Genomic DNA, 267,053 nt, shown 5'->3' on the forward strand with positions numbered 1-267,053 from the left:
AAGAAACAAGAAACAAGAAACAAGAAACAAGAAACAAGAAACAAGAAACAAGAAACAAGAAACAAGAAACAAGAAACAAGAAACAAGAAACAAGAAACAAGAAACAAGAAACAATCACGTTCCGTCACCCTGCAATGTGACACTTTCTGCACTTCTTGGGGTAAATATTACTTTCAAGACTTGCCCTTACTCAACGATTTTCTCTTTTCTTGAACCAAAATCAACCCCAAAATCGGCTGCTCATCCGACTGGGGTTTGCACACGTAAAAAATGGAAATCTATGCCAGACTCACTAAGAAAACTGATCAAACCCAAATTCAGGGGCGCAACAGGAAGGGGCAGGGGGAAAGGCTAAGACGAGCATAAGCATAAGAATAAAAGGGCCAAATCCACCCTCAACCCCCTCTTCCCATCGCCCTTTTTCTGATTCACATTTGCCTCCTTTGTGTGTGTTTGCCTTTCAATCTTTATCTCGATTCAATTTATGTGAAAAGATGAAAAGAACGGCTTATATGCTGATGCCTCCTTTTCCGGTCGTCCGCGGCACGGTGGGTTTTCGTGTGTGGGGAAGAGTTCGCTGCTTCGTCCATCTTTACTAAACTCTGTGTCCCTTTGGCGTGTGTGATGGGAAGTTGATAAAGTTATGGCAGCTATCATTTAGCGGTTTGGTGGAAGGGTTGGAATGCTGGTGGTTTTGGAAGCGAGATTAACCTTGACATGAATTTTGGAACTTTAGATTGAAAAATGGCTATCTATCAAAACTACAATTACAAATGGTTATAAATTCATTTTAAAAATTCAATAAAAAACAAATGTTTTTGACAACATCAAAACCTTTTTTAAAATTATCTTTAAAGTGTCAGACGCAAAAAAAAATATCTATAAACCAATTCTTAATCTTAAAAAAAGAAATCAAAGAACTTTTAATTTTGCATAGGTTAAGCAAAGGAGCTCTGTCATTCTGAAATGGGTCGTTGGAAGCAGCGCGAGGGCTATCACCACCTAATACCCGGGACTGAGACAAGTTGTATCAGCATTGGGCATATACAAAGTCTGATACAAATTATAATTTCCCTTAATATCGCTACCGGTTTGCGGGTATTGGATTGGACACACACACACACACACACACACACACACACACACACACACACACACACACACACACACACAGGCAACTTTGGTCAACTTCATCCAATATGCTGATTTTCACTTTTTAAACAACTTATTTTGTAAAACTTTTGATAGAAACTTGCTTGCTCACTTTCGGTTGAATTATTATTCACTCGATTTCAGTTCAAAAAGCTTTATATCAGCTGTACTGCCCATGTTCGCATAAATGTCTCATATGCAAAAATTGCTGAGAAAAACATTATTTGAAGTTTGTCCCACACATAAGGCTACGTGTTAAGTTTTCGTTTAAATACTGGATTTCCTCCTGATTTTCAGAATCCAATAAAATACCTCTATTTAGACTTAAAACTGTCATCACAAACGAGGTGACATTGAAACTTAAAAAAAAAAGTCTTAGTATTGACGAAAAATTAATTTTTCGCGATTTTTTTATGGTACTGTACATTGGCATTACACGAAAATCCAAAATATTTTTTTAAAAACTCAAACATGCTAAATATGGTTCTCAACGTAGGAAATGCATTTCAAAACGTTTTCTGTTGATTAGACTTCTATTTTTGACCAATTCTTAGCACTTGTTTACCAAGCAGTCATTTTTTCAAGTTGAACTTTGGATGGTTCTGATAATTTTCCATGTTTTCCAACTATTTGAACCACAAAAAAACATATTTCCACACCAAAGTTCCTATTCTAAACATAACTGTGAGCAAAAGTTGAAAATGTATAAACGCTAGAAATTTTTAATTTTCCCAACTTTTTAAAATAATTGCTCAAATTAATGTATGGAATGCAGATATTTAATCATTCTAAACCAAGCATTCTAAACGGAATTTTATAGTAAAATGACTCTTTCATAAGTCCTCTTATAGACAAAAGCAGATTCTGTAGGTATAAAATTATACAGGACATTTAAAAAGGGGGTATATGGAAGCGTTGTCCCGTCACTAAAAATTCAAATTGTTTTGTTTGCAATGGTTTTGGATTCTCTTTGTACTCGAAAAACCCTTTAAAATGCTTATTAGGAATCGAAAATTGGTCAAAAGGAACCAGAGTTACGACTGACGCAAGTTTGCGTTATCCCATCACGCCAATTTTTTTGTCAAGGCACGAATTCAGAAAAAGGTGCTCATTTCTCGTGTATAGAAGCAAATCGTGTAACAGCCGTTTTTGATCGATGTAGACTAAATCGACCCTCCTGAATCCAAATTTGCCTGTTGATTTTCCTGAGTCTCAAAGGGAAGCGAGATATTCAAGATGGCGTCTAATATGGCGGCTGATTGGAAAAACTACCATACAAGGATTTTTAAGTTCAATCAACTCGTCAAATTCAACTAATTTGGGATCGCTGAACTCGGATACGACCTCTTGAATACTTCAAAGTATTCTAATTTATTTCTGTATAAAAATTTCCAATATTCTAGGTTCGCCATATTGGCCGCCATGTTGGATTGCACATTCCCTGAGTATTTTGGAATATTTTAGGGCTCATATTCGAGTTCAGCAACCTTTAGTTGATTTGACCTTTTCATTGCCGGTTACATTTCTTCATAAAATATCGGATATTCTAGCACCATTCCCATATAGGGGGAGAGGGGGTAATATGCGCCCCCGGGGCAAAATGCACCCCCTGCTTTTCTCGGTATTTGGAAGAATTTTCCGGGGAAAAATCATATAAATTGGAAGCTTAACATTGCTAAACCATGCTGGAAAAATTTGAGCATCGCAAAATAAAAACAGCTCAAGTTATTTGTAAAACTTTAAAATGTTGTGTTTTCATCTAATTTTCTTTGCACTTTCATTATGGTTTTTGGACAATATAAAAAGCATTTATTGATATTGTAAGTGTTGAGCTTCACAGTGGAGCATTTTGCCCCGACCACGCTTTTTGCAGAAAATTTAATTAAAAATGCATTTTTGATGTTTTTGGACTCATCTATCTACAGAATAATGAAGATTATGGCAAAAACTATTTACCTCAACACTTACAATATCAATAAATGCTTCTTATATTGTTCAAAAATCGTAATGAAGGTTCAACGAAAATTAGATTTAAACACAACATTTTATAGTTTTGCAAATAACTTGAGCTTTTTTTATACTGCGATGCTCAAATTTTTCCAGCATGGTTTAGCAATGTTAAGCTTCCAGTTTCTATGATTTTTCCCCGGAAAATTCTTCCAAGTACCGAGAAAAGCAGGGGGTGCATTTTGCCCCGGGGGTGCATATTACCCCCTCTCCCCCTACCCCCTCTCCCCCTACTTTGGAGTATTCTAGGAGTCATATTCGTGCTCAGCGACCCCAAATTAGTTAAAGTTGACTAGTCAGTAGAGATTTTCACAATTGCTTCATTTCATGACGGGACAACGCGAGCAAAACCCTCTTTTGCAAATTATCTGCGTTGTCCCGTCACGAAAAGAAGTACCTGTCAAATCAACAAAATTTGACGAAATTGGGTGATCCAGGAAGTAAAATCTTCGTTTTTCATTTTTGAAACAACTGTAGAAAAAGGTTTTTTTCGAAAACTTACTAGGAGAGCTTTTGTGTATAAAAATCAAAATGATCCAATTGTACGATGTTGTCCCGTCACACTTCATTTGTATCTCACTTGACTCAAACTTTGTGTTTTAAAATTTTTGCTAGAGTGAATCTTATTGGAAATTTAATGTACTTTCCAAATTTGTATAAATATTGGTACCGTTTCCCACAGATTTTAACGTTATCAGCAAAAAACTGAAAACATATGCGTACAAACGTTGTCCCGTCACGAAAGAATCGGTCTTTTATTGATTTTTCCCCTGATTTTTTGGCCCGTTCTTGAAGGGGAGGGTGACATAAACATTTGGTGAAAAAGCATAAGTTCTAGTTAGAAATAACTACGAGTAAATTAATTAAAAATCGATTCAAAATCAATTAAGAAACAAATTTCAACAATATTAAATATTTTGTTGAAATTTGTTTCTTATACTGCTATTTTTCTTATAAAGTCTTATTTTTTTTGGATGAATCATCATAGAACTTCCTTCCTTTTTCAATTTATTTATTCGATACGGATTACACTATTGACGAAAAAGTGTCCATCGCCATCAAAATATGTTATGCAGAATATTATATCTCCATTTGATCGCCAGTGGATGGAATGTGATCGACTTATGAGATCATAAATTACACAAATATGTATTGACCGATCATTCCATTTTATAATGAAAATAATTATATGCAGTATTTTCATATATTTTGACTGTCAAAAATAAATAAAATGTTTGAAAAGAATTTATGAATTTAAAAACCCTTATCGGTACACATTTATAAAAACGCAAATTATGTATACACTTTTAAAACCATATCTTTTACATTTTTATTTGGCAAGTCTATAAGAAATTAATTAAATATTTTGCCCAATATTCTTCCCAAACCCCACCGTTTTCCTCATAGAAAGTAGTCACTTTCCTAGTTATCCTAAGGCTGAGCTCACTCGCCTTACAATTCGCGACTCGGTGAACTGGAAAGCCAACGCGCGAGCGATAGATAGACGGCCTTCCTCCATGTGAGCCCGCCTATTGGAGGCCAGTCGGAATCCTGAATTGTGCTCAAACTTTTCCACAGCAGGGATGAGGAGAGAGAAGGCGAAAAAAAGTAGGTCTCAAATCTGCTGCTGCTGGTCCTTAAGTAGTCTGATTGACGTATGGCTCAACTCGATAGGATCATCATTTCATACGAGGAGGAGTCCGTGAAAGCTCAACGCGAAATTAATATTTTTGAACTTGCTTCAATGATGGCGGATCTATCTGGCTGATGTGGGAGGCTGTTGAAGAGGCTGCTGGCTGGTCTTCCAATCAAGGACTATTACAAGACAGAGATTAGAGATTGAGCCTCACAATGGAAGCATATATTGTTCCTTGTTTTATCATTGCTGGAATCAAAGCACACAAGATGTGTGTTTGTTTGGCTTCAATTTCATATTATAAGCTGTCTTTTCACAGGCTTTTGTCAATGGAATTTTATCAAGCAGTCATCTTGAATGAAACAACTCAACTATACCGAGTTTGTGCAAAAAAACAGACGTTACAAATTTATTTCACTGGTATATTTTTAAAGTACATTCAGCTGCAATTATCACATTCTCAGATTAAAGCTATTCATAATTTACTATAAAATAAGTAAGTGCACTTGTTTTCCGTTTGTCACAACATGGTTGCTTGTACTTGTTTTTGTTTGTGTGTGTGTGATTTTGTGTATTTGTCTTCTTCCTCCCTAACTCAAATGGAATGTTCTACAATCCGTTACAGTAAAAAAAAGTGTTCCTCTAAAAAACCTACCCTACTTTTGCTGAAATATCTCACAATTAGTGTCAGCGCTATCGTGCACACCTCCCAAGAGTATTCAAAACTCTCCAACTTAAAAAAAATCAAACCACCCGCGCAAACCAACCGGTGGTCGCGTCGAAAGTGATTTGAAGGGCAAAATTTGGCAATTTTGGTGATTGATTCCTCCTAGTGGAGCATTGAGTTGCTCGAAATATTCCTCTCCTCTCTCGTTAGCCACAGCGCAGCTTTCGCTTCAACGACCAGAAGCCAATCACCTTGATGATCACAAACTGCACCGCCAGCATCAGGATGTTGAACAGATAGTTCTCCGGCTTCATGCCGAGGTCCTTCAGGATCGTGGAGGCTTTCCTGTGGAATATATGAGATTTATTTTTAGAAATTTGCTTTGAAAATCGATTTCAACTCAATTCAATTCAATTCATGTTTATTTCTTGTACTAAGCATGATGCATTTTGTTTTAACTTATAAACTAGTGTATAGTTATGGAGATCCTTTCAGCTATAGCATTATCAGTAATCATTGGATTAAATTATTTTTTTTTTACTTAGAGAGATTTAACGAAGGTAGAAACATTCAATTACAAAAAAACAGCTAAAATCGATTTCAACTCTTTGAAGAATATTTCACAAAAAAAAGAAAACTCCAAGAAATTCCGGATTAGGGACCAGTCTAACACGATGCTGGAAACCCTTTGGTACGGACGTCATTTTTAGAAGGTGGAAAAATATATTAACAAGAGGCCATTTGCCACAACTTTTTCTCGTGGACAACTTTTTTTCGTCGACAACTTCGTTGCTTTCTTCTTCTTTTGATTTAATTTGAATTATGTTAGCATCTTCTTAGTAAATTTGGTCGACTTCTGAAGCTTTCTAATGAAAAATCTCTTTTATTACTACAAAATTTAATATTTGTGGGACGGTTCGTCATACTACTCATTTTTGTAGATCTACAAGATCGTCGTTATCATGCTACCTTGTCACACGTCGATTTCGGGCCAAATTAAATGCCTCACCATTTGACCTTCACAGATCCTCAAAATTCGCTTTCAATCCTAAGATATTCAACAAAAACTGGAAAACTCCGTGCATTTTCGTCACTCTTCATATAAAAGAGTTTCGATCTGATCGTGCTATCTTGACACACGCACTTGCCCGACTACTGTTAACATTTTTATTAATAAGGGACCATCCATAAACCACGTGGACACTTGGGGGTATGGCGATTGTCCACGATCCATACAAAAAAGTTTTTTTTTGTATGGACAATTGTCCACGAGGGGGGGGGGGGGTAACAGATTCTCAAAAAAGTGTCCACGTGGTTTATGGATGGTCCCTAACTTGAGCCTCCGAAAACCAAATTTAACCGAACTTTGTGACACTGCACAGTCAGTCAGTCGATCGAAACGTGTTTGTTATTGTTTACATTGCGTGTACTAGCTCTTGTAAAATCAAATTTTGATCACAGGAGGCTGAAGCTAAAAACGTCAACAAACGAAGGCAGAACGAAGTTTGTCGGACTAGGCTTGTTTTTATTTAAAAATCCATAGAACAAAAGGTCACATCTGTTTGTATTTTTTTTTTAACATTAGGGGTTGTTCAAATATTACGTCGGGAAATTTTTCTTGGAAAATATTTATCAATTTTTTTAAAATTAAAAAACTCTGATAAAAATCAGCACTCTGAAATATATTTCCTTTTTCAATGAAGTGCGGCATTTTCAAGCTATAGACATTGCAAAGTCAAAATTTTCAAAAATAATAATATTTTTTGCATTTTTTTTTCGAAAAGCTCAGAAATTTTCTACATTTTTTACTATTTGACTTTGCTGATCGAACTGCTGGTTGCTTAGATAAAGCCTTCAGAAGTCAATATTTTGAGAAAAAATAGTGGTTCAATGTTTTAAAAATAAATGTTGAGCTTTATGGATTCAACTCTGATCTTTTATCTGCATGGACAAAATAAAAAAAAATCTTTGAAAAAAACAGTTAACCCTCTACTGCCCAAATTTTTTTTTCGAAAATATTTATTTTTCCCGTGTTCAGGAGGTCATTTTGAGCAACTTTTGTTCTACGAAAAACTTTACTTCTCTTGTTTTATGTTTTTCTTGTTTCATTTTTAGTATTTTAATTTGCATTTATCTTGTTTAGTTTATGTTTGTTTTTGGTAGTATTTGGCCTACTCTACCATCTAATATAATTACATTTCGCCTATCTAATTTTTTCATGTTTTTACAGTCACTTTTTCAATTTTTTGCATGTTTTTCACATTTTCTGCCATAGAATCGCACCATCATCATTTAAATTGCAAAAAAAAATGCGTAGAGGCATAGTCTGGGACACTACAAAAATTACTGCATACTTCTTTTTACTGAAAATATAGGAAATGTTAGTAAAAAACACAGCCAAAGTTGACCCCTAAAAAAATGACATTTTTAAAAACATTGGCAAAGTCACATAAAACAAGTTAAACTTCCAACCCTGAAATTTTCTAAAATTTTAAGAATTCTTCTTTCCAATGCTTTTTAAATATCAAAAATCGGTTGAAAAATTGATTTTTGGCGATTTTTTAGATCGAAGCCCGTCTAAAGGCGGGGTTAGGTTGTAGAGGGTTAAATTAAAAGGAAACATTACGTTCACAGTAAAAAAATGTGTAAATTTCGAAGATTTAATATAACCTCTTTTATGATGTAATTTTACCTCAATTTAGACTGAAAAAGCGACATTACAACAGAAAAGTGGTAAAATTACACTTTTTCAAAGGTAAAATTACACATTTTTTTCTAACCTAAAAGATGTACCCCTTCCCAAATGTAATATTACCATGATTTTTTTCTGTGTTGGTCAAGATAGAAATTATGAGCAGTAGTTAAAAAAAGCATACAAACATTTTTGATAAGGGCGTCCAATTTTCCCGGGTTTTGAATTTCCCGGAAAACGGGAAAAAGATATTTGAAATCCCGGGAAATTTTATGTTTTCATTATATTTGTTATGTTTTTCAAGCTTAAAATCATAGAATTGGTGATAATTTACGCTTCAATCTAAAAAAGGATAGCAGATTTAAGATAGCTTGAAAGATCTTTTTGTTGTTCTTTGTTGTGCTTTGGTTTCTAATTCAATTCCTTATCCAATGTGATTCAAATTAAATAAGTCTCTTATAAACACATTTTTTTATATGAGATGAATAGAAAAGCCTAACAAAATATTTTTAAATGTCTAAAATATCAAATAAAAAGACAGCAAATAAAAATATACTAACCAATGTTAAATTTAAGATATGTTTAGAAATTCATGTTTTATATAAAAACGCCTACTGGGAAAATTGCAACTACAGTCAAAATAGGTACAGGAGATTTTAGACAATTAAATTAGAGATCGGTGTCTAATTGTTTTGTTCCGTTCCTGTTTTAACCGAAATCAATAAAAAAAATCAAAATATTATGCAAAAAATGACTCAAACAGCTGTCTTAATTCGATAAACCCGTCTTGATTTGCCAAATATGTTTCATGAAGAATTATTTAAAATGATATTTTTTTTTTAATTTAAAATCATAAATATACATAGTCTTTTCAAAAATACTTAAAATGAAAAAGAAAATATTGAAAGCTCTAGGTAATTTACGGATCGGTAAATTTTAAACAAAAGTCAAATTAATGCTTATATCTAGATTTTTTTTGAATAGGTCCTATAAACATATGAAAAACACAAAAGCTTACAGGACCTTATAAAAAAAACCCTCGAAATGTGCTTAATTTTTTTTATTGTTGTTCATTTATTTCCTCAAAAAAACCTGAATTTCCAGTCCAAAATTTGATATTTTTTCCAATTTTGGGATTTCCCGGGACAAAATACAAAAAATCCCGGGATTCGGGAATTCCCGGTTTTGGAAAAATCCCGGGAATTTTGTCCCGGGAATTGGACGCACTATTTTTGATCAAAGGGAAAAAATACTTAATTTGTTTATAAAATTGACAAAATTCAGTTTTTGTTTTAAATTATTTTAAATTTGGGCACTTTTATTGCACACAGAAAAAAATGATGGTAATACTACATCTGGGAAGGGGTACATCTTTTATGTCTGAAAAAATGTGTAATTTTACCTCTGAAAATGTGTAATTTTACCACTAAGGTAATATTCAACCTTCCAAAATTACACCTTCCAAATTTACACTATTTTTTACTGTGCAGTATGTTCGATAAAACTTACTGAATAATTACTCATGATGAAACTCGTTGCATAAAATACTATTAAAAATTCTTATGTATTTTATAATCTGTTGAATTCAGCTTTCTTTATAGATGCTGAAGACAGACACATAATTTTTTTGTGTAATTATTTTTATCAGGAACCAAGGAACAAGGATAAAATTTAGTTTATTTTATGAAGGCTGTTTCATTGTTAGCTACTTTGTTTGTCTTCAACCAAAAAATAAATAAAAAATATCAACACAATTTTATATACCAACTTGAATCAATTTCGTTACCCACAAAACCATATTTGTTGCATCAGCACAAATCCTCCGATAATTCAAGCCGCTCCCAATCCGATTAGCTCACGTAACTATTGGAAGAATCCCCTCGCCCCTGCGTTTGTTGGCTTGCAAATCTACCAACCACCCAAAACCCAGAACCCTTCTCCCCCTCAAATCCAAAAAGCAACTTACACGTAGTGACAGTACATCTCCTCGTCCGGGCACATCATGTTGGTGCGGCCGTTATCGTACGTGGCCAGCACCAGCCCCTCCAGGCCGTACCGCAGCGTCGACAAGTAGCTGAACGCCTTCATCAGCTCGGACATGTGGCTGAACATGATGAGAAAACCGCAGAACACTATCATGTAGCACGTGGTGATGGCCCCGATGAAGGTTCCGTTCTGCAAATTTCCCAAGGTTTGGAGGAATGAAGATTAGTTGCTGGACGACTGGAGTTCGAACTGGGACTTACGATTTGATTGAGGAACGTCCCCAGAAAGACGCCGTATCCGTCGGCCACGACCGTGGTCATCACGAGGACCGCCATGAACATCAGGAAGCGTTCGCACTCGAGCGGCTGCTTCGTCAGCGTAAACACTATCGAGCTGTACACCATCGAGAAGAAGATCTACGAGGTGTGAATCGTTAGTTATTCTTATTTTGGGAAAATCATTCTAGAGGAGTTGTTACCTGAACGGGTAAGGTCGTCAACATGGCCGCCACAAAGTATGTCCTGATTTTGTACCAATTGTTGAACGATTCTTTACGCAGAATCTTCATTTCGGACGGAACTAAAGCCAAAAGACAAAGATAGATAACAATTTTTAAGAACATAAAGCAAAGAAAAACCTTACACTTGAGCACCCCCGGCATTAGTGTGGTGTACCACAGGTACAGGATGTGCACCAGGAACGAGGCAATGTTGGAGATTGTTTTCGTCGCATTGATGCCGGAGTCGCCGAACAGCAGCCCCACCACGATGGCGCACACGACGTGGAAAAAGAGTTTAAGGTGGGTTACGGTCTGGAATTGATTAAGGAAAATTTATAAAAAAAAAGTTCAATGATAGGACTCTTATTCTAACATAAATTGTTTGAATTGTTTTTTGAATTGGGATGATGTCAGTTATTCATTTCAACTAAAATTTAATGAACGTTTTCACTAAATACGTATTTTTCCAGTATTTTTGGAATGGGACCATCCATAAACTACGTGGACACTTTTTTGGGAATCTCAACTCCCCCCCACCTCGTGGACAATCGCCATAAATCCCCCCTTCCCACACACCTAGAGTGTCCACGTGGTATTTGGATGGTCCCAATGCAATGTTCCTTAAAAAATACTCAAAATGTAAACGATCGAAAATAATTATACATTTATATAAAAAAATATATATTTTTCAATATTCAAAATTTCTACAAAACTAGGTAATTTCTAAAAAAATACTCATAGTTGTAGTTTTAATATTTTTATTTCAGTACATTTCGAAACTAATAATATGTGTTTTTTTTTAAACACTCAACATTTTCACAAAACTACGTATTTTCGAAAAGAAAATCTCAAAGTTTCATCTTTTTACAATATGGGTATCAAATAATCCGGAATTTTTCATTCATTTAGAAAGTAATAATATAATTTTTTGAAAACTCAACAGTTTTCCATGGCCACGCTTAAAACTTATTTGTTTCCGTAAAACTACTTAGTTTTAGTAGAAATTTAAATATTAAAAACTAACTTAATCCACCTATGTGGTTGATGCCTTCCTCACTTTTTACCAACAATGGGTAATACAGTCGACTGCAATCAACTGAAATCAATTTAAAATGCATTCCCCTGCGATGTTTTGTGAATACCAACTCGATTATCCGACTACATTGTCAAAATTATACTTCAGATAATCGAATCACGAAATAGTAGTTTATGCAACAAGTTGCAAAAAGAGGATTTTTTCAGCACGAGTCGTACATTTATCCAACGTGGTTCACCGAGTTGGATAAATACGAAGAGTGCTGAAAAAATCAAGTTTTGCAACGAGTTCCATACAACATTTTTTGCAATTCCGAAAAACATCCATTAAGTGCAATTTTAAGTCAAATTTTCATGTATTTTGTCAATCAATCGTTTAAATCAAAAAAATGCTGAAAAGTGTTATTTTTCGAAACAAGTGCTGAAAAGTTCAACTTTTCAGCATTTATTTTGAAAAGTGTTGCTATTCGATTCTGTTATTTTTGGTACAGAAAAGTAGGCTATTTCGTCGTTCAAGAATGACAGGAAAATTAAGTAGTTTCACGATGGAATTGCAAAAAAAAAACATTTTGTTGTCTTATTTTTGATTGTTGAGCTTTAATATGACCCTTAAACTACTCTAAAGTGATTTAGATTTTTTAAATTTAAGATGGCGGCCAAAATAGCGATGATGAAATATTGAAAAATGCTATTTCCGTTTTTCAGGCAATCAACCATTTTAATTTGACTAAAATGGGGTTTCAGAGCTCGAATTTGATGTTTAAAGTAAGAAAATAAAAAAAAAGTCAATTTTTTTCGTGATTCGATTATCCGAAGATTAATCGAACTTCGCATAATTGAAACTTCGGGTAATCGAGTCTGGACTGTACTATCATCTGGGGTGAATCGGGACACATGGTGCGAATTAGGACAACTGTTTCAGCAGTGTTGCAGCCAATTATTATTATATTTTTCATTGGTTTTGGTTGGACCAGATTCAGAGCAACAAAATGTGTACATTCATATCCAAATTTGAAGCTTTTAAGAACTCTAAAACGTGCTGTCCCTATTCAGACCGATTCGCTCCAGTTATCAGTAATTTGAGTATTTTCAAAAATATTTTTTTATTCCTTTCGAAATGTACGAACAATATATGATCATTTGTTACTCAGATTGTAAAAACCAAAAATTTGGAGTTTTTTTTTTGAAATTAAATATGTCTTTATTGAATATTCTTATAATAATTACATTTCTTTTACATGCTAAGTGGTATGGCCTAATGCTCTTCATCTTTGTTGTATTTTTCGTTTTATTATTAACTGTTCATATTCATTTATTTACTTCAAATTGTTTTACATTATTACATTGAATCAAATACATTTGGGTAAAAAAGAAAAAAAAATCATTTAACAACTAATCCTAACTTAAAACTAAAAAAAAATAAATTCATTGAAATATTCAAAATCACTAGAACGAGTAAACTACGAACTGTATTTTAAGATGAATGCTCCAAGAGTTCTTACTTGTTCCTGACGAGTTTTGCAACCACGCAGTGTTGTTGTCATCTCGATGAAAATGTTCAAAAGTTCTTGTGGTGAAAACAGGTCACTACTGCCTTCACCCGTTGATGTTGGTTGGTTTTCCTCGGTTGCTGACTGAAGCCTGGAGGTGTTGTATTCTCTGCAACTCTTGCCGCTGATTCAACGGCAATGGCTGCAGATTTGGAACCACTCGAACAGATCCTGCTCCTGGTGACGCCAAAGCAGGAAAATCCACGTCCGTGTATGCTGGTGGTGTTTTGCGACGATTTGGTTGGTGCCTCGTCGTTGCTTGCTGCCGAATTTTTACAAACTCAGCACGTTTTGGGCAGCTTCGATTCTTGGTAGAATGGTCGCCGCCGCAATTGAAGCATTTCGCTTCGATGTTCTCGTTGATTGTTTCGCATGCTTGAGTTTTGTGCTCACCTCCGCAGGTTGCACAACGACTCTTGATGAAACAGTTCCTCGCACCATGTCCAAACTGCAAGCAGTTCGAACACTGTGTCACGTCACGGTGCACTGGACGATAACGTTCCCAAGTCACGATGATGTTGAAAATTGCCCGAACTGCTTTCAGCTCAGAAGGCGTTGTCGATCCTTTCTCGAGATGAACCAGGTACAGTTGATCACGATACTTGATGTCCTTGTTGTGTCTCATCATCTTGAAGACTTCGATCACGTTCAACTTAAGAGTTTTGAGCTCTTCTTTCAGCACACTCACATCCATGTCGTACAGGCCTCGGAGGACCTGTTTCATGGGGCGTTTACCTGGATCGTCATGGCTGTAGTATTCAATCTTGGTGTTGTTCAGGAAATCCCGAACGTAGTTGTAATCCTTTCTGGTAGGTAGCAGAATTTTGAGTCCATCAGCACACAAGCGGATGGAAGCTCGTAAAGCACCAGATTTGATAAACCCGGTCAGCCACTTTCGCACCGAATCCGATGACGATGTTTTCACAAAAATGGGTGGCAACTTTTCCCGTCGTTCAAATTCTTCCTTCTCGCTCACGTCCACAGGGAGGGTAGCGAACTGGTTTCCAGACGAATTTCGAGCGTCCTTGCTCAAACTGCCTGGCTTTGCAGGTAGCGCTTCGGCATTCTTTAGCTTCTTCAAATCTGCCGATCCTGCTGGTGAGGACCGCCTCTTTTTCTTGCCGTGAGGCATTTTTGCACTTTTTAAGCACTTTTCAGGAGCTAATATCCAGGAGTACCTCACTGATTGGTGTTCCACAAGGGAATGAAAAAAAAAATTTGGAGTATTTTTCAAACATACATAGCTTTGTAACAAAAAATATTTTAAAGAATATGTTATTTTTTTCAAAATGTATGAAATTTTTCAATCAAAAATATTTTAATATTAAATTCTTAAAATACAGAAAAGTTTCAACTAATTCTAATTGTAATGGATATACTGATTCCAAAACACTAAAGTTTTCTGAAGTTTGGATGATTTTTCATTTAGGACGATTTTTTCGAAAAACGTCGACGTCAAACTAACTATTTGTTTCAAGATTTCAAAAAATAATTATTTTTTTTTGAAAAAAGTTCCGTTTTTAGGTAATATTGACGTGTATAACATATTTTTACAGTGAATTTTCTTTTACACCAAGGCTTTGTATTTTGACAATTTCTCAGATAAAATGCATTATTTTAAAAACGTTTTCTCAAAAAATGTGTAAAAATGTGAACCTGATGAAGTTTTGTCAGAAACTGATGAAAATTCTCCAATTCCTGATGTATTCAATACTACACATTTTTTAACACAAAATCTGTCACCATTCCTGAGGAATATTACCATCATTTTTTTCTGTGTATGAAAAAGAAATAAAACAAAACCAAACCTTGAATTTTTTTTTTGCGCGTATCCAACAACACTAATTTAGAGGCTTTAAAAAAATCGGCTTTATTTTAAAATTTTGATATGAATCAATAAAATGAGTAAATGTGAGAGTTCTGGTGGTGTGCTTGATTGGATGTATCAGGAGCTAGCGCTTTGAATTTGAATTTTAGATGGTTTAACCCGTTAAAAGACATTTAAAAAAAGACTATTTTTTAAAAACTTTGGCCACTTTTGAGTTTACTTTGTATTATTGCCGAGATATAGCTATTTTAAGTAATCAGTTTCAAAAAACGGGTGCCACGATATCTCAACATTGCTTTGACCAAACGGCCTCAAAATTTTGATGAAGACTCGTTAAACAGGTCCCGTCTGCATGACGAATGCCGATTTCGCAAAAGTTTATTTTTAAAAAAGTTAAAAAAAATATTAAATGTTTTTTTCATATTAAAAATCATTAGTTTTAGATTTTTTGTATTTTTTTTTTCAAAAAGCAAAATTTCAAAATCTGGCTTCATCATGCACACAGAGTATGTCTTGAGAGCCTTTATCCCAAATTTCAGCCAATTTTGTAAACTCGGTGTTTAGAGAAATGGCCCACACATTTTAGAATTTGTTTTGAGCATGCAAAATTTTGAGCTTATATCTTCTCTTATTCCGTTTAATCATGAAATGTCTTATGAAACAGTGATTGAAAATCATCTTTTTAGTGGATTAAATCAATAATCTGTAATATAACATTTTTATAATTTTATACATGTATGTAACCCCTTAACCAATATTTTCCAGAAAGATCCAATTGATTGACCAAAACTCCAATTAATTGCGTCAACACAAAATACGTACCCAATCCCGGTACAACTGCACGTTGCACCGCTTCATCAGGATCAACAGTTTGGTGAATTCGGACGGCCTTCGCATCGGTGTCCGGTGTTTGCTGACTCCGTCGACGGTGCACTTTGCAGGCATGTCCAGGCTAAGGTTGCTGCCGCCGCTGTAGACCGGCGGCAGGACTGCCACCTTCTCGTCGCCGTTGTGATTCCGGTCGTACGCCAAATAGTGGGGTGGCAACACTGCCGCCGGCGCGAGCAATGTTTCCGGCTTCCTCCAGTGGCAATCGATGGCCGCTTTCGAGAGGGCGTTCGTGAAATTGCCGTACTCCTTGTTGGCCACTTCCAGGACTGTGGGGTGAGAATTTGGAAATTAGTTAGACTTAACTTACAACTTAGTTTGTTTCAAATGATGGAAACATTTTTCAAATTAAGCTAAATACTCACGATAATCGGCCGCGTTGTGATACTGGGGACACTGAAGCCCGACCGAGTGCAGGTAGGGGACGGTGTTGAGGGACGAGCCCTGGTACACGCAATGGCCGTCGGCGAGCGCGTACACCAGGTCAAACATCTCGAACACGGTCGCGGACGGCTGATGGATGGTGCAGACGATGGTTCGACCTTCCCGGGCTAGCCGCTGGAGCAGCTTGATGGTGTACAGCGAGGACGAGCTGTCCAGACCACTGCGCGTTGGAACGAAGAGGCCACGTTGAAAATTCGTCAGCCCCGGAGCAGGACATGTAATCAAATGGAAACGGTGGTTTTATTGGAAATGTCACGGGCGGATTTGACTGTTGTGACTGTTTTGGAATCGGGAAATTTGATAATGTATGATGCTATTTTGCCACTTTTGCTCGTTTCCTCACTATTAAAAAAAAAACAAAATAAATCAGCAAGAAAACAATTATTCTTTTATTTCAACTTTCACACTTCTGTACATATCAACAGACATTTTCAATTGGGTTTTGGCGTAAGACTTTCGCGATTACCTTGAATCTTCACACTCGACGACTTTTTTTATGTAGTGATGCTCGATTAAATGTAATAATGGTGAGGTCCGTCTATGATCCGAATACTTCTCATTAAAACTTGAGCGAAATTCAACGAAGCTTGATAAAACAAAATATTCAAATTATTTAATAAAGTTAGCTAATAATGACAAAAAAAAATATTTCAGGTATACCTGGTGTGCAAAACGTATCACAAAAAAACCTAAGATGTTAGAAAAATTATCTAATTTTTGGCAAAATATTAAAAAATACTTTAATAATTTTATCGTCTTTTAGCTATGTAAGGTTCCGTTTTTTCAAAGCTTAGGTATAAATGTCCCTGTCGGGCAAAAACTAAAAAAATATTGGCCATATTAGTTAAACTTATTTCAATTTTCCATCGAAGAACTTATATTATTTCCCATAAATCAATTATCATAACACCTCCTTCACGTAACAAATTCGAAATATAAATTAAAAATTCAACGTAATAAAAAAAACTGAAGTACAGAACTTATGGGATTTTGGCTATTTATTATCGTATGAAAAATCATGCAAACATAAAAAATTATAGATTTTTGGAATCGAGATGATGGCAGCTATCAATTAAAATTATAATTTCATGAAAATTTTCACAAAAATACGTATTTTTTCAGTATTTTGAAAATGCATTTTTTCTCTGAAGAAACATAAAAAATTGTTTTTGCAATATGGCTATCAAATGATCGGTTTATTTTTCATACATTTCGAATGTAACATAATTTTTTTAAATACTCGGAAAATTCACAAAACCACGTAATTTTGAAAAAAATACTCAAAGTTTCAGTTTTTTACAATATGGGTATCAAACTATCGGGCTTTTTTTTTTGTTATTACTAATAACAACATTTTTTTGAAAATACTCAACATTTTCACAAAACCACGTATTTTCGAAAAAATACTCATAATTTAAGTTTTTACAATGTGGGTATCAAATGATCGGTATTCTATCAAACATGTCGAATGTAATAACATTTTTTTTTAACTCAAAATTTTCACCAAACTACGTAACGAAGTTGACTTTATAGCTGTCGGCCACCATTGCTAGTACCAACCACTAGTGTCTTCCTTTTATCTACAAGGACTTCGCCGCCCTGGGCTCCTAAGTGTATGAAAGTAAGGCACGGAGCGACGGCACCGAATACCCATATTTACACAAAGAATTTTAGAGCACCCGCCGCGGGATTCGAACCGGCGACCTCTGGATTGTGAGTCAAGGGCGCGGTCGGATTGATCCACACGGGCGGGACTACGTATTTTCGAAAAAAAATACTCAAAATTTCAGTTTTTTTACAATATGATATAGTGTATATATTTTTTAAATGATCGAGATTTTTTTCATACATTTCAAATGTTATAGCAACAATTTTTGAAAGTACTCAAAATTTTCACAAAACTACGTATTTTCGAAAAAATACTCAAAATTTCAGTTTTTAATATATTGGTTTCAAATGATCAAGATTTATCATACATTTCGTATGTAATGTCATTTTTTTTAAATACTCCAAATATTCACAAAACCACATATTTTCGAAAAAAAATACTCCAAATTTTCAGTTATTGCAATACTTGTATCACACGATCGGGAATTTTGTGGAAGAATTGTGGAAATTTAAAGAATTTGGAAAAAATATCTACGGTCACTATCAAAACGTACACAAAATTCCCGATCGTGTGATACCAATATTGCAATAACTGATAAGTTTGAGTATTTTTTTGAAAATACGTGGTGTTGTGAAAATTTGGTGTATTTTCAAAAAAAAATGTTATTACATTGTATGATAAATCCCGATCCTTTGATACCCATATTTTGAGTTTTTTTTTTCGAAAATACGTAGTTTTGTGAAAATTTGGAGTAATAAAAAAAATATTACATTCGACATGTTTGAAAGAATCCCGATCATTTAATACCCAAATTGCAAAAAACTGAAATTTTGAGTTTTTTTTTCCCCCATATCGATCAAATCCCATAAGCTCTGTGCTTCAGTTAAGCACTGGGCAGTGGCAGCTGAACGGTGCAAAACCGAGGCAGTGCAAAACCGGGGCATGACTGTACTCGCCAACCGGGAAGGGGAGTTACGAAATTTAAAAAAAAAACTAAATAATATTGTTTTTATTTCAGATCAAATCAGATTGAACTTTGAAAAGCCTAGAATTGTATCGGATTGAATAAATTTGTCTTAAAAGATCAAATGAATCGCAAAATACAAATATTTTTGAAAGAGTAATATTTAATCTTGATAGAAGACAAATAAAGCATTTTGATATTTTTTTTATAATTGAGAGACAAGAAGTCAATTTAATAAAAAATAAAGATTTATTTTCGGTTTTAATGTGCTCAGCAATAGAATTTAAAAAATAATTCTTTCGTATGAATGCATTATTTTATTTATTTTTGTGTCCTAAAATGTCAAATTGAGCAATCGATTATTTATTTATCTTTAATTTTATTCATTTTAAAAAAGGAGTTAAGCTTCATTCGGAAAAATTGGCCTTTTTGTAGAAGCTAAACAAATTACTTTATTCAACCATTCAAGCACGATTATTTAGAAATCTTAAAATTGCGATACTTTGATAAAGCAGCGTAATGGATCTGCATATTTGCAAGTTTTTTATAATAATTTGTTATAATAATTTGAAGCACTCGAAAATCATTGAAAAAATGATTAATTACTTTGATTTGACGATTGATGTAGTTTTTATTCCGAGCTGACATATAGACTATTTTTCAATAGTTGATTTGATTAATCAATTTATTTAAAAAACACATACAATTTTTTAAAAGAATGAAAAATTGCGTTTCAAAACAGCAAAAATAAAAAATAATTAACCTAACTTAGGTTGCTTTTTATGATTCTATTGAACAAATCATACTTATTTGTTTTTTACCCAAGTTTTCTTTCTGATATAATTTTTTTTTTCCAGTTTGATGATGAAAATTGTATTAATTTAATTCCAACAAACAATACAATGTTTCAAAATTTCAATTTAATAAATGGTTCGATGAAATCCAGTAAACGATTACAGATTTGAATACATTCTCTGTGCTCTCATATACTAGGCTTGCTAAAATTCCTATCTATATAGTACAATAGAACACAGAGGCATCCAAGTTTTTAAACACCTTTTTTAGATCATTTACCGTACTGATTTCGTGTTTTTCATTTGCAAATATAAATCTTAACCCTTTTATAATTAAAAAAACTGCAACAAATAAAATCATTATCTATTTCCTAGGTATTTGTATTTTCGTAACTCTCTAACTAAATTTAAACTCAAAACTCTCTAACTAAATTAAAAAAAAAAAAAACAAAATTTCAAGCGTGTTTCATCAATTCACTTCATAGTAAAGCAAGTTATTCGTCAGAAGGAACAAACGCTTGCATGCTATAAAACCAATGACGGGGTTTCTCTTTCAAAAGCATTTCATCGCGAACAGCAAGTATGCGAAACGCTTAGAGAAACTCTTTTACGACGAACCGCTCGATTACCTGTTGCCATAAAGTGCCACAAGTTTCTCTCCACAGCACGTGGCTTTCTAGTTGAGTTTATTTAAATGTTTTATTTCAAGTAGTTTCTTTGAATCGAATGTTTCAGTTAAATTTGCTCTTAATAAATATTAAACATTTTTTTCTAAATATTCATAGAGTATTCAAACAAGCCAAATCCCTCTTCTGCAAATAAGGAGAAAAAAAAACAATCACCAGAATCAACTGCACGCTAAAGCCGGTAGTACTCACGTGGTGGGTTCGTCCAGGAAGAGCACCGGCGGATTATCGATAAGCTCGAGGGCGATTGATAGACGTTTCTTCTGGCCCCCGGACAGGTTCCCGCAGCGCGTCAGTTTGGTAAACTTGAGATGCAAAGTGTCCAGGATGTTGTCAATCTGGGGGGGAAGACCGAGAGAAACCATAAAGTGGGGTTGAAGCATCAATCTGGGTTGTTTGGGGAGGGATGGAGTTACCAGCGACTGACAGGGGTAATTGATGGGTGGACAGTGGCGTGCTAGAATTATGTTCTTGTTCTCACGCGGTCAAACCAAAAAAACTGCAATTTTAGCAAATAATAACAACTCTTTTTTTGCGAATTTTTTATCGGGTTTCGGTACCATTACTTCCCCTAGAAGGACGCCACTGTCCCAGCCACTCTCAAGCGGAAATCGCTTAAACCCAATGTCCGGTCGGGTTCTTCCTGACTCTACTCTCTTCAGCACCTTCTGCTGCAGTCCTCACTCACCAGCCTCTGCTTGTCCTCATGCTCGAGACATCGTGACGATATTTTCAAATCACACGCCATCATCATTATCTCCTGGACGGTGAAGAACGGATGCAGATTATCCTCCTGCAGGATATAGCTGCACAATTTATTGCCCCCGACGTTCCGGCCAATGTTGAGCGATCCTTTGACGCCACTCGTCCTAGCAGAAGGAAAGAACGGGAAAAATGCGGTGGAAAATTCAATTTAGACTTACACTTGTTCGTCATTGGCACCCTCCCGAATGGAAAAGGGATCTATTGGCGGATAGGCTCAAATCGTCTTACGTGTATCCGGTGAGGATGTTCAGCAGCGAGGATTTTCCGGCTCCCGAGGGTCCCATTATCGCCGTCAGCTCGCCCGAGTTGAACTTTCCCGACACGCCATTCAGGACGGTTTTCTTGTCTGGAAAGAGAAGAAAAACAAGAAAGAAATGAAGATCCGTTCGACAAATCCCATCGAGTCTGATTGATTTATCGACTTGAGATTTTTTTTTGTGCTTAGCCTCAATGTGTTTAATTTCATCTACCATCAAAAGCTCTTTAAAATTATTCTAATGTATAACCATTTTGAGGGTCTTGTTCTGTTACGATTATCAATACAACAAATTCCCATATCACGATGATAATTCACAAAGCAAACCCATTCATTCAAACAACACCACCCACACACGATCCCAATCCGACTAAAGTGACACGCAACTGTCATTCAAATTAGGCGCCTTGTGGCGTGTGGCACTTTCACTTGACTCAAGTCACGTACGTCAAGTGACGACCACTTGCTAAACGGCGCGGGTGATAATAACACCGGCTAAACGGCTTAGAACAAAGCAAAGCAAAGCGCGTCCGCGATAATGCCTCGTCACTTACACGCCCACGTCGTAGTCGTCGCACGAGAATTTGCATTCAATTTGAATAATTGATGTGCGACGAAATTATTTCAACAGCTGGCAACAACAATGGTGTGAACATTTCACACAATTTGGCTTTTTGTTTATCAGAATATATGATATTTTGGGACGTAATAAATAAAGTCAAGAAACAGTAACTTCTTAAACAATATACAAATTTAACTTATTTAATAACACAATTCGACATTTTTGATGTTGATGTCAGTAAACGCTTCTGTTTCGCCAAGGTATGATAGATTTGGTCTCCCTGAACATGCTCCAATAAATAAATAAATAAAATTGTAGATTTCGGGTATAATCCGTATATAATACCTTGACGAAACTAAAGCGTATGATGACATCAAATTGAAAAATGTCGATTTGTCTAATAATCTTATGAAGAAAATATAGGAACTATTAATTATCATATGATTTTTTTGTTAATTGTAAAGTTTGTAAAAATATGTACGCCTCTTGAGCACTATACCCATTTTGTGATGGAACCTTGCACTACGTTTTGTTTAGAAAATCATGCCGAACATTTTGTCACAAAAAGCTCATGAAAAGATAATTTCTATAAAAAGGTCCATAACAAATACTTTAAAAATGCAATAAACCTTTTCAAAAAGGTTAGTACTACCTTTCGAAATTTCAATGAAAATTATGTTATTTGTTGTTATGATTGGGGGATCCAATCCAAAAAAGTCATCCTTAATCGATTCAAAGAATAATTTTTGGAGTTTTTTTTAAGGTCCAATAAACCAAATTTTTAGTTTTTGCTTTTTGGATGTTTTTCAATACCCCTGACTCAAGGCGGTTTCAAAAAACATCCAAAAAGCAAAAACTGGAAATTTGGTTTATTGGACCTTTAAAAAAACTAAATTTTAATTGAATGTAAAGCTGAAGTTTAACTTGGTTTGCACATGGTTTTAGGCTCAACTGTATGTGTTAACAAAAATCCGTAATAACTTTTCAAAAGAGCGAAACCTTGCTTGTAAACAAGCAGTATATCCCACTTGCTCTTGTGACAGTGCACGTTGAGTGTGAGTGGGATAGGCTGCTTGCTTACATCTAAGCACACAAATTGTAACAATTAAAAAGATTTTATCTTACGTTACATGAATAAATAAATAAATAAATAAATAAGGTTTTTGTTAGTTACGGGCAAAAGTAACTTTCTTTCCATTTTCATCTAAAATTTGAAATTTAAAATAAAAGTGTTTGCAGCAAATCTTCTAACCATAGTCAATAAATCAACTCTAAGATTTCAAAAAGACGTAATATTGAATATTTGAACTTTTTAAAAAGTAAGTCCAGACTCCAAAATTTAGAAATAAATTAAATGATCAGAAAATTTCTCAAATGTTTCATTTTCAACATTGAAAAAAGAAACCTTCAAAGAACCATTAGTTATTGAGATAAAAGGGACCTGTTAGGATGAGACATAAAAACCATCAATTTTCTTGTATCGTTCTCTTTTATCTGATGTTTTCAGGTCCAATCATTAATGTCTCTAAGGTAAATTTATTAGAAATTTTCAGAACTCTTCGAACAAAATATTTTTAAGAATGAACAATCATGGCCACTATTTTAAATATTCGAAAAAAGGGGTTTTTTCAGTTGAAAATTGAACTTTAAGTGGCTTTATCTTGGAAACGGCGTACTTTACCAAAAATCTGAAAAGTACTTTTCGATTGCAAATTTAATTAAAAAAAACTGAAGTCAAAAATAGTTTTGGCTAAAATTTCTATATTTTCCAAAAAAAAACACACCTACTTCACATCACTTTTTCTAAAATATATCTAAAAAATTCAATAATAACAAATTACGGATTTTGGTCAATTAATTTTTTGTAAAAAGTTTAAATTTAAAAATTGGATTTTTTTCCATGTACATTTTTTTTCAGAATAATCCTCATTAATACCAAGTACAACTTTACCAAAGACACCAAATCAATCAGAAAATTCCTCCAAAAGTTACAGATTTTCCATTTTTGTATGAACAGTTGCCAAAATTGTATGGAAACTTGTATGAGTGAACCGATGACACAAAATGGCTTCTTTAAACATAGGGAAGGACGCCACAAAGATTGAGCCAAATTAAAATATACAAAAAAAAAAATGGTCGAAATTGGCCGATTTCGTAGAGAATTGCTCAGGAATATCTTTTGGTGAATAGAATGAATCCGTCAAATTATCAAATAAACTTAATTTTTTAGATAATAATTTTAAAAACTCTCAAGTTAGGAATTAAATATTTATTTACAAATATTGTTCAAACTAAGGGAAAAAAAATCTTCGCTTTGCAAAAAAATATTTGTTGATAATCTCTTTCTGAAGCTATTTACACTTTAAAAAAAATTGTACCGTTTTTCGGTTTCTACGCCAAAAAAGCGTATTAAAAGTCATTTTTGTCGTACCGATGTGATTAATGCAGTAAACTAGTGTTATTCGTCATTTATATTTTTTTTTTATTATAGAGATTTTACACCATTGTGCATTCGTCTCTTCAAGGTGGATAGTAGAAGAGGAAAGTTTACAAAGTTTTTGGTCACTTGTCTGGCTATATTTCAATAATTGATACCATGCCTTTTTTCTAACGATTTCTGTCTTAGTTTCAAATATTTACGGGCAAATTTGGATCTTAAATTATCAAGTTCTTTCCTTTAGCTTCGTCCTCTTCCTTGGAAGATTTAACCGTTAACTCATAACACTTATTGTAATAATATTTTGCTTGTATGGCATCTTCGTCTTCTTCATCTGTTGTTTCTTCTTTAGCCATCTCTCTTCGTTTTGTTCTTAAGTCGTAATCCGCGTCCAAATATGCTTGCAAGCGCTTCCGGGATTTGCGAGCGTGCTTAGAAAGCACGGTCTCGAATCCATCGTTAGATTCTTCGGCAATTTCACTTGTTTCCATTGCATTTTGGTCTGGTTTACTGTTGTTGCTTTTTCTGCTGCTGCTGCTGCTTGGCTCAGGTTCAGTCGGTGGTGTACTGCTTTTTTGGTTCACCTTTTTACTCGAATCCCCACTTTTTTTTGTTCTTTGCTTTGAGTTTGCAAAGCGATTTTTTGCCTATAATCGTCACTGCTGCAGCAGCGTTGTTTACAGTGATTGATTTCGGCGTTGGCTGTTTCAGCAACATCCGCAGGGTCCGAACTCCATTTGGGATCCCTGGGAAGAAGTTAATCCAGCGGTCGTTGGTGATGGTTAAAATTTCGCCGTATTTACTCATCACTTTGACTACGTCATCATTGCTTATGCCTAGAGGTAGGTCAAGCACACGAACTTCCGTAGCGTTGTCGTCCAGGTAAATCGGGATTTTGCAACCCTGATATACCAGAGGTTTGTCGATGATGGACGAGGCCATTGCTGAATCGGCGAACTGCAGCACGGCTATTCTTCTTCTATTGCATAATTGCAATGCTCGCAAGTTTTCTTGGTTTATTTGAAGGTCTGCGAGAAGTTTTTTTACAAGCTTTGGGCTTGGTTGGTTTTGAAGTTGACAAAAATCCAGAACCACACTGTTTTTGTCTACGGTTTTGAAAAAGCGGCGACGCGCCCACAAACTGCGGACTGGTGTTGAGAATGCGACTTGTATTGTCGGCGGTTACTTTGCAACTGTCGTCATTTATATGATCAAACTGCATAAAAATGTTAAATAGCTGAATTGAATGTACGTAAATCACTCAACATCTACCAAAAGACCGAATTCGGATGGTCCAATGCATTCAATTTATTGTTTTGATCTGGAGGGCATTTATTCTGATAGTAATTATCGGAGTTTTAAGTAACGTGCAAAGACACATAAATCAAATTTAACAAAACTAACAGATTTATTTTTAAGGCAAACGCATATTGGTGACTGTTCAGTTTAATGTTCGTCTCTCGACGGGGTCCAATAATAAAGAAATGAAAATCTATGAGTGGTCTAATACTAATTATTAAAATTTGGAAAGAATTATTATGTAATGTTTAGAACGTGTGGCTTAAGCTAATGTTTTCTCACGACTCGTCATCAGAAGATCTGCTGTTTTTTATGTTTTGCTTGATTCTTAGTCGATTGTATTAAACTAAGGCTACCAACTCTTGCTGAGCAAAAATCCGTACACTTTGCCGATATGACAGCATGGTTTAACAAAAACTGTCAAGGAATTATTCCTGTGGTCTTCCACATACATGATTTTGGTATGATTTCATGGTATTTTACCATCTATTACTGGGCAACCAAGAGCACATTTCGGTCGCTGGTATTTGCACAAGAAATACCAAAATTTGGTATTTTCATGATCCATATGCAACAGCCAAATCTACTCACCTGATGATTCCATGTTGTTCTTAGTGATATTCTTCACCACATCGAATGCATTTGTCATTGACAGGCCGTGCTTGAAGTTCTTGAAGATTCTAAAAAATAACAAGATTGAAAAAAGTGTTATTAAAATGAAACTAGATTGAAATTCATTAAAATTCAATAATCTGTCGATTTACTCGTTTTTCAAAGTATTTGGTTATCCCAACTTAGAGAAATTTAAACGTTTTTTTTTTAAATCTTAGTGGGTATATAAAAAAAAAATTAAAATAAGCTTTAACATTTTTGGGTTTCAAGTCATTTTAGCGCAAAATTATTTATCTCATCAAAATTTAAAAAAAAAATCCCATAGTTTCAGAGGAATTTTATGAAACCTTTAAATACCAAAATGATACCAAATTGTGGCATCCTGACTAAAAAAAATTTCCACAATTTCAAGTCATTTCTTTAGGGGTTATATCAAAAATGTTTAAAATCAAGTTTGAAATTTCCGGTTTTCAATGAAAGCATTCGCTTTGAGACATCAATTTAGCGCAAAATTAATTATTTTGTCAAAATTGGTCAAAATTTTCTCATAGTTTCAGAGGAATTTGATAAAACACTGTAATACCAAAAGAATACCAAAATGTGCCATCCTGACTTAGAAAATTTTCCACAATTTCAAGTCATTTCTTTAGGGAATATATCAAAAATGTTTAAAATCAAGTTTGAAATTTCTCGTTTTCAATGAAAGCATCCGCTTTGAGACATCATTTTAGTGCAAAATTAATTATTTTGTCAAAATTGGTCAAAATTTTCTCATATTACCAGAGGAATTTGACAAAACACTGTAATACCAAAAGAATACCAAAATGTGGTTTTCGACCATTGACAAATTCTGCAATTTTGCAATATCAAAACAATACCATAAATTGGTATGATAGCACATTTTGCTCTTGCATAATCATTAAGACAAATTTTAAAGTGTCCATGAATACCAAAATTTGGTATTGATACCAGAGAAAGGTATTATTACGCATTTCCCTTGTTATTTACCCATGCTCGGGTAGTTGGAAGCCTTATATTAAACAAAGATGTTCGTATTGAATTGAATTGAATGAGTGAATATCAATTTTCAGGTGGACTTTGGTTTGCAGTAGCATAGATTTTTAGCCTTAGTCCAAGAGTTTCGCTCAAAATATTTCTATAGCATACTCAAACTATTGAAACAATACTATAAGCCAGGTACTTCCCGACAAAGTTCTCTTGAGCCGTTTCCGTTGCGGTCGATCACCGACTTTGTGGCAGCGCCGCCGTGTGGCTTGAACCGGTTATGCAACCTGTCTAGTCGTCACCGTGATGTGATGCTCAACCAGTAATTGCTGTCTAATACCACCTGTACAAATCATCCCCACAGTACAGAGTTGTCCGCGTCTATCAGTCCAATGAATCTTGAAAACTAGAAGCTTACGCAACCTGCAAGTAATATAGAGGGGTGTTTTATCTATTCGGGACCGGCTATTGTAAGGTAGAATTTCGCGCTGCCAAGTAGAACATGCAAGGGGATAATATTAATATTCATTTTATACCTTATAACAATTTCATCATTTCAGATAATCTGACAGCTGGTTGAAAGGTCCACTCTTCGTGTTTCATCTAGAATCTAGATTGATTTAATTCAATTTGATGAAATTCACTTGCGTCTGAACCATTCGAGCCAAAAGATCACCACTAATTTCGTGTCACTAGTACTATGACTAATTACCCATATGAATATTGAAACAGATCCACGTGTTTGGTGTACGTGCGGGAAGTGGCAACCTCATCTCAACGCTCATCATCCTGGACAGGTTTTTGCAACTTTGCATAGAAACCTCAACCCCATGCGCCACCGGGAATAATTACGAAATGATAAATGTGAGCACTTTTTTTGTACACGTTTCCTTATTTATTATTTACACTCCTCAGCTGTTTAATTAAGTGCCTGTTTTGTGATGGAATGCTGTCGCACTAAATGAGCTCTAAATAGACTTTAGTACCGAACCCTAGAACAGCCCAGGCTCCACAAAGATTTATCACTTTCAATCTGTTTTAAATTTAACGTAACACAGGTGAGCTCGCTAAATTGCAGGTTCTTCCAATATAAAGCGTGGAAAGGTACCGCAACCGGTTGTATTAGAATAATCGAGCCCGATAATCGGCTGCACTTTCAAGGGCACAATTCTGGCCCATTGACTAGCAATACCGTTATCGGTGCATATATGTAGTTGCAATTAACAAAGGTCATCTGGCACGTTAATACGCCTACGCTTACGCAGGGCAATGAATTGCTTTCATTATGGTAGAATTGGCCTGACCAGTTTAGAAGGTCGAATCAGACATTAATTAAATTAATTTGTTTAGATCAATAAATCATACAAGTTTTAGTGTAATTTTATTAAATTTTATTCGTTTAATCTATTTTAATCCATTTAATAACACTAATTGGATAATTCATTCGTTAAAAAAAGATTTTTCGTAGTTTTAATGTTTTGCAATCAAATTTAAATCTAGAAGAAGGGGGATACATTTAATCGAGATAAAATTTGTAATTCGCAAAAGTAACAACTCTTTCCACAGGTAAACCTAATCAATCAAAGCAGAAAGCAATCAATTTAAAGAAAAAAAAAACAAATAAAAACTACCCTTTCTGTAAGTCATTCAAGACTTGAATTCCATATTTTTTTTAAATCTAAAGAAGATTTAACATTGTAATACTCAAGGGGTAAGAATAGGATAAAATGTTGTTTTACGGTTTTTGCACTATCTCAAAATCTTACCAACATGTTGACAAATCCATTCAATTTGACAGCTATTGAAAGTTGCGGTATATTTTTGCTCGAAAAAAGTCGTCTCAAAAAAGTACTTTTTGCAATACGGAGCCAAAGGAATATTTTTTCTCCAAGCTCCATACAATTTTTATTTGCAATTTAAAAAAAAACACGTTGACAGAGTTTTTCAACAAGGAAAAATGTGTTGGCGTAGCCTGTGAATTTTTAAAATAGTTTATTCTGTATATTTTTTCCTATCACCTAGTCTAGTTGTTTTTTTTTCCAAAATCGGAAATAGTGAGTCTGAAACAGATTCTCATTAAATACTATTATTATTTACTGTCCTATACACATTCCGGAAAAAAAACAAAGACTTTATTTGAAGCTGCCTACAAGAAGTTTATTAAAGTATAGCGTTGCAAAAGGGTAATACTTATTTTTTTTAGCATTTTTGGAATGTCAGAATTCAATATATTTTTTTTTAAATATTGTTATCCGAAAGTTTGAAAAAAATCACACAGGTTCATTTTTGACATTGACATTGACAATCGAATCATTAGTAGCCAAAATATTTCAGACTCAAGATTAAAGCTAACTAGAAAACACTTAAAAATTTTTTTTTGTCTTTGCAATGCTCAATTTAACCCTTTCAATCCGGAATTTTTTTAAACATATTTTTTTACCTGATAATGGGGAAATGATTACAAGGATCATACAAAAATTATAGGCCAGTTTTCATTTTTTTAATTGTTGGGGCTGAAAGGGATTAGCAAATATAAGTAAAAGCTTGAAAAAATCCAGAGCATTTTCTCAGCTATTTGATAAAATATATTCGAGAATTGACAAACTTGGACACTATTTTTTGCTTATAACGTCATGATTCGAACACAGCAAAAAATCCGATGATAAAATCGCATGCAAAAGCATGCACATCACCTTCGTCAAAATAAACACTTCATATTACTCACTGTATGTACCATTTTTGCAAACACAAAAAAAGTTGCAACCGACGGGATTCAAACCCAGCACCAACAGTAAGGACTGGCGCCTTAGCCCACTCGGCCATCAGACCGATGAAAAGTTGAAAGGATAAAGGGATATATGAGCTTGACATTTCGGTCAAGTAGGTTTCCCATACTGATGGGCTACTTATTTCAGGGTGTAAAATTACATAAAATTGCATAAAATAATGCAATATTTATTTTACACCCAGGCCTTTTACACGCAGCTGGATTACTACTTTTTTAGCTGTGAAGTCAGTCAGTCACTTAGTACTAATTTTTATTATAGTTGGCAAAAAATCGTGTAATATGTTGGAAATGTAGAAATATTATCAGGATGTAGTATAAACAATCAATTTCAAAAGAATACATGCCAAATATTTGTTTTCTCACCAGTTTTCCTCAGAATTTTAAAATTTAAATGACTTGTTGTGCTTCGATTCCCGGACACTGCTAAAAGCTGAAATCCGGACACTTTTGCTTCGAATTCCGGACACTCGATTTTTCTTATGAATCGCTCAAATTTTGAAGGAAATTTTAGGTAATTGCATTCTTTAGGTCTCAAATAAGCTGTATATATCAAAACATTCGATATTTTGTATAACAATTTGCTTTAATTTAATGATATATTTCAGTGAAATGTTTTATTTTTTTGGTAAACTCAGATTTTTCATTTTATTTATTTGATTTGGCATTGAATATAGCGTCCAAACAAATTTGAAATAAAAGTTAATGTTAGAATTCATCAAGTTTTGACCAAAATAATTGATAAAACAAGATGAGGTGTCCGGGTTTCGAACCATCCGGGAATTCAAATTATGACGTTATTTAGTATACAAAGTCAGGGTTTTTGACATAAAATTATACCTCCGTGGGAAAAATTGTTCAAACTTCTCTATGGTTCCAAAGTTTAGTTTTGTCCATTATATCATAAAATAATAAAATAAAATAATATTTCATTTAATTTATTTTGTTGTTTAAGGATTAGACACTATTCTAAGCAGAGATGTGGACTACCTTTCAATAGCTGATGAATTCAAAGTCCTCCAAAAAATGTTAGTCAAATAAATAAATAAATACAAATAAATTTATTTCCAGTTTTCAGTTGGTATTCTATACGAAGTTTGGCTTTGCGCAGATCAAGGTGTCAAACAAATAATCGAAAAGTCAAGCAAAACATTGTAAAAGGACCAATGTCGAAGTGTTAACAAAGAGTCTATCCTGCTCACGTCAGTGGATGTTTACATTAGGAACGAGCTGGATAGACTCTTTGTTTACACTTCGACATTGGCCCAATTACATTGTTATGCTTGAAGTGTTCAAGTTGTTGAAAGTGTCACGGATACATGTAAATTGAGTGATTTCTGTTGAATTTCTAAAAGGTTTTCACCAAGTTTACACCACAATGCATGTGCAAAATGACAAAACGATACGAGATCTGTCCGGAAAATTCGCGGATATTCCAAAGAATTTCGTCGAGATGCGGTGTGCATCGAGTGTCACTGAGACACTGTTTTTTTTTTTTGAAATTAAATATGTCTTTATTGAACTTTCTTATAATAATTACATTTCATTTACATTCTAAGTGGTATGGCTACATGCTCTTCATCTTTGTTATATTTTTCGTTTTCTTATTAACTGTTCACATTCATTTATTTACTTCAAATTGTTTTACATTTTTGCATTGAATCGAATACATTTGGGTAAAAAAGAAAAAAAAATCACTTTAACAACTAATCCTAACTTAAAACTAAAAAAGTAAATTCATTGAAACATTCAATATCATTAGAACGAGTAAACTACGAACTGTATTTTAAGATAAATCCTCCAAGCGTTCTTACTTGTTCCGCACGAGTTTTGCAACCACGCAGTGTTGTTGTCATCTCGATGAAAATGTTCAGAATTTTTTGTGGTGAAAACAGGTCACTACTGCCTTCATCCGTTGATGCTGGTTGGTTTTCCCTCGGTTGCTGACTGAAACCAGGAGGTGTTGTATTCTCTGCAACTTTTTGCCGCTGATACAACGGCAATGGCTGCAGATTTGGAACCACTCGAACAGATCCCGCTCCAGGTGACGCCAAAGCAGGAAAATCCACGTCCGTGAAAGTTGGTGGTGTTTTGCGACGATTTGGTTGGTGCCTCGTCGTCGCTTGCTGCCGAATTTTCACAAACTCTGCACGTTTTGGGCAGCTTCGATTCTTGGTCGAATGGTCGCCGCCGCAATTGAAGCATTTCGCTTCGATGTTCTCGTTGATTGTTTCGCATGCTTGAGTTTTGTGCTCACCTCCGCAGGTTGCACAACGACTCTTGATGAAACAGTTCCTTCCACCATGTCCAAACTGCAAGCAGTTCGAACATTGCGTCACGTCACGGTGCACTGGACGATAACGTTCCCAAGTCACGATGATGTTGAAAATTGCCCGAACTGCTTTCAGCTCAGACGGCGTTGTCGATCCTTTCTCGAGATGAACCAGGTACAGTTGATCACGATACTTGATGTCCTTGTTGTGTCTCGTCATCTTGAAGACTTCGATCACGTTCAACTTAAGAGTTTTGAGCTCTTCTTTCAGCACACTCACATCCATGTCGTACAGGCCTCGGAGGACCTGTTTCATGGGGCGTTTACCTGGATCGTCATGGCTGTAGTATTCAATCTTGGTGTTGTTCAGGAAATCCCGAACGTAGTTGTAATCCTTTCTGGTAGGTACCAGAATTTTGAGTCCATCAGCACACAAGCGAATGGAAGCTCGTAAAGCACCAGATTTGATAAACCCGGTCAGCCACTTTCGCACCGAATCCGATGACGATGTTTTTACAAAAATGGGTGGCAACTTTTCCCGTCGTTCAAATTCTTCCTTCTCGCTCACGTCCACAGGGAGGGTAGCAAACTGGTTTCCAGACGAATTTTGAGCGTCCTTGCTCAAACTGCCTGGCTTTGCAGGTAGCGCTTCGGCATTCTTTAGCTTCTTCAAATCTGCCGATCCTGCTGGTGAGGACCGCCTCTTTTTCTTGCCGTGAGGCATTTTAGCACTTTTTAAGCACTTTTTTGGTTTGTGAGGGACGCACGTCTGACTCGCTTCTCTGCTGATCGCAGACTGAACTGTGACACTGTGGTTTGATGCCTCAGGATGTTTTAAAACGCTGATGGTAGAGCACAGTCATTTACTGGATCTATTGATAAACTTTTTATTAAATTATGTAATCAGAAATATCGACACACACTTTTATAGATATTTGCTCGAATCTTCATAAGAATTTTACAATTTCCTTTAATTTTTTGGATTGAGTCAAATAGCTAGGCAAACCTATGCCACATGTTTTCTTTTCTTCCTTTTTTTGAGAATAAATTCATAGCAATTAAACTCTGAATTAATTATTTTCATTCCCAGGAATCTGTCGATAAGAGCTTGTTCAGGGAATTTGTGTTGGCAAATCAACAGGAAAAAAAGGTGCAGGTGGTTATGTTACACATGACCAGTATGACAAAGAACTTTGCTAGATGATTGTTGAAATTTTCGATTAGAACGTCCGATCCAAATTTCCCCATGATTCCCTTATAATTACACAAGACAACTCTTTGGTGGTCTATTTCGTGGCTCTGAAACAGGCTGTTTGATTTGTAAAGTTTTAAGACATAATATCAACGTCCTTTCGAACCAAGGGGATGAAAATTGCAAGTGGAGCTGAACTGCCCTATTCAGGGCTCTAATTGATTACGAAATAGTTATTCTAAATTTCCAGAAACAGATTTCAGAAGTTTAACAGTCATTTTTCCCCAACGCTTATGGTTCGGCAAATGTCCCCCCATCGGAACATCCCCGGGGCCTCCGGCCACTTCGGAGTGTGGCCACTACTGCCGAAATTTCAAATTTTCATGTCCAGTATCAAAATCCATAAAGTTTGATTCCCATATTGTACCAACTCTAATGGTTCCGCAAATGTCCCCCCATTGGAACATCCCCGGGGCCTCCGGCCACTCCAGGTGGTGGCCACTACTGCCAAAATATCAAATTTCATGTCCAGTATCAAAAACCCTAAAGTTTGATACCCATATTGCCCCAACTCTAATGGTTCCGCAAATGTCCCCCCATTCGAACATCCGCGGGGCCTTCGGCTACTCCGTATTGTGGCCACTACTGCCGAAATGTCAAATTTCATGTTCACTATCAAAAACCTTATAGTTTGATACCCATATTGCCCCAACTCTAATGGTTCCGCAAATGTCCCCCCATTCGAACATCCGCGGGGCCTTCGGCTACTCCGTATTGTGGCCACTACTGCCGAAATGTCAAATTCCATATCCAGTATCAAAAACCCTAAAGTTTGATACCCATATTGCCCCAACTCTTATGGTTCAGCAAATGTCCCCCCATCGGAACATCCACGGGGCCCTCCGGATTGTGGCCACTACTGCTGAAATGTCAAATTTCATGTTCAGTATCAAAACCCTTAAAGTTTGATACCCATATTGCCCCAACTCTTATGGTTCGGCAAATGTCCCCTATCGGAACATCCCCGGGGCCTCCGGCCACTCCAGGTGGTGGCCACTACTGCCAAAATGTCAAATTTCATATCCAGTATCAAAAACTCTAAAGTTTGATACCCATATTGCCCCAACTCTTATGGTTCCGCAAATGTCTCCCCATCGGAACATCCCCGGGGCCTCCAGCCACTCCAGGTGGTGGCCACTACTGCCGAAATGTCAAATTTCATATCCAGTATCAAAAACCCTAAATTTTGATACCCATATTGCCCCAACTCTTATGGTTCGGCAAATGTCCCCCCATCGGAACATCCGCGGGGCCCTCCGGATTGTGGCCACTACTGCTGAAATGTCAAATTTCATGTCCAGTATCAAAACCCCTAAAGTTTGATACCCATATTGCCCCAACTCTTATGGTTCGGGAAAAGTCCCCCTATCGGAACACCCACCGGGGACTCCGGCCACTCCAAGTGGTGGCCAATTCCAATTCCCGCTTATGCCGGCTGGCATGTCTTGGCATGTCCATGCCTCCAGGCTATCTGCTCCCGGGCCTCCAGGCCGTCTGCAAACGGGCCACCAAGCCATCTGCTCCTGATGTGTTCTCGTCGACGGCCAGCAACAGACTGAATTTTCGGGACCGACCGAGCCGAGTTTTGTTAATTTAGATCGGGGACGTATGCCCCGCCTTTTTGCACCCATTCTCCTATACCTCCTTATTCGCTTGTTGCCCGTCGACGATCCGAAAATTATGAGGTAGAGTGGGGGTGATTTTAGATACATCAATCTCACGTCTCTCGATTGACTGATTGGGAAACGTTTGTTCAACCAACCAGCGTGCACCAAAAAGAGGGGAAATTTGCCGAGAGGGGAATTCGTCACGTAACGTTTTCGCTTTGCGAAAATTTTGGATTGACACCCCGTATAGAAACCTTAGGACAAAGTTCTTTGTCAAAATTCTTACAAAAATGAAGAGTAGTGAATTGTGACCACAGAGCACTATGGCAACGAGTTAAGCTTAATCTGCACAGCTGGGGCGGTGGGGGTGACACAAAAAAATTTCTCGTTTACGTTTAGGATATGTTGCAACAACCACGTGGTGCGGCTGTCATCGCGGCATGCTTCTAAGCGCAGCAACCGTTGGAAACCCGGTCGTTCAACCGGTTCCTGGCCGTTGACGTTCACTTTGAAAGATGGAAATTGTGGTTTGGAAAGATTTGCGAGCTGGTGGAACCAAAACGTACCCTGCCGATTGAAAAAGCATTAAGAACCATGATAAATTCATAGAAAACTCGTGTCTTTGCCAAAAGCTGAAATGGAAACCCGTGCACGACATGTTCTTTTCGGCGCGAGCACATCAGCTGTGGTAGTGGCGAACGGAACGGAACGGACCGGAATGGCATTGGCTTCGTGACCTGCTTGCAGAGTTTCCAACTGCGATGATGTTGCAATGGTTACCTCGTTGGCAGTTCCAGTGACCAGGCGCAGGCCTGTCACGTGTGTGTCCACAACGCTATTAGGATTAGATGGACACCTGGACACGAAATTGGCTGTGTAAAAACTTTTCGTACGAAAAACGTAATGTCAATCTGGTTTTCGATGAATTTTTAAGTAGTGAAACTGTTCATTAATTTCCTACACTTTTCCAACAAACAAGAAATCTATAAAATTTAGCATGATGTAATTAAATTGCCATCACTATTATGAATCACCCTGAGCAAGGTCCAAGAAGTTCTAGGATGCATCTTTCCAGTGCCGATAGCCGCCCGGCTCGTCTCCTCAATCAACGGCACACGCTTATGCAAGTGCAACAGTTCACGTTCACGAGTAGGTGCTAGAATGCTGCATAAATTTTATTGTGCCAAAGTGGTACTTTACCCGACGCCTCGTGGATTAGCATCCCGCTTCCAGAGGAGAGCATATCCTTCCGTAATCAACCATGGCCTGGCCGCTCTCTGTATACGTTCCTGAGAAGTGCACCGGCAGGGAAAATTCTGCATCCGGATAAGTTCCAGCTCGCAGCAGCTATAGTAACGTGTCTTGTTTCAACACACTCGAGCAAAAACACTTCAGTACTGCCGACGAATCAGCTCTACATCAGCACTATGAGGGCGGGTGTCAGTGTGAAACTAGTCGGCAGCATCCCAGTGCAGTGGCTAAAGTGTTTGACCAGGGTTGAAGGATGCTCCAACTTGATCAACTCGAGTGCTCAATTAGATGCTAATCGTCCGAAAGGCAGTGGAATCAGGAAAATTTGCAAACAAATTTTGAGTGGAGACAATTCGTGAATACTAATATTCTCTTACTAGTATGATCCTTTAGGGAGGAATCGAAAATTGATTTTTTCAGCTGCACATATTTTGGGCCCCTTTTAGGGTCCAAAACAACCTCCCAAGATTTGGGAGCGATTAGTAAAGCCCATAATTAGCGCAAAGCGAATGAAATTTTTATGAAAACTACACACTCAGATTTTTATGCCGAACTTCGGCAGAATTCTGCCGAAATCAGAACAACTTATCGCTCGGCAGAAATATATGCCGAATCTCGGCAAAATGTGAGTCATTGTACCGATTACTCAGTGAAAAATGACAGTTAATTTGCCGAAGTTCGGCTTTTTTCTGCCGAAGAAATCAGTTGTTCTGTTTTCGGCAGAATTCTGCCGAGCTCGAAAACCAAAAATGAGTGTGTACTATTAGAAAACATGCATTTTCACATTTCAAAATTTACAAAATTCATGTTTTATTTTTTATGAAACTAACACCGTAGAAGAATAGCCCTGGATGTCCTGAACAACTCTCCCGAAGACAGTATGATTCTAAATTGCTTCTAACAAAAGTTACAGAGCGTTGAAGAGAGACATTTCGAAATACTCGGTATAAATCATACTTTTTGCCAACACTGCCAAGTCAAGCGGAAACATTCGAATACTATAATATATTTAAGGAATTGGGGTGCAATTTAACTAAATAATGTCTTCTGAACATTTTTCCATAACCATTTTACGTTAGGTTCATCACAATATAAGAACAATCATGTTTGTTTTGTATTTCATGGTTTCTTTGGCAATGTTGGCAGAAAATAATCAGTTTCACTGATTATTTCAATACTCTACTTTTGAAAACTCCGTATCTTTTTTGTGACGCACTTTAGCACCATACTGTCTTCGGAAGAGTTGTTCAGGATATTCAGGGCTATACTTTTACGGTGTTAGTTTCATAAAAGAATAAACCTTGAATTTTATAAATTCAAAGATTTGGAAATGCATGTTATCTCATAGTAATTGCTAAACAAATTTCATTCGCTTTGCGCCAATCGTGGGCTTAACCAATCGCCCCCAAATTTTGGGAGGTTGTTTGGAACCCAAAAAATATGTTGCTGATTGGATCATCATTTTCAATTTTCCCATATAACTCGATTCCACCTTAATGATTCTTATTTCCTTTGGACATAAATTTTATTGAAAATATCATCTCATCAAAATAATGATGTTTTCAAATTAAAATTGATTTTGTTATTGATTGGCAAACTTAATGGACAACAGTAAAATTAAGCATTCTTCAACAGTTTTCAGTCAAACAGTTCGTTGTAAGAACTGTTTTGTAACATGCTAGCTTTTAGGACATAACACTTTATATCAGATTAAAGAATACTTTTCAGAAAATGAAAATGATATCAAATTACAAGTTAAAAGTTTATTTCTGTATGTTTTATTCAGCACTTTTTTCCTACCTTGATTAGTTTGTACTAATAACTAATTTCAATTTTAAATATAAATTCAATATATTGAAAAAAAAACCTTTAGATTTTAAAGCGTTTGTCGTGCCAGATCACCATCTTGGCATGTATTTTTAGATATATTTGGGTAATTCTCTACCAACTCACACGAAATCGGGAAAAGTTGCCCCGACCCCTCTTCGATTTGCGTGAAACTTTGTCCTAAGGGGTAACTTTTGTCTTCGAGGTCCGTTATTCGTGAGGCGGTACCTTCCTTTTGAACATGCGAAAAAGAGGTGTTTTTCATTTGCAGTGATAGAAATTTGGTGTCAAAGACTTTTATGTAAAATTAAACGCTCGATTTGATGGCGTACTCAGAATTCCACGTATTTTCATCGAAAAACACTAAAAAGTTTTAAATTCTCCCATTTTCGTTACTCGATAAAAAATTTGTAACATGTCATTTTATGGGAAATTTAATGTACTTTTCGAATCTACATTGACCCAGAAGGGTCATTTTTTCATTTAGAACAAAAATTTTCATTTTAAAATTTCGTGTTTTTCTAACTTTGCAGGGTTATTTTTTAGAGTGTAACAATGTTTTACAAAGTTGTAGAGCAGACAATTTCAAAAATTTTGATATATAGACATAAGGGGTTTGCTTATAAACATCACGAGTTATCGCGATTTTGCGAAAAAAAGTTTTGAAAAAGTTACTTTCTGCGTTTCTCTTTGTTTCGTCGTCCGTGTCTGTCGCGGGTGACCATGAACGGCCATGATCGATGACGACCAACTTTTTCAAAACTTTTTTTCGTAAAATCGCGATAACTCGTTATGTTTACAAGCAAACCCCTTATGTCTTTATATCAAAATTTTTGTAATTGTCTGCTCTACAACTTTGTAGAACATTGTTACACTCTAAAAAATAACCCTGCAAAGTTAGAAAAAACACGAAATTTTAAAATGAAAAATTTTGTTCTAATGAAAAATGACCCTTCTGGGTCAATGTAGATTCGAAAAGTACATTAAATTTCCCATAAAATGACATGTTCCAAAATTTTTACAGTCGAGTAACGGAAAATGGGAGAATTTTAAAACTTTTTAGTTTTTTTCGATGAAAAATACGTTTTTCGAATTCTGAGTACGCCATCAGATCGGGCGTCTAATTTTACATAAAAGTCCCTTTGACACCAAATTTCTATCTCATCACCGTTTCAGGCTGCAAATTATTGAAAAACACCTCTTTTTCGCATGTTCAAAAATCGAAGGGTCGTACCGCCCTCCGTCACGAGATATCAAAAACGGACCTCGGATTCGTGATCAGGGACAAAAGTTACCCCTTAGGACAAAGTTTCACGCAAATCGAAGAGGGGTCGGGGCAACTGCTGTGTGAGTTGGCGGAGAATTACCCATTTTACTAACCGTAAACCAGAAGGTGACATTGATAGCCGGGTGAGTTTAATAGGTTAAAGATTTGTTAAGATAATTAATAAAACGAATTTAAATCAAATGGAATGGTATGGAAAAAAATTGAGCTGGGCAAAAACGCGTTCAAAGTACTAAAGAAGTTGGTTTCAACGAATATTGAAAAGTTTAAAAAATCAGTTAACTTTAAGTTGAAAAAAAACATTAATAAATAGGATTACTGAAATACTCTCGAATTGTCATACTTTTCTCCATAGTAATAAATTCAAATCAGATAAAAACATCTGCATTTTTTAAGTTCTATAGACAATTTTACAATAAGAAAAGTTTATGTTAGTGTATATGTTACAAATTTTAACTGTTATTGAAACAGAATACAACAATTCAGATTTGCAGTATTTTGATTAAAGGATGTTTTTTTGGAAAACCTGTACTGCCGTTCTACGCATAATTGTCCCATGTTCAAAAAAGTGCAACTGAACAAAGTACCATATTTTATGTGTTTTTTTAAACTTAAAAATGTCATAAAGTCAAAATCGTCCAAAACTTACATGGGACAATTATGCGAAGAACGGCAGTGTATGTGTAAAAAAACACAAAAAAAATATCTAATACATTTTGATCAAACTTGGTACTTTTTTCACGTTACCACAAATTTGTAAACATTTTATGAATAGTTGATGAACGTAGTTAACCAAACATTTAATCATATTTTTTTCAAATGAACCATTAAAAGTAACTTTACTGAGCGTCAATTTAACGTTAACAATTCAACTTGCAAACATGTAGGTAGAAATTGGTGAAAAACAAAATCTTGAGACAAGTCTTACCGTTCAAATAATATTTGAGAAATAAATTGAAATCCTAACAATGTCTCCCCACTTTACGGTATTGTTGGCTTTTACTTTTGACCAATATTTCTAAAAGTGCTCCAAACATCATCTGGAAAAAAAAAACAGGAAAGTTCATTTTATCAGAAAATTAGGATTTGCTTGCAAAATTACTCAAACTGATAGCTCGATGTATGATAGGGAGTTATGGTTTTTGCAAATGGTTAAAAAACAGATTTTGATTTTAATATTGATTTGTTATTTTAAGCTTTTTGCCTTCCTCACCTTATTAAGGAAAGGCTATAAAATCACTCAAAAAATGAACTTCTAAATACGAGCTTCTAGACCCATCTTCGCGTATACATATCGACTAAGTGTTATTTATACACTTTTTTTAGGCCAGATCTCAGATATTTTCATTAAAATGTTGTCTGGATCTATCAAATCAAAATACCTATCCAACGAGTCCAAAACTTCGAAGATCTGATAAAGTGTCCAGTCAACGTGGTTTATGGATGGTCCCAAAAACGCAATCAAATCTTGAAATTTTACTAAAATGGGATTACAGAACTCGAATTTGATGTTCAAAGTAATCCGATCATCCGAAGTCCCATACAAACCTTCGGATAATCGAAACTTCTGATAATCGAAGCTTTGGACAATCGAGCCTGGACTGTACCATTTTTTTGACTATCCAATCAGACAGACTTCAATAGTTCTTGTTTAATACCACATATCAATTCAATCAAACTTGAAATTGCTACACGTGCCCTTACACTTATTGTAAACTCCTCCACCATGATTGATAATCCCGTCATGAAAAATCGAATAAATTTTCACCTCTTTCAGAGGGTTCACGCATATTCAATAAAAACGTAGATTATTTCCTGGAAATAACTCATCATAAAACAATTTATAGCTGATTCACCACTAATTGTCCCACGCCAAGCTTCTTCCCCTCATCGACAGTTGACCTTAACCAGCGCTCCTGCCATTAATTGATGGAATTTGTCAGCAAATAACAACATCTCCACTCCACGCAACGGATTAGTGTTAAAGCAAACGCTAACTGTTTATGTAAAACAGTAGCACTTGTTAGGGTAAACTAAGCTTGAAACAACAAGCCGCCAAAACCGACGAGTTGAAGCCTGCCTGGGAGATTGCAATAATTACAATGTGTTTCATGCTGACGATTAACACCTCCGTGGGGGCACTGTGAAAATGAGGGGTTGAAACTTACAACAATACAACATAAATTATTTGGCCAGATTAAACTTTTTGAGAAAATTCCAGCTAAATCATTAGTCGATGACAAATTTTTAGTCTAACTTTTCAACAGTTTCTCTTAAACAGCTAGTAGCTTAGAGCAAACACTCGTCAAAGGCGCGCGATTGTCGTGCACACGATTTTGAATGGCAAGTTCAAGTGCAGCAACAACGACGACCAAGACTCCAGCGCCGACGACCTGCGCCGCTGCATCCTCGTAGTGTGCACCTGACGACCGTTGACTTGTAGAGTGTAAATGATGCATTACTATATCTACTACTAGCCGGCAAGACTACTCTTTGGAAGGAAACCCCCGCCAAACTCTGTTGAGTCTCAGGTAAACAAGTAGACGATTGATTGCAGGCAGGCAGCAGCGGCAATCATTCGGTTCGTTTCGTGTCAATTACAGCTGATGCTCGGAAGAGGGCTTGGAAATGACTCGTTCAGATTATCTTGGTACGAACCTGGAAAAAATGGGAGAAAAAGTTGCAAAAAAGGGTTAGTACATGCAGGAAAACAAACGATTAAGTCATTTCATGCGGGATAAACACAGATACTTTGGCTAATGTGAGGAAATCACCTGAGATACGGATGAGACGCTGGGAAATGGGATTCCAGGGAAATGAAGAATGAACCCAAATGATCCTTTGCTTCAAATCGATATTTAATTGTATAAAAATTGGTTGGTTGGTCGGATTTATTTCGGAGAAAAACGCGTAGTTTATCAAACTAAACTGGATATCTTTATTGAACGCATGCATTTACAACGGATGACGCAACACACTTGTTGTTGTTGTTTTGCAGCTCTGACAGCTGCGCGTGAGGTCGAAAGGGGTTCGGCCGACTAGGTCGACTTGATGACGACTACAGGGTTGTTCATCTCAACATTATTTAGAACAATTTTTATTTGTTAGCTAAAGCAAAACTTCTGGGATATCTAACCCTAAATTAATTGTAGACTGATTTAAAATATATATTTACAACAATTTAAATCAAGTTTATTCCATTTTACAAGAAAACAAAAAAACTTGTTTGTTCGAGATTTTGTAGACTTTTAATTGTTTATCGCAGTGAAGAAATATAAAAAAATGAACCAAATTTTCAACGAATAACAGAAAGATCTAAGGATTGTTAGAAAAAATGGTTTCGTTTTTTCTTTGCTCTTTCAAAAATTTGTATTAGACTTTTATTCAACAATTCAAAAGAACAGCAATCCCACATCTTTACATCCCAACTCTCCCTTACGCCATAGTCTCCGCATTCGGATTGGCAGATTCGTTGTAACTCTCCGCGTCCGAATCTCCACCCTGCTCCCCTCTCCCGAAAACTCTCCTAACGGCAGCCGAAACTCGCTTCGCCGATTCGACGATCGTTTCCACCACCGTGCTGAACCACGAGTGAACCTTCTGCTGCTCCTCGTCCAGTTCCTCGACATCGGGACCTGTGGTTGCATCCCGCTTCGCTCTGCGCATCATCGCCGGTGCCACTGTAGTCGTCACCTGCTGTCTGCGACCCCCACAAGGAGATCGTTTACTTCGGATGGACCGCGGGGTTGAAGTTCCGTCCGAGACCTCGCTGGCGCTGTTTGGTTCTGGGTCTTGGGTTTCAGAACTGCTCGAGTCCGAGTCGGAGTCGGAGTCGGAACTGGAACTGGAACTTGAGTCGGATCCGGAATCTGATCCTTCTGAATCTGAGTTGGATTCGGACTCAGAGTCAGATTCCGTCGCGGCTTGTGAATCAGATTGCAAGGTGGAAACCGATGTAGATCTGACGCTGTTTGTCGATACACTACGATTTTGGATATCATTCTGTGAGCTCTGCTTTATCTCCCGCTTCATCCGAACGTCATCCGTATCAGCTTCGGCACCATCCTCCGGTGGTGGTGGTGGAGATCCTCGACCGCGACCTCCTCCGCGTCTTCCGCCGCGGCCACCACCTCCGGGACCTCTCTTACCTTTACCTCCACATCGTGGCTTCTCGGTTGTGACATCCTCGTCAATCTCCTGTGGAGATCGCTTTGCACGGACCTCTTCAAGCGATCTTTCGTACCGCATCGGCACCTCGTCATCCAACTCGTCAGCGGACTTTGCTCCAACGACAACACCTCTATTGCTCGTATCATCCGATTGTGATATTGTGTGCGTCTTCAGCGATCCATTTGGCTTCATTCGACTTTCGCTCAAGTAACCAGACACCTTCTCGTCCCATGACTTATACAACACTGGTACCATTCGCTTGTTTCCTGCCTTCTTTAAGTCCCCTTTACCAAAACCCACCATCAGCTTCTTGACGTGAGCCTTGTGAATCTCACCCGCGGTACGCCCTCTGAACGATCCGTCCCGTTTCATCTCATCGTCGCTGGTCATAATCGAAACCGTCTCGTCAGCCGCCACGTACTTCAGCGATCGTCTCCTACGGCTTGCCGCGGTTGTAGCCTCGGCCGGTGTCGGCCCATAGTTGTTCACGTTCGACACCGAGTTGATCTTCACGATGTTCACGTTCGTTCCCGACGCGGAGTTCGTGAACAGTCCCTGCGATCGCAAATATTCCAACACATCGATCGTTCTTTTCTTTCGCACCAAGTCGTCCTCGAAGCTGTCGGTTGATCCCTCCTTGACAGCATCGCCAAATCCTTGCTTGGTCGCAAAGCTTGTGTCCACTTTCGTTCCGAAGAAATCTGATCAAAAGAAGACTCACTTGTGAATAATCGTTCGAAGCGATATCCCGACGATCTACTGACCAACGCTGTCCTGACGTTCCGATTGAATTTTGATACCACGATCGAGAAGTTCCTTGCCCTTTGCCACCGCCAACGCTATTCTTTGTAGGGCATTTTGTTCTGCCTCAACGTGGTTCTGTTACATCAAATAAGACACAAATCATTCATAACTCGAAATTTTACTCTTATTAAAAAAAACTCACTTCAATCAAACAGGCACAAACAACCACTAAACAACCTAAAACTTTCTGCATCTCACCACTTTTAAGCTGCTTGAAAGCAACTGTCCAATCCGGTAGCGGACCAATCACTCCCAACTGGTGAATACTGTCGAACTAAACGACACCAGCGGTCACCGGTGAAATTTATATTCTTCCATAAACATTTCATCTCGATAGCGGGATGCGGTACCGGAAGTTGTCATCCCATCCCAGCCCCACTATATCATGCATGTATACAAACCACGATTGGATCTATTTGGTGTATCTCTTGGGCAAAAGTTGCATGTTCAATGGAAATCACTTGTGATGAATGAATAGTTTACATGAGTTTTGTACGTGGCGAAGATTGATTTGCTAAAATTTAAAATAAATTTTAAATAGTCTTTTAAGAAAGCATGTTCTATTAAAGAACAATACTATTTTTTATAGTAGATAAGGATAAAGTACAAAAAAATGTATATGTTCGACCATTGATCAAGTTTTACAAATTTCACAAAAAGTTGCATTATTCATCATTTGCAATATGGGAATCAAACGACGTGATGTTTCGTATGTAGTTTACTGTAACACAAATACTCAAATTTTCACAATTTATCGAATATTTTTTGAAATTTCGAACATAGAAAAAACTTGGAAAAAACACACACAAAAAATGTATTACCGCCATCAGGGGTGACATTGGGTCTGGGGTTGATATTGAGTCAAATTTTGGCCGATTTTTGCGTGACATACTTTATGGATGACGCCAAATAACAATTTGTCATGTAAAATACTTTTTACAAGAACATTCTGTTTTGCAAAAATAGGTTCAAACGACAAATAATAAAAACATTTTCATTGCATCATAATTTTTAGTGTAAAATGCAAAGAATAAAAAAAAAATGAGTATTTAACACTTAAAATTCTGAAACAGTGAAAATCTACTAACACTTTGAGTCGTTTTAAAGGTGGAAAATGCGGTATTTTGTGAAAAATTTAAAATAAATTGCCATAGCCACTGGGAAAATTAATGCAAAAAACGCGTCATTCAATACCCATAATCAATTTATTTTAATTTTTGTTGATATATGACATTGGGTCGAGACGGTGATATTTAAAAACAACAAAAATATGGAAACCTTGTTAATTAGACCATTTCACGTGAAAAAAAATCTTAAGTACAATTTTTGAGTATTTGAGTACTCCAGAATAAATGAATAAATTTAAATATTCATAAATGTTTTCTAATTTTTGCGGCAAAAAGTAAATCATGAAACAATAGTAAAAATTTCTGATTGAAAATACTTTTGTAATTTTTTAATGTTTCGCCATTTTTGAGTAATATTCATTTTAAGGCAATATTTTTGGAAAAAATGTATTTTTTCCTAATTTTAAAAGTAATGCCCCTTCCCTGAAAATATTTTTTGGAGAAAATCAGAAATATCCATTTTGCACATTATTGTTCCGATCTTTGGTTTTTGAGAAATTGCCTTGCAATTGAAAATTATGAAAACTAAGTTTTCTGAGTTTTCTGAGTAGGGTTAACTTCTATTCCATTTTATTGTCAAAAAATAAAATTCTATAAAATTTCACATAGGTTAGGATAGTCATCAATGAGACACTTTTGGTTTTTAACTTTCATCGTTTTTTTGTATTTTTTACCAACATGTATTAATGAGCTTTTTGTTGCATGTTATATATTTTTATGTGTTCTACACAGTAAAAAATTGTGTAAATTTGAATGGTATAATTTTGGAAGGTTGAATATTACATCTTTTATGATGTAATTTTACCTCAATTTAGACTGAAAAAGCGACATTACAACAGAAAAGTGTTAAAATTACACATTTTCAGAGGTAAAATTACACATTTTTTCTGACATAAAAGATGTTCCCCTTTCCAGATGTAATATTACAATGATTTTTTCTCTGTGTAACATTGACCAAAATATGAGATCGATCTTACGTCTACAGCCAGAGTTATTCAACTGTCTCATTGAAGACGCACTTGGCAGGAACAATAAGACACTCTACGAAAATCAATACTTTTTTAGAAAAACATCATGTTTTTGTGTTGTACCATTGCAGGTGGCTTGCCTTTAACATATTAAATCAATTTTGCCAACTTAAAACTTTAATTAACAAGTGTTATACTTAAAAGTATTTTGTAATTTGTAATTTTGTAAAATCAATTTACACCAAATAACTTTATATTTTTGGTTAAATGTAGTTAAAACTCAATAAATATGTCAAAAATCACTTCCAATTCATGTTTGGAAAAATTAACACAGATTTTGAAAAGTTTAGTGTAAAAAAATCAAAGTGTCTCATTGTTACCCATGGGCTGAAAGAAGTGGGGAACAATGAGACAGCCCTGGATTCTGGGTATATTCTTAATTTTGGTCAAACCTAATGAAAGGACATTGTAGCCCAACTCATTTCCTAAGGGATGTCGAAAGAAATCTGAAGAAATATTAGTTTTGGTGTCAATGGCAGCCTACGAGCGAAATAGTAGTTTATGCAACAAGTTGCAAAAAGAGGATTTTTTCAGCACGAGTCGTACATTTATCCAACGAGGTTCACCGAGTTGGATAAATACGAAGAGTGTTGAAAAAATCAAGTTTTGCAACGAGTTCCATACAACATTTTTTGCAATTCCGAAAAACACCCATTCAGTGAAATTTTATGTCAAATTTTCATGTATTTTGTCAATAAATCGTTTGAATCAAAAAAATGTTGAAAAGTGTTACTTTTCGAAACAAGTGCTGAAAAGTTCAACTTTTCAGCACCAATTTCAGTGCTGAAAAGTAGAACTTTTCAGCATTTATTTTGAAAAGTGTTGCTATTCGATTCTTTTATTTTTGATACAGAATAGTAGGCTATTTCGTCGTTCAAGAATGACAGGAAAAGTAAGTAGTTTCACGACGGAATTGCAAAAAAGTATTTTTTGTCCATAATTTACTTTTACACCCCGGAATCAAACATTCCTGAATAACTTTCCAAGAGATCGTCCATAACCATAGCCACTATTATGGCAGACGTGTATCCAGTAGATACACTTTTCCCCCAAATTTGAGCCTGATTGGTTGAAACTATGACTTGTGAGAACCATTTTATCATTGTTCCCCTCTTTGATGACTACTCTACCCTATTCATAAAAAAATCAGGATTTATAAATTACTAGCTTTTCAATGTCAATGTCTCAACTGTAAAATAAACACAAATTTCATCCCAAATAAAAGTTTACAACCTGTGACGGTCTAAAATTGTGATTCTATGAATAAAATAGTCGACTCCGATTCCAAGGTTCAAATACAAGTGATAAACTAAGCGATGGAAAGCATTTTTTTCCCAGTGGATACATTGATATATCAAACTTTTCAATCAAGTCCAAAAAATCAGACATTTGAAAAAAAGGTATTCAAGATAAAATGGACCATATTTGTCCCCCATCTGACAGTTCAAAACATTTACTGGGTTGGATCTTTTCCAACCAGAAGCATCCGATTTGGTCAACTCTCCCAAATGTTATAAGATTTTCAAAAAAATAGGGGTCAAATGACTACCGGAGCGTTTAAGTGTTAGTTTGAAGTTCAGTGTATAATTTTGTACGATATCGAACATTGAATGAGAGAAACTATTACATCTGGAAATAAATATGAGAAATTCCTTAAATTCAGTCTAATTAATAATAATGCCGGGACCCCTGGTGTAGGGGTTCGATCCCAGACGGTCCCGGTGGCATTTTTCGAGACGAGATTTGTCTGATCACGCCTTCCGTCGGACGGGAAGTAAATGTTGGCCCCGAACTAACCTAAAGGTTAGGTCGTTAGCTCAGTCCAGGTGTAGGAGTCGTCTCCCTGGGTCCTGCCTCGGTGGTGTCGCTGGTAGGCAGTTGGACTAACAATCCAAAGGTCGTCAGTTGGAATCCCGGGGTGGATGGAAGCTTAGGTGTAAAAAGAGGTTTGCAATTGCCTCAACAATCAAGCCTTCGAACACATAGTTTCGAGTAGGAATCTCGCAATCGAGAACGCCAAGGCAATGCTGTAGAGCGAATAATTTGATTTTGATTTGATTTGATTTGATTCAAAAATAATTGTTCAGTTCAGGCATGTTTAAACAACTAGCAACAATCAGCTCTCCCGCTCAAATCGCGCACATTTGATCAACATGTGCGACTATCGTTACTTGGTTACAAAACTTGTAACCAAGCGTTAGTCACAAAGTAAAAGTGAAACTTGCTGTTTGTTGCCGCAGCTTCCCACGGATAACAATCCGTCCGGACGTCAGCAAACGCCCCGCGCCACGTCGGGACATCTAACCTACTGACCCCCGACCACGCCAGGTGACCAAACACGTGAGCTCGCCCTCCAATTGCTAACCAATTAATGCGTTCCCTGTCACTTGCATTCATTCCACTGGACGAGTGACAATGTCGATTCCCTCACCTGGGAGCCTTAGTTGAAAGGAATTCGTCATTCCTGATACGGTCGCGTGTGTCACGTGTCCGGATCGGTGATTTACACTGTCGACCCGACTAGGCTCTAGTCTGGATGAGGTATAAAACCGCGGAGAAGGGCTCGGATTGATGTGTAATGACTTGCCATGCACCCTGCCGCCGGAGATTGATTGCCGGTAATGAGGCTCCCACCGATTGTTGCTTGATATTCCGCGGCTGATTGTAACTATTAGTACAACCGGGGTGTTCCACTTGTAATTAGTGGTGTGTCTGCTATCACGTTTAACGCATTTTAACGCTCATATGATTAATCGTCTTATTTTCATCAGCTTTGTATGTGCGTTTTTGTTGGAGTTAGAGAAAAGCTATCATCACTAGAATAGTCGCAAAATATTCAGAAGCCGGAGTTGGATTCATATTAGCTAAATCAACCGAAGATCGAATAGGACTCCAACTGAAAGAAGTAAGCCGGAAGAAACTGAAACCTTCCCTATGTCATAGTTTAAATTTGTTAAGTAACTCCGTTGACAGATATTGGCCTTCACAGCGGTACATCTGAGACACTATAACAGCACGCCCCAAACACAAAACACTAGAAAACATGCCTGGAATGACGAGCGAACGTTTACTGCCAGCTAACATCCACCTCATTACCGTCGGCGTCGTTAGTTACTACCGGTATGAAAATGTTTTCGCAAGAAAATGCCTAATAAAGGTGTTTTTAAGGGATGGTCATAAATAACGAAAAAAAAAATTACTCATAAATTAAGGCTATATTCACATTTTGTGATGTAAAATTACACATTACAGTAATTTTGTACTGTGTTAAAAAAAAGCCTAATTCAGACGTTTAAACTTGGTATAACCATGCTTATAGATGATATCTAGAGTTTTTTTTTAAAAAAAGGTCTAATAAACTATTGTCTTTCATATGTTTATAGGACCTATTAAAAAAACTCTAGAATATTCTATGTCCGTCAATTAAAGTTTTTTTTTCAAATTAGAAAAAAAATTGTCTTCTTGTTACGTAATTTATGGCCCACCCCATCTAATGTCTGTGTGTTGAAATCCGTCAACCGGCCGGCGGCGGCGCTACCAACTTCCGGTAGGCCATTCAACAACGTCTTCTCACCACCAACAATGCACGTCGTAACACATGTGCAGCGGGCACAACACAGCACAGCACAGCACATGCCGCAACAAAGTGAAAATGTAAACAAAACTAACCTTGGCCGTCAAAAGCTACGACCACGGGCGCTGCCAATGTTGGTGGCTGCGGACGGTGAATGGCCGCTTCTCGGGCAAAGGTTGAGGGGTGAGTTTTTGGCCTTGCTTATTTTAATTCATTTATTTGATTTTGGAGAAATATATTATTCATTCGATTTTGGATAAAAATCCCCAAGAAGAAAATAAATAACAGTAAAGTTTTTCATAAGAATCAAAATAGGATCACATACCTTTAAGAAATCTCAGCCCGAAACAACAATTTGCTTCCAAGATCTTTGATCCGCCTCAAAGCTAGTATGAATTGGAAGTTGCGGAGTAGACAAACAGTTCAGCACACAGTAAAAAATTGTGTAAATTTGGAAGGTGTAATTTTGGAAGGTTGAATAATTGCCTCTTTTATGATGTAATTTTACCTCAATTTAGACTGAAAAAGCGACATTACAACAGAAAAGTGGTAAAATTACACATTTTCAGAGGTAAAATTACACATTTTTTTCTGACATAAACGATGTACTTCTTTTCAGATGTTAAATTACCATGATTTTTTTCTGTGCAGTTGGTTATTGCAATACACTAATGATAACACTAAACAAAATCAAATTTCACTAGACAAGTAAAAAATCAGATTTCAAGCTCATTGTTCAAAATTTGGAAGCAAAATGTGGCACATACATTATTTTGCTACTACCAAAAATTTGCAAAATATCAATGCATTTGTGATTCTTTTTTAACAAATGTTTAAGTCTTTTTCCGATCGGTGGTCCAAAATTTAAAATTTGCAAAGTAGTTAAAAGTTTCCTATTTGACTGAAAAACATCAACATAAACGTTATACAATGTATTTTGAATAGTTTACAATCAATTGTAGAAGTTTTTTTTATGACAATTTTTATTTTCATCACTTCAAATAAAATATCATCAATCATTATTCACTAGATTGTAGTATTTTTGCATATATTTTAAATTAGGCTTCTTAGTAGAATTTTTGTCATTGGTTCCGCATACGATTAAGCATTGCTTCAAAATTTGAATTTTTCCAAAAAAAATGAGAAGCTAATTTTTCTTCTTAAAAATGATATTAAAGCCAAAAAAAACTTCCACATAAATAAATCTTTCTCTTACAGCCAAAAGGCACCTACCCTATTGTTAAGTCCATTATCCTATTATTTCGTACAAGAAAAAGTAGATCACTGACAGACATTATCAGCAAATCGATTTAGTTATCAGCTACGAAATTAAGAATAAATATAAGAATTATCTATTTTTATGTGTTTGAGGGGACAAAAAATCCGCATTTTTCAAGCCATTCAGAAGTATGGACCAAAATTTTTCCGACGAGTTATGTTCTTTTTTAAACAGTGATATTTGCATTAAAAAAATGTGACATCATTGTTTTATGTAAAATTTAATTCGCAATCAAAAAGTAATTTAGATTTTTTTGCTTAAAAGGTTGGTTTTGAAATAGTGTTCACGATTGTCTATTCCTAAAAATGTTATTTTTTCGAAAAGTTCAGACAATTTTCTTAAATTTCGTCTAAGAAACACTCGATTTTACATTCAAAAAATGAGGTCAAAAAAATTCAAAATTAGTTTTTGAGAAATTGAATTTTTGTGCTAGCTTCTTTGGTGATTGGGAATGCCCTCACAAAGTTTGAGCCAAATAAAAAAATACAAAAAATAAAAATGGTCGAAATCAGCCGATTTCGTAGAGAATTGCTCTTTTGGATAAGATTCAAACATTCTTCAATTGTTCTAACTAAACTCGATGTTCCCGGTAACTCCTAAAACCTCATTTACAAGCCAGGTGAAGGTGAAGGTTGAAGTAAGCTCATTGTTAACAACTTTACCGTAGAACTGAGTTAATTTCGTTGATATCAAACCAGTTACCTTTTAAATATCAAACAAAACAAAAGAAAACTAATCTATTTCGATGTGATCTATTTAACAAATATTCCTAAACTTGCAGATGCTAATTTTGAAAATAATGTTTTAACTTTTATCAAATCTTTTATGCTCTTTTTTAATATTTTTAACACGTTTTATAACAAAGGTGTGAAGTTGAACCAAGAAACCAATAATTAAAAATTAATAATCCCACACGTGTCACAAATGTTTGTTTATTTCTAACTAATAAGCAAAAGTGTCGCTCCCACCATGGAAACGTATTTGATCAATACGAGGAAACCCACACGATAAAAAAGGCAGAAAAATACACAGAATCTCATATCTTAACTACACGACAAAACTAGTAGCTCTTTATCAGCAACCGGTTTGGGATAAAATAATAATTAGTTGCTCAATCGGTGCGGTGACACGTAACACGTAGCAGCAGCAGCAGCAGCAGCAGGTCTGACTATATCGAGCTCCAGGGAGAAAACTGGCGGCGGCGCCACCGTCCATGTGAGGCACTAGACTCTCGTAGCATTCGAAACACTCTCCCTTTTAGAAACAGCCGCAGCTAAGTTGTACACACTAATGCCCAGCCTTCGCAGTAAACTTGAAAATAAAGTTGAAAAAAAACCTATGAACCTAAACTTGACCGAGTAGGGGAAATTCTCGTATGTTTGGCAGGTTAAGCATTCGCTCCTAATTCCGTCCAATTTGCTGGTTTTCACTATTTAAACAACTAATTTTGCTAAACTTTTGATATAAATTTGCTTGCTCACTTCTTATTGAGCTATTTATCACTCGATTTCAGTTTAAAACGCTTTTAATTAGCGTTAATTGACTGTCAAAGTTCTGACCTGCCAACATTATAGGCACGCTGGAATTAGATGCTGTTCCCCTAATGTGCCTTCATGCTTCATGCTCTCGAGCAAACCCCCACAATGCCAACTGTCAATGTGGCCGGCGACGACGACGGTGAAGTCGAGACTTTGAAAAGGAATTTCTGCTATTTGGGTCTTTGAAAGGTTCTAGGTTTCCAGTATATGGAAAGGTTAGGAGCTTTGTCATGCTTTCACGTGCCTAGGTCAAGAACCCTATTCTGAGCTTGATTGATGAAGTACTTGTTTGAATAGTCTGAAGGAGGATTTTCCTCAACCTTTTTTGTACTCTTATCGTTTGTTATATCCACGATTCCTTAAACAGTCTAAATACAGAATTGAATTTGAGAGACTATAAGAAAATTACATAAGAAATAAATTAAACTATCTATCGAAAAAAGAAGGAATATCGAGACAGGGAACTTCGAGAAACGAGAGTCGTCTATCTATCCTGTGAGACATTATTCAATTAATAAAAGTTACATTGTAAACTTGAATTACACATATTTATTTATTTGGTAAAAATGTTTCCTTGCAAAAACTCCAAAAAACACACGTTAAGGGGTTACATACATGTAAAAATTCCCGAATTTACATATTATGGAAAATTAATTAATCCACTCAAAACATGATTTCCAATCACTCCTGAAAGTTTCATGAAGATATTTCATGATTAAAGTAAGTAACAGACGATTTAAGTTTGAAATTTTGCTTTGCGCAAAGCGATCTGTCAAACTTTCTCAGCGTTTTTCTCGAAACACCGAGGTGATTTACGGGTGCCACGATATCTCGAGATCGGATGAAATTTGGGGTGAAGACTCCGAAGACATCCCGTGTGCATGATAAAGCCCGATTGTGAAATTTTGTTTAAAAAAATCTAGAGTTTTTGCCTTCCTCACCTCAATGAGGAAAGGCTATAAATCACTCGAAAAATGAACTTCTTTATTTGACCTCGTAGAACCACCTTCACGTATAAATATCGACTCAGAATCTAATTCTGAACAAATGTCTGTGCGTGTGTCTGGATGTGAGTCCGTGCACTAAAAAATATGCACACGATTATCTCCGGACTGGCTGCACCGATTTGGACCGTTTTGGTCTCATTTGATTCGTCTTGGGATCCCACAAGACCCTAGTTAATATTATGAAGTTTAGAAAAGTACTTCAAAAGTTATGCTAAAAAAACGATTTGGCTAGAGTTTGAAATATTATAAAAAGGGTGGTTTTTGAAAGAAAACCCGTCATGCTATATATTGTTAGAAAGGTATTTGAAAGACCTTAACAACGCGTTCAAAAGATTGAAGATCTGACAAACCCATCAAAAGTTATGAGCACTTAAGTGTTCATATTTATATTTATATTCATACACTTTTTTGAGGCCGGATCTCAAATATTTTGATGAAAAAGTTGTCCGGATCTATCACGCGACCCATCGTTGGATAGGTAATCAAGAGACCTTTCCAACAAACCCAAAAGATTGAAGATCTGACAACCCTATCAAAAGAAATATGTACTTTAGTGTTTTTAATAAACTTTTTTTGAGGCCGGATCTCAGATATTTTGATAAAAATATGCGAGGAAGGCACCAACCGCCTTAAGGTTGGATTAAGTAACGTTTTTTTTTTTTTGAAAAGGTCCTATAAGCTATTGTCTTTCATATGTTTATAGGACCTATTCAAAAAAACTCTGGAAAATGGAAATACAAAAATTTAGATTTTTATATGGAAAACATTAAAACATTTTTATCTTTTTGAGCCGATTTGGTCAAAGCAGTGTTGAGATATCGTGGCACCCGTTTTTTGAAACTGCTAAATACAAATAGCTATATCTCGGCAACGATACAACCAAATGTCTTGAAATTCATTTTGTTATTAGATGAAAATGTATATTTTAATACCTTGAAAACAGATTTATAAATAATTTAGGTGTGTGCTCATACCAACCCTTGACATTTTTGCCGATTCACTTGTATGTAACCCCTTAATGGTAGTTGAGAGCATAGAGATGCCAGCATAATAGTAAAATAAATTAATTCAGTGCTTATAACCATCTGTTAAAAAAAACAGTTTGAACCGGATTCAAAATCAGCAAGTAAAATGTCGCGAAATAAATTTCGTTTATTTATTACATAATTTGTTTACATGGTAAAAGTTTTTTTTTTTTTCATTGTTCTAAAAATAAAAGTACATCAACGAGTGTTTAGCCCGGGCTGTTTCAAAAATCTAATAAAGCAAAAAACAGCAAAACAAAACGTTGCATGTTTTAAGCTAAACTTAAATTTTGTACTGAATATCCTCATAACATAGTTGCTTTTAACAGAACTAGAAAAAAATAGTTTGAAGATTGTCACTATGAAACTTCAAACCACTTTCCACATTTCAATGCCCGTGTGCTCTCTGGTTCTATCAAGATAGGAAAACCAGCAAGCTAAGTACAAAAGAGCACACCGGCATCGATTAACTTCACTTCACACTTCAATTGCTTCACTAAAATGTTTGTTAATTTGAAGATATTGTTGAAATTTAATACGGCCTCTTATTTATTTAAAAAAATAATCAGTTTTTTCACTTTTTTTAAATCAAAATTTAAAGATCTGGCTTCGTGATGCACACGGGATATTTTTTTAAATTCTTCACCCCAAATTTCAACAAATTTGGTAAATCAGTTCAGTGTTTCGAGAAAAAAAACAGTTTGACAGTTAGCTTTGCGCATGGCAAAATCTTTGGAATCTTTTGTTACTACTTTTAATTATGACATCTTTTCATGAAACCTCCAGCAGTGTTTCAAAATGTTTTTTTAATTGGATTAAAAAAATATTTATAATTTTGAAACATTCTATATGATTATATACCCTTGAAGATTAGAGCATACAAAATCTTTCCAAAAGTATTTCTTACTTATAGGGAAATATACAGCTTATCAATGAAGAATACTGGGATATTTTTCGATAAAATTTGATTTTCTACAGCTTTTGTAATAAAAATCAAAAAATGTTAATAAAATCGCTGCAAAACGTATTATCAACAACAATTGAAAACAGGATATTGTTCAATTTTGATCACTAGTAGAACCCATTTAGCGATGAGTTCCACGAATCATTTACGGAAAACTGCACTAAATGGTGCAATCATTGAATTGCTAACCAGAATCAACTTATTCCCAGCACATTTGAATACACGGCACCAGGGTAAACAACCGCGCCGGGGTAGGTGTTAAATGCAATTAATGCAAATATTGCGGGTTTTCGTCGCTGAATGGCAGTAATTTCCACTTGAAGCATTTTTACATTGTTGTAGCGATGTCAATAACATGACACGGGTGATTTGAAGTGGTTTCAAAATTTTGATTTTTGATTTTTGCTACTTTTCTTGATTAATTCAAGGTTAATCTTGGTCAGTGCGTAAAAAAACCTGGAACAACAAATTCCCCAAGATCTCCATGCAAATTTCCTACTCCTGATGTTTCTGGCAAAACCCAAACTCGCCAGTGTGGAGCATAATTCACGCCGGCGTCAATGGGCTTTGAGGCCGGTTTTGCCAAAAACTTGTTCTTCCTGTTTGTACGACAGTCGAGTGTCTTCCGCGTGCATCGCCCAGAACGAGTTTCACTGGGATTGAGGAATATTCTGGTTGATTATGGATTTAATTTGCATATTTTTCGCAAGCCTAAAAATCAAATTGACTTGAAACCTAGTAAAACATTTCTACACGGAAAAAGAGTTCCGAAAAGAATAAGCGTTCATGAAAATGGGAACCACGAGCAAAGTGTTCAAATTCCATGGTACGTTTTGAATAACGTTTGAGATTTGAACACTTTGTTCGTGGTTCCCAATTTCATGAACGCTTGTTCACGATTTTCGGAACTCTTTTTTCTCCGTGTAGCAGTTGGCGTCACATTTGCAATAAAATTCAAAATTTCAAAAACAGGTTATAAAGCGATGAATGCCCGTTGGCGTCAGAGGTTAATATTGATACATTTATCAGCACAATATTTGCCATCAAAATTCCTCAAAAGTTGCGAATAGCCACCGCCAATATTAAGGTGGCACGTGTATATCTTATGACTTCATCCAACAGCGGTGGTTAGTGGACAAAAAAATGTTGAAAATCGTCTTTCCCTTCCGCCCCGAGAGATGCAAGGTAACCAATTTGCTGACAAATTCTCGCCCGAATGCAAATATTTGTGCGATGGAATGTTCGCGATTTGGCCCCTCTAATTGACTTCTGACACTCCTATTTACCCCCTACGGAACCATCCATGTTGTGGGAGATGTGTTTTCTTGCTATTTAAAGTTTGCGCAAATATTGAGCTCGAAACGGCTACCCGTTCCGATATTTGCTTTCTTACCGACACGTAACACAGAAGCAGGAGTCGACTGTTCTTTGATGTTTTGTATGCAGATTCTTTGAACTATTTACTCTATGGAAACAATTGTAATTAAATATTGATTTGTAGATTTGCCCTTCTGAGAGTCTAACCTTTGTTTTTAATTAAATACTCGAATTGAAAAAAACGCCTGAAATTAAAACATCAAAACCTTAAGACTTTGTCATAGATTGTGCAAAAAAGACCTTTAAGGGCAATATAGAAGAACAGCAAGTAAATCCATCAAGAACCTAAAGTTGGTTAGTTGAAAAGTGAAAAACAGCAAATTGGATGGAGATAGAACCGAATTTTTAACCAGCCAAAACACTAGAGAATTTTCTACATTGAAATAAAAAAAAAGTACCAAATTCCCAAATTCTAGGAATTTTGCCTCCTTTTCTTATTAAGTAATCCAAAAAACCCAATTACTAAATAAGGGAAGGAGCCGAAATTCCTACAATTTAGGAATTCGGTACTTTTTATTTATTTCAGTGTACTGGTTTGACATTTCAAATAAGCTGTTGAGAAATTAAAAAAATCAGACAAACAAAGCTCAAAATCTCACAAAAAAAAAATTAAACCTGCATAAAAAGAAGTCAAACAAAGCAAAACTCTTCGCGATCATTTGTCATTCACCAGAGATCCGCTCATCCTACAAATCATCTTCCACTCTGAATTAATTATAAACATTCCACGAATAGAAACTCTCCGCAAAGCATCCCCAAAAAAAAGCTTGTTCCTATTCCCACTTTTTTGCCGGCAGTCTCAAACTCCCGTAAAAGTAAACAAACACGTTAAAACTCTCATTAAATTTCGTTGAGCTGCTGCTGGAGTTAAAAAAAAGCAAAGTGGCTCAACCCATCCATTTGTCGTTTTACGAGTCCGACTTCCCGCGCAAATTTGGAGGTCACTAAAGAGTTGGCGGGCACACTTGAGATGGCTTTGTGGTCCACGGCCAATGTACCGTTTTGGCACCCGACGCTGAAATTATAACCTCGAAACGGAAAACATGTTTGCATGTCGCGTTCAGCAAGTTGGAGGCTGAGCATAAACTGAAATGAGATTTATATCTAATGGATTCTTAATAAGTGTTTTAACATTTTCTAGGAGTTATAAGCTGACCGTGACTTTGCACGAAGTAACGACTGTTCTGAAACGAGAATTCAGTTAATAATAAGTAGTTTGAGCATGGCCATGCACACAATTCATCGTAAAGAAGTTTCTGAAATTATTGAATTATTTATTGTGATGATAATAATAATTTATTTTCCTCAAGACAAAAAAAAACAGGGATGAGCTATTTTTTGATTTTTTTGTGTTTAGGCCGATGCAAATATTTTTCAAATTTTTTGTCCCTCGGCTCTGGCCAGGGTCAGGGGGGGGGGGGGAGGAGGCAAAAAAATAAAAATATATAAATATTGAAATAAAAACTAACAGTTTCAACATTTGCATGGAAAATGTGTTTTAAAATGCATTTTGTACTAATTAAATTGTTTTGCAATCATTAGTTTTCAAAAAAAATGTAAGATTTGATGAAAACTAAAATTTTACCGAAAAATAACTTTTTGCCGTAATTATTTTTTTGAACATTGAAAATTTTCAAATATTCAAAAGATTTTTAAATCAACCCAAATATGCTAAAAATGATTCTAAACGCAGGAGATTTCAGCTGTTTCCACTTAGATTTCCATTAGAATTTTGAAGTTTTTTGAAACATTTTTTTTTGCCCTCTGATTTTCGAGCCAACTTTAAAGGGGGGGGACAAAAACTTTGAATAAAATTTGTACCAGTCTTATTGATTTCGATAAAATCTTGTGTGTACTTATTCTATGATCAAAAAAGTTATTTTGCATCATTGGTTCGTCCAAACAAGTCTCCATACAATTTTGGCAACAACTAAAAAAAAATTAATCAAAAAAAAATATTTATCTTGAACGGAGTTCTGGTTAATTTATTGTCTATTGCAAAGCTGTAGTTACAGATCTTTTCAGAAAAAAGTTACAATTAAAAAAATAATAATCCATTTTTTTATTGGATTTTTCAAATACAAAAATAACTACGCAAACAATCTCATTATTGGATACATTAAGGTGTCAAAAACTTGTGGTAAACATATTTGGCAGTGTTGCCAATTTTTCGGAAAAAATCATGATTTTTGACAAACTTTGCAAAAAGCCGAAATAAAAACAATAAAATACATTAAATACATAAATCGAAAAGACCTTTATTTAGATATCGGATCGGTAAATTAAATTTAGATTGTAATTATTTTTCCGTTCCGTTCTCAACATTTTGAACATTTTTGAATATTTTTATATACTTTTTGTATGGAGGCAATTATAAAAAAATAATTCTTTGGTCATAGAAAAAGTCCACAGAATGTTTCATCCAAATAAAACAAAATCAAGAAAATAATCGTTATCCGAAGTCGAAGAAAAATGCTCAGAAAATTTACTGATGGACAAATCTTATTATTTTATTACTCATCAGATTTCATTCCATTTAAAGATTCTCTTAAACCAATTACTTTGCAAAATTACATTTTAAACCCTTTTCAAATGTAAGGTTTATTTTGAAAATTCTCATGCCTTTTTCTAAATTAAAAAAAATCGAGGATGTTTATTTTTATTACATAAAAATTAATCGTTTCTCACCATTTTTTTTTTAATTTAGGATAACAGCTGACCAAAGAAAAACATACAAAAATCTGTACCATAGGAAGAAATTTTGTGATCGATTTGGTTTCTTTAGCAAAGTCAAAGCTATTGAAAAGGATTTTTTGCAATTCCGTCGTGAAACTACTTACTTTTCCTGTCATTCTTGAACGACGAAATAACCTACTTTTCTGTACCAAAAGTAACAGAATCGAATAGCAACACTTTTCAAAATAAATACTGAAAAGTTCTACTTTTCAGCACTGAAATGGGTGCTGAAAAGTTACACTTTTCAACATTTTTTTGATTTAGACGATTTATTGGCAAAATACATGAAAATATGACTTCAAATTTCACTCAATGGAATTTTTCGGAATTGCAAAAAATGTTGTATGGAACTCGTGGAAAAACTTGATTTTTTCAGCACTCTTCGTTTTTATCCAACTCGGTGAACCTCGTTGGATAAATGTACGACTCGTGCTGAAAAAATCCTCTTTTTGCAACTTGTTGCATAAACTAATTCAGTATCGAAAACAGTATCGAAAAATACAGAAACACTCAAATGAATGCTGAAAAGTTCTTTTTGCAATTCCGCTGTGAAACTGTCAACTTTTCCTGTCCTTCTGAAGAAATGAAACGGCCTACTTTTTCCTACCAAAAATAACAGAATCGAATATCAAAACTTTTCAAAATAAATTCTAAAAAGTTCTACTTTTCAAAACTGAAAAGAGTGCTGAAAAGTTGAACTTTTCAGCATTTGTTTCGAAAAGTAAAACTTTTCATTATTTTTTTTATTTAAGCATTTTATTGGAAAAATACATGAAAATTTGACTTAAAATTTCACTCAATGGGTGTTTTTCGGAATTGCAAGAAATGTTGTATGGAACTCGTTGCAAAACTTGATTTTTTCAACACTCGTCGTATTTATCCAACTCGGTGAACCTCGTTGGATAAATGTACGACTAGTGCTGAAAAAATCCTCTTTTTGCAACTTGTTGCATAATAGTAGTTTATGCAACATGTTGCAAAAAGAGGATTTTTTCAGCACGAGTCGTACATTTATCCAACGAGGTTCCCCGAGTTGGATAAATACGACGAGTGATGAAAAAATCAAGTTTTGCAACGAGTTCCATACAACGTTTTTTGCAATTCCGAAAAACACCCTTTGAACGAAATTATATGACAAATGCCCATGCATTGAGTCAATGAATCGTTTAAATCAAAAAAAATGTTGAAAATTATAACTTTTCCTAGCAAGTGCTAAAAAGTTCAACTTTTCAGCATCCATTTCAGTGCTGAAAAGTAGAACTTTTCAGCATTTGTTTTGAAAAGGGTTACTATTCGATTCTGTTATTTTTGGTACAGAAAAGTAGGCTATTTCGTCGCTCAAGAATAACAGGAAATGTAAGTAGTTTCACGACGGAATTGCAAAAACTACTATTTCAGTTCATCACCCGTCATTCGAGAGTAAGCGGAAAAGTTATTACACAAAAAAAAGTGTAATTTTACCTCTAAATATGTGTAAATTCACCACTTTTCCAGTATCTTGCCACTTTCTCAGTCTAAATTGAGCTAATAATAAAACTTCCAATTTTACATCTTACAAATTTTCACAAATTCTTACTGTGTAGTTTCACTACGGAATTGAATTGTAAATGCAGGAAAAAAAATTAACATGATATCAACAACACGCTTATTTTCATTAAAATTTGGTTTTTAAAATAATGTTCATTTTTTCTTTTGTTTTTTAAAGCATTTTGAAAGGGAGATAAAAAGACAAAAACCTTCGTACAAATCTCAAATTAAAACTTAATTCAATCCTTATTCAAGGAAAGCTTTATTATAGCTTACATAAAAAGATGTTTTAACTGTAAACTGAACAGAATTTGGACTACACACATAGTCATTATAATATTGTATCATTTTACATTTTAGTTCAACAACAAATCTCCTCATTCAACTCGCTCAACCTTCACACATTCCACGTCCGTTTGTTATTCCCTCCTATCGTCTTCTTTATGATTCATAGAGAGAGAGGAAGAACATCCTCGAGACAATCAACCAACAGCCGACAGCTTTCGCAAAACTCTCTCAACCGATAGCTTTCGATTCTGGGCACGTCTTTGCTTTCTTTGCTTCTGACAACAAATGGCCGTGAACCTATTCGTGTTTGCATTTTTTTTTTTAATATTAATGCACGCCGTCCAGACTGCGAGTCTGTTACTGACCTAGGCCAGTTTTAAAATACTTAATCTGGACAGAACACGGGTTCTTGAATGTGGAACACAGATTGGAGCTTGTCGAATTCAGCACTTCATTATCCGTCTCTGGAAACATTTCAAGGGTAGCACGTGGCTGATTGCGGGTGCTTTTTGTTTCAAGAACTTGAAGAATCTGGACTGTTGCATTTGAACTTTGTAGTTACTTGAAACACGTACATATTATCAATAATGTCAAATTTTGTTAAGAAGATAAGTTTGCTTGATGCCAAATTGACAACATGAATGACACTTACCTTTTTTCCCCACCGAAACGGTGTAGTAGATGTTGTCAAAGGTGATATCCATCGCGAACTCCACACTTGTGCCAAAATGTTTCCTCCGAAGCAATTACACCTGTTCACACCACTATCAGATAATCTTGCACAAAAGTAGCGACACGTGAACAGTCAATTCACACTCACACCAATTGCCACTGGTATTTCTGTCTTGAAGCGCAATCCGCAAACAACACTCGGTAATGAGTTCCAAGATCCTGAACCCGTCAATTAAAAGCTTTGCCGCTGATCATGTTATTGTTTTGCACGAGTTCCAATTGGTACTGCAGCAGTGACACCCCCCTGACACGTGCCTGTGCTTTCATTTATCACACAAAAGTAATGTTTTTGGTGGAGAAAAACTTTTCTCAAGATAAAGTTCGCCTAGGTTCAACGCGAAATTCCGACGACAATTAGATACATGCAACGGCGGGTTCGATCGTCACCGGCTGTAATGAGAAGGAAATGAAAGACGTTTTAGCGCATTGGGTATGACCTGGAGTAATGAGTGGAGAGATGGATCTGTTGATTGATGAATTGTTTGAGATAGAGGGGTGGAAAATAAGAGACTTTTGTTGCCCTAATGAGCACGCAAAAGTTATTTTGTAATTTTGTAAACTGATTTTTTTTACCAACTTTCAGCTTATAAGAAACACATTCTTAATAAATAATTTATTAACACAGTCGACTCTCCAGTTGACGTTAACTGATTTCTCGATAAACCTCCCTTTATCGATGGATAGTTCAATCCTTTCTTACGCATACCAAGCGGCACACTTCGAATATATTGTTCTATTAGCATCATGTACAAACCTGGGTGCTGAAAAGACAGAATGCGTAACGTGATTTTCGAAAGCTCCCCACTGCTCCCCACTAATACAACTGCACTACAGCTGTAAACATAAACAAAGTAGAAGGCTATGTTCAAGCTCAAGCGTGACATATTTTTTACTGCTGAAGTGAATTAGTATGAAAATTTTTGGATTTGTTGATGTTGATGTTTTCGATGAAAAATTAAGTGCTTCTCACTTTTTTCTTCGTAGACTAAACGATGGGCAGCCAAAAGAGGCCTTTTTTGTTTTCCACGTGATGAAAAATTGTGTCAAAAGTGGGTGGAATTTCGTGAATCAGAGGAGCAACCGAATGGAAGTTCCGAGATTATGTATCTTTGATGTGTAGTGATAATATCGGATTAAGATTATCCAATATTATTTGGAAAGTACTATTCATAGTTATTGATAATTCGCTAACATATAAAAAAGCGTCATAAACATAGGTTTTGCGTGAGACATAGCGATTATAAAATTTTAGCGACGAATTATGCCAATCTCGATTTTAACCCTCTTTGTTAAGATGTTTTGACTTCGAATACCTCAATAGCCATCGATTTTTTTTTATTCCTGACTAAATAAATTATAGATCGATCACAATACTTGGAAAATCTTGGTAAAATTATGCGAACAGTAAATTGGTTCCGCTTTGACAGTTCTAAATTGAGGCCGCTTTGCGGACAACTATTCTGCACCCAGGTACAAACTATGCGTTTTGAGAAAAACGCATTTGAATGTTGAGCATCCATTTTCAATTCCCATTTAAATAACGTCATGATTCGAATTCCCGGACGCTTCGAAACCCGGACACCCCATCTTGTTTTATCAATTATTTGGATATAAGTTCGCATTATGAATGTCAAAACTGTGTAATTTGATGAATTCTAACATCAACTTTCATTTAAAGTTTGTTTGAACGCTGTAGTTAATGTCAAAACAATAAAATAAAATAAAATTATAAGATTACCAAAAATGCGAAACATTTCACGTGAAATATTTCATAAGCGTCCGAAGCACCGGGAAGGTAAAGCAGAAATTTATGGTTTTGATTTTCTTAAATTCTAGCAAATTTTTATATAAAATATCGATTGTTTCGATGTTAACAGCTTATTTGAGACCTAAAGAACGCAAGTCACTAACATTTCAGTCCAAAGTTGTGCGATTCATTAGCAAAATCGAGTGTCCGGAATTCGAAGCAAAAGTGTCCGGATTTCGAATCAGCTTTTATCAGTGTCCGGGATTCGAAGCACAACAAGTTATTTTAATTTTCAAATTCTGATGAAAAATTGTTAAAAAAAGGCATATTTTGCATGCATTCTCTTAAAACTGACTGTAAGTACTACATCCTGATGATATTTCTTCATTTCCAACTTATTGCATGATTTTTTGGCAGCTATAACGAAAATGATGTGCTACTAAGTGTCCGGATTTCGAATCATGACGTTATAAAAGCAAAAAAAGATGTTCTAATGATAACAAACGATGAAAAACGTTGCTTTTATTGATACTTGATCATCCAAGTTCAATAAAACATTATTTCCGTAATTTTATTTGAGAAAAACAAACATTCTTTTAAAATCACCAACGTCTATATCACCCTGCTGTCATTGAGGAGGACGCTTTATTATGATTCGCTTTTCTTCGCCGAATGTACATGGCGCTTTTTTCATGACGCTTTTTTTTCGTCACAAGGTTCATGTAGTCTTTTATTTGACAGGTTGACAGGGCTATATAAACAGGGACTGCCAGCCCGGGAGCATGTTGACAGCTCCCATATTAATCTTCTCATTGAAAGATGCCGGCGACAAAATTGGGCGAAAAGTTCACCGCCCGGAGATCGCGAGTTGGCGCGAGCGAATGAACACCGCGAAAAAAGATTCGGGGGTGCATTGGGGTTAAATGATCATTTCGTCATTCGGTTTAATGAAAAAATAATTATTTTTTCGTAAATATCGCTACTTTGATGCGATGTAATTCATTTTTACAGTAAATTAGGCATTGTTACATCAAATTTGACCTTTCAAACGCACTAGAATGGCCAAATTTTAAAACATCAATGTTTGCCAATTTGACCGTTTTACCCCCAATTCCCTTGTAGAACAAAAGAAAAGTTCATCCGCGGTCTGTCAGCAGCGCGCTGTTTTGTTTGCTGGATCAACATTTGGAAATGTCGAACGTTGAAGGAAATCGCTCAAAAATGGAAATTAATCGATTTCAAATGTTATGGCCGCAAATGAAAGGTAAGGGTGGCTAATTTTTGATTCCGATCTGTAAAACTAGTTCTGGCGAGGGTTCTGGGCACTGCGGCAATCGATTTTACCGGCGGGTTGCTTCCGGTTGCATTTGATTTGAGGAGAAGGTTTTTCAATCCACCAGGGGCTTATTCGGGGGCAACAGTTTCGGTCATCCGGAACTTCCGGTAAGTTTCATATTTGCAGTGTTTAGCATGAAAAACAAACTTAGACCAATCTTTCAAATGTGCGCTCTTTTGAGGAGGGGCGCAAACCGAAGAAGAGCGCAACTCGGGGAGCGTTATTTCGGGGTTTGAGCGCAAACCGAAGGAGCGTTATTGCAGGGTTTTGGCGGAAAATGAGATTTTCTTTTTTAATTTTATTTACAATTAAACGAAACATTTATATAAGGGGTCATCAACAAAACACTGATAATGGGCCATCCTCAAATCTGGGTATCCAAGAACTCCCGGATGTCATGGCCTAGAAAGCTACCTGATCAACGGAGGTCTCGACGGAGATCTTTATGGGTGAATTAACCATCGGTATACACTCAAACCCCGATGGTTGGTCACTTTTTCGTTGGACACTTTTTTAGTTTGTACCCCGTTGGTTGGTCAAAGTCAAACTAAAAAGTGACGAACTGTCACTTTTTACACGGTGCTCACGCACACTATCAAAACACACGTTTGGTAGTGTGCGTGAACTCCGTGTAAAAGGGGTGTCAAACTAAAAAGTGACCCCGTTCGTCTGACAACAGTTTGTGTCAAACCATCGGGGTTTGAGTGTAGCTTCAGTGAACAACGATGGAGACCTTGGGGTACGTTGGATTGTTATAAGTCTTCTAAGAACCATGTTGGATTATTATGGGTCCTCCAGGAACTTCCGGGAGTTATGACCTGATGATCCAAGGCTGTATATCATAGGTACTCACGATCTTGCTTTGCATTAGTGTGAGTACATGACTCCGTGCCACTAAAACCAAAACAATAACAAACGAACAATGGACCGTGCCAGGAAAAGCAAAACATAAACAATGTCAGTGGCAGTGGAGTGAGAGAGTCAGAGATAACGATTTTGACAACCGCACTACTACACACTCGCGAGTACCTTAGGTAGAAAGCCATGCTGATGATCTACCTAATCAAAGGGGGTCTATATGCACCCAAAGTTAAAGAACGAGGGGAAAGTCCTCCCGAAAATAAACGTGAGGAAAGTACTATTTTGCGTGAGTAAAGACCTCTCGAGAGATCATTCGTTCATTGACGAGTTCATCCAATTGAGTGGCTTATATGGACAAATGACCACCACTTAGTCACCGAACCATGGTGGCCTATACGGCAAAGGCACGGTTCAATAAGCCGAAGGTCTTGGGTTCGAATCTCGGTACCGGTACTTTTTTTGATAGATGAACTTTTTTGGAAAATGAACCCATGAGTAAAGTACTCACGGCAATTTCGGGATTTATCCTCTCCGTCCGCATACAGTAGCATTTTACTACCGAATCGTGCTCTTTATCCTCTCGTATGCCGATGCCCAGTTCTGGGTGTGGGTGTATTAACCATTGTAACTATAATCTTTTTTAGACTAAAAAAAGTTTTTAATTCATAACTTAAAACTTTGCCAATGGTTGGTATTCAGAAAATCTTATCTCAAGATACAGATTTGCGAAAACATTCACAGCACTTGTGTATAGACAGACACCATTTTGTATGAAGAATAAGAGGCAATAGTGCACAATAACTATTTTGGTCATAAAAAAACATCAATGGACAAGGTTTCATACAAATCTGAAAATGCAATCAAAAGTCGATTTGCAATAACGAAAGGAATTAAATACTTTGTTGAATCCAAATTAGCGCCTCATTTTTCTGTTTGTTTGTTGTTGTGCAGGTTTGGTTTCAAATATTTCGTTTGATATGTTTCACACTAGCGTGCCCAGCTCTTTGAGGAAGGTGGGGCAATAATATGGAAGTTTTGAAAAATACGTCATTTGTGGACACCCCCTGACCAAATGTAGAACAAATTTCTGAGGATGGTGGGGCAGTTGCCCCATGTTGCCCCACCCTGTGCACGCTAGTGATGTTTCAATTGGGCCCAAAGGTGAAGCTTACATTTGTGATATTATTGTTCACAACGATAAAGCTTATTTTTCTGAGTACAATGACACTTTGTACGACCGAGAAGGATTTAAAATCGATTTTAAATCAATTTAAAAAAAATCACAGCTCGTTCTAAGTGGACCTTAGTTGATTCATCAAAAAAATGTTGTCCTGTGTGTGTGTGCGTGTGTGCAACCAACCAAACGGGACCACGCGGTCGCTTCTTACAAATTGAGTTGTTTCCATGTATTTTTAGATCTACATTCTATACATGCAAATAACTCGCATAGGCATTTGGAAGGTGTTAGCTCTGCCGAGCTTCGGTGACCCATTTCTACGCTGGCTAGCCGAGCGCGAGGTACTTCAGCTTTATCGACAAGCCCCGCCCTGAAGAACGTTTGCACCAATCGGGTTCAAACGTTATTTAGAACTTCCGAACCCTTGTCAAATGGACAAGGACCCAGCGCGTATGTTGTCCTGTCCTATTTTTTGCATTTAAATGAAAAAAAATGATCAAAAATGGGTTTTAATCTTTTTTTTACCGTTGAACATAACAATTGACTCGGGGTATTATGACCCTATTGTCTATATGGGTGAATTGATCATCGGTGTGGCTTCAGGTAGCTTCAGTGAACAACGATAGATACTCTGGGGTACGTTGTTATCGATCATCCAAGAATTCTAGAAAGTGATGGGTATATCAACCATCGGTATCGCTTCAAGAAGCTTCAGTGGACCATGATAGACACTTTGCACCATGCTTGATTGTTATGGGTTTCCCAGGAACTCTCGGAAGTCAGGTAAATCATCAGGTCATAACTCCCGGGAGTTCCTGGAGGACCCATAATAATCCAACATGGCGAAGGGTATCCATCGTGGTTCACTAAAGCTATCTGAAGCTATACCGATGGTTAATTCACCCATATAGACCTCCGTTGATCAGGTAGCTATCTAGGCCATGACATCTGGGAGTTCTTGGACACCCAAATTTGAGGATGGCCCATTATCAGTGTTTTGTGGATGACCCCTTATATACATATTTCGTTTAATTGTAAATAAAATTAAAAAAGAAAATCCCATTTTACGCCAAAACCCCGCAATAACGCTCCTTCGATTTGCGCTCAAACCCCGAAATAACGCTCCCCCGAGTTGCGCTCTTCTTCGGATGCGCCCCCTCCTCAAAAAGAGCGCACACTTGAAAGATTGGTCTAAGTTTGTTTTTCATGCTAAACACTGCAAATATGAAACTTACCGGAAGTTCCGGATGACCGAAACTGTTGCCCCCGAATAAGCCCCTGGTGGATTGAAAAACCTTCTCCTCAAATCAAATGCAACCGGAAGCAACCCGCCGGTAAAATCGATTGCCGCAGTGCCCAGAACCCTCGCCAGAACTAGTTTTACAGATCGGAATCAAAAATTAGCCACCCTTACCTTTCATTTGCGGCCATAACATTTGAAATCGATTAATTTCCATTTTTGAGCGATTTCCTTCAACGTTCGACATTTCCAAATGTTGATCCAGCAAACAAAACAGCGCGCTGCTGACAGACCGCGGATGAACTTTTCTTTTGTTCTACAAGGGGAATTGGGGGTAAAACGGTCAAATTGGCAAACATTGATGTTTTAAAATTTGGCCATTCTAGTGCGTTTGAAAGGTCAAATTTGATGTAACAATGCCTAATTTACTGTAAAAATGAATTACATCGCATCAAAGTAGCGATATATACGAAAAAATAATTTTTTTTTCATTAAACCGAATGACGAAATGATCATTTAACCCCAATGCACCCCCGAATCTTTTTTCGCGGTGTTCATTCGCTCGCGCCAACTCGCGATCTCCGGGCGGTGAACTTTTCGCCCAATTTTGTCGCCGGCACTTTTCAATGAGAAGATTAATACAAACTGAGCGTACTTTTTTTTGTGGGCCCAGTGGGCCTAAGATGGCGGCTTTCGATAATATCTAGCCAAACATTTTAAAATGGCGAATATTTTAAATTAATATAGTTTTTGCCATGTTTCGGTTTAAAACGACGAAATAAGCATTCTGGAATCATTTTCTTGAAAAACTTGTTTAGAGATACGCCACGTTAAAATATTAGTCTCGAACAGATGAAGGGAGCGTTCCGCGAAAGCCGTCACGAAAAAAAAATTCCCATGCAAATTTTGAGTTGCGTATTTAATGGGCGGACTCCGACGAGGCCCACTTGCCATCTGTCGGTGGAAATGCGCCACTCGCGAAAACTGCCATGTTAGGGGACGGCTGGGACTGCTGATGGCAGAGATTTTGTTTATGTTACTTTATTTAAAATCATGATCAAACAGACTTTACTGAAGTAACATTTGCTCATTTTTGGTGGAGAGGTAGCTTATTAGGAGTAATTTCAGAATATTTAATAACCCAGAAAATGTCAAAATGTACATGATGCCTTTTGAAATGTAACCGTCGATTTGTGTGAATAGTGAAATAGGGGAACTATACCCTTTTTCATCTTATTTCTATTATCGGCCTATCAGCACTTTGATCGTGAATTACAGCTTTCATAAAGTGTTTTTGACTGTTCCAAAGTAATAAATAGCTAAAATTAAATTTAAATTTTTCAATTGTATTTTTATTGGATTATAACAGTTCTGCTCCAGGATGTTACATTTGCAATTCAGAGATTTGGAGAACCTTTCAACCGAGATCAATTCATAAGCCTTTGCAGGGAGGATACATATTTCTACGTTTAGATTTTGCTAGCTGGGTGCTCTTTTAGGGAAAATAAATTTTGAGGAAAAACCCTAGATCTATGAGCTAAAATTAAAGTGAGCAAGCAACTCTCCGTTGTTGATACATCTGAAAATGTTGATTTAATAGCGGAAAACGGCAAAAGTGATGAGAATTGGGCGAACGGCTTAGGGTGATTAAAATGGGTATATTTCCCCTAGATGATTTGATAGATTTTTGACAGTTCGATGCAAACGAAATATTTCAAGAAAATCTAGGGAAAAAATACCCATTTTAAGCCTAATAAGCGGTCGTGTTTGAATGATCTTGGGTAATCTGGAATGTTCCATAAAATTTAGTAAAACAAAGTACACCAACCAGTAGAGCAACTTTTTGTGAACATTTCTGTTTAATTTGACTTTTACTAAAATGTAATCTAATCCATTTACAAGCATTTAAAAAAATAACTTCCCAAGTGTATTCTAATCTGACGAGAATGCACTACACTCAAAATCAGAAGTACCCCGCAAAAAGGGTTCTATCTACCCTTTATCTGTCATCCCAAAGAAAAAACCCTTTTTGAGGGTTACTTCCACCCTTTTTTTAAGTTTACCCGTCGTCACCCTTTTGCAAAGGGTTACTACCGGTAAACTTGAAAAAAGGATGGAAGTAACCCTCAAAAAGGTTTTTTTTTCTTTGGGATGACAGATAAAGGGTAGATAGAACCCTTTTTGAAGGGTACTTCTGATTTTGAGTGTAGGCTCCGCCCATTTTTCTATTTTCGGCAGAGTTCTTTTTTCTTTCAGCGCTCTTTGTGTCTGCCGAGTGCTGCCATTTGTGACGAAATTTTAAGCAAACACTCACGAAAAGTGGCATTTATAGAGAAAGTTTCCTGACATCACTGGCTCACTCCAACAGGCGCTGCTAGTGGTGTTGGTGGCGACCCTTTGTTCTTCATTTGCCTTCGTACAGTCATCCCACATATTCGGAACACCCACAAATTCGGAACACTTTGGTGGTAATTTGTCAATAGGATGCCAAATGCAACTTTTCTGTCGACCCTGTTATTTTTAGGACCTTCATTTGGACATTCACTTGCTATTCCACTAGTAAAAGTAGTACTTTTTCAACAAAAAACTGCATTTCAAGATTATTTTATCCAGAGCAGCAAATACTGCCTCCAAATTGCCTGTTCCATGATTGTGGGATGTTATTGTGCCTCCCACAATTGTGGAACACCTGAATTTAACTGATATTTTAACAAAAAAAGTTATCAGACCACTTATAAAACATAACTTAGCTTGAGTTTCGTTGGTTTCAGTGCGAGAAGTCATTATTTTGTAAAAATTATGTACTCACGGAGAGAACCAAAGTTTGTTTACATCCGTAAGAAAAAAGTGTTCCGAATTTGTGGATTTCAAGGGTCAATGTTTTTCTTTAAAAACTTGATATAAAACATAAAAATGTACAGCCGGTCTATACATCAATCGAAAGATCTCAAGAAAAGCTTTCACATGAAGGTAAGAGCAAATCATTATGTTCAATTAACGATTTTCTATGATTTGTTGAACATTGGCTGATCTGTAAACCGTTCCGAATATGTGGGATGACTGTATTCGCTCGGTTTTCTTCAGCCTTCGATTTGAATAGGTATAAACGTCATGTGACTCGGAGCGTTTGCAAATTAATTACATGTTTCAGGATTATTTTTCAAGTGAGTGACTAACTAATGTGCAAAAGAACATGTTGCCGATAGTTGGAAGTAATTTCATATCTTAAGCGCTTTGAAATCTTTCGTTAAGCGGTTTAGCTCTCATCTTGTGAATGTGTGTGCAAATAAAAAGATGAGAAATGGTCTCGCAAAATAGAAATTATGATCAAAAGTGCATTAAATTTGTTCTTTTTGGCCAGTAAATGGCATAAATTTGCGTGCTTACTCGAGGCGGTGCTGTTGCTGGTAAGTTTATAGCCTAAGTAGTATTTTTGGAGCATTAATCGAGCATCAAAATCTCCATATGGTGAAGATAGGTGTTTGATTAGAAAAGGTATATTTCCCCTACCACGGGTCTAACGAATTTCGTTTAAAACAATACGGCTCAAATCACTTTGGAGCATATTGGGTTTAGATTCGAGCACATCGACTCAAAATAAGACAACGATTTATTTGAATAGTTTTCAACAAGTTTGCGATTGACCTATTTGCCAAACATCACGAGAAATTCGACTTCCGAACTTCAAATTCCTTTCTCGAGTGCCACCTCCTGGGACACGAGTTTCTTTCCGCCACTTGACTCTAAGCAATTCCACGGTAGTGGCGTCAAAAAATGGCCATCACGGCCGGCGCCACCACGGCCGAAACCTTTAATTATCGTCACCGCAACAATCCAACCGGATCAGTGGCCGTCCACGCGCACCTCTGGATTTGTCAAACGACCCCACGACTGGCCGCGAGTTGTCATTCGTATTTTTGACATTGCCCACAGAAAGCAGCTCAGCCTCAGCAGTGTAAACAAGCGTTCATGGCAAAGGTCGTCATTTTAACTGCAACTACATCGTCGTCGGCAGTGTGATATGTTGCCGCATGTGACTGCTTTAAGTTTAGCTGTCAAACGACTTTGATCTTGAGTTCTTCAATACAGAGTGGATTCGTTACTTCGCACTCAAACGTCAAAACCAGTTGTCAAACTGATGATGACATTTTAATCACATTGTTCAACGATTTCTGACCACGTGGTTTCAAGATTTTGACAGCTGTCAGTCGTTCCAGTTAGCGAATACGAATTCGTCATTCGAATTAGCGAAATCATTCTGTATAAACTTTGTAAAAGGACCTAACAAACCAAAATAAATTAAATTACAACTTGTCGCATATCACGTTTGACGGTTCGGGAACATATTTCTATAAAAAAAAACAGGTAATTGTGCCAAGAGAGCACACGCCGACGCCAACATACACTCCTTGAAGCGTATTTGATCACTGTTGAGAACCTGTAAAACCCATTCGGCTAGCGCACAAACATTAGCCGTGACGTGACCTTGCGTGCGGTCAATCGGAACCGAAAATTAAATCTAACCTAAAACGTCTATTGTTTTATGTTGGGCTGATCAGCTGTTTTGCCGAAAGACAATGCCGCCCAAAGAAGTGGTGGCAAATGCACCGTGCGAGTTTTAGCTGCAGCAGCAACTCAGCTCAGCGCTATACGCATGAATTGAGCTGGAGCAGCGCAAGCTTATGCGCAAATCGGCGCGTTGAGGCGTGCGAGTAGCAGCGGAGCAGTTCTCTATGTTTTCGCAAATTAACTTTCCATTGCATTTTTGATTTGTATGAAACACTGTGTTTTAAAAAATTTCATCAGTGTCCATCCTCGCCAATCTCTGAAAAAAATATTCTTCAGTAGATATAAAATGTATCTAGAATGTTAAAAAATAAAATTCAGTGATTTCTTTTTTTCATTTTCTCAGAAATTAAATAACACGACTAACATTTCCAAAAAGTCAAATAATAAGACTGTAGTATTTTTGTACGTTTGTCATACACAGCAGCTCTAATCGAGTCCGTCCCAAATGTAAAAACAGCAAGCCGAGAAAAACGCATGTCAAATTTGTCCCGCCCATGAGTTTATGTGTTAGAGTTTCACGAAAAGTGAATTTTCTACGGTACCGTAATCTGGGGTGAATCGGGACTACAGTCTGAATAGGGACAGCAGTTTTTAGAGTACTTAAAGCTTTTAAATTTGAAAATGGATGTACACATTTTGTTGGCCTGAGTATGTTCTAATCGAAACCATCATGAAAAATCAAAATATTGTGCTCCAACATGGTTAAAACTGCTGTCCCAATTCGCCCCATGTGTCCCGATTGACCCCAGTTTACGGTAGTACAAAATATGTACTACATGATTTCGAACCAAACTGCATCATTAACTCAATTTTGACGAAATTACATATGGGACGGACTTGATTTGAGCGGCAGTACAATGTTAATTTAAGAAAGAATTATATGTTATGTAATTAAACATTTTTCTGAATTGTCTTGTTCAAGTCTTGTTTCTATCTACAACTTTGCCAGAGATAACAAACCGCATAGAAAATCCCTTCTCAAAATATGAATTTAAGAAAATTCTCATAGCACTTTTTATGGACGGCTCCCAAATTTGTATGGATACATGTAAAAATATTCAAAATTCAAAATTGAACAAAATTGCAGAATGCTAGAGAACTGCTCAGCTGTGAAATCAAATTATGAGACATCGAGCGTGGGTTTGTTTCGGTAGGTTTATGTGGTGTGCAATTTGGCTTTAATAACTGCTTTAGGGGAGAAAATTACAAACAAGCAATGGTGTCATAAGCCGTAAGCGCTTAATTAAAGCTCATGCAGATTTTCGCTTCATTAGCCGTTTAATGCAATATAGTCGGTTTTGCACAAAATTTATCAACTAGGTATATTCTTTATTTAAATCGACTACTTTATTTAGTGAAAACAAGATTTTATTATATTTTTAATGAATAAACAAATTTAAAAAAATATATACTTAAGAATCCTATGATAATTTAAAACAATATGAACTAAATATTAAATAAAACTGTTCATTATTTTAATTTCAGAAAAAAAAGCACCAGTTGTAATCGACAATACCATTTGGGAAGGGGGTAAGTTATTCAAATATTTTTGTATTTCGTAATTTAAATATTGCTGTTTCATCGTGTCAAAATTGGCCAAAGATTAACTTATAGGAAACTTGATGAGCTTTATACATTTTAGGCTTAGTGATTTTTCACACTAAAAAATGGCAAATTGCACGGGGACCACTATCCGAAAAAATAAAATGTCACGGAGCGTGAAAAATGCTAAAATAACTTACAAAATCTAAGGTTCACCAACCAGAAACATTCTTGTATCCTTAATTATATATAAAGCATCCAAGCCAAGTGATTTTTTAAGCTGAAAATTTCCAGTTTCCACGAGGACCACCAAATTAAATCTTTATTATTCGAGGGAATTTCACGAGGCTTAGAAAAAAATAATATGTTCCAGAAAAGGGCCTTTTTAAGATTGAAACATTATGTTTAAGCCGAAGTCTTCAATAATCCTAATTTTAATCTTAAATTTTCTTTTGAAATTCTTCCGTTAAAATAAATTGGTACATGGTAAAAAATTCTGTAAATTTGGAAAGTTTAAAATTTAAGGTGTAATATTATCTCTTTTATGATGTAATATTACCTCAATTGAGATAAAAAAAACTGACAAAACATTGGAAAAGTGGTGAATTTTCAGGTTTCTAGACGTAAAATTACAATTTTTTCTGATAAAAGATGTACCCATTCCCAGACCACCATGATTTTTTTTACTGTGCAGTCAAATTGTTATTATACGACATGTACCTAGCACATTGAATACTATCATTAGCTTAAAAAAATGAGTTTTCACAAAAAAAAAATGACGAGAGAAACTGTTTGCTGAACTACACATTGTAATTTAGCCAATACTCAAAATTGATTTTGAACGAACACAATCGTGATGAAAGTGACAATAATTGCAGGAAAATGCATTTGATTTCATTTTCATCAAACTTGGCTCATAAAAAAAATGAAGCATTTTTTTTATTTTAGCTAAAGCGAAAAGAATCAATTGATACTTAATAAATTTTTAAAATTTCATGCTATTTAAAAAAAATACAAATATCAATGAAGCCTTGAAAAATCCCGAAGTGCTACTAAACAATTTTACAGCCTGCACTTCAATCTTAATTTCCTCATTCTAAAATCATTTGACGATTCCGAAAATAAGGTTTTTTTTATTACAATTATGTATTATTTCAATCAGGTATTCAAAGCATCAATTCCTGAAAGATGTTTTAACAACTCTATTTTAATATTTGAGTTTCTTTCAAATATTATTAAATTTGTTTTAATTTAATATTCATTAGTAAATTATTACATAAATATCACGTTTTCAATCGAAAACTTATCAAATTCACACTTGGTATTTTTGTTAATTGATTTTCGAAAATCCTTGAATTTCATGGGATTTCACGGTAATTGTGGAAACGCTGTCCGCGAAATCGTAAAAAACACTAATACTAAATAAATTATAGGAAATTTTACGAGCTCTCTGAAAAAAAAAAAATACACTACAACAACAATTTACGAGTCTTCTATGAGATTTCATGTTTTTAAAGTATAAAAGTCAAGTTTGAAGGTGTCTCAATTTTTTTTCCCTTGAAAATATTTTTCAGTCTCGAATTCTGTTCGCTAACTGGGCTGAACAAAAAATGTCGAGGGGATCACTAATACATTAAATTTTCATAATAAAATATAAAAATAAAAGTTATACTTAATTTGTGTTCGAAGCTTATTTTTAAGTTTCCTATAACGTGTAGACTTCCATTATTGGCATGATTTTTTGTTCAAAGATATAAATTTTGCGTCACTATCAAAATTTTGACAAAATTCCTTCAACATGCCTTGTTTAGAATAGTGCCATACACATGCTGATTCCTTTTTGTAACGATTATCCCATTCCTTGTTAAGTTATGGAAATCGTCATTAATCAATGATAGCCAACTTAGGACGTCAATGATTGTATCACAAAATTTTATAAATTTTTAGGCTTCAAGAAGGCAACAATCGCTGATTCATTTTGGTACAGAAATTCGTTAAATTGAATTCAATACAGATCATTTTAGATTGATGATCATTTTTATTGGAAAATTATCAACAGCTTTACCTTAATTGGGACTAGAAATTTCCTAAAAACTTTATAAACATGTTTTATTTTTTTACCCCTCGGTCATTTTGGTTTGTTTTTTTTTTTGACGTTTGTCTGCTTTTCAAGTGAGCCAGTTGAAAATCAGCTCAGTTAAACAACGCACAGTCACCGAACAAGTAATGTACAAGCCAATTTACTTCCTAGGTTACTACCAACTAGCTGCACTGAAAAAACAAAATTTCAGTTATTAGCGAAAGCGTTCAAAGGCCAAAAAATTGTATGTATCTATATTTTGTATAATAAAACAAATTTTTGAAAAAAATATAATTTCATAGAAAAAAGGTTTGGTAAATATTCGGTTAAATCCTTTCTATTTGTACTCTAACATTATATCTCAGGTTTTCAGGATGAATTTACCATACTATGACTAGTATAAAATTGTACACTTAGAGGTTCATTGCAGGCTCAATGTCATGCAAACCATAGGTTCTTCCTAGTAATTTTCATGCATGTGCCTCCAACAAGCCAACGATTCTCAACCAAACTGGTTCTAATTTAAAATTTCAATTCTGTCCGAAGCAAAAGTCAACGACAGGAATCGAGCACGGGAGGGTCATTAAAAAGATCTCGTCTGAATATGCATCCTCCATCATCTGGTCGTTTAGAAGTTGGTCAACTCGCGATTTGCCAACCGTATAATCAAATTCTGAAACGAGCAGTTAGAACCAACTCTAGAACCGCGAGAGGGGTTTGGCCAGCAAACGACTTCCCAGAATTCAAGTTCATAATTCAATCTGCACAAGGTCATTCCAAGCCGAAAGACAGGCCCCTTTTCTTTCAATTTTGGTAGATTTCGCACCACCTGTCCAACGCTCAGAAGACGAGCATCCAACCGTTGAATTCCGCCGATATGCTGGTTGGCCTTCATCTCACCCCCCAATTTCTTCCTGTTTTGCAAATTGAACTCCAAGGTCATACAATTATCAGCACGAGGGGCAAATGGGCCGCGATTTTTGACGCCTGATCGCGGTGAGTTGGCGCTAATAACGGTGCTGCAGAAGGTCATCGCGAGGAGCGTCGCGTTGTAGATCCTAGCCGTTTGCTAATCAGATTTGAGTTGGAATTTCTGATGATGCGAAAAAGTTACGTTCTCTCAAACGGGTCGGGCACAGCTGATTTGAATACAACTCAATAAGAAGCAAGTTTAACGGCCACCAGCCGGTTTGATTTTATGGCAATCAGATGGATTGATTATACGAAAACTTCCGAGCAAAATCGTACAGGAGAGACAGGTATTCAAGTGTTTAGGACATTTGACAATTTTAGGTTGAAAGGTCGAATTGTTAGAACTGTATTGGGTTAAGCCTTCATCTGTGTAAATTAGTGATTAGTGAAGTGATTCATACAACTTTATAATTCAAACATACTTCAGATAATTGCAACTTTTAGACAATCGAGAATTTGGGTAATCGAGTCGGCGATGAATGAAACTACATTCACTCTAACTCACCTGCCTGTACACTAAAGGACTAGAGTCTTTCCCTAAACACCCCACTTTGAATTCGATCACTCCACATGGTGGTATAACAATTAAACAACTTCAATTATTCAAACCACTATTTTGCAACACACTCACAGTCTAGCTCAGAAATTCTCCTCCGTCCACTTTTACTCAAACACCTCGTTTAAAGTCTGTAGCTGAAATAAAAAAAAACTGAACTGCAACAGCTGCTCGCCGTTGTAACAGCCACCGTTTTAGAACAGCACGTTAGAGTCGGTCTAGCCACACACTACATCCAAAGTCACCACAGTTCAGCGCGAGTCTACAAACTACATTTCAATCGATTCTCAACTACCGGTCAACCAGCCAGCCGGCCATCCGGGGGGCTGCATCAGTAATTCACTGTCACCCACGGCCACACTTTTGAGGCTGAGCTGGAAAAAACAGTAGCAAAAAAAAATGTCGCGAGGAACGAGTTCTACTACTACAATAACCCCCGCGTCTTGAAAATCAATAACGGAAAAAAACCGCGATAGTGCAAAATCCAGGCACCCCGTAACCTGTTCCCGGGTAGGGGAGACTGGGAATCGTTCTGGGAAATTTTCAATATAGGGTTGACTTTCAGGAATGTCTTGTGCATTAATATTAATATCATCTGTGATTTATCTGTTGCAATCAATGCACGAGAAGAGATAATCCTCATTCATAATTCATAGTATTATTTTGAAGAAAATAAATCGCTTGATATTCATTACCTTTGAATCAATCTTCAACCATTCCAGTCGACTTGCCATCATTAGTTTTTAGAATATTGACATTGACACAAATTTGTTTGACGAAAAAGTTTTTTTTCCCGAAAAAATCATTTGCGGTACTGTACATTGGAATTTCACAAAAAATCAAAAAAATGTAAAACGAGCCCAAACATGCTGAATATCATTATGTATATGCTGGAAAATGCATTTCATATTGTTTTCAGCCGTATTGGAATTCTATTTTCTTTAAAATTCTGAAGTTTGTTGAAAAAAAATTTGTTTTGCCCTCTGATTTTTAGGGCCGATTTTGAAAGAAAGGGGGGGGGACATAAAGCTTGACACGTATTTGAAAAATCTTAAGTGATTTATCACTGCATTTATTTACAGAAAGTTTATTTTGCGGCAAAACATCTGCCATAATTTTGTTCTTGAGTAAGTTATTAACTGGGTTGGGGCTCAAACATCATTTGTTAATGCTGCAAATATTAAGGCAGAAAGTAAAATAAATTCTTGCCAAACATTTATGAAATATCTTTTTTTTTATCTTAATGTGATGTGAAAAAACATTAAAATAAATATTGTCAGGTAGCAAATATACATCATGTCAATTTATTAATTTTTATCCCCAGTTTGTTGAGAATTTGTCAATGATTTTCATGAGATTTTTTTGAGAATTTGTACCGTAAACTATTGATTGGTCCACGTGGTTTGTGGATATCCCAGCTTAGTTTTTTTTTGCGTTTAGTCTTTAAAGAGATAAGACAGAGTGCTGCGTGGTGAAGATCCGTCTGCAACAGGAATATCTCTCAAGGTCGTAGATGGTGTCATTGACTCATAGAGCAATTACTGTCTATGATGGTTCTGGATATAAAACAGAATGCATTTTCGGATTTTTTGGACAATTTTCTCTTAGAGAAGATAAAATAAGTTTTTAAATTATCGAATTTTATGTGTTTTTCAAAATTAATTCGTAAAAGTCTTAAACATTTTAGGCATTTTCAGTGAAAAAATTTCCTATGAAATGAGAAAAAAACTTTTTATTTGTGCTTTGAAATCAGTTCTAAAAGCAAAATAACTCGATAATTTTGTAAACAAAACTCGTTTTAAAGAATTTAAGGGGACTATCCATAAAACACGTGGACTCTTTGAAGTGTCAGACCCTCTCCCCTCCCTCCGCGTGGACAATTTCCATACAAAACAATTTTTTTGTATAAAGCGTGAAAAATCACTGAACCCCCTCTCCCCCTACAGTGTCCACGTGGTTTATGGATGGTCCCTAGCCAAAAATTGACTTTTCAAAAATTTTACCTAAAATTTATATTTAATTTGTTAAAAAGCATGTAAACTTATTGTGGTTTGGTTAAGCGTTTTAGCAGAATCAATTACTGAGAATACAAAGAGACGAGTTGTTATCTTGACAGATACGTATTTCGTCTACTAGGGGAAATTCTCGTATGTTTGGCAGGTTAAGCACTCGTTCCTAACTCCATCCAATTTACTGATTTTCACTATTTAAACAACAAATTTTGCAAAACTTTTGATAGAATCTTGCTTACTCACTTCTTATTGAGCTATTTATCACTCGGTTTCAGTTAAAAACGCTTTTAATGAGCTTTAATCGAATGTCAAAGTAATATGGCAAAATTAGAGGCACGCTGGAATTGGATGCTGTTCCCCTACTTACAGACTTCATCTGCAAGTGTTTTATTGAAAACAGAACACTGATGAAGTCTGCAAGCAGTAAACGACACACGTATCTGTCAAGATATTGAAATGTATAGCGGAATTAAAAGGAACAACTCGTCTCTTTGTAAACTTAGTTGACTAAATAAAACGAAGTTTTTTTTAACTACAGCAGCAACCTGATGATACCTACATTAAACGTAAACATAACAATTTGAGCGCTTTTAAATCTGATTTTAACAAGAAAAACAATGACTATCAAAGTCATCTTCGTTATATTTGACCCAAAGTCAGGCCCGTAGCCAGGGGGGTGGGCTTCGGGCTGAAGCCCCCGAAATTTTGGAAGACATATGGGAGAGAGAGAAGAGGAAGAAAGAAGAAGAAATTTTCTTCGCCCAGCCCCCTTGAACCAAAATTATGGCAACACTCCTGCCTCAGATTATTGTTGTTCAACTGTTTCTAAAACTTCAAAGTTTTAGCGGTAACATATACACTTTATTTTTTGACAAGAGCAAATAAGGACCATAATTTCTTGGGAAAATTTTAGAGAATTTTCAAATTTTTTACGCTATTGTATTTTTGAGCTTTTGGAGGAAAATACAATTTCCTATAATATTGAAAAGCAATGCGCAAAGTTTGGCCCAAACCAATCGGTCTCCAATTTCTTGGAGGTTTGTTCACTGGCAAAAACTTCGAAAAATATTGGCAATTTTCTTAATACCGTCATCAGGGGTGACATTGGGTCTGGGGGGTGAGATTGGGTCATACAAAAAAGCTGAAATTTATATGACCCAATCTCACCCCCCAGACCCAATGTCACCCCTGATGACGGTACTTTAAAAGCAAAAAAAAAAACATAATAAGGAATATTCAGGTAAATAACACACATCACGACTCAATGTTCCCTACAATAGCCAGGATCTACACACCACGACGGCACTGCACTTGCAACCCATCATGCCACAACACTGTGTCCGGGAACTTCGCCATCTGTTCCGCGCGCGCGGTTATCAATCGTCCGATTGGCCCGTCAGCCTAAACGATGGCGTCAGAACCTTCGAGAACGTTTGCCAGCCCTTGATATCTATCTGGGTTACACCCTCGTTTATTACTTTCAATAGGATCCGCGTCGCCCCACTTCGAGGTCCTTATCAGCTTGACGATGCGGTACGGATCGAGAAGCATTCTTCGAGATGTTACGTAGCGCAACTTGCACGACCCAGAAAACAAGACCGACCTGCACGCGCACCAAGCAATCCCGATGCTCTTGATCGTCGTTGATCGTAACATTCACCCTGTCTCGGGACCGCGTGTCCGTAATCTATGACACAGGGTAGTCGCGAATCTGGTGCACACTGGCTCCTCGGCTCGTTGATTGAATTAAAGTGCAATGTGAGAAAATTGGCGTTGACTTCGCCGCCCGAAAATAGCCGCCGGCTTGAACTTTGAACTCACCGTTGTCGTTGGGTAGTCCAGAACTTGGTCGCCGCCTGTACTTCCCCACACAAGTGGCCAAATTGATTAAAAGGTAGTTACAGGCCCTTCTCGCCGGGTAATTGAATCAATTTACAGAACTCGACGCCTGGCAACCCCGCCTTGTAAGAGAGATCTTGCGCGCACAGTCACTACCTTCTCTGCCCTCAATCTGTCGGACGACAGTCGTGCACTTGGAGGCTTCTGCCGAACCGAACTTTAAACCAACGGTACACACCGACTTGCAAAGACCAGGCACTACAACACGGTTTCACCTCACACGTCCGGACGGTTTCGCGTACGCACTAGAACTGAACTGAGCACGTTGCGCGAGCGCAAAGAATCTTCCTTGGCGCGAACTCAACGGACGACTCTCTGCCGCAAGACCAGAACGCGGGCTTTCTAAGTCTTGACTGAACCTAGCTACTGCGGCTTCGACCGGTGGCGGAGCCCTTCTCGCGAGAATAGCACGCTCATCGCGAACAGCTGAGCTCGACTATACTGGACGGAGAGTCTTGAAAGGATACTAACTGCATTTTCGAGGTGCCCTTAGTTCTCGGCAAATACAGTCAGTGGCTGGAAGAGGTTAAATTACAAATTCTAATTATCAGTTTTAAGTTCCCATTAAAAAAGAACGTATATTTATTCAGTATAAGATTTTAATTCTACCTGATTCAAATAATAGAATAGTGCCATAATACGAGAGAATAATCCTCCCATATCTACACCAACACAAAATTGTTTTTCCATAAAAATCGATCAATTTACCCTTCAATTTACCGATTATTACCACGTTTTCAATAAGATTATAAAAAATTAAAAATTATAAATAAATTGATTTAAACAGTCAGATTCAAATTGAGATATCTAAAAATAGACACCGATAGACACGGAGACATTTTCAGGAAATGTAGTTGAACGTGAGTACTTTCAGGTGAATTGTTCGGTTTTGCGCCAAAATGCGCCATTTTGAAAACATAGCAACTTGAAAATAGGCTCAAAATCACCTAAAAATGGTTATAACTCCTCAATAAAGGCTCAAAACATTTTGCTGTCTTCGGCAAAGATGTGTAATTTTATGTCATAAACAACTCTTTAGAACATAGTAGGCCGTTAAAATGCTAACATTTTGAGTTATCACCAAAAAAGTGCTTTTTTGGACCATTTTTTGCAAAAATGGCGTATATCTCGAGTAGATTAAGAGCTACAAATTTGGCGCCTTCGACAAACTTTCATTAAATTTTCTCCTCTACAACTTTGCCGAAGACACCAAAACCCTACAACGTCATCCAACAAAGTTAGTTTTTGGTTGACACCCTGGAAGGTTGTCACCCTGTATGTCAATAACTTCAAAAGATAGCCCTTATCAAGTACAACAATTCTTCCGAAGACTTTATTTCGCTAGGACGTCAAATAAAGGAGTTATCAATTTATTCCACTTAATTTTGCCATTCCGAACACTGTGCAATGCGACAAGTTAACACGACAGCGACGGAATAACCATCTCATATTCATCGAACCGTGGTGGCCGGTATAGATAAGTCTTGGGTTCGATTCTCGATATCGGCTTTTTTATGGGTAAATATTTTTTTAAATGAAGGAATCAATTCCAGCTCAAATCAGGTACTTTTGTACCCGACCATCTCCGATTTCAATGAAACTTTGTAGACATGTTATCCTACACTGAAATAAAAAAAAAGTACCAAATTCCTAAATTCTAGGAATTTTGGCTCCTTTTCTTATTTAGTAATTGGGTTTTTTGGATTACTTAATAAGAAAAGGAGGCAAAATTCCTAGAATTTAGGAATTTGGTACTTTTTTTTTATTTCATTGTAGGCCTATATAAGCCATTTTTGTGTATATGGAGCCAGTTGCACTCGAGAATAACATTTGGGAAGGGCGTAAGTTATTTGAATATTTTTGTATTTTGCAACTTAACAATTATTGTATCTCAAAGCCATTGCATCATATCAAAAAGTGGTCACAGACAAACTTGTAGGAAATTGGACGGGCTTTCTGAAAAAATACACTGAAAGAAATATACACACCACTTCTATGAGATTTTTCAATATTTAAGTTTAAAAGTTGAATTTAAAGGTGATGTCACTTTTTTTCGTTCAAATTTTTTCAGGAAATAGCCCAAGATGTTAGAAAAAGACTCACGAAAAATGCAGGATGGTATAAAAAAGCAAAGCAATCCACTTTAACGACCCACGGGTCTTTTGTGGGCTCTGTTGCAAGTTTCTACTCATTTCTAGGCGTCCGAAGGTTATGTGTGGTGAGTCACCCAAAACCTCTTTTACGCAAATGGACCGACGTTTTACTTCCCCATCCGATAGAAGGCGTGATCAGGCAAATCTCGTCTCGAAAAATGCCACCGGGTCCGTCTGGGATTGAACCCAGGCCATACTGGGGTGAGAGGCTACTGTAGGGTCCTATGCGACGCAAGACAAACTTGCATGCGTATATCGCGCTTGCATCACACCTTGTATGCAACCCATGCATGATTGTGTATTATGACAGAAGAGCGCGTGGTGGATTATTGTTAGTAAGCCACCGGCCTGAGCAGAGGGAATGATTGTGAGTCGTACGGACAGACGCGATGAATCGATGGCTAGCGGGCGGACGGGTGGAAGGCCATCGCAGAACAATAGTAGTGCACACGGAGCAAGACACAGAATAATTAGGACTCTACAATTGGCGACGAGGATAAAGAAAAAAATCGCGGCCGAAAAAAATAAAAAGTGTTTTTGTTTGTTTGTTTTCAACAGTGTTTGTGTGGTTGCTTGTTTTTTTGTTCAACCGCGGATGCTGTGCAGCATCACATATTTGTAGGGGAAAGTGCTGACTTCTTAGAGGTAATTGTGAAATTGTGAGATTGTGAAAAAAAATAATTGTTTTTGTTTTGATTTCTGTGTATGATTATTAGTAATGGCGTTTGCTAAAGATTTATTTAAAAACAGTAAACAAAGACCAAAGGTAATAAAAAAAGGTGAGAGTTAGAATGTGAATTGCTTCGAAAAGTTACTAAGTTTATATTGATTTAAATGTAATTTGTAATTCGTTCTTTTATTGGGTACGACAACTTGTTAGTTAAACTATGTATCAAGTCAAGGAGGGAAATTTGGCTTAGCTGTTTTGTTTTGGAAGTTTATGTTAGGGATGTTTGCAACGTTATTTTAAAATATTGAGTTTGAAAAAATAAAATCAGCTGGAAGTGTAAGTTGGTTGCAAACAGCAGGAACAGGGTTTAAAAAAAAAAGGTGGTAACACATACGTATTGGTACCATTGTGTGTATACAATCTGAACTGAAGTGAAAGTTATCATTTTGTATTTTGAATGTAGGTAAACGAGAAAACTGATGGTTTTGTACTAGCAAAACCTGAGATTGAGCTAAGATTCCTTTTGAGATGAGAAGATCTTGTGTTTGCAGATACGATCTAAAAAAAGGGTTTTCAGCCGTTGCTGAGATGCGCCTTCGGCCATCGTTGAAATGTGAAAAAAGTGCAGTGTGGATCGATAAGCGGTTCGACAGTTTTAGGGATTGCAAGTAATCGATGCCTGCGTGGATCGATATGAGGTTCGGCCATCGTTGAGATGTGCAAGAGATCGATGCCTGCGAGGATCGATAAGAGGTTCGGCCATCGTTGAGATGTGCAAGAGATCGATGCCTGCGTGGATCGATATGAGGTTCGGCCATCGTTGAGATGTGCAAGAGATCGATGCCTGCGTGGATCGATAAGAGGTTCGGCCATCGTTGAGATGTGCAAGAGATCGATGCCTGCGTGGATCGATATGAGGTTCGGCCATCGTTGAGATGTGCAAGAGATCGATGCCTGCGTGGATCGATAAGAGGTTCGGCCATCGTTGAGATGTGCAAGAGATCGATGCCTGCGAGGATCGATAAGAGGTTCGGCCATCGTTGAGATGTGCAAGAGATCGATGCCTGCGAGGATCGATAAGAGGTTCGGCCATCGTTGAGATGTGCAAGAGATCGATGCCTGCGTGGATCGATATGAGGTTCGGCCATCGTTGAGATGTGCAAGAGATCGATGCCTGCGTGGATCGATAAGAGGTTCGGCCATCGTTGAGATGTGCAAGAGATCGATGCCTGCGTGGATCGATAAGAGGTTCGGCCATCGTTGAGATGTGCAAGAGATCGATGCCTGCGAGGATCGATAAGAGGTTCAGCCATCGTTGAGATGTGCAAGAGATCGATGCCTGCGAGGATCAATTAGAATTTCGAATTCGATATGAGCCGATTTAATCAGATGTGCAACAGATAACTGCGTGGATCGTTGAGAGGTTGAGCCATCGTTGAGTAGTGGAAGAGTTTGATATGAAGTTGAAATGTGCAAGAGATCGATACCAATATGGAACAATGAACAATATGAGGTTCGATAGACGTTGAGATGTGATAGAAATTGAGGCCTGGAGGACTCGATGAATGATTGCCACTGGTATGTAAATGATAAATAACGGTAAGTCTTCCATTGATGGAAACATCAGAAGACAGGCAAATGGGTTTTGTGTATTGTAATGCAGGGTGATCTGATGCAAGTTACCGAGTAAATGTTAAAAAAAAAAAAGTTTAATGATGAAGAACTTGTAAACCTGATGGTGTTGAAGTCCAACTGTTTTGAGATCATTGAGAAGCAGAAATTTAAGATATGATAACAATTTGTTTAGATAGGATGTAGGGTGTTAATGACACCTAAATCGGCAAAGAATTGTAAGTCGAGCAATCTTAGAAATGTGTAAAAAAAAAAATGACAGTTTTCTGACAAACTTCACGGTACAGAGTAGGGTTGGCACGGTACACGGTACAGAATAGGGTTGGCATCCAGGATTTCAGGATGAAGAGTCAATGAAAAAAAAAAAATATCGCTGATTATAGTTGGAACTGAGGGTTTTATTGACGATGTTTGGTGTTGTGCGGATTGCTACAGAGAACTAGGATAGGCACATGAGCCCTGGACCAGTGTTGTAAATTTGTGATTAAAAAAAAAAAACTATCATTTGATGATTCTTGCACCAAAATGTCAGAAGGTATAGTGACCGTCACTATACTGGTGTGTTTTCTTATTTTATTCGCACACTCGCCAAATATTACTTTGTTTTCTCAGAAAACCGAAATGAAAGAACGCGAGAGGAGGATTGGGAACAGATCATACAGATCACGCAGCGGGAAGGGGCAGAATGTTAGGAGATGATATTTTGGGCATGAAATTGTAGTGGATGAGAATTGAAAGTATGATATTTTTATATTCCTGTCCTGAACCGTACGCTTCGTTTACGAGGCGATTCTCGGTCTTCTTTGGTGGACTAATGACGTTGCAAGGATTTTCGTAGACAGTTCCGTTGAAAAGATCTTTTACAGCAACCAACTCAAAGACGATAGAAGAGAAAAAAAGCTGGCGACAAAGAGGTTAGAATGGAGGAGGAGTTCTATGCTTATTGGCATAGTATGTTATGCTGATTTTTTTTTTGAGTTGAGCGTGCTGAGAATAGAACTTGCATTTACAACTGAGATGTTCGATAATTGTAGGGTGTTTGGTAGAGAGTTCTCATTGTTGACCATTACATGAAATCAGTTTTGCTTTAATGAAAAAACTGTTTATTTCTGCACAGGAAACTAAATAAAAAAAAAAGTTTTTAGGAAGCTGTGCCAAATAAGACAGGGTAGTAATCTTAACCTGCAGGGGTGCATGGAGCGCGAACAAGAGCTGATTCAGCGACAATCATGGGTTGTAACAATCTGCGATCGTAACAACCTCTGACTGAAAGTTTATTTTTTATCTCGAGAGAGAAAACCCTCATGACTCTCTCGAGTCGTCTCTTGTAACAACCCGCGACTCAACTTTTGCTGTCGCACAGAGAGCGCTACCGATTGCTTTTCCTAGCAATCACTGAAGGTGGAACCCAGTGAGCGCCGGGGTGGTCTTGTCGGCGCGAATTTCCTCATTGGTTACTGTGATTTGCGCGCCACGTGTTTTCTTTTTGCTTGCTTACGCAATGCAATTCTAGCAAGAGTTTTAATGTTTCTTTTAAAAGCTTCTATAAGAAATTGGTTTGCTTGTTTACAGGACATATAAAAAAACCTCACGATTTTTATGCAATATTCTTGAAAAAGGCGAGTAAAGATAACTTTTTAAACAGCACCAAGGAACGGATTCAGTGTACAGGGTGTATTGTATAGCACATGTTAGCCTTTCGGAAGCCTACAAACCTCGTGGCTCGTGGTCATGACCACTTACAGTACCAATGGCTAGCATCTTGTATTTTTATACAGACTTTCACACCCGGGTCACCTAAGTGTGAAAGTATGGTTCGGGGAGATGAAGCCGAATTCCTGCGCTTTAATTCGAACCAGCGACTTTTGGGATAGTTAGTCCAGTATATTCGGATATAAGTCGGCTCTTTTACGACAATTTGTGGTGTGATTTGAAATACAGAGTATCAAAAAAGTGTCCGTGCAGCCCTCTCCTTTGAAGCTGCATATTGGCCCTATTTAATAGTTTCTTCACAAATTTCATGGCATGGTAGAGATGTATTTCACCAAAAACGACTTATTGCTTTAAAGATTTCTAAAACGATCTTTAAAAATCCCCTTCCCAAATATTTGAGCCCTAGCATTGTTGTTAAATTAGAGGCATTTAAACTATTCTCAGTATCGTACATATAAATTTATCAAAAAGACGAAGTTTTAAGTTGTGACCATTTGATGCAAATCTACACTCAAAGTTAAAATCACTCTTTGTACTAAAACAGATATAAAAATATTAAAAAAACTGATTTTCAGAATAAACCCAAATTATCTAAATACGCTAAACTTCAAAACAAATATTTATGATTGTTTCCAGATTATTGTAACTATTTTTTTTCAAAAATTGTATTTAAAAACGTTACTTAATCCACCTTAAGGAGGTTGGTGCCTTCCTCACATTCAAGTTGTATTTTAGGTTTTATTTACAAATTATTTAATTTTTTTTGAATAGGCCAAATACCATCAAAAACAAAATTTAACTAAACAAGATAAACGCTAATTAACATTCCAACGCCTAAGGCTTCAAAAAAGTTGGAACAGTAACTTCAACTCAATGGTTCTCGGGCATAACTCAACCAATCAAGATGATTCTTCTTTCCAGTGATTTGTTAGGATGTCTAGATGATTCTAGAACTTTGCAGAACTTAATTTGATCAAATCTGTATATTTTGCGATCAAAAACATCGTTCCAACTTTTTTTTTCGCTTGTAAAAAAAATCGCCAAAAATTCCGCGGAGGCAGTCGTTTTAAAAAAGGTGGAACGATGTTTTCGGTCACAGAAATAACAGATTTGTTCAAATCAAGTTCTGCAAAATTTTAGGATCATCTAGACATTCTTACAAATCACTGGAAACAAGAATTGTCCCGATTGGTTGAGTAATGCCCGAGAACCAGCGAGTTGAAGTTACCGTTCCACCTTTTCTGGGAGGGTTGGGCGTCCGTGTAAGTTTGACATGCGTTGGGCGTTCCAGTGTTAAAAAACTAAAAAAAGGAAACAAGAAAAACATAAAACAAGTGAAGTAATGTTTTTCGTAGAACAAAAGTTGCTCAAAATAACCTTTTTCAAAAAAAAAAAAAAATGCAGTAGAGGGTTAAGGGGGTTGACTTTCAGGTGAATGGTCTATTGTGGTATATTGGTCAAGAATGAGGTAATAATACAGTATACTGTATACGGGACCATCCACAAATCCACAAACCACGTTGACACTTTAGGAGGGGTTGGCGATTGCCCACGCTCCATACAAAAAAGATTTTATTTGTATGGAAATTGTGTACGATAGGGGTGGGGGGGTGGGGGGGGGGTTGTGGATGGTCCCTACAGTATACAGTATCTTATAAGAATGAAACGAATCATTTACTTCCTGATTCCTTACATTTGTCCCGCAGTTTCTAAATGAAAAAAGTTTTTCAAACAATAAATCAAACTACTTTTTACGAAGAGAAGTAATTGAGAAGGAATACTCATATTTCCCTAAAATATGTCTAAACTTGGCATTAATGCCAATCGGTGTGTCGTGTGAGCAGCAGCGCCGAAAAGATGGATTTTTGTGGCGTTCTTTTTGTGCTGTATTCGTGATCGTGTTCATATCATGCATGCGGTGAGGGGGGTCATTGTGCTAATGAATATTATTGCGCTTCATTATCGTGTGAGCAACAGCGCCGAGAAGATGGATTTTTGGGGCGTTCTTTTTGTGCTGTATTCGTGATCGTGTTCATATCATGCATGCGGTGAGAGGGGTCATTGTGCTAATGAATATTATTGCGCGTCAGTGCCGTGTGAGCAGCAGCGCCGGAAAGATGGATTTTTGTGGCGTTCTTTTTGTGCTGTATTCGTGATCGTGTTCATATCATGCATGCGGTGAGGGGGGTCATTGTGCTAATGAATATTATTGCGCTTCATTATCGTGTGAGCAACAGCGCCGAGAAGATGGATTTTTGGGGCGTTCTTTTTGTGCTGTATTCGTGATCGTGTTCATATCATGCATGCGGTGAGAGGGGTCATTGTGCTAATGAATATTATTGCGCGTCAGTGCCGTGTGAGCAGCAGCGCCGGAAAGATGGATTTTTGTGGCGTTCTTTTTGTGCTGTATTCGTGATCGTGTTCATATCATGCATGCGGTGAGGGGGGTCATTGTGCTAATGAATATTATTGCGCGTCATTATCGTGTGAGCAGCAGCGCCGGAAAGATGGATTTTTGGGGCGTTCTTTTTGTGCTGTATTGAGGGGTGTCATTGTGCTAATGAATATTATTGCGCGGAAAGATGGATTTTGTGGCGTTCTTTTGTGCTGTATTCGTGATCGTGTTCATGTCGAATTATGTGGAAGGTGCGAAGCCGCGTTTTAGGATTCTTGTGTCTTTGTTGTTTTATTTGTGTTTCCATCTGGAGTATTAGTTTTAAAATTATTTTCATTTTTTACAGCTTCCTGGAATTATTTTAAATCAAATGTTTACATGTAAATTTGTCTACTCACTATATGATTTATTTAAATGTTCATATTATTCCTTATCCTATTCCTTTCCTGTAATATACCATCTCCTCATACCATATATGATCAAATTGCTTAAATTAACGAAACTTTCTAAAACAGCATGGGAACCATCTGGAGCATTTATATTTTAAATCACTGTTTTTTTTTTACAGCTTCCTGGAATCATCTTGATTGTATTTATTATATTTATTTTATTTACTATATTTATTATATTTATTATTTATCATTATTACAAAACTATATGCTTATTAGATAATACACTACAGACTCACATTTACACTTACAAACATTCAAATCATTAAATACATTACGCACTCAACCATTTTCATCGGCCCGATGAAATGCCCCTAACCCCCATTCCAAACCTCCCAAAAATATTCCGTTCACTTTTAAAAGTCGCATGGGTTCCCTGCACTTTTGCCACTAGTGAACAACAAAAACATCCCCTCCCAAATCCCCACGGGACTGTATGGGCGTAGCCTTGGAGCACAGTGTGGAAATTTACGTTCTTAGATATTCTTGGTTGTACCGGGCAGCAATCAAATTGTCTAAGAATATTGAATTGACCATTGTGGCACCCCCTACAGCGTGGTGCAGACCCGTTATGCTATGCTATGCTATGCCAATCGTTTGAAAACTAGAAATACAGGGTTAGGGTTAAATAAAACTGAAATGTTATAGCATTATGGATTTCAATCTGTTTTTGGAATATTTTCCAACAGGTAAGGTTTTACTCAACATTATTATTTTTAAAACATGTACTGGGGTAGGCCACACAAAGTCCATGCACTATTTTGGAAAAAAAGTTTTTTCAATAGTGATTAGAAAAATAGTTACGTTAAAAATTTTAGTTTAAATTCCGGTGAGAGTTTTTCATGTTAAAATCATATTTAGGATGTTTAAACTTTATTTGTACGTTGAATGTACCATAACTGAAGTTGCTGATATTGTTTTTAAGAAAAAAAAAATCAATGTTTATATTTAGTTAACAAAGTTTATAAGCTTTTTAACAAAATAAATATAAATTTTAGGTAAAATTGTTATTAAGTCGGAATTTTTCCTGAAATTTGCAAAAACTAGTTTTGTTTATAAAATTATCGATTTATATTGCATTTTATACTGAATTCGAAGCACTAATCGCAAGTTTTCACAATTTACATGAAATTTGTTCAACTGAAATTGCCTATAAATTTGAATTTTTTTTTAATTGTGTTTCAAAAACACATATTATTTATTATTTTCAAACCTATTTTACCTTCTCCTAGTGGAAAATTGTCCAAAAAATCCGAAAATGCATTCCGTTTTCCGATTCAATATCATGTACATTGAGAAAATCATGACACTTGAGAAGTTTAAAATAATGAGTTTCATCACCATTTTCTTAACTTTAGTTTACTGACTTTTTAAACTTTTCAAAATTTCATGAAAAATTCTTTTTGAGGTTCTTTGAACACTTTTCTACCACGGTCAGAATGATTCTAAACAATTCTGTACGTATTTTAATTGTATTCTTTATTTTGCGGAAAAATCGCAAACCTTTCAAAGTCGCCCCGGCTTCCAAAGTCACCCCGGCTATCAAAGTCACCCCGTTTTACGGTACAAAAAAAACCCGTTGCTCTTTTGTTGGGAGGTAATTCTTGTCGAAAGCGCTTCACCACATCACGCATTTTTATGCAGTTAACAGCTTGTGCAACTTTGTTTAACCTTTACTTCAAATTTAACTGCATTAACACACAAACACGAACACGTTCTTTGAGCTGAAACGAACGGAAACGCATTCAACGTGCCCATGCAGTTTTAATAAGTTTAACACACTCCAGAAATAAGTAATCGATTAAATTCATTTATTATAATCGTTCATATTAAAACTAATCGTTCTAGAAAACATTAAATATTAAATACAATTATTCTCAATAAAACCGTATAATCGTGGTCCTGCCCTTAAACACCAAAATCGTCTCTTGTAACAATCATGGATTGTTACAAGTCGCGATTTTTGGAAATCGCTCTCCGCTCGCGATTCAAGATTCGTTGCGGTCCCAAATAAACAAACCCCTTGACGACGCGAATCGGGTGAGATCCACCCAGTGGATGATTGTGAACGATCGCTTTGGTGTGAGTTCTTTCTTGGTTACACAGCGGGACTAGCAACGCGTTGTTTTTGTTGAGAGCAGTGGCGCTTACTGTGTGTGTATATCTTCACTCATTGATCGCGCGAAACGATTTTTTAGCGACCCTGTTAACCTGGTATGGAAAGGAAGTAGGAAGATTCAGTTTGTCCGTGGAGAAGGTTTCCTAATTCCTAAGTTGCGGTTGCTGTGCAGGAGATTCCCTTCATTGGGACTGTTGAATTATCTGGAATGCTATACTGAAATAACATCAGTATTTGATTATACTGACGCATGAAAGAAGGCAAGCAATCTATAGTATATTGCTATCGTTAGCAGAGTGTAAAAAAAAGAGTTTTATTTTGAAATCGCATGAGAAATAATAGTATTAGGCATTTTTATTCTAGCAATTCTTCTTTGAGTGTTTGAGAGTCAATTCATGGGAGAATTTAGAGCATTGTGCGTTTTGAATAATCGTATTCTAGTTGTTTTTGTCTGGTGTGGATCGAATTAAGTTTAATGAAATTGCATCATACAATTAACCATCATAAAAATAGGTTCTGTGAATTCACTAACTTTAGTTCTAATGTTTATATCTTCGTATGTGTTCTATTTTATTAAAAAAAATCGGAACATTTGTTATGAACATGAAGAAGGCTAGTGTTCTAGAATAACAGCGAATGTTGTTATGATTGTTTAATTATTTACTAAAAAGATGATTATAGGATCAGCACGAAATCTAATTAAAATGAGGATTAGTTTAAGAGTCTCACGAGTCGCGCTTACTTCTTCATTAATAATCTTCTGCATTATGGTTTTACAATAGGCTAACCTCAGGTAAGTTCGTGGAGCGAATGAAAATATTCCATTTTGGAGATTGATTCTAGAGCAGAGCTTAACAGTAAATGAGACAGCCATTTGTGTTTTAATAAGGTAAGATGGGGGTGTAGGGTCCTATGCGACGCAAGACAAACTTGCATGCGTATATCGCGCTTGCATCACACCTTGTATGCAACCCATGCATGATTGTGTATTATGACAGAAGAGCGCGTGGTGGATTATTGTTAGTAAGCCACCGGCCTGAGCAGAGGGAATGATTGTGAGTCGTACGGACAGACGCGATGAATCGATGGCTAGCGGGCGGACGGGTGGAAGGCCATCGCAGAACAATAGTAGTGCACACGGAGCAAGACACAGAATAATTAGGACTCTACAGCTACCACGCTAACCACTGCGCCACCGGACCCAACGCAGGATGGTATGTCTCTCCTAAAAAAAAATACAAACATCATTTACTGAAACTGTTTTTTTTTTTTGTGGTCTAAACGTCATTTTAAAAAAAAACCGACAGTGGGAATCGATTGTGAAGATACAGTTTTAAAAATGTTGAAAAAATGGTTTTTTATGGTTTTTGGCCATTTCTATACGACAGACTTGATTTTTCAGTCTCGAAAATATTTTTACCGAAAATCTCGTCCAATTTCCCATAAGTTTGCAATGCCTGGTTCTAATAATAAATAAGGATGTGCCGAAAAGTTCAATGATTCTGTTATTTTTGGTAGAGAAAAGTAGGCCGTTACATTGTTCAAGAACGACAGTAAGTAGTTTCACGACGGAATTGCAAAAAAGTAGTTTATGTAACAACTTGCAAAATGATATTTTTTTTCAGCACCATTTTTCCATAACCTGATTTTAAACACGTAATACAAATTCAATCGTGAAATTGTATCTTTTATTTTCAATAAATTTCAATTCACCATTATTTTTAAACCGAATGTAGTAAGTACCAGTTCTCCGACTCGTCGAAATCGTCGTCGTTTATAAAGAGGTTCTATCCGTTGGGGGAATTCGGTGCACAACCATCAGCTGTTCACAATCTCAGGGTGGTTCAACGAACGCTATCAACAGCTGAGCGAGCAAAATTGAGTGCAGCGGGCAACAATCGGCGTGCAAAATAATTAGTTATCTTTTATTTATTATACTTTAAGCTGTAACCGAAACCAACGCGCTTGTAACGTCAAATGCATCTAAAAACTTTCTTATCTCCATCAGCAAAAAGTCAGTCTAGCTTGTTGTGGGAAATAAAAAATGTGCGAGTTCTTTATCTTATGATGCAACTGCATATCGCGATATCGTGGAGACTGTTGTATTAGTCACAATGAATAATTAAATTTGTGTTAATGATTTTACGTTTCCTAATGCAAGTTTAATCCATACAAAATTAATGGATTTTGCATGGAAAAAAAATCTACGAGGGGTTCAACATATAGGGGTTCAAATATATTTGAAAAAAAAAAAAATTTATCAAAGGTTGGCTCGGAGACAATTTTGTGATCGTCTATTCATTCATAAATAGAAAAAAAATACATTATAGTGGCCACAACATCGAATCAAAGTTTAAATGTTTCAAAAGCAAAAATCTATTGCACTACCACCCTAGCGCTGTCACTTAGCTCACAAGTAATGTGCTGCTTCCTTTATGACGATTTCACAGTCTGAATTTCTCACAAGTCATAGGTTAAGCAGGAACCACCAAAGTGAAAAAGGTTTGTAGACAGTTCTGGAAAGGTATTGAAATCTAACGTGTTGGAATTTGATCAACTGCGAATCACCTCGTAATTAACGATTGTTTGTGTAATGATTTGAACAAATCCACTGCTTTTAGTCATTTATATGGGTGTTTAAATGAGGTTTCGCTTTACTGATTTTTATTCAAATCATCCAGCAAAGTACGCAAAAAAAATTCAAACATTCGAACATTCTCGATCCACAATTTCATGATTTGCAAAAATTCAAATAAATATTCCCGCCGCCTCTAACGCACGTTCCGAGAGCTCTCATTTCATTTTTGTTTACATCCCGTGTTTCGTGCTTTCTACGTGCCGTCGAAAAAAGGCCGTCATTCAAGTTAACAATCCAACGACCTGTAATTCAGTGGCCACTTCACCTCTGCTCATCGCTAAATAAATGAAGGAAAAAAAACGTATCCGTCGCGAGCAAACACGCTGCGGAGAATCGCGCTTCTGCGTTTCGCTCTCTCGCTCGCGTACGATTTGTATTGCCCGCCGAACGGAGAGAGTTGTTTACGCGGAGAGCGCGAATCGCAAATAGTTTGAGATCGCGAAATGAGTCTTGCCCGCCAAACGATCGTGAACTAAAGTTATCTCTCTGACTTTAGTTTGATAATGCATCATTGTTAGACGCTGATAAAGAAAAGTTGTCAACGGTGTTTTAATCGGAACTGGTGCACCAAAAGGGTTGACAAAAAAACATAAAAAGGTCCGATAAAAATATATATTTCTATCACTTTTCATTATGTTACAGAAAACTACGTACGTGCGTACTGTACGTTCTCGCAAATCATTTTTTTTTGTATTTTTAATGTTGACGAAACTATTTTGCATTTTATCTGTCGAACTACCAAGAGTACGTGAAATTTTAGTCCGTGTTAAGACGTAGTACCTTTGTGTAAGACGTTCAACAGGTTTGTAAATATCGTCATCTCGTCGCCATCGTGCTAACTTGTCGTACGTGCATTTTGGGCCAAATTGAGTTAAGAACGCCATTTTGTGCAGCTCACAATGCCTCATCTTTTGACCTTCACAGATCCCAAAAATTCGATTTCAATCCTGAGATATTCAATGAAAACCAAAAAAGCTCCGAAAGTTTTTGTCACTCTACATATAAAAGAAGTTTCAATCCTGTCGTGCTATCTTGTCACTCTCTGAAAATTGATGTAAGTGCGACAAAGGGCAAAGGGATTTCAGGTCAGGATGCGTTTGACGCACGTACAAGTTAGACTACCGTAAACATTTTTAATTATAACTCGGGACTCCAGCAACCAACTTCAACCAAACTTCGGGACAATGCACTGAATGGTCAGCCAAACAAAACGTGTTTGTTATTGTTTACATTGCGTGCTTTCGTTTTTGTTTATTCAAGGTCAAACATTCAAACGCGTTTTTCTCGGAACGTCAAAATGGCGGGTGCGACATGATAGCACGACGACGTCGATCTGCTGTTCAACGGGGTACCAATATGTTATACATTGGGATAACTGTTTAAGCCATGTTTTAGGAAATATTTGTACTTTATGGATTTTTATTTAAAAAAATCGATATTTTGTAGACGAAAAATGCATTTTTGCAATTCCGTCGTGAAACTACTTACTTTTCCTGTCATTCTTGAACGACGAAATAGCCTACTTTTCTGTACCAAAAATAACAGAATCGAATAGCAACACTTTTCAAAATGAATGCTGAAAAGTTCTACTTTTCAGCACTGAAATGGGTGCTGAAAAGTTGAACTTTTCAGCACTTGTTTCGAAAAGTAACACTTTTCAACATTTTTTTGATTCAAACGATTTATTGACAAAATACATGAAAATTTGACATTAAATTTCACTCAATGGGTGTTTTTCGGAATTGCAAAAAATGTTGTATGGAACTCGTTGCAAAACTTGATTTTTTCAGCACTCGTCGTATTTATCCAACTCGGTGAACCTCGTTGGATAAATGTACGACTCGTGCTGAAAAAATCCTCTTTTTGCAACTTGTTGCATAAACTACTATTTTCACGTTGGTAGATTGAAGGCAATATTTTTTTTAAAATAATGTCGCTTTTGTTCTCTTTTTTAATCTTACAAAACAATCAATATGTCAGAATGAATAGTTATTTCTTAGTTATTGAATTAACTAGGATTTCTCAATATTTATTTTCCCTAAAAGAGCACCCAGCTAGCAAAATCTAAACGTAGTAATATAAATCCTCCCTGAAAAGGCTTATGAACTGATCTCAGTTGAAAGGTTCTCCAAATCTCTAAATTGCAAATGTAACATCCTGTTAAATTCAAATAAAACCACAATTGAAAATTGAAATTAACTAGAATGCACAATCAAACTCGCAAATGAGAAGAATTTTCTAAATCGATGCCTCTGTGCTCTCTTATGCTAACTAGACAGGAAAACCAGCAAGCTTTGTACAAAAGAGCACAGAGGCATCGGAATGTTTGACAAAGTGCACCGTCAGTAATATTTAAAAAATGTATTGAAATACATTTCAAAGCACCAAAAGTTTCAGAAAAATTTTCTTTTTTTTTATTCAGATTATCTACAAAATTGTTTAGAAATATTCTGAGATTTTCAATAAAGATTTTTCAAAGTATGGTTTTGCAGCCAAGCATCTTAAAAAAAATCCGAAAAAAAGTTTTCGAAATATCGTCATTTTGAAAATTTCAGTAACAAGTTTAAACATTTCCAAATGTCTACACAATTACATTTTTTTTACCGAATTCGGTAAAGTTTACCGAATGTTCAACTGCTGAACAGTTTGGTAAACCGAAAATTACCAAATTCGGCAAAAACTTACCAAAGCTCGGTAATGAAGTTCATTATTGTTCATCTTTCAACCGAAATTCGGTAAAATGTTGTTAATTTTGACAAATGGTTTACCGTTCTAAACTTAACCGATTTTTCAACTACCTAATTCGGTAAAAAAAAATCTAAGTGTGTATATTCCTTCAAATTTATGCTTTTTGTTTCCGGTTCTTAGTTAAATCCAAGATGGCGGGCACAATGGCGATGATGAAATATTAAAAAAATGCATTTTTCAATTTTACAATCTATCCACCATTCAAATTTGACTAAAATGGGATAACAGAACTCAAATTTGATGTTTGAGGTAAAATTTTTTGATTCGATTGTTCGAAGTCCTATACAAACCTTCGGATAATCGAGGCTTCGGATAATCTAGTCTGGACTGTAATTACCTTGACCAAAAGAAAAAATGTTTTTATTTCTTTGCTCTTTTTAGAACCTACATAATGGTTTAGAGTAAAATATGTAAAACTGACTAATAATAGGCATTGCAAATATAAAATGATAACACATTTCGAAAAGAAATATAGGACATGGGCATTTATTGGATAGTTTTTTTAATCCGACATTTTTCTGTGATTTGCTTCTATTTAATCTATTTTACATACTAAAATTCCAAATTTAAAAATAAAACTAGATTAGCCAAAATGATTAAAATAATTTTAATCTCCTGCAAGCCTGCAACATTTAGCCCAATAAATATATTTATAACAGTTTTGAAATAAACATATTTAGTGTGAAACAAATTTAAAGAAAAATCACTAAGTGGCTAAGCGAGGAAAGATAGCACCACTCATCTTCCACGGCTCGTGGATGTAACTTCTGGAGGTCCTGGTCAATAACGGAGTAGCAACTGCGGGTGGGCACCTATGATTATGCTTATGCTTATGCTCAACATATTTAAAGAAAAATCACAGATATTTGGCAATCTTTTGGCAGAAAAATGACAGAAATAGGTTCCATTTATTTATCAAGCTAAAAATTTGAAAATTTATACGGGAACTATCAAACTGAGCCATTAAATATTGTGATAATTAAACGGGACTAAGGTAAAAATCTGAAATATTCTAAAATTTCCTGATTTTGAAAATGATAAATTATATTATTAGTCTAATTTCATTAAATCTTCAATAAACCACATTAAAATCTTCTGATTACCTTTGAATCTTTAAAAAACATGGTAGACAAATTGTGATTACAGGGAATTAAAATATGATTTAATTTAGTACATTTTTCAAGAAAAGCAAATAAACTAACGTTGCTATCTTCAAACATTGATTTGAGAAAATTGCAGAATTTCACGGGTGTTCGCTTAAATTTTCAATTTTTACGAAATGTGAATACTGATAAAATAAATCTAACAAATCGTAGTTTCAACCAATCAGGTTCGTATTTAGGGGAAAAGTGTTCCTACTGAATAACCTCCTTTTCACCTCATTGGTAACAATGAGACACACTAATCTTTAAATCTTTCAAAACATTATTCTTACTGATTTTGGCACATTTATTCAGTTTCATCTTCATTTAACCAAATATATAATGTTATTTGGTGTAAATATACGGTAGGTATATAGGTTTTGATCCGAATAACAACATCGCCAAGTGCTAGGAGTTGATCCCGAAAATATACAGGTTAATTTTTTGAAGATGTTTTGAAATTTTGCCGAAAAAAGTAAACTCCAAAAAACATCCTTTATCTTTTCGGGATCAATTCCTAGCACTTTGCGATGTTCTACAAAGTTGTTCCTCGGATCAAAATAGATAAGAAACTTAAGAATAGGAAAATTTGACAGGGTTTTGGGAAATTTTCTATGAGAAGATGTAAAAAGTAATAATTCAGCATAGTAAATTTATTATTGTTCCATACTAACTTCAAATCAAAACTGAAGCAACTAAACCTTTAGCTTAAAGTTTCAGGCTAGCCTCTGGTGGCATAGTTCTTTGAAATTCCGGTTGATGCAATCGAATTATAACACTTTTGTCTTTTTCATATATCCTTGAACCACGTTATTACACAGTAAAGCAAATATCACATTTAAAAAAAATCGAAGTCCATTAATGGGCAATCAGATGAAAAAAATTAAAAAATAACATTCTGCGTTGATGGAAACTACTTTTGAAACGTGTTTGGTCTCGTTTTAAAACAACTTAAATACTAGTGAAAACATTATGTAAAAATTTAGGTTTTTTTGAAAATAAGTGTATGTGTGACAACAATTTACAGTTGGAATGTTGAAAACATGGATTCCAAAAATAAATATTACGCTTTTTTTTATTTGTCTGGGTTCCCTCTGGTTAACCACCTCTTGAAGACAAAGAGAAAAAATCGAAGCATCCTACACGACATAGCTCCCTAACAGGATGGATTCCCAACTGACTGAGTAAGTTTCCCTTCACCTAGCTTATTCTCTCAAAAAGAATTCCGGGAACCGGTTGGGGTTGTTTACCCGTACACAAATTGCGTCTTTAATTCAATCGAATCACAACAAATAAATTATCAAATATAAGGCTGCTGTTTTTTTTTCAAACGTTTTAAATTAAAACAAAAAAATGGTTCTATCAGTTACTTTGCATTTTTTCGGGTTATAAAATTTAACAGAAATTCTACTTTGATTCTAATTCTAATTTTCTCTTGCCAAGCCCAACATCCAACTAAACCAGTCAAGCTGAAAATAATCACTGATCGATGCAAACTTGCTAGTCGGATACAATTTATCAGCCGTGTGCAACAAACTTGGTCTGTCCAGGAAATTATAAAATCACCATCGGAGTCCAAGATCGAGGCTAAAGTTTACATTGGTAAAGAGCCGGTTCTTTCTAGCTCAATTGCGGACAACTTATGACATTAGATTACGAAATGTACCAATCAATCGGTCAGTATCGGTTGAAGCTAGCAAACCAAAAACATTATAATTTATGCTTTAAAATTTAGTTTTTTTTTTATTCTTTCCAAAAAATAATTTGTCAAAGTAACTAGTTAAGAATTCAACATTTGTCACTTTTCAACGACTGTTTAAATTTGCCAGTTTGACGATAAAACTACATAACGTTGCTCGTGGCTAGCATATTTAATTAAATCGTTCGGTTCTCATAAATAACCTACTATAGTTTGTCCCCTTGATCAATTACGACGGGCTCGGCCTGTTGGCAGAACCAGCACACGGTGACGAAGAGGTGAACAAACTCGTCCAGCTGCAGTTTCACTGTTTGTTTTGATTCCACTTTGCAGAGCAGGCCGCTATCATCGCGGAGACTTGTATGCCCACTTGATGCAGTAGAAAACGAACCTGACGCGGGCGCGCGATCTGTTTTACTCTCTTTATTTTCTTTGCCTGTATCCAATCAGCGAGGTTGTTCTTTGTGAGGGGATCTGGACAGGACAACTTTCACTTTGGGATGTTTCCCGGAAGTTCTGCTAGGGATTTCTGCCAGGAACCTGACGCGATGCCTTCGAAGGGGTTAAGGTCGTACTTTGTGGCGTCGATTTATGATTATTGAATAGTGCGTAAATTGCAGGTCGTTAATAATTTGCACCTTTGTAGTGTACGCTATTAAGTGGTAAATTAATAAAGATAATATCTTGTCGCCCATATAAAAACCATTTAATAATATTCAAAGATTTTTTCTTTATTTTAAAATTCAGTTAATATCATGACTTTTTGAAACTAATGGGTAGTGTGAATTATAGATTTTCGTAAAATACATAAAAAGTAGAGAATAAATTTATCTTAAAATGAGTCAATGTTTTAATCGACAAATAGGAATATTTTGTGCAGTAAACACACGTTCTAAACATCAAAAGTTGCTGAATCTTGTGTGAAAGCTCACCTCTTGATTTATATTCAAGGAAGACTCTTTCCATTAAAGTGCAATAAAATTGTTCGTTTACTTTCACGATCGCCACCCGGTCATAAAACCAAAATAAACTCATGATTTAACAACTTCACACCTACCGGAGTCAGCGAGGGTGTTTGAACGATTGGACGGTTCCGCCGAACTTGCCAGAACGCAAAACTCCAAAACCTGTTGATTGGGCAACAATTCTTGCAGTGTGTGCAGCTCGGGTTCAGCACTTGGGGAAGGATAGCTCAATATGGAAATAAGGCAAGTTCTGCAAACGGCGACGTGCTGCTGCAAGAAGCCAGATTCGATTGGGCAATAAACGTGGAAATACCACATTCCCGCCACTTTGCACTTTAGAGGTGTACGAAGTAGACACGGTTTTAACCGCCACACTAAATTGCAACATCGCCTTGGTCTTTCGGAGTGCGGTGGAAGCATCGCCGGCCAACCTTTCGGGGTTGGTTTTCCGTTGACAAAACCGCGCCAAAGTTCGATGTCGTAAGCTTGTCGCATAGATCAGGATAGTTCTGCTAGAAATATACTACTAATTAAAAACTAAAAACTAAAAACTAAAAACTAAAAACTAAAAACTAAAAACTAAAAACTAAAAACTAAAAACTAAAAACTAAAAACTAAAAACTAAAAACTAAAAACTAAAAACTAAAAACTAAAAACTAAAAACTAAAAACTAAAAACTAAAAACTAAAAACTAAAACTAAAAACTAAAAACTAAAAACTAAAACTAAAAACTAAAAACTAAAAACTAAAAACTAAAAACTAAAAACTAAAACTAAAAACTAAAAACTAAAAACTAAAAACTAAAAACTAAAAACTAAAAACTAAAAACTAAAAACTAAAAACTAAAACTAAAAACTAAAAACTAAAAACTAAAAACTAAAAACTAAAAACTAAAAACTAAAAACTAAAACTAAAAACTAAAAACTAAAAACTAAAAACTAAAAACTAAAAACTAAAAACTAAAAACTAAAAACTAAAAACTAAAAACTAAAACTAAAACTAAAAACTAAAACTAAAACTAAAACTAAAAACTAAAAACTAAAACTAAAAACTAAAACTAAAACTAAAAACTAAAAACTAAAAACTAAAAACTAAAACTAAAACTAAAACTAAAACTAAAAACTAAAACTAAAAACTAAAACTAAAAACTAAAACTAAAAACTAAAAACTAAAAACTAAAAACTAAAAACTAAAAACTAAAAACTAAAAACTAAAAACTAAAACTAAAAACTAAAAACTAAAAACTAAAAACTAAAAACTAAAAACTAAAACTAAAACTAAAAACTAAAAACTAAAAACTAAAACTAAAAACTAAAACTAAAAACTAAAAACTAAAAACTAAAAACTAAAACTAAAAACTAAAACTAAAAACTAAAACTAAAAACTAAAAACTAAAAACTAAAACTAAAACTAAAACTAAAACTAAAACTAAAAACTAAAACTAAAACTAAAAACTAAAAAACTAAAAACTAAAAACTAAAACTAAAAACTAAAACTAAAAACTAAAACTAAAAACTAAAAACTAAAAACTAAAACTAAAAACTAAAAACTAAAACTAAAACTAAAAACTAAAACTAAAAACTAAAAACTAAAAACTAAAAACTAAAACTAAAAACTAAAACTAAAAACTAAAAACTAAAAACTAAAAACTAAAAACTAAAAACTAAAAACTAAAAACTAAAAACTAAAAACTAAAACTAAAACTAAAAACTAAAAACTAAAACTAAAAACTAAAACTAAAAACTAAAAACTAAAAACTAAAAACTAAAAACTAAAAACTAAAACTAAAAACTAAAAACTAAAAACTAAAACTAAAAACTAAAAACTAAAAACTAAAAACTAAAACTAAAAACTAAAAACTAAAACTAAAAACTAAAAACTAAAAACTAAAAACTAAAACTAAAAACTAAAAACTAAAAACTAAAAACTAAAAACTAAAACTAAAAACTAAAAACTAAAAACTAAAAACTAAAAACTAAAAACTAAAAACTAAAAACTAAAAACTAAAACTAAAAACTAAAAACTAAAACTAAAAACTAAAAACTAAAAACTAAAAACTAAAAACTAAAAACTAAAAACTAAAAACTAAAAACTAAAAACTAAAAACTAAAACTAAAAACTAAAACTAAAAACTAAAAACTAAAACTAAAACTAAAACTAAAACTAAAAACTAAAACTAAAAACTAAAACTAAAAACTAAAAACTAAAACTAAAAACTAAAAACTAAAAACTAAAACTAAAACTAAAAACTAAAACTAAAAACTAAAACTAAAAACTAAAAACTAAAACTAAAAACTAAAAACTAAAAACTAAAAACTAAAAACTAAAAACTAAAAACTAAAACTAAAAACTAAAAACTAAAAACTAAAACTAAAACTAAAACTAAAAACTAAAAACTAAAACTAAAAACTAAAAACTAAAAACTAAAAACTAAAACTAAAAACTAAAAACTAAAAACTAAAAACTAAAACTAAAACTAAAAACTAAAAACTAAAAACTAAAAACTAAAAACTAAAAACTAAAACTAAAAACTAAAAACTAAAAACTAAAAACTAAAAACTAAAAACTAAAAACTAAAAACTAAAAACTAAAAACTAAAACTAAAACTAAAAACTAAAAACTAAAAACTAAAAACTAAAAACTAAAAACTAAAACTAAAAACTAAAAACTAAAAACTAAAAACTAAAAACTAAAACTAAAAACTAAAACTAAAACTAAAACTAAAACTAAAAACTAAAGACTAAAAACTAAAAACTAAAAACTAAAAACTAAAAACTAAAAACTAAAAACTAAAAACTAAAAACTAAAAACTAAAAACTAAAAACTAAAAACTAAAAACTAAAAACTAAAAACTAAAAACTAAAAACTAAAAACTAAAAACTAAAAACTAAAAACTAAAAACTAAAAACCAACTATTTATTTTAATTATTTATACGATGAGACTAAGCAAGCTAACATTACTTTGCAATGTTCCCATTTGAGCAATTCTCTGAGATTTTGGTCATTCGATTTTTTTGTTTTTTTTTATCAGACTAAAACAAAAATCATATACGAAAATTCGAAAATTTGTATCTTTTGAAGGATATTTTTGATCGATTTGGTGGATTCGGCAAAGTTGTAGGTATGGATATGGACTACACTGAAAAAAATGATACACGGTAAAATAAATGGTGGATTTTTTATTTCACTTTTTGTCACTAAAACTTGATTTCGAAAAAACACTATTTTTATTTATTTTCTGGTATGTTTTAGAGTAAATCAAATGCCAACTTTTCAGAAATTTCCAGAATGGGCAAAAAATCTATGACCGAGTTATGATTTTTTGAATCAATACAATTTTTTTCAAAAAATCGAAATATTGGTCGCAAAAATTTTTCAACTTCATTTTTCGATATAAAATCGAATTTTCAATCAAAAAGTCCTTTAGTAAAAGTTTGATAAAGTGCACCGTTTTCAAGTTATAGCCATTTTTAGGTAACTTTTTTCAAAATTGTAGCAGTTATTCATTTTTTTAAATTAGTGCCCATGTTTGCCCACTTTTGAAAAAAATATTTTTGAAAAGCAAAGAAAATTCTCTATATTTTGCATTTTCGAACTTTGTTGATACGACGCTTAGTTGCTAATAAATTGCCATGCAAAGGTTAAAAAACAGGAAAATTGATGTTTTCTAAGTCTCACCCAAACAACCCACAATTTTCTAATGGTCCGATTTAAATAGTTCAGATATGAAACAGTCGTGAAATTTTCCGATCTTTTCGAAATCAATATTTTCAAAAATTTAAAATCAAGACTAAAAATTAAAAAGGGGCAAACATTCAACATTATGCCCTTTTAACTGCTCATTTACCTTCGTCCAGTACCAAACAGAATCTAATCATTGCATTGACCAAAAGGGTTTAAATTTGGAATGGAATCAGTTGAAAAATCTTTGAAATATTTTATTTCAAAATCAAAAATGGGCGTAAGAAGATCAACGATGGAAGAATCTTCAGAAAGAAAATCTATTGACGCTCATCAAGAGAAAAAAACGATAAAATCTCGCGCACGAAAGATCGGTAAAAGGAATCTCATAAAATCGTCATCTACAGGTGTAACGTCACACGTCGAAAAATGATCTGTCACTTTTTGCAAATATACAATGTGTGTAAACAGCACGAATTTAATTAATTCACTTGTTGCTAACAATGAGATTCACAAAAAATCATCTACTGATTGATTTTCATCAAAAAGTTCAGGAGCGATTTTCTTTTGCATTATTCGCCTCCTCTCTCTTTCGCGGTTGAAGGCTAGCAAACACGTTCCCGTACTGTTCTCTCTTCTGCTGGTAAACTTTTTATGACACCCCTTTTACACGGAGTTCACAATCACTATCAAACGTTTGTTTCGATAGTGTGCGTGAGCGCCGTGTAAAAAGTGACAGTTCGTCACTTCTTAGTTTGACTTTGGCTAACCAACGGGGTACAAACTAAAAAAGTGTCAAACGAAAAAGTGACCAACCTCCGGGGGTTGAGTGTATATCCCTCTCTCTTTTTTTCTCTCTGGCAGATCTTCTGCAAAAGAGAGAGTTGCAGAAAAGTTCGGGAACGTGCTGCGAAAAAGTCACTTTTGCTGGCTGCAGAATTTTGCAGCAGCTGAAGAAATTCTGCAATTCTGCGGGTACGGGAATAGACCTAAAATTGAACAATTTATCGCAGAGCAAAAAACAAGATTAAAAGATTTCATAGAGAATTCTGATCATGTTAGCGTCCCATCCTCTCCGATTTTACTGCTCTTCAACTGCAGTCACTCTAAGTTTGGTGCTAATTCTGTCTCCCTTACCAGAGGCGCTCTTCTATCTCTCTCGGTTTCCACACGGCTACGTCACGACTGTCATCCACATATAAAGCGAGTGAAGTCAAAATCGAACCAAGTTTTTGGGAGCGTGGCTTTTGAAAATGTCGTATGCGCATCGGACATGAACTACAAAAATAAAAAAAAAACTTTTTTAGTTTTGTTTTCATTTTTACATTTAATCTCAGGGGACAACTAGGGGAACAGCATGTAATTCCGTCAAGGACATAATGTTGGCATACCAACACTGTGGTGTTCAGTGATAGCTAGTTTAAAGCATTTTCGACTGAAATTTAGTAAGTATTCTAAAAGCGCAATTCATTATAAACCAACGGTCAGGAAAAATCAAACTAATTTCATTTTATTTTAAGGAAACTGAAGCTATTCAGTTTTTTAGCTAAGTTGTGTGTTGTGTTGTATTGTATTACTTGAATCGTCAAGTAGAACTTTTTTTATTGATCTAATAATTGTAAAATGTGGAAAAAATGTGCGTCATAATTTTAATTATCTCGCAAATATATGAAAAAGATAGTAAAAACTAACAAAAACATAATTTGGGAACAACATTTATAAATTTATTTCATACGACCTTTTCAAAAACCACACATAAACAATAATGATAGCGGGGAGCTCAGGAAACTGCATGCGTGTCAGATCCCTTGGTTTCCACCATCGAGGAAATAAAATGCTGCCACACGCGCGCAAACAGGTTCTCCCCGCGGCATAACATTATCCGATAAGGCACATTTGCCCGTTTGAGAGCCTATGCTGGCTAATTGGCTTTTTGGTTTAGGTGTAGAATCGTATGCGGTCGCGCACACCGGTCGGTGTCCTCATTCTCGTTATTTTTTTTCGCAGCATCTCTATGTTCGCCACGGAGATCTTCCGCAGTGTCAACGCGTGAGGCGGCGGCGTACGTTGATCTAACGAATCTAATTAGGCAAAGCAGTTTGTCAATGAAGCGCGAATCACGCGTAAGTATCGGTTGAAGGATGTTTTTCGGATCAATCATGAACATTGAACACACGTACTAACACGCTGAAGTTGATTAATTTGAGTAAGCATTTTATTGGAATAGGATAGGAAATATAATATATGAGTTTGTTGCTGAATATTGCTATGCCGTGCTAAAAATAATCTTATGATGAGCTATAGTATTTATCATTTTTCTTAAAATTTCCAACTGAAACTAAATTTAAACCATCAATCCGATCGTGTTTTTTTTTTTTTTTTTTTTGAAAATGTCAAAGTTTATGATAATCTTAAATAACACAATCAAATCAAGTGGCATCCAATCAAATAACTCTTTTCATCGTGTTGCAATATCTAACGCGAATAATAAGCATTTATACGGCAATTACGTTTTTTTTTACATATATTTAGTGCGATTTTCTTTCCGATACACAATAGAACATTCGTTTTTCATACTTCGATTGGGAGATGTATGCGTGCATCTAGCTGCAAACTCGCCTTATCCTGAAAAGAAGCATGAATGTTGTTTTAATATTTTTGATTTACTAATAAAACTTAAAATCTATCTTAGGCAATTGCAAATTTTATTTAGAGATATTGACTCCTCTTTTCCAAATTTCACCGAAAAATCAGAGGGCAAAAAACAACTATTGCAAGACACTTAATTTTCACTGAAAAAACTTGTACATTTTTGAAATTTTATGTCGTTAAGTATTTAAGTATTAAATTATTAAAGTATTAAAGTATTAAAGTATTAAAGTATTAAAGTATTAAAGTATTAAAGTATTAAAGTATTAAAGTATTAAAGTATTAAAGTATTAAAGTATTAAAGTATTAAAGTATTAAAGTATTAAAGTATTAAAGTATTAAAGTATTAAAGTATTAAAGTATTAAAGTATTTAAGTATTTAAGTATTTAAGTATTTAAGTATTTAAGTATTTAAGTATTTAAGTATTTAAGTATTTAAGTATTGAAGTATTGAAGTATTGAAGTATTGAAGTATTGAAGTATTGAAGTATTGAAGTATTGAAGTATTTAAGTATTTAAGTATTTAAGTATTTAAGTATTTAAGTATTTAAGTATTTAAGTATTTAAGTATTTAAGTATTTAAGTATTTAAGTATTTAAGTATTTAAGTATTTAAGTATTTAAGTATTTAAGTATTTAAGTATTTAAGTATTTAAGTATTTAAGTATTTAAGTATTTAAGTATTTAAGTATTTAAGTATTTAAGTATTTAAGTATTTAAGTATTTTAGTATTTTAGTATTTTAGTATTAAAGTGTTTAAGTATTTAAGTATTTAAGTATTAAAGTATTTTAGTATTTTAGTATATGAGTATTTAAGTATTTAAGTATTTAAGTATTTAAGTATTTAAGTATTTAAGTATTTAAGTATTTAAGTATTGAAGTATTTAAGTATTGAAGTATTTAAGTATTTAAGTATTGAAGTATTTAAGTATTGAAGTATTTAAGTATTTAAGTATTTAAGTATTTAAGTATTTAGTATTTAGTATTTAAGTATTTAAGTATTTAAGTATTTAAGTATTTAAGTATTTAAGTATTTAAGTATTTAAGTATTTAAGTATTTAAGTATTTAAGTATTTAAGTATTTAAGTATTTTAAGTATTTAAGTATTTTAGTATTTTATTTTAGTATTTAAGTGTTTAAGTATTTAGTATTTAAGTATTAAAGTATTTTAGTATTTTAGTATTTAAGTATTTAAGTATTTAATTTATTTAAGATTTAAGTATTTAAGTATTTAAGTATTTAATATTGAGTATTTAAGTATTGAAGTATTTAAGTATTTAAGTATTTAAGTATTTAAGTATTTAACATTTAAGTATTTAAGTATTTAAGTATTGAAGTATTGAAGTATTTAAGTATTGAAGTATTTAAGTATTTAAGTATTTAAGTATTTAAGTATTTAGTAGTAGTATTTAAGTATTTTAGTATTTTAGTATTTTAGTATTTAAGTGTTTAAGTATTTAAGTATTTAAGTATTAAAGTATTTTAGTATTTTAGTATATAGTATTTAAGTATTTAAGTATTTAAGTATTTAAGTATTTAAGTATTTAAGTATTTAGTATAAGTATTTAAGTATTAAGTATTTAAGTATTTAAGTATTTAAGTATTGAAGTATAAGTATTTAAGTATTTAAGTATTTAAGTATTTAAGTATTTAAGTATTTAAGTATTTAAGTATTTAAGTATTTAAGTATTTAAGTATTTAAGTATTTAAGTATTTAAGTATTTAAGTATTTAAGTATTTAAGTATTTTAGTATTTAAGTATTTAGTATTTAAGTATTTAAGTATTTAACATTACATTTAAGTATTTAGTATTTTAGTATTTACATTTAAGTATTTAAGTATTTAAGTATTTTAGTATTTAATATTTAAGTATTTTAGTATTTTAGTATTTTAGTATTTTAGTATTTGTGTTAAGTATTTAAGTATTTAAGTATTAAAGTATTTTAGTATTTTAGTATGAGTATTTAAGTATTTAAGTATTTAAGTATTTAAGTATTTAAGTATTTAAGTATTAAGTATTGAAGCCATAAGTATTTAAGTATTGAAGTATTTAAGTAGTATTTAACATTTAAGTATTTAAGTATTTAAGTATTTAAGTATTGAAGTATTGAAGTATTTAAGTATTGAAGTATTTAAGTATTTAAGTATTTAAGTATTTAAGTATTTAAGTATTTAAGTATTTTAGTATTTTAGTATTTTAGTATTTAAGTGTTTAAGTATTTAAGTATTTAAGTATTAAAGTATTTTAGTATTTTAGTTAATATTTAAGTATTTAAGTATTTAAGTATTTAAGTATTTAAGTATTTAATTGAAGTATTTATTAAGTATTTAAGTATTTAAGTATTTAAGTATTGGAAGTATTTAAGTATTTAAGTATTTAAGTATTTAAGTATTTAAGTATTTAAGTATTTAAGTATTTAAGTATTTAAGTATTAAGTATTTAAGTATTTAAGTATTTAAGTATTTAAGTATTTAAGTATTTTAGTTATTTAAGTATTTAAGTATTTAAGTATTTAAGTATTTAAGTATTTAAGTATTTAAGTATTTAAGTATTTAAGTATTTAAGTATTTAAGTATTTAAGTATTTAAGTATTTTAGTATTTAAGTATTTAAGTATTTTAAGATTTAGAAGTGTTTAAGAAACATTTAAGTATTTTGTAGTATTTTAGTATTTAGTATTTAAGTGTTTAGTATTTAAGTATTTAAGTATTTACATTTAAGTATTTAAATATTTAAGTATTTAGTATTTAAGTATTTAAGTATTTAAATATTTATATTTAAGTATTTTAGCATATTTTAGTATTTTAGTATTTTAGTATTTAAGTATTTTAGTATTTTAGTATTTTGTAGTATTTTTAGTATTTTAGTATTTTAGTTATTTTAGTATTTTAGTATTTAAGGTTTAAGTATTTAAGTATTTAAGTATTAAAGTATTTTAAAGTATTTTAGTATATTAGTTATTAAGTATTTAAGTATTTAAGTATTAAGTATTTAGTATTTAGTATTTAGTATTTAAGTATTTAAGTATTTAAGTATTGAAGTATTTAAGTATTTAAGTATTTAAGTATTGAAGTATTTAAATTAATTGAAGTATTTAAGTATTTAAGTATTTAAGTATTTAAGTATTTAAGTATTTAAGCATTTAAGTATTTAAGTATTTAAGTATTTAGTATTTAAGTATTTAAGTATTTAAGTATTTAAGTATTTAGTATTTAAGTATTTAAGTATTTAACATTTAAGTATTTAGTATTTAAGTATTTTTTAATATTTGAGTATTTCTTGTTATTATTTAAGTATTTAAGTATTTAAGTATTTAAGCATTTAAGTATTTAAATATTTAATATTTAGTATTTAGTATTTAAGTATTTAAATATTTAAGTATTTAAGTATTTTAGTATTTTAGTATTTTAGTATTTTATTGTTTTAGTATTTTAGTATTTTGTATTTTAGTATTTTAATATTTTAGTATTGTTAGTATTTTAATATTTTAAGTATTTAGTATTTAAGTATTTTAGTATTTTAGTATTTAAGTGTTTAAGTATTTAAGTATTTAAGTGTTTAGTATTTAAGTATTAAAGTATTTTAGTATTTTAGTATATGAGTATTTAAGTATTTAAGTATTTAAGTATTTAAGTATTTAAGCTATTTAAGTATTGAAGCATTGAAGTATTTGTACATTGAAGTATTTAAGTATTTAAGCATTTAAGCATTTAAGTATTTAAGCATTTAAGCATTTACATTGAAGCATTGAAGTATTTAAGTATTGAAGTATTTAAGTATTTAAGTATTTAAGTATTTAAGTATTGAAGTATTTAAGTATTTAAGTATTTAAGTATTTAAGTATTGAAGTATTTAAGTATTTAAGTATTTAAGTATTTAAGTATTTAAGTATTTAAGTATTTAAGTATTTAAGTATTTAAGTATTTAAGTATTGAAGTATTGAAGTATTTAAGTATTGAAGTATTTAAGTATTTAAGTATTTAAGTATTTAAGTATTTAAGTATTTAAGTATTTAAGTATTTTAGTATTTTAGTATTTTAGTATTTAAGTGTTTAAGTATTTAAGTATTTAAGTATTTTAGTATTTTAGTATTTTAGTATATGAGTATTTAAGTATTTAAGTATTTAAGTATTTAAGTATTTAAGTATTTAAGTATTTAAGCATTAGCATTTAAGTATTTAAGTATTTAAGCATTGAAGTATTTAAGTATTGAAGTATTTAAGCATTTAAGTATTTAAGTATTTAAGTATTTAAGTATTTAAGTATTTAGCATTTAAGTATTTAAGTATTTAAGTATTTAAGTATTTAAGTATTTAAGTATTTAAGTATTTAAGTATTTAAGTATTTTAGTATTTAAGTATTTAAGTATTTAGTATTTACATTTAAGTATTTAAGTATTTAAGTATTTAAGTATTTTAGTATTTAAGTATTTAAGTATTTAAGTATTTAGTATTTTAGTATTTAAGTATTTAAGTATTTTAGGATTTTAAGTATTTAAGTATTTAAGTGTTTAAGCATTTAAGTATTTTAGTATTTTAGTATTTTAGTATTTAAGTGTTTAAGTATTTAAGTATTTAAGTATTTAAGTATTTAAGCATTTAAATATTTAAGTATTTTAGTATTTAAGTATTTAAGTATTTAAATATTTAAGTATTTGTATTTTATATTTTAGTATTTTAGTATTTTAGTATTTTAGTATTTTAGTATTTTAGTATTTTAGTATTTTAGTATTTTAGTATTTTAGTATTTTAGTATTTAAGTGTTTAAGTATTTAAGTATTTAAGTATTAAAGTATTTTAGTATTTTAGTATATGAGTATTTAAGTATTTAAGTATTTAAGTATTTAAGTATTTAAGTATTTAAGTATTTAAGTATTTAAGTATTTTAGTATTTTAGTATTTTAGTATTTAAGTGTTTAAGTATTTAAGTATTTAAGTATTAAAGTATTTTAGTATTTTAGTATATGAGTATTTAAGTATTTAAGTATTTAAGTATTTAAGTATTTAAGTATTTAAGTATTTAAGTATTGAAGTATTTAAGTATTTAAGTATTTAAGTATTGAAGTATTTAAGTATTGAAGTATTTAAGTATTTAAGTATTTAAGTATTTAAGTATTTAAGTATTTAAGTATTTAAGTATTTAAGTATTTAAGTATTTAAGTATTTAAATATTTAAGTATTTTAGTATTTAAGTGTTTAAGTATTTAAGTATTTAAGTATTAAAGTATTTTAGTATTTTAGTATATGAGTATTTAAGTATTTAAGTATTTAAGTATTTAAGTATTTAAGTATTTAAGTATTTAAGTATTTAAGTATTTTAGTATTTTAGTATTTTAGTATTTAAGTGTTTAAGTATTTAAGTATTTAAGTATTAAAGTATTTTAGTATTTTAGTATATGAGTATTTAAGTATTTAAGTATTTAAGTATTTAAGTATTTAAGTATTTAAGTATTTAAGTATTGAAGTATTTAAGTATTTAAGTATTTAAGTATTTAAGTATTGAAGTATTTAAGTATTGAAGTATTTAAGTATTTAAGTATTTAAGTATTTAAGTATTTAAGTATTTAAGTATTTAAGTATTTAAGTATTTAAGTATTTAAATATTTAAGTATTTTAGTATTTAAGTATTTAAGTATTTAAATATTTAAGTATTTAAGTATTTTAGTATTTTAGTATATGAGTATTTAAGTATTTAAGTATTTAAGTATTTAAGTATTTAAGTATTTAAGTATTTAAGTATTTAAGCATTGAAGTATTTAAGCATTTAAGTATTTACACATATTGAAGCATTGAAGCATTTAAGTATTTAAGTATTTAAGTATTTAAGTATTTAAGTATTTAAGTATTTAAGTATTTAAGTATTTAAGTATTTAAGTATTTAAGTATTTAAGTATTTACATTGAAGTATTTAAGTATTTAAGTATTTAAGTATTTAAGTATTTAAGTATTTAAGTATTTAAGTATTGAAGTATTGAAGTATTTAAGTATTGAAGTATTTAAGTATTTAAGTATTTAAGTATTTAAGTATTTAAGTATTTAAGTATTTTAGTATTTTAGTATTTTAGTATTTAAGTGTTTAAGTATTTAAGTATTTAAGTATTTTAGTATTTTAGTATTTTAGTATATGAGTATTTAAGTATTTAAGTATTTAAGTATTTAAGTATTTAAGTATTTAAGTATTTAAGTATTGAAGTATTTAAGCATTTAAGTATTTAAGTATTGAAGTATTTAAGTATTGAAGTATTTAAGTATTTAAGTATTTTAGTATTTAAGTATTTAAGTATTTAAGTATTTAAGTATTTAAGTATTTAAGTATTTAAGTATTTAAGTATTTTAGTATTTAAGTATTTAAGTATTTAAGTATTTAAGTATTTTAGTATTTAAGTATTTAAGTATTTTAGTATTTAAGTATTTAAGTATTTAAGTATTTAAGTATTTTAGTATTTAAGTATTTAAGTATTTTAGGATTTAAGTATTTAAGTATTTAAGTGTTTAAGTATTTAAGTATTTTAGTATTTTAGTATTTTAGTATTTAAGTGTTTAGTATTTGTATTTAAGTATTTAAGTATTTAAGTATTTAAATATTTAAGTATTTTAGTATTTAAGTATTTAAGTATTTAAATATTTAAGTATTTAAGTATTTTAGTATTTTAGTATTTTAGTATTTTAGTATTTTAGTATTTTAGTATTTTAGTATTTTAGTATTTTAGTATTTTAGTATTTTAGTATTTTAGTATTTAAGTGTTTAAGTATTTAAGTATTTAAGTATTAAAGTATTTTAGTATTTTAGTATATGAGTATTTAAGTATTTAAGTATTTAAGTATTTAAGTATTTAAGTATTTAAGTATTTAAGTATTTAAGTATTTTAGTATTTTAGTATTTTAGTATTTAAGTGTTTAAGTATTTAAGTATTTAAGTATTAAAGTATTTTAGTATTTTAGTATATGAGTATTTAAGTATTTAAGTATTTAAGTATTTAAGTATTTAAGTATTTAAGTATTTAAGATTGAAGTATTTAAGTATTTAAGTATTTAAGTATTGAAGTATTTAAGCATTGAAGCATTTAAGTATTTAAGTATTTAAGTATTTAAGTATTTAAGTATTTAAGTATTTAAGTATTTAAGTATTTAAGCATTTAAGTATTTAAGTATTTAAGCATTTAAGTATTTACATTTAAGTATTTTAGTATTTAAGTATTTAAGTATTTAGTATTTACATTTAAGCATTTAAGTATTTAAGTATTTAAGTATTTTAGTATTTAAGTATTTAAGTATTTAAGCATTTAAGTATTTTAGTATTTAAGTATTTAAGTATTTTAGGATTTAAGTATTTAAGTATTTAAGTGTTTAAGTATTTAAGTATTTTAGTATTTTAGTATTTTAGTATTTAAGTGTTTAAGTATTTAAGTATTTAAGTATTTAAGTATTTAAGTATTTAAGTATTTAAGTATTTAAGTATTTTAGTATTTTAGTATTTTAGTATTTAAGTGTTTAAGTATTTAAGTATTTAATATTTTAGTATTTTAGTATTTTAGTATATGAGTATTTAAGTATTTAAGTATTTAAGTATTTAAGTATTTAAGTATTTAAGTATTTAAGTATTTAAGTATTTAAGTATTTAAGCATTGAAGTATTTAAGCATTTAAGTATTTAAGTATTTAAGTATTTTAGTATTTAAGTATTTAAGTATTTAAGTATTTAAGTATTTTAGTATTTAAGTATTTAAGTATTTTAGGATTTAAGTATTTAAGTATTTAAGTGTTTAAGTATTTAAGTATTTTAGTATTTTAGTATTTTAGTATTTAAGTGTTTAAGTATTTAAGTATTTAAGTATTTAAGTATTTAAGTATTTAAGTATTTAAGTATTTAAGTATTTTAGTATTTTAGTATTTTAGTATTTAAGTGTTTAAGTATTTAAGTATTTAAGTATTTTAGTATTTTAGTATTTTAGTATATGAGTATTTAAGTATTTAAGTATTTAAGTATTTAAGTATTTAAGTATTTAGTATTTAAGTATTTAAGCATTTAAGTATTTAAGCATTGAAGCATTGAAGTATTTAAGTATTTAAGTATTTAAGTATTGAAGCATTTAAGTATTGAAGTATTTAAGCATTTAAGTATTTAAGTATTTAAGTATTTAAGTATTTAAGTATTTAAGTATTTAAGTATTTAAGTGTTTAAGTATTTTAGTATTTAAGTATTTTAGTATTTTAGTATTTTAGTATTTAAGTGTTTAAGTATTTAAGTATTTAAGTATTTAAGTATTTAAGTATTTAAATATTTAAGTATTTTAGTATTTAAGTATTTAAGTATTTAAATATTTAAGTATTTAAGTATTTTAGTATTTTAGTATTTTAGTATTTTAGTATTTTAGTATTTTAGTATTTTAGTATTTTAGTATTTTAGTATTTTAGTATTTTAGTATTTTAGTATTTTAGTATTTTAGTATTTTAGTATTTAAGTGTTTAAGTATTTAAGTATTTAAGTGTTTAAGTATTTAAGTATTTAAGTATTAAAGTATTTTAGTATTTTAGTATATGAGTATTTAGTATTTAAGTATTTAAGTATTTAAGTATTTAAGTATTTAAGTATTGAAGTATTGAAGTATTTAAGCATTGAAGTATTTAAGTATTAAGTATTTAAGTATTTAAGTATTTAAGTATTTAAGTATTTAAGTATTGAAGTATTGAAGTATTTAAGTATTGAAGTATTTAAGTATTTAAGTATTTAAGTATTTAAGTATTGAAGTATTTAAGTATTTAAGTATTTAAGTATTTAAGTATTGAAGTATTTAAGTATTGAAGTATTTAAGTATTTAAGTATTTAAGTATTTAAGTATTTAAGTATTTAAGTATTTAAGTATTTTAGTATTTTAGTATTTTAGTATTTAAGTATTTAAGTATTTAAGTATTTAAGTATTTTAGTATTTTAGCATTTTAGTATATGAGTATTTAAGCATTTAAGTATTTAAGTATTTAAGTATTTAAGTATTTAAGCATTTAAGTATTGAAGTATTTAAGTATTTAAGTATTTAAGTATTGAAGTATTTAAGTATTGAAGTATTTAAGTATTTAGTATTTGTATTTAAGTATTTAAGTATTTAAGTATTTAAGTATTTAAGTATTTAAGTATTTAAGTATTTAAGTATTTAAGTATTTAAGTATTTAAGTATTTAAGTATTTAAGCATTTAGTATTTTAAGTATTTAAGTATTTAAGTATTTAAGTATTTAAGTATTTAAGTATTTAAGCATTTTAGTATTTAAGTATTTAAGTATTTAAGTATTTAAGTATTTTAGTATTTAAGTATTTAAGTATTTTAGGATTTAAGTATTTAAGTATTTAAGTGTTTAAGTATTTAAGTATTTTAGTATTTTAGTATTTTAGTATTTAAGTGTTTAAGTATTTAAGTATTTAAGTATTTAAGTATTTAAGTATTTAAATATTTAAGTATTTTAGTATTTAAGTATTTAAGTATTTAAATATTTAAGTATTTAAGTATTTTAGTATTTTAGTATTTTAGTATTTTAGTATTTTAGTATTTTAGTATTTTAGTATTTTAGTATTTTAGTATTTTAGTATTTTAGTATTTTAGTATTTAAGTGTTTAAGTATTTAAGTATTTAAGTATTAAAGTATTTTAGTATTTTAGTATATGAGTATTTAAGTATTTAAGTATTTAAGTATTTAAGTATTTAAGTATTTAAGTATTTAAGTATTTAAGTATTTTAGTATTTTAGTATTTTAGTATTTAAGTGTTTAAGTATTTAAGTATTTAAGTATTAAAGTATTTTAGTATTTTAGTATATGAGTATTTAAGTATTTAAGCATTTAAGCATTTGCATTTAAGTATTTAAGTATTTAAGCATTGAAGTATTTAAGTATTTAAGTATTTAAGTATTGAAGCATTTAAGCATTGAAGTATTTAACATTTAAGTATTTAAGTATTTAAGTATTTAAGTATTTAGTATTTAAGTATTTAAGTATTTAAGTATTTAAGTATTTAAGTATTTAAGTATTTAAATATTTAAGTATTTTAGTATTTAAGTATTTAAGTATTTAAATATTTAAGTATTTAAGTATTTTAGTATTTTAGTATATGAGTATTTAAGTATTTAAGTATTTAAGTATTTAAGTATTTAAGTATTTAAGTATTTAAGTATTTAAGTATTGTGTACATTTAAGTATTTAAGTATTAAGCATTGAAGCATTGAAGCATTGAAGTATTGAAGCATTTAAGTATTTAAGTATTTAAGTATTTAAGTATTTAAGCATTTTTAAGTATTTAAGCATTTAAGTATTTAAGTATTTAAGTATTTAAGTATTTAAGCATTGAAGTATTTAAGTATTTAAGTATTTAAGCATTTAAGTATTTAAGTATTTAAGTATTAAGATTGAAGTATTGAAGTATTTAAGTATTGAAGTATTTAAGTATTTAAGTATTTAAGTATTTAGTATTTAAGTATTTAAGTATTTAAGTATTTTAGTATTTTAGTATTTTAGTATTTAAGTGTTTAAGTATTTAAGTATTTAAGTATTTAGTATTTTAGTATTTTAGTATATGAGTATTTAAGTATTTAAGTATTTAAGTATTTAAGTATTTAAGTATTTAAGTATTTAAGTATTTAAGTATTGAAGTATTTAAGTATTTAAGTATTTAAGTATTGAAGTATTTAAGTATTGAAGTATTTAAGTATTTAAGTATTTTAGTATTTAAGTATTTAAGTATTTAAGTATTTAAGTATTTAAGTATTTAAGTATTTAAGTATTTAAGTATTTTAGTATTTAAGTATTTAAGTATTTAAGTATTTAAGTATTTTAGTATTTAAGTATTTAAGTATTTTAGGATTTAAGTATTTAAGTATTTAAGTGTTTAAGTATTTAAGTATTTTAGTATTTTAGTATTTTAGTATTTAAGTGTTTAAGTATTTAAGTATTTAAGTATTTAAGTATTTAAGTATTTAAATATTTAAGTATTTTAGTATTTAAGTATTTAAGTATTTAAATATTTAAGTATTTAAGTATTTTAGTATTTTAGTATTTTTAGTATTTTAGTATTTTAGTATTTTAGTATTTTAGTATTTTAGTATTTTAGTATTTTAGTATTTTAGTATTTTAGTATTTAAGTGTTTAAGTATTTAATTTATATTAAAGTATTTTAGTATTTTAGTATATGAGTATTTAAGTATTTAAGTATTTAAGTATTTAAGTATTTAAGTATTTAAGTATTTAGTATTTAAGTATTTAAGTATTTTAGTATTTTAGTATTTTAGTATTTAAGTGTTTAAGTATTTAAGTATTTAAGTATTAAAGTATTTTAGTATTTTAGTATATGAGTATTTAAGTATTTAAGTATTTAAGTATTTAAGTATTTAAGTATTTAAGTATTTAAGTATTATTTAAGTATTTAAGTATTTAAGTATTGAAGTATTTAAGTATTGAAGTATTTAAGTATTTAAGTATTTAAGTATTTAAGCATTTAAGTATTTAAGTATTTAGTATTTAAGTATTTAAGTATTTAAGTATTTAAGTATTTAAGTATTTAAGTATTTAAGTATTTACATTTTAGTATTTAAGTATTTAAGTATTTACATTTAAGTATTTAAGTATTTAAGTATTTAAGTATTTAAGTATTTTAGTATTTAAGTATTTAAGTATTTAAGTATTTAAGTATTTTAGTATTTAAGTATTTAAGTATTTTAGGATTAAGTATTTAAGTATTTAAGTGTTTAAGTATTTAAGTATTTTAGTATTTTAGTATTTTAGTATTTTAGTGTTTAAGTATTTAAGTATTTAAGTATTTAAGTATTTAAGTATTTAAGTATTTAAGTATTTAAGTATTTTAGTATTTTAGTATTTTAGTATTTAAGTGTTTAAGTATTTAAGTATTTAAGTATTTTAGTATTTTAGTATTTTAGTATGAGTATTTAAGTATTTAAGTATTTAAGTATTTAAGCATTTAAGTATTTAAGTATTTAAGTATTTAAGTATTTAAGTATTTAAGTATTGAAGTATTTAAGTATTTAAGTATTTAAGTATTGAAGTATTTAAGTATTGAAGTATTTAAGTATTTAAGTATTTAAGTATTTAAGTATTTAAGTATTTAAGTATTTAAGTATTTAAGTATTTAAGTATTTAAGTATTTAAGTATTTAAGTATTTAAGTATTTAAGTATTTTAGTATTTAAGTATTTAAGTATTTAAGTATTTAAGTATTTAAGTATTTAAGTATTTAAGTATTTAAGTATTTTAGTATTTAAGTATTTAAGCATTTAAGTATTTAAGTATTTTAGTATTTAAGTATTTAGTATTTTAGATTTAAGTATTTAAGTATTTAAGTGTTTAAGTATTTAAGTATTTTAGTATTTTAGTATTTTATATAAGTGTTTAGTATTTAAGTATTTAAGTATTTAAGTATTTAAGTATTTAAATATTTAAGTATTTTAGTATTTAAGTATTTAAGTATTTAAATATTTAAGTATTTAAGTATTTTAGTATTTTAGTATTTTAGTATTTTAATTTTAGTATTTAGTATTTTAGTATTTTAGTATTTTAGTATTTTAGTATTTTAGTATTTTAGTATTTAAGTGTTTAAGTATTTAAGTATTTAAGTATTAAAGTATTTTAGTATTTTAGTATATGAGTATTTAAGTATTTAAGTATTTAAGTATTTAAGTATTTAAGTATTTAAGTATTTAAGTATTTAAGTATTTTAGTATTTTAGTATTTTAGTATTTAAGTGTTTAAGTATTTAAGTATTTAAGTATTAAAGTATTTTAGTATTTTAGTATATGAGTATTTAAGTATTTAAGTATTTAAGTATTTAAGTATTTAAGTATTTAAGTATTTAAGTATTGAAGTATTTAAGTATTTAAGTATTTAGTATTGAAGTATTTAAGTATTGAAGTATTTAAGTATTTAAGTATTTAGTATTTAAGTATTTAAGTATTTAAGTATTTAAGTATTTAACATTTAAGTATTTAAGTATTTAAGTATTTTAGTATTTAAGTATTTAATTTACATTTAAGTATTTAAGTATTTAAGTATTTAAGTATTTAAGTATTTAAGTATTTAAGTATTTAAGTATTTAAGTATTTAAGTATTTAAATATTTAAGTATTTTAGTATTTAAGTATTTAAGTATTTAAGTATTGAAGTATTTAAGTATTTTAGTATTTTAGTATATGAGTATTTAAGTATTTAAGTATTTAAGTATTTAAGTATTTAAGTATTTAAGTATTTAAGTATTTAAGTATTTAAGTATTTAAGTATTGAAGTATTTAAGTATTTAAGTATTTAAGTATTGAAGTATTTAAGTATTGAAGTATTTAAGTATTTAAGTATTTAAGTATTTAAGTATTTAAGTATTTAAGTATTTAAGTATTTAAGTATTTAAGTATTTAAGTATTTAAGTATTTAAGTATTTAAGTATTTAAGTATTTAAGTATTTAAGTATTTTAGTATTTAAGTATATTTAATTAAGTATTTAAGTATTTAAGTATTTAAGTATTTAAGTATTTAAGTATTTAAGTATTTAAGTATTTAAGTATTTAAGTATTTAAGTATTTAAGTATTTAAGCATTTAAGTATTTAAGTATTTAAGCATTTTAGTATTTAAGTATTTAAGTATTTAGTATTTAAGTATTTAAGTATTTAAGTATTTAAGTATTTAAGTATTTTAGTATTTAAGTATTTAAGTATTTAAGTATTTAAGTATTTTAGTATTTAAGTATTTAAGTATTTTAGGATTTAAGTATTTAAGTATTTAAGTGTTTAAGTATTTAAGTATTTTAGTATTTTAGTATTTTAGTATTTAAGTGTTTAAGTATTTAAGTATTTAAGTATTTAAGTATTTAAGTATTTAAATATTTAAGTATTTTAGTATTTAGTATTTAAGTATTTAAATATTTAAGTATTTAAGTATTTTAGTATTTTAGTATATGAGTATTTAAGTATTTAAGTATTTAAGTATTTAAGTATTTAAGTATTTAAGTATTTAAGTATTTAAGTATTGAAGTATTTAAGTATTTAAGTATTTAAGTATTGAAGTATTGAAGTATTGAAGTATTTAAGTATTTAAGTATTTAAGTATTTAAGTATTTAAGTATTTAAGTATTTAAGTATTTAAGTATTTAAGTATTTAAGTATTTAAGTATTTAAGTATTTAAGTATTTAAGTATTTAAGTATTTAAGTATTGAAGTATTTAAGTATTGAAGTATTTAAGTATTTAAGTATTTAAGTATTTAAGTATTTAAGTATTTAAGTATTTAAGTATTTAAGTATTTAAGTATTTAAGTATTTAAGTATTTAAGTATTTAAGTATTTAAGTATTTAAGTATTTTAGTATTTAAGTATTTAGTATTTACATTTAAGTATTTAAGTATTTAAGTATTTAAGTATTTAAGTATTTTAGTATTTAAGTATTTAAGTATTTAAGTATTTAAGTATTTTAGTATTTAAGTATTTAAGTATTTTAGATTTAAGTATTTAAGTATTTAAGTGTTTAAGTATTTAAGTATTTTAGTATTTTAGTATTTTAGTATTTAAGTGTTTAAGTATTTAAGTATTTAAGTATTTAAGTATTTAAGTATTTAAGTATTTAAGTATTTAAGTATTTTAGTATTTTAGTATTTTAGTATTTAAGTGTTTAAGTATTTAAGTATTTAAGTATTTTAGTATTTTAGTATTTTAGTATATGAGTATTTAAGTATTTAAGTATTTAAGTATTTAAGTATTTAAGTATTTAAGTATTTAAGTATTTAAGTATTTAAGTATTTAAGTATTGAAGTATTTAAGTATTTAAGTATTTAAGTATTTAAGTATTTTAGTATTTAAGTATTTAAGTATTTAAGTATTTAAGTATTTTAGTATTTAAGTATTTAAGTATTTTAGGATTTAAGTATTTAAGTATTTAAGTGTTTAAGTATTTAAGTATTTTAGTATTTTAGTATTTTAGTATTTAAGTGTTTAAGTATTTAAGTATTTAAGTATTTAAGTATTTAAGTATTTAAGTATTTAAGTATTTAAGTATTTAAGTATTTTAGTATTTTAGTATTTTAGTATTTAAGTGTTTAAGTATTTAAGTATTTAAGTATTTTAGTATTTTAGTATTTTAGTATATGAGTATTTAAGTATTTAAGTATTTAAGTATTTAAGTATTTAAGTATTTAAGTATTTAAGTATTTAAGTATTTAAGTATTTAAGTATTGAAGTATTTAAGTATTTAAGTATTTAAGTATTGAAGTATTTAAGTATTGAAGTATTTAAGTATTTAAGTATTTAAGTATTTACATTTAAGTATTTAAGTATTTAAGTATTTAAGTATTTAAGTATTTAAGTGTTAAGTATTTTAGTATTTAAGTATTTTAGTATTTTAGTATTTTAGTATTTAAGTGTTTAAGTATTTAAGTATTTAAGTATTTAAGTATTTAAGTATTTAAATATTTAAGTATTTTAGTATTTAAGTATTTAAGTATTTAAATATTTAAGTATTTAAGTATTTTAGTATTTTAGTATTTTAGTATTTTAGTATTTTAGTATTTTAGTATTTTAGTATTTTAGTATTTTAGTATTTTAGTATTTTAGTATTTTAGTATTTTAGTATTTTAGTATTTTAGTATTTAAGTGTTTAAGTATTTAAGTATTTAAGTGTTTAAGTATTTAAGTATTAAAGTATTTTAGTATTTTAGTATATGAGTATTTAAGTATTTAAGTATTTAAGTATTTAAGTATTTAAGTATTTAAGTATTGAAGTATTGAAGTATTTAAGTATTGAAGTATTTAAGTATTTAAGTATTTAAGTATTTAAGTATTTAAGTATTTAAGTATTTAAGTATTGAAGTATTGAAGTATTTAAGTATTGAAGTATTTAAGTATTTAAGTATTTAAGTATTTAAGTATTGAAGTATTTAAGTATTTAAGTATTTAAGTATTTAAGTATTGAAGTATTTAAGTATTGAAGTATTTAAGTATTTAAGTATTTAAGTATTTAAGTATTTAAGTATTTAAGTATTTAAGTATTTTAGTATTTTAGTATTTTAGTATTTAAGTGTTTAAGTATTTAAGTATTTAAGTATTTTAGTATTTTAGTATTTTAGTATATGAGTATTTAAGTATTTAAGTATTTAAGTATTTAAGTATTTAAGTATTTAAGTATTTAAGTATTTAAGTATTGAAGTATTTAAGTATTTAAGTATTTAAGTATTGAAGTATTTAAGTATTGAAGTATTGAAGTATTTAAGTATTTAAGTATTTAAGTATTTAAGTATTTAAGTATTTAAGTATTTAAGTATTTAAGTATTTAGTATTTGTATTTAAGTATTTAAGTATTTAAGTATTTAAGTATTTAAGTATTTTAGTATTTAAGTATTTAAGTATTTAAGTATTTAAGTATTTAAGTATTTAAGTATTTAAGTATTTAAGTATTTTAGTATTTAAGTATTTAAGTATTTAAGTATTTAAGTATTTTAGTATTTAAGTATTTAAGTATTTTAGGATTTAAGTATTTAAGTATTTAAGTGTTTAAGTATTTAAGTATTTTAGTATTTTAGTATTTTAGTATTTTAGTATTTAAGTGTTTAAGTATTTAAGTATTTAAGTATTTAAGTATTTAAGTATTTAAATATTTAAGTATTTTAGTATTTAAGTATTTAAGTATTTAAATATTTAAGTATTTAAGTATTTTAGTATTTTAGTATTTTAGTATTTTAGTATTTTAGTATTTTAGTATTTTAGTATTTTAGTATTTTAGTATTTTAGTATTTTAGTATTTTAGTATTTAAGTGTTTAAGTATTTAAGTATTTAAGTATTAAAGTATTTTAGTATTTTAGTATATGAGTATTTAAGTATTTAAGTATTTAAGTATTTAAGTATTTAAGTATTTAAGTATTTAAGTATTTAAGTATTTTAGTATTTTAGTATTTTAGTATTTAAGTGTTTAAGTATTTAAGTATTTAAGTATTAAAGTATTTTAGTATTTTAGTATATGAGTATTTAAGTATTTAAGTATTTAAGTATTTAAGTATTTAAGTATTTAAGTATTTAAGTATTGAAGTATTTAAGTATTTAAGTATTTAAGTATTGAAGTATTTAAGTATTGAAGTATTTAAGTATTTAAGTATTTAAGTATTTAAGTATTTAAGTATTTAAGTATTTAAGTATTTAAGTATTTAAGTATTTAAGTATTTAAATATTTAAGTATTTTAGTATTTAAGTATTTAAGTATTTAAATATTTAAGTATTTAAGTATTTTAGTATTTTAGTATATGAGTATTTAAGTATTTAAGTATTTAAGTATTTAAGTATTTAAGTATTTAAGTATTTAAGTATTTAAGTATTGAAGTATTTAAGTATTTAAGTATTTAAGTATTGAAGTATTTAAGTATTGAAGTATTTAAGTATTTAAGTATTTAAGTATTTAAGTATTTAAGTATTTAAGTATTTAAGTATTTAAGTATTTAAGTATTTAAGTATTTAAGTATTTTAGTATTTTAGTATTTAAGTATTTAAGTATTTAAGTATTTAAGTATTTAAGTATTTAAGTATTTAAGTATTTTAGTATTTAAGTATTTAAGTATTTAAGTATTTAAGTATTTTAGTATTTAAGTATTTAAGTATTTTAGATTTAAGTATTTAAGTATTTAAGTGTTTAGTATTTAAGTATTTTAGTATTTTAGTATTTTAGTATTTAAGTGTTTAAGTATTTAAGTATTTAAGTATTTAAGTATTTAAGTATTTAAATATTTAAGTATTTTAGTATTTAAGTATTTAAGTATTTAAGTATTTAAGTATTTAAGTATTTAAGTATTTGAGTATTTAAGTATTTAAGTATTTAAGTATTTAAGTATTTAAGTATTTAAGTATTTAAGTATTTAAGTATTTAAGTATTTAAGTATTTAAGTATTTAAGTATTTAAGTATTGAAGTATTTAAGTATTGAAGTATTTAAGTATTTAAGTATTTAAGTATTTAAGTATTTAAGTATTTAAGTATTTAAGTATTTAAGTATTTAAGTATTTAAGTATTTAAGTATTTAAGTATTTAAGTATTTAAGTATTTAAGTATTGAAGTATTTAAGTATTGAAGTATTTAAGTATTTAAGTATTTAAGTATTTAAGTATTTAAGTATTTAAGTATTTAAGTATTTAAGTATTTAAGTATTTAAGTATTTAAGTATTTAAGTATTTAAGTATTTAAGTATTTAAGTATTTAAGTATTTTAGTATTTAAGTATTTAAGTATTGAAGTATTTAAGTATTTAAGTATTTAAGTATTTAAGTATTTAAGTATTTAAGTATTTAAGTATTTAAGTATTTAAGTATTTAAGTATTTAAGTATTTAAGTATTTAAGTATTTAAGTATTTAAGTATTTAAGTATTTAAGTATTTAAGTATTTAAGTATTTAAGTATTTAAGTATTTAATTTAAGTATTTTAGTATTTAAGTATTTAAGTATTTAAGTATTTAAGTATTTTAGTATTTAAGTATTTAAGTATTTTAGGATTTAAGTATTTAAGTATTTAAGTGTTTAAGTATTTAAGTATTTTAGTATTTTAGTATTTTAGTATTTAAGTGTTTAAGTATTTAAGTATTTAAGTATTTAAGTATTTAAGTATTTAAATATTTAAGTATTTTAGTATTTAAGTATTTAAGTATTTAAATATTTAAGTATTTAAGTATTTTAGTATTTTAGTATATGAGTATTTAAGTATTTAAGTATTTAAGTATTTAAGTATTTAAGTATTTAAGTATTTAAGTATTTAAGTATTGAAGTATTTAAGTATTTAAGTATTTAAGTATTGAAGTATTGAAGTATTGAAGTATTTAAGTATTTAAGTATTTAAGTATTTAAGTATTTAAGTATTTAAGTATTTAAGTATTTAAGTATTTAAGTATTTAAGTATTTAAGTATTGAAGTATTTAAGTATTTAAGTATTTAAGTATTGAAGTATTTAAGTATTGAAGTATTTAAGTATTTAAGTATTTAAGTATTTAAGTATTTAAGTATTTAAGTATTTAAGTATTTAAGTATTTAAGTATTTAAGTATTTAAGTATTTAAGTATTTAAGTATTTAAGTATTTAAGTATTTAAGTATTTTAGTATTTAAGTATTTAAGTATTTAAGTATTTAAGTATTTAAGTATTTAAGTATTTAAGTATTTAAGTATTTTAGTATTTAAGTATTTAAGTATTTAAGTATTTAAGTATTTTAGTATTTAAGTATTTAAGTATTTTAGGATTTAAGTATTTAAGTATTTAAGTGTTTAAGTATTTAAGTATTTTAGTATTTTAGTATTTTAGTATTTAAGTGTTTAAGTATTTAAGTATTTAAGTATTTAAGTATTTAAGTATTTAAGTATTTAAGTATTTAAGTATTTTAGTATTTTAGTATTTTAGTATTTAAGTGTTTAAGTATTTAAGTATTTAAGTATTTTAGTATTTTAGTATTTTAGTATATGAGTATTTAAGTATTTAAGTATTTAAGTATTTAAGTATTTAAGTATTTAAGTATTTAAGTATTTAAGTATTTAAGTATTTAAGTATTGAAGTATTTAAGTATTTAAGTATTTAAGTATTTAAGTATTTTAGTATTTAAGTATTTAAGTATTTAAGTATTTAAGTATTTTAGTATTTAAGTATTTAAGTATTTTAGGATTTAAGTATTTAAGTATTTAAGTGTTTAAGTATTTAAGTATTTTAGTATTTTAGTATTTTAGTATTTAAGTGTTTAAGTATTTAAGTATTTAAGTATTTAAGTATTTAAGTATTTAAGTATTTAAGTATTTAAGTATTTAAGTATTTTAGTATTTTAGTATTTTAGTATTTAAGTGTTTAAGTATTTAAGTATTTAAGTATTTTAGTATTTTAGTATTTTAGTATATGAGTATTTAAGTATTTAAGTATTTAAGTATTTAAGTATTTAAGTATTTAAGTATTTAAGTATTTAAGTATTTAAGTATTTAAGTATTGAAGTATTTAAGTATTTAAGTATTTAAGTATTGAAGTATTTAAGTATTGAAGTATTTAAGTATTTAAGTATTTAAGTATTTAAGTATTTAAGTATTTAAGTATTTAAGTATTTAAGTATTTAAGTGTTTAAGTATTTTAGTATTTAAGTATTTTAGTATTTTAGTATTTTAGTATTTAAGTGTTTAAGTATTTAAGTATTTAAGTATTTAAGTATTTAAGTATTTAAATATTTAAGTATTTTAGTATTTAAGTATTTAAGTATTTAAATATTTAAGTATTTAAGTATTTTAGTATTTTAGTATTTTAGTATTTTAGTATTTTAGTATTTTAGTATTTTAGTATTTTAGTATTTTAGTATTTTAGTATTTTAGTATTTTAGTATTTTAGTATTTTAGTATTTTAGTATTTAAGTGTTTAAGTATTTAAGTATTTAAGTGTTTAAGTATTTAAGTATTTAAGTATTAAAGTATTTTAGTATTTTAGTATATGAGTATTTAAGTATTTAAGTATTTAAGTATTTAAGTATTTAAGTATTTAAGTATTGAAGTATTGAAGTATTTAAGTATTGAAGTATTTAAGTATTTAAGTATTTAAGTATTTAAGTATTTAAGTATTTAAGTATTTAAGTATTGAAGTATTGAAGTATTTAAGTATTGAAGTATTTAAGTATTTAAGTATTTAAGTATTTAAGTATTGAAGTATTTAAGTATTTAAGTATTTAAGTATTTAAGTATTGAAGTATTTAAGTATTGAAGTATTTAAGTATTTAAGTATTTAAGTATTTAAGTATTTAAGTATTTAAGTATTTAAGTATTTTAGTATTTTAGTATTTTAGTATTTAAGTGTTTAAGTATTTAAGTATTTAAGTATTTTAGTATTTTAGTATTTTAGTATATGAGTATTTAAGTATTTAAGTATTTAAGTATTTAAGTATTTAAGTATTTAAGTATTTAATTATTAGTATTTAAGTATTTAAGTATTTAAGTATTGAAGTATTTAAGTATTGAAGTATTTAAGTATTTAAGTATTTAAGTATTTAAGTATTGAAGTATTTAAGTATTTAAGTATTTAAGTATTTAAGTATTTAAGTATTTAAGTATTTAAGTATTTAAGTATTTAAGTATTTAAGTATTTAAGTATTTAAGTATTTTAGTATTTAAGTATTTAAGTATTTAAGTATTTAAGTATTTAAGTATTTAAGTATTTTAGTATTTTAGTATTTTAGTATTTTAGTATTTAAGTATTTATTTTAAGTATTTTAGTATTTAAGTATTTAAGTATTTTAGGATTTAAGTATTTAAGTATTTAAGTGTTTAAGTATTTAAGTATTTTAGTATTTTAGTATTTTAGTATTTTAGTATTTAAGTGTTTAAGTATTTAAGTATTTAAGTATTTAAGTATTTAAGTATTTAAATATTTAAGTATTTTAGTATTTAAGTATTTAAGTATTTAAATATTTAAGTATTTAAGTATTTTAGTATTTTAGTATTTTAGTATTTTAGTATTTTAGTATTTTAGTATTTTAGTATTTTAGTATTTTAGTATTTTAGTATTTTAGTATTTTAGTATTTAAGTGTTTAAGTATTTAAGTATTTAAGTATTAAAGTATTTTAGTATTTTAGTATATGAGTATTTAAGTATTTAAGTATTTAAGTATTTAAGTATTTAAGTATTTAAGTATTTAAGTATTTAAGTATTTTAGTATTTTAGTATTTTAGTATTTAAGTGTTTAAGTATTTAAGTATTTAAGTATTAAAGTATTTTAGTATTTTAGTATATGAGTATTTAAGTATTTAAGTATTTAAGTATTTAAGTATTTAAGTATTTAAGTATTTAAGTATTGAAGTATTTAAGTATTTAAGTATTTAAGTATTGAAGTATTTAAGTATTGAAGTATTTAAGTATTTAAGTATTTAAGTATTTAAGTATTTAAGTATTTAAGTATTTAAGTATTTAAGTATTTAAGTATTTAAGTATTTAAATATTTAAGTATTTTAGTATTTAAGTATTTAAGTATTTAAATATTTAAGTATTTAAGTATTTTAGTATTTTAGTATATGAGTATTTAAGTATTTAAGTATTTAAGTATTTAAGTATTTAAGTATTTAAGTATTTAAGTATTTAAGTATTGAAGTATTTAAGTATTTAAGTATTTAAGTATTGAAGTATTGAAGTATTGAAGTATTTAAGTATTTAAGTATTTAAGTATTTAAGTATTTAAGTATTTAAGTATTTAAGTATTTAAGTATTTAAGTATTTAAGTATTTAAGTATTTAAGTATTTAAGTATTTAAGTATTGAAGTATTTAAGTATTTAAGTATTTAAGTATTTAAGTATTTAAGTATTTAAGTATTTAAGTATTGAAGTATTGAAGTATTTAAGTATTGAAGTATTTAAGTATTTAAGTATTTAAGTATTTAAGTATTTAAGTATTTAAGTATTTAAGTATTTTAGTATTTTAGTATTTTAGTATTTAAGTGTTTAAGTATTTAAGTATTTAAGTATTTTAGTATTTTAGTATTTTAGTATATGAGTATTTAAGTATTTAAGTATTTAAGTATTTAAGTATTTAAGTATTTAAGTATTTAAGTATTGAAGTATTTAAGTATTTAAGTATTTAAGTATTGAAGTATTTAAGTATTGAAGTATTTAAGTATTTAAGTATTTTAGTATTTAAGTATTTAAGTATTTAAGTATTTAAGTATTTAAGTATTTAAGTATTTAAGTATTTAAGTATTTTAGTATTTAAGTATTTAAGTATTTAAGTATTTAAGTATTTAAGTATTTAAGTATTTATAGAAGTATTTAAGTATTTAAGTATTTAAGTATTGAAGTATTTAAGTATTGAAGTATTTAAGTATTTAAGTATTTAAGTATTTAAGTATTTAAGTATTTAAGTATTTAAGTATTTAAGTATTTAAGTATTTAAGTATTTAAGTATTTAAGTATTTAAGTATTTAAGTATTTAAGTATTTTAGTATTTAAGTATTTAAGTATTGAAGTATTTAAGTATTTAAGTATTTAAGTATTTAAGTATTTAAGTATTTAAGTATTTAAGTATTTAAGTATTTAAGTATTTAAGTATTTAAGTATTTAAGTATTTAAGTATTTAAGTATTTAAGTATTTTAGTATTTAAGTATTTAAGTATTTAAGTATTTAAGTATTTAAGTATTTAAGTATTTAAGTATTTAAGTATTTTAGTATTTAAGTATTTAAGTATTTAAGTATTTAAGTATTTTAGTATTTAAGTATTTAAGTATTTTAGGATTTAAGTATTTAAGTATTTAAGTGTTTAAGTATTTAAGTATTTTAGTATTTTAGTATTTTAGTATTTAAGTGTTTAAGTATTTAAGTATTTAAGTATTTAAGTATTTAAGTATTTAAATATTTAAGTATTTTAGTATTTAAGTATTTAAGTATTTAAATATTTAAGTATTTAAGTATTTTAGTATTTTAGTATATGAGTATTTAAGTATTTAAGTATTTAATTTAAGTATTTAAGTATTTAAGTATTTAAGTATTTAAGTATTGAAGTATTTAAGTATTTAAGTATTTAAGTATTGAAGTATTGAAGTATTGAAGTATTTAAGTATTTAAGTATTTAAGTATTTAAGTATTTAAGTATTTAAGTATTTAAGTATTTAAGTATTTAAGTATTTAAGTATTTAAGTATTTAAGTATTGAAGTATTTAAGTATTTAAGTATTTAAGTATTGAAGTATTTAAGTATTGAAGTATTTAAGTATTTAAGTATTTAAGTATTTAAGTATTTAAGTATTTAAGTATTTAAGTATTTAAGTATTTAAGTATTTAAGTATTTAAGTATTTAAGTATTTAAGTATTTAGTATTTAAGTATTTAAGTATTTTAGTATTTAAGTATTTAAGTATTTAAGTATTTAAGTATTTAAGTATTTAAGTATTTAAGTATTTAAGTATTTTAGTATTTAAGTATTTAAGTATTTAAGTATTTAAGTATTTTAGTATTTAAGTATTTAAGTATTTTAGGATTTAAGTATTTAAGTATTTAAGTGTTTAAGTATTTAAGTATTTTAGTATTTTAGTATTTTAGTATTTAAGTGTTTAAGTATTTAAGTATTTAAGTATTTAAGTATTTAAGTATTTAAGTATTTAAGTATTTAAGTATTTTAGTATTTTAGTATTTTAGTATTTAAGTGTTTAAGTATTTAAGTATTTAAGTATTTTAGTATTTTAGTATATGAGTATTTAAGTATTTAAGTATTTAAGTATTTAAGTATTTAAGTATTTAAGTATTTAAGTATTTAAGTATTTAAGTATTTAAGTATTGAAGTATTTAAGTATTTAAGTATTTAAGTATTTAAGTATTTTAGTATTTAAGTATTTAAGTATTTAAGTATTTAAGTATTTTAGTATTTAAGTATTTAAGTATTTTAGGATTTAAGTATTTAAGTATTTAAGTGTTTAAGTATTTAAGTATTTTAGTATTTTAGTATTTTAGTATTTAAGTGTTTAAGTATTTAAGTATTTAAGTATTTAAGTATTTAAGTATTTAAGTATTTAAGTATTTAAGTATTTAAGTATTTTAGTATTTTAGTATTTTAGTATTTAAGTGTTTAAGTATTTAAGTATTTAAGTATTTTAGTATTTTAGTATTTTAGTATATGAGTATTTAAGTATTTAAGTATTTAAGTATTTAAGTATTTAAGTATTTAAGTATTTAAGTATTTAAGTATTTAAGTATTTAAGTATTAGTATTTAAGATTTAAGTATTTAAGTATTGAAGTATTTAAGTATTGAAGTATTTAAGTATTTAAGTATTTAAGTATTTAAGTATTTAAGTATTTAAGTATTTAAGTATTTAAGTATTTAAGTGTTTAAGTATTTTAGTATTTAAGTATTTTAGTATTTTAGTATTTTAGTATTTAAGTGTTTAAGTATTTAAGTATTTAAGTATTTAAGTATTTAAGTATTTAAATATTTAAGTATTTTAGTATTTAAGTATTTAAGTATTTAAATATTTAAGTATTTAAGTATTTTAGTATTTTAGTATTTTAGTATTTTAGTATTTTAGTATTTTAGTATTTTAGTATTTTAGTATTTTAGTATTTTAGTATTTTAGTATTTTAGTATTTTAGTATTTTAGTATTTTAGTATTTTAGTATTTAAGTGTTTAGTATTTAAGTATTTAAGTGTTTAAGTATTTAAGTATTTAAGTATTAAAGTATTTTAGTATTTTAGTATATGAGTATTTAAGTATTTAAGTATTTAAGTATTTAAGTATTTAAGTATTTAAGTAATTGAAGTATTGAAGTATTTAAGTATTGAAGTATTTAAGTATTTAATATTTAATATTTAAGTATTTAAGTATTTAAGTATTTAAGTATTGAAGTATTGAAGTATTTAGTATTGAAGTATTTAAGTATTTAAGTATTTAAGTATTTAAGTATTAAGTATTTAAGTATTTAAGTATTTAAGTATTTAAGTATTGAAGTATTTAAGTATTGAAGCATATTTAAGTATTTAAGTATTTAAGTATTTAAGTATTTAAGTATTTAAGTATTTTAGTATTTTAGTATTTTAGTATTTAAGTGTTTAAGTATTTAAGTATTTAAGTATTTTAGTATTTTAGTATTTTAGTATATGAGTATTTAAGTATTTAAGTATTTAAGTATTTAAGTATTTAAGTATTTAAGTATTTAAGTATTGAAGTATTTAAGTATTTAAGTATTTAAGTATTAAGTATTTAAGGAAGTATTTAAGTATTTAAGTATTTAAGTATTTAAGTATTTAAGTATTTAAGTATTTAAGTATTTAAGTATTTAAGTATTTAAGTATTTAAGTATTTAAGTATTTAAGTATTTAAGTATTTAAGTATTTAAGTATTTAAGTATTTTAGTATTTAAGTATTTAAGTATTTAGTATTTAAGTATTTAAGTATTTAAGTATTTAAGTATTTAAGTATTTTAGTATTTAAGTATTTAAGTATTTAAGTATTTAAGTATTTTAGTATTTAAGTATTTAAGTATTTTAGGATTTAAGTATTTAAGTATTTAAGTGTTTAAGTATTTAAGTATTTTAGTATTTTAGTATTTTAGTATTTTAGTATTTAAGTGTTTAAGTATTTAAGTATTTAAGTATTTAAGTATTTAAGTATTTAAATATTTAAGTATTTTAGTATTTAAGTATTTAAGTATTTAAATATTTAAGTATTTAAGTATTTTAGTATTTTAGTATTTTAGTATTTTAGTATTTTAGTATTTTAGTATTTTAGTATTTTAGTATTTTAGTATTTTAGTATTTTAGTATTTTAGTATTTAAGTGTTTAAGTATTTAAGTATTTAAGTATTAAAGTATTTTAGTATTTTAGTATATGAGTATTTAAGTATTTAAGTATTTAAGTATTTAAGTATTTAAGTATTTAAGTATTTAAGTATTTAAGTATTTTAGTATTTTAGTATTTTAGTATTTAAGTGTTTAAGTATTTAAGTATTTAAGTATTAAAGTATTTTAGTATTTTAGTATATGAGTATTTAAGTATTTAAGTATTTAAGTATTTAAGTATTTAAGTATTTAAGTATTTAAGTATTGAAGTATTTAAGTATTTAAGTATTTAAGTATTGAAGTATTTAAGTATTGAAGTATTTAAGTATTTAAGTATTTAAGTATTTAAGTATTTAAGTATTTAAGTATTTAAGTATTTAAGTATTTAAGTATTTAAGTATTTAAATATTTAAGTATTTTAGTATTTAAGTATTTAAGTATTTAAATATTTAAGTATTTAAGTATTTTAGTATTTTAGTATATGAGTATTTAAGTATTTAAGTATTTAAGTATTTAAGTATTTAAGTATTTAAGTATTTAAGTATTTAAGTATTGAAGTATTTAAGTATTTAAGTATTTAAGTATTGAAGTATTGAAGTATTGAAGTATTTAAGTATTTAAGTATTTAAGTATTTAAGTATTTAAGTATTTAAGTATTTAAGTATTTAAGTATTTAAGTATTTAAGTATTTAAGTATTTAAGTATTTAAGTATTTAAGTATTGAAGTATTTAAGTATTTAAGTATTTAAGTATTTAAGTATTTAAGTATTTAAGTATTGAAGTATTGAAGTATTTAAGTATTGAAGTATTTAAGTATTTAAGTATTTAAGTATTTAAGTATTTAAGTATTTAAGTATTTAAGTATTTTAGTATTTTAGTATTTTAGTATTTAAGTGTTTAAGTATTTAAGTATTTAAGTATTTTAGTATTTTAGTATTTTAGTATATGAGTATTTAAGTATTTAAGTATTTAAGTATTTAAGTATTTAAGTATTTAAGTATTTAAGTATTGAAGTATTTAAGTATTTAAGTATTTAAGTATTGAAGTATTTAAGTATTGAAGTATTTAAGTATTTAAGTATTTTAGTATTTAAGTATTTAAGTATTTAAGTATTTAAGTATTTAAGTATTTAAGTATTTAAGTATTTAAGTATTTTAGTATTTAAGTATTTAAGTATTTAAGTATTTAAGTATTTTAGTATTTAAGTATTTAAGTATTTTAGGATTTAAGTATTTAAGTATTTAAGTGTTTAAGTATTTAAGTATTTTAGTATTTTAGTATTTTAGTATTTAAGTGTTTAAGTATTTAAGTATTTAAGTATTTAAGTATTTAAGTATTTAAATATTTAAGTATTTTAGTATTTAAGTATTTAAGTATTTAAATATTTAAGTATTTAAGTATTTTAGTATTTTAGTATTTTAGTATTTTAGTATTTTAGTATTTTAGTATTTTAGTATTTTAGTATTTTAGTATTTTAGTATTTTAGTATTTAAGTGTTTAAGTATTTAAGTATTTAAGTATTAAAGTATTTTAGTATTTTAGTATATGAGTATTTAAGTATTTAAGTATTTAAGTATTTAAGTATTTAAGTATTTAAGTATTTAAGTATTTAAGTATTTTAGTATTTTAGTATTTTAGTATTTAAGTGTTTAAGTATTTAAGTATTTAAGTATTAAAGTATTTTAGTATTTTAGTATATGAGTATTTAAGTATTTAAGTATTTAAGTATTTAAGTATTTAAGTATTTAAGTATTTAAGTATTGAAGTATTTAAGTATTTAAGTATTTAAGTATTGAAGTATTTAAGTATTGAAGTATTTAAGTATTTAAGTATTTAAGTATTTAAGTATTTAAGTATTTAAGTATTTAAGTATTTAAGTATTTAAGTATTTAAGTATTTAAGTATTTAAGTATTTAAGTATTTAAGTATTTAAGTATTTTAGTATTTAATTTAAGTATTTAAGTATTTAAGTATTTAAGTATTTAAGTATTTAAGTATTTAAGTATTTTAGTATTTAAGTATTTAAGTATTTAAGTATTTAAGTATTTTAGTATTTAAGTATTTAAGTATTTTAGGATTTAAGTATTTAAGTATTTAAGTGTTTAAGTATTTTGTATTTTAGTATTTTAGTATTTTAGTATTTAAGTGTTTAAGTATTTAAGTATTTAAGTATTTAAGTATTTAAGTATTTAAGTATTTAAGTATTTAAGTATTTTAGTATTTTAGTATTTTAGTATTTAAGTGTTTAAGTATTTAAGTATTTAAGTATTTTAGTATTTTAGTATTTTAGTATATGAGTATTTAGTATTTAAGTATTTAAGTATTTAAGTATTTAAGTATTTAAGTATTTAAGTATTTAAGTATTTAAGTATTTAAGTATTGAAGTATTTAAGTATTTAAGTATTTAAGTATTGAAGTATTTAAGTATTGAAGTATTTAAGTATTTAAGTATTTAAGTATTTAAGTATTTAAGTATTTAAGTATTTAAGTATTTAAGTATTTAAGTATTTAAGTATTTAAGTATTTAAGTATTTAAGTATTTAAGTATTTAAGTATTTTAGTATTTAAGTATTTAAGTATTTAAGTATTTAAGTATTTAAGTATTTAAGTATTTAAGTATTTAAGTATTTTAGTATTTAAGTATTTAAGTATTTAAGTATTTAAGTATTTTAGTATTTAAGTATTTAAGTATTTTAGGATTTAAGTATTTAAGTATTTAAGTGTTTAAGTATTTAAGTATTTTAGTATTTTAGTATTTTAGTATTTAAGTGTTTAAGTATTTAAGTATTTAAGTATTTAAGTATTTAAGTATTTAAATATTTAGTATTTTAGTATTTAAGTATTTAAATATTTAAGTATTTAAGTATTTTAGTATTTTAGTATTTTAGTATTTTAGTATTTTAGTATTTTAGTATTTTAGTATTTTAGTATTTTAGTATTTTAGTATTTTAGTATTTTAGTATTTTAGTATTTAAGTGTTTAAGTATTTAAGTATTTAAGTATTAAAGTATTTTAGTATTTTAGTATATGAGTATTTAAGTATTTAAGTATTTAAGTATTTAAGTATTTAAGTATTTAAGTATTTAAGTATTTAAGTATTTTAGTATTTTAGTATTTTAGTATTTAAGTGTTTAAGTATTTAAGTATTTAAGTATTAAAGTATTTTAGTATTTTAGTATATGAGTATTTAAGTATTTAAGTATTTAAGTATTTAAGTATTTAAGTATTTAAGTATTTAAGTATTGAAGTATTTAAGTATTAAGTATTTAAGTATTAAGTATTTAAGTATTGAAGTATTTAAGTATTTAAGTATTTAAGTATTTAAGTATTTAAGTATTTAAGTATTTAAGTATTTAAGTATTTAAGTATTTAAGTATTTAAGTATTTAAGTATTTAAGTATTTAAGTATTTAAGTATTTTAGTATTTAAGTATTTAAGTATTTAAGTATTTAAGTATTTAAGTATTTAAGTATTTAAGTATTTAAGTATTTTAGTATTTAAGTATTTAAGTATTTAAGTATTTAAGTATTTTAGTATTTAAGTATTTAAGTATTTTAGGATTTAAGTATTTAAGTATTTAAGTGTTTAAGTATTTAAGTATTTTAGTATTTTAGTATTTTAGTATTTAAGTGTTTAAGTATTTAAGTATTTAAGTATTTAAGTATTTAAGTATTTAAATATTTAAGTATTTTAGTATTTAAGTATTTAAGTATTTAAATATTTAAGTATTTAAGTATTTTAGTATTTTAGTATATGAGTATTTAAGTATTTAAGTATTTAAGTATTTAAGTATTTAAGTATTTAAGTATTTAAGTATTTAAGTATTTAAGTATTTAAGTATTTAAGTATTTAAGTATTGAAGTATTGAAGTATTGAAGTATTTAAGTATTTAAGTATTTAAGTATTTAAGTATTTAAGTATTTAAGTATTTAAGTATTTAAGTATTTAAGTATTTAAGTATTTAAGTATTTAAGTATTTAAGTATTTAAGTATTTTAGTATTTAAGTATTTAAGTATTTAAGTATTTAAGTATTTTAGTATTTAAGTATTTTAGTATTTTAGTATTTTAGTATTTAAGTGTTTAAGTATTTAAGTATTTAAGTATTTAAGTATTTATGTATTTAAATATTTAAGTATTTTAGTATTTAAGTATTTAAGTATTTAAATATTTAAGTATTTAAGTATTTTAGTATTTTAGTATTTTAGTATTTTAGTATTTTAGTATTATAGTATTTTAGTATTTTAGTATTTTAGTATTTTAGTATTTCAGTATTTTAGTATTTTAGTATTTTATTTTAGTATTTTAGTATTTTAGTATTTTAGTATTTCAGTATTTTAGTATTTTAGTATTTTATTTTAGTATTTTAGTATTTTAGTATTTTAGTATTTTAGTATTTTAGTATTTTAGTATTTAGCATTTTAGTATTTTAGTATTTTAGCATTTAGCATTTAGTATTTTAGTATTTTAGTATTTTAGTATTTTATTTTTATTTTAGTATTTTAGTATTTCAGTATTTTAGTATTTTAGTATTTTATTTTAGTATTTTAGTATTTTAGTATTTTAGTTTTTAGTTTTTATTTTTTAGTTTTAATTTTTTAGTTTTTAGTTTTTAGTATTTTAGTTTTTAGTTTTTAGTTTTTAGTTTTTAGTTTTTAGTTTTTAGTTTTTAGTTTTTAGTTTTTAGTTTTTAGTTTTTAGTTTTTAGTTTTTAGTTTTTAGTAGTTTTAGTTTTAGTTTTAGTTTTTAGTTTTTAGTTTTTAGTTTTTAGTTTTTAGTTTTAGTTTTTAGTTTTTAGTTTTTAGTTTTAGTTTTTAGTTTTAGTTTTTAGTTTTAGTTTTTAGTTTTAGTTTTTAGTTTTAGTTTTAGTTTTTAGTTTTTAGTTTTAGTTTTTAGTTTTTAGTTTTTAGTTTTTAGTTTAGTAGTTTTAGTTTTAGTTTTTAGTTTTTAGTTTTTATTTTAGTTTTTAGTTTTTAGTTTTTAGTTTTTAGTTTTTAGTTTTTAGTTTTAGTTTTTAGTTTTTAGTTTTTAGTTTTTAGTTTTTAGTTTTTAGTTTTTAGTTTTTAGTTTTTAGTTTTTAGTTTTTAGTTTTTAGTTTTTAGTTTTTAGTTTTTAGTTTTTAGTTTTTAGTTTTTAGTTTTTAGTTTTTAGTTTTTAGTTTTTGGTTTTTGGTTTTTAGTTTTTAGATTTTAGTTTTTAGATTTTAGTTTTTAGTATTTTAGTTTTTAGTTTTTAGTTTTTAGTTTTTAGTTTTTAGTTTTTAGTTTTTAGTTTTTAGTTTTTAGTTTTTAGTTTTTAGTTTTTAGTTTTTAGTTTTTAGATTTTAGTTTATAGTTTTTAGTATTTTAGTTTTTAGTTGTTAGTTTTTAGTTTTTAGTTTTTAGTTTTTAGTTTTTAGTTTTTAGTTTTTAGTTTTTAGTTTTTAGTTTTAGTTTTTAGTTTTTAGTTTTTAGTTTTAGTTTTTAGTTTTTAGTTTTAGTTTTTAGTTTTTAGTTTTAGTTTTTAGTTTTTTTAGTTTTAGTTTTTAGTTTTAGTTTTTAGTTTTTAGTTTTTAGTTTTAGTTTTTAGTTTTAGTTTTTAGTTTTTAGTTTTAGTTTTAGTTTTTAGTTTTTAGTTTTTAGTTTTAGTTTTAGTTTTAGTTTTTAGTTTTTAGTTTTTAGTTTTTAGTTTTTAGTTTTTAGTTTTAGTTTTTAGTTTTAGTTTTAGTTTTTAGTTTTTAGTTTTTAGTTTTTAGTTTTTAGTTTTTAGTTTTTAGTTTTTAGTTTTTAGTTTTTAGTTTTTAGATTTTAGATTTTAGTTTTAGTTTTTAGTATTTTAGTTTTTAGTTTTTAGTTTTTAGTTTTTAGTTTTTAGTTTTTAGTTTTAGTTTTAGTTTTTAGTTTTTAGTTTTTTTTTAGTTTTTAGTTTTAGTTTTTAGTTTTTAGTTTTTAGTTTTAGTTTTTAGTTTTAGTTTTTAGTTTTTAGTTTTTAGTTTTAGTTTTTAGTTTTTAGTTTTAGTTTTTAGTTTTAGTTTTTAGTTTTTAGTTTTTAGTTTTTAGTTTTTAGTTTTTAGTTTTTAGTTTTAGTTTTTAGTTTTTAGTTTTTAGTTTTTAGTTTTAGTTTTTAGTTTTTAGTTTTTAGTTTTTAGTTTTAGTTTTTAGTTTTAGTTTTTAGTTTTTAGTTTTTAGTTTTTAGTTTTTAGTTTTTAGTTTTTAGTTTTAGTTTTTAGTTTTAGTTTTTAGTTTTAGTTTTTAGTTTTTAGTTTTTAGTTTTAGTTTTAGTTTTAGTTTTTAGTTTTAGTTTTTAGTTTTTAGTTTTTAGTTTTTAGTTTTTAGTTTTAGTTTTTAGTTTTAGTTTTTAGTTTTTAGTTTTTAGTTTTTAGTTTTTAGTTTTTAGTTTTTAGTTTTTAGTTTTTAGTTTTTAGTTTTTAGTTTTTAGTTTTTAGTTTTTAGTTTTTAGTTTTTAGTTTTTAGTTTTTAGTTTTTAGTTTTTAGTTTTTAGTTTTTAGTTTTTAGTTTTAACGTTCACACTGTAAACAAAGTTTTGGCTTATTAGTTTTTACAAACATTTTTCATAAATATATTTTGACAATTAAAACCAACATAGTATAACAATTTTCCAACTCACTGTTCCACCGCTCTGCAAGCCACCTCAATCGAAGCTGATCAGCTCAGCCGTGGCCGGTTCCGGTGCCGACGGTGCCGCAGGCGCAGCAGCGGGAGGTGCAACTGCCACTGCCGGCGCCGGTGCAACGACTTGTGGCGGAGCCACTTGAACCGGAGGCGGTACAACGGGTTGTTGCTGCGGCATCTGCTGCGGTGGAACCTGCTGCTGCTGTTGGTGAATCTGCGGAGGCTGCTGCTGCTGGCCCACGTTCGGATCCGGTCCCAGCTGCTGCGGTGGCATTCCGGGATTCATGGGCAGACCCTGGGATGGTGGTCCTTGCGGCTGCTGCTGTTGTTGGGGTTGTTGTGGCGGACCGGTCATCATGGGAGGGGGGACACCCCCTGGTGGCATGGGGACACCGTTTGGCATTTGTCCGGGCATCATGTTCATTCCGGGTGGGGCCATTTGTTGTTGCTGTTGGGGTCCGTTGTCTGGGCCTTGTGGCATTCCCGGTGGCATGTACGGCGGCTGAGGTCCGTGCTGTGGTGAGAACAGCTGTTGGCCCATTTGGGGTGGCATGCCGGGTTGTCCCGGTCCAGGTGGTCCGTAGTGGGGAAGAGTTCCTGTCGGGGGAATTTGTTGATAGCCGTAGCCGGGATAGTGAACCGGTGATCCTTGCGGTCCTTGGCCTGGGGCCGGCGGGGACATGAACGGGAAGGCGGTTCCCATGCGATATTGGGCCTTTTGCTGCTCCTGACGCATTTGCATTTCACGCTCTTGCTCTTGAATGCGTTGAAGTGCGAGTTGGCGTTGATATTGAAGGTACTCTTGCTTCTTCTTGCGCATAATTTCCAGCTTTTGGGCCATCTGGAGCTGCTTCTGACGTTCCTGCTCTTCCGCAATGCGACGCAACTTATCCTGATGCTCCTGACGCAAAACGTCCAACGCAGCGCGTGAGTCCTTAATCTGAGTCAACTTATCCTGCAACTGTTCGTACCACATGCGCTTGTCGTCCATATCCTTGATGAAGGTCAACAGCCGCGAGTGCAGCGAAGTCAAGTTCATGAACAACGTCTGAACGGAGCTGTCCGTCGAAATGCTCCGACCACGGCTCGAGTTGGACTTCATCCGGTTGACGAAGATCTCCACCTGAGTCTTCATCGAGTTGGAAAACTCATTTATCTCAACGTCGTCGCCAATCTTCGGAATCACTAAACTGTTGTTCTGCAGCGGCATCGGACTCGGCATTGGACTCGGGGCCGACGGCGATGCCGGAGAATCCGCCAGCTGGCGTTGCTCCCAATAGTTACGGTTCAGATAGCGTGCCAACTCGGGATCCGCCGGTGTTTCCTCAACCGGGCTCGGACTGCGCTGCACCTTGACCGGTTCCGGGCTCGGCGACTTGTGGAACGTCGGACGGCGCGCCACCGTCGAGTTCTTCTTCGTTTCCGCCTCGGATTGGCTCAACGCCAGCGCCAGCTGCAACTCTTCCTCCTCCCTGAGTTCCTCCTCGGTTTTCCGCGCCACCGGTGCCTGCGTCTGCTGGGCCAGCGAACTGCTCAGATATTCCGCCGGCAGATCTTCCTCTTCGGTTGGCTTCTTCTGCAGCGTTCCCACCGGACGCTGCAGCTGGGTGTAACAGCCCTCACAAACGCGCACCTCCTTCTCGATGCCGAACTTGGGCAGCGTGCTGTTCTTGGACGAGCACTGCTGGCAGAACACCTGGCCACAGTTGCGGCAGTGGTGCTTGCGCTGGGTGAACGAAAACCCGACCCGGCATCGGTGGCACACCTCGCCGTCGGCCCAGTCCGGGGCGTTCTCCGAGGTGAACATGGCGTCGGCTTCCTTCAACTCCGGGAACTTGTGGCCTTCGCTTTTCAGAATGTTCATAGTATCCTGCGTAGAAAATGGAATAAAGAAGGTGAAAAGTGTTAGATTTGCTTTTTTGGTTAACTAACCCCAACGGAATCCGTAATAAATCCAGAACTTTTCAAAATATGATTTCATTCCAGTGAACAATTGTAAGGAACCGGTCAAAGAAAATTTCAAATTGACAGCAGAAGCAGCGAGAGCAAGCCAGAGAGGGTAAGGGAAAGCCCTAAGGAATAGCTCCCTCTCTTTTGTTCTGGTGTTCGTAAAGCTGTTTCTTGACCCCTTTCCTTCCGAGCTCCGTACTAGCCTTTACTCTTCAAGCTGTGACTTAGTATTTTATTTTATTTTTTCATAAAATTATTTTTATTATGTCGTTTTTGGTACTGGGACCTGGTTAGGACCGAGTAGGCTTTTGTAATTACAATTTTCTTAAAACTAAGAGTAATTACAGAGGATCTTGGGTGTAGATGTTAGTGGGAGGGGAGCCGATTACCCGCGGCCTACTCGGGGTCAGTAGGAAAGAGATTGATGTTAAAAGACAAGTCGTGGGAAGGGAAGGGGGAATGTGTAGGGGTCTTGGTTGGCTCTGCTGGCCTTTGCTTTTGTCCTCTGCCGCAACTCGGTGTCCAGCTGCTGGGGCTGTGACTTAGTATTACCATCAGTAATTCAACGTTTTCATACTAATCTAATTTAATCTGATAAAACCCCTTACATTTGTACTGCGAAATTGCATTAGTATGCATTGAAACATCACAAACTTTCAAGCGGCCAGGCCTGCGGCGTAAAGTTTACCACAGAGACGATTCGTTGAAGTGGGTTGAGTTTTAACACGGAGTGTTCAAACAATATCACATTTCTGAATCTAACAAGTTTGGGTACTCCTTTTTGGACCCTCTGGTATGGGACATTGTTGCTGTTGTTGATTTTATTAGGGGATGGGACATTGGATTTGTATGCCCGTGGTTGTAGCAGCAGGGTGGACAACAGATTTCGATTTGTGAATTCTCGGTTTTCCACATTTTTCGTAAAAATGTTAAAAATATGAAGAAAAAAAAACTTGGAGTGTTGCCAAAAAATGTAAACCACGGTTTCAACATTTTAATGAAAAAGTGTCCAGTTGTTTTCCCATCATTAGTTTCCAAAATATCTAAGTATTGACAATAAAAAAATTCTGCGAATTTTTTTTTTTTGCGATGCATTGGAATTTCATAAAAATTCAAAACATTTTTAAACAAGCTCGAACATGCTAAATATGATTATCAACGCAGAAAAGTTAATTTAGGTTGTTCTCAGTTGATTAGACTTCTATTTTCATGGACATTTTGAAGAATTTTGGAAAAATATTTTGTTTGCCCCCTGAAAAATCAGGAAGGCGACATGAACTGTGAAAAGTATTTGCAACACCCTTAATGATATCAGGGTATTAGGGGAAATAAACCCATTTTAAGCCTAATAAGCGGTCTTGTTTGAATGATGCTGGATAATCTGGAGTGTTCCTTGAAATTCAGTAAAACCAAGTACACCAACGAGTAGAGCAACTTTTTGTGAACATTTCTGTTTATTTTCACTTTTATTAAAAGTTATGCTATTCCTTTTACAAGCATTTTAAAACAATATTTCAAAAACGCATTCTAATCATTTGTGTGCATTGAGCCACGCCCATTTTTCTATTTTAAGCTTAGTTCTTTTTTTCTTCCAACGCTCGTTTGGGTCTGCTTCGTGCTGCCAAAATTGATGAAATTTTGAGCGAACACTCACGAAAAGTAGCATTTATAGAGAAAGTTTCCTGGCAACACCACAAGTGCTGCTGGTGGTGTTGGTGGCCACCCTTTGTTCTTTATTTGCCTTCGCTTCTCGCTCGGTTTTCTTCAGCCTTCGATTGGAATGTGTAGTCAAAATTGAAACGTCAAAAGACTTAGCGCGTTTGTTTTTTTGATGGCGCTTGCTAATTATTTACATGTTTCGGGATTATTTTTCAAGTGAGTGACTAAGTAACGGTCAAAAGAACATGTTGCCGGTAATTGGAAGCAATTTTATATCTTAAGCGCTTTGAAATCGTTAGCGCAAGTGAAAAGATATTGATGGCGACTTTCGTTAAGCAGTTAACCTCTGATCTTGCGTGTGGATGTGTGTGCCACCAAAATGATGAGAAATGGTCTCGCAAAATATAAATTATGATCAAAAGTGCATTAAATTTGATCTTTTTGGCCAGTAAGTGGCATAAATTTGCGTGCTTACTCGAGGCGGTGCTGTTGCTGGTAAGTTTACAGCCTAAATAGTATTTTTGGAGCTTTAATCGAGCATCAAACTCTCCATATGACGAAGATAGGTGTTTGATTAGAAAGGGTATATTTCCCTTAATTAAAAAAATTAAAAAAATTGAAGGGGAAGGAAGAAAGTTTAACAAGCGTTTTATTTTTTAACCATGAAATCAAAATGCTCATCATGTTTTGACGAATATTTTACTGCTGAAAGGCCTTTTAAAATATCTTTTCGGTTAAAGTTTATTAAGTTCAAAAAAATCAAAACACTACAAAAATTATATTGTTGCTTTTTTATAATTTGTTTCCAACTATTCATACGCAAATTTTATAGGAAATAGCCTGAAATAGCATATTACTAAACATTTATTTTGAAATTTTGAAAACGAATTCACTAAAGATAGTAAGAGAGCAGTTCTCTACGGAATCGGTCTTTTTTCTTTAATTTTAATTTTTGTATTTTTTAATCCGGCTGAAACTTTTTTGGTGCCTTTGGTATGCCCAAAGAAGCCATTTTGCATCATTAGTTTGTCCATATAATTTTCCATACAAATTTGGCAGCTGTCCATACAAAAATGATATGTGAAAATTCAAAAATCTGTATCTTTTGAAGGAATTTTTTGATCGATTTGGTGTCTTCGGCAAAGTTGTAGGTATGGATATGGACTACACTGAAAAAAATGATACACGGTAAAAAAAATTGGTGATTTTTAATTTAACTTTTTGTCACTAAAACTTGATTTGCAAAAAAACACTATTTTTAATTTTTTTATTTTTTGATATGTTTTAGAGGACATAAAATGCCAACTTTTCAGAAATTTCCAGAATGGGCAAAAATCTTTGACCGAGTTATGATTTTTGAATCAATACAGATTTTTCAAAATCGAAATATTAGTCGCAAATTTTCAACTTCATTTTCGATGTAAATCGAATTTGCAATCAAAAGTACTTTAGTGAATTTTGTTAAAGTGCACCGTTTTCAAGTTATAACCAATTTTAGGTAACTTTTTGAAAATAGTCGCGTTTCATTTTTAAAATTAGTGCCCATGTTTGCCCATCTCTGAAAAAAATATTTTTGAAGAGCTGAGAAAATTCTCTATATTTTGCTTTATTGAACTTTGTCGATACGATCCAAAGTTGCTGAGATATTGCCATGCAAAGGTTAAAAACAGGAAAATTGATGTTTTCTAAGTCTCACCCAAACAACCTACCATTTTCTAATGTCGATATCTCAGCAACTATAGGTCCGATTTACAATGTTAAAACATGAAACATTCGTGAAATTTTCCGATCTTTTCGAAAAAAATATTTAAAAAAATTTAAAATCAAGACTAACATTTCAAACGGGCCAAACATTCAATATTACGCCCATTTGAAATGTTAGTCTTGATTTTAAATTAAAATATTTTTTCGAAAAGATCGGACGAATGTTTTATCTTTAACATTGTAAATCGGACCTATAGTTGCTGAGATATCGACATTATAAAATGGTGGGTTATTTGGGTGAGACTTAGAAAACATAAATTTTCCTGTTTTTCTTTGCATGGCAATATCTCAGCAACTATGGGTCGTATCGACAAAGTTCAATAAAGCAAAATATAGAGAATTTTCTCAGCTTTTCAAAAATTTTTTCAAAGATGGGCAAACATGGGCACTAATTTAAAAATGAAACCTGCGACTATTTTCAAAAGTTACCTAAAATGGTTATAACTTGAAAACGTGCACTTTAAAAAATTCACTAAACTTTTTGATTGCAAATTGATTTTACATCGAAAAATGAAGTTGAAAAATTTTGCAACCAATATTTCGATTTTTGAAAAATCTGTATTGATTCAAAAATCATAACTCGGTCAAATTTTTGCCCATTCTGAAATTTCTGTTGGCATTTTATGTCTCTAAAACATATCAAAAAATAAAAAAATTAAAAATAGTGTTTTTTGCAAATCAAGTTTTAGTGACAAAAGTTAAATTAAAAATCACCAAATTTACCGTGTATCATTTTTTCAGTGTAGTCCATATCCATACAACTTTGCCGAAGACACCAAATCGATCAAAAATTCCTTCAAAAGATACAGATTTTGAATTTTTACATATCATTTTTGTATGGACAGCTGCCAAATTTGTATGGAAAATTATATGGACAAACTAATGATGCAAAATGGCTTCTTTGGGCATACCGAAGGCACCAAAAAAGTTTCAGCCGGATTAAAAAATACAGAAAAAATCGAATGACCGAAATCTCAGAGAATTGCTCAAGATCATAATATACTTATTAATTATGATATTTATAATATTTTTTTTTTAGTCAAAAATAATTAAACAGAAGTTTGACAAATGTCGACTAATTTATAATATTTTTGATTTTCAGTCGAATTCCCGAGTTTTTTCCGGTTTTCTCCCGGTGATGGAAAATTCTCGATTTTCCCGGATTTTTCCCGAGTAGAAGACATAAACAAGGTGTTTCAGTATAAACTGTTGAAAAATGATTAACGTTGTGATACTCTCCCCAAGTTCATGCAATGTAACAACACCATCTTTTATTCTCAAAACTCCAGTAATTTATCGTTTTCATCCGATGATTAGCTTATTCAGGAGCACATTTTCATGTGATTCAAAAGTAATGCTTAATGCTAACATTTGAATTGATTTTTACGAAAAACTGAACCCCTTAGGCGGTAATAAAATCCTCTGAATTAATTGAACAAAATGTTTTCCAAAGTTCTGCGACATTTCCCTTTTCTCGTTTCAAGTGGCCTGCACATTTCAACAAAGAAGCTCGCCAGTAATCGATGAGTCACTTGCAAATTAAATTAACAGTGATATCAAACCTCGAGACCGTACCTTGCCACGACTTGAACACTCTCACCGCTCGGCTGCGACTGCACAACGCAACGCAACACCCCACCCAACACAACACGCAGCCAATCGAAATCGAAACCTTTTCTTTGCACCGGACTTTATCCAATTAGCACCCGTTTCGGTGCCACAGTCTACCCAAAGAGAACTCACCCGAATCGAACGGTACTTGAACACCGAACGGAACGCACACGCCCACGCCTGGATCAGCTCCAGCATCTTGGCGCGGACCTCCTCGTGCGGGGTGTTGTTGACCAGCTGCTGGAACATCTCGCAGTTGGCCTTGTTGGAGATTTCATCGTGCACCGGAGCGCCGCAGTTCTTGACCACGCTCTCGAGCACCAGCAGCGCGTACTGGGCCGTGTGCGGGTTCGGCGAAAAGAGCTTCTTCTTGATCGCCTGGACCGCGTACTTGGCCCTGTGCCAAGAGAGGGAGAGAAGGGAAAAAAGTAAGATATGAATCATCATTTTCCGGAAACTTCATCGAGTTGAGAAAAGAAGAAAGAAGTTAAACTTACGAAACATCGGTCTGCCGGATTGCGTCGCAGATCACCATGATTGACTGCCAATCCGGTTCCAGCTGAAGGTGGCTGGTGGCATTCTCTGAAAGGGCGTAGTGTTGGATTGGAACATGATACAGGAACCAAAACAGAGTCAAAACAAAGGTGCAAGACTTACCCAAACTTTTGTCGAAATTTGACGAGCGAAACATGTTTGTTTGTTCAATTATTAATTCACTCTGTTTATAAGTAACTGCTTACGATTAAAAACTCTAAATTTGCGTGATATTTTTACAATTTTCAAAGTAATTTAGAAATTTTACTCCCAAATTTTCACTTGTCAACTCAGCTGATAAGCAAAACACGGAGGACGACGATGACGTTTGCTTGTTGATGTGCCCTATCGGCATTTTTTTTTGTTCGTCGATTCGTCGACGAAAGCGCGACACCTGGTGGCATAGAAAGCACGGACATGAACCAATTTTGATGGAAATGGCTGGCGCGAAATGGAGTCGATGAAATTCAAATGTGGAGCACGTGACGTGACTGCATTTTTGAAAATTTGAACGGATTTTTGAATGTGTACATTTTTAAGCAATTTCATGATTTTTTGTCTTGAAACTTTTCTTCAATATTATCTCAACAATTAGAGAAAATTTTAAATTTTAAAGGCTGATACGCAGATGGGAAGGAACGCAAAACTCCATACAAAAAAACGCCCAAGAAACGGTCAAGGAAAGGGTCACGAAAAGATTTTTCTTAAGCGGTACGCAGCTGAAAAGTAACAGAAACGGAAAGATTGCGTTTGACGTTTCTTCGCGCGGTGCTTGTTTGTAATATGTTTTGATGAAAAAATCAATTAATTGTAATTTTTCTTTTTGAATGCGACTGATAAATACAAACGTTTTAATAATTTTGAATTGGATATAATAATATTTAAAATTCCCGCCGAATCTCAAAAAGCAGAATATTGAAACTAAAAGGAGAGATTTAGTTTTTTTGTAGAAATGGAATAAAAAAAGAAGTTGTCTTTATAGATGTCGGCCATCGTGTCACCAACAATTTATTGCTAGTACCAACCAGCTACCTCTGAATTTAAGTCCGATTTACCCACACTCGCGGGACCAAAATGAAGTAAATCAGAGTGAAATTAAACTTGACAATAATCATACAAATATCTATGTTCTTACTGAAAATACAATAATAATCTGAAATTTTGAAATCCAACCAAACAACAAATTCAAAAATATGAAAAAAAAAACAAACATTCCAGAAATTTCAAATATTTTTTTTTTAAATAAGGCCGTTGCAAATATTTTTTGAAGTTTATGTCCCTCGACTCTGGTTAGAGTCAAGGGGGGGGGGGGGCAAAAAAATAAAAAAAATATAAAATTCAAATAACAAGCTATGGTCTCAATATTTGAATGCAAAAAGTGTTTTAAAATGCATTTTATACCTGCCCAGTTGTTTTGCACTCATTAGTTTTCAAAATATCCAATCTCTTCGTCGAAAAAAAAACTTTTTGCGGTGCTGTACATTGGAATTTCACAAAAATTAAAAATATTTTTGATCGATCACAGACATGCTAAATAATGGGGGGGGGGGGGTTGGGCGACATAAACTTTGAAAAATATTTGCAACGGCCAAAGAAAATTTCAACAAAAATCTGAAATTTGGAAAATTAAAAATAAATAAATTCAATAGATCAAAAATGTTAAAATTCGAAACGAATGTTCAAGTCCAAATTTCAAAAGTTTTAAAAATCGGAAATATAGAAATTCGTAAATATTGCGCGTGAATAGATAAATTTTCATTCTGCTGCGAGTGTATCCCGCAGCTGCGAATATCGCAACGGCCCCTTAGTAGGCCTTTAATTAGCTCATGTCAATCTAGCTTCTATCAACAGCTGGTAGGTGATTTTTTCTAGCTTTGGTTTTTTGTAAAGTTTTGAAAATAATATTTTGATCTTAGTGGCAAAATGTCCGAGATTCGCACCGCCGTAAAGAAAGGGAAAAGGTGTTCTTGCGGTTCAGTCCAGTGCAGCGTCAATGGCTCATTGAACTCTATACCACGCGACCCATACTGATGCTCGATGAGGCAAAACAACTGTTTGAGAAAACGTTCTCTAAAACAATCAGCACGTTATCAATTTGCCGAATCCAGCGCCACCTAGGGGCCAATACCGTATGGGTTTTCGTTGGTGCCCGCATTCATTACGACAAGTCGATAATCTCGTACCTGCGATCGCTCAGAATTCACGTGATCTTTTTGCCTGGTTATGCACCATTCTCAACCCAATGATTTTATCTTTGGTTATTTGAAACGATTTTGAAGAAGACGTATGTGGAAAACTCCAAGAAAGAAATGAGCACTGTTATTGCTAAAGTACAAATCAATGGATTGCTCTCGATTGTTTGAAAAGTGTGGTTATTTAGCTGGTGGGTCTTTCGATCCTAGCAAAGATCTCTCTGAAAAATTTGAGAAATTGTTGTTCGATGTTTGAAATAAAGAATTCACTTGAATCTTGTTAATTAAACATTTTTTTTTATTTGGTATCTGAAACAATCATCGATGATCTGGACGCAGTGATCCCAAACAGAACGCAAAATGTCCTCGACACAGTTTCCACCAAATTTTCAAAGATCCACGATTTTCACTGGCCTTTTGGCACTTGAAGTTCTTCTCCAGAACCGACGCTTCAAGTCTAAACAGGGCTTCATGCTCCTCCAGGTCACTTTCAATGTCGTACTCGATAGGTACCTCCGGCGTAGAACTTTTAGTGCGCTGAAAATTTAAAAAGTTGGTAATAAAGATCCGGCTGGGTTCTAGCGATTCTTCATCTCCTGAATCGCTAGAATCTTATGTAATGGATGCCTTCCGTTTTGGAGTTGATTCCATTTTTCCTACTCGCTTGACACTTGTACACCGTTTGCGGCTTTTGAAGCTGCGCGATTTAGTCGCCGCCGCCTACAGTTCAGAACAGACGACCGCACTTTGCGTAGTAGCCAGAACCGCAAAATGTAAAATAATCTTGCCACGCATAATACAAATTTACGAAAACATCGAAATTATAAAATCAAACACTCTATTTCTTCCAAAATTAAAAAATCTAGAATGAAAATTTAAGAAAAAAGAAATTCAAAAAAAATAAGAATTAAGAAATTTAAAAAATTTAAGAATTTAAAAATTTAAGAATTTAAGAATTTAAGAATTTAAGTATTTAAGAATTTATTAATTTAAGAATTTAAGAATTTAATAATTTAAGAATTTAAGAATTTAAGAATTTAAGAATTTAAGAATTTAAGAATTTAAGAATTTAAGAATTTAAGAATTTAAGAATTTAAGAATTTAAATTTAAGAATTTAAGATTTAAGAATTTAAGAATTTAAGAATTTAAGATCTATTTAAGAATTTAAGTATTTAAGAATTTAAGAATTTAAGAATTTAAGAATTTAATAATTTAAGAATTTAAGAATTTAAGAATTTAAGAATTTAAGAATTTAAGAATTTAAGAATTTAAGAATTTAAGAATTTAAGAATTTAAGAATTTAAGAATTTAAGAATTTAAGAATTTAAGAATTTAAGAATTTAAGAATTTAAGAATTTATGAATTTAAGAATTTAAGAATTTAAGAATTTAAGAATTTATTAATTAAAGAATTTAAGAATTTAAGTATTTAAGAATTTAAGAATTTAAGAATTTAAGAATTTAAGAATTTAAGAATTTAAGAATTTAAGAATTTAAGAATTTAAGAATTTAAGAATTTATGAATTTAAGATTTTAAGAATTTAAGAATTTAAGAATTTAAGAATTTAAGAATTTAAGAATTTAAGAGAATTTAAGGATTTAAGAATTTAAGAATTTAAGAATTTAAGAATTTAAGAATTTAAGAATTTAAGAATTTAAGAATTTAAGAATTTAAGAATTTAAGAATTTAAGAATTTAAGAATTTAAGAATTTAAGAATTTAGAATTTAAGAATTTAAGAATTTAAGAATTTAAGAATTTAAGAATTTAAGAATTTAAAATTTAAGAATTTAAGAATTTAAGAATTTAAGAATTTAAGAATTTAAGAATTTAAGAATTTAAGAATTTAAAATTTAAGAATTTAAGAATTTAAATTTAAGAATTTAAGAATTTAAGAATTTAAGAATTTAAAATTTAAGAATTTAAGAATTTAAAATTTAAGAATTTAAGAATTTAAGAATTTAAGAATTTAAGAATTTAAGAATTTAAGAATTTAAGAATTTAAGAATTTAAGAATTTAAATTTAAGAATTTAAGAATTTAAGAATTTAAGAATTTAAGAATTTAAGAATTTAAGAATTTAAGAATTTAAGAATTTAAGAATTTAAGAATTTAAGAATTTAAGAATTTAAGAATTTAAGAATTTAAATTTAAGAATTTAAGAATTTAAATTTAAGAATTTAAGAATTTAAGAATTTAAGAATTTAAAATTTAAGAATTTAAAATTTAAGAATTTAAGAATTTAAGAATTTAAGAATTTAAATTTAAGAATTTAAGAATTTAAGAATTTAAAATTTAAGAATTTAAATTTAAGAATTTAAGAATTTAAGAATTTAAGAATTTAAGAATTTAAGAATTTAAGAATTTAAGAATTTAAGAATTTAAGAATTTAAGAATTTAAGAATTTAAGAATTTAAGAATTTAAGAATTTAAGAATTTAAGAATTTAAGAATTTAAGAATTTAAGAATTTAAGAATTTAAGAATTTAAGAATTTAAAATTTAAGAATTTAAGAATTTAAGAATTTAAGAATTTAAGAATTTAAGAATTTAAGAATTTAAAATTTAAGAATTTAAGAATTTAAGAATTTAAGAATTTAAGAATTTAAGAATTTAAGAATTTAAGAATTTAAGAATTTAAGAATTTAAGAATTTAAGAATTTAAGAATTTAAAATTTAAGAATTTAAGAATTTAAGAATTTAAGAATTTAAGAATTTAAGAATTTAAGAATTTAAGAATTTAAGAATTTAAAATTTAAGAATTTAAGAATTTAAGAATTTAAGAATTTAAGAATTTAAGAATTTAAGAATTTAAGAATTTAAGAATTTAAGAATTTAAGAATTTAAGAATTTAAGAATTTAAGAATTTAAGAATTTAAGAATTTAAGAATTTAAGAATTTAAGAATTTAAGAATTAAAGAATTTAAGAATTTAAGAATTTAAGAATTTAAGAAAAAAAATTGAACTTTTGTGCCAGCCATACATCCTAATTTCCTTATTCCCTAATTTCCTTACTTCCAAATTTCCTGATTTCTTAACTTCCTAACTTCCTAAACTCCTAATTTCCTAGTTTCCTAATTTCCTAACTTCCCAATTTCCTGATTTCCTAATTTCCTAACTTCTCAATTTCCTAACTTCCTAAATTTTAATTTCATAATTTCCTAGTTTCCTGATATCCTAATTTCCCAATTTCCTAACTTCCTAACTTCCACACTTCCTAATATTCTTATTTCATAATTTAATTTCCTAACTTCCTAATTTTCTAATTTCCTAACTTCCTTATTTATTAAGGAACATATTATTTTCCTTATTTCACGATTTTCTAATTTCTGAATTTCCCATTTTCCTTATTTCATAATTTCCTAATTTCCTAGCTTCCTAATTTCCCAACATATTAATTTCATAATTTCTTAACTTCCTAAACTCCTAATTTCCTAGTTTCCTAATTTCCTAATTTCTCATTTTCCTAATATCCTAACTTCCTAATTTCCTAGTTTCCTGATATCCTAATTTCCCAATTTCCTTACTTCCTAATTTCCTAGTTTCCTAATTTTAATAATGTCTTTATTTCCTTATTTCCTAATTTCCTAATTTCCTAACTTCCTAATTTCCTAATTTCCTCATTTCCTAATTTACTAATTTCCTAACTTCTTAACATTCTAATTTCCTTACATATTAATTTTCTAATTTCCTTGTTTCATGATTTCATAATTTCCTAATTTTCTTATTTTCTTTATTTTACTAATTTGCTATTATCATAATTTCCAAATTTCCTAGTTCCCTGGTTTCCTAATTTCCTAATTTTTGAATTTCCTTATTTCATAATTTCATAGTTTTTTTAATTTCCTTATTTCATAATTACATATTTTTTTTAATTACAGTTTTTCTTGTTTTAGAATATAAGATTTTTTAAATTTTCTTTTATTTATTGATTTCTTAATTTTGTTTATAATTGTTGTTAAAAGTTTTTGAATAAAAATTTTTAATCTATTTAATTTTAAGTTTTGAATATTTTTAATCTTTTTATTTTTTCCTCGAAATAACCTCAATCGCGCACACCGTCAATCGCGCTCATACCGAGTTGTCAACTTTTCTTGGGGGGGTCACGAAAAGAACACGCAACATTTCTTGACCGCGTTCCTTCCGATCAGCATACCGTACTTAAATGAAAAACTAGTAAATTGATTGTTAGCTTTTATCCTATTCTTCTGCTCATTTATAAATATATTTTTTTTTATTTTCTTTTAAATTGGCTAAAATCTTTTGTTGAGCATCATCTCTTTTACCAAAGAGACATTTTGCGTATTCTAAACATAAATTTCCATAAATTTTGTCAGCTGTCCATAAAAAAACTAGATGTACCTATATGAAAATCTGTGGTGTCTTCAGCAAAGTAAACGGTGATAACGAGGACGATTCAGAAAAAGCACTTTAAAATAATTACCCATTTCTATTACAAATCTGTTTTCACTTTAAAAATCGTATTTTGAGATACCTAATGCAATCCAAAATTTATTTTAAAAAAACACAATTTAAAAAAATTAACAATATTCTGTTGTGGTTTGGTTGAGCGTTTTAGCAGAATGCATTACTGTGAATACAAAGAGACGAGTTGTTCCTTTTAATTCCGCTATATATTATATATAGCGGAATTAAAAGGAACAACTCGTCTCTTTGTATTCACAATATTCTGTTATTAGGGGAGTTTGGGGTAATATGGACAGTGGGGGTAATTTGGACACCCCTTTAAAAATCACATTTTCTTCGGATATAAATTGAAAACGGCAATTAAAGTGATAAGGCTAGTACTAGTAATGGCCTAGGAGTATGGACAAACCAAAAAAATTGGAATAGGTTAAGTAGTTTTGGTATAATATCTAAAAGTTTCCAAAGGCAGGTTGGCACTGCCTTAAGTTCTAATATTTGAGGGTTGGGAAATAAGGTTTTGCAGGGACTATATGGCAAAAATATGGACAATTCTTGTTTAAGGGGGTTGCTTGGACGATGCCTGAGATATGTACGTATAAAAATTGTGCATTTTAACCATTTTTATCATCAAAAATTGCAATTTATGATAGCATATGCTATGGGGGTAATTTGGACATGGCTTGTGGGGTAATTTGGACATACCTGAAAGTCTACCTGTCAGGCAACAAAAAAGTAACTTTCATGGTTGGATGAGTTTTTAAAGGGATTTAGATAAATTTAGAGGGATTTAATATGTCAAAACAATCAAAAATGAATGTGAGCAATGAGAACCCCTATTGTTTAATTTAGATAAATTTATTCCAATATTCGAATTGATGAAAATCTGATTACTGTACATTTGGCGTTCAACAAGACTCTAATGTTGATTGCTTTTAATTAATTTCTTTGACATTTCTAATTTCTATGCTGGTTTACAACAGTATTTAAATTTGAAGGACTGCAGAATGTAAAATTAAAAAAAAAATATTTTCAGGCTAATAAATTCTATATAAAGATTGATTTATATAAACATAAACGATACCTTAATCACTAAAAACAAGTATAGTGTGCCTGATCCAGAATCAATGTTTAAATCATTTCAGTATTAATGATTAAATTATGTATACTACACTGAACTATTGTTATCTTCCTATTGAATTATAGTTCTATCACAAAATCATTATTTAATCCTTAGATGAAATACTGTGAGCCACAATTCAAAATATAAAGCAATTACAAAACCAGGTTGAAGGATAAAAAACATGCTCAAAAAATCAAATGTTAAACTTATTCTTCAACATGTGTCCAAATTACCCCACAAAAGGTGTTCATATTACCCCACAAGGTATGTCCATATTACCCCACAAGGCATGTCCAAATTACCCCACAAGGCATGTCCAAATTACCCCATAGGGGTGTTCATATTACCCCCACACAAAAATGTGGGGGTAATTTGGACACCTTTTAACTTTTGCGATAAAAATGGGTTTTTCATCAAAATTTATCGAAATGAATGACATTTTTCCATCAAATATGGTCTCTATTATCCTCTGGTGTCATCCACATTCCTTTAAAATATCTATACAGCCCGTAACAAAGCAATTTCCTTAGGGTGTCCAAATTACCCCACACTCCCCTAACTGAAACTAACCCTCCAATTTATTTATTTTTATCAAAAACATATTTTTAGTCCTAAAATGTCCAACCTTCTTATTAGTTGCATATTTATGTTGGTCCTATAACTAAAGTTGAACTCGAGGTTGAACTACAAAATAACATGATTATTAAATAGTTTGGATTTAAATACAAAAAAAAAGTTTTATTTAAAAAAACTCAACTGTTTGAATATTTCTACTGCAATGTTTTTGTATTAAAAAAGAAATTTATTTTATTCATCTAAAAGACTGCAAAATTGCAGGAGTTCTACTAGAACTTTTTTTTACAGCTACGGCATTAAAGTTTTAACAGAATGAATTTCAAATCTAACCTTTCTCTAGACTTGAAAATTGTTCAGCTAGCCCCAAGCTAGCCCTCAGAATAGCCAAATTACAAAATATTAATTTATGGTCTTATTTGGAGTTTCTATGAAAAATATTTAATTTTAACATTAATACGTACAGGTTCTTTTGAATTTCGACAGTACAAAATAAAGATATCTCCTTGGAAATAACTCAATTTGTAAGAAGCGGTCGCGTGGTCTTTTTTCCCCGGTTTACTCTAATATTTTGTCACTTTAGAAAGGTTGTCGTATTTTTTTCATGGACAATGTATTTTCCATAAAAATCGATCAATTTACCCTCGGACGTCTTCAATTCGATTCTGCGTAAAAATTTTGAATAAATTGATAAAAAATGTCAAATTCAAATTGAGATTTCTAAAAATAGACACCGATAGACACAGAGATATTGTCAGGAAATGTAGTTGAAAGTGTTTACTTTCAGTTGCATTGTTCGGTTTTGCGCCGAAATGCTCCATTTTGAAAACATAGCAACTTGAAAATAGGCTCGAAATCACTTAAAAACAGTTATAACTCCTCAATATAGGCTCAAAACATTTTGCTGCCTTCGGCAAAGATGTGTAATTTTATGTCATCAACAACTCTTCAGAACATAGTAGGCCGCTAAAATGCTAACATTTTGAGTTATCACCAAAAAAGCGCTTTTTTGGATAGATCAAATAAAAATGAGCAAGCAACTCTCCTTTGTTGATACATCTGAAAATGTTGATTTAATAGCGGAAAACGGCAGAAGTGATGAGAATTGGTCGAACGGCTTAGAGTGATTAAAATGGGCATATTTCCCCTATATCGAGTAGATTAAGAGCTGCAAATTTGGCGCCTTGGACAAACTTTGATGAAATTTTCTCCTCTACAACTTTGCCCAAAACACCAAAGCTCTACAACGTCATCCAGCAAAGTTAGTTTTTGATTGACACCCTGGAAGTACAACAACTCTTCCGAAGACACAATTTGGCAAGGAAGCCAAATAAAGGAGTTATCAATTTATTCCACTGAATTCTAGATTAAATTTTCAAAACAACCTATCCCTCATGGGTTTCCTATGCAGATAGGGCCTTTTGAAAATTTAATCGAGAATTATGCCATTTCAAACACTGTGGATTGGCGACAGATTTTATATAAAAAAAATCATCAGGAAGTGGTGTAATTTTCATCTGTTCATCAGTATAATTTCACATATATTTCATGTAAAATTACTCAAAAAAGAGGTAATATTCAACCAACTAAATTTTCAACCTTCTGTTTTTCTGTTGCTTTTTTTAAAATTATCGGTATCATTGATGTATACAGAATTTTGTGCAAAATCAAGAATCAGCACTTTTCAACATTTTTTTTAAACGATTTATTGACAAAATACTCATGTATTTAACTCAAATTTAACTCAAAATTTCACTCGATGGGTGTTTTTCGGAATTGCAAAAAATGTTGTATGGAACTCGTTGCAAAACTTGATTTTTTCAGCACTCGTCGTATTTAACTAACTCGGTGATCCTCGTTGGATAAATTTACGACTCGTGCTGAAAAAATCCTCTTTTTGTCAACATTGAATCTATTTTAAATTGTTGAAATGGTAAAACAAAAAACACATTTTAAAGAAATACTTCAGATTCAATCGAACGAATTGTTTATGACTCCATCCCAACTCTATCCACAAGTTGGTTCTGTGGATTGTGATTGAAAAATGAAAGAAAACAAGTCGCTTTGATGCATTTCTCACAGGACTTATTTATTGGTACATACGCAGCAGCACTGCGCTTTTCAATTGACTTTTATTTCGTAAAATGTATATGTATAAATGGCACATCACAAGTATATGGAACACAGCAAAACATTCATGATATAGGTATTTGTCGTTGAATTGAAACCGCTTCATTTTAAAAATCACTTTTGAAGTACCGCATTTGTATTTCTTAACCTCACTGCATAAACGTAATTTGCGGCGCCGACCTCGGTTCCCGAATCGTCCTCACGGTCATCAGACTGTCGTTGTAATACTCAAAGAGACAATTTTGTCGCCGGCAAGTACAAACGGTATCATCCCCAGCGCCGCCACCAGTTCTGGCCAGCACCAGGTCACCTCTGCTGTCGGAATAATCATGGGACATGGCCTGGACGAACGGTGGACGGTGGTACGCCTTGCGCTTGTGGCAAATGTAGCAGCCCAGGATCGAAGGTTCGTTCAGTTCAGCCGGGAGTTCCTGGTTGCTGTAACTGTGCTGGAAGTTGGTGAATGCGGTGTTGTTTTGGATGAGTTGTCGGATCGAACTGGCCAGATCGGTTTGGGAGTTGTTTGGGGTGCGAATTAGGTCCGGGATGATGGAGATTGCTGGAAGAGATGAAAATTAGTTGACATTCTGGTTACTATCTGACTGTATTAACTTACACATGTTGGTCAGAGCGTCGTTCGATCCAAATCGGTCCATCTTCTTCTGGTCGTCTTCTCCTATCAACCAGTAGGTTCTCATGTCCCCTTTGCCCTTAACCTTGATGACGCCACGCTCTTCAAAGCGGTAGCCACCGATCTTCTTCAGCAAGTTGTACGTAACCGACGAGATGTGTATCTTCAGCGCTTCTCCAGTGCTTTCCATACGTGAAGCCGTATTGACCGTGTCCCCAAACAGGCAATATCTGGGCATCTTCAGTCCTACGACACCTGCCACGCACTGTCCGGAATGAATTCCGATACGAATCTGGATAAACTCCCCGGGACGATGACGCACCTCCAAATTCGACAGTGACTTAAGCAGATGCAGAGCTAGCGAAGCAATTTCTCCAGCGTGACGATCTCCGTTTCGGATGGGGAGTCCGGACACCACCATGTACGCATCTCCGATCGTTTCGACCTTGTACACGTCATAGCTGGAGATGATAAAGTCACAGCACGTGTACAGATCGTTCAACATCTCGACCACTTCGAACGGAGTGCTCTGAGCGCAAAGTTCCGTGAATCCGACCAAGTCGCTGAAGAAGATCGTCACACTGCTGAAACACTCCGCTTCAACACGTTCTCCGCGCATCAACGATTCAGCGACGCTTCTCGGTAACATCCGAAGCAACAGATTCTCTGTCTTCTTCTTCTCCTCCGTCAGCTGATTTGTACGTTCCTGAACGATCCCTTCCAGATTGTAGGCGTACTTCTCCATGATCGCCAGCATGTTGTCAAAGATGTTGGACTTTCTGAAAGTAACAGAACTTAACATAATTTCCACAAAACCCAATACGAACTCACAATCCCGCTTGCATCGGTTTCAGCTTCACCCGCACAAGCCTTATGTCTGGACGATCCTCTGGATCCTCGGCCCAGCAAGCTTGCAGACATTGAATCACGTAGTCCGGGGCATCCAAACCGCAAAGCGGTGGTCGAAAGATCCCGTAGTTCTGTGGTGAGATTACTCGCGCGATGATCTCTACAAGTTACCAACAGTCTATTAGAACGATCTTCAATCATTCGAAATTGAAAACCTCACCTTGTCTACTCATCCCAATCCCTCCCCACGGTCCCTTCCTCCCAATAATCTCGTACAAGATCAGTCCAAACGAGTAAACGTCTCCCTTCTGGGTTCCCTTCGATGGCGTATTCGGATTCCGCAAAATCTCCGGCGCTTTCCACAAACTCCGCCGCAACTCCAGCTCAAACTTGGCCGGCTCTTCCTGCGAAGACTTGAACTCGTGCAGGCCAAAGTCCGCGATCTGCGCAACCCAGCGGGAATCGATCAGGACCTTACTCGGACGCAAGCTGCCATGGGACCCGATGTCACTGTCGTGCAGGTAGATCAGCCCCTTTACGATGTCGCTGACCAAGGAAGAAACGAACATGTGGTCCAGTGTGAGATCCTTGTTGGACAGTACGTCCACCAGACTACCCCGCGCGCAGTAGTTGCTCAAAATGGCGACCGCTCCGTGGTCTACGGATGCTCCTACGAACGGGATCAGATTCTCGTGGCGCAGTTCGCGCATCTGCTTCAGCTCTTTGCGGATCGCGCGGGTTATGTCTACGGAACGTTTGTGTAAGTATTTGATGGCCACGATGTTACCGCGGTACAGGCCTGGTTAGTGTGTTAGTATGGGGAATGGTTAGAGGGAATATTAGGGATTATGTAGTTTGTAACAGTCCGTAGTTTTCGTATTTTTTTAGTATTTTAGTATACACCCACTTCACAATCACAATGGAATTTGAAAATAATAACTGAATTAGGAAGAGAGGGGGTAATATGCACCCCCTTAGGGAAAACTGTGATTTCTCAACCATAACATCAATTTTGTGGAAGAATTTTGTTAGATGTTCTAAAACAACTATTATTCTTCGTCACCCATGTGTAAAAAATCTTGAAAAACCCTCAAAATTGTTTAAAAAATGCATATTTCTAAAAATATGTTTAATTCATTCTAAAACAATCATGCGGGGCAATATGCACCACAACATTGGGGCAAAATGCACTACAACAACGGAGAAAAATGCACCACAACAATGGGACAAAATGCACCGGGTAAAAGTTTTCACTAGTCACCACTAGATGACACCGCTGTTTTTACAAAGGAGCATCACAGCGGTGCATTTTGCCCCGACCACGCTTATTACATAAAATTCAATTAAAAATATTTTGTTAATGTTTTTGGACTCTTCTATCTATAGAATAATGAAGATTGTGGTAAAAACTATATAAACAAACACTTACAATATCAATAAATGCTTTTTATATTGTCCAAAAATCATATTGAAAGTTCACACATTTTAAAGTTTTGCAAATAACTTTGGCTGTTTTTATCCTACCATGCTCAAACTTTTCCAGCATAGTTTTACACTGGGTGCAGAATAGTGGTTCGCAAAACGGCCTCAATTTAGAACTGTCAAAGCGGAACCAATTTACTGTTCGCAAAATGATAGCAAGAAGTGGCAAGTATTGTGTTCGATCTATAATTTATTTTGAGGAATAAAAAAAGGTCGATGGCGTCGATCTTTTGAGGACTTCGAAGTCAACATATTTTAAGAAGAGGGTTAAAATAAAAATTGGCACAATTCGTCGCTAACATTTCAATAAGCGCTATGTCTCGCGCAAAACCTATGTTAATGACGCGTTTTGAAATGTAAGCGACGAGTTATCAATAACTTTGAATGGCACCTGCCAAATACTATTGAATAATCTTACTCCGATATTATCACTACCATTAAAAGATACATAATCTCGGAACTCCTATTTGGTTGCTCTTCTGATCCACAAAATTCGAACCACTTCTGACATAATTTTTCTACTTGTGGAAAACAAAAAGGCCGCCCATCGTTTAGTCTACAAACAAAATAATTGCGAAGCACTTAATTTTTTTGCGAAAACTTTAACATTAACAAATCCAAAAAGTTTCAAAATAATTCACTTTAGCAGCAAAAAATATGCCACGCTTGAGCTTGAACATAGCCTTCTAATTTGTTTATGTTTACAGCTGTAGTGCAGTTGTATTAGTGGGGAGCAATGGGGAGCTTTCGAAAATCACGTTACGCATTCTGTCTATTCAGCACCCAGGTTTTACAATGTTAAGCTTCCAATTTCTATGATTTTTTCCCGAAAATGCTTCCTAATATCGAGAAATGCTGGGGGTGCATATTACCCCCTCTCCCCCTAATCAAAAATTCTTATACACTCAAACCCCGATGGTTTTACACCAACTGTTGTCAAACGAACGCGGTCACTTTTTAGTTTGACACCCTTTTACACGAAGTTCACACACACTACCAAACGTTTGTTTCGATAGTGTGCGTGAGCGCCGTGTAAAAAGTGACAGTTCGACCAACCAACGGGGTGCAAACTAAAAAAGTGTCAAACGAAAAAGTGACCAACCACCGGGGGTTGAGTGTAGAAATGACTGGAAAACAAACCAAAAGACTGGGTGAAATTGGACAGCTTTTATCATACTTCTAATTTGGTTAAATCTACTAACTTTTTGGCTATATTTCAAAATTTTAGGAACTGGTCCCAATTTTCCAAAAATAGGCTATAAAATAAAACATTAAACCATAGAACGATAAAAAAATGCAATTAAAACAATGTTAAAAATGTGTACAGTCATCCCACGTATTCGGAAAAGTTTACAGATCGGCCAATGTTTAACAAATCATAGAAAATCGATAATTGAACATAAAGATTTGCTTTTACCTTCATGTGAAAGCTTTTCTTGCGATCTTTCAATTGATGTATAGACCGGCTGTACATTTTTACGTTTTATATCAAGTTTTTAAAGAAAAACATTGACCCTTGAAATCCACAAATTCGGAACACTTTTTCGTTACAATGTAAAGAAACTTTTTTTCTCTCTGGGAGTACATATTTTTTTACAAAATAATGACTTCACACTCTGAAACCAATAAAACTCATGCTTAGTAATGTTTTATTAATGGTCTAATAACTTTTTTTGTGAGAATATCAGTTAAATTCAGGTGTTCCACAATTGTGGGAGGCACAATAACATCCCACAATCATGGAACAGGCCATTTGGAGGCAGTGTTTTGCTGCGCTGGATAAAATAGTCTTGAAATGAAGTTTTTTGTTCAAAAAGAACTACTTTTACTAGTGAAATAGCAAGAGAATGTCAAAATAACGGTCCTAAAAATAGCAGGGTCGACAGAAAAGTTGCATTTTGCATCCTATTGACAAATTACCACACTAGTGTTCCGAATTTGTGGGTGTTCCGAATATGTGGGATGACTGTAAACATCATTCCAAATAATATAAAATGACATCAATATCATGCTCAAAATATAAATGAAAAACAGGGGATTTCCAGCGGAACTGATTAGGTAGATAGCCCAACTGATTGGATAGTCCAAAATAAATTAGCTAATCAACGCATCAAGTGATCCGCCTTACCGATATTCGTGAAGGCACGTTTCGCTCCATCACCGACCGCCGGAATCATGTTCTGTCCACAGACCTGCGTTTGCCGGTGAAAAACAAACCTTTAGCACTACTCACACCCACCGCCGCCCAGTTCGTTAGAACTATACCTCCCACCCACAACTTCTCAACTTACCACCTTTTTCTGCGAATCGTTGCAGTACGCCAGATCCGGTGAGCTGATGATGGTCACATCCTTCATGTCCACCTTCCACAGTAGACATGCCAGTGTCTGCTCGTACCGGTAATGTCTGCAAGAATCACACCCAAGAACATACACCAATTAATCGACCATATCCATCACCCCCGCAAGTGGATCGTGTACTACTTGAATAGAATGGCAGCGAAAATGACGACAAACAGAGTCGCCACGCCAATCCCGGACATGAACCGCCAGTCCCGGGTCCGGGGACGGCACTTTTCGCCGTAGAATCCGCACGGTGGTTCCGCCAACGGGGGCCGTCCCTTGACCCACATGATGGCGCGCGAAGCTCCCAGATACTTGAACTCGGGCAGCTGCGTTCCGTTCGAGGCGGTGCCGTACGTGAACATCCCTACCGGTTGCATCGACTTGTTCAGCGAGTTGTTCACCTTTTCGTCCTTTTGCAACGCGATAACGGAAAAATTTCCCTCGGCGTCCCCGTTCTCGTCGATGTAAACCTGATGGGTGTGAAGAAATAACGCGTTACAAACGGCGCCACGTGGTTACATGGTCACAAATTATCAGACAAAAAATTTGGTTGCAACAGGTCGCACTAATTGTTATCGTATGACATTGCCAACCACTTACGTCGAATCCCTGGATCGAATGGTACGACCGGTTGAAGATGTGTCTCATTATCTGTGTTACGTTGCGTACGTTCCCGCCCTCCCGCAGGACCTCGGTGGCGGCCCGCGCATAAATAAGCACAGCATCGTACAGGTGAGCGGCGTAGATCGGCACCTGGGCACAGGGAGAGGAAGGACAGTGTAACTCAGTGTAAAGAGTTCGTGTGTATCATATGGCAGGTTTTTTTATGGGTTTGTTCAGTAAGCTCGGGCTAATGGGACAGAGTTTGATGCTTCTTTAACGTGTTACATCGTAAATTTGTGCTTACAGCATTTGATTTCACTAAATTTTATTTGAAAACTTCACCATAAAGCTAAAAAATAATATTACCTAAGAGAAAACGAATTGAATTTTGGTTTCGTTTTCAGCAGGTTGCATTATTGGCCAAAATTTGAAACATAATAAATTAGCAGAAACAACCAGCAAAATTACATCTGCTAATTTGGCGAAGTAACTGCTTCCCGTGTTATTGATTTTTGAGAATGTCTGTGAACTTAACTTGGAATGTTTTTTTACCAAACTTTGACTAATCAATCCCATAACTAATGAACAAAAACTACTGAACAATTCTTTGAGATTTCAGCCATTCATTTTTTGCATTTTTTTTTAATCTGGCTGCAACAACATCATTTGATCAATTTGGTGTCTGCGGCAAAGTTGTAGGTTTGGATAAGGACTACACCGATAAAATTGATACAAGGTAAACAAAAGTTTGACTGATTTTAAAACTATTTTTTGCCAAATGAAATAATGACTTTGAGATTAAATTTCCCGAAAAATCCTCAAAATATGCGCTTTTGGAGGAAATAGAATGCAAAATTCTCAGAAAATTCCAGAATGCGTATCATCGACCATTTTTTTTTAAATAGTTATTTCGATAAAATATTACGAAAAGTTCTATCAAAAATTTATTTATCTTTAATTTAATATTTTTAATCATATTTACAATCAAAAAGTACTTCAGTGATTATGGTTATAGCCATTTTCAGGTAACTTTATTGAATATCTGGACCTCTTGAAAAGTCTGTCTTGATTTTATAATTTTCAAAATACTTTTATCAAAGAGATCAAAAAATTTCACGAATCTCCTTTTTTAAGTTGAAAATCGGAGCATAATTTCCCGAGATGCAGAGAAACCCTTTTTACGCGGTGGCGTTACGCTTTTAGTTTCGTAGATTTCTCTTAAAACATACAATATTTTTGCAAGCTTCAAAAAGCGTTTTGTAGATCTGAACAAAATCTCAAAATCAAACCATCCACATTAACGACCCTCGGGTCTTTTGTGGTCTCTATTGCAAGTTTCTGCTCGAACCTAGGAGTCCGAAGGCTTGAATGGGGAGAGCACCCAAACCACTTTTTACTCCAAGGAACCTTCCACCCCAGTGTTTGGACTGACGACTTTTGGATTGCGAGTCCAACCGCCGCCAGCGATTCCACCGGAGTAGGCTTGGTTTGGTGTGTTGTTTGTACTTATGGCATGGACGCCTGGAATTACTTAACGGCCTAACAACCAAGGCCGGGACCGACATTTTACTTCCTAATCCGAAGGAAGGTTGCAGCAGATGGGAATCGAACAAAATCCAAAATCTACAAAATGCTTTTAAAACATTGCAAAAATGTTGCGTCGTTCCAGAGAAATCGACAAATTAGAAAAACGTAACGCACCGCATAAAAAGAGGTTTCACTGTACCTGTGATAAAAACATAACAAGAGCTACCTAATTGGGCAACACTTAAAAAAATCTCATTTTTTATATTAAAATCATTATTGCATGGCCATATTCTCAGCAACCATAGGCCGTATTAACAAAGTTCAAAAAAGTAAGGAAATTTCAAAGCTTTTTGAAACTTTTAATGGGCAAACATGGGCATTTTTTAATTGAACTTTATTACGATTTCACAAAATACTTTTTGATTGCAAACATGATTTTACATTGAAAAATAGTAAATTTTACCATATGGTAAATGAATTAGATGTATTAGATTGATGCCTTGAAGTTTTGCATCATTTCCGGCATTTTTCTGTGAACTGGTTTTTGTTCTATTTACCAAAACCCCAAATAGGATGGCCGAGGTACCCCAACGGAATCCGGAATATCTCCGGTAAATGTGGACCATATTTGTGCCCCATCTGTCAGTTTAAAATAAAGACAAATCTGGATCTTTTGCAACCGGAAGCTTCCAATTTGGTCAATTCTACCAAAAGTTATGAGATTTTTAAGAAAAAAATAGGGGTCAAATGACTACCCGAGCATTTGAGTGTTAAATTGATGGTTCAAAAAATAAAAGATTCTTTTGATTTTGAACCAGAAATTATATAAACTATGAACAAAAATTGCGCACATTGCCAATCATATCAATTTCAGCTCACATACCTTAATCTGCCGGAAAATGCGTTCGTTGGTGGGCAAGGGCACCCGGAACGGCTCCCGCTGCGCGTATCGTTTTATTTGATGACATAAAACTCTGCAAACAGATACAAAACACACACACAAATAGATCAATTTTATTAGTCATAGCTTTAGAAAAAAAGACGCTAAACCCTCATTGATGAAAGCACTCACTGATACTGCGGATTCAGCGGAAACAGTGGCAAAATTCTCAGAACCGACTGAAACGCCACCTCCAACCGCTCCTGAACGTCCTTGAAGCTGAGCCGTTTTTTGTTGGATGCCTTTGAGTTTCCGATGTACTTTTGGTAAAAGTCGGAGTATTCTGAAATTTGAGATGTTTTTTTTTAACTTTGGAGGATGAGCTCAATTTCAAGGGCCATTTTTACCTTGATAAATATTTCTCGTCGTGTTCGGGTCGTACCCTTCGTCATCGATGGATATCACCATGTAATCGCCACTGCTGAGAAGCTTTCTATTCTGCATGCACCGGACAAAGTCCACCATTTCGATGTAATCACCAACGAAGACGTATACTGGGGGTGATATTCTTTTAATTACTGTCCCAATGAAAATCTCATAAAATGAATAACTCACTTCTGGTCGTTTGGTACGTCTCGTCGACGATATTTTGCAACTTGTAGATTTTTGACGGAATGTAGTCCGAATACTCTCGAAAGTGATTCACCGTTAGGTTGTTGCTTTCGGCTTGCAGCTAAAGTAATTCCAATTTTTCAATATCTCCCCAAGAACAAAACTTGAAGTCCTACCTTGATAGCTTGTGCAATTTCCATGCTCCACGCGGGATGTTTTCCGGCCACTACGGAAAAGCAGTGCCAATTGTAGGCTAGCAGTAGGGAGACCACACTTTTGGACACCTTCGTGGCCGGTGGTAGCGTCCTGGCGAAGCTGCTGTAAATGCTCTTGTCCGACACCGCCGAATCTGCACATTTCTGGGTTATTTAATCGTTATCAGTAATTTGAATTTATCATTTAAATTAAATTTCCAAACACTCACATACGATATCATCGGAAGTTCCCAGGCAGAGGCCACCAACGCCTCCGTCGTGCAAGTTTCGTCCGGACCAATAAACGCAAAAATCCCTTCATCCCTCATCTTTGTCATCATCCTGTTATCAATGAAATAGCAAAGAAGGAGAAGAAGATCATTACAAGAAGCGTGTCATAAAACTTTGCTACGCGACCTACCGAATTGGTAAAGCCTTCAGCGACTTTTGGGCCCCGATATCGACCGGGGTCAGCTTAATTACTTTGCCCGGAAGCAGCGAGCTGTCGTTGTTGATGGTTTCGATGGCCAGCAGGAGAGCTCCCAGGATCACCTTCATTGGGGGAGCAAACGGAGGAGGGAATATTTTGAAAACAATAAGTTAGTTGTTGTTTTGGAAACGATTAGGTCGAAAATCCGTTTGGGCTTATAAGTTTATTTGATATGTATCTATCAGCAAATATTTTTTTTAATGATTATGTAAAACTATTAAAGTAGAAAAATAGAAAAATATAAATTCTTACATATAATTTAGACTGCGTCGCTGTCGTGCTAACTTGTCGTACGTGCATTTTGGGCCAAGAAAGCCATTTTGTGCAGCTCACCATGCCTTACATTTTGACCTTCATCGATCCCCAAAATTCGATTTCAACTTTGAGATTTCAATAAAAAACGAAAAAACTCCGAACTCCGTCGTCACTCTTTATATGGAAAAAAAAAACAATATTGTCATGCTATCTTGACACACCCTGAAAATCGCTGTAAGTGCGACAACTGCCCAAAGGGATTTCAGGTCAGAACGCGTTTGACACACGTACAAACCCGACTACCGGCAACATTTGTAATTATTACTCGGGACTGCCGAAACCAAATGCATATAAAACAACAAAACGTTTTTGTTATTGTTTACATTGCGTGCTCTCGTTTTTTGTTTATACAAGGTCAAATTCCCGGAATTGAAAAAAAAATCAAATAATGGTCTGGAAATTCCAATTTGGTTGTAAAAGTAGATGAACAGTTGAATACATAGTAATATCGAAAAATCGATTAATCGATAAGAATTTTAAAGCAAATCAGGACAAATGTATCGAAAAAAAGTTGGATTTTGGAAGATTGAAAATTTGGTTGAGTGAATAGTACCTCTTTTTGAGTATTTTTACCAAAAAAAAATATTAAAAGTGTGAACCTGAAGAAAATTTTCCAGAAACTGATAAAAATTTACCAGTTCCTGATGAAATATCACACCTTCTTTTGATACAAAATCTGAGCAGAATATAACAAAACAATTAGCACACCGATTTCCAAATTTACTGCTCTAAAATCTCCTGTACCTATCCAGACTGTAGTCCCCATTTGGTGGTAGTAACTTAAAGATAATTTGTAAAATATGTTTTATATAAAACATGAAATTCAAAACTTATCCAAAATTTTACATTGACTGCACAAGAAAAAAAAGTTTAATTTTGGAAAGTTGAAAATTTGGTTGGTTGAATATTACATCTTTTTTAAGTAATATTACCTAAATAATGTTTAAAAATAGGAACTTGATGAGAATTCACCAAAAACTGGTGAATGTTCACTATTCCTGATGAAAAATTACAATTTTTTTTTGACGCAAAATCTGTCATCATTTCCTGATGAATATTACCATTTTTTTCTGTGTAGCACATTTTGTTCGTTGTTGCTTCTTGTTTTAATAGACATTTTCGAAAAAAAATTAATGCTGTTTTTCATGTCATGTCATTTATAAAAATATATAAAAGAAATATATTCATAAAAGACTTACTTGATTTGAATCACATTGGAATTAAAAATTGTAGTCCACTTAAAATCTAAAGCACAACAAAGAACAAAAACAAAAATTTTTTTTCGGCTCCACCTTAAGCTATTTAAAAACTGTCATCCTTGTTTAGATTAAAGCTTAGATTATCAGTGACCAATTAATATAATTGAGCAAATTCTATCTAATCTAATCTAATCTAATCTAATCTAATATAATTGAGCAAATTCTATGATTTTAAACTTGAAAAACATTACAAATATAATGAAAATATAGATTAAATGATTGTTTCAAAAAATTCCCGGGATACCGGGAATTCCCGGGATTTCAAAACTATTTTTACCTTTTCCCGGGAAATTTAAAACCCGGGAAAATTGGACGCCCTAGCTTTTTTATATGTTTTAGGGAACATTTTTGAAAAAAAAAATCGCGTTTTTTGGAAAATATCGCAAATCTGGACAATAAAAAATTATTAAAATTCATTTTGCAAAGCTAAATTGAACTTTAGTATCGAAAAGTACTTCACATTTCTTTATACAGGTATAAATTTCCAGAACTTTTTGAATGAAAAGCAACCCCAAAAAAAATAGTTTTGAGAAGCTGACAAAATTTCCTGTTAAAGTTTCTGAGATACATCCTCACAATGAATTCGAATCGATGAACATGATTTTTTCTAAGTGTCACCTAATTAACCTGTAATTTTCTACTAACGATACCTATCTCGGAAACTATTGGTCCGATTTTCAATGTGTAAAATGAAACTTTTGTAAAATTTTCTGATCTTTTCAATAAAAACAATTTGAAAAAACATATAATCAAACTTTACTTTTGAAAAGGTCTACAAATCGATAATTTTCCTAATTTCATAGTTTAGACCGGTCAGTTCAATAACAAATTGAAACGTAATTAAATTCCTAAATAACTAACAAGTTATCGTACCCAATAAATCAACAAATTACAATTACAAATTCCAGCGAATCAATTTTGGATTCAGCAGCAATGTTACATGAAAAAAAGCATATATTTGCCTCTGATGGATAAACTTGAAACTAGATTTAATTAGTATCTCAGACTTAAACTTATATTTACACTGACTCGGGACATATGTGTTGGTTTTACTAGTAAAAATCTGACAAAATTTTTATTAAACGAGATTTTTAAATCTTTTTTTTTCGATATAAAATTGATAAAGCCAAAAACTTCAAAATCTGTCAACATTTGAAAGAACATCTTGATTTTTGGACTTTAATATACATTGTTTTTTTATAATTAACAATCGATTTTTTTAAAAAATATTCAAATAATACTTTTATAGCAATTCAAAGTAAGGATAGTGTTTTTTTGCTGAGAATATATTTTAAACTAGCCCTAATTTAAAAATAATAGTCTCCAGCTTTTCGAAAAAAAATGAAAACATTGAATTGTTAACTAGTATTAAAAAAACATCATAATTTTGAAAATTTCATGAAATAAAACTATAATATCAGGAAATTATAATTCCAGAAATAGATTTTGTAACACCATGGTAATAAAATATTGAAAACGATTCCTTAACGGTACTCATCAACCAGACCTTTTGCACCCAGATTTTTGTTACAGACATTTTAGTATCTTCAAGGCTACGGGAACTATCGATATATTTTTTTATTTATCCCCTGTTAACAAAATAATTTACTACAAAATTTTACTATTTTAGTAATAAGATTGTAGCAGGATTGGGTCCTTAAATTTCATACTTTTGAAATAAGAATACTACAACTTCTTTGGTTGCTGTGCACCCTTGAGTTAAACGTTAATTTAATTTCAAGTTCTGAAAAAGTAAAAGGAACCTCTCAATAGCAGAAACAAACATCATGAAAATTAAATATCGTTGCCAAAACAAACCCCCACGCTACTTTTTAATAGGACAAGGATATTCTGTGACAAAACAAATTAATAAAGATACAGTCCAGCCTACACCCCCAAACCCCCCAACCCATCATCTTACCTTGGAATGCACGTATCCCGCGAGGAATCCAATGTGGATCTCATCCCCAACGCCGTCCTCTCCCGGAGCGATTGTTTTTCCCCTCACCCCGGGACCACCATCTATCCCTGGCCAGCCGTTACTGCCACTGCCAGTGGCATTCCTGTGGTCATCTCCAATTTGCTGGCAATCACATGTCGCCACATGGGGTTGCCGAAGCAGGCTAAGGGTCGCCCCGATGGACAGCTGCACGCAGGATATCTTGGCCACCAGGAACAGCAGGCACACGCGGAGGTGACGAACCTTTTGATTGCCCAACTCCATGGTCGGTATCACTTTCGTTTTTCTCTGATCCTCTGAATTACTACACCGACGACGGCACTCTCTGAATGAATGTGGTGTTTGCTTCTTCTTCTTCTTCTTATTGGTCCTTGCTCTTGTTTTTACAACGCATTTACGTCACGTGGCACATGTCCTCATATTCAGCTCGATTGATGACACCTTATAGTAATACGAGGATTATAAGATAACATTGAGACGGTAATGATCTCGAACGGCAAATAATTACTCAACTAAATTAAATGAACACCCACTAGCTTAACTTCACCTTAAGCAATCGCAAAAAAAAACGGATATTGCCGAACATCAATCAAACCGGCGATAAACGACACATTTCGCGCCTCCACATATCTTCATTATGAAACCCAAACCCTCCGGGGGGAATGGACTCACTAGAATGATTACATCCTTCCTCCCCAAAAAAAGGACCCATAACTTCCACTGGGGAAGCGGAAACGCGATTTGGGAAATAAATATCGCGCACACAAACGGCGCTAGTTGAACTCTTCGTAGCGTCACAACCCACGCAAGAAAGGACACAAACATTAAAACGATTCACCTTATTTAACTTTGGCGAGAAAAGTTTCGCACTGTGAACTCTGGGGTCTTGATTTATTGTACGCACCACGTGCCCGGTTAGGGTCACAACTAACTAATTGTCTTCAACTTTGTAAATGAGTTGATGTTTCAATTACACTAATAATAACCTGGCCAAATTGAACTAATTGTTTGAAGGCGTTGTGGGTGTTTTTATTTCATGAAATTAATTACAAAGTTTGTCTTTGACCTGTTGACTTCACAATATTAAACTTATTTGTTCAGGAGAACTTTGGTTAGATTTAAAAAGAATGTTATAGGTTTTAACTTATGTTGTTCACTATGAATCTATCACACGGTATGAAGGAAGCAAAATATTATAGATCGATATGACCTTTGAAAGAATTATACGTAAAATTGTGTTTTACCTTAATGATTAAGATTATGTACGATTCAAAATATTCTATCGATGAAAAAAAACATAAAAATGGGGGAAGCGCATGGTGACTCAAGTAAATTTTGATAATTTGTTTATAAGCCTTATTATATTTTATAATTGAAAATAATTTGCATTTTTTTTTACCTTTTATTACTATAAAGTTCAAAAAAAAAATTGATCAAGATTTTTTTTCAGTATCAGGTGGTCCCAATAGTATAAGAAAACTAATTTGTCTGAATTTTTCTGGATTTCGATAATAATAATTAAGTTTTCTATCTATGAATATTGCATCGATGGTAATGTTAATGGCGAAAATCGATGACAATCGAAAAAAATTACAAGCAAAACTAAATTTGTTCAAACAAAGTCCTATCATACTTTAAAAAAAACAATTGCTTCAAAATCGAAGTTTATGGAAACCAGCGAGATAATTGCATATATTGTTCACCCTAACTATGCAATCGCAGGAGTCAATTCAAAATACATGTTCTCCTGCATAGAATGTTTCCACACTGTGATTAGCTCAGTGATTAGGCATATAAATTTTTTTTTTCTTTAAAATGTGGGCATCATGGCTAAAAAATTGTTTGCTTCCTTCTTCACAAACAATAAAAAAAAATATCTATGGACTTATAATGAAAGTAAAAATATTTCTGTATTTTCCAATTCTGTATATTTTTTTAAAGGTCCAATAAACATAATGGTCTTCTTGGGTGTTTTGCCTTCCTCACTTAGGTAAGGCTATAATCCTGCTCTAAAAATGAACTTTTTGTTTAAAGCTCGAAACCCCACCTTGATGTGTACATATCGACTCAGAATCGAAAACTGAAGACTTCCACCTCAGTGTTTGAACTGACGACCTTTGGATTGCGAGTCCAACCGCCGCCAGCGATTCCACCGGAATAGGCTTGGTTTGGTGTGTTGTTTGTACTTATGGCATGGACGCCTGGAATGACTTAACAACCAAGGCCGGGACCGACATTTTACTTCCTCATCCGATGGAAGGTTGAAGCAGATGGGAATCGAACCCAGAATCATCCGCTTACAAAGCGGACAGCGTAACCATTCGGCCACGCACTACCACGTGTGTGTGTGTATGTGACCAATAAAGTCACTCAGTTTTCTCAGCACTGGCTGAACCGATTTTTACCAAACCGACTTGGTTTGTCCCGCCCGTGTGGATCAATCGGACCGCGCACTGGACTCACAATCCAGAGGTCGCCGGTTCGAATCCCGCGGCGGGCGCTCTAAAATTCTTTGTGTAAATATGGGTATTCGGCGCCGTCGCCCCGTGCCATACTTTCATACACTTAGGAGCCCAGGGCGGCGAAGTCCTTGTAGATAAAAAGGAAGACACTAGTGGTTGGTACTAGCAATGGTGGCCGACAGCTATAAAGTCAACTTCGACTTGGTTTAGGGTCCCATATGGTGCTATTTAAGAGCGAGTTTTTCACCAATGTGTAACAGGTCGTATCGAGGTGCTCCGATTTGGATGAAACTTTCAGCGTTTGTTTGTCTATACATGAGATGAACTCATGCCAAATATGAGCCCTCTACGACAAAGGGAAGTGGGGTAAAACGGGCTTTGAAGTTTGAGATCGAAAAAACCTAAAAAAATCTTAAAATTGCTCGCGTTTCCGTAAAACTTTATCAATTCCAACTCTCTTAGATGCATTCGAAAGGTTTTTTGAAGCACTTCTAAATGTGCCATAGACATCCAGGATTGGTTCGACTTTTTCTCTTAGCTTTTGCAAATTACTGTCAAAAATGGATTTTTTTTAAAACCTTAATATCTTTTTGCAACAGCCTCCAACACCCATACTCCCATAGGTCAAAAGATAGGTAATTTCATGGACTATAAGCCTACGGTATTAACTTTTTGGCCAATCACAGTTTTTCTCATAGTTTTTCGATTTTTCTATAACAAACATTTTACAACGTTAGTTTTTGCCCTGTAGTCCGTCATAGCAGCACTTTTTGGTCTCAATTTTGTCATATTCGGAATCCTCGGACAATTTCACGTAAGTTAGAAGTATTGGAATTGTAAATTTGATTTGAAAAAAAATTAAATAAAACATTTTTGAAAAAAGAAATGGATCTTATTTCCCCTGTGATCAATACGTCAAATGCTGTATCAAGTAGGCGAAAACCTGTTTGACCCCTAATCCGACAAATTGTTAAAAAATATTTTAATTCATTCTAAATGGCAATTTTTCCAATCAAATTTACAACTCCAATACTTCTAACTTACGTGAAATTGTCCGAGGATTCCGAATATGACAAAATTGAGACCAAAAAGTGCCGCTATGACGGACTACAGGGCAAAAACTAACGTTGTAAAATGTTTGTTCTAGTAAAATCGTAAAACTATGAGAAAAACTGCGATTGGCCAAAAAGTTAATACCGTAGGCTTATAGTCCATGAAATTACCTATCTTTTGACCTATGGGAGTATGGGTGTTGGAAGCTGTTGCAAAAAGATATTAAGGATTTATAAAAATCAATTTTTGACAGTAATTTGCAAAAGCTAAGAGAAAAAGTCGAACCAATCCTGGATGTCTATGGCACATTTTGAAGTGCTTCAAAAGACCTTTCGAATGCATCTAAGAGAGCTGGAATTGATGAAGTTTTACGGAAATGCGAGCAATTTTAAGATTTTTTAGGTTTTTTCGACCTCAAACTTTAAAGCCCGTTTTACCCCACTTCCCTTTGTCGTAGAGGGCTCATATTTGGCATGAGTTCATCTCATGTATAGACAAACAAACGCTGAAAGTTTCATCCAAATCGGAGCACCTCGATACGACCTCTAGAACAAACCGAGCAATATTTACAAATACTGCCTCTTAATTGTTTGAAGTTTCGATAAGTAGTTCAAAAGTTATGTATAAAAATGTGTTTTCGCATATTTTCGGAAGTTGAATAAATGGCAGGACATCGCACCAAATATCATCATGATATATATCGTTTGATAGGACCTTTCCAACGAGTCCAAAACATTGAAGATTTGGCAACCTTGCCTCGAGTTATGACCACTTGAGTAACATTCATGTACTTTTTTGAAGCCGGATCCCATTTATATGCATGTAAACTATTTCCGGATCCATCATACGACCCATCCTTTGTTAGGTAATCAAAAAACCTTCTCAACGAGTCCAAAACATTGAAAATATGGCAACCCTGTCTCGAAATATAAGCGCTTAAGTGATTTTTATATACTTTTTTGTAGTCGGATCTCACTCAAATGTATGTAAACAATGTCAGGATCCATCATCCGACCCATCGTTAGTAAGGTAATCAAAAAACCTTCTCAACGAGTCCAAAACATTGACGATCTGGCAACTCTGCTTCGAGTTATAACCGCTTAAGAGAAAAACCTGTTTAAAAACCTTTTAGCTCTAACACTAAATTTTAACCAAATTCTCATTTGTTGCACAACAAAATTTTTGAACGGATACTGTAACAAGGAAATAGTTTTATTGCTTTTAACAACGGAACGATAATTTCTAAGGTATCGAAGAGAACTAAAACGGTAACGCCAAGAAAATCTAGTTGAAAATTAATCTCCAGGAAATGGGTGTCGAAAACGATGCACTTCTAAGTCCAATCCAGGTCCAATAAGCAAAATTTTCATATTTTGCTTTTTGGGTGTTTTTGAAACCGCCTTGAGTCAGTGATATTAAAAAACACTCAAAAAGTAAAAAATGTAAATTTTGTTTAGGCTAGCAAGCTAGTACAAATATTGTTTTAAGTTTCTGTCACATTTTTTGAAAACTAATTATTTTAAAAAACTTTTTTCATTCAAATGTTTAGACTATAGCTTTTAACTGGTTTGCTTAAACATAAATTAAATTTTTGTTAAAAATGTTTGGAATTCCCTAATCTTTACAAAAATTTCTGGACTCGAGATATATTTATAAACGTATTTCCTGGAAAATTAATACCAAAATGTAAAATTGTAAACTCTGGGTGCTTAATTTTCAAAACATTTTTTTTTATTTAAAAGAGCCAAACACAATTTTTAAAGCCTGATGACAAAAAGACTAATTTGTTTAAAATATTTGCTGCACAAAAGCCAATCTAAAGATTGTATCTCGAATATTTAAAAAATTTCATATCGCACTGAACATGACGAAATCACGTAAAAAAAGTAAATCTTTCCCAGTTCCTGAGGGGAACACCCGTGAAGAGTATCGGGGCCGGCATTTACAAAGCGGATTCAGTGGCAGTTATTCACTCAACTAATGTTAACATGTTTAGGTTAATGTTAACATTCCATAGGTCGCCTCCCTAAGGTGTCGTGATAAGGTCCAGTTTGTGACGATACACTACCTTCCCTTTAATAAGCAATCGAATCCAGAAGGGAAAAGATCACCAGTTGTGTTGGTCCGAGCCGGGATTTGAACCCCGATCTACCGCTTACGAGGCGGAAGCGTTACCACTAGGCTACGTGGCTCGGTCAAATCACGCCGTTGCAAATATTTTTCCAAGTTTATGTTAAAATTGGCCATAAAATAAATCAAAATTGTTAAAATTAGCCATAAATGAAATCAATTTAAAATGCATGTTAGGGGTAATCTTTAAAAAAAATCGAAGAAAATTACAGTACCGCCAAACGATTTTTTTCGTTTGTTTTTTGTCAAAGTATGGGAACAGCATGTAATTCCACCTTGCACCTAATGTTGTCATTTCAGCACTTTTACGTTCAATACAGTTTCTAAAAGAAGTTTTCAACTGAAACCTACTAATACATAGTAAAATAAGTTGTTAAATAGTGAAATTCATTAATTAGGAATTAATTAACTATTAATTATGAACGGAAATTTGTACTAATTGTGCACATCAGAAATCGCTTTTTGAAGCTTGGATAATGTTTTTTTTAATCGAGGAAATTCAAATGCCTCTGTGTAAAAAAAGGGTTTTCTGTATCATTATGCAATAATGGAAGTCAAATTACAGAAACATTACAAGTTTACAATAACAAAATAAATAGCAAAATTTTGTGTTTTGTAAGGTGAACTTGATAAATTCAGCATAATTACTTTTCAAGTGTGTGGTTTAATAGTTGAGAAAGTTTTACAAAACTTAAAAAAAATCTCACTTTGCCTTTTATTTATCAATTTCAACCTTGAAAATTGATTAGATCAACCGGAAAACACTCACATTTCGCACAAAGTTTTCTAAAGTCTGAATTGTTATCTACGACTTTTCCAATCGATCTGAAACTAGTTTTCAGAGGAAATGCTCAGTCCTGGACATGATCGTACAGACAAAAAATAAAAAAGTAAATTCATGATATAATATTTTTCTCACTGTGGGCATCCATGCATAAGTTTTTACAATTATGATTAATCAAGTTTCAATTGCACTTTAGTCGAATTCTGTCCAAATATTTAAAAAAAAAAAACAAAAAAATATTTTAGTTAACAAAAAAAAAGCTCAACTGTATCAGCCTGAATATTTTTTTCGCACTACGAAACACTTCCAAACTTTAAGATCCTTAAAAGCGTCGTAACTTTGCGATAATCCTCGTGAGGGTGTCACTGTTAATTTGTCTCGCGACGCGAAATGAGCTGATCCTTCAATGGATTATGCCCTTAATAGGATCAACTTATTATAATTAGGAGGCCTTCAATTTAACAACTTAACCTTGAAAACGAAAACGCACCCAGACACGCAAATAATTGCGAAATCATTTTGATTACTCAACCTACTTTGGACCGAAATTTCCCTCGTAAATGATTATCATTTTCAAAAGAAACCATATTCAATGGAGATTTATTTTTTCTTCTTCACTCTAGAAGTTCGCCCGATCCGTCAAGCATGCCTTCTTTTGAATTCTCATTTAGTCGTGGTTATGGCATCTGATTTACGTTGGATAGCTTGTTAAGATCAATTATAAGAATAATTATGAATTGCTTTAAAAAAAACAACTGATTACTTCACACCATTTTTCCACTTCTTCAGTTAATGTAATCCTTTCACGTGGCCAATTAATTCATGCTTTATTTTCCCTAGGGAAAGTGACACTTTTTCCGCATAATATTGCACACTTAATCCAACGGGAGGGGTCACAATCGTGCTTCATTTGTCAGTAATCGCTGCAACCACCCACATATTTAATTTAATTACTGACTTATTCACACCTCCCCCACTAGGCGCGTATCCCTTTGACCGTCGTTTAATCGAGATTAATTGGAAATTTATTGGAAACTCTAAACCGTGTCAACATCATCTTTTCACTTTCACTTATTACCCCACGCTCACACACAGACTTTGTAATTGCGTGAAAATGATGGTATTTTCCACCACCGTGTCCTTTCTCAGAACCGCGAGTCCATTTCCGGGCAAATTTCGTTTTCCGTTACGATTCGTGTCCGCGGCCAGACTGAGGAGCAACCGGTTGATACTTGTTGCTTTTATATGGAATTCGCCGCCGCCAGGATAACGAAGACGATGGTGGCGGCAATGATGACGATGAAAAACGACGCCGAAAGTGATATCCTGTCGGCGTCGTCGTCGTTCACACCTCGTGCAAGGATCGTTGGATAGCACGTGGTCGGAATCGGTGAGGACTAAACTGTTTTTGTTTACAAACATTCGCACGTGCTTTTATGTGCTGGGGAATGTGGGGCAAATTTTGCTTTTTTTTCAAGAGATACAAATTTATTACCAAATTTGCGTTTAAAAACTTCTTCTCAAGAAATCTAAAAAAATAAAGGGGGTCAATTTAACCCACATTGCCCAGAATACGAGAGCTTAAAACGAAAGGATTCTGTCAGCGGCGGGAAAAGGTGATACCGCGAAGATGATCCGTGCGAAACATTTTTTGAGCGATGGGATGTCCCGAGGGGATTACGCTTAAAATAGAACGGTTAACTTCTAGGTACCTATTGGTAGGTGGCTTACATCAACAGCCGGTTAAGTTTTTACTGAATGTTTTACGCCTTGCGTCAAGAGTCATGTCTCGGAGGTTATGGCAGCTGACAGATTGTGTGTGAGTAGGATAAAATTCGGGAGAGCTTTTGAATTTGGTTAAATATTTAAAGTTGCTTTCCAAGAAATCTTCAAATTCTAAAGCCATATTGCTAATCAACTAGTCAGAATAACATTTTAAAAATCCCAAATACACTAATTTTCAAACACATAAATTGTTAGAGTTGATTTTAAAATATTCTAATTTAAAAAATCAGGAAATTTCAAAAAGGTTTAAAATTTTTGACATCGAAAACCGGACGCATAATTAATAAGTTATCGTCACTCAAAAATTCAACGCTATTTTGGTGAAATGAAAAAACCTAAATATTCCTGTTTGCTTCCATGTCAGACGCAATCATTGCTCAAAATTACAATGTCTTTGAAGAAAATTCATACGAAATTTTCTGATCCCTTAAAAAAAATATTTGCGTTTACATGGCTTTTACAGTTAAAAATGTATGAAACAAAAAAAAAATAACTGAAACATGGATGGGTTAACGATATCGCAATTTCTGTTGAATAATTTACGATTGAAAAATGATTAAAACAGCCATAAAGGGATTTTTTTAGAGAAAAAAAATGGCAATACTGTCAAATCAATTTTGACCAACATGTGGCATAGTTTAACCCTCTACAACCCAACCCCGCCTTTAGACGGGCTTCGATTTAAAAAATCGCCAAAAAAACATTTTTCAACCAATTTTTGATCTTTAAAAAGCATTGGAAAGAAGAACTCTTAAAATTTTAGCAAATGTATGGGTTGCTTGTTTTATGTGACTTTGCCAATGTTTTTAAAAAAATTATTTTTTAAGGTTCAACTATGGCTGTGTTTTTTACTAACATTCCCTATACTTTTTTTTTCTATTGCCCCAGACTATGCCTCTACACATTTATTTACAATTTAAATGATAATGGTGTCATTTTATAGCAGAAAATGTGAAAAATATGCAAAAAATTGAAAAAGTTACTGTAAAAACATGAAAAAAATAGAAAGGCAAAATGTAATGATAGGAGGTGGTAGAAAAGGTAAAATACTATCGAAAACAAACTAAAATTCTAAAAATGAAACAAGAAAAACATAAAACAAGAGAAGTAAAGTTTTTCGTAGAACAAAAGTTGCTCAAAATGACCTCCTGAACACGGGAAAAATAAAAATATTCGTTAAAAAAAATGTGGGCAGTAGAGGGTTAAAAGATGTATTTTTTGTCACCTAAAACATTTTCTAATTCGTTTTTTTTTTATAAATAGTTATTATGCACTTTTTATTTTCTTTGTGAAAAGTCGAACTAAAAAACGGTAAATATTTTTTTTAGAGTGTAACTATCATTTTCGAAAGGTTAAAGTAAAGTAAATCTTTCCCATTTCTTCTAACATTCCACAACAATCCAATATTACGCAAAATACGATTAAAATTGATTTAAAATTATAACTCATAATATTTTTGAGCTAAGCATGTTTCCATTATTCATTTAGAAACAGTAGTCGTGATTTTTTTCATACAAACTTCATTTACCAAAAACATCAATCAAAATATCCATTAAATTTCCAATTATTAACTCGTTTTCAATGTAATTGTTGAATAAGACACTTTTGCACCAAATTGAGACATTTTGAAAACATACATACTTTAAAATAGGCTAGGAAAATAATTCATTTTTATTCAAGTTAAAAAAAATGTGTTCAAACATATTCCACAGAAGACCATAAATAGAGCGTCCAATTTCCCGGGGTTACAAAATTCCCGGGGAACGGGAAATTTTCAACAAATTTGCCGTGAATTCTAGGGAAATTAAAATTTCATCGAAAATTATTCTAATCTTGGTTCTGATTAATACTTTGGATCAAAATTATATAGAATAGCAACATAAAAGGTCAAAATAAGTGTGAGGATCAATGAATGCCTTAACTGCTTGTAAATAAACATACAACTTCAAGAACATTTATAAATCTTATGAATTCATGAGCTGTCTTTCAATTGATACAAAATGTAAAAAATAGTCAATTGTAGGAAGTATTAATTTTCTAATCACAGTGTTTGGACAGTGAGTAAAATGAATCCATGCCCCAAAACCATAAAATTGTTTTTAAATTTGTATCTGTCAACAGTTTGATAGAATATGATAAAAAATAATAATGACACATTAAGTTGAAATGAAAAAAAAATCATTCAAAAAAATGTTATTCTTTTCAAACCTTTTTTTCCTCATCAAATCTTATTGGTTTGTGCTTACAATGAAAAAAATAAGCATTGAATTCACCTTCAAAATTTGTTTTTTTTTTACTTGAAATACCGTTTTTAAGAAACCCCCAACTCAAAGTTTTCAAATACTTAGAGCTAATAGTTGAAATTGTTAGAATTTTTTGGGCACCTTTTATAAAACACGAAGTAGTTTTTACCTTAAAAAATGACTTCGGTTCAAAGAATTTTCATAGCAATAAAAGCAATGAAAGTAGTTTAGATATTTTTTCACATTAAAACCCCTTACGCTTTTGGTAGCTCTAGTGCTTTAAATTTTTAACTTTTAACTGTAATTTCTAAAGAAAACTTAAAGAAATTTATCTGAAAAAACATAAAATAAACTCAATTTTGTTCTTGGTGGAAAGGGATGCCTTATTTTCAAATGATATAACAAAAATTAAACAAAAATAAAAACTTGCCAGAATAATAATTGTTCGTTCTTTTTAATAGAAATAAAACGCTGATTTTAAAAATTATCATATGATTTTAGTTTGAAATTGTTTTTTTGCAATTCCGTCGTGAAACTCCTTACTTTTCCTGTCATTCTAGAACGACGAGACAGCCTACTTTTCTCTACCAAAAATAACAGAATCGAATTGCAACACTTTTCAGCACTTGTTTTGAAAAGTAATACTTTTCAAAAAAAAATTGATTTAAACGATTTATTGACAAAATACATGAACATTTGACTTATAATTTCACTCAAAGGGTGTTTTTCGGAATTGCAAAAAATGTTGTATGGAACTCGTTGCAAAACTTGTTTTTTTCAGCACTCATCGTATTTATCCAACTCGGTAAACCTCGTTGGATAAATGTACGACTCGTGCTGAAAAAATCTTCTTTTTGCAACTTGTTGCATAAGCTACTATTTTGGTATTTTTTGGTACCGTCATCTGGAGCGAATTGAGGCTAACGCTTCATTCTCAGTAGGGACAGCAGTTTTTATAGCGCCTTTAAGATTTAAATTTAATTTATTATTTAAAACGATGCATCATTTTTGTAGTTCTGTGTCTTTTCTATCCAAAACCAATACAAAATATCGAAATATTGCCCATGTTTCCCTATTCGCCCCTGATGACAGTACCAAATCAAGGCCTCTGTGCTAAGCTAAGCTTGCTGTTTTTCTATCCTAGTTAGCATAAGAGAGCACAGAGGCATCAAAATAAAAAGAAAACTTCGTGAAAATAGTAGTCGTCAAAAAGACATAAGACAGTAACAAATTTTATTTGATATTTTTTTAATAAAATTTTATTGAGGACAACCGAGGGAGAAAGAAAGGAAAACTAAAAAACTATCAAAAAACGGTCTTTGTGAAAATGTTAAATTATGTAAACCTTTGTCCTGAGTACCTTTTCCTAGTTGAAATTTTACACGCCGAGCGCCATTCAATCAATTTAGTTTAGAAATGTTCAATAATTGTGGATTTTTTCTTTCAATAAAAATGCTTTTTTAATCTTTAATCATTTATTGACATTGCTACCTTTATCAGTTCCTTTACATTCAAACAAAAGTCAACAATATCTTTCCTATTCTAATTATAAATGCTTTCAAAATCGACAAAGTCAACATCCAAGTTCAGGCTCAATTACATGCGAAAAATAGCAGCCGCAATTCAATTTAAAACACATTCTTCAACACCTCCCGATTGACGACGCCGGCATACTCGGTGTACTCCTCGGACGTCCCCGTCAGGGCGATGAATTGTTCCGCGACTTCCACCGCGACTCGCACCTGGGCCTCTGACGTAGATGCTCCTGTTTGTTTGGAGGAAAAGTGAAACAAAAAAAAAGAGCAGCCCGAATTAGCAGTTTGTTGGAGGGAAAATATTGCCAATATGGTATTACCCAGGTGTGGCGTTGCAACCACCCTCACGTGATTGATGAGCTTTTTGGTGGTTTCCGATTTCGGCGGTTCCTCCGGATAGACGTCGACAGCCGCCCCACCGCAGTGGCCACTCTCGAGTGCGTCAAGCAGGGCGGCCTCGTCAACGATGCCACCACGTGCCACGTTCACCACGCGGACACCCTTCCGGCACTTGGCCAGCGTGGTCGCTGAGATCAGATCTAAAAATACCAACGGGAAAAAAGAGTGTCATTTTAGTTATTGATAGTTCCCATCGTCATCGAAGTTAGATCCTACTTCTGGTGGCCGGAATCAACGGCGTGTGCACGGTAATGTAATCCGCCAGTGGCCAAATTTGGTCCAGTTCCATCTTCTCGATCCCGGCGGCACGAGCCTCCGCCAGCGTCGTAATCGGATCAAACCCAATGACCCGCATTCCGAAGACCTTCATCCTGATGCCAACTTCACGACCGATACGACCGAGGCCCAGAATGGCCAGCGTCTTGCCGTACAACTCGCTGCCCGAGTACAGTTTTCGATCCCAGCGACCCTCCTTCATGCTACCGGCAGCCGGACAGATTGGCCGGGCCAGCGCTCCGATCAGGAAGCAGGTCAGTTCGCAGGCCGAGATGGAGTTGCCGCCGGGAGTGCTGAAATGGAAAATGATTGATTTTATGTTTAACAATAATAACAAAAATCATATTGTTTTTTTTATTTGCAAATGAACGTTTGAAGAAACTCGCATAAGTTCGATTATTTTAACACTCTTCATATTAATCCAACTCGGCAAGTTTCGTTGGATAAGTGTAGGATCCGTACCTACTGTTAATTTTGCGTCTTATCGCATAATTAGCAAAAAAAAAATTATTGTAAACTATATTTTACTAGCAAAACTTATTCAATAAACAAAATGAAGAAAAATTGACTTAGAATGATTTCCGAGCATTCACGATTTTTTACAAGATCCACACCATTTTACAAAAAAAAAATACTCACTTCAGCACCAGCACGTTGTTCCTGGTGGCGGCCTGGATGTCGATGTTGTCCACGCCGGCCCCGGCCCGGCCCACGGCCTTCAGGCTGCCAGCTCCGGCGTCCAGAATGTCCGCCGTTATTTTGGTATCCGACCGCACGATGAGTGCGTCATAGCCCTGGGGGCAGCAGCAGCAGCAGAGGGGAGAAAACAAATAGAAATCACTCATTATCATCATCGAATGGGCGAGATGAGTTGTTCTTCACAGAAGAAGGAAAGAGATTAGATGTTGGATTGGTTGGGCTCTGAGTAAATGGAAGGGGGATTGTCTCTTAAGGCATCGGGGTGAGAGTGATAAAGATTGCAGTTCATTGATTACGGACTTCGAGACGTAAGGGTCAACCAAGTTGATGATAGTAGAGTTCACTACGTAAGCCGTCATCTTTCTAGTACTGTTGACTCTGTCTGGAGATTGATTTAGGATAAAAATAAATTGCTTTTTCAATTTATGGCAATGCTTTAAATGAGAATACAGCTTCATGATTTTAGAAAATAGATACAATTGAATTATTACCATTTTTCAACCACGATAATATCTATAATACACGGAGAGACCGTGCCCAGAAATTTTAACAATTAAAATTGTTGATTTTACTTTCGTAAATTTTAACAAAAACGTACTTGTTACTGCCAATATTCCGTTAAAAAAACTAAAATTTAGTATTAATTTAATAACCTGTTTGTTGAAAATGCTAGAGGCAAAAAGCTAACAGATTTCCCGAACTCGAATGAACGTGCTCGACTGTTAGCTTTGGTTTTAGGAAAATCAAAAATTTTGTTGGTTGAATATAATTTACATTTGGTTGAATATTTAAAAGATGAACTTGGGTTTGTTTACGTCTGTCATTTGAAGTCAGGATTCGAACGAGTGCGGTCGATTTGTTGAGTTTGTGTTGTTAATTATGAAGTGAGAGGATGTGAAAGATGAAAATAACACTATTTAGCTAATGTTGAAGTGGCACATCAAAGTGTTGCAACTGGGGAGGTGGAATTGGTGAGTAGGTTTGTTGATGATTTCTTTGCAGGTGATAAACTATGAAGAGCAAGAGGATGACCTTCGCCATGAGGATCTCCAATGCGAGTGAGTTGATCACGTTAGAAGAATGTTTGATGGAACGAGAAGGCAATAGAAGGGAAATGCGGGCCGACTCTTCACGGATAGAGCAGCCCGGGCAAATTTAACAAAATGTTGGTTAATCCAAGTAAGTATGGGTTTATTTTTGCACAATAATTTATCTAATGTGATTCTTTAGTAGAAAACTGAATCATTAAAAAGCTTATTTTTTCAGAATCATCAATTATAAAAAAACATTGAAATGCGTACACATGACAACATAAAAAATAGAGATGAAGTAAAATATATAAAAAATAAAAATTTATAAAATATAGATAATTATTATCTTGAAAGTTTTGTTGCAATATGTAATATGTTGCGACTGCTCAATAAACTGGTAAGTAAAACTCAAAATATTTTTTTCAGGAATCGGAGTACGTTGAATAAATTGAATCAAATGCAATGAAAGTTTGTTGCCAAAAGTAATTGTTAAATTAATGCAACTTTGGTAAGTAGCATTATTGATATTTCTTCTTTCCTCAATATAATTTCATTTATTTACGTTCCATTTTTCAATTTATAGCCGAAATTAAGAATTTTGTATTAAATTACTAATACATTTCACATGTCTATTTGCAGCAAAAGGTTCATTTTAGTGAAAATTCTGTTTCCAACCACAAGAAAAATAACTAAACCTGAGACCATTGTAGATGATGATGACTTATCGGATGATTTCACAGTGATGGTAAGTGGAAACAACACTTAATTTTATACAACATAATAAAAATATATGCTTAAAACTTGGTGAAAATTTTGCTCGATTTCTATTTTTCAGGAATTCATGTTAAATTAAACATCTTTTTTAAATATGTTCAACAAAATTTGTAACATGCTTTTTCATTATTTTTAATTTAACGCAACTTTACATGTTTTATAACAACAGTTAAAAAAAAGTTTTGTTATGATGCTTTTTAACAGTAACTTAACAACTTTATGCAAAAAAAAAAAAACAAATTAGTACAAAACGTTAAATTTTTAGGCAGAATAAATGCGAAAAAAAAAACACTCAGCATTAATTTGTGAGGTATTATTACAAAATTTACTGCAAGTTCAATAAACATATTGCTAACAACAGCTAATTATTGACTACATGTACGAATAATTTTTTGTATTCAAGTAAGACAATAGTTAAAATATAGCTAGAAATTCGGCCCAGCCTATATCGTTAGATAATTAAAGAAAATATATATCAACACTTACATAAATTATGTCTAATTAAGAAATGTTTTGTTATAAACCACTAATAATTTGCTGCATGCAAAAATATTTCGGTTGATACAACGAAAAAAATTGTTGAAAAATAGTTAAAAAACATTTCCCAGCCAGTTTTAACAGAATATTCCACAATATTTTAGCTGAAAACAAGAAATTTTTCTGAAAAAAATATTCTAGCAGTCGACTGCTAGAATTTTTTTCGGCCATTTAACCAACAAAAATGGCAATTCCAAGTATTTTTTTAGTTAATTTTAATTACCGGTGGTTAGCAATTTCGGGTTAACAAAATCAACAATCGATTGTTGAAAAAAAGCTGTGTAAAAAATTAACCCATACTTTTAGTTAAATTAACCAAGATTTTCTTAGATTTGCCCCGGCCGGTCTCTCCGTGTAGAGAATTATAAAATAGTAAAACTTCGATTTCGCTGTAAATGTTTTCAAATCGACAAAATGGTTTTCAAAATTAGAAAAAAAATGTTGTAGATTTTGAAACATTCCACTGCCGTTTTACGCATAATTGTCCCATGTCATTTTTGGTCGATTCTGACTTTTTGTCATTTTGCCTTCCTCACTGAGGTAAGGCTATAATCCTGCTCTAAAAATGAACTTTGCATAAAAACGCCGTAGACCCACCTTCATGTATACATATCGACTCAGAATAAAAAACTGAACAAATGTCTGTGTGTATGTGTGTGTGTATGTATGTATGTATGTGACCAACAAACTAGCTCATGTTTCTCGGCACTGGCTGAACCGATTTGACCCGAACCTGTTGCATTCAACTTGGTTTAGGGTCCCATAGATCGAGTTTTATACAGATTGAAGTTTCGATAAGTGGTTCAAAAGTTATGTATAAAAATGTGTTTTCACATATATCCGGATCTCACTTAAATGTATGTAAACTGTGTCCGGGTCCATCATCCGACCCATCGTTGGTTAGGTTATCAAAAGACCTTTCCAACGAGCCTAAAACATTGAAGATCTGGCAACACTGTCTCGAGATATGGCCACTTAAGTGATATTGATGTACTTTTTGGAAGCCGGATCTCACTTAAATGTATGTAAACTATGTCCGGATCCATCATCCAAAAAAAAAAACGGAATCGACGTAACACCTTATAATGTGGCCCTCTTAAACCTTGCAGTTTCGTCAACGGATCCACAGGCGTGTATCGTTCTTTTTGCGACAAGACTCCGCCTCCCGGGTCTCCTAAGTGTGAAGATATGGCACGGGGAGAGGGCACCGAATACCTATATTAACACTTAGAATTCCATCATCCAACCCATCGTTGTTTAGGTTATCAAAAAACCTTTCCAACGAGTCCAAAACATTGATGATCTGGCAACCCTGTCTCGAGGTATGGCCACTTAAGTGATATTTATGTACTTTTTTATTCCGGATCTAAAAAATAGATGAAATTTTTGTATAATTCCATCATATCAGCCATTGTTGGCAATAAGTGAGGAAGGCTCCAACCACATAGGTGGATTAACTTAGTTTTTAGGTTTAGTTTGACGTTTACTTTCCAAAAAATACATAAAATCTAGTACATACTTTGTTCGGAAACTCATAGAAAACAACACCAAGTCTGTTTGTCCCATCGTTACACTTCTACGCATAATTGTCCCACCAAGTATTTTCTTTCACGAAATTATCAGTTTTACGAAGTATTGTGTCTTGTTTACTTATTGTATAGCAAGAGGATTGCAAATAAGAGTGATAAACTGCTAACTGGAATGATTAGGGATGAATGGGGTGAATAGGGACCCACGGGACAATTATGCGTAGAAACACAAAAAACGATCGAAAAATTTAAATCGCGTTTTTCTCAGTTGCACTTTTTTTAACATGGGACAATGATGCATAGAACGGCAGTTCAGTGATTAAAAATTCGACAACATAAAATTACCGGATTTGTTATCAAGATTTCTTATTCGTGTGCCATAGTTTTTTTTGTTTTTTTTTTCAGAAGTGAGGTAGAGATAATTTTAATAAGACTTTCATGATTATGACATAAATTGCAAAATTTGGATTGACCTAATCTCAGAATAAAAATTCAAATATTGAATAAAGTTTGACAAAAAAAAGTCTAATTATCGACTGTTTGTTTATTTTACCAAAATCTCAAACAAAAATTAATATTGTTATGAAATGAAACTTTATTTTTGAAATTCATCTATTATATTTTTAATCTCAAAAGCACGGATGATTTTTTTTATAAAATATAAAATATGATTTCCTATTTTTCAATTATTTTGTTTCGATTTAATTTCTGTTAAATTGTCTGTTGAGAAATTCTATACGAAATCGGAATTTTTTTAATTTTAATTTTTGTATTCTTTTATCCGGCTGAAACCATTTTGGTGCTTTCGATATGCCCAAAGAAGCCATTTTGCATGATTAGTTTGTCCATATAATTTTCCATACAAATTTGGCAGCTGTCCATACAAAAATGATATATGAGCAATTCTCTACAAAATCGGCTGATTTCGACCATTTTTATTTTTTGTATTTTTTTATTTGGCTCAATTTTTTTGGGGGCCTTCCCTATGACCAAATAAGCTTTTTTGTGTCATTGGTTCACCCATACAAGTCTTCATACAATTTTGGCTGCTGTCCATACAAAAATGGTATGTTAATATTAAATCAGCTGTAACTTTTGAGTGAATTTTCTGATCAATTTGGTTTCTTCGGCAAAGTTGTAGGTATTATTGAGGACTATTGAGAAAAAAATAGGTACACGGAAAAAAAATTGCAGATTTTTTAATCAACTTTTTTTCACAAAAACTAAATTTCCCAAAATACGTATTTTTTGATTTTCGAGATTTTTTGATATGTTTTAGCGGACAAAAATCCGCAACTTTTGAGCCATAGAGAAACATGGTCAAAAAATCTGCCGCCGAGTAATGAATTTTTGAAAAAAATAGTGATTTTTGGAAAAAAAAACTAAATTTCATGCAAAAACAAATTTGACGTTATTTTTGAATGCAAAATTGAATTTGCAATCGAAAACTACTTTACAGATTTTTTGATAAAGGGCTCCGTTTTCAAGAAATAGCCACCGAAAGTTTGATTTTAGCGAAATATTTGCAGTTTTTCGATTTTAAAAAATAGTGACCATGAGTGACCATTTCTATTTTATTTTATTTTTTATTTTTTGAAAAGTTCAGAAAATTTGCTATTAAATTGCCTAAGAGACAATGAAGACTAGACTTCGGGTTGCTGAGATACAGCGGCTTAAAGAAATAGAAACAGGAAAATTGAAGTTTTCGGAGTCTCACCCAAACAGCCCATCATTTTCTAATGTCAATATCTCAGAAACTAATGGTCCGATTTTCAATGAAACATTCGTGAAATTTTCCGATCTTTTTGAAAAAAATAATTTGAAAACTTTTAAATCAAGACTTACATTTTAAAAGGGCCAAAAATTGAATATTACGTCCATTTTAAATGTCAAAGATTTTTTGCCCGTTCAGAAAATTTCTGAAAAGTTAGGAGCGGCCGTGGCTGACTGGTTACGGTGTTCGCTTTGTAAGCGAATGATTCTGGGTTCGATTCCCATCTGCTCGCAACGAGAAAGTTTAGAACACATTAATTTGAAATGATGAATATGAACGAAAAATCAAAGTCGCTCGAGGCGGGCTCGATCCTCCGTCCTTTGGATTGGTAAGCAAAAATGCTAACCACTAGGCCATGACGACTTGGTGAACGTGGACTGGAATTAGGAATACTGTTACAGAGAGCGAGTTGTGGCGCTATAACCACGGCAAATAGTGTCCAGGGCATTCGTGGAAATACAATGTCCCATCCCAGGGGGTCCCGGAGTACCAAACCTTCTTAGCATGGTGCTCCCAACGAATACAACCAAAATCTCGGAGCGTATGGTGGTGTGTCCCCACGCTTCTTCCTCCCCTGTCGATTCAGAATTGTGTTGTTGTTCGAACACTCAGTGCTCAAACTCAACCCAATTACGAGTCATCTCTGCGATACGGCTTTACGCAGTAGGCCTGGCCGCTTTAACGCTTGTGATGTTTCAATGCATTCCGATGCAATGGCGCACTACAAATGTTAATAAATGACAAGAAGAGTGCTAGGCGTCATCTAACCTAAGGCACTCTCCAGGATCCCTTCGAAAGATTGGCTGCGCTAGGGTCTGATTAGATTAGATTAGATTAGAAAATTTCTGAAAAGTTGGCATTTGATGTTCCCTAAAACATATCAGAAAAAAATAATTAAAATGGTGTTTTTGTGTCTTTATCAGAAAAAAATAATTAAAATGGTGTTTTTTGCAAATTAAGTTTTAGTGACAAAAAGTGAAATTAAAAATCACCAAAAAAATTTAACTGTGTATCATTTTTTTCTGTGTAGTCCTACAACTTTGCCAAAGACACAAAATCGATCACAAAATTCCTCCAAAAGATACAGATTTTTGAATTTTCATATATCATTTTTGTAAGGACAGCTGCCAAATTTGCATGGAAAATTATATGGAGAAACTAATGATGCAAAATGGCTCCAAAAAAGTTTCAGCCGGATTAAGAAATACAAAAAAAAACAATCGAGTGACTGAAATCTCACAGAATTGCTCTGTTAACGATTATGTCTTAACTTCATATTACTTACCTTCACTTCTTTCACGAGCTGTTCTTTCGTAAGCTTCAGCTTATAATCAACCTGTAATTATAGAATCACAATTTGAAGTGCTTTTCGACCACCAAAAAAATCACTCAATTTCACTAACATTAATACCGTGATCCTGCAACAGCTTCACGCACGAATTGTCGACCGCGTCACAGACGAGCACGTTTTTGATTTCCAAGGGCATTTTTCTAATATTTCCAACAAGTGCCTTCAAAGGTCAAAATCAATTACAATTACACACTGTGTGTAGAGTCCCAATGTCACTCCGTCAATTGATTTCAAAGCCAAGTTTAAACGACACAACTGCACCGACCCAACGACGAACTGCAACTAATGCACTTTTCTACGACGGGTCGAGCCTCATCAGCTTGCGCCCCGGCGACGACGACGATTTAAAGTGCAAGTGTAGGCAGTAGAAACAGTAATATAAGCTAGGCTGGAATAAGCTGGAATTGATAGAACTAGAAGAGAAGAAAGGGAGGGATCGCAACTGATGCGCTTTGGAACCGGTTGCAATTGCTAATGCAAAACTGTACTTTGAAGAATTCTTTGCATATTGGTAATGGTGGGACACTCTTGAATGGGATTTAATTGGGAAAACAAAACGTTCTGTAACTACTAATATCAATTTTGGATGAGAATCTTTCGTCTGCTTACAGTTTTGAACATTACAATATTTATTAAAGTTGTATTGACAATCACAAAAAACACATTCTTAATGCACAAAAGATTAAATATTTTTAGAATCGGATGCCTAATCGATCCAAGATTTGTTAAGTTAGTTCTGTTTATGTGACGAAGGGCAGTTTTCAAAAAAAAAAATTAAGGCATAAACAAATAACAATGTTTAATGGATTTGGTTATCAAAACACGCAAGTTATTTTTGAAGCGAAATTTCCAAACAAAGCTATGTCTTACAAATTCTCTTTATTAAAAAAATATAACCTTTTTTAAAAGGCGTCATCCATAAAGTATATCTAAGTTATGTAGTATAGTTATTAGAGTGTAACAAAAATGACTTTTTGGCGGGCATTCGAGGGTTTGTTTCGGTGGGCGTATTGAGCCCAAATCCAAAATATGAGCTTGATTGGACGTAACAGGAGCTGGCACTTTGCATTGGAATTTTATATGGGATCATTTAACCCGTATAAAAAGATTTTTTTTTAAATGTCACTTTTTGAGGCATTTTGGCCACTGAAGCGTTTATTTTCAACATCATCCAAACAAACCCTCGAATTCCCGCCAAAAAGTCATTTTTATTACATCCTAATAGTTATGTATGTAGTATAGTTATGTTGTAAAATTAAATTAAAAACATTTTTTCGATCCTGTTTTCGTTTTTTCCCCCGGCCAGAGCCGAGGGACAAAAACTTTGAAAAATATTTGCATCGGCCTGATTCCCCTAAAAATCTCAAAATTAGCATAAAAAAATAAAAAAATATAAAATGAAGAACGTGTTTTAAATTGCATTTAAACACTAGTTCAGTTGTTTTGCAATCATTAATTTTTAAAGTGTAAGATTTGACGAAAACAAAAGTTATAGCAAAAGAAAAACATTTTGCGGGACTGTAGAACGGAAACTTTCAAAATTCAAAAGATTTTTAAATAAACTCAAACATGCTAAAAATGATTCTAAACGCAGGGGAATGCATTTTAAATAGATTTCAGCTAATTGCACTTGAAATTTCATTAAAATTATGAAGTCTTTTTTTTATTTTATTTTTTTAAATACTTTTTTTGTCCCTTGATTTCCAGCGCGATTTTTAAGGGAGAAGAAAACCTTTAAAAATTATTTAAAAAAAATTCGATTACTTAGAATAGAGAATTTGCAGCAAAGCTTAAAGACACATGTCGCCACCTATGAACAAATAGCGTAAACCTATGATTTTTTGAAAAAATGTGTTTTTCCTTCAAAATCAACATTTTAATAAAACTTATGCCGGATTCAGATGAGAAAAATTATTTCCAACAATTTGGTGTACATTTTTCCAATATTTGTTTGATTTTTCTATGAGAAAACTGTAAATTTTGAAAATGATGGTAATTTGGACTATTTGGCAAGAAAGTCTGTCAAAAATCAATAAAAAATAGTTGAATATACGTGAACACATCTGTTAACAACTATATAACTGTTTATTTTATTGATTTTCACGGGGAAACTCATTTTTTCGTGTTCCAAAACATGTTTTTTAAAGAAAAAGGTCACAAATTTTTGCGCGCTCAAAAATTGATGTTCATTATTCTAAAGCAAAAAAAAATTCTCGTCTTTTGCAACCAGTTTCATTAAGATTGATGCAGGGAATCAAGAGAAATAAACGATTTTGTTCTTCAATCCAGCAGAAAGGAATACGATTTTCGGAAAGTAACCTCATTGTGGCGCCACCTACATTTGAAACACAGTCGCGCTGCAAAACCTCAATCCCAGACAAATCATTGGATAATCGAATCATCGAATAATCGAGCTTTCGGATAATCGAGTCTGGACTGTATACCCTGTAAAAATAAATCAAGATAAAGTTAAAAATAAGACTAGCACAGCTGACTAATTCTCTAGAATTACGCATTTCAAGATTTTGAATCAATAGTTTTTACATACGAGAGCTCGAGCACAAACTACGTGGATATGAAATTGCTTTTTTTTACCCTACCGTTTTGAAAAATGATTTTTTTCTTTAAAAAAAACAAGAAAATATTGTCAAACAAATGGTGTCATTTGAATTTTAAATCAATTTTGCAATCAATAATGACTATTATTTAATTTATTGCGTCGTTTTCAAGTTATATGCATATTAAGTAAAAATTTTAGAAAAAAAAATGAATTTTAAAATGCTACATTTCCTACATCAGCTCTTTAAAGTAGAAATTTTGTGAAAAAATAGTTCAATTTTCAATTTTAACGATGAAACTTTTGTAAATTTTGTTCGCTTTTTAATACACATTTTTTTCGAAATTTCACAATCAGGTGATCAAGTTTACACGGAGCAGTTCTCTGAGATTTCGGTCATTCGATTTGTTTTGTATCTTTTAATCCGGCTGAAACTTTTTTGGTGTCTTCGGTATGCTCAAAAAAGCCATTTTGCATCATTAGTTTGTCCATATCATTTTCTATACAAATTTGGCAGCTGTCCATACAAAAATGATATATGAAAATTCAAAAAACTGTATCTTTTGAAAGATTTAAGATGTTGATGTCTTCGGGAAAGCTGTAGGTATGGATGAGAACTACATTGAAAAAAAAATGATATACGGTAAAAAAATTTGGAATTTTTAATTTTACTTTTTGTCACTAAAACTTGATTCTTAAATCAAGACTAACATTTCAAAAAAACGTAATATTGAATGTTCAGCTCTTTTGAAATGTTAGTCTTGATTTAAGAAAAACAAATGTTCTCAAAAGTGTGTTTTTTTTGCAAATCAAGTTTTAGTAACAAAAAATGAAATTAAAAATCACAATTTTTTTATAACGTGTATTATTCATTCAGTGTAGTCCTTATCCTAGAACTTTTCCGAAGACACCAAATCGATCAAAAAATTCCTTCAAAAGATACAGATTTTTAAATTATCATGTATAATTTTTGTATGGACAGCTTTCAAATTTGTATGGAAAATTATATGGACAAACTTATGATGCAATATGGCTTCTTTGGGCATACCAAAGGCACCAAAAAAGTTTCAACCGGTTTGAAAAATACAAAAATTAAAATTACAAAAAAGAACGATTTCGTAGAGAATTGCTCAAGGGCTGAAAGTCTGAAACACAAAAAAATATTGGATGTGATCAAAAAGCAGTAAAAAGTCGAATTAAAACAACCGGGAGTTTTTCCGTGCGTCTTTTTTAAAGAAAAGTCATAATTTTAACCAACAACTTTGTCAAAGATTTGGGATATTCGATCCAAAATTTCATTAAAATCTATAAATATAACAAAAAAAACGTCGATTTGCGAAAACATAGAGTTTAGAATAATTTTATCAAATGAAACAGTTTTACCTTTAGTTTTATTCATTACTGTGCAATGTTTTTTGTTTTTGATTTTATATTTTTCTCGTGTTTAGAAGGTCGTTTTGAGCAACTTGTATCCAAAGAAAAAAAAATCTTCTCTTATTTGATGATTTTTTGATGATTTCTGATAGTAGTGTGTCCACGTGGTGTATGGATGGCTTTTTTTCTTTTTTTTTTTCCTAAATTTATCATTTTTTGCCAAAACCAAGAGAATTACTCAGCTGTCCAAGTTCAATCAAAGTTTAGTTATTACACAAGATTTCCCTCCTTCACACTAGCTTCCAGTTCATTGACCACGATGAATCATGCGGGCGACGATGGCTATAGGCAATCAATATTACATTACTAAGCACCAAACCGGCGGCGCTGCGTCGCCGGCCCTCATTTTGCAGTCCCTTCTCCCTTCTTTATCATCACGGTCTGCCCATGCGTAGGTCCCTTAGAACACGTTCTTGTTGTTGTTGTTTTGAGCTGCAACTCTCCAGCAGATTAGTCTGTGCGAGCCACGTCCAACTGATAGCGTCTCGTCTCCCCCCTACTGCTTGATAGGGGCAGGGGGGGCAGAATGGACCAGGGGGGCAGAATGGGCCACCCTTGGTTTTGGGCTTTAGAATGGATTTAGACCAATTGTAAGGCAAGGGTCTTATAAAGGACGTCAAATAACTTCAACCATACCGAAAACGACGTTTGAATTCATTGTATTTTTCGAATTATGAGCAAAAGTGTAAATTTATTGAAAAACCACGCAAATGTTGTTTATTTCGAGGTTTTTAAATAAGCTTTCTGAAAAGTTGGATTGTTTGAAAAAGTTTGCTCAATGCTTATAACGTTACTAGAGGTTACTACCAAGGTATACAAACAACAACGAAACCTTAAAATCATTTAGAGACTTGGTGGTGGAAGTGTTAAATAAAAATCCACTTGGGGGCAGAATGGACCACCCTTATCCTACCTTATAAAAACACTCAAAAGTTATGAAATTTGGATTAAATGGATTATTTCACTCCTGGTAGCTTCACAAATCACGTTTAATGCAACATTAGTTGATTTTTTAGTTGTTTTGATGATTATTTGTAAAAATAGTGTCCTTTTTCAACAAATTAACACTATTTTCAAAAATCTTTGTTTTGGTAAGTGACTATTTTTATTAAAGTGGTCTAACTTCATGGAAACTATGTTAGAAAGGTACCTTAAGTCATTTCTTATCTCCCTTCAACGTTGTATTAGACAAAATGGCTTGTTTTCTAAGGTGGCCCATTCTGCCCCGCAGGGTGGCCCATTCTGCCCCGCACCCTGGAAAAAAGTCGAAAAAACTTTTTTATTTTTAAGTGGCTCAAAAACAGTTTTAAGCTAAAAAATTTCATCAACCAAGTATACAACATTGAAGGGAACATTCCAAAGCATAAGCCTACTACACTGGATACATAAATTTTTATGTTTTTGTATGGTTTTTGGTGCATTTCCCTTAGGCGGTCCATTCTGCCCCCCCTGCCCCTACTTGATAGTGCAAGGCCCTTAGAAACTAGAACCGGGGCTGCAATTGATAATGTTGTGGCGCGAATAGTGATTGCGAAACGAGTGCTATTTAAAACAAACAAGCATCGTCTGTCGTAAACAGGAAAAGTGAGTTTTTCAACGATGGAAGATTATGGCACCCCTCGAAGAGGGGGTAATCTGCTTGGGTTTGATTAGAAATCGAATGTATGTTTGAAGATAAGGCAAGATGGAAACAACGTCGAAATTCCAGAGTGTCATCACTTGTCAATTGAAACAAGGGTGCTTATTTTCTTTTATTTTTTGATACAATGAAATAAATATCAGTTTATTAATGTGTGTGTGTGTATGCTTTTTCTTTCTTTTTTTTTGTCTTATGTGCGTACAAACAACTTTTTTTCTTCACATTTTTTTTCTTTATCATCAATAATAACAATCGAATGCGCGCGTTTTTTCATTAAATTTTTCTCCCGTCTTATTTTTGCCTTCTTCGATATACAATATATATATTAAAAATTTTGCAATATTCCACAAATAAACATTGTTGTTCGTTTAGCTCGCGTCAATATCGGTAATCACCTTAATACAAAAAACACGTGTATGTTGCAATCAAAAAAACTACAAATATATGACAAAATTGTATTGGGGTTTCTTCTTCTTCTTCACTTTCAACTAACAAACACGGTACTCTTGTTTTTGTCTAAATATGATTCTTCTTTTTCTTTTTCAGCTTACGCACACGACAGTGAGAGACGACGAGAACGAAATAAATATGGTTTGGGTTAACTGAAAAAAAAAAACACTGAAGAAAGTACGCAGGACAGAATGAAGTAACGCGATGGCGAGAGGTGCACGGTGCAACGTTTTGTAACGGTTTATTAGGGGAAGAAGGTGTTTGAAATAACGGCGCGTGCGCGTGTGCTGCAATTTAACAACAAGCAAATCAGTCAGGTTTTTTGAGGGCCAAGTCGCCTCGTTTAGCATGTTTTTTTTTTGTTTTTTTTTTAGCATTTAGATTCACATTCGAATTTTTTGTAAGTTTTTTTCTTTTGTAGGATTTGGAAGAACATGCACATAAATACACTTATTAGACTTTTTTTCTGTTTTGTTTTTCTCTTAAAGATTGGCTTATTTACACTTTACGATAGAGCGATGTCGTTTTTTTTTCTTTTTTGGTAGCAAGAAAGGAAACATTTTGTTAGGAAAATACTATCTACTGTAAAAACGGGATTCGGCTCCGCTTCCGGAGCGTCGTACACAGAAGCGCACAGAGAAATGGTTGTGTGTTGATAAAACGACGGGAAGTAAAGATCTTTTGGTAACTTGCCTTCGCGCCTTAGTACAGGTTGATCTTCTTGGTGATGGTTTTGCGGCACATGTGACAGATCTTGAGCGTCTCGGCGCACTTGGAGCAGGCGCCGTGGCCGCACAGGAAGGCCACGTTGCGGCGCCGCTCCATGCAGATGCTGCAGCAGTGCGTTTCCTCAATCTCCATGATTTTGCTCGAGGTAGCGCAGCCGGTCGGCCGAGGGTTGCCGGGCCGCTTCCTTCGGGTTCAGCAGCGGCTTCCCGGTCACGGTGAGCCGTCGCTCGATGTACATGCCGCAGGAGAGACACTTTTTCATCCGGACGCCGCACTCTTCGCAGGTGATTTGGTGCTGGCAGGGCTCGAACACGATCAGCTTGAGCTGCTCGTTGCACACGATGCACTCCTGCGGGATGGTGCTGACCACGGGGGGACTGCTGGGGGCCGACGAGGACGATGGAGGGGGCGGCGGCGGTGCGTTCTTGTCCGAGTACTGCCGTCGGCTGATATGCTTCGATGAACTGCTGCCGGATTCGGCGGCGGCCGCTGCTACCATGGTCGGCGATAAGGCTCGATTTGGTGATTGGAAACGGGCTGGGCTATCTAACGGGGTGGACACTGGATCGCTGAGCGGTGCGTTCGTTGGTTCGATGTTCATGCGTTTGGACTCGTCCGGCTCGTGCGCAGTCACGTTCGGGTGATGGCTCGGGATCGGCGGAGGCGTTCCGATGGCCGCTTCCCTATTATGACCTCGATTTCTGCGTGCCGGAGTCGGGGGATTCGACTGACCGAGGCCACTGGTGCCGGGACTTGCCGAACCTTCCGGAACGGTCGCGTTGTTCCCCTCACTCTCGTCCAAATTATTACTCGCGGTCATACTTACAGCTTCCATGTTCGCCACCAAATGGTTCATCGGCTGATCGTCCTCCTCTTCCCTAGAATTATTCAACGATCGATCCGTGGCCGGAGGAATCGCCGCCAGCGCCTTCTCCCGAGCAATCCGCGCCCGCTCATAACCCACGATAATATCCTTGATCTGTTGACTAAGAATCCAATCCAAAACCCTCGCGCCCTTAAAGTTCACATCCAGCGGACAACCCTCCTTCGCCAAAAAGCACAACAACGCGTACATCAGCCGATTCTCGTTGATAACCGACGCCAACGACACAAACATTTCGTAGATCTTGGGCGACTCCGACGCCGAAACATCCTGCACCAGATTCGCCTTCTTAATAATGCACAAATGCATCGCGTTGTCCCCGTCCTCGTCCTTCGCCGCAATGTCACACTTCAACTCGACCAACTTCTCAATCGCCGCCGTGTGGCCCTGCGAAACGGCCAACAAAAACGGCGTCTGCCTCCGATTATTCCTAATGTTAATATCCGCCTGGCCCTCCTTCACCAACACCTCAACCACCTTCGAGTGCCCGTTCAACGCCGCCAAGTGCAGCGCCGAAAAGCCATCGTCCTTCCGCACATTCACCAACTGCCGCGCCAACCGAATAATATTCAGCGCCGCGTGCACGTTCCCCTTCAACGACGCATGGTGCAACGCATTGAACCCGCGCTTGTTCCTAATCGTCAAATCCAGCGTCGAACAGTTGCACAACAGCTCCACCACCTCCGTGTTCTCCTTCCCGATCGCATCGTGCAACGCCGTGTCCCCGTACGCGTCCTGCACGTTCACGTTCGCCCCAAACTCGAGCAGCACCTTCACGCAGTGCGGCGGCTTCTTGTGCGCCGAAATGTGCAACGCCGAACAGTGCGACGAGTTCAGCACGTCAATATTCGCGTTGTGCTGCAGCAAGATCCGCATAATCTCCGGCTGGTTCCCGAACGCCGCATAGTGCAGCGTCGAATCGCCCTCCTTATCCACCACGTTCACGTTCGACCCGAGCGCCAACAGATGCTTCACCAACTCCACGTGACCCTGGTGGGCCGCCACCTGAAGACACGTCTTGCCACCGCTCACGCAGTCCACTTCCTCTTGATTGGCACTAAAAAGAAAAACCTAAATTCAGTACAGAGCCCCAACAAACATCAACCCAGCAACCTCACCTGAGATAATTCTGCACAAAGTCCATATTCCCTTGGGCGGCCTCCCGCACCAACCGATCCGCCGCCGACGTCCCCGACAGCCCCGACAGCGGCGTCATGTGGTGCTCGTTCGTGCGCTGATTGCTCAGGTCCATCATGCTGTTGGACCGCTCCGTGGCCGTCGCCTGCGAAATCAGCGCCCGCTCCAGCTTCACGCACTTCGGATTCACCGTCCACGCCAAATCGTCGTCCAGCTGCTGCACCCGCAAGTCCCCGTCCCCGTAGATCTTAATCACCTTCCCCGACTTCCCCAGCACGTGGTGCATCGTTTCGACCCACTCGCCGTGGCCCTTCTGCAGCTGCTGCATCTTCCCGGCGTCCGTGATAAACGTCACGATGTCACCCACGTTAAAGCTGTAAATCTTAACCAGCGCGGCCGGGTGGAACGTCCACCGGTTCGCGCAGCCCTCGTACTGCACCCGGATGTCGCCCTTGTCCGTGATGCGGTGCACGATGCCGATCTTGGTTAGATACTCGCCCATCCGCGGGTTCCAGCCGCCGTGGCCCTGCTGCAGCACCATGAGGCGTTCCTCCGGGATGGCCACCTGGACGCGGTCGCCCACGTTAAAGTGCGAGCGCACCGGTGGCGACACCGGCTGCTGCTCCTCGGGTTGACCTGCGAAAACAAAAGGACAGAGTTAGTAGAGCACAAATTTTAGAAAATTTAAATATTTGAAGTGTGTATTACTTTAAAATGAATTTTCAATGTTGTTAACGACAATGTTATCAATATTGTTATTGAAAAACGACAATTTTATCGGCGATATCCGACGAAAACTATTTTAATTTTTGATTTTGCTAAAACTTTGTGGGGGCCTTCCCTATGGCCAATACAACTTTGGCAGCCGTATAAAGCCAAAACGGACAAATCGGTTCAGCCAGTCCCGAGATAATCGGGTGCAATTATGTTGATCAACCACCCACACAGACATTTGCTCAGAATTTGATTCCGCAGGTTTGTTTGGGACTTTGGATAATCGAATCACGAACCGGCCGCCATCTTGTTTTCAAAAAAACCAAATCACTGTATAATAGCTTAAGGGTCTTAATTCAGCTCGCCAATCGACAATAAGACAAAGAAAAAAATATTTTTTCCGTGATTCGATTATCCGAAGATTTGATTATCCGAAGTGAAATTTTTCCAAGACCTTCGGATAATCGAGTCTGGACTGTATGTATACATGAAAATGGGCCTAGGAAGTCAAATTAGGAAGTTAATTTTTCGAGTGATTTTATAACCTTTCTTCATTGAGGTGAGGAAAGCAAAAACAGTTTTTTTTTCCAATTTCTGAAAAAAAAAATCAAAAAAATTTACACTTGCTCAAGAAATATTGAAGATTAGAACTCTGGTTGCTGAGATACAACGATTAAAGTCTCACCAATTGATATTGAAAATATCTCAGCAACTAACGGTTCAACTTTCAAAATTTACAAATGAAACATTTGTGAAATTTTTCGATCTCATCGATAGAAATACTTTGAAAATTTTGTTGTAAAGACTAACATTTCAAAAAGGCGTGTTATTGAATATTTGGCCTTTAGAAATGTTAGGCTTGATTCCAAGATTTAAAAAATATATTTTGAAGAGGTCATAAAAATTAACAATTGTCAATAAAAATTTCAAATTTTAAGGCCACGTGGTTTATGCATGATCCCTTTGGTTAATACACGAAGTTGACAAGTGAGAATGCCAAGCTCAACACTCAAACAGCCGGGCTACACCACCTCGTGCTCTTTCTCTCTTTTCCTATCTTTTTCTTGCTTGTACGAGTGAGTATGGTGACAGCAGTCATTTCAAAGGCTAGTAAGCAGTTCGGAAGAAAGGGGCCAAGAAACAGCTTTACGAACAACAGAACAAAGGAAAGGGAGCGATTTCTTGGGGCTTTTCTTCACTCTCTCTGGCTTGCTTTAGCTGCCGCTGCGGCCCATTTGATTTTTTTCTTGACCGATTTTCTTGACTTGATTTTTCGCGATTTCGCGGAAGCCACGTAATCCGTGAAATTTGCCCCTGGCCGTAAAATTTAGTACATACCGTGAAATGTCGTGAGATTTTAAATTATTATTAGAAAAATTTATTGTTTTTCAATCGTACACTTTACAAGTTCCCAAATATAAAAAAATGCAAGGCAAATTGAGAAAAGATTTGTCAAACATTTTGTTCATTACAATATTTTTCGATGTACAGATAATTCATTGCAAATTTCCAACAACATTTCTTTTCATATTACGAAAATATATAAATGAGAAAAAGATTTTTTTATATTTTGACCACAAATGAAGTTTTTTCGTCAACTGGTTTCAAATACAATAGGGGAAATAAACCCATTTTAAGCCTAATTAGCGGTCTTGTTTGAATGATGCTGGATAATCTGGAGTGTTCCTTGAAATTCAGTAAAACCAAGTACACCAACGAGTAGAGCAACTTTTTTTGAACATTTCTGTTTATTTTCATTTTTATTAAAAGTTATGCTATTCCTTTTACAAGCATTTTAAAAAAAAATATTCAAAAACGCATTCTAATCAGTCGTGTGCATTGGGCCACGCCCATTTTTCTATTTTCAGCTAAGTTTTTTTTTCATCCAACGCTCGTTCGGGTCTGCTTCGTGCTGCCAAAATTGATTAAATTTTGAGCGAACACTCACGAAAAGTAGCATTTATAGAGAAAGTTTCCTGCCACCCTTTATTCTTTATTTGCCTTCGCTTCTCGCTCGGTTTTTTTCAGCCTTCGATTGGAATAGATGGTCAAAATTGAAACGTCAAAAGACTTAGCGCGTTTGTTTTTTTGATGGCGCTTGCTAATTATTTACATGTTTCGGGATTATTTTTCAAGTGAGTGACTAAGTAACGGTCAAAAGAACATGTTGCCGGTAGTTGGAAGCAATTTTATATCTTAAGCGCTTTGAAATCGTTAGCGCAAGTGAAAAGATATTGATGGCGACTTTCGTTAAGCAGTTAACCTCTGATCTTGCGTGTGGATGTGTGTGCCACCAAAATAATGAGAAATGGTCTCGCAAAATAGAAATTATGATCAAAAGTACATTAAATTTGATCTTTTTGGCCAGTAATTGGCATACATTTGCGTGCTTATTCGAGGCGGTGCTGTTGCTGGTAAGTTTACAGCCTAAATAGTATTTTTGGAGCTTTAATCGAGCATCAAACTCTCCATATGACGAAGATAGGTGTTTGATTAGAAAGGGTATATTTCCCCTACATAAAGCTTTCTAGGCCCAGTGAAAAAAAAATATAACTGAACCAAAAAATGATGAACTCTTCGTCACAGTGTTTTGATACAAACAATGATCGAGCTCGAGCTGTCACAGCCCTGCGAAGTATGTTGGCTGACATATCGGGCGGTCAGTCAAAAAACCAGCTAGAAGTCGCCTGACAAAAAACTTTTGATAGAAATAGATAGGAAACCTGATGCAAACAAACGTCCAGTTGTCATGTAAACATACTTTGAATGTGTTGGTAATTTTCTGACAGAAAGCCTTATACTGAAATAGCATTTTGTATGGTAACATAATTTTCTGGAATTTATTAATAAATGTAAAAAATACTACAAATGAAACTAGCCTGACTTTTGTTTGAATGCAAAAATTCTTTTTGGCTAAATTTATGAAAATAAACAAAATTTGTATAATATTTATTTTGCTGATTCTTTTGAGCAAAATCAACTCAATATTATTTTGTTCAATAAATCATTGTTTAGTTCGTTTATCAGATTATCACCCAAGCAGCATTTATTGTCGCCAAGCCTTATTTGCAACTAATTCAAAACAATCCAATATTGCTCAGGCAACATGTACGCAACACTCCTGGTGACAAAAAAAGCGCACGACAACAACGCGATTGGCAACAATAGCCAGATAGTTGTGAACGTGTTGCGGCAATGTTTCCTATGCGATGCTAATATTTGTAGGAGAAATTGATGGTGTTGCAACAATGTAACAAATATGTTACCATTTTGGTGAAATTTTTGGTTGCTTGAAATCAATCGTGCACCCGAAATTATTTCAAGCGCAACAAACTGCTAATTAATTTCTCGATAAATATGTTACCGCTTTGGCTTCGCTACAAAACAAAAATGGATAAGTCTGGAAAAATATACCAGTTGCATTTTTCGTCGACAACAAACAAAATTGTTTTTCTTAAATGTATAGAAGGTGTATTTCTTTGGCCATTTCAAGTTTACCGAGTAAAATTTCATTCTACCCGTGATTTTTTCATGCGCCCTTAATATTTTCAAAATTTGCTATGTTTTCTAGAGCTGTTTTCGTTTAGAAATAAAAAAATGTTGGCAAATATATCTTAAAATTATCTGCTTTTCAATTCAAGTTATACAGAATGTCAATTCTGTAGAAAAACATTGTAAAAAATGGGTTTAAATAGCTGAAAATTGATTATGAAATTATTTTTTCCAATCTACCATCATGGCGCTTCATACGCACAGGGGTGTATTCAGGAACCTTTAATAAAATCAGCGGTGAGATTTTTTTGACGTAGACTTACGTCTTTGTCGAAGGTACTGGGGTGTCATTCCAAAAAACCCGGGCCGAAGGCCCTGGATTACTGCGTCATCCGTCAAACGCTTATATCTTCCTTCCCTCTAATCGAATCGACACGATTTATGTGCCATTCGATTCGAAAATTATTCAGCAATTTGCTATAAAACTTTCATTGTTGGCAAAATATTTTAACTATTGAAACAATTGAATGTTTTAAAATGTTTTCAAAATGCAGAGATTTTGCAAGCAAAATGAGCGCTTCCCACTCACGGACGGGAATGTCAAGTACCTATTTTGAGGGGAAAATCATCTGAGCAACGCGACCGAGTGTCGGTCGCGAAAAAGGAGGGAAGTAGCGGGCCGAAATCATACATAAGAACGCGCGCCAGAGCCCATTCCATCATTCACGTCTCAGACGTCGGACCGGCAGCAGCAGCAGCAGCAGGAAAGCTCAGCCCAGAGCAGCAGCAGCAGGAGAGAGACCAGAGCAGCAGCAGCAGGAGAGAGGGACCAGAACTGGAAAAGAAGTGCGCATCGCCTTCTCGTCGTCACCGTCAGCCAGTTGCCTCTCGATGGCCGGACCGTTAGGATCTTTCGTGGTTGCTGTGGTTCGGAGGTGCTTCAATCCCCATCCCTCGTCCCACCCGGGACGAGGCATCAACAAGATGAGGCGCGCGCCTGCTGCCTTCCGCCGAAAAGCCTCTCGTGGGTCAAGCCTTGGTTGTTAAACAATCGGGACATCCAACTAGCTCGTCGCATTCGCGGCGAGCGCTTCTGAAAGATTTACGTCTCATCAAATTCTAGTGTTGAAAGAGTTGCCCTCGTCCCACCCGGGACGAGGCAGCGAGCTAATTTGAATTTAATTTTCAGGAACAAATTTTGGTCTTCGGGGGCGACGGATTGCACAGCTTTCTGAGGCTGCTCTCGCCCCCAACCCCTCTGCCCTCCCCCCATTCTGCTCTTGGCATTCTTGCGAAAATTCATCCAATGCTTTCGTTTACCTTCAAAATCAATAATTATGTATTGATTCATGCCTAGAAATGCTAAAAGTTTATCTTTTTAATTCTATTGAAAGTAATTTATTGAAAAGAATTTCATTTTTTCGAAAGTGTCGAAAGTTAAACAATTTGCTACCCGATTTGATTCTCACCAAACGCACACATCTAAACTTTACGTAGTCTACGCCATTCCGGTTATGTCTGTGACATAACTACTTTGACTTTTTTTTTTATTTTTTTGCAAACTAGGAGGGCATCTTGCTTTTTAATGTATGTTAGGCGATACTTTTGTGTAAATTATCTGATATTGAACTTGCAATTTAAAAATAAGTTGATTTAATTTTATTTTGATCTAAGGAGTCCCCCAAGCAAAAATGTACAACCAACAATATCACTGTGTCTATTTAATATGTTAAACTGCCTTACCCAAAGCGTTATCAGTCTCAGATGGTAGTCCCAGATGTCCCCGACAAGCTCCAGGTCGAATCGAGTTGATATCTGGATGGAACACTTTTTTATTTGAGTTTGAAAATTGTGCTACACGCAAAAAAGTCCGTTCTCGTAAACGTGAACAACGTACCATGAAAATGGAAACAAAGCAAATTTTATGATAAGATTTTGCACCGTGAACAAATACATGTTTGCAATCGATTTTCATGAAAGTTTGTTCACGAAAAACCATAACGCCTGGTCTGGTTACGTTTTTCCTGCCCTTGTAATCATAAGCTGAATTCGTGATTTTTTGTTCATGGCTACGGGAACGCTTTTTTTTGCTTGTATTTTTTCACTAAAATGCCAATAACTCCCTTCAGATTTGACCAATTGGGATGCTTCATCCTGCATTTCGTTACATTTTTTTTTTTTGAATTTTGAAATTAAATTGAATGTTGTCTAAGTTACAGCCTTTTTATGATTTATGACGTTTTTGAACCTTCAAACTTTGTGCCACACTTCCCGTTGACCTAGAGTGCTCTAGTAGATGCTAGTTTTATATCCAGAGTTTTTTTTTGGAATAGGTGCTATAAACATATGAAACACAATAGTTTATTGGACCTTTTTAAAAAAAATCTCTAGATATGTACAAAAACCCCTGGAAATTTCAGGCAGATTGGTGAGGTCCAAACGACGTCCCATACAAAGGGGTTCGTGTACTCGCTCTTAAATTTTGTTTTTGTCAAAATATGTTGAATCCGCATCGAAATGCGGTTTTGCAAACAACAAACAATCAAAATTTTCCTTTAGTGGATGCAAATTACCCGCTATTCCCCAGGTACATTCTAGGCTTTAGTAAAAAAATCTGTTTTCTGTTAGACTTCTTTTTCGTAATCCCTTCCGATTTAACAGTGGGAAATGTTATTCATAATCAAGAACAAAAACTATTAAATTGAATAAACGTGATAAGATTTCTCAATTATTCACCCTTGGTACGTCCCTGTTTACTTCTCTTTGAGCAAATTGCCAACCATCACTTCTGTTGCAACAACTTTTCAGATATGTAGCAACGATGTTGAAGCTAAATATCCAACACCCCAATTTGTGTAACGTTGTGGTAATATAATGGTAACATAAAATTTGCAATCATTAATTTGTATATTGAACTGTCAAACGAAATAAAAGTTCTCATTTTATTTCAGCGGTGAGATCGTAAATGATGTCTATTTTAACGAATCCGTGGAATGAATTGTGTTTAGAAGGCTCGTTAGAAGGTGTGTTTTAAGAATCTTAATTTCTGGATAGCGAATGTTTCTTGGTAGGTGGTTCTCCTCCCCCTTGTGAAAAATCGAGGGGTGCGAAACGTCGCGGAGTGGGTTCCGTCAGCCCTAGGCTGGTTTCGGCTGTCCCGTACCCCACGGAGGGTGTTGATTTGGGTGGTCACGTAGTGGGGCCACGGCCGGAACCGTGAAAGAGTCTCGTCGGGAAATCCGATGGGTAAGACTGCCCACCGGCGAGAAGCTAAGTGGCTCCGGGTACGCGGCTCGGTCACCTAAGTACGCTTGCCGTGTGTGTGTTGCGGAGGTCGTCAGACTTGTTTTGACTCATCCGCGAAATCTTCCTCGTCATAATCAGCAGAATTATATCATGAATAGTGAATTCGTTATTTGCTGATGTGTCTAATTATCGTTTGAAGTCGATAACAGTGTGGAAAAATTTAGTTAGAAGTTCATCTTCATGCCCCAATACTTTTGACTGTAAGAAGTCCGTTTGGACAGATTTTTTGGTAGCTTATTTCATTTTTTTTTTTAAGCGCTTGCACATTGTGGACTACATTTTTGTGTTTTGATGGTTGCAACAAAACGACAAACTGCATAAAATTGTTTTTTTTTTTCATTAAAGATGTGTTTATGTCATGGCCCATGGCAAACGATGTTTACAACTAGTTTTATCAAGGAAACTTTGCTGCAACTAATTTGCAACATTTGCCGCTCAACATGAAGTATGTTTTTTGTTTGTTTCTACATTGGTACAATAATGTCACCAAAACGTTGCATCAATACTCAAAATCAAATTGTTGCCACAGCATATAACGGTAACTATTAGATGAAGAACTATGTTTCGATGTAACATTTTTGCAAATTGCAACATTGTTGCTCCCTTGTTGTAACTTAATTTGGACTTAGACGTTTTCAACATGTTGCGCGATGCTGCTTGGGCAGAAATTTTGATACCAACATGTATTTCTGATGATATTAACTTCTGAAGAAACTAGAAAAAGATCATTTTGTTTGCTGGAGTCCCGAGTTATATAATTACACATGTTTACGGTAGTTGAACTCGTACTTCTGCCAAACACGTTCTGACCTGAAATCCCTTTGGCCAATTGTCGCACGATTTGCCGAAGTCTCAGAGAATTGCTCTACCTCATTTGACGGTACAAAAAGGAAAAAAACGTTGCGCTCTCCGGATGTTAAAGCCATAGTTTTAACTGATGGGATTGACCCAATGACCTCGGAATTGAACCACAAGGAGCCCTGTCAGTCTGAAATAAGCTCATTAGAAGCAGCGCGAGTACTAACGTTACCCAATACCCGCGACTTAAGTATGCGGTATGCTGTATCAACAAAAACCGAGTCTGCTACAAATTATACTTTCCCATAAATTCGTAGCCGGCCTACGGATATTAGATTGATTGTACACAAGCACACTTTTTTGCAAGGTCAGATTCCAAACTGTAAAATATTTGTAAATAAGAGTGCATCCCTCTTACACCTTATGCAAACTGTCATTTGAGTGAGAAAGGGATAAACTCTAGTTTACAAAAGTTATGTGCCCTTTTGAAATGTTAGGCTCCAAATTAATAAATAAAGAATATTACTGATCTAATTCGACAATTTTCGACGGTCAACTCACCCAACACTGGCATGTGGTCCTTGTAGTAGTATCCTCCGACCGCTGGCTGCACGTACCGCAGATCGACGTTGCCCTTGTGGCCGAGCCGGTACACGTTGGTCGAGCCGGATGCCCACGACACGTTCGCTACACTTCGACAGGATTCGTTGTCCCAGCCACGAATTTCCATAACACGCCCCGTCTTGTTCGGACCACCGTCCTGGTTATTCCATTCCCAGTCGGGCCCTCGGACCACACGTGCTCCCACGAAGATGCCCTTCAGCTGGATCTTGAGCGCTCCCTGGCGGGGCGGAACGCGAACTCTGTTGGGAAAGAAAAAGAAAACACACAAAACGATCATAAATCTTCAAATTCAATTGTGAAAAGAGAAAATCCTTTCATATGAAAAATAAATGAGAGTAAAACACGATCGTGAAAACTGAAAGTAAAGCAAGGTATCGATGCGAGACGATCAAAAACATTCAAGATGAAGAAAAGGGTGTGTTTTTATGCTGACCATGTAAAACTTTAACTTTCTTTGGCAACGTCTTCGAGCCGACTAACCGAACCCGACTGATGATGCTGATGCTCTGCCGGATGTTTATCACGCGCGCGCGCATCACTATTAATGAGGCAGATTTGCGTGAATCATTATCGCGGGTTCGAGAGCAGCACACACACACAGAACGAGGAGGGAAATTCCCCGAAAATACCCGTTTTTTCTTCATTCTACAATCTACCAACTATTGGCGAGAATGCGCGCCCGAGAAGTTGTTTTGACGGAGGATGATGATGATGATGGTCGTCACAATGAGAAGAGGCGTTTGAAGATGATAAAAGGTTTGCAAAGTGGTGACGTCAAGCGTCATTTTGAAAATTAAATCATTGGTGTTGGTCATCGTCAATTTCTTGCATTCAATATAAAATAATCAATCTTTTTCTATTACATGATATGTTAGAATGCAACAAAAATAGCTTTTTAACGAGCAGTTAGAGGCTTGTTTCGGTTGACGAACTGAGCCAAAACCCAAATTTGAGCTTGGTTGGATGTATCAGGAGCTGCTACATAAATATATTAAACCCGTATTTTTTTTTTTTCAAAATTATTGATTTTTTAGGCACATTAACCACTAATGCTATTTTCAACATCACTGTCGTGTAGGTCATATCCTTGCGCCGACCTTCAAAGTTTGGCATTTTTTTAAATGGCTACACTAAAAAAAACCTTGAAATTAAAAAAAAATTAAGCAGTCTCATCATTAAAAAAAATATTATTAGAAAATAGTCAAACAAAATCTAAAAATTGCCATTATTTTTTTAATTGGGTACTAAAGCCCTACTCAATTTTTATGTACAACGGTAAAAAACACCGGCCGGGTCCGGTGGTTTAGTGGTTAGCGTGGTAGCCTCTGAATCCCAGTATGGCCTGGGTTCAATCCCAGACGGACCCGGTGGCATTTTTCGAGACGAGATTTGCCTGACCACGCCTTCTATCGGATGGGGAAGTAAAACGTCGGTCCATTTGCGTAAAAGAGGTTTTGAGTGACTCACCACACATAACCTTCGGACGCCTAGAAATGAGCAGAAACTTGCAACAGAGACCACAAAAGACCCGGGGGTCGTTAAAGTGGATTACTTTGCTTTTGGTAAAAAAAACCATTTCTGATCACTTTTTTTCATTTTAACGCAAAATTTTTTTTTTGGCTAGACAACATTTTTTCGATGGATCAACTATGGTCACCTTGGAGCAAGCTGTCAAATAGGAGCTTTTCTGTCAAGAAGGACCGCGAGGTTAATTTTTCAAAATTGATTTAAAAATCCATTTTAAACTCTTTGTGGTCGTACAAAGGGTCATTGTGCTCAGAAAAATAAGCTTTATCGCTGTAAACAATATTATCAGCAATCTAAGCTTCATTTTAGGACCCAATTTGAACTTGTTTGTGTTTAAGGCATTTGAAAGACGTGGAGCTGACAATCTCGGGCGGCCTTGAAATTGGGTTTTCGTGAAAACATTCAACTCTTTGATTTTTGATCTTCACTAACATAATATTTCGACTGTTTCTTCAGTCTCTTAAAATTGTATACTTTGATGCTCTTCTAACAGTCTACATTTTGCATCGTTCTGTAAAGTGATTTTCCTTTTTCTCGATGATCCCTCAGATATTGACAAACAGAAATTAACTGTAGATTTCAAAGTAATAATTAATATTACAAATTTAACTTTTATGCCAGATTTTTTTGTATGTTTTAGTATTTTTTTATTAAAGCACAACAAATTACATTTAAACAAGAAAATCAAATCATTCATAATTTATTACGTCATTTTACAGAATATTCAGAAAGGAATGAAAGAACTAGGGCAGGTTTTTACGAAATTGGCCCATTTTGTGGATTTTTTATTTGATATTATTATATGTTTTTATTTCTTTTGACCAATACTTTGTGGGGGCCTACCTTACCAAATTGACTGCTGTCCATACAAAAATGATACGTAAACATTAGGGTGATCCAAATCAGGGCTTCATCGGAGCTACCCCTTGAAATCAAAGAGGGTTAGATTTTCAGTATTCTTGCTTATTTTTTGGTTTATATTTCTAACATTTTTTTTTTGTTTATTCACTAACATTTAAAAAGTGCATGTTGAAATGAACATTTGGCCCTCTTGGAATGTTAGTCTTAATTCCCAAATTTTCAAAATATTTTATCTTCGAAATGATCAGAAAATTTCATGTTGTTAAATGTTTTATTGAAAAATGGACCATTAGCTATTGAGCAATTCTCTAGGATTTCGGTCATTCGATTTTTTTTGTATTTTTTAATCCGACTGAAACTTTTTTGGTGCCTTCGGTATGCCCAAAGAAGCCATTTTGCATCATTAGTTTGTCCATATAATTTTCCATACAAATTTGGCAGCTGTCCATACAAAAACGATGTATGAAAATTCAAAAATCTGTATCTTTTGAAGGAATTTTTGATCGATTTGGTGTCTTCGGCAAAGTTGTAGGTATGGATACGGACTACACTGGAAAAAATAATACACGGTAAAAAAATTTGGTGATTTTTTATTTAACTTTTGTCACTAAAACTTGATTTACAAAAAACACTATTTTTAATTTTTTATTTTTGATATGTTTTAGAGGACATAAAATGCCAACTTTTCAGAAATTTCCAGGTTGTGCAAAAATCATTGACCGAGTTATGAATTTTAATCAATACTGATTTTTCAAAAATCGAAATTTTGGTCGTAAAATTTTTTCATTTTTCGATGTAAAATCAAATTTGCAATAAAAAGTACTTTAGTGAAATTTTGATAAAGTGCACCGTTTTCAAGTTATAGCCATATTTAAGTGACTTTTTGAAAATAGTCGCAGTTTTTCATTTTAAAATTAGTGCACATGTTTGCCCAGTTTTGAAAAAATATTTTTGAAAAGCTGAGAAAATTCTCTATTTTGCTTATTCGGACTTTGTTGATACGACCTTTAGTTGCTGAGATATTGCAATGCAAAGGTTTAAAAACAGGAAAATTGATGTTTTCTAAGTTTCACCCAAACAACCCACCATTTTTTATCGTCAATATCTCAGCAACTAATGGTCCGATTTTCAATGTTAATATATGAAACATTTGTGAAATTTTCCGATCTTTTCGAAAAAAATATTTTCGGAATTTTCAAATCAAGACTAACATTTCAAAAAGGCCAAACATTCAATATTACGCCCTTTTAAAATGTTAGTCTTGATTTGAAAATTTTGAAAATATATTTTTCGAAAAGATCGGAAAATTTCACAATTGTTTCATATATTAACATTGAAAATCGGACCATTAGTTGCTGAGATATTGACGATAAAAAATGGTGGGTTGTTTGGGTGAGACTTAGAAAACATCAATTTTCCTGTTTTTAAACCTTTGCATTGCAATATCTCAGCAACTAAAGGTCGTATCAACAAAGTCCGAATAAGCAAAATATAGAGAATTTTCTCAGCTTTTCAAAATATTTTTTCAAAACTGGGCAAACATGTGCACTAATTTTAAAAATGAAAACTGCGACTATTTTCAAAAAGTCACTTAAATATGGCTATAACTTGAAAACGGTGCACTTTATCAAAATTTCACTAAAGTACTTTTTATTGCAAATTTGATTTTACATCGAAAAATGAAGTTGAAAAATTTTTACGACCAAAATTTCGATTTTTTTAAAAAATCAGTATTGATTAAAAAATTCATAACTCGGTCAATGATTTTTTGCACAACCTGAAAATTTCTGAAAAGTTGGCATTTTATGTCCTCTGAAACATATCAAAAAATAAAAAAATTAAAAATAGTGTTTTTTTGTAAATCAAGTTTTAGTGATAATAAGTTAAATAAAAAAATCACCAAATTTTTTTTACCGTGTATTATTTTTTTCCAGTGTAGTCCGTATCCATACCTACAACTTTGCCGAAGACACCAAATCGATCAAAAAATTCCTTCAAAAGATACAGATTTTTGAATTTTCATACATCATTTTTGTATGGACAGCTGCCAAATTTGTATGGAAAATTATATGGACAAACTAATGATGCAAAATGGCTTCTTTGGGCATACCGAAGGCACCGAAAAAGTTTCAGTCGGATTAAAAAATACAAAAATTAAAATTGAAGAAAAAAGACCGATTTCGTAGAGAATTGCTCTATTGAGATATCATTTTCGTAAATTGGCACTGGATATAATTTTTCAAAATCAGGAATATTTTTGGATTTTTTTTGTCTTTCTATCTAAAATTATCATAAAAACTCAAAATATGACCAAAAATCGTTTTTTTTTACATTTTAGCTCAATTCTGAGGGCAGATTCAGATTCGGACAAAATTACATGGTAAAACATAACATTCATTAGGGTGGTCCCATACACTTTTTCCTTGAAAAATAGACATTTTCAAATGAAGAAATCTCTAAATTACAGAAAAATATCCCTGGGATTTTTCCAGCGTTTATAGTGCTAGATCTGCTCTTTCGAATGCAACCTGGCGCTTAGAATTTGGTCTTCGCCTTTTTGAGATATTTGAATTTTAAATTTGCATCTGTTTTACCTTAAAATGGCTGTAACTTTTGACCCTCAAGTCCAAATTCACTTGTCAAAAAACAAAAATGTTCATTTTTCAGAGCTCTAAAAGTGCCTCGAACATGACATTTCTCTAAAACATAACCCTGAATTTCTACGTTAAAAAAACTGATTTCTGAAGATTTGCTCAGACGCTTTCTGTAAATTTGGTCGTAGAAGGCGTAGACTGAGAGATAAAACTTTGGTGTCTTTGACAAAGTTGCTTGGATTGGCGAGCCCAACAACTTTCTAGAAGACAAAAAATATTCCTGAAAAGTTAGGTATTCAAAATCACCCTAATCGTGAACCACCCTAATGTTGAACCAAACCAAATCATTTGCAACAACTCTTCTCAAGACACCAAAGCTCCAAAACTTCACCATTTTTAAGAAAATCCATTTTCCACTTAATTTTGCGATCTGGACCACTGTGCAATGGCACAAATAGCTTTTTGATCGTACGGAAGTCTCCCATAATGTATTAGCCAAAAATATAAATAAATCAATTTTAGGTATTTTAGGATAATCACTAGAAACAAAAAACAAACGCGCATTTCACCAATAGAAAAATAGAGGGATGCTCGTAACTTAACCCATTTCACAAACTTAGAAGTTTTTTTTTTAATAACAAAAATCTGGATGTTGTACAACAAATGACGATAATCTTTATGCACATGAAAAATTAAGAGCCTGAGTTTTTAGGCTTTGAATCAACTCAAAAAAAAAAGAAAAGAATAAAATAACCATAAATTAACTTCATAACAAATAGCAATTACTCACCCAACAGAATTGGCCGTCTGATACCGCACAAACGTGTGCTCCAGGTCGTGGATATCGTTCCCGTAGCACGTGGCACACAGATCGTAGTTGGAGCAGTCCGCACAGTGGAACCGTATTCCGGCGATACCCGGCTTCGAGCAACCGTCGCAGATTATGTTCGGATGTTTGACCCCGATCTGGGCGTTATCCACCACGATCAGATCGTACTGCTTCTGGTAGCCAACGCGGTAGTTGGTCCGGTGGCCCGAGTCCCAGTTCACGACGACGGTCTTCTCCGGCGAGTGGGTCGACCCGGATCGACCTATTTCACACAACGTTCCGACGTGTCCTTCACCGTCATCTGGAGAATCGAAGGAGAAAAACAGAGACTCGATTAGTAAAACTTCACTTCACTCGCCCCCAATTGGAAATGTAATCAGATTTATTCATATAAACTTCAATTCTCCAAGGTAATAAAATCACTCTAAACCGGTAGTTTCTTCCTCCCCCTTCACCAATAACAATAATGCTCACACGCTCGAAAAACGCAGGAAAGCCCCGAAAAACCCGCACGGGAAAACCAACAATCACCAAACTCGACGGAAAACAGTACAGAACAAACTCAGGGAAAAGTATGGATACGGCGATGCGCGACCGATCCGCTCCACGGCGCAAGCTAGATTAACATCAGCCGCTTAAGTCGGGAGTTCTTCAACCGCGCCGATGCGATGTGCGCCAGACTGCGGCAGAGCGAAAAAAACCGTGTAAAAGATTCTGTGCTCTAACTGTGTGTTTGGGGGGAACAGCAGATGCGGCTGCGGAAGCACACTTTACAGTTGCGGTCATGTGAAATTTACATTATTTTGTTTTGTTTGCTTTCTCGCTTAGAAAAGCCGGTAAAATCACGTCGAAATTGTTTTTTTTCTTTTCATGTAATATTCCAGATGCAAAATTACAAATTTTTGACACAAAATCTGTCACCAAATTTCACAGATGCAATACATATTATCATCATTTTTTGTATTGTGCATGAGCAATTCCAGCCCAAAACAGGAATTTTTAGGTGCTTTTTTCTTGACCCCCTCCGATTTCAATGAAACTTATGAAACATGTTATGTCGTATGCTTATGTAAGCCAATTTTGTGTATATGAAGCCAGTTTCACTCGAAAATGATATTTGAGAAGGGCGTTAGTGTTTTAAAAAAAAATTGTATTTCGTAATTTAAATATTACTGTATCTTGAAGCCGTTGCATCGTATCAAAAAGTTGCCAAAGACAAACTTGTAGTAAATTGGAAGGGCTTTCTGAAAAAATACACTGAAACAAAAATACACGCCACTTCTATGCATTTTTTTTTTTTATTTTTAAGTATAAAAGTTAAATTTTAATGTGATGTCACGATTTTTGAGGAAATTGCCTAAAATGTTACAAAATGACTGACGAAAAATGCAGAATGGTATGTCTCTTTTTAAAAAATACAAAAATCATATACTAATACTTCTTTTATAAAAAAAAAAGTGCTCTAAACGTCAACATTTTCAAAAACCGAACACAAGAATGGATTTTCCAGACAATTTTACATAAAAGTCTCCATATTGACCACTGTCCTTGTGAATCCTTGTGAAGTTACAGCGGTTTTAAAAATAAAAATGTTGAAATAATGGTTTTTGACCATTTCTATATGACAGACTTGAATTTTCAGTCTCGTCCAATTTCCCATAAGATTATCCTTGACCACATTTCAAAATAACTCGTTTTTTTGATGATTTAAGCCAATTTACTATCCAAGTTACTATCATCCACTGAACTACACTGAAAAAATATTCTGTTCTCAGTTATGAGCAATGTAATTAGCTTATAAGCTTGTATGGGCTTACTTCTAATTGAAATGTGGTCAAAGACAATCTTATGGGAAATTGAACGAGGTAAAAATATTTACGAGACTGAAAAATCAAGTCTGTCACATATAAATTGCCAAAAACTATCAAAAAACCTATTTTTTCAACTTTTTATTTTCAAAGGCGCTGTAACTTTACAAGGATTGGACTTAGGACAGTGGTAAATATGGAGACTTTTATGTAAAATTGTCTAGAAAATCGATTCTTGTGTTCGGTTTTTGAAAATGTTGACGTTTAGACCACTTTAAAAAAAACAGTTTCAGTAAATGATTTTTGTATTTTTTTAAGAGAAACATAGCATTCTGCATGTTTCGTCAGTCATTTTGTAACATTTTAGGCTATTTCCTCAAAAATTTTGAACGATAAAAAAAGCGTGATTTAACTTTTAAGCATAAAAATCAAAAAATCACTTAGAAGTGGCGTGTATTTTTATTTCAGTGTATTTTTTTCAGAAAGCCCGTCCAATTTCCTACAAGTTTGGCCACTTTTTGATACGATGCAACGGCTTCGAAATAAAGTAATTTTTAAATTGCAAAATACAAAAATATTTTAATAACATACGCCCTTCTCAAATGTTGTTTTCGAGTACAATTGGCTCCATATACACAAAAATGGCTTAAATAGGACTAGGATAACATGTCTACAAAGTTTCATTGAAATCGAAGAGGATCGGGTACAAAAGTACCAGAAAAATTCCTGATGTGAGCTGGAATTGCTCTATAGTGAGAAAAAAAAACCATTTTATATACGAAACATGGAAAACGCTCTACTTTTTTCGATAAAAAAAAAATTCATCAACTTTATGACAACGACTGTTTTCTTAGTAGTATACGAAAGTATAGTTCCGTCACAGCTTCACCTCCCGGTGGAACCCCCTCGTCAGTTGTATACTTCCCAACTCAACAGCAGTGCAGTCATCGGAAGACACAACACCCAATCCGGTCGAGCAAGAGAGATCCCGCAATGCAATGGGGAAATCACTTCCTCCCTACCCTTCCTCTCCTATACATGTACGTTATGAGTGGGAGTCAGCCGCTTGCCTGTATGTGTGCAGTGCATATGGCTCCAGGGAACATTCACACATACAGAAAAAAAAAGAAAAAAAAAAGAGCAACACTTCCTTCGTCACGCTTGTTTACTTTTAGTTTCGGTCATTATAGTATCTCTCGAAAGCCCTCTTCTCTTACTTACGTCCCAAATAGGGGATGCAAGGGTCGCGGAACGAGAGGTACATGATTCATTGCAATTTTATTGTATGCTTGGCCACAATTTTCTGATTAAATCAACAAGTTTGTTTTGCTTTGCCAGCGTTATCCGGCGACGTCAAACCAGGCGTTGGGTGATATTGAAAAGAGAGAGAGAGAGATACAGGGATGATGATGATGCCCGTTTGGATGGGATCATCATTTTCAACAATATAAGCTCTCAACATATGAGACGGGATTTGTTTGCAATAAATTTAAATGTCCACAAATCGGGCAGCATCAGTGATGCATTCTATTTTGAGAGCTGATTTTTTTTTTTACTCATATTTGTTTGCTGTCCTTTATTTAGGAGGGAATGCAATCTGGTTCAATTGATGATGCTTCGATTTGAGATTATAAAATGTAATAACAGATTTGAAAGCTGAAGTCAAACTACAAAAAATGTGCTATTAAAAAAAATGAACAGGAATTTTATGACAGATACTGTTGTGAATAAATTAAAATCATTATTTCTTTCATTACTAAGTGGCTATTCACAAAACACGATTGTAGAAGTTTTTGTTGGAAAATGATTGGCCAGTTTTCAAATATGTCTCAAAAAATTTAAGAGCGGAGTTTTTTGCAAAAACAAATTATTAAGCATTTTTTTTTTTCAAAAGAAAACTGCCTTTGCGTTAACACTAACATGAAAAAAAAGTTTACAAAAAAATAAGGGGCAATTATGTTTTAACTAATCCAATTAAATCTATTTTATCTAATCTAATCTATTTTAACTAATCTACACTAATCTATTTTATCAAATCTAATCTATATTATCAAATCTAATCTTATCAAATCTTTTCTATCAAACCTAATCTAATCAAATATTTTTTATCTAATCTAATCTATTTTAACTAATCTAAACCAATCTATTTTATCTAATTTAATCTATTTTAATTAATCTAATCTAATCTTTTTCATCTAATCTAATCTATTTTATCAAATCTAATTTATTTTATCTAATCTGAATTACCGTAATCTGGGGTGAATCGGGACTACAGTCTGAATCGGGACAGCAGTTTTTAGAGCACTTAAAGCTTATAAATTTGGAAATGGATGCACACATTTTGTTGGCCTGAGTCTGTTCTAACCGAAACCAACCAGAAAAATCAAAATATTGTGCTCCAACATGGTTAAAACTGCTGTCCCAATTCGCCCCATGTGTCCCGATTGACCCCAGTTTACGGTAAACTATTTTATCTAATCTGATCTAATCTATTTTATCTAATCTGATCTAATCTATTTTATCTAATCTGCTCTAATCTATTTTATCGAATCTAATCTAATCTATTTTATCTAATCTAATTTAATCTAAGGAGAAATCATTTTTTTAATGTACAATTAACCGAAAACTATTTTTGAAACATCATAATATTAACTATTTCTTATGTTTCAAATAGATCAATTTAAAGCATTTTCATTTATTTGAATGATTGAAGCATTGATCAGCAAACTTAAATCTTTGGTATTGTTTGTGTATAATTTTTTGTTTTGTAATTTGTTTTTACTATAATATTGTTTTTTTCACCATTATTATCGTAAAAATTGAGATTTGAGATAAGAGATCTTAAAACAAAAAAAAAGAAAGTTTTTCGAAGAAGTGAGATATTTATTTTAGAAAATGTCTAGTTTTCAAGAGAAAACTGTATGGTACCACCTTAATGAAATTCGAAAAATGTTCAATTGAAAACAAAACTATAACCAAAAATCGATATTTTCGATACTTAGGCTAAATTCAATGTTCAAATTCAAATCTGATTCAACGGGACTTAATCGTAGAAGGCAGAATAGAGAAAAAATCTCAAAAGTATATCTGAGAAGTTACATTTTCTGAAACACTTTAATCGTGAACCACCCTAAAACTCATTTTTCCTATGACATCCATAGCTCGAAAACTGCACATTTTTCCGGTAAATCCAATTTCCATTTAATTTTGCGATCTGGACAACTATGCATTGTTATTAGAAAGGTATTTTTTACTATATAATTTATAAAAAAGCTTGTTTTTAGAGAAATTATGTCAAGGTTTCCAGAAATTTTTGACGTTTTATATTATTTTAAAAATAATGTGCACGAATTATTTGAATTTATTCATCCGTCTCTATTTGATTGTTGTTATAAAGATTGGGTTAAGTATTTAAAAAAAAACATGTAAATGGTTTCAAAATCAAAATCAAATTATTCGCTCTACAGCATTGCCTTGGCGTTCTCGATTACGAGATTCCTACTCGAAACTAGGTGTTCGAAGGCTTGATTGTTGAGGCAATTGCAAACCTCTTTTTACACCTTAGCTTCCATCCATCCCGGGATTCGAACTGACGACCTTTGGATTGTTAGTCCAACTGCCTACCAGCGACTCCACCGAGACAGGACCCAGGGAGACGACTCCTACACCTGGATTGAGCTATCGACCTAACCTCTATGTTAGACCGGGACCAACATTTACTTTCCTGTCCGACGGAAGGCGTGATCAGACAAATCTCGTCTCAAAATTTGCCACCGGGACCTTCTGGGATCGAACCCAGGCCGACTGGGTGAGAGGCCATCACGCTTACCCCTACACCACGGTCCCGGCGATAATGTAAATGGTTTAGTATTCGGTAATAATTCGGTTATTTCGAAATACAATGTAAATGTTCTTGGTTAAGAGTTGATATTACAAAATATTTCATTTTTTAATTGCAGAGTTCTGAAATTGTTAAACGTAAATTATGTGACCGACATTACTCATAAATTTCTATTAAATTATTCAATAAATATATATGAATTATTGTAAAATTATACAAACTACAAAAAATATAAGCACTGAAAAAAGCTTAAACAGAAAAAAGTATGTTTTACATTTAAGTAATCTCTTAGAGGAAGTTAATTTGAATATCAATCTAATAAGAAAAAAATGCTTTCAAAACACCATAATACACATAATTTTAACAATCGATTTTTGAAGTTATGCGATGAGATTTTTTTTTTAAATCTACAATATTACATGTGGTTGTTTATTTTATGAACGTGACTTTAACCTAGAGAGGTAATTCGTCACTTGAACAATATTACATAAATCCAACAAAAAATCCCGGGAAATTCAAAAATGGTTTCCAGAAGTTTTAAAATATCGAGAATGAACCCTTTAATAACAATCGCATGTCAAAACAATTCCAAATTAATATTTACTTGCCCCAACTCACTTTAACATTTCAAATTCTGTGGTGTCATCAAATGAAGGATTCCCTAATTTGGTGTTCTAGCTGTAGCCTAAACTTTCTTTATGCTTTCGAGAATCACAGACTTAAAAACAAAAAATAAGTATTCCCAAAGGAAACCATATGTCCAACGAGGGAGTCGAACCGTCCAGGGTAACTGACCCAAACTTTGGCTTCGAAATTAACTGTTAAGCATGTTTAGTTGCTTAGAATTAAAACACAAATCCAGTAGCAATGCCCCCTATTAAAGCAAACAAAGTCTAGCCTGCGGCGTTCACGCAATCGTCACGAGAATTCCGTGGCCGGGATTTACCATCAGATGCCGCCGCTGCCGGCGGCGATGACTTATCTTAACATATTTAGTTGTTTTTTTTTGCTTCTCATACATTTTATAAGCCGTGACGATTACAAGTCTCTGTCGCACGGCGCGCACACATGCGGTTAACATAAAAATCACAGCCATTTATTCCCAACACATGTGGCCCCTCCTGTTTGTTCTACCGATGCTGGGGGAAAAAGGGACAGACACTTCTCGTGACAAGGAAAAAAAAGCGACATTTCCGATGGCACGCGCCCTTTTACAATGCGTGTATGTGAGTATGTGAGTAAAAATAAGATTTTCAAGTACTATTTTTAGAACCGTCACACATTGGTAATGTCGGTTTCACTCTTACTCACGCACGAACGCACGCACGGCTGTTCGTGGGTCTGGCGGCGTGCTAGACGCGGTCCCTTGTCCCGTACGGTGACATGACACATAAGGTCGGGAAGACATTCCGGGAATCCGTAATGGGGGGAGCAGTTCTTAGTCATTTTTGGATAGGTATTTTTGTAAGTTGGAATTGTTTGAAGGAAATAATTTAAATATTTCAAACAGTTCTTCATCAACCATCAAAGAAAAGTTACAAATATTTTAAAATAATATCAAATATCAAACAAATATCTTAAAATAATTCTGTCTGAAAAACTAAAAAGAGACACACATTTCACTTAGGATAATTTTGCATTAGTGAGCAGCAAAGTAAATTTATAAAATACACATTTAAACTTAGTTTGTGATAAATTTTATCATTTAGGATGAATATTTTTCATTTGAAAATTTCAAATAGATTTTTTCTAACACTGAATCTTGGACCAAAAGATGCCGAGGTATCGTGAGTAGAATAATTAAGGCTTATGAGGATTGCTAAAATATCAAAATATTAGCTCTCAGCAACTACAATTATCCCGCCTGAATATTCATGCCTCACATACAAATGCTCTTCTCTCCTTATTGAAACTCTCAGCGCCGAACATAGCCGAACACTTTTTTCGTGTTTACACACTCGCGATTGACATTTTTCTTTTCTCTCTCATTCCCGCTTCCACGATCATCCTACCGCAACAGCGTTCAAATCAAAAAGCTGTCAAAGACAAACTTATGGGAAATTGGACGAGCTTTCCGGTAAAAATATTTACGAAACTGAAAAATCAAGTCTGTCATATAGAAATTGCCAAAAACCATAAAAAAAACCCGTTTTTTCAACATTTTTATTTTTTAAACCGCTGTATCTTCCCAAGGATTGGACATAGGACAATGGTCAATATGGAGACTTTTATGTAAAATTGTCTGGGGAATCGAATGCCACTACCGGTTTTTAAAAATTTTGACGTTTAGACCACTTTTCAAAAAAACTTTTTTAGTAAATGATTTTTGTATATTTTTAGGAGAGACATACCATCCTGCATTTTTCGTCAGTCTTTTGATAACATTTTAGGCTATTCCCTCAAAAATTTTGAACGAAAAAAAATCGTGACATCACCTTTAAATTCAAGTTTTAGACTTAAAAATAAAAAAAATCTCATAGATGTGGCGTGTATTTTTGTTTCAGTGTATTTTTTTCAGAAAGCCCGTCCAATTTCCTACAAGTTTGTCTTTGACCACTTTTTAATACGACGCAACGGCTTCGAGATACAGTAATTTTTAAATTACAAAATACAAAAATGTTTAAATACCTTACGCCCTTCTCAAATGTTGTTTTCGAGTACTATTGGCTCCATATACACAAAAATGGCTTATATAGGCCTAGGATAACATGTCTACAAAGTTTCATTGAAATCGGAGAGGGTCGGGTACAAAAGTACCAGAAAAATTTCTGATTTGAGCTGGAATTGCTCACAAGCTAAAGTGACGGCCGCTATACTCTCGGATGTTTTTAGTGCAGAGATAATCAATTGATAGCTTTTTTATCACTGATTTGCAACACTGCTAATGAACAATTCTATATGTTTTCGCAAATCGATTTTTGATTGTATTTTTTATTTGGATGATCATTGGTTTCTCCATGCAAGTTTTCAAGCAAGTATGTGCATAGAAAACTGCTATGTAATTATTCGAAAATATGTATCTAGAGGAGAGATTTGCAAATCGATTTAGTGTCTTCGGCAAAGTTGTAGGGAATGAATAGGACCATTCGGTAAAATAAGTAAACGGATTTTTTAGTTAGCTTTTTATAAAAAAAACGATTTTGGTTATACACATTCGGCTAATTTCAAATTATGTGGCCCATTTGAATTGTAAGTAGTGATATTAATATTTAATCTTTAAATATTTTTTCAAATGCTCAAGAATTTTTTTTTTTTGAATTTCATGAGTTTTACTTTTTACATTCAAAATCGGATCAATAATTTCCAAGATATCATCGATTGAAAATTGGAGCGGAATAAGGAGCACTTAGAAATTTTTTTTTTGTATATTTAATTCTTTGGAAGGTTGAAAATATTGTTGGTTGAATAAGAATGGAGGATATAAATCAGATTTTGGTGATTTTTTATCAAGTTCTGTCGAATTGACCATAAAATAAATCATTTGAAAAAAAATAAATTCAATGCTTTTTATTAATTACATGTATTACTTTTAGTAAAATGAATATGAATTTGAGGTTAAATACGTAAAATGTTCTAAAACTGATCAACATTTATTAGAAATAGATTTTTTTTTATAAATGTTGCAATTTTTGTGTCCATCAAAAACCCTTTTTTGTTGCATGAATAATATTTTTTTGTTTCATATTTATTACAAAACTCATTCTACTACATACCTTAACATATATTTTTTTGTAAACACTTAATACTTCTAACAAAATAATTAATCTTAACCATAAAGACTGAATTTAGTTTTAATTTTCAAATATTAGTGTCACCACGGTGTATCTAAGACAAATGAAAGATAAGAGCTATTATGAAAAAAAAAATAATTTATTCATAATAAAAATGGCATTCACAGATACAAGCAGTCCAGCCCAATACAGAGGGAATCCCCTTCGGAAAACAAATTTCATCCCTAAAGGGTTCAAACATATGCCTTCCCGATGCTCCGCAGTGTGGCCGAACCACAACCGATCTGAGATTCGGGGTAAATGACACCGTTAGACACGCCAAGAATGCTGTCTGTTTGGGTATTTCCGATAGCGTGGGGGTGTTCCTTCTGGGAATTCTGCCACGGTTCTAATTTTGTCTCGACATTGTTTGCAGGAAGAGAGAATGGTATTCATTTTAACTAATTCGACCACAAACAAAGGTCAACTTCAGTTAACATCAATCCTGTTGATAATTCGCTTATTGCTAAATTAGAGTTTAATCCAAATGAGTGGTTTACCGAAATCAGAGCATAACGATAAAATTTTATGTTTCAATTTATAGACCCTTTTCAAACCATTCGCCGAGATATATGTTGCATTTGCCTTTCTAAAATTATCCGTTTGGGGGTGGTGGGGGCCGGTTGTACTATTCGGCGGTGGAGTACAACCAACCGGTCTCTCTCTTTTGGCAACGCGATCAGTCGGTCACCGCCGGTTGCCGGTCTACGGCTAAACGAGGGATTAAATCGAGCGTAAATAGGATTATGCTGACGTCGTCACTCCGGCGGCGAAGGATTTTGCTTCTCTAGCACAAACCTAATGGTGGCTTCCCGCCACAGGTAAAAGCCACCAACCAGCCAGCTCGAAAATAGATTTCGCTTTTGTGTGTTCCAGAAGACTAATCACGTGATTTGCACTCTCGCCTAGTTAGTTGAATGAATTAGTCGTTTGGTTTTGGCGGTGCGCTTCAACGCACACTCGAAACGACTATTTGATGCGTCCAAATTAATCACTGAAAGGCCCAAATTACACCGTTTTCATTTTAAGGACGAAACATAAATCTCGTTGACGCAAAGCATTCCGAATCCGAGTAAGACGTTATCAGTTTCTTGAGTTAGGGATGAAACCGGCTTTGAAGGGAAATGTTTCAAAAATAGAATGCTTCCCCCTGCTTTCGGGGAAGGCAAACAGAAAAAGGTCCCTCGGATAAAATATAATTAGGTTCTTTGGAATCTTCACAACGCGATTTTACTTCGCAACACTGATTTGACTCCAAAACTGATTGGTTTGATGGGAATTGAGGGATTTTAGATAACATCGAGGGCGGTGATGCTATCGCAAAAAAAAAAAATTTAGGAGGGGAAAGACTTCAGAAGAGGATTACATTGATCCCGAGGATTGGTACTGAGCCGGGCTACTGCAGCTGATTACGGGATATTTATCTAAGTAGAAAAGAGTCTCGCGATGGATCCTTCGACGAGCTTTAGTCAAAGAAGGCAACTCTGGAAGAAATGTCTTCTAGTTTTCTGCTTTGTACAATTATACACTGTAAAAATTTTTGGAAATTTGGAAGGTGTAATTTTGGAATGATGTAATTTTACCTCAATTTAGACTGAAAAAGTGACATTACACCAGAAAAGTGTAGAATTACACATTTTTTGTGGCATAAAATATGTAGCTGTTCCTAGATGTAATATTACCCTTATTTTTTTTTTACTGTGAAATTCACATTTAAAACAAATTCAAAAATATTAGAAGCCTCAAAAATTGCCAACAATTTAATAATTATGAATACATAAAAAAATATGCAGCATGTAAATTTTATAAAATTGTAAATTATTACCTAATTGAAATTTTATTTTTACTCACATGGTCGAATTTGGAAGGTGTAATTTTGGAATGATGTAATTTTACCTCAATTTAGACTGAAAAAGTGACATTACACCAGAAAAGTGTAGAATTACACATTTTTTGTGGCATAAAATATGTAGCTGTTCCTAGATGTAATATTACCCTTATTTTTTTTTACTGTGAAATTCACATTTAAAATAAATTCAAAAATATTAGAAGCCTCAAAAATTGCCTACAATTTAATAATTATGAATACATAAAAAAATATGTAGCATGTAAATTTTATAAAATTGTAAATTATTACCTAATTGAAATTTTATTTTTACTCACATGGTCGAATTACTAAAAATATTCAAAAAAGTATTAAAATAATTGGGTAAATTGCTCTGAACAGCATTCAAACTACCAAACCATTAAAACCAGACATCCCTCCGAAACAGTTTGTTATTGAAAAACACATTGGTTGTAAACATAAACAATTTCCTTTCCAAGGTCAAAGTCCTACGTAGCGGCTACGACTACGTTACAGTATACCGCAAGCCCGTAATTGGTCCAATTGAACCAAAACATTGCCACCCATTGACTCATCCCAAAACATGAACCGGCTTTACGCGACGAGAAAAACAATCCTACACAGTTTATCGTACACGATTCGAAGTCTACAACCACCCACATATCACTAAATCGAGCGCTTCTGTCAATGACGTAACGTTTTTTGGGTTATTTTTTTTAAATTTGGTGAAATTGATTTTAATTAATATGAGCTGAAGTACATTTTATGAAAGTCTCAAAAATAAAATTAAAAAATGTACGTCATGTACGCACTACCCCACAGACTCCAGCAAGCATCCGAATCCCATGTGTGACATGTGCCCGGGGAGGCTGTTTCCAGCAGCTGCCACCATCCCTTCGGGACGCCTTCGATTCTGGGTATGCTACGAGAGTACGGAGTTAGAAAAACGAAAAACAATTTATTTATGGGAAACGGGAAACAAAAATTAAATCCCCCTCGGCGGCGGGACGGTCATCGACCTGGAACCACACCAAGCCAACACAAACGACAGACGGAAGTCGCAAGGCACCAAACTCAAGAATGCTTCCGGGGCAGTAGGTAACATCCTTCCGTCTAATGGTGGTTCTAAACTAATAAAATCCTCACTTAAATTATTTCCCTTTTGGGACCCCTCCCTGTTTGCCCCCGAAAAGGAAAGCTAGTTTTTCAAAGAAATTAATTAAAGTACACTTCAAAAGAACACCACTCCCAAATTGGATTCTCAGCTCAGCTTAGCCCCCAAACCAGGCTCGAGCCACACAAAAGCATCACAGAGAGGTAGCTATAGCTTTCGTGAAATGTAGCATTTGCATGGAAAAGCCACACGCAAAAACACCACCACCATCGACTCCCTGAGGTGATATCTGGCCAGCCAACCCGGCCAAGAATGGTGCGAATAAGAGAACACTAAACTGTGCCACAATTGCAGCATTATCTGCCAACCGTGCTGGCAGGGTAGAAGGCGTGCGTCATGCCTACAACAGGCCCCGCACTGTGGGATTGTCGGGAGTGTATGTATGTATGTATGTATTAGTACCCCCGTCTTGGCAGGACTTGGCCATGACCGCAGTATGTTTCAACTGAGACGGTTTGGTTAGTAACCGACTTATATCTTAAGGACCTTAAAAGATTATCATTAACATTCCAATCATTTCTTATGATATGATTAAAAAGACAATGAAGCTCATGTGACTTGGGCCAGGCGATCCACGACTCCCTCGTCCAGTCCATAAAACATATGAAGGCCCTGGGATGTTATTTTTTGAGAGGGGTTAGTATTTTTTTTTTGGGGGTTGTTAAGAACACTAAACTGTGCCACAATTGCAGCATTATCTGCCAACCGTGCTGGCAGGGTAGAAGGCGTGCGTCATGCCTACAACAGGCCCCGCACTGTGGGATTGTCGGGAGTGGTTAAAATAAACAGAAAATAAAAGATTCTAGACGTTTTAATCGATTCTTAATTCTAAACTATATCAATCGATCGTGTTATTTACAAAACCAAATTGATTCCTACAACAGTATTCAGTCTTAGTGAACTATGTAAATATTGTTTTTGTAAAAATCTTACTGTCCAAAATATTTAAAATAATTATGGAGCTTTACAAACAATACAATATATTTTGGGGTGATTTGCCATCTGTTACACATCAAAAACTGCAACAAAGTCACAAAAAATAAAGACAATCATCAAAAAAAGGCAATTTGGCAACTTTCAGGGATTCGTAAATCGGTCATATTTTATAAAATCTTGTTTTAAAATTTTAAAGACCTTCGAAGCCAAATAAGAAAAATGATTTGAAAAATATATCTACATTTTTGCAAATCGTTTTTTTTCGTTGTATTTTTTGATGAAAAAAAATTATGCCAAAAATTCAAACCTATGCCATTAGATTTGTATTCGAAATCGACAAAGTTTTCGGTTATGATAATGATTTTTCTGGAAAAAATACGCCAGAAATTAACATTTCGTCAGCTGTGTGCTATCTTGTGACATAGACCATTTTGGTCGAAAATGAGTTAATGATGACGTTTTGCTATACTTAACAAACACTACAAGATGCTTTAACCCGATTTTCGGAACTCGCTCCCGTTTTCCGGATATCGCAATACACACTTGTGACATAGACCAATTTATCATCAAAATGATCGTGCACACTTGTGACACGTCATACATGTTGTTGGAAAATGTGGAAATTTTTTCTTGTTTTTCACAAATTTATGTACACACACACTTTCTAAAGGCAATGCAATCTTTTGTTTTTGAAAATATACTGATTAAGTCGGTAAAACTATTGATTTAAGTCCATTTTAGTTTGTATGGGAATTCTGTGCACACTTGTGACACGTAGTACAATTTTACTTTCGAAACACACTTGTGACACGTGCTTTTCAGATTTTTGATTACATAATTTACTGTAACTTTTAACTGGTGTAACCAAATTAGTTGAAACTTGGAGCGTTTGTTAAGCGATAGTATACGAACCGATTGCTTCAAAAAGTTTGGCTCTATCATTCATAGTTTCAAAAATATTTATCATCAAACTTTAAAAAACGATTTTCTCGAATAGTACTAAATGGTCGTTGTCACAAGATAGCACACAGCTGACGATTTTTAATTATTTTTTTGATACGATAAAGTTTTTAGCTTATTGGCATTTTAAGGATTTGAATAAAACATTATTTTTTTTTCAATTAAAAAAACATGAAAAAAGCTACGCTCCAAAAGATATTTTTGAAAAACTGAAAACTGACCTTTTTAGCACTGTGTTGGTCGGACACCAGGCTGCTGAGATTAAGCCTCTTAAAATTCAAATTTTGTGCAAGTTACGTTTCTCTGAGTGTCACCAGTTCAACTGACGATATCTCGAAAATTATTGGTTCGATATTGACAAATAAATGGTGAATTACAAAATAATGATTAATTCAAAATTTTCAAATCAAACTTAACATTTTGAAATGGCTCAAAACACTTATTTAGTCATTTTCAATTGGCAGACTTGATTTTAAATTCGTTATTGTAATTGAAAGATTTATAAAACAGTTCAATTTTTTAACATTGAAAATCGAACCAATAGTTTCCGAGATATCGTCAGGAATTATTGGGTGACACTGACAAAATTATTATTTAGCATAACTCAAACTTTTTTTGGCGGCAACTCAGAAGAAAAAAAATGGCAGGCTCAAAACACTTATTTAGTCATTTTCAATTGGTAAGCTTTCGTTATTGTAATTGAAAGTTTTATAAAATAGTTCAATTTTTTAACATTATTTAAAAAATCGGAAGTGAGCAATTCTCTACGAAATTGTCCACTTTCGACCATTTTTATTGCATGTATTTTTTTTATTTGGCTCAAACTTTGTGGAGGCCTTTCCTATGACCAAAGAAGCTTTTTTTTGTGTCATTAGTTCACCCATACAAGTTTCCTTCCATTTTTGGCAGCTGTCCATACAAAAATGGTACTGTAACTTTTGAATGAATTTTCTGATCAATTTGGTGTCTTTGGAAAAGTTGTAGGTATTGTTGAGGACTATTCAGAAAAGAATAGATACACGGACTTTTTTTTACAATTTTTTACTTAACTTTTTTACAAAAACTCAATTTCCCAAAGTTCGTATTTTTCTATTCTCGAGATTTTTTTATATGTTTTTTGGGACAAAACCCACAACTTTTGAGCCACTCCTCTGGTTGCTGATATATAGCGGCTTAAAGAAAAAGAAACAGAAAAAATGAGTTTTCTAAGTCTCACAACCCTCTATTTCTAATGTCGATATCTCAGCAACTATTGATCCGATTTCCAATGTTAAAAAATGAAACATTCGTGAAACTTTCCGATCTTTACGAAAACATCATGCAGATTTTGTTTAATGATTTACATTTCAAAAGGGCATAATATTGAATGTTTGTTCAAAAGTTCAAATTTTGTATGATAATTCAAGTACTGAAATCGATTTAAAAAAATTGTTATGGTTTTAGAATCATTTTTAGCATGCATCCGAAATTTTGTTTAATTTTAGTGAATTTGCAAAGTACATAACCACAAAAAGTTTTTTTATTTTTTTTTATTTCGTCGAGTCTTATTTTTTTAAACTAATGATTGCATATTGATTGTACGGATATATAATGAATTTTCAAATGGATTTTTTTAATTGAAAAATTGAATTTCTGGCTTGTTATTACATTTTTTTTATTTTTAATAATAAATGTGTAAAATTCAATTCAATTTGTGTTTATTAGTAAATAATCAATTTACAATTTCGTGTTTCTTATAACCTAATAGAGTTTTGGAGTTCCTTTCAACTATGTTTTACACTATAATTCATTTAGATGTAATTGGATATTCTAACAATAGATATGGCAAGAGAAGGAAAAATGTGTAAAATATTATTAAAAATTACAAAAAAAAATTGCAATAACAAGCCAGTATTTCAATTTTTCAATAAAAAAAATCCATTTGAAAATGTTTAAAAATGGTCCCCATTGTAAAATTCTGATGCACCACTATAGCCATATAAAGGCTAATTTTTAAATTTAAGAATTTGTTTCGTTTGTTTTCCACTTCTGAAGTTTTGTTACAAAATGTTCAGAATATCATCAACAAATCTTTTTGCATTGTTGTTTTGATTTTTGATTTTAGAGATATAATTATAATTGGGTATGTTTTTTTGCGAATAAATAGTGTTATTTGGTTTTTATAAAATGTAAGTCAAAATTTAAAAATTCAAAAAAAGTATAAATTTCTTTTTTGCAATTCCGTCGTGGAAAAACTTACTTTTTCTGTCATTCTTGAACGACGAAATAGCCTACTTTTCTGTACCAAAAATAACAGAATCGAATAGCAACACTTTTTCAAAACAAATGCTGAAAAGTTCTACTTTTCAGCACTGGAATGGGTGCTGAAATGTTGAACTTTTCAGCACTTGTTTCGAAAAGTATCACTTTTCAACATTTTTTTGATTTAAACGATTTATTTACAAAATACATGAAAATTTGACTTAAAATTTCACTCAATGGGTGTTTTTCGGAATTGCAAAAAATGTTGTATGAAACTCGTTGCAAAACTTGATTTTTTCAGCACTCTTCGTATTTATCCAACTCGGTGAACCTCATTGGATAATTGTACGACTCATGCTGAAAAATCCTCTTTTTGCAACTTGTTATGTTGCATAAACTACTATTTTGAGTATGCTAAAAACGATTTTTTTTAACCTTTTAAGGTTTTTTTTTAAAAATAAAAACAATGTGAAAAGTAGCGATAAACACAAATTACAAAGTTTGATAAAACAGTTTAGTGTTTCGTAAAACTTGTCGTAGCAATAACTCAAAACGGAATGCTTGAGATAACAAAAAAAAATAAATTCAACTTCTGAAAATGGATTTTGGAATTACTTTTGAGTGTCTTTAATTATTTTCACAATTCTCAGCCTCATCAAAACATGTTTAGGTCAACACCGAAAAAATATATTACTAATGTTTTATTTGTGAAAGAATAATTTGAATAAATGACAAAAAAAACACAAAAAAACTTTTTCAAAGGATAATTCAAGGAACTGTTTTTTGAGCGCTTTACAAAAATTTAATTCTAGATAAATGAAATATAACAAAATATCTAAAAGAAAAACAAGCATCTACATCAACGAACAATTCGATAAACGCAAAATTTCTCAATTCCTACCTCAGAACCTTAGAAAGAAATTTCATTTTCTGTCGTTTCCTACCACAAATGTAGGCCAGCCTATCTCCTCCCCAGCGTACGTAGAACCTGCAATTTCTCGTCCATTCTTTTGTGCGAATGAATTGGACGCTGCCGGCTGGCTAGTGAAAGCAAGCAAGATTTGAATCATTACACAGAGTACGAGAGAGAAAGCGTCCTTTTCATCCTGTCTCTCTGAAAACTGTGATGCAACTGTGGTCCGATGATGAGCAAAAACATATCTTCTGGCGACACTTGCCGCGGTGTGAAGTGGTGCCATCACACCGTCATCATCTGCAGATTACTTTCTTAATCCTTCCATTTGCCCCACACCAGCCACCCGACAAATGTGTCCTTGCGAAGCTGCTGCTGCTCAGGAAGGACGACATACGTGTATTAACGGAAACACAGAATGAAACAGAAACTTTTTACATGCGGTTGAGGTGGAAATACATGGATGCACAGTGAAAAATTAAAATTACAAGATTTTTTTGAAGATTGTCATATTAAACATAAAATGTAGTTTTATGAAAAGGTTTAAAAAAGGTTAAACATTACATTTCTTCAGTAGAAAAAAGAAAAGCTTGATAAAATATCAATATAGACTTTCAACTTTACACTTTTTACTGTGCAAACAGAGCTGTGTGGTAAAGCCAGTGTGGCAGAGCAGGGCATTAAAAAATCAATAGCAGCATTGCAGATGTGCCATCCGTCAAGGGCTAAAGACGTTTTAACACACCAGACCCAAACAGCAGCAGCTTAGAAGGTAAAAGGGCTACTTCATGGGATGAAGGTGTTGAAATAATGTTTATTATACAGAGTGATGTGGTTTATATTATGAGTGACAGTATGAGATAAAGCAAACAGGGAAAATCTTCTCAGGAAGCAAATATTTCACTGATTTTAGAATTTCATTTAAACTAGGTTCGTGGCTTAAGGTCGCGGTTTAACTTTTTTTGTAAATTTTAATGTATTTTTTTTTTAATAATTTCAGCGACTATTATTTTGCTATTGTTTTAAAATATAATAAAGATAAAAATAGAACTAACGTGTCACCAAAGTAAATCAACCATCTCAAATTTCACCCTTTCAACTCCCATCAATCAACACTCCCGACGCACCCAGACCCCACACGTACCTTGGTTCTGCCAGATCCAGTTGGGGCCCCGGACGACCCGGATTCCCGGCGCCAGCATTATGTGCGTGTGTGTGTCAATCTTGTGTCACCCACCACCACCGTCAGCGGCGGCTTCTGCTACTGCAGACACTTTTCCCGGGAAATCCACTCTCTGAGACACACACCGATCCACTTCCTGATGCTGCTGCTGCTGTTCACTTTACCGGACTACAATTCTTCTTCCGTCGCACAATCTGTAATGGAAGGGAAAGCGAGAAAAAAGGATGCTTTTAGTATCTCTCTGCTTGGATCGAGAAGTGGGGTTTTGTGTGATGGACAATAACTGCGTTGAAAGCCATCTGGTTCAGTAGGTCATTCCTCGCCTCGTAGTTCTATAATGGCATTATATTGTAACTGCCGGCCAAACTCTGACAAAGGGCTCCCATAACTGGCTGTGCTCATTCGATAATCATTCGAGCCCCGAATCGAAACCCCTCGAAAAGGGTTGTTGTTCAAACACAAACATGACACAGTTAGACGAGCCTTTCAAATATTAAACCGGGAAATGTACCGCACGTATCACACCCGGTACATGGAAAAGCTGTCTGGTGAATGTGGCTTCTATCGTAAACACCCTTGTCTAATGATATAATTATGATCCCCATCAATGGTTACTGACATAATGGAGCCCACCATTGACAAGCGTTACTCGATGAGGGTGGATCAAAGTCGATCGATTGAACAATCAGTGGTGCTCAGTGCATAACCCTCAACTGCCCAGTTTATTTTTCGAAATTTATTATTTTTCCCGTGTTCAAGAGGCCTTTTTTGCTTTTGTGAGTATTTTCCACATTTTTTATATATAAACTAAAAACATTTCGTCGTTGTCGCGAGTTAAGAATGCCATTTTGTACAGCTCATATTGCCTCACCTCTTGACCTTCACAAATCCCCAAAATTCGATATCCAATAAAAACCGAAAAAACTTCTTGCATTGTTGTCACTTTTCATATGAAAGAAGTTTCAATCTTTTCGTGCTATCTCGATACAACCTGAAAATTAATGTAAGCACGACAACTGACCAACGGGATTGCAGGTCAGAACGCGTTTGACACACGTACATGCCCGACTATCGTAAACATGTGTAATTATAACTAGGGACTCCGGCAACCAAATTCAACCAAACTTCGGGAAATAGCACAGAATGGCCAACCGAACAAAAAGTTTTTGTTATTGTTTACATTGCGGTCATACATTAAAACGCGTGTTTCTCGGAAAGTCAAAAAGCGACGTGCGAAAAGACACGACAATGTCGTTTTGCTTTTATGTCGTAACATTGGCAAAGTCACATGAAACAGGTAATATAATCAAACCAAAGCCTAAATTCTAGTTAAAACTTGATCCCTTATTTAAACCACTAGTTTGCCCATGATCGTATAAATATCCCATTTTCAAAAATCTCTGATGATCTGAAATTTCCAAAAAAGTGTTATATTGTTTTTAACAAAAAGGCTATTGCAAATGTCGAGGCAAAAACACAGATTTCAAGCACAATTTTTGAAATTTTCATACGTAATATGTAAACAGGGTGGCCACTAAAATCCCATTTTAAATTCCCGACATTTTCAGAACCTCAAATATAGGCATTTCTTACGTAAAGAATCATTGAACACCAAAAAACAGTTAACTAATAAACATTAGTTCAAAAGTCCAAAAAAGTGTTCACGTGGTTTATGGATGGCCCAGAATATGGATGGCTCAGAATAGAAAATTAACAATACATTTGGGTAATTCTCCGCCAACTCACACAGCAGTTGCCCCGACCCCTCTTCGATTTGCGTGAAACTTTGTCCTAAGGGGTAACTTTTGTTCCTGATCACGAATCCGAGGTCCATTTTTTGATATATCGTGGCGGAGGGGCGGTACGACCCTTCCATTTTTGAACATGCGGAAAAAGAGGTGTTTTTCAATAATTTGCAGCCTGAAACGGTGAAAAAAACACTAAAAAAGTTTAAAAAATTCTCCCATTTTCCGTTACTCGACTGTAAAAAAATTTGGAACAAGTCAGTTAATGGGAAATTTAATGTACTTTTCGAATCTACATTGACCCAGAAGGGTCATTTTTTCATTTAGAACAAAATTTTTCATTTTAAAATTTCGTGTTTTTTCTAACTTTGCAGGGTTATTTTTTAGAGTGTAACAATGTTCTACAAAGTTGTAGAGCAGACAATTACAAAAAAATATATATATAGACATAAGGGGTTTGCTTATAAACATCACGAGTTATTGCGATTTTACGAAAAAAAAGTTTTGAAAATGTTGGTCGTCGTTGATCATGGCCGTTCATGGTCACCCGCAACAGACACGGAAGACGAAACAAAGAGAAACGCAAAAAGTAACTTTTTCAAAACTTTTTTTCGTAAAATTTCGATAACTCGTGATGTTTATAAGCAAACCCCTTATGTCTATAAATTATTTTTTTTTGTAATTGTCTGCTCTACATCGTTGTAGATTATTGTTACACTCTAAAAAATAACGCTGCAAAGTTAGAAAAAACACGAAATTTTAAAATGAAATTTTTGTTCTAAATGAAAAATGACCCTTCTGGGTCAATGTAGATTCGAAAAGTACATTAAATTTCCCATTAAATGACATGTTCCAAAATATTTTACAGTCAAGTAACGAAAAATAGGAGAATTTTTTAGTGTTTTCTTGGATGAAAAATACGTTTTTTCGGAATTTTGAGTACGCCATTAAATCGGGCGTCTAATTTTACATAAAAGTCCCTTTGACACCAAATTTCTATATCAGCACCGTTTCAGGCTGCAAATTAATGAAAAACACCTCTTTTTCGCATGTTCAAAAATGGAAGGGATCGTACCGCCCCTCCGTCACGAGATATCAAAAAACGGACCTCGGATTCGTGATCAGGGACAAAAGTTACCCTTAGGACAAAGTTTCACGCAAATCAAAGAGGGTCGGGGCAACTTTTCCCGATTTCGTGTGAGTTGGTAGAGAATTACCCATTTCTAAAAATTACTTAAAAATAGAAGCACTCATTTTATTGATTCAGAGGAAAACATAAAAAAACAGTCTTTTAAAATTAATTGAAAGCTAAATTACATGGATTGTTACTTCAAAAATTGTCAAACATATTTTTTTTGTAATTCGTTTTTAATTAGAAATGCAAAAAGGGTGGCAAAAAAATTAAAAATTGCTGAACTTTTATTTTTAATTTTGTATTTATCAAATAACGCCTTAACATAATAACAGTTTTGACTCGGTGAAAAAAAAATAAGCTTTTCTTTAAAAAAGGGGTTTACACTTTTTTTTTTTGAATAGGTCCTTTAAGCTATTGTGTTCCTTTTATTTTTGAACATGCGAAAAAAGAGGGTTTTTCAATATTTTGCAGCCTGAAAAGGTGATAAGATGGAAATTTGGTGTGAACGCCCGATTTGATGGTGTACTCAGAATTCCGAAAAAAAAGTTTTTTTCATCGAGAAAAAAAACCCTAAATTATTTTAAAAACTCTGCCATTTTCCGTTACTCAACTACCTATAAAAAAATTTGGAACATTTCATTTTAAGGGAAATCTAGTGTACTTTTCGAGTCTACATTAACCCAGAAGGGTCATTTTTTCATTTAGAACATTTTTTTAACAATGTTCTACAAAGTTGTAAAACAGACAAAAACAAAAATTTTGATACATAAACATAAGGGGTTTACTTATAAACATCACGAGTTATCGCGATTTTACGCCCCTCCGTCACGAGATATCAAAAAACGGACCTCGGATTCGTGATCAGGGACAAAAGTTACCCTATAGGACAAAGTTTCACCCAAATCGAAGAGGGGTCGGGTAACTGCTGTGTGAGTTGGCGGAGAATTACCTTGATACAAATTAAGTGAAATTAATTTGAAAATTGTACAAAATATAACAAAATTATGCAAGACCTAGAAAAAACCAGTATGCTTTAGATTCCCGACTTTTCCCGACATATGATGAAATAAAAACGCAAAATTGCAAATTGAGTGGCCACCCTGTTATAATGTCTCACAACATACTTTGCTACTGTCAAAAGTCTGAAAATTATTATTGAATTGATTTGCTGAAGTCAAATGGACACTCTGCTTTAAAAATATCTCAATTTTCAATAACATCTTGTTGTACAGTCCAGACTCGATTATCCGAAGGCTCCGAAAAAATTGTCGAGCTTAGGTGTGACCCCTAAACTACGCAAAAATGATTTAGAATTTTAAAATCCAAGATGGCGGCCAAAACGCATGCAATATTGAAAATGCATTTTACTTTTAATAGGCAATCAACATCTCAAATTTGACTAAAATGGGGTCGTAGAACTCAAATTTTATGTTAAAAACAAGAAAATGAAAAAAAATACGAAAAAAATATTTTTTTGTCCGTGATTCGATTAGCCGAAGTCCCATACAAACCTTCGGATAATCGAGTCTGCACTGTACATTAAAATATATCTGGGAATATTTATAATTATTTCTAATTTTTATATATCACAAGCTTATTTGAAATGCTGTTTTTTTTTTCATTTGCGATAGTGAACAGTTATTTTACATTTTTCAAAAGGAAAAAAAATGCAATTGTTTTCATTTGATATCAAACAAAGTTGAATTAAAAAGCAACAAAAAAAACAGAACAACAACATTGTAAAAAAAAAACCAAAAACATAACAAAAGTTTAGGAACTTTACATTCCAAGATATTCTAAATTTAATCCCAGCCTATATTACGAATAGATTGGCATTACACGAAACTCATGGATTAGAACCACTGCAGTAGGTCACCAAACCTCAAACATTCCCCCCAGCTACTCAGCAAAACCCAATAGATCGAGGGCTTTGTGCCCTTAACACGAGGCACAAACAGCAACAACAAAAAACGGCGCAATCATTAATGAAACGATCGAATTTGATTTCACTTTCAAGCAGAGTGGAATTTAGTTTAAACTTTTTGCGTTCCAACACGGCGAGCGCCCCGATACAGCAGCAGTGGTGCAAGAGCCTTCTCATCCACCGAAACATGTACAGAGTATACGAGCGTTGTATCCATTTCAGCAAAAGTTATTAAAAGCTCCGATATGATGAAGCTAAGCAGCGAGTTGCGTGCCAGGGCAGTGCATAAATGCCAGAAAGTAATATTTCACACACAACAAAAACAACGAGTAAACAAGCTGCCGAGCATAAATTGCGAGCGCCACTGGTTGCATTACTTAAGTTTAACTGCAGTAAGACGTTTAAGCTATTTTCGGTTTGACCGGTGGAATTTTCACTTTTTTAAACGAAAACTAAAGCTCAATTGTTTGCTACTTTTTCAGCGATTATGAAGCCAAAAAAACAATGAACTTTTCAAGCCAGTACTTTTTATTCGCAGCTATGAACTTCAAAGTTTAGTAAAACGAACAAAAAATAGATACGCAGTAATGAGCGGACCAGGCCTTGCTATCGCAGATGAACTCTTGATTAACGCCTGTCCCTTCATAAAAATAGTCGTAATCACAGCGCGTCCATCGGGCATTGTTGTCACCCATCGGCACTACATCATGGCCCGATGGTCATTGCGTTGCTGATCAAACATGGTAAAAGGGCTTAATCTGAATCTCGAAATTAAGCTATAATTCACCGACGTTACAAATCAACATTGTCTCTGTTGCAATGTTATTCCCTCTTTCCGGAGTTAATAGATAAAGCAAGCGTTTTAGTACAGTTATTTAGTTCTCTTTTTATGGCGGTTTGCACGCTGTCATTACTGTGGGAAGGTACCACCAGATGTGTACCATGAAGAATGAGACATTTTCGATGCTTAAAGTGGCGACGATGATCAAAAAGTATCACTCTTTGTAAATGATTAGCTGGATCGAAGCATTTTAATGCTTTGAAATGTTTATTAAAAGTTATACCACAACTAACTCTAAAAAAAATTATCGAAAATAATCAGCTATGACTATTTTGTTCACAATCACCTGGAGGCACTCCAGGAAGGATTGTGATTAGTGCGCAATTCGATGACTCATACTAGAAAAATAACGGCTGACTCAGGGTAAGATAATTTCAGTCTATGATGAAAACAATTGCGACAAACTTATCCCTAGATAAGAATTTGAGTTTGATCGAGCAACGGAATATGTCAGAAAAATTAGCTCAGATTTGTTATAATTTTGTTATCCTTGTAGGCTCAATTTATTTAAGAAAAAAAATCATTTAAAAAATCTTGCATTAATTTTATCATTATAATAATCAAAAGTCGTCCAATGACTTTATAAAAAAAAAAAATTATGATAATTTTCTTTTGCTTTTCTCCAAAACTATTTTTTCAAAGATATTGAGGAAGAATTAAGTTCAATTAGTTAAGTGATGGAGCCGGTCGACTTTGTGGATGTGAGAAGAAATGTTACTTATTCTATTGTAGTCGAAGAAGTCCTTCCTTTATCTTTGTAGATCGGAAGGCACGTCGTCGTGTGAATTGACGCATTAACTCATGATTTAATGTTTTAAGTTGTCAAAGTGATTGAAATGTCTGCAATAAAAATGTCCTTTCTATATGTTCGTTGATCGGAAGGCACGCTGGCGGATTGGCTCGTCGAACGGTGCAAAATTAGATGTTTTAAGTATTGAAATAACTGTGCGTGAGTGTTTTTGTGGATTAACGAGTTTATCAGAAAGCTATTCCCATATCATCGTAGCTCGGGAGTCATCGAAAAACCAATACCTTCTCCTACTGACAGAAAGATACACGGAGAAAAAAGAGTTCCCAAAATCGTGAACAAGCGTTCATGAAAATGGGAACCACGAACAAAGTGTTTAAATCTCATGTTACGATTTTGAAAAACGTACCATGGCATTCGAACACTTTGACGTGGTTCCCACTTTCATGAACGCTTGTTCACGATTTTGGGAACTCTTTTTTCTCCGTGTAAGAAGCATGTCATTCACGAGACGCTTGGATGAAATTCTGTGGATTCCACGATCTCATGCAGTGTCGTCAGGAATGGAACTGCAAAATGTTGGCTTGTTGGGAATGCGCCGGTATTGACTAATAAAGTAGGGGTCTTCAGGGATTAAACGGTTAACGGTTGATCGGCTCCCACTAAACATTTTTGATTTAATTCATTTGGCAGTAAACCATGATCACGCTCTGCTCAAGTTCAAATTATTTATTCAAAGATATAATAACTTGGTAAAAAATAATCTATATAACATACTTATTAAAAAGAAAGCAATAACACTAGTTTTTTTTTATTGACATAAAGAGATGTAAATTGAGCCAAAAAAAATTCTAATTTAGTTTAACTTTAAGATGACTAGGGTTTTTTTCAACTTCAAAAAACTTCAAAATTTTAATGTAAATAGAAGTCTAACCAACTGAAAACAATTTAAAATGCATTTTCCTGCGTTTGAAATCATATTTAACATGTCTGGGATCCTCCAAAAAATATTATCAATTTTTGTGGAATTCCAATGTTTAGCATCGCAAAAAGGTTTTTATTGGCCGATTTTTTTTTCAATACTTGGATATTTAAAAAAAAAACTCATGATTGCAAAACAACTGGGCAGGTGTAAAATTCATTTTTAAACACTTTTTTGTTCAAATGTTATGGCTATGGCCTGTTATTTAAATTTTCATATTATTTTTGTTAAAATCATTGCAGAATTGACCCAAAGTGTCGAAAATTCGTTTTTTTTTTGTCATATTTTGGGTATAAATGATAATTTTACATGGAAACCCAAAATATAACCATTCAGATTCAGCAGGCAAAATTACATGGAAAAACATATATTTGGACAATTTTCGAAATTCGTTAGGGTGGTCCCATAAGGTTTTCCCTTGGAAATCAGACTTTTTCAAATGAAGATATCTCGAGTTTAAAGAAAAACACCCCTGAGATTTTGGCTTGCGCCTTTTCGAGATATTTAAGTTTTATATTTGCACCTTAAAATCGCTGTAACTTTTGACGCTTAAGTCCAAATCGACTTGTCAAAAAATACAAATGTTTGTTTTTTAGAGCTTTAAAAGTGCCCCGAATACCACTTTTCTCTAAAACTTAACCCTGAATTGCCACGTTAAAAAAACTGATTTTTGAAGGTTTGCTCAGATGCTTTCTATAAATTTGGTCGTAGAAGGCGTAGATTACGAGATAAAATTTTGGTGTCTTGGACAAAGTTGCTTGGATTGGCAAGCCCAACAACTTTCTAGAAGACAAAAAATTCCCAAAAATATTCCTGAAAGGTTAGATTTTCAAAATCACCCTAATAGTGAACCACCCTAATTTCCAACCAAACCAAAAGTTGCCCCTTTCCATATGCAACAACTCTTCTGAACACACCAAAGCTCCAAAACTTCATCATTTTACGGAAAATCAATTTTCCACTCAATTTTGCGATCTGAACCACTGTGCATTGGCAAAGTCACATAATAGTAGTTTATGCAACAAGTGGCAAAAAGAGGATTTTTTCAGCACGAGTCGTACATTGGATAAATACGAAGAGCGCTGAAAAAATCAAGTTTTGCAACGAGTTCCATACAAAACTTTTTGCAATTCCGAAAAACACCCATTGAGTGAAATTTTAAGTCAAATTTTCATGTATTTTGTCAATAAATTGTTTAAATCAAAAAAAATGTTGAAAAGTGTTACTTTTCGAAACAAGTGCTGAAAAGTAGAACTGTTGTTACCAATGCTTTTCAAAGATCAAAAATTGGTTGAAAATGATTTTTTGATGAATTTTTAGATCGAAGCCCGCTTAGAGGTGGGGTTGGGTTGTAGAGGGTTGATCATTAAAAATAAAAACAAGCATATATTTCTTTCGACAAATTAAATTATTATTGTTTGTGTGAAACGGATCCAAAGAATATGACGCAGATTTCACACAAAAAACGCACGTTTTGAGCTATTGAGATTTCCGCAAAATCCGCTAAAATTACGAAACAGTAAACACTCTGCTTTTATTGTTTTTTTTAACATTGAAAACATTTATAGATTATGGACAAGACAAAACAAGAGGCTCAAAATATTTTTTAAATATTCAGCTATTCATAATTTGATTTTTTTCGATTGCTTACTCCACCCTTTACGACATCGAAACAAAAAACAACCCCTCAAACGGCTCCAGGTCACAAATGCACAGCGTGACGTGACTTGCCAAGTGAGCATCATCACACTCCTGGTAACCCTCGGGGGTAATGCACACAACGATTGCAGCCGTTCCTCCCCGAACTAACCGAGAGTTGCTGACAAGCCGGCAAGCAAGCCAACAGGTTCCTGGCGTGTTTCACGACTGGGATGATCATTTTCAGCGATTTTGATTTGTAAAGGCTTACAAGCGGTCTAGTGAATTAATAATTTTGCTACATGAAGGCCACCTGAACTAGAGTCAAAGTGTCCTTCAAAACGAAGACAACTGACAGACATCACCAATGCGGACTACCTTGTCATCTAGTTATAATTTAATGTCCACCCACGTCGTAATTGAATTCAGTTTGTCGCAAAAGTGCACTACCGTTCATTGGGCCATCCGTGACGCACTTTGAGAAATTAACCGCGCGTCTTTTTCCATCATACATCCACTACTGTTGAACGTGCGTCCCGTTGACTAGCAGCAGTCACCCTGACCGTGCCGTGGCCTTCAACTCTGTGTGTTATCTGGCTGCGCGTCGTGTGCACTTGCACCCAAAGACTCAACACTCCCCCCACTCGATATGCGATATCGCGCCAAGTCTCGTCCAGTATCGCCGGAGTACATCGAGAGACGAGTGAGTGTTTCAATTACGTTAATTGATTTCACGTACCAACTGCTGCTCCCGCTCCTCGCCATCACCCAGTTCTTCAACGAGGAGGAGGAGGAGCTCTTCGATGATATCAATTGAGCACAATCAGCATGATTATCGACCGGCGTCCAAGATGCGCGGGGAGTGTGGGTGATAGTAGCAGGTGTGGCACGTTCCATGATGCTCTGGGGGACAACGCGGTGGCGCAAATGCCGGCACGGACCTTGAAACACGTGGCTGAATTACGGCGTCGTCAGTTTTGCTGAGTCGGTACGCTATGGATCAAGTTCAGCTCGCATCTCGGTGATGGATGCGATTTTGGGGACGAAATTTGAGACGTCGGTCAAGATCGATCTTGTGTTACACGGGGTGGTACGTGGGATATGGAGTTATTTACGGTATTATAACAGCTGCTACAGGTTTTCCTTTTTTGTTGAGACTCCTGGGAATATCTGCTAGACTGTTCACCCTATCTTGTCGTACGTGCATTTTGGGCTATAAGCTTTTTGTCCTTGATAGCTCTCCAAAACTCGATTTCAATCTTGAGATATTCAACAAAACCATGCAAACCTCGTGCAATGTTGACACTCTTCATATGAAATAAGGTTCCGACCGGATGTCCTTTTTTGTCAGCAAATGCGACAAATTTTAAATGGGAATTTAAGTCAGATGAAGTTTGCTACTCTGGCATACGCGTCTTCTGTGTACATTTTTATTGTAGCTCTAGTTTCTGGTAACCAAAATCAACCAAATTTCGTGACAATGCAAAGAACACCATACCTAACGTAGAATGATAACAAAAAACGACATGATTCAGGTGGGTTTCAAACTCACACCTTAGGATAGGTGGTCTGGGACGCTAACGCACCGGCCATCAGAAGATTTACACTTTCGGAGTAAATTGATGAACCAACACTATACAATTTTCTTTTATTAAATACGCATCGAGCCCAGTTTGGTTATGATTAGGACTTAAACAAAAAGTACACGGAAAAATTAAATTCCCGATTCTTTTTATTGACTTTTTATCTCGAAAACATAAATTTTCAAAAAACTTTTTTTTCACATTTTTGCATTATTTTTTTTAAATAAATAAATACTAAATAAAAATCAAATTCAGATTTTTTTTGAAAAGGTCCTAATCAAAAAAAAGTCGAGACATAATTATTTATTTTTTTTAATGGTATCATTGAATGAATGGCCCTTTTGAAATGTTAGTCTTGATTCATTTTTTTTAATATTGTTTTCGAAAAGATCGAAAAATTTCAAGAATGTTTATTTTTTAACATTGAAAATCTGACCATTAGTTGCAGAGATATCGACATTAGAAAATAGTGGGTTGTTTGGTAGAGACTTAGAAAACTTCAAATTTCCTGTTTCTTATATTATTAAGATATGATCACTAGGCTTAGTGATTTTTCACGCATGCAAATAGCAAATTTCACGGGGACCTCAATTTCAAAACACCACATTTCACGCAAATTTCGCGGAACGTGAAAAATGTTAAAATACCTCTGAAAATCTTATGTTTAAATCACAGAAACTACTTTTTATTCTTGATCATACATTATTCTTAAATTACAAAAAAAAAATCTTCACTAAATTTGAACGTGACACAAAAAAAATTTCCCAATTTTCAAAAAAGTTTCCACCTGGTTTATGGATATTTTGAATCTACTTATATTTTGAAACAAAATGTAGGGCATGCGTCTCATTTATTGAACTGCTTTTTTATAATCGACGTTTTATCAGTTTACATTTTATTCAATTTCATATCGAAGCAAGATTTAATAATCTTGTCCAGCTAAAATTAGTAAAACGGTTTGAATTTTCTGCGACATTTAGCCCATTCGAAATATTTTTTAAGGTTTTCATCTCTCTTTTCAAAAACTAAATCTTAAATCAATACACAAAAATAATGTAATTTGTAACCAAATCAAAATTTTTATTCAAAATTAGAAAAGAAAACACAAAAAGGTGGTATTTTTCACTTTCACGGGAATAATTCACCCAGATTCCACCTAAATATCAAAATCCACCTAAATATATATACTTTCACGAGAATCATCCACCCAAATAATCAAATTTCGTTAAAATTAAACAGGACTCAGAAAAAATCTGAAATGTTTTTAAAAGGTTATTTGAAAGTTTTTTATTTTTATTAATTTTATTTTGAATAAAACAAAGCTTGATTCTTTTAATTTCTTTTGAAATTATACCTTTTAAATAAAAAGTATTACAGTTTTACTACAGCGAATGAAAATATTATTAAATTTAGTTAGTTCCTAAAAAAAACTTCAAAATCTGATTATATCTTGTAATGGTTCATATCAAGCTTTTCAATTGATAACTAATTAAATTTACTTAAATAGTCTTTAAGGTTGAAATATTTATTATGATCTTATCTGAAAAAAAAATATTAGGGAAAATTTATAAATTTCAAGAATTTTACACAGTCTACGAAATCCAAATTCACTAACCTGAACGAGTTTATGTACTCGCTTTATTCTACAGTAGTTCTTAAGATTATTTTTATTACTATTTGAATTTGATAAAATATTTTGAGAAAAATTGTCACAGTTTCACAAACATAAAATTTCACGGGATTTCGCGGAAAAAGCCAGATTTCACGGATTTCACGCCGTCCGCGAAATCGTGAAATATCACTAACCCTAATGATCACTGATAAAACCCGAAAAACTGCAAATATTTCGCTAAACTCAAACTTGCGGTGGCTATATCTTGAAAACGGGTCCCTTTATCTAATCTAATCTAATCTAATCAGACCCTAGCGCAGCCAATCTTTCGAAGGGATCCGGAGAGTGCCTTAGGTTAGATAACGCCTAGCACTCTTCTTGTCATTTATTAACATTTGTAGTGCACCATTGCATCGAAATGCATTGAAGCATCACAAGCGTTAAAGCGGCCAGGCCTACTGCGTAAAGCCGTATCGCAGAGATGACTCGTAATTGGGTTGAGTTTGAGCACTGAGTGTTCGAACAACAACACAATTCTGAATCGACAGGGGAGGAAGAAGCGTGGGGACACACCACCATACGCTCCGAGATTTTGGTTGTATTCGTTGGGAGCACCATGCTAAGAAGGTTTGGTACTCCGGGACCCTCTGGGATGGGACATTGTATTTCCACGAATGCCCTGGACACTATTTGCCGTGGTTATAGCGCCACAACTCGCTCTCTGTAACAGTATTCCTAATTCCAGTCCACGCTCACCAAGTCGTCATGGCCTAGTGGTTAGCATTTTTGCTTACCAATCCAAAGGACGGAGGATCGAACCCCGCCTCGAGCGACTTTGATTTTTCGTTTATATTCATCATTTCAAATTTATGTGTTCATAACTTTCTCGTTGGGAGCAGAGGGGAATCGAACCCAGAACCATTCGCTTACAAAGCGAACACCGTACGTAGGACTACTTTTTTGCTAAAAGTTGCAGCCGACGGGATTCAAACCCAGCACCATCAGTAAGGACTGGCGCCTTAGCCCACTCGGCCATCAGACCGATACTTGAAAACGGGGCCCTTTATTAAAAAAAACTGCATAGTTCTTTTCGATTGCAAATTCAATTTTGCATAAAAAAAATTAGGTTTTTTTTTGTTTTTTGTATGACATTTCGTTTTTTTCCAAAAATTCATTACTCGGCGGCAGATTTTTTGACCATACTTCTCTATGGCTCAAAAGTTGCGAGTTGTTGTCCCCTTAAACAAATAAAAAATCTCAGAAATAAAAAAAATACGTTTTGGGAAATTGAGTTTTTGTGAAAAAAAAATGAAAAATCGGCAAATATTTTTTTTCCGTGTACCTATTTTTCTCAATAGTCCTCAACAATACCTACAACTTTGCCCACGACACCAAATCAATCAAAAAATTCCTTGAAAAGTTACAGATTTTCGAATATTTATTGTATGGACAGCTGCCAAAATTGCATGGATCAATGACACAAAATGGCTTCTTTGGTCATAGGGAAGGCCTCCACAAAGTTTGAGCTAAATCAAAAAATACAAATAAAACAGGGTGGCCACCAGATTTCGATTTTCAATTTCCCGGTTTTTTCCCGGTTTACTCCCGAGCTCAGAAGGAATTTTCCGAAATGTTTTTAAACCAAATTACAATGTTTTTTATGCTAACGTTAGTACCAACATACTTTTTGAACGCATACATTTGGTTCAAAGTTTGAATTCCTCAAGAAAGCTTTCAAATCTTGAGTAAAAAGTAAGTAAGTTGTAAACGAAGCCGTTGTTATCTGTTTCCAATCCAAACATCTAATTTCCATAATGATTGGGATTTTTCATCATCATACATGTAGATTTTATAAACTCAAAATAAAAAAAAATCGTTTAATTTTTACTACAATTTATTAATTTTGTAGAAAAGATCTGCAAAAATAAATTGTTATCAACATTTATGTAAATGCTCGTTAATTCGTTAGTTGCCCCGAAAAATCAAGGGGCAAAAAAATATTTTTCAAAAAACATTAAAATTTCAATTGAAATTTAAGTGCAATCAGCTGAAATCAATATAAAATGCATTCCCTTGCGTTTGGAATCATTTTTAAGCATGTTTGGGTTGATTTAATAACCTTTTAATTTTTAAAATTTTACACCTTTAGTTTTTTTTTTGAAATTTTTGTTACCGTCAAATCTTACATTTTTTGAAAACTAATGGTTGCAAAACAAATAAACTAGTGTAAAATGCATTTTTGAACACTTTTTGCATTCAAATGTTGAGACTATGGATTGTTCCCCCACTTGACCCCGGCCAGAGCCGAGGGACAAAAACTTTGAAAAATATTAGCATCGGCTTTTTTTTCAACATGATCTCAATTTTTGTGTTGATGTAGTAACCACCTAAAAGTGATTGCCTGTATTTCAAGTGACTTTTTTGTAGCAGAATTCTAAATATATTGTATTTTTCAAATATCTGAATGTTTTACAAAAATTTCAAACGACATTTAAAAAAATACTTTGCAAAAAAAAATCATTGCAAGTTGTCCTTAATAATTTGTCTGGCTGAGAATCTCAAATATTATCAAATAAAATAATATTTACAAACAGAAACTCCATGATATTATTATTTTTAAGTTGAAATATATTATAATTCAACGGTTCTCAACTTTTCTTGGCTAGGTACCCTTTTTAGTGTTACTTAAGCTGCTGGTACCCCCTAGCGTTCATACATGAAATTTTTCGTTTGCATGAGATTTTTCTACATTCCAATTCACGAAGAAAGAAACTTGAATTTTGAAGTATTAAAAATTTCGTAAATCATGTTTCTAGAGTTGTTTAAAAACATATACTGGATAGGCCACACAACGTCCGTGTACATTTCTTCAAATCAGTTTTCTTAATAAAGCTTCAAAATAAAATGTTGTACCCTGTTTTTCTTTAAAACTATCTACTATCTGGAAAAATTCCATTTGTTAATTAAATTTTCGCTGTCTTTTTAATTCCTACAGACATCTCCCATATTTTTTTTAAATTTAAATTTTTGGAGATTTAAATTTTGTAAATAGTATTTTTTTGAAGTTTTAGCTATTTTCAATTGAAAAATTATCTATTAAATGGTTGATAAAATTCTTTTCTGCTTTCTTTTTTGAATATTTTTGATCCATTCTTTTGTTGCTGAGATACAGGCCAAGAAAAATATTTTAAAATAGTGTATTTTGTGTAACAATTTGAAGGAAATGTCTGATTTTTAAATTTAGAGAGATATTTATTGTAATGTTGTTTTCGTACCATGAGATCCATAATTTCCACTTACAAAAAATCCTAATTTTTATTTTATGCAAAACTAATATTTTAGCAAAAAAAGGTCGAATTGAAAATATCCAAATCATGAAACATAAGATTATTCTTACCAACATGGTAGTAAATGGTAGTTGGCACAATATACAAATTTGAAACAAATATTTGTAGAAAAAAAAACAAAAAAATCCAAAAAACGGTGCACTTTACTTCAAATTCATAAAATGTCTAAACGAATGCAAATTATAGATTTATCATTCAAATATTTTTTAAACATTTTCTGATTGGTCAAAAACAATTCGCCCGTAATTCATTGCACCTTAAGCATGGTTGTTATTTTTTAGCTTCAAAGCAATTTGTTATTTTTTTTTCTCTCAAATATTTTGCTTGGGACAAATGGCCGCCATTACGGGGATTGTCCTCGGGACTCCCTGAGACCGCTCGTGGTACCCCCAGGTGTACATGTCCCCAGGTTGAGAATCGCTGGTAGAGGAAACATTTCGTTTTATTAAAAAAAAAAATCGCCAAGTAAAAATACAATAGGATACAACCGAAAAAAACATCCATAACCAAGAAGAATGAGTCTATTACACAAATTCAAACATAGTTTTCGAGAATTCTTCATTTAGAATAACAGGAATAATATTCTAATTGAGAAAAGAACATATTGAACTCATTAAAGAGGCTTTTGTCAAATTTTTACTAAACTTAAAATATTTTCCCGGTTTGTCAGTCGAATTCCCGAGTTTTTCCCGGTTTTCTCCCGGTGGATAAAAATCCCGGTTTTTTCCCGGTTTTCCCGGTTTTTTCCCGAGGTGGCCACCCTGAAATAAAATCCATTTTCAGTTTTTGGCACAGAATTGCTCTGTTGTATCTCAGCAATCAACAAAGTCAAAAAGAAAAAATGTTGGAAATTTTCTCAGCTTTTCGAGAATAATTTTTGCAGAGGTTCTTTATTTACAAAAAGTAATTTTAAACTGCAAAAAAACATTTTTGAAAAAAACATCAAAAAAGACCATAACTTGAACGACAAAGTTTCATCCAAATAAAGAAAAAATACAAAATTAAAAATCCCGAAAAAAATGCGTAGCTTTAAGGAATTACTCAACAACTAATCAGACAATTTCACTGTTATTAAGATGTTAACCCGGCTGCTCGGGATAAGTTTTACCAGCACATTCCAAGTCCAGTACAAACTATACTTTCCCCTAACTTCGGTGCCGGACAGCGTGAGTACAACAATTTTAAAATTGAGTCAACATTTGGAAAGGATTCAACAATTTTTATAGTACATTTTAAAAGTAAAGCATGATTTTTAAATACAAAAAAAAAGTTCCGTAAATCGCTCCAAAGTCTAAAGTAAATAAAATTACCACATCAATTCGCCCGAAATTTTCTGCACACAGGAAAGAGAAGAGAGTTCCCCACCGCAATAACTCGTCCGCAATAAGAGAGAACAGCAACCGATGAGGAACGATACGGTACAGTATGGTGATGCCATTTGCCACGCAGCACGAATGACTAATGGGCCGATTGTGTCCCATTCATAGAAAGAGCTAAACTGCTGCTGCCACATAACGGGGAAACGCTACCGTGTCCAGGCAAATTGCTCTTATCAAACGGCACCCCAAGTACTGCTGGGTTGTGGCACTGCCGCATTTATGCAGAATGATGACGACTCACTGGCTGGCTTTATCGAGTAGGCGGTATAAACCGAGTGTTGGGGGGAGAGTGAACCTTTCAAAATGTTTTAAATAAATTTTATATTTAGAAAAGCTTATATTGATAGACAGCCCATGTATAATAGAGAATTTTGACCAAGACAGTAAGCGAGAGAGCAACTCTCTGGAAACTGGACTGAAGAGCGTTGCTCTTTTGCTCACTGTCTTTCTCATGTTTCTTATCAACTTGGATATTATTCCTATCAATCTCATTTGAAAATTTTCCAAATTCACCTTAATTTTGAAGAAAGAAAAAAACTGAATAAATCTTGAGGTGAGAGTTGCTCTCTTGCTCACTGTCTTGTCCACAGGACTTCTCAATTTGCATTCAACAGGTCGCCGCACAAATTGGAGCATTCTTTTCCAGGAAACGATAAACTTGTGTAGCCCCAATATGAAAAGTGCAAAGTATATAAATAAAGCCAGGAACAGTCCGTATTATTAGATGATGCTCTTGAGTCATCACTCGACCGGGGTGGTTCCTCTTCAAGTGTATCGAAAAGCAGGGATGTAAGAATTCTACTTACTCCAGTAAGACTTGTGACTCTCTCGTCCAAAATTCCACATCCCTGCTCTTCATTGTGACGGGCAAAGCCACCATAATTTTATGCTTTCCGGGTCGGTAAAAGTCGGGACAAGTGTCTCTTTCTCTGCGAGCCACCTCTCTTGACAAATTTGACGTCCACTTGAACGCTCCTCCTCTCCTTCCGCCTCCCCCAAACTACGTGACAGTTTTGCACAAAGTGACTGTAAACAATGTGAACTCGGCGGGGGGGCGCCTCCCCCCTCTTACTGGTTAAGGGGTTTCTCCACCAGAGTGCTCTCGGTGTGAGCTGTATAAAAAAAATACAAACTGATAGATTAAATTTCCCTGAGCGAAGATGCACCCGGCGCAAGTGATCGATCTTATCGGGTTCGGCGAAGCTCGGGCTCGTAAAAAAGCTAAACGTGTTAATAAACAAATTAAGATGCATGATGATTGTAAAGTTGCGCAACTTGGGCGTTTAGAAGCGGCGTTTGCTGCTGTTGCTTGTTTGTTGGTGAGAATGTTTGCTTTTGCGAAATATTGAGTTGCAAGTATCTCGAGCGCACTTGTTGCAATCATGTTGAAAACGAAACATTTTTGGTGTGCTTAGCCGAATCAGGCCATAAATGTACTATTTTGTTAACCTTTAGGATACAAAACATAAGAAACAATTTTTTTAATTATTTTTTTCTTTGGTCATGTTGGAGTTTATTGTTGAGATTTTTTCATCTTTCGAGTAATTTTTATCACGATTTTCAATTTTTTTAAATTCAAAATCAAACTCGAAAAATGTTCTATTATTAGAAAATACTTCATGAAAAGGCACTCTTGCAAACCACTTGTTTAAGAAGCTGAGTAAATGTACTTCAGTTTTACTTTTGAAACTTTGTTGATCAAACTAATGGTTTTCTTGGTATAACCCAATAAGAACCTATCCTCCTTATAACGATATCTTGGGAACTATTTTAACGATTTTTAATGTTGAAAATGAAATGTTCGTGACATTTTCTGCACTTTTCAAAATTCGAAATCAAGCCCAACTTTTCAAAATGGCATTAAAATTGTTCAAATCAAGCCCAACTTTTCAAAATGGCATTAAAATTGTCATTTTGGACAGCCTTTAACCCTTTAACCAGTAGGTCATTTTGAGCAACTTTTGTTCAACGAAAAATTTTACTTCTCTTGTAGGTTTTTCTTGTTTTATTTTTAGTATTTTAATTTGTGTTTATCTTGTTTAGTTTATGCTTGTTTTTGGTAGTATTTGGCCTATTCTATCACCTAATATAATTACATTTTGCCTATCTAATTTTTTCAAGTCTTCTCAGTCACTTTTTCAATTTTTTGCTTGTTTTTTCTGCTATAGAATGTCCCCACCATCATTTAATTTTAAAAAAATGCGTAGAGGCATAATTTGGGGCACTACAAAAATTACTGCATACTTCTTTTTACTGAAAATATATGAAATGTTAGTAAAAAACTTTGTTGAAAAATTTTTAGCGATTTTTTAGATCGAAGTCCGTCTAAAGGCGGGGTTAGGTTCTAGAGGGTTAAAATATATTTTTGCAGGGTGGCTTTTTTTAATATTTTTAAATTAAAAAAAATAATTTGAAAATGCCGATTTCTAACGCCTTGTCCAACCTATTGTGTTCAAATTTCACTTAACATTAAAAATTATGTTGAATGTTTTGATAAAATTCAGTACTATTTCAAAAAAAAATAACTTCTGCACCAGATTTTGCACCATTTTGAATTTTGTCCAAATTTTTTACATTGAAAAAATTGTATCGTGATTATTTTTTTTCTAAATTTTCAACCCTTTGAAAATATGGACGAGACGGATACTAAAAATTATTGGAAAAAACAAAAAAAAAATTTTGAGATGGTTTGAATATTTTTCAAAGATACCGTTGCAAATATTTATTCAAGGTTTATGTCGGCCCCTTCAAAATCGACACAAAAAATCAGAGGGCAACAAACAATTTTTCAAAAAACTTAAAAATTTTATCTAAATTAGAAGCCCAATCAGATGAGAACAATTATTTTGCAATTCTGTCGTGAAACTACTTACTTTTTCTGTCATTTTTGAACGACAAAAACCCCTTCTTTTTGTACCAAAAATAACACAATCGAATAGACTGTTCATAATAAATGCTGAAAATTCCTACTTTGCCGACGCCGAAAAGTTTAACTTTCAGCATTTGTTAATTGTTTTTATTTGTTTTTATTTAGGCGTTTAATTGAAAAAAAATTAACATTTTACTTATAATTCCAATCAACGTGTGTTTTTCGGAATCGCAAAAAAAAATTTGTGCAACTAGTTGCAAAACGAAGCACTCGTCATATTTGTAAAAAAAAATTTTTTTGCAATTTTTCATAAACTACTATTAAATGCATTTTCCTGTGTTGATAATAATATTTTTGCAATTTTGCTGTGAAACTGTCAACTTTTGCTATCCTGCTGGAGAAACGAAACGGCCTACTTTTCCCTACCAAAAACAACAGAATGGAAAATTAATACTTTCAATACCAGTGCTGAAAACTTCTACTTTTCTGAACTTAAAAGGGGGCTGAAAAGTTGAACTATTCAACACTTGTATCAAAAAGTAACATTTTTCAATATTTTTTGTTTTGAACGGTAAATTTACTTAACACATGGACAATAGACATAAAATTCCATTCGAAAAGTGTTTTTCAGAATTGCGAAAATTCATATTTTTGCAACTTGTTGCAAAACATGTTTCTTTCAGCACTCGTCGTATTTATCCAGCTAAATCAGCTTTTTGGAACTTGTTGCATAAACTACTATTAGTATGTTTGGCATAATTTAAAAATATTTAGATTTTTTATAAAATGCTGAAAACTTTTTTTTTGCAATTCCGTCGTGAAACTACTTACTTTTCCTGTCATTCTTGAACGACGAAATAGCCTACTTTTCTGTACCAAAAATAACATAATCGAATGCAACACTTTTTAAAATAAATGCTGAAAAGTTCTACTTTTCAACACTGAAATGGGTGCTGAAAAGTTGAAGTTTTCAGCACTTGTTTCGAAAAGTAACACTTTTCAATTATTTTTTTTTTGATTTAAACGATTTATTCACAAAATACATGAAAATTTGACTAAAAATTTCACTCGATGAGTGTTTTTCGAAATTGCAAAAAAATGTTGTATGGAACTCGTTGCAAAACTTGATTTTTTCAGCACTCTTGCTGAAAAATCCTCTTTTTGCAACTTGTTGCATAAACTACTATTTAATGCAAATTTTAAAATATTCCCTTAATATTGAAAGATAGACAAAATGATTAATTTGGTAATTAAAAATGTTTCGTTTCCCTAATTCTACCAAAAATATTTAAAACACAAAGCAAGCAAAAGATAATGATAAAAGTATCTAAATCCTTTTCCTCAGCCAACCTAAGAAACATTTCTGCAATGATTTTTCAATAGGGCGAAAACAAGCAAGGCTATTCCATGTTGAAAGTTGATTGCGGACTTTATGTTGCTTTTATGTGTCTTATTTTAAGAAAACATTGAATTATTTTACTTTGTTTTAACAATAAAACCAGATTTGTTTCCTTTTTGTACCAAGTCAAGGTTCTCCTTTTTGGGTGTCTTTGTTCAATATATCCTCGGAAGCTAGAATTCTGACTAATTCAATCCATTTGAAGAACAAAGTTCTTAATTTCTCAATCTTGATACCTGATTGCTTTTACGACTCTATAGCGAAAACAAAACCGATTATGAACGATGGAAATATATCGTGCACCATGCAGCAACGCTTCAAAACGCTTTTTGCTGGTCACTTCAACGTTATTCGAAGGAGAGGACCTTGCGCGCACGGCGTGGTGAAATCTACGCAACCTTCACGCTGTACCGATCCGCTGGCCATCCGTCACGTGAGCTCCAGCGGCAACTCCGATTCCGGTGGGGTGGGGGTCAATTAGCGATTTCCAAAGGCGCTGCCGGTCTTAAATGACCGTTGGTTGTACTGTACGGCTCTAGTTCAAGGTCACCATAACGTTACCAAGCCGGATAGTTCGGCTTCATCAGCTGTGGCTTCAACGGTTCAAGTGACCTCTAGGGTCCAAAGTCATTGCGACAATCGTAAAATTATTACTGCAATAGAGATGATCCGTTGGAAATTGGCTCCATAAATTAGTTCCAGCCATGGACAGCCGGTGAAGGTGGAAACACAATCCGGCAGGCATGTCTCAAGAGATGCACCAACGATTTGTACGCCGAACCACATCAACCTGACACTTTTCGCAATTCGTGAAACCATCAACGTCGGGTACGGAACCGGAAGTGTTTGTTTTCCTTTTTTTTTCTTCTCGGAATTTATGCAGAGCAAACCTCACTCTCACACATTGACACAACACAAATGTGGCCATCATCATCGGAGCAAAGCAAAGCAAAAAAAGGCGAGGCAACACCGTATTTTTTTTTTTTTTTTGAAGAGTTACTCTTGCACATTCTGGTTCTTTTTTCATCTCGTTTCGTTTCATCTCTCTCTCTCTCGTTGTGGGTTCAACCTTGGACGGGCTGAAAGGAAAATGTAAATATTGAAATGGGTACTCTTTTAGGATTTCATTTGCACTGGAGTGGCAGGCAGCAATATCAGTAGAAGGCAAAAAAAAAACGAGTGCTACAGATGTTTGTGCGGTTTGGCTCTTTATTTTCCCGGGGCTAAATCTGGAACAACATCGGGGAAAGACGTCCAACTGGAAAGGATAGTGCAACAGCCTAGGATGTAGGAAATATTCAAAGTATTTAATGTGGATGGTTGAAACCACAAAGTTACTATCCACAACGAAGCTATTTTTATGATTAATTATGACTTACAGTATAAATTAATGCACAATTAGAATCATTCACAAATAACAACATCAACTATGACCATTAGAAGAAAAAACACACTTTTTCTGCTACCAACCAGGCCAGCACTTGAAACGTTCAAAGGGGAAAAAACTCCTCCTCCTAGAAAATGACTCAGAAGACAAGAGTGTTCCCTCTCTTGACGCCAAAAGTGCACTTTCCCCATCATCATAAAACGATAAACGGTTTCAGTTGTTTTTGCGGGATTTACCATCATATTTTCTCTTTTTTTTTTTGTTTAGTTCAGTTCAGTTTCGCCATTGATTAGAAGCATTTCTTTCCCAAAGAATGATTTCAAATCTGTTTATAAAAAAGTCAATACAATCATCGAACGAAATTTCGAAATAAATTACAAAATATCCATTGTTTATAATATAATAAAAATAGAAACTTAATAATAAACTTTTAACAAAATACATCAAAAATGGAAACACTCATCATTTCGATTCGCTTCGCTAGGAGGAAAACACTGTGACAGCAATTCCCAACTTCTTCAAAATTTAAATAATAGCCAATTTTAACTCGATTTTTTTTTTTTTTTTTTGGGAAGGTGATCCAGCCGCACATCGTTGATGTCGAAACCTCTAAACTGGGCCCTCGTCCTGTCACGTCCGTCAGTAGTCTTGTCGTACATTACAACTAGAATCAGATCTGCCAATGAATTAGTACACTTCGACCAAATAAACAATGACGCTGTATGGATCTGACTCTAGAATAAATGCACAGTTGTGTGTTATTCATAAGTCCAAAATGTTCAATTATTCATATAAGTCCAAATTTTCATTTGCGGATAACTACCTAACTTGAATTGAATACAAGATTTAAAGTAACATATCCGAAAGCTACGCTTATCTCAAATCCCCGACATTTTAATTAATAGCAAAAAAAAACGTTTTTTTTGTAAAACCTGTCTGGCTTCTTTTAAAAAACAAATAAAAATTAATAACAGTTCACATTTACAAGTCGTGAATTGAAAAAGAGACGACCATTTGATCGTCATAATTCCAGTAGATCCTCGATTCGCAACAATGGTCGATACAATCATAATCCGACAACCGTTAGTTCAACAGATCAACGAACTTAGTCCGATATCATTTCACTATTGATTGATCGAGACTCTACGAAAATTTTGACAAATCATAATGGTTTTTATGCTACTTGAATGAAAATCACCGATTCTGATAGAATTACTAAATTCACTGTTACTAATTTTGTCCCTAAATAACTAAAGGCAAAGTATAACAAGTTGATATTTATAGTAAAAATCCTAAATTCTACAAAACTAAATTTAAAAACTAAATAAAAAAATTATAAAATAAAAAACCCGCATCTTAACCTGACACCCACATTAAGATAGGGAAAAATCACATATGTAGCGGTTCATTGTACAAATGTGATATTTCCACTATCGGAGAACCTCCTTGTCTCGATGACAGCTTACCGGCCATCGATTAAGCCCTGAGACTGCGCCAAAGTGGGTTCTCGCAGCATGAAGTGGTGTCCATGTGTAAAAATGGAAGCTTCAGCAATATACTGAACACTTCGATTTTAATTCCACATCGAATCAAAACATACTCTTTGCCAAACAAGCATCAAACCTATGACACTCATTATAACAAAGCCCAGGGGCCAATTTTAACTCGAAATTATTAGAAACAAAAACTCTTTATAGAAAAAAGTTAATATCAAAAATCAAAAAGAAAAATATAAATAAATTTAAAAAACAAACTGCTGACCATTTTCTAAAAATACAGAAACTTAACAACAAATTTAAAAAAATAAATCAATTTTGATTCAGAGCAGAAACATAAACAATAAGTGTTTGAAAAATATCTGAATGCTTAACAATATTTATAATTTCAATGTTTATTTTTTACGATTGGCAAACGTATAGGATACTTCGTTTCAACTGGAAATGAAACAAACAACGCTTAAAACGTGATTACTGTTATTATTCCTTCAAAGAATTTAGAAAAATATCTAAGAATTCGTTTAAAAAAGTTTTTACCAAGTTCCCATTTTAATTTTGTAAATTTTGATATCGAATTTTTGAACTACTTTATTTTTTTTCTATGAAAAATTCAGTTTCTTCAAAATGTTTCAAAATGAGACAAATTCTTGAAACATATTTGCAATAACTAAAATCCAATTTTTTTTGATTTATTTCTCTGTCAATGTCATTTTTTTTATTTTTTTTTCAAAGCGTAAAATAGTTTTTCAATTTTTTCATTCAGAATTAGCAACGATTGGATTTTAATCGATAATTAAGTTTTCAGATGACTATAAATCAAGATTTATCTATAGTACTTTACCCATACTCACAAAAAAAGATCAAGGGAATCATTTGGGAAAAAAAAGAAATGACATAATGAATCACAAAAAAAAAACCATTGCAAAACTCAAGTTGGAATCAAGGGTCCTGATTGCTCAAAATCAACCACTCCATTCGCGAGCACGAATAGTAGGCGACGCAATACTGCCCTGATGAATTCCTACCGTTTGTCAATTTCACTCCATTGGCTCCCGATCACTCTCTCTTCTACTCTCCTTCTCTCTCTGATCGGCTCAGTCTCCGAACGGCTCTGGCAGGCCGATCGTCTCCGATCACTCTTAACTGAAAACATTTTTTCTCTGATGCAATGCGTTATACTCATTGATTTGAGTTGCTTAAAATCAATGGTATCAATTAAATTTTGCATTTATTTTGATTTCATTACATTATAGACACCATTCAAAGAAATTTCCACCAAGAAAAAATCAAATTGATGACAAACTGAGGGCGTGAAGACAAAAAGACTGCCGCACTGGCATTTTGTGAGAATGGCTCTTCGCTGAGCATGGTAGTGTGTGAGTGTCGTCGAGCGACGGAGTAGGCAAATATTGTCACGATGTATTTGTTCGCTGAGTGAACAGTAGGCCGTCCCAAAAAAAATGAAAAGTTGTCAAATCTTCGGTGCTCACCCCTAGAATGATAGATTAGGATGTCAGGAACAATGTTTTCATACAACAAAAAAATCCCAAAAATGGTTTACAACTCGCGCGTGGAGCTTGAATGAAAAAAGTGCATTTTTCGAGTATTTTTTCCGAAATGCGAGTAACAATCATACTAAAGTCATTCGAATTTGGTCGCCTTGGGCTTCAAGTTATGGTTTAATATCCCCTGAACAAATTCCTGTACAGACATTAGGGTGGTCCAAATCCGGACTTTATTGGGGCTCCCCCCCTGAAATCAAAGATTGACCCATCACTAGGCTAAATTCAAAATTTGAGCTCATTCTGACCACGGGAACCCCTCCCTCCAATCGCTTAAAGTTTGTATGGGAAAAATCGTCAAAATGTATGGAGAAAAGCAACTGTTTTACTTTTTTACCTGTGGAAGGCGCCATAGTTATCCGATGCTTACCATTTCTCAAATGTAGAACCTTCATTATATTTAGAACAACTTTCCCGAAGACACCATATTTTTAGGATTTTTTCCCGCGAAGTTATTAGCGCCCAAAACTGACCATTTTTGCGCGGCCAGCTGTAAGGGGCTACCTAACAACGATGTTTAATTCCAATTCGTACACGCACGTGCTCTCTCTCAGGTTCAAACTCTCTTACGAGCTTGCTCGCCTGCCTGCCTGCCTGCCTGTTTGCCTACAAGCGCGCGCTGTTTCTCTGCTTGGACTTTTGTCGTCGTCGTCGTTTTCGTTTGCTATCCGCTGCGCTGCGTTCCTGGCATGTTTTTATAATTTTCAAGATATATTTCGATATCGAATCCAGAAGGGAAAAGATCACCAGTTGTGTTGGTCCGAGCCGGGATTTGAATCCCGATCTACCGCTTACAAGTATAGATTTCAGAAAGAACAATACACTTAGACAATTCATCGAATATGGGAACTGTTTTTTTCCACTGTTGTATACTATCAAACAAGCTTAAAAAGAAAACATTTAAAGTTTTTTCGTAGCCCTATGATCACGATTATTTTTCATTCCATACAAAATATTTTAATCTGCCTAAAATATAACAAATTTCCTTACAACAAATTGTGGTATATTTTGCCTTTGACGATTATTAGAAGTTTATGTCAGATTCCGAAACATCCAAAAAGTGCAACGATGTCTGAAAGAAAAGCCTCAAAAATAGAGATTGTTGAGCTAGCTAGTTTTATATCTGTAATCAAATCGCCTTCGAATGGACAAGCAGTTGGTCGGATGATATTTAGAGTAAAAAAAAATACCTACCTGAAGATTTTTTTAAATAATTGAATCATTCTCTCTATATGCGAACAACTGCTTGTAATGCTTGGAAAAACGAACAAACCCTGTTCATTTGCTTATTTTTTTTAATGAGGCTAAGCCAAGGCCTAAGCTGTCTTTTATTCAAATTATTTTTTTCAGTGCACTTTTTTTAAATTTTGACATAATCTAAGAATTTATTTGCTAAATATATCTCAAAACAAACCTGCTATTTTAGTTGAAAATTATAATAAACATGCCAGGAACGCAGCGCAGCGGAAAGCAAACGAAAACGACGACGACGACAAAAGTCCAAGCAGAGAAACAGCGCGCGCTGGTAGGCAAACAGGCAGGCAGGCAGGCGAGCAAGCTCGTGAGAAAGTTTGAACCTGAGAGAGAGCACGTGCGTGTACGAATTGGAAATAAACATCGTTGTTAGGTGACGAATTTTCTAAATCTTGGTATATAAGCGTTTTTAGCATAAAACATTGGCTACTATGATTACAAACGGGAAGGCATATATTTTGGAAATTTTTATTTTGCTCGCTCAAAAATGATATTTGTTAACAATATTTCATGAAAAAACATGAGATTTTCTCACAATGTGACGTAAACGACAAATAATCATAAATCAAAATTAATTTTATTAAAGTTCATATCTCCAAGATGCGAACGTGTTTTTTATGTATGTACATTTGAATGAAACAAATTCATTTATAAAAAACTTATTTTTTCAAAAAAATTTACCCATTAGAGCTTTATTTGTTCATATCGAGAAGAGCACAGAGTAGTACTTATAAATATGTCGTTTTCGTCACATTGTGAGAAAATCTCATGTTTTTTCATGAAATATTATTAACAAATATCGTTTTTGAGCGAGCAAAATAAAAATTTCCAAAATATATGCCATCCTTTTGTAATCATAGTAGCCAATGTTTTATGCTAAAAACGCTTATATACCAAGAATTTTGAAAATTCGTCACTTTTTATTCACTAAAATGCAAATATCTCGGCTTTGCGTGGACATAAATTGAATGTTAAAAAAAGCAAAATGATCTCCGTAAAATTTCCTATAGGCTGAATGCATTAGTTTTGGCTGCAAAATTTTTTGGCTCGTTTTGGGGAGTGATTTTTGAAATTTTTTGGCTAAAAAATACAATTTTTACTCCCTAAAACGCCCTGCCACGCCCAAACACAAGCTTTTATGGACTATGTCTGTACAGGAATTTGTTCAGGGGATATTAAACCATAACTTGAAGCCCAAGGCGACCAAATTCGAATGACTTTAGTATGATTGTTACTCGCATTTCGGAAAAATACTCGAAAAATGCATGTTGTAAACCATTTTTGGGAATTTTTTGTTGTATGAAAACATTGTTCCTGACATCCTAATCCAGGCCTGCCCAACGTCCGGCCCGCGGGCCGGATCCGGCCCGTGAAGCCATTTCATCCGGCCCGCGACGGCTTTTCAAAAATGTTCTATGACCGGCCCTGTTCATGGACTGTTCATGAAATATTCAATAAATAAACTGAGTGTTTAAATTAAAAAATAAGCATGAGATTAAATATTCACGCAAGCAAAAATTTAACGAGAAAAATTTTGGTTTTTATTTTTTTTTTGCTATAAAATGTTACTAATTTAACGTATTATTTGGATTTTGCCTTTGTATTTTCAAAGATTTTTGTTTCAAAATCTAACATTCTTCATGTTTGAATTTAATTCTTATCATTTCTATATTGATGACTTCAGAATTAATCAATTAACTGAAAAATGGCTTAAAAAAAAATTATCCATTTCGTGAGAATATGAAATAAAACTGAAGTTTTTCTTTTTTTAGGAACTTGATTAAAATTGATTTTAAAATTCAAATATCGTTTTTTCAGAACATCTTTTCAGTGATAAACTCGTGTTTGAAAAAAAAAAAACGTTACCTAATCCACCTTAAGGTGGTTTGTGCCTTCCTCGCATTCATGTTGTATTTAGGTTGTATTTTCAAATTAATTAAAGAGTTTTTTTTTATTTATTTTTTTTTATTTTTTTTAATAATTATTGATTTTACTTGAACAGCAATTTTCAATTCTTTTTTTTACCAACTCTCCAAAATAAAGTAGAAAAGTCTCATGAGTTATATATTTCAGTAAAAAGTTCGTGTAAATCTTTGTCGATACAAAATGATGTATTCAGCAACATAATTTATACAGATTTTTTCCACAAGAGACGCAGACACTGCTTAAGCAATGTGGCAACCGGGCGATATGCATGCAAGGGGGTGTGGCTGCCAATCCCCCGCTCAGACCAAAATCCCTACGCATGCTGCGACTCTCGCGCGTAAGCAAAAAGACCCGGCCTTTGAGGTTATGCAAAATCACCCTTTTTGTAGCTACAAAAACTTTTTCATGGCATAACTTTAAAAGTACTTCACTAAACAGAATAAAATTTAATAGGGTCTTAGGGGACCCCAAAACGAACAGAATAAGGCGGATCCGGCCAAAATCGGTTCAGCCAGTGCTGAGATAATCGTGTGGAAAAAAAATCATGTCTACACACATCCTCACAGACATTTGTTCAGAATTTGATTCTGAGTCGATAGGTATACGTGAAGGTATATCTAGGAGTCGTATTTAAGAAGTTCATTTTTCGAGTGATTTTATAGCCTTGCCTCAGTGAGGTGAGGAAGGCAAAACTTTTTAAAAGCAAATTATTAAGACCGAAGAAAAAATAGCTGCAAATATTTTTAAAATATTGAAATGTTAAAATGAGTCAATAAATCTGGGAGCATTAAACATATGACACGTTCTTCAGTATATTTTTCATAAACTTCGATAGTTTAAAGAAGTTCAATGAACTAAACATGAAAACTACTCAATATATATTTTTCTACACGTTTTAAAATTTGTTTGTTTAAAATCTTTTAAAATGTTTTATAAAATATATTTCAATAAAGGTGAACAACAACGCAAAAACTTTTTTTTTGTTTCATTACGATTGGATCCAAATTATTTGGATCCAAATTTCGTTTAGATAGTTTTTGTCAAGCCTCATTGATTTCTTTTATACATGGTTGTGTTGGAAATCAAGCTTTCAAAAAAAAACTTGCAACGACCAGTTAAATTTGAATGTTTTTGCCTTTTTTTTACTAATTTTTAAATTAATTATATCAAGGTATTGAATAGCAATCTACAAAACCAATAACAATAAATGAAAAAAAAACTAAATGAAAATAAAAGAAATAAACACATTTTTCAATGTTTTGATTCTTATTTTCAACACTAGTTTATTCATTTGATTACATGAAAAGAACCTATAAGAATATTTTTATGAAAAAAATGTTTACTTTTTCAATTTTTTATCAAACATTGGTTCCGGCCCGTCACTGCTTCAGAAAAATCAGATCTGGCCCGCAGGGCCAAAAGGTTGGGCACCCCTGTCCTAATCTATCATTCTAGGGGTGAGCACCGAAGATTTGACAACTTTTCATTTTTTTGGGACGGCCTAGTGAACAGTTCGGGCCACTCGCTGGCTGCTTGCGAGTATCATTCGCTCATGAATGCTAGCGGGTTGGAATAGAGGAGAAAATCGTAACGTCAGAAATGAACTCAAATCACTCAAAGTTCATTTTGTGAGTGACTTTAACATTTTGGCCTAGTTTGACAGCTACATTGTCCCCAGTTTTGCTGTGGGAGAGAAAAGCAGGCGAATACTTTATGAAAATCATACCTGTCAAAATTCCTAGCCTCAAAATTTTGTCGTGAGTTGCTTTTCTCCTCTATAGGCGACGAATGGATAGGCAATGAGTGAGTGGTTTCTGTTCATTGAACCGAAAATCAGGACCCTTGGTTGGAATCTTTTCTAATCTAATCTAATCTTAATCTAATAATCAATCAACGTGACAAAATAAAACAGAATCATAACATTACGCAGTTTCATAATTGTTAAAATTAGGCTCTATTTTTAAATTAGTTTTTTTTTGTTTTGTTGTTGTTTTAACCCTTTGAGGCCTGAATTTTCAAAAAAATATTTTTTTAGTCAATGATGGGAAAATTATTTTTATGACCATACGAAAATTATAGGCTAGTTTCGGAAATTTTGATATTTGGGTCATATATTACCCATCAGGCTCGAAAGGGTTAAGTTAAATGTTATCTCTTGTTTGATAAACTAAA

At 32.9% G+C, this 267,053-nt stretch overlaps 6 protein-coding genes across 6 annotated transcripts; all 6 read right to left on the reverse strand.

Moving 5' to 3' along the window:
- Positions 1 to 5,176: 5,176 nt before the first annotated feature.
- Positions 5,177 to 83,249, reverse strand: LOC6032427 (ATP-binding cassette sub-family G member 1). The gene is made up of 12 exons (XM_038254336.1): positions 82,742 to 83,249; positions 62,749 to 63,218; positions 21,431 to 21,548; positions 21,126 to 21,306; positions 20,630 to 20,775; positions 16,306 to 16,544; positions 15,875 to 16,209; positions 10,783 to 10,951; positions 10,619 to 10,719; positions 10,401 to 10,556; positions 10,121 to 10,329; positions 5,177 to 5,807 (listed from the first exon to the last, which is right to left on the reverse strand). The coding sequence occupies exons 2-12, from the start codon at positions 62,798 to 62,800 to the stop codon at positions 5,669 to 5,671; spliced, it is 1,845 nt and encodes a 614-aa protein (XP_038110264.1). The 5' UTR covers positions 62,801 to 63,218; positions 82,742 to 83,249; the 3' UTR covers positions 5,177 to 5,668.
- Positions 42,971 to 44,901, reverse strand: LOC6032422 (nucleolin 2). Its single transcript, XM_001842971.2, has 3 exons — positions 44,769 to 44,901; positions 44,587 to 44,701; positions 42,971 to 44,523 (listed from the first exon to the last, which is right to left on the reverse strand). The coding sequence occupies exons 1-3, from the start codon at positions 44,817 to 44,819 to the stop codon at positions 43,088 to 43,090; spliced, it is 1,602 nt and encodes a 533-aa protein (XP_001843023.2). The 5' UTR covers positions 44,820 to 44,901; the 3' UTR covers positions 42,971 to 43,087.
- A 25,872-nt stretch (positions 83,250 to 109,121) lies between the features above and the next one.
- Positions 109,122 to 150,178, reverse strand: LOC6032500 (hepatocyte growth factor-regulated tyrosine kinase substrate). The gene is made up of 5 exons (XM_038255397.1): positions 149,984 to 150,178; positions 149,824 to 149,908; positions 149,459 to 149,723; positions 142,338 to 144,212; positions 109,122 to 109,448 (listed from the first exon to the last, which is right to left on the reverse strand). Exons 1-4 carry the CDS (start codon positions 150,015 to 150,017, stop codon positions 142,362 to 142,364), a joined length of 2,235 nt encoding a protein of 744 aa, XP_038111325.1. The 5' UTR covers positions 150,018 to 150,178; the 3' UTR covers positions 109,122 to 109,448; positions 142,338 to 142,361.
- Positions 150,179 to 160,297: 10,119 nt separating this feature from the next.
- Positions 160,298 to 181,067, reverse strand: LOC6041505 (guanylate cyclase 32E). Its single transcript, XM_038255396.1, has 17 exons — positions 180,834 to 181,067; positions 173,408 to 173,887; positions 169,844 to 169,974; positions 169,653 to 169,764; positions 169,405 to 169,587; positions 169,232 to 169,349; positions 169,024 to 169,170; positions 168,809 to 168,959; positions 168,620 to 168,710; positions 166,207 to 166,359; positions 165,745 to 166,076; positions 165,553 to 165,667; positions 165,390 to 165,453; positions 162,000 to 162,578; positions 161,762 to 161,939; positions 160,916 to 161,709; positions 160,298 to 160,858 (listed from the first exon to the last, which is right to left on the reverse strand). Exons 2-17 carry the CDS (start codon positions 173,708 to 173,710, stop codon positions 160,449 to 160,451), a joined length of 3,861 nt encoding a protein of 1,286 aa, XP_038111324.1. The 5' UTR covers positions 173,711 to 173,887; positions 180,834 to 181,067; the 3' UTR covers positions 160,298 to 160,448.
- Positions 181,068 to 185,366: 4,299 nt separating this feature from the next.
- Positions 185,367 to 194,119, reverse strand: LOC6041476 (D-3-phosphoglycerate dehydrogenase). The gene is made up of 6 exons (XM_038257615.1): positions 193,861 to 194,119; positions 193,743 to 193,793; positions 186,753 to 186,907; positions 186,054 to 186,406; positions 185,759 to 185,977; positions 185,367 to 185,668 (listed from the first exon to the last, which is right to left on the reverse strand). The coding sequence occupies exons 1-6, from the start codon at positions 193,942 to 193,944 to the stop codon at positions 185,532 to 185,534; spliced, it is 999 nt and encodes a 332-aa protein (XP_038113543.1). The 5' UTR covers positions 193,945 to 194,119; the 3' UTR covers positions 185,367 to 185,531.
- Positions 194,120 to 199,616: 5,497 nt separating this feature from the next.
- On the reverse strand, positions 199,617 to 236,073 carry LOC6041475 (E3 ubiquitin-protein ligase MIB2). The gene is given in 6 exon segments (XM_038252897.1): positions 199,617 to 200,756; positions 200,758 to 202,557; positions 202,619 to 203,273; positions 211,509 to 211,810; positions 217,344 to 217,683; positions 236,016 to 236,073. Coding segments are annotated over 6 exon segments (3,321 nt in total). The 3' UTR covers positions 199,617 to 200,590.
- Between the last annotated feature and the right edge of the window lie 30,980 nt (positions 236,074 to 267,053).

This window comes from Culex quinquefasciatus, chromosome 2 (assembly GCF_015732765.1).
Source record: "Culex quinquefasciatus strain JHB chromosome 2, VPISU_Cqui_1.0_pri_paternal, whole genome shotgun sequence".
In the NCBI taxonomy this organism is placed as follows: Eukaryota; Metazoa; Arthropoda; class Insecta; order Diptera; family Culicidae; genus Culex; species Culex quinquefasciatus.

Excerpts from the sequence above, each read along its gene's own strand:
- LOC6032422 (XM_001842971.2), bottom strand. The coding sequence starts at position 44,819 with ATGCAGAAAGTTTTAGGTTGTTTAGTGGTTGTTTGTGCCTGTTTGATT. Across the intron at positions 44,702-44,768 it reads TTTGTGCCTGTTTGATTGAA|AACCACGTTGAGGCAGAACA; the intron begins GTGAGTTTTTTT and ends TTGATGTAACAG. Across the intron at positions 44,524-44,586 it reads GGAACGTCAGGACAGCGTTG|ATTTCTTCGGAACGAAAGTG; the intron begins GTCAGTAGATCG and ends TCTTTTGATCAG.
- LOC6032427 (XM_038254336.1), bottom strand. The coding sequence starts at position 62,800 with ATGGATATCACCTTTGACAACATCTACTACACCGTTTCGGTGGGGAAA. Across the intron at positions 16,210-16,305 it reads TCACAACGCGGCCGATTATC|TCCTGGAAGTGGCCAACAAG; the intron begins GTGAGTATTTAG and ends CTCACCCCACAG. Across the intron at positions 10,557-10,618 it reads TGACGACCTTACCCGTTCAG|ATCTTCTTCTCGATGGTGTA; the intron begins GTAACAACTCCT and ends CACACCTCGTAG.
- LOC6032500 (XM_038255397.1), bottom strand. The coding sequence starts at position 150,017 with ATGTTTCGCTCGTCAAATTTCGACAAAAGTTTGG. Across the intron at positions 149,724-149,823 it reads ATCCGGCAGACCGATGTTTC|GGCCAAGTACGCGGTCCAGG; the intron begins GTAAGTTTAACT and ends CTCTTGGCACAG. Across the intron at positions 144,213-149,458 it reads TCAAGTACCGTTCGATTCGG|GATACTATGAACATTCTGAA; the intron begins GTGAGTTCTCTT and ends TTTTCTACGCAG.
- LOC6041505 (XM_038255396.1), bottom strand. The coding sequence starts at position 173,710 with ATGGAGTTGGGCAATCAAAAGGTTCGTCACCTCCGCGTGTGCCTGCTG. Across the intron at positions 169,765-169,843 it reads CTGAAGGCTTTACCAATTCG|GATGATGACAAAGATGAGGG; the intron begins GTAGGTCGCGTA and ends CATTGATAACAG. Across the intron at positions 169,350-169,404 it reads AAATTGCACAAGCTATCAAG|CTGCAAGCCGAAAGCAACAA; the intron begins GTAGGACTTCAA and ends GAATTACTTTAG.
- LOC6041476 (XM_038257615.1), bottom strand. The coding sequence starts at position 193,944 with ATGCCCTTGGAAATCAAAAACGTGCTCGTCTGTGACGCGGTCGACAAT. Across the intron at positions 193,794-193,860 it reads TGCAGGATCACGGTATTAAT|GTTGATTATAAGCTGAAGCT; the intron begins GTTAGTGAAATT and ends CTATAATTACAG. Across the intron at positions 186,407-186,752 it reads AACAACGTGCTGGTGCTGAA|CACTCCCGGCGGCAACTCCA; the intron begins GTGAGTATTTTT and ends TTTCCATTTCAG.